Consider the following 255,251-nt stretch of genomic DNA (forward strand, 5'->3'; position numbering starts at 1 on the left):
ACATTGGGGTGCTGATGCCCCTTCATTTCATTACATATGTATCTTGGGGTAAATACCCAGTAGTGCAATTACTGGATCATAGAATAGCACTATTTTTAATTTTGTAAGGAACCTCCACACTGTTTTCGAGAGTGGTTGCACCAACTTGCATTCCCACCAATAGTGGGAGAGGGTTCCCATTTTCCACATCCTTGCCAACATTTGTTATTTCCTGTATGGTTAATTTTAGCCATTCTTGCCAGTATAAACTGGTACATCACTGTGGTTTTGATTTGTATTTCCCTGATGACAAATGATGTGGAGCATTTTTTTCATGTGCCTATTGGCCATGTCTAGGTCTTCTTTGGAGAAATGTCTGTAAGTGTCTTCTGCCCATTTCTTGACTGGATTCTTTGGTTTTTGGGTGTTGAGTTTGATAAGTTCTTTATAGATCTTGAATACTAGCCCTTTATCTGATATGTCATTTGCAAATACCTTCTCCCATTCTGTACATTGCCTTTTAGTTTTGTTGTCTGTTTTCTTTGCTGTGCAGAAGCTTTTTATCCTGATGAGGTCCCAATAGTTCATTTTTGCTTTTGTTTCACTTGCTTTTGGAGATGTGTCTCGCAAGAAGTTGCTGTGGCCTAGGCCAAAGAGGTTGCTGCCTGCGTTCTTCTCTAGGATTTTAATGGTTTTTCCTGTCTCATGTTTAGGTCTTTCATCCATTTTGAGTTTATCTTTCTGTATGGTATAAGAGAATGGTCCAGTTTCATTCTTCTGCATGTGGCTGTCCAATTTTCCCAACACCATTTGTTGAAGAGACTTTTTTCCATTGGATATTCTTTCCTGCTTTGTCAAAGATAAGTTGACCGTAGAGTTGAGGGTCTTTTTCTGGGTTCTCTATTCTGTTTCCTTGATCTGTGTGTGTCAGTTTTTGTGCTGTCTTGATGATCACAGCTTTGTAATACAGCTTGAAGTCAGGCATTGTGATGCCTCCAACTTTGGTTTTCTTTTCAACATTCTTCTGAATATTTGGGGTCTTTTCTGGTTCCATACAAATCTTAGAATTATTTGTTCCAGTTCTGTGGAGGAAGTCCATGGTACTTTGATAGGGATTGCATTGAATGTGTAAATTGCTCTGGGTAGCATAGACAATATTTATTCTTCCAATCCATGAGCATGGAATGTTTTTCCATCTCTTTGTGTCTTCCTCAATTTCTTTCATAAGTGCTCTGTAGTTTTTAAAGTGCAGGTCCTTTACCTCTTTTGTTAGGTTTATTCCTAGGTATCTTATGGTTTTTGATGCAGTTGTAAATGGGATCGATTCCCTAATTTTCTTTCTTCAGTCTCCTTAGTGTGTTGAAATGCAATTGATTTCTGTGCATTGATTTTGTATCCTGTCACGTAGCTGAATTGCTATAGGCAATTTTTTAAGCTTACTTTACTCTGTAATGTTTTTGAAATTTACCTATTTGGTTGCAGGTATGAGCAAATCTGATGATATGATTCTGAATTGATCATTTTAAAAAATATGTATATTTTAGTTTTGTCCCCTGAAAGGGTCTAAGAACAATGATATCCTGGTAGAAACAAGTAAAAATAGTGCCCAGATCTTGATTTGTCTTTTTTTTTTTTTTGTAGGCTCCACACCCAGCATGAAGCCCAACACAGAGCGTGAAATCATGATCCTGAGATTAAGACCTGAGCCAAGTTGGACACAACCAACTGAGCCACCAGGCACCCCGAGATCTTGATCTCTAAGTACCATTCCCACTAAAAGGAATCAAATCTCCATGGACAAATGACTAATTGCAAGATTGGTCCACCGAAAATAGAAAGTGATTCTTCAATACTGTATACCAGAAAGCAAGAAAATGCTTAAATATTGATGAATCACGTTAAAAGGGCATAACAGCTCATTTAAAAGGGTTCTCATTTGCCCAATTAATTCACTGAATAGTAAAAAAACAAACAAATAAATAAAAAGAACCCAGGCAGCCCCAGTGGCCCAGCTGTTTAGTGCCGCTTTCAGCCCAGGGTGTGATCCTGGAGACCCAGGATCGAGTCCCACATCGGGCTCCCTGCATGGACCCTGCTTCTCCCTCTGCCTATGTCTTTGCCCCTCTCTCTCTCTCTCTCTCTCTCTGTGTGTGTGTGTGTGTGTCTCATGAATAAATAAATAAAAATCTTTTAAATAAATAAATAAATATATCCCACACATCAACAAAGAGAATGGGGTGATGTGAAGAGACAGCACTTCTTTACAGACCAACACCTGCCAAAAAAAAAAAAAATGTAAAATGATAAAATTCAAAAGTCACTACCTTGCAATCTCCAATGTAATCATAATTTAGGCAAAAATCACCAATAGGCAAAGATTGCTGAAACCATTTTGCAGAATAAAATATTCACGTGGTCTCCAAGTATTATTTCACAGATGATTACATATAAATTTCTTATTACTATTAATTTCAAAGAGATATCTTCATATTTACTATGAAGATATCTCTCAGGCACCATTTTAATCAAGTAATCAAATGCAGGATTACCAATAACGAGACAAACTGACAGGAAGTGCTTCTTGACATAACAGCATATTCCTACACTGTCACATCACCTATAACACACATCACCTGTACGGTATTCTTGTTTAAAAATATTTAACCTGGGGATCCCTGGGTGGCTTGGCGGTTTGGTGCCTGCCTTTGGCCCAGGGCGCGATCCTGGAGTCCCCAGATCGAATCCCGCATCGAGCTTCTGGCATAGAGCCTGCTTCTCCCTCTGCCTGTGTCTCTGCCTCTCTCTCTCTCTCTCTCTCTCTCTCTCTCTCTATGTCTATCATGAATAAATAAATAAATAATCTTTAAAAAAATTTTTTTAACCTGTGAGGCACCTGGATGGCTCAGTCAATTAAGCATCCGACTCTTGATTTTGGCTCAAGTCATGATCTCAGGGCCAGGATACTGAGCCTCATGTCTGGCTCCACACTCAGCAGAGTCTGCTTGTCCCTTTCCCTCTGCTCCTCCCCTTACTTGGGTTCTCTCTCTCTCTCTCTAAAATAAATAAATAAATAAATAAATAAATAAATAAATACCTACATAAATACATAAATATTTTAAAAACATACATATATTCAACCTGAATTCTAAATGCAAGGAAAAAATACAAAAGCCCAAACTGTGGGACATTCTATAGGAGAATTGACTTAAATTTGCCAAATGTCTGTGTCATGAAAATTTTTAAAAAAAGAAAAAAGATTGAGGAAATGTTCCAGATCAGTAATTCTCAAAATGTGACCTGTGGATTCCTGGGGGTCTACAAGACTAAGGAGTCCACAAAGTCAAAATTATTTTATAATAGTAATCAATTATTTGCCTTTTTCACTGTACTGAGATTTGCAGGGATGGTATAAAAGTAATAATGGTTAAAATTACTGACACCTTAAGCAGGAATCAAAGACATGGCACCAGGTACTTGAAATTAAAAAAAAAAAAGCCATTTTCATTTAAGAATATCCTTGAAGCAATCAATATTCTTTCTTTTTTTTTTTAAAGCGGGCTCCATGCCCAATACAGAACCCAATGCAGGGCTTGAACTCACTACTCTGATATCAAGACCTGAGCTGAGATCAAGAGTCAGATGCTCAATCAACTGAGCCACCCAGGCACCATTCAAAATTCTTAATTTTATGAAATTTCAACCCTGAGTACACATCCTTTTACTATTCTGTGTGCGAAATGGGAACAACACTTCCAAAGTACTTCTGTGAACCCAAGAGCAATGATTGTCTCAAGGAAAGGTCCTTGTGTACCTGTTTGAACCACAAGCTGAACTAGTCACTATTTTTTCATGGACACAATTTCTATGTGACAGAACTACTAACAGAGTTAGTGGTTTTGCAGACTTGGGTATTTAACACATAGTTTCCCAAAAATAGATCATCATCACTTCAAGGAAATCATTAATGGCATTTGTTGCCAATGATAAAATTCCAGCTTAGAAGTAAAAGAATTTTGGAAAAATTATATTCATCTCAGCATTCATTTGTACTCACCATCAGTTTTTCAATGCTCACAGACTTTTTTGGTGAGATTGGTGGTATCAACGTATGTGATTTTTTTTTAAGATTTTATCTTTAAATCATCTCTACACTTAATGTGGGGCTCAAACTCACAATCTGGAGATCAAGAGTCACATGATCTGCATACTGAGCCAACCAGGTGCTTCAGTGTATTTTTTGTTATATATAGAGTGATGAAATGCACTAACATTAGGAAGATCTGTATAACTTAGTGAATTGATATTTTCCAAGTATCCAATGCATGATGTTACAAAACCATGAATGAGAAAATCTTCATTCACAGTGCAAGATACACCAATAGATTCTAATGTAGTAGAGTATGAAAGGTTTATTCATAAGGTTTCAGATTCCACACTGTAGCTAACTTTTCAGTAACACTCTTAGTGCAGTGTTAATCCAAGGAAATGAGGAACTAATATTTACCAAGTACTCATTACGTGCCAGACACTGTGCAAGATAGCTTTACCATGTACTACAACAATTTAGATTGTTAACAAGCCTATGACAGGGTTCCACCTCAAAAGCAGAAAGAAACATTATGATGGGTTTATCAGGGGAAGTTTTCTTTTTTTTTTTAAATTTTTTTTTTTTTTTTTTTTTTTATTTATGATAGTCATACAGAGAGAGAGAGAGGCAGAGACACAGGCAGAGGGAGAAGCAGGCTCCATGCACCGGGAGCCTGATGTGGGATTCGATCCCGGGTCTCCAGGATCGCGCCCTGGGCCAAAGGCAGGCGCCAAACCGCTGCGCCACCCAGGGATCCCTATCAGGGGAAGTTTTGTTGTGACTTGGGAAATGCTGTAGATGGAAAGCAAGGGATAGCAAATGAGTATCATAAGGTGTTAAATTAGAAGTTTCAACAGAGGCATGAAGATACAATGAATACCAAATCCTAAGTGTAAGATAGACCATCATAATGTGACAACTTCAAAATATTGAGAGTGGACTGATTGATAGAGAGAGGACCCACAATATATTTCTTTGAACAAAAGAGTTAATATGCTGTGACTTTCTCACCTTATCCAGGAAAGATAGGTGCTCTTCTCACAGTTCAACCATAGGGCTAAAGGCTTCAGCAGGACCACTTGGAGAAACTTTCCTGTGTTCCTTGCAGTTATGGGGGCCCAGGGGACTGTGCCTGACTCACAAAGGGACAGCAGAAGTGCCTGCAAACAAGAATAGAGGGCTACATCAAAAGGAGCCTGATGTGTCCAAATTTGTCAGGGTGAGGGATGCATGATTGCTTCCTATGGACCAGATGTGGACCAGAGAGGGGCGACTTGAAGTTGTTACAACTACTGCCCACGAGGAGGAATCCAACAGTGGAAATCTGTGCAAAATAGACTGTCAGAAAAATGGGAGCTGAGGGGAAGAATTGTAGACAAGTAATAGAATGCATTCCCATGTCAAAAGGTTTCTAATCAGAGGGTGTACCAAACAAGCACAAAGGTGCTCACACGAACCAGTTCTAGATGTGTTCCAGGGTCAGAGAATGCAAAGCCTATCTCCAGATAGTACCATTCAAGTAAGAGCTTCCTGCTCCCTTTTCCCTGCTTCCTCCCATGTTCTAGGGAATGGAATTAACTGGGGGGGGGGGGGGGGGCAGGGAGGACACAGCCTCACCCTCCCAGAAACACAGGTTACGGGCTGCGAGGGTAGGAGGGGAAGAAGGCATCTTTAATCCAACATTGAAGTTTTACTTAATACACTGAACTCAACATTCTAATTTATGAATCATCAGGATTCATAAATCCTTTTAGCATATGAGCTTTGGGAAGAAATGCACAGTGAACTCTTGGAAGTTTCCAAATAACACCAAACTCTGCCAAGTAGTGAAGAGCTGCACAGAAACCTGAGGAGAAACCATGGAACAAGTCTGTGAAACGCCAGTAAGCTCTGGCCAGGGTGGAGTGAACTTACTCCCTCTGTCGTTTCTCATGCGAACCTGTCAAAATATATCAGCATACTTTTCCTAAGCTTTTTTTTTTTCTTAAAAGAGTTTATTTATTTGAGAGAGAGAGAGAGAGAGCACGAGAGAATACAAGCAGGGGGAGGGGCAGAGGCAGAGGGAGAAGCAGACTCCTCACTGAGCAGGGGACTCGACACAAGGCCCCATCCCAGGACCCTGGGATCACAACCTGAGCCAAAGGTGATGCTTAACCGACTGATCCATCCAGGCGCCCCTCTAATTTGTATGTTAAATTGTGCAAAGGCTCCAAGAGGCCTGGTGACACACATAACTTTTATAAATATAAAAGAGCCAAACAATCTACACACAACTGCCAGCCTGCTGAAGACTCCCATCAGATTTAACCACTCTGATTGTTTGAAAATGAGGTCAATGAAACAGAATAGAGAACTCAGAAACAGACCCTCAACTCTATGGTCAACTCCTCTTCAACGAAGCAGGAAAGAATAGCCAATGGAAAAGAGACAGTCTCTTCAATAAATGGTGTTGGGAAAATTGGACAGCCACATGCAAAAGAATGAAACTGGACCAATCTCTTACACCATACACAACGATAAACTCAAAATGGATGAAAGACCTAAATGTGAGACCGGAAACCATCAAAATCCTAGAGAATAAAACAGACAGCAACCTCTTTGACCTTGGCCACAGCAACATCTTGCAAAACACATATTTAGGGGATCCCTGGGTGGCCCAGTGGTTTAGCACCTGCCTTCGGCTCAGGGCGTGATCCCATGATCCTGAAGTCCTGGGATCAAGTCCCGCATCAGGCTCCTTGCATGGAGCCTGCTTCTCCCTCTGCCTGTGTTTCTGCTTCTCTCTCTCTCTCTCTCTCTCTCTCTCATGAATAAATAAATAAAATCTTTATTTAAAAAAAAGACAAATCTCTAAAGGCAAGGGAAACAAAAGCAAAAGTGAACTATTGGGACTTCATCAAATAAAAAGCTTCTGCATAATGAAAATAATCAACAAAACTAAAAGGCAGCCTATGGAATGGGAGAAGATATTTGTGTTTAGAAATTTTAAACATGCAGCTACATAGTCTCAGGGAAAACAGAGTTTACTCCAATCACATTACGAAGGAGCATTTTCTCCAACCATTGTTTTCAGCATTAGAGTTGGAGACCTGTTCACATCACCAAGATGTGATGGGGAGGAAAACACAAACCAGGTAAGGTGCAGGCAGAGATTATGGCACGGAGTTAAAAAGGAGTTGGGGGGTGGTGCGTGGCACGGGGGTGCTTCAGATGGTTAAGTGTCTGCCTTCAGCTCAAGTCATGATCCCATCAGCAGGGAGTCTGCTTTTCCCTCTCCCTCTCCCTCTCCCTCCCCCCACCACCCATTCTCACTTGCTCTCTCTCTCTCTCTCTCAAATAAATAAATAAGATCTTTAATTTAAAAAGGGAGGGTATGGGGTCTACAGAGAGACTCAGGTTCAGACCTCAGTCTTTCCCTTCTACCTGGCAAGCCCTTAGCCAAATTACTTAACTCCCATCCTGAGAAGAAGCTTGGTGTGGCAGCCAGACCTGCCTAGGCCCCATTCCCCACACCACCCCCACCTCCTTGGTTGTGACTTCTGGTAGTGGGACAATATATAAGGATGAGGAAAAAGAACTATTCAAGAAAGATATCCTTGTGTGTGAATGGTGGCCTGGAAAGATGGTGTCACCAATAAAAGCTAAATACAGAAGGAGAAGCAGGTTCACCAGAGAAAATGCTGACTTCCATTTTGGAAATGGTGAGTTTGAGGAAGTTGTGAGACAAGTGGCAATGCAAAGCCAGCCACTTATGGGACAGTCCCAAAGCCTGGGGAGGAAGTTGAGGTAGGAAGTCATGGCTATGTAAGTGGTACCTGAATAAGGGAGGGAGAGTTGGAATCCTGTGGAAAACAATCATCAAAAGGCCAAGTTCACAAGTGATGATAGAATCAAATGCAGCAGAATCCAGTATAAACAATATCCTTTGGGTTTTGCCATTAAAAGTCACTGATGACCTTAGTGGAAAGAGCTTCCCTGCAGTGGGAAAGGTGGGGCAGAGGCAGCTAGCCACCTTCCAAAGTGAAAATTGATGTAAAATGCTACCACTTTTAATCCTCTCAAAACATGGGTATTATCATCCTCCCTTTGTCCTGAAGCTCAGTGTGGTGATTTGCGGTGCCAGGCAATGGCTGAGAACTCAGACTCTAGAATGCTACTCTCTCAGATGGAGTTTCTTGGAACTAGATTCGGAGATGGATATTTGTGTTCAGGCTTTTGGGGAGCATTTTCAAAACCAGAATCTAAGGAAATCAGGGAACCAGATTGGGCAGAGGTGATGAAGTAGCTGCAAAGATTTAATCACTCACAGAGGGCTCTTGGTTTGGAAAAGGACTTGAAGTTGACCCTAAAGCAACTTTGCCCTGAGGCAAAGGGATTTTTTGTTTTGTTTTGTTTTAAAGATTCTATTTATTTATTTTGAGAGACATAGAGAGCATGCGAGGGTGGGAAGGGACAGAGGGAGAGGGAGAGAGGAGCAGACTTCCTGCTGAGCACAGAGAATGCCACAGGGCTTGATCCCAGGACCCTAAGATCATGACTTGAGCCAAAATTAAGAGCCAGACACGCAATGCACTGAGTCACCCAGGCGCCCCAGCAAAGGGGTTTTGACCAGGCTTCTGGCCACATATTGACCGGACACTGGAACAGAGACTGGCAAGATGGTGGAAGAGTGGGAGTCCTCAACTCGTCTGATCCCACAAACTTACATAAGTAACTTTCAAAACATCCTGAACACCTACAAATTCGGTTTTAGGTGTAAAGAGAGAACAGCTGGAATGCTGCAAAGAGAAAAGTTTTCGTGTCTAACAAGGTAGGAAGGGAAAAGAAATAAAAAATAAATCAAGTGGGGAGAGGAGCCACAAAAGCCTCCAGGGTGCAAAAGCCCAGCCCTGGACAAGGGGGAGACTTTAAAAATCTGCGCCTGAGTTTTTCCTGACAGAAAAGGGAAATCGGGCAGGATCACAGGAGGGGCAGTGAAGCATCAAGATTCCCAAAGACACTGTAAGACTAGGGGACCCCACACAAAGCTCACCGCAAACCACCCTCCGATATCGGTAAAGGGCTGGAGGGCCGCAGCCCTCTGGGGCATTTGGGAGAAGCAGGACAGTGACGCAGGCAGACTCTGGAGCTCCCTCTCTTTTATCGTGTTTATGTTTTTTTGGTTGATGTTGGATCTTTATATATAAGTATTGATGATTTATATAAATTTGGGATTGAGCATCTTCTAACATACAGGACAAAATACACTCAGAACCAAGAGGATTGCCCTCTAGGTCCCCTCAGGGAGACTACATTCTCTCTTCACCACCACTTCCTCACCACCATCACCCCCCACCACCCTGCTTTTTTTTCTTTTCTTTTTTTTTTTTTTTTCTTGTTTTTGGTTTCTGGTTTTTCATTTTTACGATTTTGTTTTAAAATTTGTTTTTCACTTTAGTGGTCCTTTTGTTTTATTTTGTTCTGTTTTTCTTTTTTCTTTCATTTTCTGTTCTCTGATCTCTTCGGAATCATCTAGGGTGTATTTCACTCAGGTCATGGTTAATATTTTTGACTCAGCTCACTCATACAGACACTCTGCACTGGACAAAATGACTACAAGAAAAAGTTCACCACAAAAGAAAGAACCAGAAGCAATACTCTCTGCCATAGAGCTACAGAATTTGGATTAAAATATGATGTCAGAAGTACAATTATAAAGTAACTGGTGGCTCTGGAAAAAATCATAAAGGACTCTAGAGATTCTCCTCCTGCAGAATTGAGATCTAATCAGGCTGAAATTAAAAATACTTTAACTGAAATAAAAAATAAAAAAATAAAAATAAAAATACTTTAACTGGATGCAGTCCAAGCTGGATGCTCTGCTAGGGTTAATGAGGTTGAAGAGAAAGTGAGCGACATGGAAGACAAGTTGATGGAAAGGAAGGAAGCTGAGGAAAAAAAGAGAAAAACAATTAAGAGCCCATGAGGAAAGGCTTAGGGAAATAACGAAAGCTTGAGAAGGAATGATATTCATCTTATTGGGATTTCAGAAGAGGCTGAGAGAGAGAGAGAGAGAGAGAGAGGACCACAAAGTATATTTGAACAAATCATAGCTGAGAACTTCTCTAATCTGGAGAAGGAAACAGGCATTCAGATCCAAAAGATAGAGAGGATCCCTAAAAAAAATCAACAAAAACCACTCAACACCTTGACATTTAATAGTGAAACTTGCAAATTTCAAAGATAAAGAGAAAATTCTTAAAGCAACTCAAGACAAGAGATTCTTAACTTATATGGGGGGAAATATCAGATTAACAGCAGACCTCTCCACAGATACCTGGCAGGCCAGAAATGGCTGGCAGGATATATTCAGGATCCTAAATGAGAAGAACATGCAGCCAAGAATACTTATCCAGCAAGGCTCTCATTCAGAATAGAAGGAGAGATAAAGAGCTTCCAGGGTAGACAGAAACTGAAAGAATGTGACCACCAAACCAGCTCTGCAAGAAATATTAAGGGGGACCCTGTGACCAGACACTGGATGTGCTATCTTCAAGAAAGTATGTAACGTTGGCTGATTTGGTCAAGGGCAATTCACAGAGAGAGAGACTCAACTGAGAGCCCTTAGGAGCCAACATTCCCAGCAGCTGGGTAAATAGGTGTCTCGCCCATGAACAGGCCCTCACTCTGTTTCTTCATCTCTCTATGACAGTTTCTTCATCTCCAAGGTGAGCATAATACTAAATTTACCTTGTAGAGTCATTAACAAGTAAATGAGTTAATAAAACGGCTAGAAAAACACCTGCCACATAGTCAGCACTTCACAAGGGTACGCCATTATTATTACAGGTAGGAAAACCAAGGCAACCCAGGTCTTGTCATTTCCGGTGTCATTTCTTCAAAACAGCCCCTATTTTTATCCTGCTCCCAATCTATATAGATACATAAGCACTATGTGCTACCTGCTACACATAGCTATTTGGCTCCCTACAAAAGTATGTATTGATTTAATTAATCAAAACAATGATACTTAATAAATAACCTGGAAATCTCAGGGGCTTGCAGCAATATGTTGCTCCCTCACACACCTGTGGGCTCACCTGATAGAGCTAGGCTTAGTTGGGCCTGACTCCTACCCAGCTGTAGGCTGGATCCAGGCCTGCTCTGTGTCTCTAATCTTTCTTAGATTAGCGGTATCCATTGGCATGTCCTTCTCCTGGTTAAAGGCAGGAACTCAGGAGAGCAAGTCCAAATGTAAAAACACATTTCAAAACTTTGCTCATATCTGTTAACATCCCACCAGCTAAAGCAATCCAGGTGGCTAAGTCCAAAGCCCGGCAGGGTTAGGAGAGTGTGCACAGCACCCATTGAGGTTGGAGAAACAGAGGGATTGGAAATCTGCTAAACAATAATGTTCTGTACAACCCCAAAGCAAAGATTCTGTAATAAAAAAGATGCTTGTGACCAGAATAACACACACACACACACACACACACACACACACACAACTTTAATTGAAAGCATTGGTTAAATATTGTTAACACCAATAATATTGATAATCTGGTATGTGTGTCCTTCTAGCTTCTAATTCAAACCTCAGTTGTAAAATGTAATTATGATACCCCCTCTTATTTAATTCACAGAAATGAGGTATCACCATTCTTATTCCATATCATGCTTTTGAGTGGGGGGCAATGCTGAAGCACCTCTTTTATGATAAATTGGCATTTTTCTGCCATCTAGCATGCTTCTAATTCATTGAGAGTCCCGATATGGGCAATGATTCCCCCCAGGATTGCCATAAAAAGCCAGGATAACACAGAAGTGATGTCTTTAAGTAGACACAGTGGCTGGAATCTAGTGCACTACAGATTTCATAAGCACTAGGTCTTCATCTTATGACTTCTTCTTATCCTAACAATGTTAAGTATATGGTGAGCCCTCCAAGGTTTCTAGTTGAATTTCCTGAACTCCCTATGTTTTCAAGAAGATCAATTGAATAAAAGATGATAAGCAAATAGTGCTGAGACGAGACACAATTCATCCAGTGGCCTCTGCTAAAAATCTAACACAAGCTTCATTGCCTGTCTTAGCTACTAACTATCCAGCTCAACACTTTACTGCTTAATTCCAAAATTTTCTATTTAAAACTACCTACAAAGAAGCAGTGAATTTCCTCAGAATAGAACAAAAGAGTGATGGTCCAGCAAAGTGCAGCTTCCGAGCCAAAAAATAAAAAAGATATCTTTTTTTAAATTTACTTTTAAGTATCCTACATACTACATGGGGCTCAAGACTCACAACCCCGAGACCAAGAGTTGCATGTTCTACTGACTTCCAGCCAGACACCATCCCCCCCAAATTTTTATTTCTAATTCATTAAATTCTAGTGAGACAGATGCCAAACTTTTACGATTTCTTAGTTCAATGAAATTAGTTTACACAAAGATGAAATCTTCTTCTCTCTGCTTGCCAGACACAAGGCAGGATTTCTTTGTTCCAATAAAAATCTCATTGCTACCAGGATCCTTAAACTCATTTTGAAATCATTTTGATCTCACGAATTCTTTTTCCTATCTGCTGAGTTGATCTTACTAAAGTGATACAACACTTCTGGGGGTTGGAGGGGAAGGAGAAAATCTTAGTGATTAGTGATTTTATTTGTTTGCTTGGTCTCCCATAACAAAGTACCACAAAGTGAACAGAAATGTATTATCTCATAGTTCTAGGGGCTGAACATCTGAGATCAAGGTGTCAGCAATGGTATTGCCTTCTGAGGACAGTGAGGAAGAATCTGTCCAATACCTCTTTCTTCTAGTGCTTTCTTTGCCAGCATTTTTGACATACCTTGTCTTGTGGATGCATCACCCCAAACTCTAGCTTATGGTCACAGGCATTCTCCCTATGTGTTTGTATCTTTCCTCAAATTTCTTCTTTTTATAAGGATACCAGTCACATTGGATTAGAACCACTCTAACAACCTCATTTTACTTTCATGACCTATGTAAAAACCCTGTCTCCACATATAGTTACACTCTTAAGTACTGGAGGTTAGGACTCCAACATATTAATTTGAGAGGACACAATTCAACGTGTAACAGTGGTCTTCCTTGGGTTGGCAAAGATTTATCACAAACTGTAAAAAACCAAATTGATAAATTGGTGTCATCAAAGAGAATACTTCTGCTGTTTAAAAAATACTCTTAAGAAAATGAAAAGATGAGTAAGCCATAGAGTGGGGGAAAATATTTGTAAAAACATGTATCTGATAAAGCAATTATGTCTAGAATATAGAAATCTTAATAATGATTCAGTAGGAGAGAGCAGCGCCATGGCGGTCAACAAGAACAAGCGCCTTACGAAAGGCGGCAAAAAGGAAGCCAAGAAGAAAGTGGTTGATCCATTTTCTAAGAAAGATTGGTATGGTATGAAAGTGCCAGCTATGTTCAATATAAGAAATATTGGAAAAACACTAGTCACAAGAACTCAAGGAACCAAAATTGCATCTGATGGTCTCAAGGGTCGCATTTTTGAAGTTAGCCTTGCTGATCTGCAGAATGATGAAGTTGCATTTAGGAAATTCAAGCTAATCACTGAGGATGTGCAGGGCAAAAACTGACTAATTTCCATGGCATTGATCTTAACCGTGACAAAATGTGCTCCATGGTCAAAAAATGGCAGACCATGATTGGAGCTCATGTTGATGTAAAGACTACCTATGGTTATTTGCTTCGTCTATTTTGTGTTGGTTTTACTAAAAAAAACTCAATAATCAGATTTGGAAGACCTCTTACACTCAGCACCAACAGGTCCGCCAAATCCAGGAAAAGATGATGGAAATCATGACCCGAGAGGTGCAGACCAATGACTTGAAAGAAGTGGTCAATAAATTGATTCCAGACAGCATCGGAAAAGATATAGAACAAGCTTGGCAGTCTATTTATCCACTCCATGATGTTTTTGTTAGAAAAGTAAAAATGCTGAAGAAGCCCAAGTTCGAATTGGGAAAACTCATGGAGCTTCATGATGAAGGTAGTAGCTCTGGAAAAGCTACGGGGGATGAGACCGGTGCTAAAGTTGAACGAGCTGATGGATATGAACCACCAGTCCAAGAATCTGTTTAAAATTCAGACATTAATGCTGACAAATAAAAACATATTTGTGATGTTTAAAAATAATAATGATTCAGTAGGAAGAATACAACTCATCATAAGAAAACAACCCAGTAAAAAATGGGCTAAAAATTTGGACAGAAACATTTCCAAAGAAGACATATAAATGGCCAATAAGCATGTAAAAAGACGTTCAATCATTAGTGATCAGAGAAATGCAAATTAAATCCACAGACACTTCCACATATAATGACTAAAATCAAAATGATTGACAATACCAAGTGTCAACAAGGATGTGAAGAAACCAAAACCTTCATATAGCCACTTAATCTCCAAGGGGGTCTGGAACACAGCCCCAGTAGAGGTTATCGAGCAGCATGAACAAGGAGGGCCTATATTTACTGATCTTCCCATTTCTGAATCTAAGCAGTGACAGCTTTTATGCACTCAAGTCCTTTTTATTTCAAATCTCTCCTCCTATACTTTCCATAACAAAGCACCCCTTTCTCCTAAATCCAACTGTTCCTTTCCCTTCCCCTTCTAGATTATTCTCTACTACTTAATTTTTAAGAGCCTGTTAATTAATCAGCCATTTCACTGTGTAGAAAGTTCTCCATGTTTGATCCAAGGCCCCCTTCTACTCCCTTGGCTTTAGTTACCACCTCTGATCGCTCCTCTGACATTCAGACATATAGAACCAATTGCCTCCTCTGGAGAGTCATGGGAATAAACCCCACATCCAAATGGAAATCATAATTTGCCCATTCTACTCCTAACCTTGCCCACTCCAGTCTTTCTTAAGTGGTACTACCAGTCAAAAATATTTGGAGTCTGTCTACTTCTTTCTGTGTCACCTGAGTGTAGACCACCACCATTGCTTTGCTAGAATATTCTAGTTATCTTCAAATCTGAGGTCTTTTATCTACTTTTGTGCCCAACCTCACTGACCTCACCTATTCACACAACAGGCAGAAAGATTTTTCAAAATGCAAATTTTGATTGTATTACTAACCTGAAAGAGTGAGATCTCCCATTGGCTTTACCTGGCCCTTTACCTGATAAATTTCTCTTCATCTTCACTTTGGAACATAAAATTTCCCCTGGCCCTTTACCTGATAAATTTCTCTTCATCTTCACTTTGGAACATAAAATTTTCTCAGAAAAGCTATTCTGCTTCTAGACCCCTATGGCAACTGTGAATCATATATCCCACTTATAGTCAAATAATTGTGCAATATAAGCTTCTGGAGCTAAATCTGTGTCCTACTGACTACTGAAACCCTAACACCTGGCATAGTGCTTTGCTCTTAATGGGTTTTAATATTGGTAGCTCATGTGTTCTAAGACTACCACCACCACCACCGAAAAGGAAAACTCTCTGGTAACAGCTATATTGGAGAATGAGTGGAACATAAAATATCCCACTTGAAATTGAATTATTTGGGATCCCTGGGTGGCTCGGCGGTTTGGCGCCTGCCTTGGGCCCAGGGTGTGATCCTGGAGTCCTGGGATTGAGCCCCGTGTCGGTCTCCCTGCATGGAGCCTGTTTCTCCCTCTGCCTGTGTCTCTGCCTCTCTTTCTCTCTCTATGTCTATCACGAATAAATAAATAAAATCTTTAAAAAAAAGAAATTGAATTATTTACTTGCTCAGCTGCAACTAAAAATTTATAAAAAGTCAATAATTTGGTCTGCCCTTTCATCTAGTGATATTTAAATACTTGTTCAATGTTTTATTTGATGGGGTTAGAGAGAAACTGATTTTTTATTTTTTATTTCATTATTTCTTGTTTTCAAAATTAAATTCTGTATGGACTTTTACACAGTTTTCCAAACCAGATAACCCAACATTGGTTATCCCCAATACTCAAAACCGCAAGTTCAATTTCATAGTTTTTATCTTCCCATCAGCAACACTCTGAGTGGTGTCAGGATTGGTGGCACTTTCACATAAAACAGAATGCTCAGCATCAGTAGATAACAACAAGAAATGTTTATTTCTTCATGACGATGTTGTCTACTTTGGTAGGAACAGAACAAGTTTTCATTTCAAGTTCAATGAGGAGGATCGCTTCTTGGCCTTTAGGCTAAGGTTAAGTGTCAAGTTCAATGAGGAGTTGTACTGGGAAACCTCCATTAACTGGCACCATATTTCCATTGGAGTCCAGTGAGGTTTTACGGCCTTACCATCAGTGCTCCAGGCCACTCCCCAGCTGATCAACCTTTAATGGGATTGTGGTTGGGCACAATCGCCAGAGATTCTCTGAAGATGGAAACAAGTTAAATAAGCAGATTGTTTACTCTCTCAAGGTGTCTACATCTGACAAGCTTTCACCCTCTTCTTTCAACCAGAGTTTTAAAAATATGGTATAACCTAAACCAGCTGCAACTTCCAAGTGATGCTAGTTCCTTTCCTGCTCCTTCATAGCCTACCTCCTCACGCTAATCCCCCCCCCCCAACTCAGTGGCTGTTGGTTGGTGGGCTGCTATATTACAAGCCACCCTGTAAGCAAAGAATGAACCCCCCCACCCCTGCCACCAAGGTATCTAAATCCTAATCCTCAGAATTTATGAATAGGTAATGTTACATGGCAAGGGGGAATTAGAGTTTCCAATACAATTTATTTTTTAAAAAGATTTTATTTATTTATTTATTCATGAGAGACACAGAGAGAGAGGCAGAGACATAGGCAGAGGGAGAAGCAGGCTCCCTATGGGGAGCCTGATGCGGGACTTGATCCCAGACCCCGGGATCAGGACCTGAACCAAAGGCAGACGCTCAACCGCTGAGCCACCCAGGTGTCCCTCAGATACAATTTAGTTTGATAAATTAAATTCAGTTGACCTTAAAACGGGGAGTATGGCTGGGTTATCCAGGTGTGCCCAATTTAATCACATTTCCTTAAAAGTGGAAGAAAGCAGCAGGAGAGATGATTGGAGTGACATGATATGAGAGAGACGGAGCTTTGAAGGTGGAAGAAAGAGGTCATGAGGCAATGAATACAGGCGGCCTCTTGAAGCTGGAAAAGGCAAGGAAGTGGGTTCTTTCCTAGAACTTCCAGAAAGGATTGCTGCCCTGCCACAACCTTGATGTTAACGTTAGATTCATCTGGGACTTCTGACCTCTGGAACTGTAAGCTAACAAATCTGTGTGCTTTAAGCTATTAAGTTTGTGGTGATTTGTTATAGCAGCAATGGAAAACTGAATGGGCAGGCCTGGTAGAGAGTAGGTACAGGAGAAGTCTCCATTTTAATTAACACTTTGGGCTGGACATCTTAATTTCAAAGTTAAGATCACATTTTGCAGTAAAAAGTGGTTGTGGGGCCTATCGTTACCTATGAGTGATGAGAAAATCATTGAGCCTGCTGGGTGTTTTCATCTAAAAACTTCCTCTGGTGGATAAACCTTAAAGAGCAAGTAGAGGGTAAAAATGTGCATTTATATTATATCCTGTAGGTTGTGATGGTTTAATATAGCTCTTCTAATAGTATAACATCTAAACTAAGTATTGTATTTTTACCAGTCTATGGCATGTTTAAATTACTTTTTAATTCCAGTGTAATTAATGTACAGTGTTATATTATTATATTAATATAATATAATATAATTATATATATTACAGGTGTACAGTATAGTAACTCAACAGTTCTATACATTACTCAGTGCTCATCAAGATAAGTGTACTCTTATTTTTGTTGTTGTTGTTTTTGATAAGTATACCCTTAATCCCATTCACCTATTTTGCCCATCCCTCCATCCATCTCTGGTAACCATCTGTTTGTTGTCCATAGTTAAAGTCTGTTTTTGGTTTGTCTCTCTCTCTCTCTCTCTCTCTTTTTTTTTTTAACTTCGTTCATCTGCTTGTTTCTTCCACTCATGAGTGAAATCCAATATCTGTATTTCTCTGACATATTTCACTTAGCATTATACTCTCTAGATACATCCATATTGTTACAGCAAGATTTCTTTTTGTGTGTGTGGCTAGTATTTGTGTGTGTGTGTGTGTGTAAAACACCTCTTCCTTACCCATCTATTGATGGACACTTGGCTTGCTACCATATTTTAGCTACTATAAGTAATGCTGCAATAAACATAGGGATGTATATATCTTCTTGAATTACTATTTTTGTATTTGGGGGGTAAATACCCAGTATTGCGATTACTGGATCATAGGGTAGTTTTATTTTTAATTTTTTGGGAAGCCTCCATACTTTGTTTTTCACAGTAGCTGCTCCAGTTTGCATGCCTACCAACAGTACAAAAGGGTTCCTTTTTCTCTCCATATCCTTGTCAACACTTGTTTCTTGTGTTTTTGATGTTAGCCATTCTGACAGGTGTGAAGTGCTATCTCCTGGCAGTTTTTATTTGTATTTCCCTGATGATGAGTGATGTTGAACATCTTTTCATGTGTCTGTTGGCCATCTGGATGTCTTCTTTGGACAAATGTCTGTTCATGTCTTCTCACCATTTTTTAATTGGATTATTGGGGGGAGTGTTGTTGAATTGTTTAAGTTCTTTATATATTAAAAAAAAGTTCTTTATATATTTTTGGATACTAACTCCTTGTCAAATATATCATTTACAAATATCTTTGCCCAGTCAGTAGTTCATCTTTTAGTTTTGTCAGTTGTTTCCTTTGCTATGCAGAAGCTTTTTATTCTGATATAGTCCTAATAGTTTATTTTTGCTTTTGTTTCCCTTTTCCCATGAGACCTGTGTAGAAAAAAGTTGCTAGGGCCAATGTCAGAAACATTACTGCCTGTACTCTCTTCAAGGATTTTTGTGGTTTCAGGGCTGACATTTAATTCTTTAATCCATTTTGAGTTTGCTTTTGTGTATGGTAGAGAAAGTGATCCAGTTTCATTCTTTTGCACATAGCTGAACAGCTTTCCCAACACCATTTATTGAAGAGATTCTTTTTCCCATTACATATTCTTTCCTGCTTTGTTGAAGATTAATTGCATATAATTGTGGGTTTATTTCTGGGTTTTCCATTCTGTTCTATTGATATGTGTCCATTTTTGTGCCAGCGCCATACTGGTTTGATTACTACAGCTTTGTAGCATATCTTGAAACCTGGGATTATAATATTTTAGGTTTGCTTTTTTTTTTTTTTTCCAGGTTGCTTTGGCTGTTCAGGGTCTTTTGTGGCTCCATAAAATTTTAGGATTGTAGGATTTAGGATTGTTTTTACAGTTCTGTAAAAACTGCCGGTGGTATTTTGATAGGGATTGCACTGAATTTGTAGATTGCTTTGGATAGTAGGGACGTTTTAATAATATTTGGTTTTCTAATCATGAACATGGACCATCTTTCCATTTCTTTGCGTCATCTTCAATTTCTTTTATCAAAGTCTTATAGTTTTCAGAGTACAAGTCTTTCACTTCTTTGGTTCTTATTATTTTTGGTGCAGTTGTAAATGGGATTGTTTTCTTAATTTCTCTTCCTGCTGCTTCATTGTTAGTGTACAGAAATGCAACATTGATTTTTGTATCCTGCAACTTTACTGAATTTATCAGTTCTAGCAGTTTTTTGGCTGAGTCTTTGGGTTTTCTATGTATGTATCAGATTATTTGCAAATAGTGAAAATTTTACTTCTTCCTTACCAATTTGGATGCTTTTTACTTCTTTTCGTTGTCTGATTGCTATAGCTATGGCTTCCAGTACTATGTTTGAATAAAAGTGGTGAGACTGGGCATCTTTGTCTTCTTCCTGTCAGCTTTATTTTTTAGTATGTAAAACTTGTATGCAAATCAAAACAAATTTATAGACTATATGGGCATAAAACACCATTTGCAACCATGGCTCAATTCATTTTTCACATATTCACATATTCCCTCAAGTTACACTCCCTCCATGGGTCAGCTCTTCTAACTCATGCAATTGAGACAGTTCTTCAATAGATCAGTCTAATGTGCATAACAAATTTGCATTGCTGTGAAGCTATTTCTCAGTCTCTTTCAAAAGTATTCATAAGCCTGAATATGCCCCTCTGCCCTTAGGCTCTATTTTTACCATCTCATGTTTATATTCAACTTGAAAATCTGATTTTCAGAGATGCCTGAGTTTAGAATTGACTATGAGATTTAAACACAAGAACAGTATTGCTTGTGTAATATAATAGCACATGCATTTGCCTCCCTAGCTCTTTTGTTGAGCTGTCACTTGGTGATGGTTATTTGGTGACACTGTTAATTTTATTCTGTAATGCAGAGAACCACTAAATTAGAGTAACGGATTATACTGTCAATCAGGTTTGACAAAAACTCTAGGAGATTTTGTAGTAGAATAAAATCAACACAGTCAAGCTGTACTAACTGTGATTAGCAATATTCTTTAATTATTAAAGAGCTAAATTTTTAAAATGCTGTAAAGTGCATTTCTTCATGCTGGATCTTTATTCCAGAACATGCTTTTATAAGATTACAAATGTCCTCAGGGTAATATTTTTTTTTTGTCTTTTTTTTTTCCCTCGGTAATATTTAACTTAAAATACTTTATAGCAAAGTATAAGAATGGAGTTTGGGGTGCTTGTGTGCTTCAGTCAGTTGAAAGCCAACTCTTGATTTCAGCTTAGGTTGTGGTTTCAGGGTTGTCAGCTTGAGCCCCATATCAGGCTTCATGCTCAGCAGGGAATCTCCTTGAGATTATCTCTCTCAAAAAAAAAAAAAAATTCTCTCTCTCCCTCTCACTCTCCCTCTATCCTATCCCCCCCACTTGATATCTCTCTCTCTAAAATAAATAATATTTAAATTAAAAGATAAGAATGGAGTTTAAAAGCATTTGATGTGTGTGTGTGTGTGTATATATATATATATATATATATATATATATATGTATTTGTATAAACAGTTGCCCTTAAACAACATGGGCTTTGAACTGTACAGATATACTGACATCTGGATTTTTTTCAATAAATGCAACACTCCCAGTGAATTTTCTTTTTTAATTTTTTTTTTTTATTATTTATTTATGAGAGTCATACAGAGAGAGAGAGAGAGAGAGAGGCAGAGACATAGGTAGAGGGAGAAGCAGGCTCCATGCACTGGGAGCCTGACGTGGGATTCGATCCCGGGTCTCCAGGATCGCGCCCTGGGCCAAAGGCAGGCGCCAAACCGCTGCGCCACCCAGGGATCCCCCCAGTGAATTTTCTATTATGATGATCTACATAATAGGTCTACATAATAGATTACACTAGCTTACTTTATTGAAAGAATCATTATGGGACGCCTGGGTGGCTCAGTGGTTGGGCATCTGCCTTCGGCTCAGGGTGTGATCCTGGAGTCCCACATCAGGCTGCCAGCATGGAGCCTGCTTCTCCTGCCTCTGCCTATGTCTCTGCCTCTCTCTCTCTGTCTCTCATGAATGAATGAATGAATAATTAAATAAATACCTTTTTAAAAATCATTATGTAATAATAAAACATACAATATATGTGTTAATCAACTGTTTATGTTATCAGTAAGGCTTCTAGTCAACATTAAGCTATTAGTAGTTAAGTGTTGGGGAGTCAAAATTACATGTACATTACCGAGTGTGTGGGAGCCAACACCCCAACCCCTGTATTGTTCAAGGGTCAACACGTATGTATATAAGCAAACACATTTTACATACAGAGAAAGAGACAGAAAAGACAAGAGACGGAGTGAGGGACCAGCAGTCCCTACTAAGACCAGTCCTGAATGCTTACCCAAAGCTCAGTTTGTCCACCTCCCCAGGAGAGACCACACCCTGACCCTCAGTCTCCAGCCCATACCCAGAAATGGCATAAAATCTCCTGAAAAAGACAATTGTAGGTCCTTGACTCCTTTATTATAAAATGTTCTCTCTCCTCTTAGTCTCTGGAATCTTAGTCCCTCTTCTACTATTTGCTTTTATGGTTTTCTGATGCATTAGAAAATAATATTCTAAGTTTATTTGGATTTTGTAGTTATCCTTAGTGGAAGAATTTTCCTGCCATGAACTCTATCATATCCAGAAGCAGATACCTTATTTTTGCCCATTTGATCTGACTTGGACTGAAAGAAATGAAGTCTCCTACTACTGTTTGTCCATTTCCCATTATGCCTCCTATGATTACTGTTTTAGCAACATTTCTGCTACATTATTTAATACACAGATATCCATAGCCATTAGTTTAGTTTGTGTGCATTAGCAAGATAACATGCCTTTTTACTGTTTTTTGGCTTGACTTCTACTTTCTGTCCTATCCTATTGCAACCACCATTTCCTTTTTGTTTTGCTCTTTTCTATGTCTTTTTTCATCTTTTGATTTTGAACTTTTCTAAATAGGTTTATTTTCAAGGTTACTTTTTAAAATTTTTTAATTTTTTTTATTATTATTTATGATAGTTACACAGAGAGAGAGAGGCAGAGACACAGGCAGAGGGAGAAGCAGGCTCCACGCACCGGGAGCCCGACGTGGGACTCGATCCCGGGTCCCCAGGATCGCGCCCTGGGCCAAAGGCAGGCACCAAACCGCTGCGCCACCCAGGGATCCCCTCAAGGTTACTTTTATATATAGCCTAGGAATTGGGTTTGTCGCCTAGATTTGTGACTCAATCTGCGAATCAATTTTTTTCCTCTACTAGGTAAGCTTATTTACATTTCTTGCTATGGTTAATTTTAGTTCTATAATATCATTTATGTAACATATTAAAAGTCTCTTCTGTGTGATTCTTATTTAGTGGCTATATAATTATGTCTTTAATACCTTTATTATTTTTTTTCTTTAGAATCATACCTATAATTTTCCTAATATAAACAGCACTGGAATTAACTCATATTTTCTGCTTCCCCCTCATTCTTTCCCCTCCTTCAAATAATTTTAGTCAATATTGTCTCTCTTAGTATTGACTTTTTTTATTGTTAAATATGTTATACTTCTAAAAATGAGTTTTCAATTTTAAATGTCTCTTAGTTTCTAGGTATTATAGATGAAACGAGTAAGCATATTCTTTTATTTTCTCTCCCTCTGATTTTTTTTTTCATTTTTAAGGTGTTATCTTCTTTTAAGTTGTCAGATCATATATCATTTATGTTCTTTTCCATCATCCTTATTTTTACATTATTTTTAATGTTCTATCTCGAGGTAGATACATATGCAGTCAGTGAGAAGTCTTTTTACTGAGACTGATCATTCCTTGACTGGTTTCCTCTAGTAGCTTCTGTAAGAAGAGTACACATGAACACCATTCCCTGAATTCTGCAATGTTCTAAGCAATTTTTTTCTACATCAAGAATAGTGCCATTTATTTTTCTCAATCTATTTTTAATTTAGTTTTTAAAAGATTTTATTTATTCATAAGAGACGCAGAGACATAGGTAGAGGAAGACACAGGCATCCCTGCAGGGAGCCTAATGCAGGACTTGATCCTACAACCCCGGAATCATGACCTGACCCAAAGGCATACACGCAACCACTGAGCCACCCAGCTGCCCCTGTTTCTTAAATTCCCCATGAGTGAAATCACATGGTCTTTCTCTGACTGATCTATTTCACATAGCATAATACACTCTGGTTCCATCCATGTTGTTGCAAATGGCAAGATTTCATCCCTTTTTTTTTTTTTTTAACAAAAAACTTTTTTTAATGCTGTGTCTCTCCCATGCAGTATGGTGCTTAGTGCTACTGGAAAATATGGATAGGTTTAAGGTTCATCATTTCAGTTATTTTTGGACAAACCCAAACTGATTAATTACATGGAGTAATTTGTAAATTTGTCATGTGTGACTAAACTGAGATGGGCAAATGGGTTGATAAATGATCCTAGTTGACCACTCAGCATTTGAATCTCAACATTGCTTTGTTGTCTACACAGCACAATGAATGTAATAACTCTCATTAGGTGATAAAACTTTGCTGCCTCGTGAAAAATGGATCTAAAAATAAAGCCAACTAACCATACTAATAATGAAAGACATCTAAGTAAGTGGTCCTTAACTATAAGACAGAAGTTATATATAAATTAAATAGAATGTAGTACCTAAAAACTATGATGTGAATAAACCCATTGTATGCTCTTCCACTGAATAAACCACCCAAGTTGAAGATTTCCTAGGACAATATTGAAAAGTTGACTACTAATATCTAATAGAATAAATAACAGCTACTTTCAGCAGTTGAACTAAGGGTACAAATGTATGTGCACACACACAGGACAAACTTCTCAGGATTCTTTGAACAATATGCTGACTCTACTATCGCCAGAAGAAAAGGGTGACCTATTTTCAAGTATGTTTCTTGGGCACTAGCAGTAGGTTCTCTCAAATTAAGAGTAAAGACACCACGTCATAAAGTGCCAACTCTTAGCACCAGAGAGACCTAAAACTTCATAGTAGGTGAATGACATTACAAATCAGAGAATCTGCCAATCTAGTTCTGTGGAATTGTATTCCTTTTCTCAAATGGGAAAAAAAAAATCTAGGCTATGCCAAAAAATTTAAAAAGCTAATATCTTTTAAAAAAAATTTTAGACTTGTAATTTACAATCCTATATAAATAAAAACTGCTGGCTTATAATAAAGGATCTAAGTTTGAGAGATGTGAAGAAACAAAAAGGATCTGATACCACAGTTTATATAAATTGAGGTCCCAGAACTGAAAATTAAAAATAGTCTCTTAGAGAAAGGAATGGTGAAACTCGGTGTGTATTTTCACAAACACACCCAAAAACTGTTTTGTGGACAGCCAATTTGACTGCAAATTCTAAACTGCCACCTGATACCTTTAATCCACACTAAATCAAGTCGGAGGCAAGACACTAAATGGACAATACTCAAACAGAAAGATAGTAACTTCCTTCCTTGATAAACAATCTCCAGCTGTCATTTGTAAATTGGGTTATTTGATGGCTTGGGAAGCAGTGTCCATTGAGTTTTCCTTCCTGACCTGTAGAGATTCACTGCTGATGGACAATAATTCTCGAAGTTCCTTATTTTCAAGCTCTAATTGGGCTAGTTTTTCCTGAATCTTACAAAATTGGTCATCATCCACCTGAACTGCTTTCCTCATCACTTCTCCCATTTCACAGATTCTGTCAATCTGACTCTCAATTTCTGCAGAGTGAGACCGGTGAGCTTTCAGGACAGGCTCAGCAACCACAGCCTTTTTGGCAACATTAATTGTGACATCTGTATCCGGTACTTGCTCATGATGAGTTCCAAAGCATCCTGGTGTTCCTCCAAGGAAACCCATAGCTCTCTGTTTTCCTGCTGCAAGGCTCTAATCTGTGTATTCTCTTGGGACAGCAGAATGTGAGGTTTGAATTTGGACATGTCCTTTATATTGGATGCATCTTCTTGATACTGGTCCGGAAGCGCCGTCCCCGCCTCCCGCATAGCAGCCACCCGCCGGTGCAGCTCATAGTGGCCCCGGATCACTGCTCCCATCCTGCCCCAATTTCATCCCTTTTGATGGCCGAGTGCTATTCCACTGTATATATACTGCATATTCTTTATCCATTCATCAGTCAATGGATATTTGGACTTTTCCATAATTTGGCTATTGTTGATAGTGTTATAAACATTAGGGTGCATGTGCCCCTTCAAATCAGCATCTTTTAATCCTTTGGATAAATACCAAATAATGTAATTGCAGGATCATAGGATAGTTCCGTTTTTCACATTTTGAGGCACCTCCGTACTGTTCTCCAGAGTGACTGCACTAGTGACTCCATCTAAAATTGCCAAAGCATTTCCCTTTCTCTGATCCTTGCCAGCATCAATTGTTTCATATGTTGTTAATTTGAGCCATTCTGACAGGTGTCAGGTGGTGTCTCATCATGGCTTGGATTTGTATTTCTCTGATTATCAGTGATGGTTAGCATTTTTCATGTGTCTGATAGCCATCTGGATATCTTCTTTGGAAAAGTGTCTAGTCATGTCTTCTGCCCATTTCTTAACTGGATGATTTGGGTATGGGATGTTGAGTTTGATAAGTTCTTTATAGATTTTGGATACTAACCCTTTATCAGATATGTCCCATTCCATCAGTTGCCTTTTAGCTTTGTCGATTGTTTCCTTTGCTGTGCCAAAGCTTTTATCCTGATGAAGTCCCAATAGCTCATTTTGCTTTTGTTTTCCTTGCCTCTGGAGACATGTCTAGTAAGAAGTTGCTGTGGCCAAGGTCCAAGAGGTTGCTGCTTGCTTTGTCCTCTAAGATTTTGATGGTTTCCTGTCTTCTATCCATTTTGAATTTATCTTTGTATATGGTGTAAGAAAGTGGTTCAGTTTTATTCTTCTCCATGTGGCTGTCCTGTTTTCCCAACACCATTTGTTGAAGAGACAGTCCTTTTTCCATTGGTTATTCTTTCCTGCTTTGTCAAAGATTAATTACTCATACATTTGTGTGCCCATTTCTGGTTTCTCTATTCTATTCCCTTGATCTATGTGTCTGTTTTTGTGCCAGTACCATACTGGTTTGATTATTACAGCTTAGTATTACAGCTTAGTAATACAGCTTTAGGTCCAGAATTGTGATGCTCCCACTTTGTTTTTCTCTTTCAACATTACTTTGGCCATTTGGGTTCTTTCTGGTCCATACAAACTTTAGAACTGTTTGTTCTAGCTCTGTGAAAAATGCTGGTGGTATTTTCATAGGGATTTCATTAAGTGTTTAAGTTGCTTTAGAAATCATAGACATTTTAACAATATTTGCTCTTCTAATCCAAGAGCATGGAATGCTTTCTCCATTTATTTGTGTCTTCTTCAATTCCTTTCATAAATGTTCTATAGTTCTCAGCATATAGATCATTTACCTCTTTGGTTAGGTTTATTTCTAGGTATCTTATGATTTTTCGTGTAATTACAAATGGGATCAATTCCTTTATTTCTCTTCTGCTTCATTATTAGTGTATAGAAATACAACAAATTTCTGTATGTTGATTTTTTTTTTTTAATATCCCGCCCCATTGCTGAATTCATGTATGAGTTCTAGCAATTTTTTGGTTGAGTCAAGTTTTCTACATAGAGTATCAGGTTATCTGTGAAGAATGAAAGTTGGACTTCTTCTTTGCCAGTTTGGTGCTTTTATTTATTTTTGTTGTCTGATTGCTGATACTAGGACTTCAGTACTATGTCGAACAATAGTGGTGAGAGCAAACATTCCTGTTGTGTTCCTGACCTTAAGAGAAAAGCTCTGTTTTTCCCCATTGAGGATGATATTAGCTATAGGTCTTTCATATATGGTGGCCTTTATTATGTTGAGCTATATTCTTCTATCCCTACTTTCTTGAGGATTTTTATCAAGAAAAGATGTCGTATTTTGTCAAATGTTTTTTCTGCATCTGAGAGGATCATATTGTTTTTATCCTTTCTTTTATTAGTGTGGTGTATCACATTGATCGATCGATTTGTGGATTTTTTTCATTTACTTATTCATGAGACACAGAGAGAGAGGCAGGGACATAGGCAGAGGGAGAAGCAGGCTCCATGCAGGGATCCCAACGTGAGACTCCATCCCAGGACTCCAGGATCATGCCCTGGGCCAAAGGCAGGCACTAAACCACTGAGCAACCCAGGCATCCCCCAATTTGTGGATATTAAACCACCCATGCAGTCCAGGAATAAATCCCACTTGATCATGCTGAATAATCCTTGTAATGATTTGATTTGCTAGTATCTTGTTGAAAATTTTTGTGTCCATGTTTATCAGGGATATTAGCTGTAATTCTCCTTTTTAGTGGGGTTTTTGTCTGGCTTTGGAACCAAGGTAATGCTGGTTTCATAAGAATGAGTTTGGAAGTTTTCCTTCCATATCTGTCTTTTGGAACAGCTTCAGAAGAACAGATATTAATTCTTCAATTGTTGGTAGACTTCCCCTGGGAAGCCATCTGGCCCTGGACTCTTGTGGGAGATTTTTGATTGCTGATTCAATTTCTCTGCTAATTAGGAGTCTGTTCAAATTTTCTATTTCTTCCTGTTACAGTTCAGGAAGTTTATATGTTTCTAGGAATTTGTCTATTTCTTCCAGATTGCCCAGTTTTTTGGCATATAATTCCTCATAATATTCTTATAATTGTATTTCTGTGGTGTTGGTTCTGATCTCTCCTCTTCATGATTTCTTTTTTCATTTGGGTCCTTTCTCTTTCCTTTTAGGTAAATCTGGCTAGGGATTTATCAATTTTGTTAATTCTTTCAAAGAACCAACTCCTAGTTTCATTGATCTGTTCCGCTGCTTTAATTTCTAAGTCATTTATTTCTGTTGTAATCTTAATTAATTTCCCTTCCCGTTAGAATGTTAAATATGTCCCTCTTTTCTGGCTTACAAGGTCTCTGTGAACAGGTCTGCTGCTAATCTGTGTCCTAGATGCAAGTAGCATCTAGAAGTTGGAAAAGGGAATTTGGGGAATTTTCCCCTAGAGATTACCAAAAGAGAATCCAGACCTGCTGACACCTTGATTTTTAGGCCAGTGAGACCTGTGTTGGACTTCTAAACCTGAAAATCATGAGACAATAAATGTGTATTGTTTTAAGCCACTAAGTTTTAGGGAATTTTTTATAGTAGCCATAGGAAGCTAACCCACTATGTAATTATTTTATTAGTATACTTTATTCCTTCATTAGGATGTAAGGTACTATCTAGTGTCCTTTCTTTTCAAGCAGAAAAACTTCTTTTAGAACTTATTATGGGGGCATACCTGCTAGCAATAAATTCTCTTAGTCTTTTTGAAAACCTGGGTATGTCTTCATTTCACCTTAATTTTTGGATGGTTTTGCTGGATGTATAATTTTTGGTTGACTTTTTTACTTTTAACACTTTGAGGGAGGAGTTAAGATGCAGTAGAATAGGGAGACCTCATCCTTGCCTCATCCCTTGAACACAGCTCGGTAAATATCAAATCATTTTGAACCCCCAAGAAATTGATCTGAGGACTGAGGGAGCAAAAATGCACAACTAGGGGTGAAAACTGCCACATGGTGGAAGGTAGGAGCTGCAGAGAGTGGATTTGGGGGATAGAAGAGCTGTGGATGCTGCAGTGAGAAGGGGGCCTTGATCACAGAAAGAGGAATGAGAGAGAAAGAGTGAGAAACTGCACACAAGGAATTGCACAAGGAACACTTTTCCCCAAAACCATAGCCAAGGGAAAAGAGTAGAGCTGAATACCACAAGTTTTTATAAACAGTGGAGCACAGATTCTGAAGGTTCATCAGTCCAGGCCATTGCCAGTGTTGCACATAGTAGGCTTAGTGGTGCTTCAATGGGAAAGGAGGGTGTAGACCTGGGAGCAAGCAGTGTGATCTGAGGATCCCCTGGGTCACACAAGGAGAAGAAGTTCCCCTGCTTGGACAGAAACATGCAAAAGAACAAAACTGGTCCACTTTCTTCTACCATACACAAAATAAACTCAATGTGGTTGAAAGATGTAAATGAGACAGGAAACCATCAAAGTCCTAAAGAACACAGGCAGTAACCTCTTTGACCTTGGCTGCAGCAACTTCTTACTAGACACAGCTCCAGAGGCAAAAGAAACAAAAGCAAAAATGAACTATTGGGACTTCATCAGGATAAAAGCTTTGGCACAGCAAAGGAAATGGTCAACAAAACTAAAAAGCAACTGATGAAAAGGGAGAAGATATTTGTGTATAACATCTGATGAAGGGCTAGTACCCAAAATCTATAAAGAACTTATCACACTCAACACCCAAAACCCAAATCATCCAATTAAGAAATGGGCAGAAGACATGAATAGACACTTTTCCAAACAAGATATCCAGATGGCTATCAGACACATGAAAAATGCTAAACATCACTCATCATCAGGGAAATACAAATCAAACCACAAAGAGATACCACCTGATACCTGTCAGAATGACTAAAATTAACAGCACAAGAAACTACCAAGCTTGGTGAGGAAGTGGAGAAAGGGGAATCCTCTTGCACTGTTGGTAGGAATACAAACTGATGCAGTCACTCTGGAGAACAGTGTGGAGGTTCCCCAAAAATATTTAAAAATAAAACTACCCTACAACCCAGCAATTGCACTACTGAGTATTTTTTTTTGAGTGCACTACTGAGTATTTACACAAAGTCTACAAAAATACAAATTCAAAGGGTTATATGTACCCTGATGTTTATAACAACATTATCAATAATAGCTTAAATATAGAAAAACTCCAAATATCTATCAACTAATGAATGGGTAAAGATGTAGTGAATATACCATGGAATATTATCCATCAAAAGGAATGAAACCTTGCCATTTGCATTGACATGGATAGAGCTAGAGTATTTTATGCTAAGCATTGCTAAGCAAAATAAGTCAGTCAGAGAAAGACAAGTGCCATATGATTTCATTCAAATGTGGAATTTAAGAAACCAAACAGATGAACATAAGGGAAGGAAAAATAAAAGAAGATGTAAAAATGGAGGCAAGCCGTAAGACATTTTAACTATAGAGAACAAACAGGGTTGTTGGAGGGGTGATGGGTGGAAGGATGAGCTAAATGGGTGATGGGCATTAAGGAGGGCCCTTGTTGGGATAAGCGTTTATATGTAAGTGATAAATCACTAAATTTATACTCCTGAAAACAATATTACACTATATGCTACCTAATATTTAAATAAAAATTTGAAAGAAAACCATTTTGAATATGTCATCCCACTGCTGCCTCACCTTCGTTGTTTCTGATGAAGTCAGCCGTTAATCTTATGGGGATCCTTTGTGGTGAATTGTGATTTCTCTCTTGCTATGTCCAAAAATTTCTTTTTCTCTTTTGGCAGTTTGAATATGATGTGTATATGTGAATATGTCTAAATTTATCCTACCTAGAGTTTGTTGACTTCTTGGTTTTGTAGATAAATGTTTTAATCAAATGTGGGACGTAGGAGATCCCTGGGTGGCTCAGAGGTTTAGCACCTGCCTTCAGCCCAGGGTGTGATCCTGGAGTCCCGGGATTGCATCCCACATCAGGTTCCCTGCGTGGAGCCTGCTTCTCCCTCTTGCTTGTGTCTCTGCCTTCCTCTCTTTCTGTGTCTCTCATGAATAAATACAATCTTTAAAAACCATAATAATAAATAATCTTTTTAAATGTGGATATATTCAGTTATTACTACTTCAAATATTTTTCTGCCCCTTATTCTTTTTTTTTTTTTCCTTTAAATATGGCACCACTGTATATGCCCCCCTGTGCTTCCCCTGGTTCACTATCTAAATTCATTTTGCACTCCTTTCATTGCTTTACACAATGATGTGCTTACCTGAGAAGGTGATCCCTTCATTTCTAAAGAGTGTGCTTTGGTTGCTGCTTTTGATATTTAGTACTCTGGATACCTCTGGGCACCTTCCACCTTTCCTCTGTCTTTGCCAGCACTTGGAACCTATTCAGTCTCAGTCCTGTCCAAAGTAGGTCTCATTCAGAATGAGATCCTGCTGATTTGGAAAGTTCCTATTGCTGATGATTTCCGGGAACTGTTGCTGCTACATCCCTCTGTGTTGTGCCCTTATTCTCATTTCTGCCTCTGCCTAGGCTTCCAAAAAATTCTGCTGACCTCAGCTGCTTTTGAAAACATTTCTATTCAATTTGGAATTAGTGAATTTTTATGAAAATTGAGTTTGTAGCTTTAAAAATCTGTTTTTTCCGGGGCACCTGGGTGGCTCAGTGGTTGAACATTGGCTTTTGGCTCAGGTCTTGAACCTGGGGTCCTGGGATTGAGTCCCACATCAGGCTCCCCAGAAGGAGCCTGCTTCTCCCTCTGCCTATGTCTCTGCCTCATTCTCTCTCTCTCTCTCTCTCTCTCTCTGTCTCTCTGTCTCTCATGAATAAATAAATAAAATCTTTTTAAAAAATCTGTTTTTTCTTATGGCTTTCAAAAGAAAACACAGGAAGATTTATAATTAAACTACCACCATATTTATACCAAATGTCCTTAAAATATGTGTAAAATTTTTTAGCATATTTTCAAAACTTATGTACAGTGTTCAGAAGGACAAAAACAGAACAAAAACAAACCTGGCCCTGAGTTTCAGTCAGATATTGTGACTGTTGTTTTGTTCATTTCACTTTTAAGGAGGTTGAGAATCAGAATAATGTTATAGGAGGTTGTTCACAAGTCTAAGGTGAATTTTGAACAGGATTGGGGAAAATGGCTAAGCAGGACCAACATCAAATATGAGAGTCATAATCTTTCAGTGGTTATCTTCAATTAATCTTGGGGAAAGGAGCCAAAGATGTAAAGAAGAGAGAGGACAATGGATTTTGCACCGGGAATAGAAGATGCAAATGGAAACAGTACTTGTGGCTAATGAGTAGGACCAGAAAATATAGTGATTTCTTTCTCTGATTAGACAAGCAGTCACACAAAAGTGGACAGATGGTTTTGCAAAATTCTTGTACAATTAATGTACAGTGTTCTATTCATTTCAGGTGTACAACACAAGGATTCAACAATTCTGTACATTACTCAATACTCACCATAAAAAGTGTATGCTTAATCTCATTCATCTATTCAGCCACCCCCCCACCCCATCTCCCATCTGGTAACCATCAGTTTGTTTTATGATTTTTAAGAGTCTGTTTTTTGTTTATCTCTTTTTCTCTTTGTTTGTTTTGTTCCTTAAATTCCACATATGAGTGAATCATATGGTACTTAGCCTTATCTGACTAACTTATTTTGCTCAGCATTATACTAGTTGCAAATGGCAAGATTTCATTTTTTTATGGTTGAATAATATTCCATTGTATATATGTAAATATACACCACCTCCTCATTATCTATTTATCTAGTGATGGACACTTGGGTTGCTTCCATATCTTGGCTATTGTATTCTTGTAATAAACATAGGAGTGCATATATCTTTTTAAATTAGTGTTTTTGTATTCTTTGGGTGAATTCCTAGTAGAGGAACAAATGGATCATATGTTGATTCTATTTTTAATTTGAGGAAACTCCATACTGTTTCCCACAGTGACTGCACCAGTTTGCATTTTTCCCAGCAGTACATAAGGGGTCCTTTTTCTCCACATCCTTGCCAACACTTGCTGTTTCTTAGTTTTTTTTTTTTTTATTTTAGCCATTCTGACCAGTAACATCTCACTGTGGTGTTGATTTGCATTTTCCTGATGATGATTGATGTTGAATTTCTTTTCACGTGTCTGTTAGCCAACTGGATGTCTTCTTTGGAGAAATATCAGTTCATGTCTTTTGCCCACTTTTAATTGGATAATCTGTTATTTAGATGTTGAATTGTAGAAGTTCTTAATATATTTTGGATACTACACACTTTGGATATCATTTGCAAGTATTTTCTCACATTCAGAAAGCCATCTTTTGTCTTATTAATGGTTTCCTATGCTGTGACACAAAAAAAAAAAGCTCTTTATTTTGATGTAGTCCCAACAGTTTTTGTTTTTGTTTCCCTTGCCTCAGAAGGCCTATGTAGAAAAATGTTTCTACTGCAGATGTCAAAGACATTACCGCTTGTGCTCTCTTCTAGGTTTCAGGTCTCACATTTAGGTCTTTAATCCATTTTGAGTTTATCTTTGTGTATGGCATAAGAAAGTGGTCCAGTTTCATTCTTTTGAATGTAGCTCTCCAATTACCCCAACACCACTTGTTGAAGACTATACCTCATTCCATTGCCTATTCTTGCCTCCTTTGATGTAGATTAATTGACCATATAATCATAGGTTTATTTCTGGGCTCCCGTCTCTGTTCCATTGATCAATATATTTGTTTTTTGTGCTAGTACCATACTGTTTTGATTACTACAGCTTGTGGTATATTTGAAATCTGGAATTTGAAATCTAGCTTTTTTTTTTTTTTCTCAAGATTACTTTGGCCATTTGGGGTCTTCTGTGGTTTCATACCAATTGTAGAATTATTTATTCTAGCTCTGTGAAAATGTTGTTGCTATTTTGATAAAGATTGCATTAGGGATCCCTGGGTGGCGCAACGGTTTGGCGCCTGCCTTTGGCCCAGGGCGCGATCCTGGAGACCCGGGATGGAGTCCCACATCAGGCTCCCGGTGCATGGAGCCTGCTTCTTCCTCAGCCTGTGTCTCTGCCTCTCTCTCTCTCTCTCTCTGTGACTATCATAAATAAAAAAAAATGATAAAGATTGCATTGAATCTGTAGATGACTTTGGGTAGTTGTGGACATTTTAACAATATTCTCCCAATTTAGGAGTATAGAATATCTTTCCACTTTGTGTCATCTTCAATCTTTTTCATTAATGCTTTATAGTCTTGGCAGTACAGGTCTTTCACCTTCTTGGTTAAGTTTATTCCTAAGTATTTTATTCTTTTGGTGAAATTATAAATGAGACTATTTTCTTAACGAAGGATTAGAAAGAGAAATTATTAGTACATATATAAATGCATGGGTTTCTATAAATTGATTTTTGTATCCTATGACCTTATTGAATTCATTTATCAGTTTTAGTAGACTTCCAGTGGCATTTCAGGGTTTTCTATATGTAGTCTCATGTTATCGGCAAATAATGAAGGTTTTACTTCTTCCTTACCAAATTGGATACCTTTTATTTCTCTTTCTTGTGTGATTGCTGTGACTAGGACTTCCAGTACTATGTTGAATGAAAGTGGTGAGAGTGGACATCCTTGTCTTGTGTTCTGCCATTGAGTATAATGTTAGCCGAGGGTTTTTCATATATGGCTTTTATTATTTTGAGGTATGTTCCCTCTAAACTTACTTTCAAGGTTTTTTTTTTATCATGAATGGATGTTGTACTCTGGCAAATGCTTTTTATGCATCTATTGAAATGATCGTATAGTTCTTATTCTTTCTTTTGTCCATGTGATGTATCATGTTGACTGACTTGCAGATATTGAACAATACCTGTATCTCATGAATAAATCCCAACTTATCATGGTGAATGATTTTTTTAATGTACTGTTGGATTTGGTTTGCTAATATTTTGTTGAGGATTTTTTAAATCTACATTCCTCAGAGATATTGGCCTATTTCTTTCTGATTGTTTAGGAGGTTATGTTTCTAGGAATTTATCTATTTCTTCTAGGTTGTCCACTTCATTGACATATAATTTTTCATGATATTCTACAGTCTTTTGTATTTCTGTGATGTTGGTTGTTGTTACTCCTCTTTTATTTCTGATTTTGAGTCTTTCTCTCTCATGAATTGGGCCAAAGTTTTATCAATTCTGTTGAATTTTTTTAATATTTTATTTATTTGTGAGAGAGAGCAGGGTGGGAGGGACAGAGGGAGAGGCAGAGAGAGAATCTCAAACGACTTCCTCACTGAGCACAGAACCTACCAAAGAGCCTATGTCTCTTTGTATTCTTTTCTTTTTGACTTTTTGGTTTACCTGTTTATTGTTTAATAGCATGTTATTTAACCTTAATGTATTTGTGTTTTTTCTAGACCTTTTCTTCTAGTTGGTTTCTAGTTTCATAGTATTGTGGTTGGAAAAAGATGCATGCTATGACTTCAGTCTTTTTTTCTTTTTTTAAGACTTTATTTATTCATGAGAGACACAGAGACAGAGGCAGAGACACAGGCAGAGGGAGAAGCAGGCTCCATGCAGGGAGCCCAATGTGGGACTCCATCCCGGGACCCCAGGATCACGCCCTGGGCCAAAGGCAGGCGCTAAACCACTGAGCCACCCATGGATCCCCTGACTTCAGTCTTTTTTTAATGTGTTGAAAACTTGTTTTGTGGCCTAACATGATCTATTCTGGAGAATGTTCCATGTATATCTGAAAAGAATGTACGTGCTGCAGTTTTAGGATAGAATGTTCTGAATATACCTATTAGATCCATCTGATCCGATGTATCCTTCAAAAGTACTCTTTTTGTTACTGATTTCTACTTGGATGATCTGGGGTGTTAAAAATCCCTTACTGTGCTGTAGGAAGTGACCTGGAGCCACTTTGGAGAACTCCTACAGATGACAGGTTATAGGGGGCTGCTCTACAGGAGAGTATGGGTGCCCGTACGTTGTTAGCAAGGTAGGTGGGAGTGTGCTCTGGTTCCCACAGATGTCTGTGTATCTGTGCTGGGGGGGCAGAGGAAGGAAATCGTACCTGCCAGCTCTTTTGTTCTTGGAGAAATCTCCTAAATTTCTCTGCCTCTCCAGCACACATTTTGAGATGAATAAATAAATCTCCTTCCTAAGGAGTGTTTTTCAAACTGCTGTTTCTATGCTATATCTCAGTGAGGTTGTTATGCTGTCTTTTCAAGGTCAGGTACTCCGTTTCCTATTGCCCTCTTGTTCTCCTAAAGCCAAGGCACTGGTTTTGTTTTTGGTTTTTTTGTTTATTGTTTTTTTAAGTTTCTTGCGTTGTGCCCATTGATTGTAAGAATTCTCCAAGTTAAGCCCCTCTGGTTTTCAAAGCCAGATGTTATGGAAACTTGTCTTCCCAATGTGGGTTGCTGGTGCCTGGCCTGGTCTGCTCCTCCTTCTCCTCTGTGCTTATGGTGTCCCTCCCTCCTGCAGACAGTGGTTCCTGACCATGCCTCGCCCTTCCTACCATTTTTAAAGTAGCTTCTTCTCTACAATTAGCAGTGGAGAGTCTGTTTTGTCTCAGGGTCATTTTCTGGGCTACTCATACTGATGTGGGTACTAAATAGTTGTATCCGTGAGAGTGGAGCTCAGGATCTTCCTATTCCATCGTCTTTTGTCTGTTTTAAGGTCTATTTTGTCTGATAGAAGTATTGCTACCCCACCTACTACACTGAATTCTTTTAACAGATACTCCTGTGAACACACATACCTGCGAGTTGAAAACATTAAGCTTTAAAATGTTTAACAAAAAAATAATGATAATAAAATGTTTAACCAGGAGATCCCTGGGTGGCTCAGCGGTTCAGCACCTGCCTTTAGTCCAGGGCATGATCCTGGGGTCGTGGGATCGAGTCCCACATGGGGCTCCCTGCATGGAGCCTGCTTCTCCCTCTGCCTGTGTCTCTGCCTCTCTCTCTTTCTGTGTGTCTCTCATGAATAAATAAATATTTTTAAAAAACGCTTAGCAAACTTACATGTTCATAGCAACCGTTACTATGATGTTAGTGACTTGGTTTATTTTCTATAATCTCTTGAAAAGAATCAATTTGATAAATACTCAATGGCTTTGATAAATGCCAAAACCATATCTAGGTAAGCACCTGAATAATGACAGCCAGTCTTTAGGTAGTGGGCCTGAGTTCCTCATTTGTATAAAATAGTAGGTAGATATCCTATAAAAATATATAGTTATTTATTTATTTATTTATTTATTTATTTATTTATTTATTTATTTATGAGAGACACAGAGAGAGAGAGAGGCAGAGAGGCAGAGACACAGGCAGAGGGAGAAGCAGGCTCCATGCAGGGAGCCGGATGTGGGACTCGATCCGGGTATCCCGGGATCACGCCCTGGGCCAAAGGAAGGCGCTAAACCGCTGAGCCACCCAGGGATCCCCAGATACCCTATTTTTAATGACCTCCCTTTTGTTTAACTATTCAATCTTTTTTCATTTTTTGGTTTAAAATAGTCACTAAAAATTGAATAGTGTTCTAGAATCTCCTCATACTATGGAAATTTTCACTCCTGGTTTGAAGATACGATAATGTTCTTGTATCTTTAAAAATATATTGTTTTTTGGGCAGCACAGGTTGCTCAGTCATTTAGCGCCTTCTTCGGCCCAGGACCTGATCCTGGGTACTCAGGGTCGAGTCCCATGTCAGGTTCCCTGCATGGAGCCTGCTTCTCCCTCTGCCTGTGTCTTCTCTCTCCCTCTCTCTCTCTCTTTCTCTCTTTCTCTCTGTGTGTGTCTCTCATGAATAAATAAATGAAATCTTTAAATAAAAAATATATCGTTTTTTAACCTTTAAAAATAAAATGTTTTTGTAAAAACCAAATTCTACATATTAAGATATAAAATAAAGCTTACTAACATTTTTCAGGGGATTGACAGCAATGTTATAAATGATCATCATATGGGAAGTATCAGAGAGCTGTTTCAATATTTCAAATATCTATTTCATAAAAATTTCATGGTGTTAGAGTAGGAACAATATAACAAAGCATTCCATGGCCAAATCAATTTAGGAAGTGCTAGATTAATCTGTTAAATAATGTCTTTCTGGGAAGATTCCTTAGTGAGTTTAATATGCTGTAATCATCATGAAATTGCAGCGATGACTTTCTCAATGTGGCATGTCTGAGCAATTCTGCTTCACCTAATGTGTTTTTGTAAATGTTTTCAAGGACAGGATGACAAATGCATTTCACCTAACATGTTACCTCAGTCAGTTGTGCCTGGTTGCTCGGAGCTCTGGTGACAGGACTCTAAAGCCCAGTTGAGTTCAACAAAAAAAAGATGTGCTATTTCATCAGCCATTAGTCTTCTAGGTATATGGAGAAACTGGTAGCATACTGCTATGCACTTGATATATTTCTTCTAGATATTGAGGATAGTTTTCTCTATCTCATAATTCTTATATAATAGTATAAATTATCTTCTCATATTTACTATGCTGAACTAAGCAATGACTTGTAAATTTTCTTACTTATTTCAAGAAATTCCCTAAGATTTTCAAAAAGTATTTTACTGTAAGTCCTAGCCACAGCAATCAGACAAGAAACAGAAAAGTAATTTTTTTAAAAAGGTAATTAAAATGTTACCAAATACTACATTTAATGTTTACCAAACACTTAAAGAAGAATTAATACCTATTCTTCTGGGCAGCCCAGGTGGCTCAGCGGTTTAGCCCTGCCTTCAGCCCAGGGCCTGATCCTGGAGACCCAGGATCAAGTCCCACATTGGGCTCCCTGCATGGAGCCTGCTTCTCCCTCTGCCTGTGTCTCTGCCTCTCTCTCTCTCTCTCTCTCTCTCTCTCTCTCTCTGTCTCGAATGAATGAATAAATAAAAAATAATAATACCCATTCTTCTCAAACTATTCCAAAAATAGAAAAGGAAGGAAAGCTTCCAAATTCATTCCTGATACCAAAGTCACATAAAGACACTAAAACAACAACAAAAAAAACCTCAGGCCAATATCTCTGAACATAAATATAAAAATCCTCAACAAAATATTAGCACACCACATCCAGTAATACATTTTAAAAAATCATTCACCTAGGTCAAATGGCAATCAAAGTAGTTCGATATTCACAAATCAATCACATGATATACACATCAGTAAGAAAAAGGATAAAAACCATATGACTATCTCAATAGATTCGGTAAGCATTTGACAAAATACAAATCCATTATGATAAAGACTCTTAACAACGTAGGTTTAGAGGGAACATACCTCAACATAATAAAGTCCATAGGTTATGTTGTTTAAGATTTTCCTTGCTTTTTGAGGTAAGCCTGTAGTGCTAGAAACTTCTCTCTTCGAACAGCTTTTGCAGCATCCCAAAGGCTTTGGAACATTGTGTTTTCATTTTCATTTGTTTCCATGTACTTTTTAATTTCTTCTTTTATTTCTTGGTTGGCCCATTCATTGTTTGGTAGCATGTTATTTAACCTCCATGTATTTGTGGTCTTTCCAGATACTTACCTGTGATTTACCTCTAGTTTCATAGTGTTGTGGTCAGAAAAGATGCATGGTATGATTTTTTTTTTTATTTTCTTGAATTTGATAAGGTTTCTTTTGTGCACTATTATGTGAGTAGTCTGAAGAATGTTCCATGTGCACTTGAAAAGAATGTGTATTCTGCTATTTTAGGATGGAATGCTGTGACTATATCTGTTAGATCCATCTGTCCCAGTGTGTCAGTCAAAGCCATTGTCTTCCTTGTTGATTTTTTTTTTTTCTGTTTAGATGATGCTGATGTAAGTGGGGTATTAAAGTCCCATACTATTTTTGTATTGTTATTGATTAGTTCATTGTTATTAACTATTTCATGTATTTGGGTGTTTTCATGTTGCATGCATAAATATTTACAATTGTTATATCTTCTTGTTGGATTGTCCTCTTTATTATTATATAGTGTCCTTCTTTGTCTCTTGTTACAGTCTTTGTTTCAAAATCCACTTTGTCTGATATAAGTATTGCTACTCTAGCTGTCTTTTAACCGTCATTCGCATGATTAATGTTTCTCCATTCTCTCACCTTCAATCTTCATGTACCTTTAGTGCTAAAATGAATCTTTTGTAGACAACATATAAGTGAGTTGACTTAGCAGGCTTTTAAAGTTCCAGACTTCTAGTAACATTGGTTTTATAAACTCGTGGAATTCAGCCCCTCTGATTTTTAAAGCCAAAAATTATAGGGATTAGTCTTCCCTGTGTGAGCTCCTGGTGTGAGGGCCCATTTCTCTGCTCTCTCCACACAAACGCAGCTCCCTCTGACTTTCCAAAACTTTCAGATACAGTTTCTTCTCTATATTTAGTTGTGGAGTTTGTTCTGCCAATACTTAGATCGCTCCTGGTTTGTTGACTGGGATGTGGATGATATCTAGTTGAAAACATGGGATTAAAAAAAAATTTTTTTTTAAGAAAACATGGGGTATGATGAGCTCAGAGTCTTCCTATCCTGCCATCTTTCCAAGCTCCCCTGGAACACTTTCTTACATCATACACAAAGATAAATTCAAAGTAGATTAAAGACCTATATGTGAGACCTGAAAACATAAAAATCCTGAAAGAACACAGGCAATAATTTGTCTGCCATTGGCCTCAGCAACATTTTCTAGATATGTCTCCTAAGGCAAGGGAAACAAAAACAAAATTAAACTATTGGGACCACATCAAAATTAAAAGTTTCTGCACAGCAAAGGAAACCATCAACAAAACTAAAAGACAACCTACTAAGTGGAAGAAGATATTTGCAAATGATATATCCAATAAGGAATTAATATCCAAAAATACATAAAGAACTTGTTCACCTCAACACCAAAAGAAAATCCAATTAAAAAATGGACAGAAGACATGTATAGGTATTTCTCTAACAAAGATATACAGATGGCCAACAGACACATGGAAAGATGCTCATCATCACTAATTAGGAAAACAAGTCAAAACCATTAACAAAATATCAGAATGGCTAAAATCTAAAACACAAGAAACAACAAATGTTGGTGAGGATGTGGAGAAAAAGGAACCATTGTGCACTGTTGGTGGGAATGCAAGCTAGTGCAGTCACCATGGAAAACAGAATAGAGGTTCCTCAAAATATTAAAAATGGCATTACCATATGATCCATTCATTCCTCTACTAAGAGTTTACCCAAAGAATATGAAAACATTAATTCAAAAAGATATATGCATCCCTCCCTATGTTATTACAACATTATTTAGAATAGCTAAGATATTGAAGCAACCCAAGTGTTCATCGATGGATGAATGGATGAAGAAGGTGTGGTGTATATATACACGATGGATATTATTCAGCCATAAAAAAGAATGAAATCTTGCCGCTTATAAAACAACATGGATGGGTCTAGAGGGTGTAACGCTAGGTGAAATAAATCAGAGAAAGACAAATACCATATGATTCACTTGCAAGTGGAACTCAAAAAACAAATGAAGGGGGGGAAAAGTAAAAAAAAAAAAAAAAAAAACTACTCTTAAGAGAACAAACTAGTGGTTACCAGAGGGTAGGTGGGTGAGGGGATGGATAAAATAGGTGGAGAGGATTAAGAGTAAACTTACCTTGATGATAAGATAATGAATAATATACAGAATTGATGAATCACTATATGGTACACCTGAAACTAGTATAACACTGTATGTTAATTATACTGGAATGAATGAATGAAGTGCAAAAGAATTAAATAGACATTTCTCCAAAGAAGGTATACAAATGCCAACAAGTATCTGAAAAGATGGCTATCATCACTGGATAACAACTAGAAAAATGTAAATATCACAATGAGATTCCACCTTACACTTATCAGGATCGCCACTATTTAAAAAACATATAAAACAGTGAGAATGTGGAAAAATCAGAACATTTGTGTATTGGTGGTAGGAACATAAAATGGTGCAGCCACTAGGGAAATAGTATGGTGTTCCTCAAAGAATTAAAAGTAGACTTACCTGGGTACCTGACTGGCTCAGTGGGTTACGCACCTGTCTTTGGCTCAGGTCATGATCACAGGATCCTAGGATGGAGCCTCAAGTCAGGCTCCCTGCTCAGGAGGGAGTCTGCTTCTCCTTCTCTCTCTCAAATAAAATCTTAAAGAAATAGTTACCATATGATCCAACAATCCTACTTCTGTGTATAGATACAAAAGAATTAAAAGCAAGAGCTTGAAAACCTATTTGTATACCCATGCTCATACCAGCATTATTTACAATAGTCAACAGTAGGATGAATAAAGATGTGGTACATATTCACATTGATAGATAAATGAATAGAGAGGATGTGGTATATATATAAAGTGGAACATTATTTAGCCTTAAAAGGAAAGAAATCCTGTCTATGCTACAACATGGATAAAAGTTGAGGAGATTTTACTAAGTGAAAAAAAGCCAGTCATGAAAAGAAAGTGAATGATTCCACTTAGATGAGATCTCTAGAACCATCGGCTTATAAAGATAGAGTAGAGCTGTGGTTGCCAGGGGCTAGGAGGAAAGGAATTTAGGGAGTTATTGTTTAGTGGGTATAGAGTTTCAATTTTGCAAAATGTAAAAGTTCTAGAGATCTGTTGTACAATGAGAATATAGTTAACATTACTGTACTGCATGCTTCACATAAAAATAGTTAAGTGAGTGATTTCTTATAATTAAAGTTAAACAGATTGCTGTGGGGGCACCTGGGTGGCTCAGCCAGTTAAGCATCCAAAAACTCTAGATTTTGACTTAAGTCATGATCTCAGGTTCATGAGATCGAGCCCCACTTCGGGCTCACGGTCAGCATGATCTGATGGCAATTCTCTCCCTCTCCCTTTGCCCTTCCCCCCAACTCATGCTCTCTCTCTTTCTTTCTCTCTAAAATAAGTAAAGTCTTTCCAAAAAGAGAGAGAAAGATTTTTTATTAAATTAAGGATGGTGAGGGAAAGGCAGGCCCTGAAAGTCCCACAACAAATCAAAGGGCTTACCACAATACAAGGCTAAGAGCACCAGTCTTGGCTGCATGGGCCTGGATTTCCACAAGCTGGACAACACTGTCAAGTTACCTAACTCTCTGGGCTTCAAGTTAATCATGTGTAAAATGAGCTTATACCAGCATTTATCTTCACTGTTGTTAGGCAGCTTAAGTTAATACATGTAGAAGGTTTAGGAACTTGCCATAGTAACAATTTAATAAAGGCTAGATGTTGTTCTCCTCGAGCACCAACAACTCAAGAAAATACAGACTGTGGTATCGGATGGGTTGTCCCAAGAATAAATGTATTCTAGGAACGCCTGGATGGCTCAGTGGTTGAGCGTCTGCCTTTGGCTCAGGTCATGATCCCGTGGTTCCAGGGTTGAGTCTCACATCAGGCTCCCTGTATGGAGCCTGCTTCAGCCTCTGCCTATGTCTCTGCCTCTCTCTCTCTGTGTGTGTCTCTCATTAATAAATAAAATCTAAAAAAAGAAAAGAATAAATGTATTCTATATCGATGTATTCTATACATAATGCAACTATAGAAGATTGCTAAACCCATCACAACCATTTCTGAAATGGAATTCATGGGCTTAAGTGATTGATGTGCAGCCTGATAAAACTTAGAGAAAATGTTACAGTCAGAAGATACCACAATTTTCACTATTTGATAAATATATTAAGAAATGTTCTATTTTAAAAACTCAGGGTCTGGGGAAAGGTGTAGGAAAAGTAAAATATCCTTGTATTCTTTGGGACTGTAACTTGGGACTAAGAATTAAACTGATGTAAGAAGATTAACAGGAGAAAGGCATACAAATTTAATATTTTTATGTTTGTGGAAATCTTTGGAAGGAAAACGATGAACTAAAGAAGGTTTTTGGGGCCTAAAGCCTATGTATCATTTTACACAAAGAACAATAAATTGGGGAGGATATGTCAAGATACGATAAAATGGGCTAGAGGTAATAAATGTCAGAACAGTGGCTAGTTAATATATGGGAGAATTAATGGAAATTAATTTAGAAAAAAAATTAATTTAGTAGGTTTGTTTATGGAAGTCCATTTCACCATTGACTCCCAATCTCTGCTGATAAGAACATTCTTCTCTTTCTTGTATAGGGAGGGTAAGTTTCTCTTGGGGAAATATTGTGTCCTGCTTTTAGGTAGAAAGGTAGGAAGGGCAGAGAGCTTTTCCTGCATTTGCCATTTCTCGAGTGCCTTCAGCTCAAAATAATCCATATGCTAAAGTGGCATATTTGGGGGTGACATGTTCTGAAACCCTTCAGAAGAAATGGTGAGACACTATCAAATAATGGAAAGATCCATATCAAACCCTATTATTTAATTAATTTAAGCAGTTTGATACTGGTGAAAGGACAGCCAGGCTAATAGGTCAGAAGCCCCTCCCTATGCATACAGCACCACTACCACCCTCCCCCACCCCACCCCACCCCAACTTCCTTTCCAAACAGTTCCCAGAATATATAAGAACATAACAGTTGGTGAAGGTAACATTGCAGATCAGCGAGAAAAGTCATTGAATGTTCCTCGGGCAAGTGGCTAATGTTTGAGAAAGAAAGATTAAAAAAAAGAAAAAGAAAAAAAAAAGAAAAATTAAACTTCTGTATCTCGTTAAAGCTTAAACTTCAGCTGGATCAAAGACTTGAGTGTAAAACTATGAAAGCACAGGACCCCTAGAAGGAAATGTAGGTGAGTATTTATCAGATCTTGGGGTGAAATTTTTCCTTCCAAGTATAAAAGCAAACAAAATTAAAAACTGATATATTTAATCACACAAAAACAAGTCTGAGAGGACACTGTATACAAACTTTCTGTATGGCAGTTGGGCAATTTGGATCTGCAGTTACACTTCAAGAAATTCATTCTAACAAAATAGCAAACATATTTGTGTCAAAGGATGTTATCTGATGTACTACTTATAATAGTAAAACTTTCCAAATACCCTATATGGCCTAATTAGGGGAATATTTAAGTTGTTGGCTCTCTGGGGTGCCTGGGTGGCTCAGTTGAACCCTGGACCACTCTTGATTTTGGCTCAGGTCATGATCTAGGGTGGTGAGATGGAGCCCCCAGTCCAGGTGAGATGGAACCTGCTTAAGATTCTCTCTCTCTCCCTCTCCCTATGCCCTCCCTCACTTGCTCTCCCACTCTCTCCTTTTTTTTTTTTCTTTTTTTTTTTTTTTAAATAGCAAAAGAAATTGTTGGCTCTCTGTCCTATACCCACTGGGCAAATCAAGAAGGAGGCAATCAAAGAATACTTAGAAATATAACTATAAATAATAGGTTAAAAGAATGTTGTAGATTGTTGCTCTGCGTAAGAATTATAAGAGTTAGCTAACAAGGGACACCTGGGTGGGTCAGTGATTGAGCATCTGCCTTTGGCTCAGGGCCTGATCCTGGATTCCCAGGATCAAGTCCTACATCCGGCTCCTTTCATAGAGCCTGCTTCTCCTCCCTCTGTCTGTGTCTCTGCCTCTCTTTCTGTGTCTCTCATGAATAAATAAATAAAATCTTTAAAACAAAAAGAGTTAGCTAAAAAAAAAAACAAAAAAAACAAAAAAAATAAAAAAAAACAAAAAGAGTTAGCTAACAAGTATTAGTGTGAATTAGACTTTTTTATGCTTTTAAATACTAAATGACTTTCAACCAATATACATACATTGATTTCATACAAAAAAAAATAAGAATAATAGAATCCTACTGCTTACACAATTTTTACTTTAAAAATTTTAAAAAATAAAAATAAAATAAAAACCCTCAGGATTTTAAAGGCCTAAAAGAAATAAATAGATTACAAAGTATTGTGGATTTTTACTAGATGGTGAAATTTTAAGTGCTTTTCATTTTATTCTTAGCACTTTCCTGTATTCTTGAATTTTTAACAGTGAATACGAAGTTCTTTAATAACCAGAAATACTAATTTAAATTAGGTTACTAATGTTAATACAAAGAAATAGAATAGTGTTCTACTGTGAATAATATGAATTTGATTATTTTACATGTAAATCTGATGTGTCTGTTTCTATGCCCCAAGAATGAATATTTCAGGCACTATAACTTTTTCTTGACTTTTAGTAATTCAAATAGAACAGTATAGGCTTCCAAATGATTTAACAATCAGCTAATTATGTGCTATTGGCCTAGATGTCCATTCTGGTAGATGGAAAGCCTTTTGGGTTATTACTCTCTCAACCAAGTATTAAATGAAATTTTTTTATTGAGACAACTGACTTAACATTAGATTAGTTTCAGGTGCACAATATAATGATTTGATATGTTCATGTATTTTGAAATGATCATATCAGTCTAACCTTCATCACCATACATAGTTACATTTTTTCTTATAATAGGAACTTTTAAGATCTCCCTTAGCATCTTCGAAATATACAATCCAGTAATATTAACTATAGTCACCATGCTATACATTGCATCCCCAGGATGTATTATTTATTTTATAGCTGGAAGTGTGAGCTTTTTGACCACCTTTACCATTTCACCCACTCCCCAACCTTGCCTCTGGCAATCATCAATCTGTGCTCTGCATCTATGAGCTTGATTTTGTTGTTTTGTTTGTTTCTACATATCAATGAGATCATACAGTATTTGTCTTCAGTTTATTTCACTTAGCGTGAAATACCCCCAAGGTACATCCATGTTGTCACAAATGGCAAGATTTCCTTCTTTTTAGGGCTGAATAATTGTGTGTGTGTGTGTGCGTGCGTGTGTGTGTGTGTGTGTGTGTATACATATACCACATTTTCTCTAACCATTCATCCATTGATGGACACTTAGGTTATTTCCACGGCTTGGCTATTGTAAATAATGCTGCAGTGAGCATCATGGTGCAGATATCTATTTACTGTTTTCATTTTCTTAGATTATTATTCAAGTGTGGAATTGTTGATTCATATTTTTTAAACTATTTTTATTGAAGTATAGTTGACATACCATGTTTCAGGTGTACAGCATGGTGATTTGACAATTCTATACATTATGCAATGATCACCATGGTGAGCGTAGTGCGATCTGTCACCATACAAAGTTAATTATAATATCATTGATTATATTTCCTATGCCATACTTTTCATCCTTATCACTTATTTATAACTAGAAGTTTGTACCTCTTTTTTCCCCTTCACCTATTTTATCCATTACCTCCCCCTTCCCCTTTAACAACTACCAGTTTGTTCTCTGTATTTGTGAGTCTGTTTTATTTTTTTTATATTCCACATATACTGAAACAATTTGGTATTTATATTTTTCTTTCTGACATATTTCACTTAGCACGTTACCCTCTAGGTCCATCCATATCACAAAGGCAAGATTTCAATTTTTATGACTGCAAGTATTCCAGTGTGTGTGTGTATCACATCTTTATCCATTCATCTATCAATGGACACATAAGTTGCTTCAATACCATAGCTAATGCAATGCTACAATAAGCATAAGAGTGATCTATCTTTTCAAATTAATGTTTTTATTTTCTTCAGGTCAATACCCAGCAGTGGAATTACTAGATCTATTTTTAATTTTCTAAAGAACTTCCGTACTGTTTTCCATAGTGGCTGTATCAATTTGCATTCCCACCAACAGTGCACAAGCATTCCCTTTTCTCCACATCCTTATCAACACTTGTTTCTTGTGTTTATTTTAACCCTTATGACAGGTGTTAGCAGATATCTTCTTGTGGTTTTGACTTGCTTTTCCCTATTGATTAGTGACCTTGAATATATTTTCTTGTCTGTGTTGGCCACCTGTATCTTCTCTGGAAAAATGTCTTCAGATATGCTGCCCATTTTTAAATTGGATTGCTTGTGAGGGTCTTTTTGCTACTAAATTATAGGTGTTCCTCATATATTTTAGATAGAAACCTCTTACCAGATATGATTTGCAAATACTCTCTCCCATTCAGTAGGTTTTCTTATTTTGTTGATGGTTTCTCTTGCTGTGCAGAAGCTTTTCAGAGCGATATATGTTATGTTCAAATCTGTAATCCACTCAAAATACATTTTTGTGAGTAGTGTAAGACAGGATCCAATTTCATTCTTTTGCATATGGCTGTCCAGTTTTTTCAATACCACTTATTTAAGGGACTGTCCTTTCCTCTTCATATATCCTTGGTTCCTTTGTCATTAATTAATTGATTATATGTCCATGGATTTATGTCTGGGCTCTCTATTCTGTTTTATTAATCTCTGTCTGTTTTTATGCCAATACCCCCTACCGCTTTGATGACTATAGCTTTGTGATACAGTTTGAAATTGGGATGCATAATACCTCCAGCTTTATTATCCTTTCTCAAGATTGCTTAGCTATTCAGGGTCCTTTGTGGTTCCATACAAATTTTAGAATTATTTTTTCTATTTTGGGGGGTGGGAAAATGCCACTGGAATTTTTGTAGGGATTGTATTGAATCTATAATTGAATTGCTTTGACAGTATGGACATTTTAACAATATTCTTCTAATTCCTATACATGGTATATTTTTCCATTTATTCGTGTCTTCAATTTCTTTCACACTGTCTTACAGTTTTCAGTGTGTAAGTCTCACTTCCTTGGTTAAGTTTATTTCTAGGTATTTTATTCTTTTTGGTGCAATTACAGATGAAATTATTTTAAACTGTCTTTCTGATAGTTCACTGTTAGTATATAAAAATGCAACTGATTTCTGTGTAATGATTCTGTGTCCCGCAACTCTACTGAATTTATTAGTTCCAACAGTTTTGTGTATATGAGAATGTGGAATCTTTACAGATTTCTCTATATGTCATCTGCAAGCAAAGACAACTTTATTTCTTCCTCTCCAATTTTGATGAGTTTTATTTCTTTTTCTTGCCTATTTGCTCTGGGCTAGGATTTCCAATACTATGTGGAGTATAATTGGTAAGAGTAGGTACCCTTGTCTTCTTCCTGACCCTAAAAGAAAAGCTTTCAGCTTTTGATCATTGAGTATAATGGCAATGTGGGCCCATCATATATAGTCTTTATTATGTTGAGGTATGTTCCTCTATACACACTTTGTTGAACATTTTTATTATGAACAGAAATTTAATTCTGTCAAATGCTTTTTCTGTATCTCTTAAGATGATCGTATGATTTTTATCCATCATTTTGTTTCTGTGGGATGATACGTTGATTTGTGGATGTTGAAATAAATCCCACTTCATCAGAGTGTATGTTCCTTTTAGTATGTTATTGAATTTAGTTTGCTAATATTTTGTTAAGGATTTTTATATCTATGTTCATGAGGGATATTGGCCCATAATTTCCTTTTCTTGTAGAGTCCTTGTCTGGTGTTAGTATCCAGGTAATGCTGATCCCTTAAAAAAAAGTTTGGAAGTGTTCCCTCCTTTTCTATTTTTTGGAAGAGTTTGAAAAGAATTGGTATTAATTCTTCTTTAAATTTTTGGTAGAATTGACCAGTGAAGTCATCTGTTCCTGGACATTTTTTTTGTTTTTGGAAGGTTTTGATTACCAATTCAATCACCTTACTAGTAATGATTCTATCCATATTTTCCCTTTCTTCTTGATTCAGTCTTGATAGGTTGTAAGTTACTAAAAACTTTATTCATTTCTTCCATATTGTTCAATTTGTAGGCATATAATTGTTCATAACAGTCACATAATCCTTTGTATTTCTGTGGTATCAGTTGTAATATTCCCTCTTTCATTTTGGATTTTGAGTCCTTTGTTTTTATTTGGTGAATCTAGCCAAGTATACATCTATTTTGTTCATCTTTCTGAAAAATCAACTCCTATTTTCATTGATCTTTTCTATCATCTATTTTTTTCTTAATGAGTACTTGCATGTACATGTGAACAGTGAGGGGGAGGTGGGCAGTGGAAGAGGGAGAGGGAGAATCTTAGGCTCCACACAGTGCGGAGCCTAACACAGGGCTTGATCTCACAACCCTGAGATCATGACCTGAGCAAAAATCAAGGGTCAGATGTTTAACAGACTAGCCACCCAGGCACCCTTTTTCTATTGTCTTTTCAGACTCTCATTTATTTCTTATCTTTATTACCTTTCTTCTTCTAGCTTTGGTCTTAGTTCATTTTTCTAGTTTGAGGTATAAAGTTATATAGTTTGTTTAAGATCTTTCTTATTTCTTGATGTAGGTATTTGTTGCTATGACTATCCCTTTTAACACTATTTTTGCTGCATCTCATGAATTGTGGTATGTTGTAATTCCATTTTCACTTGTCTCAAGGTATTTTTTTTATTTCTCTTTTGATTTCTTCTTTGACCCTTTTGTTCAGAAACTTATTTAATCTCCACATATCTGTGAATTTTTCTAGTTTTTTTTTCTTGTAATTGATTTCTAGTTTTATACCATTGTGGTTGGAAAAAATGCTTGATATGATTTCCACCTTAAATTCATTAAGACTTGTTTTGTGAAAAAAAATAAATATAAAAAGACTTTTTTTGTGAACTAATATGACATATTCTGGAGAATGTTCTATGTGTACTTCAGAAAAAAAAATGTGGGGGATCCCTGGGTGGCTCAGCGGTTTAGCACCTGCCTTTGGCCTAGGGCACGATCCTGGAGTCCCGGGATTGAGTCCCATGTTGGGCTCCCGGCATGGAGCCTGCCTCTCCCTCCTCCTGTGTCTCTGCCTGCCTGCCTCTCTCTCTCTCTCTCTCTCTCTCTCTGTCTCTCTCTATCATAAATAAATAAATCTTTAAAAAAAAAAGAAAAAAGAAAAAATGTGTATTGTGTTCTTTTCAGTGAAATGTTAAGTCCATCTGGTTTAATATGTTGTTTAAGGCCAATGTTTCCCTATTAATTTTCTGTATGGATGATCTACCCATTGACAAGAAATGATATTAAAGTCCCCTACTATTACTGTGTTGCAATCTGTTTCTCCCATTTGATCATTGATGTTTGCTTTATATATTTAGTTGCACCTATGTTGGATACACAAATATTAACAGATGTTATATTCTCTTGGGTTGACTGCTTCATCAATATGTAATGACCTTCTTTGTCTCTTGTTATGAATTTTGGCCTAATGTCTATTTTGTCTGATATAAGTATAGCAACCTCCGCTTTCTGATTTCTATTTGTATGGAATATCTCACTTCACTTTCAGTCTCTACATCTGAAGTGTGTCTTTGTAGACAGCATGTTAAGTGGGTCTTGTGTTATGGGTTGTTTTTGTTTGCTTGCTTTTTAAGTCCATTCTACTATACTATATCTACTATAGCTACTATATCTTTTGACTGGAAAATTTAATCCATTTATATTTAAAGTGATTATTGACAGGTATAAATATGCTGTATTATAAATATACTGTATTTCCCTTATTTGTTTTCTGGGTGTCTTGTACTTTTTTCCTTCTTGCTTGCTTTGTGATTTATTTTCTCTAATGGCATGCTTAGATTCCTTTCTCATTATGTTTTCTGTATATACTATAGAATTTTGCTCTGTGGTTACCATGAGGCTTACGTAGAACAAATTTATTAAGAAATCAGTTTTATGTTGATGACAACCTTACTTTGAAAACATTATAAAGCCCTACATTTCTACTCCTTCAATTGAATTTTATGTGTTTGTTTTAATTCCAGTATAATTAACATACAAGGTTATATTAGTTTCAGGTGTATAATATAGTGGTTCAATAGTTCTACATATTACTCAGTGCTCATCATGATAAGTGTGCTCTTAATCCCCTTTACCTATTTCACCATCCTCCTACCCACCCCCCTTCTGGCAACCACCAGTTTGTTTTCTATATTTAAGAGCCTATTTTTAAGTTTGTCTCATTTTTTCTTATGAATTTGATTTGTTTCTTAAATTCTATATATGAATGAAATCATATAGTACTTCTCTTTGTCTTATTTCACTTAACATTATTTACCCTCTTGGGATCCCTGGGTGGCGCAGCGGTTTGGCGCCTGCCTTTGGCCCAGGGCGCGATCCTGGAGACCCGGGATCGAATCCCACATCGGGCTCCCGGTGCATGGAGCCTGCTTCTCCCTCTGCCTGTGTCTCTGCCTCTCTCTCTCTCTCTGTGACTATCATAAATAAATAAAAATTAAAAAAAAAAAAACATTATTTACCCTCTAGATTGATCCATGATGTTGCAAATGGCAAAATTTCATTTTCTATGGCTGAGTAATATTCCATTGTATATGTACCACCTCTTGATACATTCATCTCTTGGGTTGAACACTTGGGTTGCTTCAATATCTTGGCTGTACTAAAAAAAAAAAAAAAAATATCTTGGCTGTACTAAATAAGGCTGAAGTAAACATAGGGATGCATGTATCTTTCTGAATTAGCGTTTTTGTGTTGTTTGGGTAAATATCCAGTAGTGAAATGACTGGATCATATGGTGATTCTATTTTTAAATTTTTTTTAAAGATTTTATTTATTTATTTATTCACGAAAGACAGAGGCGGGGAGGGGCAGAAACACTGGCAGAGGGAGAAGCAGGCTCCATGCAGAAAGCCCGACGTAGGCCGTGATCCCAGGTCTCCAGGATCACACCCTGGGCGGCGGTGCTAAACCACTGGGCCACCGGGGCTGCCTTATTTTCAATTCTTTGAGGAACCTCCATAATGTTTTGCACAAGTTTGCACTCCTACCAACAGTGCATGAGGGTTCCTTTTTCTCCCCATCATCACCAATACCTGTTGTTTCTTGTGTTGTAGATTTAGCCATTCTGACAGATGTGAGGTAATATTCTCATTGTGGTTTTGATTTGAGTTTCCCTGATGGTAAGTGATAATGAACATTTTTTCATGCGTCTATTGGCCATTTGGATGTCTTCTTTGGAGAAATATCTGTTCACGTCTTCTTCCCACTTTTTTAAATGGATTATTTGGTTTTCTGCTGTTGTGTAAGCTCTTTATATATTTTTTGGATATTAACCCCATATCAGATATACCATTTGCGAATCTCTTCCTCCATTCTGTAGATTATCTTTTTGTTTTCTTGATTGTTTCCTTTGCTGTGCAAAAGCTTTCAATTTTGATGTAGCCCCTATAGTTTATTTCTGCTTTTGTTTTCCTAGCCTTGGGAGACATATCTACAAAAATATTGCTACTGAGGATGTCAGAGAAATGACTGATGGTGTTCTCTTCTTGGAGTTTTATACTTTCAGGTCCCACATTGTTATCTTTAATTCTTTTTTATTATCTTTGTGTATGGTGTGAGAAAGTCCAATTTCATTCTTTCACATTTAGCTGTCCAGTTTTCCCAACTTCATTTCTTGAAGAGATCTCTCTTTTCCATTGCCTATTTTTGCCTCCTTTGTAGTAGATCAATTGACCATGTAATCATGGATTTATTTCTGGGCTCTCTAGTCTGTTCCATTGATCTATGTGTCTATTATTTTTCTGCTAAGACCATACTATTTTGATTACTACAGCTTTGTAGTATAACCTGAAATTTTAGATTGTGATACCTCCAGTTTTGTTCTTTTCAAGACTGCTTTGGCTGTTTGGGGTCTTTGGTGGTTCCATACAAATTTTAGTATTACTTGTTCTAGTTATGTGGAAAAAATTCTATTGGTATTTTTATATGGCTTTCATTAAATGTATTATAGACTGCTTTGAGTAGTATAGACATTTTAACAATATTTGTTCTCCCAGTCCATGATAATTTCTTTCTGCTACTTCATTATTAGTGTATAGAAATGCAATGAATTTCTGTATATTGATTTTTAAATCCTACAACCTTACTGAATTATTTAAACAGTTCTAGTAGTTTTTTGATGGAATCTTCAGGGTTGTCTATATAGATGTCTCATGTCATCTGCAAATAGTAACAATTTTACTTCTTCCTTACCAATTTCGATGTCCTTTATTTTCTTTCCTGTGTGATTGCTGTGGCTAGGACTTTCAATGCTATGTTGAATAAAAGTAGGGAAAGTGGACATTCTTGTCTTGTTCCTGACCTTAGGGGAAAATTCTCAATTTTTCACCATTGAGTATGATGTTAGCTATAGGTTTTTCATTATGGGCTTTATTACGTTAAGGTGTGTTCCTTCTAAACCTATTTTGTGGAGGATAAATAGATGTTGTACTTTGTCAACTGCTTTTTCTGCATTTACTAAAATGATCATATGGTTTTTATCTTTTCTCTTGCTGATATATCACATTGATTAACTTATGAATATTGAACCACCCTTGTATCCCAGGAATAAATTCCACTTGACAGTGGTGAATGATTTTTTAAATGTATTGTTGAAATCAGTTTGCTAATATTTTGTTGAGGATTTTTGCATCTATGTTCATCAGAGATATTGGCCTGTAGTTCTCTTTTTTGTAGTGTCTTTATCTGGTTTTGGCATCAGGGTATTGCTGGCCTCATTGAAAGAATTTAGAAGCCTTCCTTCCTCTTCTAATTTTTGGAATAGTTTCAGAAGGTAAGTATTAACTCTTCTTTAAATATTAGTAGAATTCACCTGTGAAGCCATCTGGTCCTGGACTTTTGTTGGGAGTTTTTTTTATTATTGATTTCATTTCATTGCCAGTAACCAGTCTATTCAAATATTCTATTTCTTCCTGGTTCAGTTTTGGAAGGTTATAGGCTTCCAGGAATCTATCCATTTCTTCTAAGTTGTCCAATTTGTTGGTGTATAGTTTTTTATAATATTCTCTTACAATCTTTTGTATCTATGTGGTGTTGGTTATTTCTCCTCTTTCATTTCTTATTTTATTTATTTGAATTCTCTCTACCTCTCTCTCTGTCTCTCTCCATCTCTCTCTTTTTTATGAGTCTGACAAAAAGTTTATAAAATTAGTTGATCTTTTCACAGAACCAGCTTCTGGCTTCATTGACCTGTTCTATTGGTTTTTTTGTCTATTTCATTTGTGCTCTAATCTTCATTATTTCCTTCCTTCTGTTAGAGACAATTACTTAGGTTCTAACAGAATGCCTGGAGACCAGCAAGGAGGAAGTCATGGCTTGCTATTGGGAAAGTCAGAGAGGCCTGTCCTGGAAGTACTCCAAACCAAGCAGGCTCAAGATGTTTGACAAAATAGGCTAGAAACCTCTGGCCAAATAAAAAAGAAAAAGCTGGGGATCCCTGGGTGGCTCAGCAGTTTAGCACCTGCCTTTGGCCCAGGGCGTAATCCTGGAGTCCCAGGATCAAGTGCTGCATCAGGCTCCCTGCATGGAGCCTGCTTCTCCCTCTGCCTGTGTCTCTGCCTCTCTCTGTGTGTGTCTCTCTCTGTGTCTCTCATGGATAAATAAATAAAATCTTAAAAAAAAAAAAAAAAAGGAAAAAGCTGAAACCCTACGTCACCTATAACACCCCTCCCCCAAATAATGAATATTCCTCCCCTTTGTTAACGAGTGTCAATAAAAAACAGAAACCAGGTGGTACCTAGGTGGCTAAGTTGGGTAAGTGTCTGACTACCTATCTCAGCTCAGGTCTTAATCTCAGGGACGTTCAGTTAAAAAAAAGGCAGGGGGGGGGGCGGGGGAAGGAAGGAAGGAAGGAAGGATAGAAAAAGGAAAGAAGAATAGCAAAGGAAGGAAGGATAGAAAAGATAGAAACCTAAACCCCAGGGCTCACATCTCTGTCTCACACATCTTGAGTACACTTTTGCTTTAATAAACCTTCCACTTGTCACTCATCCATTATGTTGTGTCTGTCCTTGAATTCTTTCTTGTGACAAGACCAAGAGCCATCAGTGACATCTTTGGAATGAGCTGGGCTGAGGCCTCAGGGCCCTGGGGGTCTTCTCAGTTTACCTGACACTATCTTTTGGCAATCACATAGGTAATTGTGTTAAGTGACTTTCATCAGTGAGTCTCCAACTTTTGCCTCCTTTGGACTGGAGAGTCGCTTAGTCACTTCTTCTATTCTCTCTTTCTGACTTGCCTGAGAACTGGATGGTCTGGTAGCATTTATGAGAGACTGACTTTCAGCTCTGAAGAATAAAGGGACACTTGCTCTTTCTAGTCAAAAGGCACTCTAGGTGACTAAGAGCTTTATGGAAGTGTCAGAGATTATTTCTCAGGAGGTGCAGCATTCCCATAGGGCTTTCCATCTTGCTGGGAATTAAAACCTAGGCTCATCCACAAACACATATATAAGGACTGACCCTCCAGTGCTCTGAGTCACGTGGTTGTCTTAGACTTCCAGTGGGAAAAACTGAAACCTGTAAGAAAGTGATTCATGGTCATTCAGGGAAGTGATCCTCACAAGCAGCACACTGAGATCCATCACACTCCTCCTTGGGTGACTATTATTCCCAGATGATCTCTATCTCTTCAGAAATCTTTCTTTTGGTCCTTCTCTTATATATTAAACATCTTGTGCTTATTTCTCTCATCTTTTCTTTCTTTTTTTTAAGATATTATTTTTTTATTATTTGAGAGAAAGAGAGAGAGAGAGAGATTGCACACACAAGCCGGGGGAGGGACAAAAGGAGAAGGAGAGAATCTCAAGCAGGATCCACACCCAGGGCAGAGCTAGACATAGGGCTCAGCCTCACAATCTTGAGATCATGACCTGAGCTGAAATCAAGAGTCAGACATTTAACCAACTGAGCCACCCAGGTGCCCCTTCTCATCTTTTCTGATCAACTACAGACTCACCCTTCTCAGCCCATTTGAGTTCACTAACTCTGACAATCACCAGACATGGGATGGCACAAAGCTGATACCAAGCAGATCAAGTTCACTTAGAAAAGTGGCAGAGATTTGTCCTTGTGTTGTGAAATAAACCTTGCAGACACTCCACATCTCCTGGGTCATGGGACACTTTGATGCCCCATGGTGAGCCTCAGCTGGCCCTTATAACTACTTCAACACTCTCCTTTGCTGATGGTGAGACACAGATCTGTGGACTGTTCTGCCTCCTAGTACAAAATTCCTGCAACCCCCACTGTTGTGTTCACATGGGTCACTGTAAAATAAGCTATAAGCCATTTTACTCCTTAACAAGGGACCCTGCCCAACAAGATTTTTCCTTGGGTTTGCTTATTCACCATTTAATTGAATGTCATTCAATCCAAGCAGTTCAAGGATTCAGAGGAAAATGGGACATAGAAGTTAGTTCAATCTGGACTGGCCATAAAGTAGACAAGATCATGTCTACTCCTGAGGACTACTTATTGAACATTGTTTTATCATTCCTAGGGTCTTCAGGAATGCCATCATTCCTGTTACTGTGGGTGCCAGGATGAGGCACAGGCCCTGGGACCAGGGCTAGCCAGTTCATTACATGGCATGCTAGCTACTGCCATGATGACAGGGAGCAAATGGACAGCAGGCTGGGGATGCCAATAGTCCACTCAGCATCAGAACTCTCTGGAAGAGTTCCTAATAAAGGTGCTATTGAGATCCTGGGAGAAATCAGCTCTCCTCAAGATAATAGGATTCAAGGCTTCTATAGAGGCTCTAAGGAGAGGGAACAATAGGATCCCATGTTTAGTTGCTCCTTTTCTCATTATGGGAGTCAACTCTCCTTGAAGACAATGGGAAAGTCTACTTCCACCCCTCAAATTCTCTCCAAGATGTTTCTTTGAGACATCGGGACCAGCTCCCATTAGAAAGCTTAAAAAGAAACATGCTTATCTTCTTTTGTAACACTGCTTGGCCCCATTGTAAACTAGAAGACAGGGAAGTCTGACGAGAGAATGGTAGTCTTAACTATAATACCATATTAAAACTTGATTTCTGGGATCCCTGGGTGGCGCAGCGGTTTGGCGCCTGACTTTGGCCCATGGCGCGATCCTGGAGACCCAGGATCGAATCCCACATCAGGCTCCCGGTGCATGGAGCCTGCTTCCCCCTCTGCCTATGTCTCTGCCTCTCTCTCTCTCTCTCTCTGTGACTATCATAAATAAATAAAAATTAATAAAAAAAATTATAAAACTTGATTTCTTAGAAAAAAAAAATCCCGTATTGTCAGGTCTTTATGGCCTTATACCAAAACTCCTAACTGTCCATACTCCTTTAGGAGATCCAAGGACACCACTCTCCTCACCCTCTACCCCTCAATCCACCATCAGCTCCCCAACAGCCTCAGGCAGTTCTACTTCTGTCAATCTACCACTTTACCTGTGTTCTGTTCTGTTCTCCCTTCCTTTGTCTCTCTTGTAAACAGGTTGCTATCAAGATTGTGTGTACATGCTTCCCTCTGTTTTTCCTGAATCTCTTGTCTCTTTGCTTCTTCTTTTGTGTGTCAGATCTGAAATATATCTTGAGAGAACTGGATGAATGCTGCCCAATTCTTGGTGTATGTGGAGGCTTCTCCCCCATTCATTTCCCAGGCTAATGGCTATGGTAACTGGAGCCAATTGTCTGTGATTGGTCTACCAATGGACGGGGACTGCTGTCAATGTATTCCCATATCTGTCAAAACTCCTTTTGTTTCAGGGAAGCTTTCTGTCTTCTCAGACCCAGCAATGACTGCCTATTTTCAATATTTGTCGGTGAAAAGAAAATGTGCATCTGTTCATCTGTTCAACCAGACGAACTTTAGGTAAGTCTACCTATGTGCACATTGGGATTCCTTTTCCTCTGCTGTCTGGGCTTTTATCTGCCTTCAGCCTTACTGGCTGCACCTTAGCACCTCTGCCTCTGCCTCCCCCTACTTCTGTTTCTGCATTACCATGGGCGTGGCTTGCATAACCGGCTCCAATACCATCCTCAGTGCCTCTGGCACCATTGGTTCCTGCTTCCCTTACCCTCGCTGTTAAGGAGCAAAAAGTCCCAAAACTATTGGGCTACCTCCTTATGAAGTTCAAACTGAAGCATCTCCCAAATCAGCATGAAGGAGCCCAAGGACTCCCCTGGACTTAAACCACTAATTCCTCACAGTAGTCCCAAGTAAAATTGACATTGGGAACAAACTGATTGACTTTTTAGTGGATACAAGCATAACATTCAAGGTTGTTGGATTAATTAAGGTTGTTTTTAGACTTATCAATATTAAATATAAAACTTCTATTCTTCCAAGGTTTATTACAGATCAAATAAGCTCATGCTATCATGTTAAGCTCCATTGCAATTTGTCAGCAAAAGGATGACTTAAACTGATGGTTAATTTGTCTGTCTCATAAAAGTTTTCATGGCCAACTTTTTAAAGATTTTATTTATTTATTCATGAGAGACCAAGAGAGAGGCAGAGACATAGGCAGAGGGAGAAGCAGGCTCCTCACAGGGAGCCCGATGTGGGACGTGATCCCAGAACTCTGGGATCACACCCTGAGCCAAAGACAGATGCTCAACTGCTGAGTCACCCAGGTGTCCCTCCTGGGCAATTATTAAGAACAAGTAAATTAAACAGATAAAAAAGTTTGTAGCTAAAACTTTTAAATATCTTTCAAAATATTTGCTAACCTAAAATATTTCAAGTTTTACTAAATTAAATGATAAGTTGGGTTAAATTCATTGGCTCTCTAAGACTTTTCCAAATAAGAATACTAAAGCATTGATTACTGAATGTAGGTTTTTCTGATTTGGGCTTCTTGCAGAGAAACTGAGGATACCTGGGTCTCTTAATAAATATGTATTATGCTTTATTAAAGTTGTATTGTGAAAAGAAACACATGTTTCTAGAAATTGTGAAATATTTTCATAAATTTCTGATCTAAATAATTCTGCTATAACAGTTCACAGTTACTACTTAGTTTTCACTGGAGGTTAAGTTTTTAAAAGTAAAATTCTTCTAAATGTAATTGAGATTGATGGAAATGATAAGGGAGCAACTCTGTATATAGGAAGTAGGAGATGTGTAAGAAAGGGGTAAGGGATGAAAACAGATTTTTGTTGAGGTAAAAGAAAGTAATTTTGTCCTAAAATGAGAGACAGGAGGCTTAGGACAAAATCTGAAGGAAAAAGAGCTGTAGAAGGTTTATAAATGGAAAACTCTGGGGGGAAAAATTTTATATGTGATCAGGACTAAGATTGGAATGGATAAGTTTTTATAAATATACAGGTATAACATTGAAATTCTGTTTTACTTTCTGTTAAAAATACAAAGTTATCTCATTGGTAGTCTGTTTTCGATAAGAAATTATAAACAAGTGTGTTTTTTTTTCTTTGCCCAGAAAACCAAAGTTTGTTTTTTTGTATTTATCAGGTCTTTGATTACTTAAGAGAATTGAAACTTCTTAGTATTAAAGGAGTCAAGTGTTGCTAACAACTATATAGCCGTCTGTAGAGTCCCTTATGGCCACCTTGGTTCAGTTAGATAATTAAATATGAAGTTTTGTAATGATCTGTAATCCTATTTAGGCATTTAAAAAACTTTCTGAGGTTTTTAACAAATTTCCCAAGATTTGAGTTCTAAATGAGGTCATTTTGACAAATTAAACTCATTTATTTGATACGTTATATAGGAAGCATTGTCCAAAAAAGATGGTTAACCTTTTTAGGTTATAAGAGTACATGTTATAACTGTTCCAGAAAATACATTAAATTCCTTAAGTTTTAATATATCCTGGCATAAGATCATCACTTGACATTCTAATTATTAAAATGTTATATGACGGGATGCCTGGGTGGCTCAGTGGTTGAGCACCTGCCTTTGGCTCGGGGTGTGCCCCCAGGGTCCTGGGATCGAGTCCCGCATCAGGCTCCCTGGGAGCCTGCTTCTCCCTCTGCCTCTGTGTCTCTCATGAATAAATAAATAAAATCTTTTAAAAATAAAATTAAAATGTCATATATCACAGAAGTAACTAGATTTTTTTGTCAACTGTATTATAATGAACTCATCAGATTTTTAACTGTGTTCATTTTTGAGTCTTTTGTCATTTATAGTTATTGTTTTGACGCTCTTGCAAAATGTTTCTCATCTTCAAGGAGATCCATGGAAAGGACATTTGACAAATACAGATTCCTCATATCCTTAAGATCATAAAACTAAACTAGGTAAGAACTTCTGGAACTAATGGAAAAGTTGCATTCAAGCAGAACAAGACTAGTAACGTGGGGACGAATGAATTGAGGAAGATGATTATGGTTTTTATGACTCCAGTTTAAAACATTGCTGGTTCTCTAATGTTTGCTCTTCCAGATTTAAGGAAACTTCTTCTCTTAAGAAGAAGATAAATATGATAAAATATAAAATATACCTTTGTGAACAAACTGAAATTTACTCTGTCAAAACCGTCCAGAATTCAGAAACTGTCAGTGAGTATTCTTTCTTTCATGGCAACTGCGGTTGTTTGCATAAGTTCAATAAGAATCTGTTCTCCTTGAAACTGGAGACCAGGGCAACCTGGGTGGCTCAGCGGTTTAGCGCCACCTTCAGCCCAGGGCCTGATCCTGGAGACCCCAGATCAAGTCCCACGTCGGGCTCCCTGCATGGAGCCTGCTTCTCCCTCTGCCTGTGTCTCTGCCTCTCTCTCTGTGTGTCTCATGAATAAATAAATTTTTAAAAAATCTTTGGGGAAAAAAAGAAAGAAACTGGAGACCATTGGAAACATTGGTTACATGACTTTTGGAAACATTGGTTACATTGCTTTGACTGCAATGTCATGTTTGAGAGAGACATGCATGGGCTCAGATGACAACACAGCTTTATGGGATTAAGTTTGACTTGATGGAGTCAATAAAGCCCCTTGGAAATGTTGGCCAGATGCCTTGCTTTCAGAGTTCCCAGCAGCCTTACCAGGTGAGTAAACAATGTCACTTCCTGTCAGGTGCCAAGTTCCTTCCCAGGTATTTGGCGGGACCTTGAGAAGACTTCCCCCAAATCTACAGGTATTGCAGGCTTATCTGATGCCAAGTATTTGGCTTGGCTTCTGGCCTTAAGAGGATGTTACAAGTTCAATCTGAAATTCCTTAGAGAAGTTCCAGCAAAGCAGATTAAAAGAAAACTTAAATGATCCATCACTATTCTTGCTGAGCTTATGTAAATAATTAGACCAGGTTTGTTCAAACTGGACTTGTTTTACAAACAAATGAGTCTTGATTTGGCTGTCTTTAATGAAAATGAGGGTCATTTTAGAGAAAGATTATGTTTTAATAACACGTTTTTGTGGATGTTAGATTCGAATTCTAATGGTCTTAGAGGTTTATTGTTTGCCTATAAAAGTGGGCTGGATCCTGAATTGTTCTGGTTTCCCTGAATATCTGGTGGGGATTCTCCAAATTTTTCTAATTTTCTTTCATTGCCTTGACTTGGAATCATTGAGAACCAAACCTTCCCTTTTTTCCCAAAGCCCTGCAAACTGAAGCTGGACAATTTGAGGTCAGTTTCAGAGAAATTGCCACAAAACTCATGCATAGACCATCTTAGTGCGTGTTGTCTATGGACCACTCAAAAGGATCAGGGCAGCCCAGGTGGCTCAGTGGTTTAGTGCTACCTTCAGCCCAGGGCCTGATCCTGGAGACCCGGGATCAAGTCCTACATCGGGCTCCCTGCATGGAGCCTGCTTCTCCCTCAGCCTGTGTCTCTGCCTCTCTCTGTCTCTGTGTCTCTCATGAATAAATAAAATATTTTTTTTAAAAAAAGGATCATCGGGGGCATTAACTACTAAGTAAAAGGACCCATCAGATTTCCATTGTTCGCTCTCCCTCCCACCTCCCCAGTTTTGAGGATGCTTCAAGCCTGACATCTAGAAATCTCACTGGCAGCACTTAGAACTCAGATATTAGGTTTGCTCTAACCATTAACCTATGTTTTTCTTTTGTTTCCATAGACGTGCCTCTTATTAATCGATTGCATGCTAAACAAAACAGTCTCTGTGATGGCTAACACCACCCGCTGCACCTGTATTAACTCCTCCTGAGAAGAATCCATATAGATAAAACCACTTGGCTACAGGAGGCCCTTGACTCCATTCCTACAGAAATCAGAGAGACTCCACAAGAGCTAACACATCGTGCTGTGTATGGATCTGTTCATCCACAGAAGTTAAAGCCTCCAGTCCGGTAAATCTCCAGATGGTGACCCATAACAACCCCCAAAGAAGCCCCAAAACAAATGACTATCAACACCCACCAGACCAAGCCATGACTTCTCTGCCCCACCATCCATTCAGATTTCCTAAAACTTAGATAGCGAGGACTTCTGGAGCCCTGGGGCAGGGTCAATGTCCCATGCCAGCATGAAGTAGTTACAGAAGATAGATCATCACCCATTTTCCCATAAAAGATTTTAAGGGCCCAGAGTCCTTGAGGGGTGAATGTTAGAGACAGTTAGTTAGGGTCTAACAAAATACTGGAGGCCAGCAAAGAGGAAGTCATGGCCAACTCTCAAGAAAGCCAGAGGCTTCCTAGCAGCACTCAACAAAGCCACAAGCAGCCGGGTTGGCTAAATTCTGAATCAACACACTATGAGCAGCAAAGCTGAGGGAATAGAGTGGAGAAACAGGGTAGCTAGGGGGAATTTAAAATAAGTGCTGTGAAGTCCAGTGATGCTGGCAAGGATTTTTTTTTTTTTTAATGTAGGAACAGGGACGCCTGGGTGGCTCAGTGGTTGAGCATCTGCCTTCAGCTCAGGGTGTGATCCTGGAGTCCAGGGATCAAGTCCCCACATCGGGCTCCCCAAGGAGCCTGCTTCTCCCCCTGCCTATGTCTCTGCTTCTGTCTCTCATGAATAAATAAATAAAATCTTTTAAAAATAATACGTAAAAATTGAAAAATAATTAAATAATAAAAATGTAGGGATACATGAGACATCAGTGATACATTGTGCCCAAAAACAATACCCAAAAAAACAAAAACCATAAGCCCGTACACTCATTATTTCAGGGAACACAGCACAATAGCAAGGTTACTTGTATCATTTGCCTTGAATCAACAGCTACACCGCACTCATCACTGCCTACCACACCCGTATGTTGCCTCTGAAGACCATGAGGGAGTCCAGATGCCCTTTGGGGGTTTTGAGCAAACTACACTCTATAGAGGAATATTCTACAGAGGGTAATGACAAAGGTCTATCTGCGTGTTCACTGAGGTGTGTGCTGGTGCCCCAGGCCTGCTGGGTAGCCGTCCTTGGGACTAAGAGGCCGATGATGACCTGTTAGACCTAACATACTCCTGAATCCCTGTGAGAGACTCATCACTGAAGGTAACCAGGTAGGTCTTTTATAATCCTAAAAAAATCACTTTGCACCCCGAAAACTGGACTTCTGCTTCAGAAATCCCCACCAAGGCCAGGACAGGAGGAGGCTGGTTTTGGCCTCCCATTGAATCTGTTAGAGCTAATATAGTCTTGCCCCTTCCTGATACACAGGTGGTGGCACAAGCTCTAATTAAAGGTTAGTTGTTGGGGCAGCCCGGGTGGCTCAGCGGTTTAGCACCGGCTTCAGCCCAGGGCCTGATCCTGGAGATCCGGGATCGAGTCCCACATCGGGCTCCCTGCATGGAGCCTGCTTCTCCCTCTCTGGGTCTGTGTGTGTGCGTGTGTGTGTGTGTGTGTGTGTGTGTGTCTGACATGAATAAATAAAACCTTTAAAAAAAAAAGGTGTCCGTTAAATGTGAACCCTTTGATCTTCCTAAGTGCCTTTCTATGCATCCCTTTGCTCTAAAAAATCTGCACACTAAGGTCCAGACTTTGCAAGAATAACTGTACAGAGCCTGGATCGTCTTCCACTTGATCCCCGCTGTCAGTAAGTCACCCTGATAAAACTGTGAATTGTATCGAGTCACCTGCTTCATTCCTGGTCTCACAGCACCTTCTCAGTTTGGGGGATTCCTTACTGTCCCCCCACCCCCACCCCACTGAACCTTCTAACGGTAGTGACCAGAGTGATCCACAGTCAACACCTTCCCCCCGCAGTTTATTATCTACGTCACCATCCCACTGCGGAGGTGGCTCCTGCCGTCCGGTGGTTTTCTCCTTGAAGGCCAGGTGCCTGCTACTCGTCTCTAAGCTCTTATTTAGCCTCTGAGAAGCTCTAGGTTCCAAGTTCCTGGGCAAAACCTCAAATACCCATTCACTTGTTCATATTAACCACGCGTGGCCACCAGTTGCAGGGTTATACGAGGAAGACAAATGTGTACAAAACACCACGTAAAACATAGTGTCTGTCCTCAAACTGGCAATCAATGGTGTGAGCAATTCAAGGCAGACCAGAAAAAAAAAAATACAAATGCTGTGAAAAAGAAGAGTTAGGAGCTAACGGCAAGGCCAGAGGTCACCGGCTGCAAAGGAATTCTAATTTACTGACACGCGTGGGGAGAGACCAGGGCAGTCAGCCGGTCTGGCAATCAGCAGCGAGAGCAGAGCTGCAGAAGTTTCCAGAGAGATTGACTGCCAAGCAAGAGAAATGAGGGTAGTCCTCACTCACTAGGCTTTTGGAATGGGGGTCACTATAATCTAAGAGAGCTGAGTGGGGGGGGGGGGTGCCACGGGTCCACAGCTGAAAGGTGCCCATAAGGCCTTGCTGCTTAGCTCCCAACCGCCCCAGTGCTTCCCCTCACGCCCAGGGAGGTCCTCTGGGGAAAAGTCACTCTTGCCCGAGTTGCTCTTAGCTTCCTGCATATCTCAAATCCTTTGGGGAGCCTCCAATTTCTAGCTCTTGAGAGGCACCCACCTACTGGTGCCATCTCTTTTTCAAGTTGGGTGATCTCCAGGGTGAACTTGCTCTCCTGAGACCTGCAGGGAGCACATGCCCTGTCACCCGCTCCATCCACCCCCTCCTCTCCTCAACACAGCTCTCCTGTCCCTCCATGGCCAGGCCACCGCCTCCTGCCCTGACCGTCCCCTGCCCAGCCCTCCCTCTCTGTTGCACACACCGAAGTCTCTTGGCTGTGGGATCAGCCACGGCTGCCCTGGTGTCTGAGGGCTGCCAGCCTTTTGTCCATTGATTTTGGTGGCCTCCCTAGAAGCTTCCAACCCACCTAGCGTCAACACTGGTACATTGATCTTAAAGGAGACAGTGAAATGGGGTCAGGAAGGATTACTTTTAAAGGCTCATCTGGAATTTTTTTTTTTTTTTTTTTTTAGAATTTAGTTTTTAAGAGAGAGCACACGAGCAGGGGGAGGGACAGAGGGAGAGAGAGAAGCAGTCTCCCCACTGAGCAGACAGCTGGACTTGGGACCCCATCCTAGGACCCTGAGATCATGACCTGAGCTGAAGGCAGACTCTTGAGGGACTGAACCATCCAGGCACCCCTAGAATTTTCTTTTTTATTTTTAAAGATTTTATTTATTCATGATAGACACAGAGAGAGAGGGGGGGGCAGAGACACAGGCAGAGGGAAAAGCAGGCTCCACGCAGGGAGCCCGACGTGGGACTCCATCCCAGGTCTCCAGCATCACGCCCCCAGGCCCAAGGCAGCGCTAAACCGCCGAGCCACACAGGGACCCCCAATTTTCTTCTTTTTAACAGACAAAACACATGCGCACATGTAGTGGTCTCTGATCACATGGCCAAGCTTCCCCTTGGTTTTCTCATGGAGTTCTTAGTTTTCATTCTCCCTTACTGAAAAGTGGACTGTAATTCGCTATATTACTTCAATGACATAATGTAGTTGTTTTCTATTTTAGGAATTTTTGCTGATCAACGATTTACCAGTTTTAGTGTGGTCTTAACATAGGGATGGGGCAAGGAGCTTACGGTCATGCTAGGTAAGTACATGAGAATCTAAAGGTCAGCATTTACCATCCCACTCAGCTTTTCTGTATTGTTATTCCATTGTATTTATTACTCTTTTATTTTTATTCCCAGTATAATTAATGTACAGTGCTATATTAGCTTCAAGTGTACAACACAGTGATTCAACAATTCTATGTGTTACTCAGTGCTCATCAAGACAAGTATACTTTTTTTTAAGATTTTTTTTATTTTTATTTATTCATGAGAGACACACAGAGAGAGAGAGAAGCAGAGACACAGGCAGAGGGGAGAAGCAGGCTCCATGCAGGGAGCCCGACGTGGGACTCGATCCCGGGTCTCCAGGATCATATCCCGGGCCGAAGACGGCACCAAACCCCTGGGCCATCGGGGCAGCCCCAAGACAAGTATACTCTTAATCCTTCACCTGTTTCTCTCATCCCCTCATGCACCTTCCCTCCGGTAACCACCAGCTAGTTCACTATACTTAAGAGTCGGGGGGTTTTTTGTCTTCTTTTCTTTGTGCATTTGTTTCTTGAATTCCACGTATGAGCAAAATCATCTGGTATTTGTGTTTCTCTGACTGATTTATTTCACCTAGCAGTATACCCTCTAGCTCCATCCATGTTGTTGCAAATGGCAAGATTTCATTATTTTTATGGCTGAGTAATATTCCAGTGTGTGTGTTTGACCTCTTCTTTATCCCTTCATCTAGTGATGGACGCATGGGTTGCTTCCATATCTTGGCTATTGTAAATATTGGTGCAATAAACATAGGAGTCCATGTATCTTTTCAAATTAGTGTTTTCATATTAATTGGGCAAATACCCACCAGTGGAATTACTGGACCATATGGTAATTTAATTTTCAATTTTTCTGAGGAACCTCCATGCTGCTTTTCACAGTGGCTACACCTATTTGCTTTCTCACCAGGAGTACAGGAAGGTTCCTTTATCTCCATATCCTCACCAACACTAGTTGTTTCTTCTGTTTTTTATTTTAGCCAGTCTTGATAGGTGTGAAGTAACATCTCATTGTGGTTTTGATTTGCATTTCTATAATGATGAGTGACGTTAAGCATCTTTTCATGTGTTGGCCATCTGGATGTCTCCTCTGGAGAAATGTCTGATCATGTCTTTTTGCCATTTTTTAATTGGATTATTTGTTCTTTGAGTATGTGTCTAAGTTATACATACACACACACACACACACACACAAATATATATATGGATACTAACCCTTGTCAGATACGCCATTTATAAATCTCTTCTCCCATTCACTAGACTGTCTTTCGGTTTTGTTGCTTGTTTCCTTCGCTATGCAGAAGTTTTTTATTTTGATATAGTCTCAATAGTTTATTTTTGCTTTTATTTTCCTTGCCATAGGAGACCTATCTAGAAAAATGTTGTTACAGCTAATGTCAGAGAAATTACTGCCTGTGCTCTCTTCTAGGAGCTTTATGATTTTAAGTCTTCCATTTAGGTCTTCAGTCCATTTTGAGTCTATCTTTATGTATGGTATAAGAAAATGGCCCAGCTTCATTCTTTTCCATTTAGCTGTCTAGTTTCCCCAATCCCATTTCCCATTGCATATTCTTGCCTCCTTTGTAGTAGAGCAATTTACCATATAATCATGGGTTTATTTCTGGAATTTCTATTCTGTTCTAGTGATCTATGTGTCTATTTTTGTGCTAGTATCATACTGTTTTAATTAGTATAGCCTTGCAGTATATCTTGAAGTCTAGGATTGTGATAACTCTAGTTTTGTAATCCTTTTTTCAAAACTGCTTTAGCTATTAGGCATTGCTTCTGTTTCCATACAAATTTTATTTTATTATTTTTTAAAGATTTTATTTATTCATGAGAGACACAGAAAGAGAGAGGCAGAGACAAAGGCAGAGGGAGAGGCTCCATGCAGGGAGCCTGATGCAGGACTCGATCCTCGGACTCAAGGACCATGCCCTGTGCAAGGCAGGCGCTAAACTGCTGAGCCACCCAGGGATCCCTCCATACAAATTTTAGAATTGTTTGTTCCACCACTGTGAAAAATGCTATTGGTATTTTGGTAGATATTGCATTCAATCTCTGTAGTTTATTTTGGGCAGTATCGATATTTTAATATTTGTTCTCCAATCCATGAGCACGGATATCTTTTCATTTATGTCATCTTCAATTTCTTTCACTAATGTTTTATACTTTTCAGAGTACAGGTCTTTCACTTCCTTAATTAAGTTTATTCCTAGGTATTTTACTTTTTTGGGTGCAATTGTAAATGGGATTGTTTTCTTACTTTCTTTTTCAGTACTTCATTATTAATACATACAAATGCAACAAATTTCTGTATATTGATTCTGAATTCTGCAACCTTACTGAATCCATTTATCAGTTCTCTAGTAGTTTTTTGGTTGAAGTCTTTAGAGTTTTCTATATATAGTCTCCTGTCACCTGCAAACAGTGAAAGTTTTACTTCCTTCTTACCAATTTGGATGTCTTTTATTCTTTTTTCTTGCATGATTGCTATGGCTAGAACTTCTCGTACTATATTGAGTAAAAGTGATGAGAGTGGACATTCTTGTCTTGTTCCTGACCTTAGGGGAAAAGCTCTGTTTTTCACCATTGAATATGATATTAGCTATGGGTTTTTCATATATAGTCTTTATTATATTGAGCTACAAACTTAGTTGAGGGTTATTATCATGAATGGATGTTGTACTTTGTCAAATACATTTTCAGCATCTAATGAAAAAATCATATGGTTTTTATCCTTTCTCTTGTTGGATACAATGTATCATGTTGATAGATTTGCAAATACTGAATTATACTTGCATCCCAGGAATAAATCTCACTTGATCATGGTAAATAACTTTTTAAATATATTGTTGGGTTTAGTGTGCTAATACTTTGTTGAGGATTTTTGCATCTGTGTTCATCAAAGATATTAGCCTGCAGTTCTCCTTTTTCGTAGAGTCTTTTTCTGGTTTTGGTATCAGAGTAATGCTGGCCTCATAGAACGAATTTAGAAGGGGATCCCTGGGTGGCGCAGTGGTTTGGTGCCTGCCTTTGGCCCAGGGCGTGATCCTGGAGACCCGGAATCGAATCCCACATTGGGCTCCTGGTGCATGGAGCCTGCTTCTCCCTCTGCCTGTGTCTCTGCCTCTGTGTGTGTGTGTGTGTGTGTGTGTGTGTGTGTGTGTGTGTGTGTGTGACTATCATAAATAAAGAAAAAAAAAGAATTTAGAAGCTGTCCTTCCTCTTCTATTTTTTTAAATAGTTTGAGAAGAATAGGTATTAACTCTTTTATAAATGTTTGATAGCATTCACCTGTAAAGCCATCTGGTCCTGGGCTGTTGTTTCTTGGGAATTTTTTATTATTATTCAATTTCATTGCTGGTAACCAGTATGCTGAAATATTCTATTTCTTGCTGGTTCAGTTTTGGGAGGTTATATGTTTCTAGGAATTTATTCATTTCTTCTAGGCCGTCCAATTTGTTGGCCTAGAGTTTTTTATAATATTCTAAGTGTTCATTTTTCTGTGCTGTTGGTTGATATTTCTCTTTTATTTCCGATTTTGAGTCTTCTCTCTTCTCTCTCTCTTTCTCTCTCTCTGGATGAGTCTGGATGAAGGTTTTTCAATTTTGTTGGTCTTTCCAAAGAACTAGTTCCTAGTTCCATTGGTCTGTTCCTTTGTTTTGTTGTTGTTAAGTTTCTATTTCATTTATTTCTACCTTAATCTATTATTTCCTTACTTTTGCTGGTTTGGGGATTTGTTTGTCCTTTTTCTTGCTCCTTCAGGTGTAAGGTTAGGTTGAGATTTTTCTTGTTTCTTGAGGTAGACTGCCATTGTTATAATCTTCTTAGAACAGCTTTTGAAAAAAGAAAAGAAGAACAGCTTTTGCTGCATCCCAATAATTTTGGACCACTGTGTTTTCATTTTCGTGTGTTTATGTGTATTTTTTATTTCTTCTTTGATTTATTGACTGACCCATTCATTGTTTACTAGCATGTTATTTAATCTCCACGTATTTGTGTTTTTTCCAGATTTTTTTCTTGTGGTTGATTTCCAGTTTTATAGCATTGTGTTCAGAAGAGATGCATGGTATGACTTCTTTTTTAATTTGTTGAGACTTGCTTTGTGGCCTAACATGTGATGCATCATGGAAGATGTTCCATGTGCACTTGAAAAGAATGTGTACTCTGCTGTTTTAGGATGGAATGTTCTGAATACTAAATCCTTTTTGTCTAATGTGTCCTTCAAAGCCAGTTTTCTTTTTGATTTTCTGTTTGGATAATCTGTCCATTGATATAAGTGGGGTATTAAAATCCCTACTATTATTGTATTCCTATCAATAACTTCTTTTGTTCATAGCAGCTTTATATATTTGGGAGCTCCCATGTTGGGTGCAAAGTATTTACAACTTTCATGGGATCCCTGGGGGGCTCAGCAGTTTAGCTCCTGCCTTCGGCCCAGGGCGTGATCCTGGAGTCCCGGGATCAAGACCCACATCAGGCTCCCTGCCTGGAGCCTGCTTCTCCCTCTGCCTGTGTCTCTGCCTCTCTCTGTCTGTGTCTCTCATGAATAAATAAATAAATAATCTTTAAAAAAAAAAAAAGGTATTTACAACTCTTATATTTTCTTGTTGGATTGTTCCCTTTATGATTATGTAGAGTCCTTCTTTGTCTCTTGTAACAGTCTTTGTTTTAAAGTCTATTTTGTCCAGTGTAAGTATTGCTACCCCGGCTTTCTTTTCACTTCCATTTGCATGATAGTTTTCCATCCCTTCACTTTCAGTCTCCATGTGTCTTTAGGTCTGAAATGAGTCTCTTCTAAACAGCATAGAGATGGGTCTTGCTTTTCTTTATCCATTCAGTCACCCTGTATGACTTTTGACTGGAGAAATTAATCCATTTACATTCAAAGTAATTATTGATAGGTATGTACTTATTGTATTTTGTTACTTTACAGTTGTTTTTGTTCCATTCCTCTCTTGCTTTCTCTTTGGCTTTTTTAAATGAATATTTGGATTCCTTTCTCTATTTTTTTGCATATCTATTGCTGGTTTTTTATTTGTGGTTTCCATTAGCATTATATATAACATACATCTAGCTATATTAAGTGACCACCAACTTAAGTCCGAACCCATTCTAAAAGCACTAAAGTTTTATTCTCTCCCCCACATTTTAGGTATACCATGTCATAATTTACATCCTTTAATGAATCCTTTTTATGATATACTTAATTTTACTGCTCTTCTGCTTCCTATTTTCCTACTCCTGCATATGGTCTTTCCTTTCCTGAAGAATCCCCTTTAATATTTCTTGTAAGGTTGGTTTAATGATGATGAATTCCCTTAACTTGTGTTTTTGTAGGAAACTCTTTCTCTCTCCTTCTATTCTGAATGATAGCCCTTGTTGTATAGAGTATTCTTGGTTGCAGGGTTTTTCTTTCAGCAGTTTGAATAAATCAGGCCACTCTCATTTGACCTGCAAAGTTTCTGCTGAAAAACCAGCTGATAGTCTTATGAAGTTTCCTTTTCTGTAACTCTTTTCTCCTGCAGCTTTTCAAATTCTCTTTATCACTACTTTCTGCCATTTTAATTACTGTATGTCTTGGTGTGACCCTCCTTGGGTTGATTTTGTTGGGTCTGTGTCTCTGGCATCTGAATTTGTTTCCTTCCCCAGATTAGAGAAGTTTCAGCTCTTATTCAAACAACTTTTCTGCCTCCTTTTCGCTCTTCTGATCCCTATAATGGGAATACTATTATGCTTGATGGTGTCACTGAGTTCCCTTAATCTAGTCTCATTTTTCTCCTTTTTTTCTTTCTCCTGTTCATTATGATTGCTCTCCATCTATTACTCTATCCTTCAGATCACTGATCTGTTCTTCTGCGTTCTCTGGTCTTATTCCCACTCGTGTATTTTTAATTTCAGTTATTGAGATCTTCTCTGATTGGTTCTCTTTCATGTTTTCTATCTCTTTGTTGAAGTCCTCACTGAGGGATCCCTGGGTGGCACAGCGGTTTGGCGCCTGCCTTTGGCCCAGGGCGCGATCCTGGAGACCCCGGATCGAACCCCACGTCGGGCTCCCGGTGCATGGAGCCTGCTTCTCCCTCTGCCTGTGTCTCTGCCTCTCTCTCTCTATCATAAATAAATAAAAATTTAAAAAAAAAATGAAGTCTTCACTGAGATTCTCTACTCTTTTCTGAAATCCATGAGTATTTTTATGATTATTAATTTCTCTGTCAGGCATCTTACTTATTTCCATCTGCTTAGCTCTCTTGCTGTGATTTTGTCCTGTTCTTTCATTTGGGATATATTCCCGTGTCATCTTGTCTAACTCTCTGGATCTGTTTCTGGGTGTTAGTTTGTAAAGTTAATGATATCTCCTACTCTTGAAAGTAATATCCTTATGAAGAAGAGGTCCTGTGGTGCCCTGCAGTATGGTGTCCCCTGTTCACCATGACCTGGTACTTTAGGGCTGCCTCTTATGTGTGTTGTATGCCCCTATTATTATGGCTGATCTGCAATTACTTTCAGTCCAGTCATCTGCAATGGCTTTCTTTCCCTGTTGTGGGGAGAGTTTTGGCCCTGTGTTATTAATGGACCAGTCTGGGACTACCCCGAGTTGGGTCAGACCAGGCATTTGCCAGAGCTGTAGTAGCATCTAACTCAGGGCACTCTCCCTATGTTGTCTCCTGAGAGATGTTCACTAGTGGGCAGGGCCTGAAGTCAGATGTCTGGCCACAGCCACTGCTACCACCACATTTGGACTGGTATGTGTGGTTTTGTTTAACCCCTCTCCTCAGGGCAGAATTCATTTTAGGTTGGTGCTGGCCCCTATTGGGGATGTTTTCATACTACCAAGCTTATGGCACTGCCTTGGATGGACTTCTGAGTGTAAGTTGGCAGGGTGCACTTGTTAGCAAAGCTAGGTGGAGAGTGTTCATGCTGCACTGGTTCCTACAGGTGTGCGTGCATGTTATCTAGACTAGAAATGGTGCCCGGCCACATCTTTTGTTCTTGAGAAATCTAAAGATCCCTGCCCCTCCAGCACAGGTCCTGAAATTAGTACATCTATCTTCCTGTACACCCTGGGCATTTTTTTAAACTGCTGCTTCTAAGCTGTATCTCAGTGGGGCTGTTTGCTATCCTCTTAAAGGGTGGGAACTCAACTGAGTCCCAACCTGAGGTCCTCTCGTCCTCTTGCTCTCTGAGCTGAGCCTGCTGATTTTTAAAGTTCCCAATGTTGAGCCCCATTGACTTTGTAAAAACTTGAAGTCCCTCTGGTTTTCAAAGGCAAATGTTCGGGGATTAGCCTTCCCCTTGCAGGGCCCCCATGCTTAGGGTGCCTGGTGTGGAGGTCTGCCGGTCTTCTCTAGCCATGCCTGAGGTGCCCCTCCCTTCCATGGTCACCTTAGAAGGCAGTGTGGTTTCCAACTGCATCTTACCCTTCCTACCCTCTCTGAAGTAACCTATCTCTACCCGTAGCAGTGGAGAGTCTCTTCTGCCAGTCGTCAGCTTTTCGCAGTTGTTCACACTGGTGTGGGTTTTATCTAGGCATAGCCACAGGAGTAGGTGAGCTAAGGCTCCTTCTATCCTGCCATCTTCCCTGGGAGTCCCCATTCCTCTCAAATTTGACTTCGCCTAATCTCCAACGCCTTTTTAATTTTCCTTCAAGGTCCTGATGTGGCTTACTGACCTTTGCCTTTTCAGAGCTTCTATCCTTCTCACTGGGACACCATGGTTTATGAGATAGATAGGCTTTAGCTCCCAGCCACTCCCCACTCTAGCTGCTCCTGATGAGCCCATTACCCTCCCAAGACAGCAGCTACCTTGCTCTACCTCTCCCCAAATCAGGAAAACACACTGTTGGATTTTTAACACTTGCTTAAAGTACCTCCACATGTTAGAAAACATTCCACGCAGAGGGGTTCAGAATCCTGGGAATCAGTCTGTGTTTTATTTTACAGTACATTCATATAAGTTCCTGCATTTCCAAGGTAACCAGATCACATTCAGGTTAGCACTGCTGGTAACAAAATTATACAACTACCCTGGCTTCAAAAACAAGATAAGATGATACACATTAACATCTCTTTCCCTTTAATACTGCAGAAGACAATACCTCACAAAAATAAAATCACATGCCTTTTACAATCCAGTGTGAAGGCATATTATTTATGCTAAAATAAACCGTTTTGGACATGGGGAGAACAAGAAGAGTTTCAAAGCTTAAGATATCTAAAATGCACCCCCCCCCCCCCCCCGCCGTGCCATCTTTCTCTTCTGCCAGCTGGCACATTCACTATCAATGCCTCAGGGACAGAGGAAAGGGAGGGATCATTTAACTCTGAAACTCATGGCTTCTTAGGCTACTTCTGTAAAAACTACTTAAATAACCTAAACTTCTAAAAAGAGTTAATATTAACAAGGGATAGTGATATAGGAAACACCTGGAGAAAATTTCTCCAGTCACTGAGGGGAACTGTAAGCTGCAGACATTTCACAAAATGGAAAACTGTATCACATCCAGTAATACATTGTTTTGAAAATACACTTTCACCTTACTGTATGAAAACACTATGATCCATATTTCAGTCTTGAATTTGTTCAGAAAAACAGCCATAAGCTCCATCTGCAATATTTCCTGTAGGCATCATTACCATCTAAGAGTGCAGCTGACCAAGAGCCCACCCCGTGAAAAAAGTAACAAGCTGAACTTAGCTAAAATAAAGACTAGAATGAGTTAGGTAGGAGAAAATTCAGACGTGTGAGAAGTAGAAGTTAAATTCATTTGGGTCTTTATCCTAGATAAAAAGATTTTGTTAGAAAATGTTTTGGACCTAGGTCCAACATAGCTTGGAATGGTACGTTAAAAATACAAGCCCCAAGAGCACGTGCTTAGGCAGCACCTTTCTCAGAGAAGTTCAATGTGCTTTAGTATAATTATCAATTAATTACATAATTAAGTAAATGATTCAGACTATACTCGGGCTTACTGTTAATTCCAGTAACTAGAGTTCCTGCCACTTGCTGCCAAGAAACCTTTGAGTCCTGCACTTACCAGGTTATAAATGAAATTTATATTCATATTTGCTGACTCCAAAAGAAATACCACCTCTCTTAGGGCTCAAAAATATGACGGAAGAGGGACTAAGACACTTATTAGGAAAGCCACAAAACATCTGATGAAAACCCAGAGCCAGTGCATATTTTCCAACCCCTGAAACCAGCTCCCTGCAGCAGGAGGAGCGAGGGGAGCAGGGATGTTTTTGAAACCAGAGTGACTTGTAGCTAACTGCCTAACAGTAAATTCACATGGTAAAATGCAGAATAAGTCAACATATAGCCAAAGTTTACATTATATCTAGAAATATGTTTTATGCTTTAAAAAAAATTGCAATGCACTCCAAAAAAATTTTTCAGATAATTCCTGTACAACAGAAGGCACTGTTATCCCATAACCCCATTGATTCTGCATGGCGGAAACCTGAGACGTGCAATTCGATTCAATCCTCTACAACCACCTTGGTCATTCACCCTTTGGAGAATAGGATTTGTCCTTTTCTGTTCACTGATGATGTCGTCTTTTAATTTCATACATTACAGTAGCTGCTTAGAATCTATATTTTGGGGTGAGAAAGGTCAAAGGGGAAGAGGGAGTGGATAAAAGTGCTGCCTGATGCCCGAGTTAATGGGCACAGCAGGTGGGTGCTGAAGAGCAGCCCACTCTTTTCCTCCCCGCGACCTTCACATCCCCCTGGTGAAGTAAGTACAATGTGGGATGACATTTGGTTGGCTGACGTTCCCTCTTTCAGTTGTTGCCAGGCACAGTCCCAAAGTTAAATGCAGAGAGGACTCCTTTGTTTTCAAACGTGAAGCCTCCCTGTTGTTCAATCTTCTTCTTTGCCTCTAGCGAGGGGGGAGAAAGAGTATTTAAGGTGACAAAGTTAGAAATAACCTCAAATGAGCTAGAGTTCTTTATACTTAGCATTGTGAAGGAACATGACTCATGATATTATTCTGCCCAAATGAGCAGTAGACTTGTTTTAATTCTAGTGTAGTTCACAAATAGTGTTATATTCATTTCAGGTGTACAGTACAGTGATTCAACACTTCCATATATTACTCAATGTTCATCAAGATAAGTGTACTTAATCCCCTTCACTTACTTCCCACATCCCCCACCCAGCTCCCCTCTGGAAACCATATCCGTTCTCAATAGTTAAGAGTCTGTTTTTTGTTGGTCTTTTTCCCCCCCCTTTGTTAATTTGTTTCTTAAATTCCACATATAAGTGAAATCATATGGTATTTGTCATACTCTGACTGGCTTATTTTACTTAGCATTTTACTCTCTAGATCCATCCATACTGTGGCACATGACAGGATTTCATTCTTATTTATAGCTGAATAATATTCCATTGTATATATACACACGCCATCTTCTCTATCCATTCATCTAGCAATAGACATCTAGGCTGCTCCAACAATTTCGCTACTATAAATAATGCTGCAGTAAACATAGGGATACATACGTCTCTTCAAATTAGTGCTTTTGTATTGTTTGAGTAAATACCAGTAGTACAATCACTGGATCATATGGTAGCTCTATTTGTAGCTTCCTGAGGAACCCCCACACTGTTTGCCACAGTGGCTGCACCGATTTGCATTCCCATCAACAGTGTACGAATGTTCATTTTTTCTTCACACCCGCACCTACACTTGTTTCTTGTGTTACTGATTTTCATTTGTTCTGCCAGTCTTCAAGTCATTTTCTGGGTCATTTACTCTGACGTGTTACCTAATTGTATCGGTAGGATGAGGTGAGCTTGAGGTCTTCCTACTCAGCCATCTTGCCAGCAAGTCCCTGAGCATTAGCCTTTAATAGGGCTATGTGAGTAAGTAGTTAGGTTTACTATCCCAGGAAAAACTGCCAAAAAACAAAACAAAAAAACCCCACAAAAACTTTACCTCCCCTAACTCAACTTCCAGTAAAAATAAGCAAAATGAAAACAAGTCTCAAAGTTGTATTTTCATAGATCCAGAGACTGCTGGAAGTGCCCAGAATTCTCATATCCAGGGGACTGATACAGACTGTGCAGGGCTGACAACTGAAGTCTATGCAGAACTTAGGCTCTAAATCACAAGTGCCTGCTCCATGATGTTTTCCACTAAAAACAGTTTTGTAATTACAAAATCTTCTCCATTTGTTTTCTAGGAGTGACCACAATAATGTCTGCACAAAATAATTTCTCCAGGTCAAAAACTGAAAATCGACAAGAACTCCCAACATGTAAAGCCCAGCAAAAAGAAATGAAGAGTGTTGCATTTCTGGGAAGACAAGCTCCTTGCAAGAACTCGTGAAAGGCCTTTAGTCTGTGTATGGTTAAGACCTTTAGATGGGTGATCAACTGATTAACTCTCCCTAACCAAGACTCATCCCCACCTTTACGTCTTAACTTTGGCTCTAAAATAGAGGGTAAGTACCTAAATAACAGCACCACTAAAAGACACATATTAATGCACAGGATTTTGCAGAGCTAAGTTATCATGAGTGATTAAAAATAATTTTTAAAAATCCTACAATAATAATTCCTTATTATCTTGCAAAGTTGACCTCTAACAATTTTTAAAACAGTCTTTAGGTGCCACAAGGCTGACTACTGGCCCGCTAATGCATGCCCTCTGATCTAGAAATCTGGCTGGCTGACCTGCTACTGTCCTCCGGTGCTCTGCCAGGGTGTACACCTCCTGCAGCGCCCTCCTCTGGTCCTCACTGAGTGGCGCCATGAGTAGCTGGTACCAGGCAGCATCACGATTCTGCACAGCTGTTGCATTTGGGGGCCACAGGGAGCAGAAGAGAAGAAAAAGAAAATCTAGTGACAATGATCGTTTCAGAGAACAGAAGTGACATGATCAAAGTCTGCAATCACTTCATCGTACAAAGAGTACAAGACCGTAACAAACACAAAGTGACAAAACTTATTCCAGCAAAGGATTATTTCTGAGTAACCAACTCAGAAATATCCAACCAGAGGAAGGTCAAGACATGGCAAAACTCTGCTCTGCCCAGTCCTCTGCCTCTTTCGCCATCTCTTCCCCCCCCTCCCCTTAGTTACATTTTACTAAGTGTGCTCCCTAAATTCCAGATCTTGGCAAATACCTCTACTCAGGTGCTGCCATTTCCCTCCAGATTCTCACAATACCTGCAGCTATAGCATTACTCCCACACCAAGAACTCAAATCGGTACTTTTAGGCAAAACTAACCCCTAAGCTCTCGGGTTTCTCCATTTGGACAGCTAACCACAAACTCAGTACAACTAAAACCAAATTTAACATCTAAACCAATTCTGGGAAGATCCCAAAACAACTTCTAACAGAAGGAAATGAAGATAGAGTTTAGAGAAAACATCTAAAGATTTAAGGAATAAAGACATACTTAGCAGAGCTTGTGTAAAAAATTGATATTCATCCACACTGTTATCAAGGTCAAGTGGAGTGCTGAATCCCTCAAGGGCAGTTTCTTCCAATACTTCTTCATCCCAGTCATCATCCTCCTCCTCCTCATCTTCACCTCTTCCATTATTTGACTGCATTGCTTGGGCGGTTACATTTGTCTCCTCTTCATCACTTGAAATCTCCTCTGTGAATCCATTAATTATTTAAGAGGAATGAAAACACAAAAGGACAAAACATTCTGGAAATGTTAAAACTACCACCTATTTTTACATGAAATTCTAAAAATAAACCTTTATCATAGTTTGCTAAGTTGAAGATGACTTAATCCTCTCACTAAAAACAATTTCCAAGTATCCCTAAAATCTAAAGTCTGCTGGACATTACTGTTTGGCAATGGCTGCCTCATACTCTTTAATATAAAAATGCTATTTAATCAGGGTCCCAAATTTTTTGTCAAAAAAAAGACAACTGTGCAGCCAATGCATGTGGGTTGTTTTTTATTTTAAGATTTTATTTATTTATTCATGAGAAACAGAGAGAGAGAGAGGCAGAGACACAGGCAGAGGGAGAAGCAGGCTCCATGCAGGGAGCCCGATGTGGGACTCCATCCTGGGTCTCCAGGATCATGCCCTGGGCGGAAGGTGGCCCTAAAATGCTGAGCCACCCAGGCTGCCCTGCATGTGTTTTAAATAACAATGACCTCCCACTGATAATTTGGTCTCTTAACAGTTCCCTAAATTGATGATGAACTGCTTAGAAGTGCTCAGATGAGACCATTTCTGCTAAGAGAAACAGAAAACTACAGAAATATAAAGAAAAAATAGTGGATTGAAAAGTTGAAAGCTGAATTATCATCATGGATTTTGTTTCTATTTTCAGTACTGATCTGTTATAAGCAGTTAACCCAATACTGTAAATAACCAGAAGATAGTAAACGCATAACAAAATCAACCTAAGAGGGAAAAACCCAAACTAGGCAATAGTATTCCAAAAATAGTTCTATAAAGCATACCACACTGAAGCACCTGAATTAAACTGCAAAGTAGTTTTAGATTAAGGCAAGAAATCATAGTTTTGATCATACATACATGACAAAGGTACAATTACAAAGACATTAAGAAATACCTTTCCTAATTAATCATTTTATACTTCAGTGGAAATTCAAAAGAAAAATTTGGGAAAGTACTAGAAAATTTTTTCTCAAGTCATATTAGTTACAAACCAACAGTTTAGGGATCCCTGGGTGGCTCAGCAGTTTAGCGCCTGCCTTCAGCCCAGGGCATGATCCTGGACACCCAGGATCGAGTCCCACATCGGGCTCCCTGCATGGAGCCTGCTTCTCCCTCTGCCCGTGTCTCTGCCTCTGTGTGTGTGTGTATGTGTGTGTCTCATGAATAAATAACATCTTTAAATAAAAATAAACCAACAGTTTTCAGGGGTGCATGGGTAGCTCAGGTTGTGATCACAGGGTCCTGGGATCGAGTGCCATATCAGGCTGCCTAAGAGAGCCTGCTTCCCCCTAAGAGAGGTGTGTCTCTCATGAATAAATAAATAAAATCTTTAAAAAGTAAACCAACAGTTTACAACAGTTTATGGTCAACCAACAAAAAATTAGAGAATACTATAACTCTCTGAAAAAAAAGGAATTCTGTAATTGTTGGCCTACACTTAGGAAAAAAAAAACCCTTCTAATAAACATTACTGCAAAAGTCCTACATAATATTCAGAAAAACAAATTAGAGGTGCCTGGGTTGCTCAGTTGGTTAAGCACCTGACTCTTGATTTTGGCTCAGGTCACGATCTCAGGGTCATGAGCCTAACCCTCACATCCAGCTCTGCACTGGGCATGGTTCAGATTCTCCCTATGCCTCTGCTGCACCGCTCTTCCCCCACCTCAGTTCATGTGCGTGCACATGTGTACTCTCCCTCTCTCTCAAAAGAAAATTTAAGAAACAAAAACAAATTAGATCAGAAAATGTGCTCTGGGTTAGTGAAGGGTACCATTCCTTGTACATGAACAAACCTGGATGATGCCAGTTAAATGCAAAATGTTTTAAATCTACATTTGCTAAAACCATAGAATTTAGCATCAAAAATACAGAAGTAAGTTTTCTATAATAAGTTCTGATTTTTCTCATCTAAAGAAATGTCTGTTTCAAACCAAAAGAGGAAAAATTCCATTTGGAGTTGGTTAATGTTACCTCCTGGGCCCAAGTAAGTAGTTTTTGGCAGTATCATCAAATAAAATAAAGAACTTATATCCTTGACTCTAACAATCTTATTCTGACTTTCCATTAAGCAAATAACCTTCATTTGTGTACTTTATTCTAAATTTATCAATGTATGAGCCATAACTATCTCCCAATTACAATTTCTGATTAAGAACCATTAAAGAAAAACATATCGGGCACTCTCTATTAATCTGCTATTGTGACACTTCTGCTCTTAACTAATGGTTCATTTAATTCATGCTGGGGACTCCACTGAGACTGTTGGCACAAACAAGAAAATGAAATACTGGTTGCTAACTTATTGTCAAAATCATTTGATTCTATTACAAATGTATTTGTATTTCCTAGAGTGTAATGAAATTCATTAAGCTCAATAATTTAAATGTCCAAAAATGGTGGAACAAATTATCTTAAGATTTGTGTGGAATCAGAAAAGACCCCAAATAGCCAGGGGAATTTTAAAAAAGAAAACCATAGCGGGGGCATCACAATGCTAGATTTCAGGTTGTACTACCAAGCTGTGGTCATCAAGACAGTGTGGTACTGGCACAAAAACAGACACATAGATCAATGGAACAGAATAGAGCATCCAGAAGTGGACCCTCAACTTTATGGTCAACTAATATTCAACAAAGGAGAAAAGACCTTCCACTGGAAAAAAGACAGTCTCTTCAATAAATGGTGCTGGGAAAACTGGACATCCACAGGCAGAAGAATGAAACTAGATCATTCTCTTACACCATACACAAAAATAAACTCAAAATGGATGAAAGATCTAAACGTGAGACGAGATTCCATCAAAATCCTAGAGGAGAACACAGGCAACACCCTTTTTGAACTTGGCCACAGGAACTTCTTGCAAGATACATCCATGAAGGCAAGAGAAACAAAAGCAAAAATGAACTATTGGGGCTTCATCAAGATAAGAAGCTTCTGCACAGCAAAGGATACAGTCAACAAAACTAAAAGACAACCTACAGAATGGGAGAAGATATTTGCAAATGACGTATCAGATAAAGGGCTAGTATCCAAGATCTATAAAGAACCTATTAAACTCAACACCAAAGAAACAAACAATCCAATCATGAAATGGGCAAAAGACATGAACAGAAATCTCACAGAGGAAGACATAGACATGGCCAACACGCACATGAGAAAATGCTCTGCCTCACTTGCCATCAGGGAAATACAAATCAAAACCACAATGAGATACCACCTCACACCAGTAAGAATGGGGAAAATTAACAAGGTGGGAAGCCACAAATGTTGGAGAGGATGCAGAGAAAAAGGAACCCTCCTGCACTGTTGGTGGGAATGTGAACTGGTGCAGCCACTCTGGAAAACTGTGTGGAGGTTCCTCAAAGAGTTAAAAATAGAACTGCCCTATGACCCAGCAATTGCACTGCTGGGGATTTACCCCAAAGATACAGATGCAGTGAAACGCCGGGACACCTGCACCCCGATGTTTCTAGCAGCAATGTCCACAATAGCCAAACTGTGGAAGGAGCCTCGGTGTCCATCAAAAGAGAAACGGATAAAGAAGATGTGGTCTACGCATACAATGGAATATTACTCAGCCATCAGAAACGACAAATACCCACCATTTGCTTCGACGTGGATGGAACTGGAGGGTATTATGCTGAGTGAAATAAGTCAATCGGAGAAGGACAAACATTATATGGTCTCATTCATTTAGGGAATATAAAAAATAGTGAAAGGGAATAAAGGGGAAAGGAGAAAAAATGAGTGGGAAATAACAGTAAGGGAGACAGAACATGAGAGACTCCTAACTCTGGGAAACAAACAAGGGGTGGTGGAAAGGGAGGTGGGTTGGGGGTGGGGGTGACTGGTTGGCGGGCACTCAGGGGGGCACTTGATGGGATGAGCACTGGGTGTTATGCTATATGTTGGCAAACTGAACTCCAATAAAAAAAAAAAAAAAAAGTCCAAAAATGGGACACGTGGGTGGCTCAGTGGTTGAGCATTTGCCTTTGGCTCAGGGCATGATCCCGGATTCCCAGGATCAAGTCTCACATCCCCAGGATCAAGTCCCACATCGGGCTCCTTGCATGGAGCCTGCTTCTCCTCCCTCTGCCTATGTCTCTGCCTCTCTTTCTGTGTCTCTGATGAATAAATAAATAAAATCTCTTTAAAAAAAAAAAGATTTTATTTATTTATTTATTCAGAGAGAGCGAGAGAGAGGCAGAGACACAGGCAGAAGGAGAAGCAGGCTCTATGTAGGAAGCCCGACATGGGACTCGATCCTGGGTCTCCAGGATCACACCCCGGGCTGCAGGCGGCGCTAAACCACTGCACCACCGGGGCTGCCCCAAATAAATAAAATCTTTAAAAAAGTCAAAAAATGAACAAATCTAAATTTATATCACATGATATGTAAAGCCACCCCAAAATATTTGTTAAATGTGCAACAAGCCAAAGTCTGTAACTGTTTAATGACTCTAAATAGACTAAAATTAAAAAAAAAAAAAATCATGCTCAAATCAAAATCAAATTCTAGCATTCATTACAATTAGAAGACCTTACCATTTTCTTCCATATCAGCCTTCTCTGCTTTTGAGCGATCTTCGCGGTTCACCAGTTGTCTGGTAGCACAGACCTGCTTCAGGCCAAGGAAAAGGAAAAGAATTGAGGGCACAATCTGTCCCACCACAGCATCTACTGCAGGAGGTCGATTTTGCAACTCCAAAAGGATACTCAGTCCTATTATACACATCTTCCGGTCATGATGCCTACAAAGTACAAAGGAAAAAAAAGTGTTCATGAGAAATGATGACAATTGAAGAAACTACAAGAAAAAATGGCCAAGGTATATTTTAGGGTTCAGTGAATAGAACTATACAGAGATATCCCTTATTTTGTATCATATGAAATCCTTACATAAATCAAGTTTTATAGACCAATTATCATCATCAAAGAGCTACAGAAGTCGTGATTAATATGGTAAATCTTGTTATAATATCAATTTATGATTGATATTAGTGCTAGATCTGGGGCTTGGCATAACAAGTTCTATTAAAGCAAGAATACCTATACTTGACAGCATGAAATTCCTACCCCATGAGGAAAAGGAAAAATTTAGACTCTGCCTTCTGCATTAGATTAGTCTATAAGGTTTCTTAGCACATATTCTGTACACTAACCCCAAGTGCCTGTCAAAAGCTCTTCAGAAATTCAGTATGTAATAAGCAGGCTTAACTTGATGGCTCTAGCTAAATCCATCAAATGTTCTCTGCTTTAACACAGGATAAGGGAAATATGATTCTGAAGGAAAAAAGTTTGACCAGTATACATTATATAATTTTTTCTGTTTCTTCTAAGTTGTTTATTAAGAACGAGAAGATGACTATATTTGGTATAACCCTCCCAGTAAGCCATCGTCAGAGCTGAAATTCTAGCATAACACAATCATGAATAGGTGTTGAGTCTCTTAAGGTGGGCATGTACCTGCTACTTGGCATCTCACTTTGCCTAAGTTCGAAAACCAGGAGTGCTTCACATAAAGACAAACTCTCCCACCAGCACAGCACCTGAGCTAACAACGAATAATCCTTCTCCCTGACCTCACATTTAAGAACAAGCTCCCCTTAGGTGGACAGAGTTCAATATCCTGGGACAACACATCTTTACCGAACTGGCAATTTTCCTTAGAAACTTGACCACAATTCCCATAAACACTTAATAGTCATGGAACCCAATGGACACTTAATTTTTTTTGCTTAGTAATGCTATCATATTAGTCAAAAACGAGTAGGGACAGGCTATATCTAATTTTCCAAGCCTGCATTCTTTCCAGGTTATACTCCTGAAATATATTCGTAATTCTCTAAAAATTATGTAAACAATACACTAAATATAATTCTTAAAAATGAAAATCATTTTTTAAAGATTTTATTTGACTGAAAGAGAGCACAAGGAGGAGGGCAGGCAGAGTGAGAAGCAGGCTCCCCATTGAACAAGGGACCAGGACCCTGGGATCATGACCTGAGCCAAAGGCAGACATTCAACCTAAGAAGCTACCCAGGCGTCCCGAAAATCATCGTTCTATAAGCCATTATATACCTTTGAAAGTCAACTTTCCAGAAACAGAAATGTAGAGTAAAATCCAAAAGACACATACCCAAGAAAACAATCTGTATCATTCATCCACTGATTTATAAACTGTACAGTTATAGGTCCCGGGTTGTGAGGCAACTGAATTTGTTCTAAAGTATGTAGCAGCAAATCAGGGTTGTAGTACAAGGCAGCAATTGCAACCTGAAGACACATGGTACGGAGCTCACTAGTTTTGACTCCTCGGGTTAATCTCTCCAAAACAAGTTGAACAAAGAGTGGAATGCACTGAAGGAAAAAATGAAAAAGAGAGTCATCCATACACATAAAAACCAGGTACCTTTTATAGAAAGCAGCATGTTGGTAGAGAGTGTCATCAATAAGATACTGTTAATGATGATTAAACCTTTGCTTGAATTGTTTTTCGAGTTATTCAACAAATTCATAATCTCATAAGACCTAGAGATCATATGGCCAGAAAGAGGTCCGAGGGCAGCATGAGGGAGTCTCCTCTCTGAGTGCAGATTACAGTTGGTTGAAGACTGTCCCACGAGAGTCCACACTCAAATGATGGCAATAAGCCAAATGTAGACTCAGCCACTTCAATGTTTAAGGTAAAATGACAAGGTCGAAATTTCTCTTTGTTAAACTGAACGGGACTGAAAATTATGATGTGATCAAAATTTCTCTTGAGAAAGAAAATTCCTAAGTAAGTCATAGGATGTAATACAAGGCATGGTGACCACACTTTAGAATGCTGTATTGCATATCTGGCATCTGCTAAGTAGATATTAAAACTTATCACAAATAAAAATATTTGTGACTAAAAAAAAAAAAAATATTTGTGACTATGTATGGTACTGGATGTTAACTAGACTTACTGTGGTCAGTTCACAACATATATAAATATCAAATCATTATGTTATATACCTGAAACTAACCTGCTACTCATCAAAATTATCTCAATAAAATTCCTGTTAGCATAATAAAAGATCGAAGAAAAAATGATGGACTTCGCATGTGAAAATGAAGGCATCTGATTCCAATTCTACAGTACTGATGTAGTGCTTTCATTACAAGTATTTCCTAACAGTTATTTTCACTGAAAGGGACGGGCTGACATGACCTGCATAAAATTAACTTCCGAGGTTTTAATATAAGCTCATTTTAAAATTAAATTTTAAAAATTCAGGCTTCAGGGGAGAATTGGAAGACTAGGCAAAGCACAGAGGAGTCTGATGGCAGTGAAGACACCCAGTAAGTTACTGGAATGGTGGGTACATGTCATTTATACCTGTCCAAACCCATAAAACAGACCACACCGAGAGAGACCCCTAGAGTAAACCATGGGCTCTGGGTGAAATGATGCACTGCCAGTGTAGGTACATCATCCACTACAACCACTGTACCACCCTGGTGCAGATGGTGATAACAGAAGACTGTAGAGATTTCTTGTATAGAGGAAATCTCTGTACCTTCTCCTCAATTCTGCTGTGAATCTGTAACTGCTCTAGAAAATGGTCTATGAGAAAAGTTTTATCTGAGGGGCACTTCAGGGAAGGGGGTGGGAGGATGGGGTAACTGGGTGATGGGCATTAAGGAGAGCATGTGATGGAATGAGCACTGGGCATTGTACGCAACTGATCACTAAATTTTACCCCTGAAACTAATCATGCACTATATTATACACTCTATGTGAACTAACTTGAATATAAATAAAATTTTTGAAAGAACTAAGAACTAAGTTTTGTGTAGAAATTTAAGAGTTGAATTTAATACCTTTAGTCCAAACAACAAATATATTAGGAGCAGCAGATTTAGCCTTGTTTACAAGGATACATAAAATCAAAACATAACTATAAACGGTAGTTTTAAGATTGATATTTTATAAAGAGATGACTAATTTGACTAACCCTACTGATTTCTTCTCAATTCTGATAAAGAGCATTCAGACAGCACAATGCACAGAGGATATAGGCGACATTAAAAAATATTACTATGGGAAAAGGTGGAACCCTCTTACAATGTTGGTGGGAATGCAAAATTTGTGCAGTCACTGTGGAAAACATGAAGGTTCCTCAAAAAGTTAAAAACAGAACCTCCCTATGATCCAGTACTTGCACTACTGGGTATTTATCCAAAAAAGTACAAAAACACTGAAATACACTGAAACACATAAAAAAAATTTGAATCTGTAAGTTCATAATTATATTTTAAAAAACAAAAAGAAAAACACCTCCCTGGTCATCTTTGGAGAATGTTAGGAAACAAACTGATTATCTTGAATCATCGTAAATAGTCATACTCTAACTGTTCCTCGGAGTAACCTGATAATAGATGGGAAAAAAATTTTCTCTTTGTATAAATATTTCAGCTAATACATGAAAAGGGAATGACACGATAATCCCCACCAACAGCACTAACATCCCAAGACGACTGGACATTCTGTGCCTCCTGGTAGAAATACAAACCACCATCTATGAGGTATTCTTGCCAAAAGAATAGCAAATGAATCTATAAACAAATTTCTAGACCTAACTCCCAAATTACAGGAAATACAGAGGAATGTAATCGCAAGCAACACAGTCCTTCAATTCTACCAGAGTGCACTCTAACTGTAACCTAACCTCCCTAACGGTAAAGGTTCTGTAGTGACCCTAACTTTCTGACAAAGAGATTCTTGAACACCAACTTTCTAAGCCTTCTGCAACCCAGTTTTAGGAGTAGAAACCCAGAAATTCTCACTTGTTAACTTAAAATGGGTCCATCCAGCTAAGAGCTAGTTTTCTTTCTTTTTTTTAATTTTTTATTTTCAGGTGTAGAATTTCATAATCCAACACTTACATACAATACCCAGTGTTCATCACAAATGCCCTTCTTAATCCTCATCACTTATTTCTCCCATCCCCCACCCACTTCCCTTCTGGTAACCAACCATCAGTTTGTTCTCTACAGTTAAGAGTCTCTTTCTTGGTTTGCCTCTCCTTTATTTTGCACCCTACTTCCATGTTTGTTTGGTTTCTTAAATTCCACATGAGTGAAAACATGGTATGTTTCTTTCTCTGACTTATTTTGCTTAGCATAATACTCTCGAGCTCCACCCGTATCATTGCAAATGGCAAGATTTCATTCTTTTTTATTGCTAAGTAGTAGTCCACCATATATATACCGTATCTTCTTTATCTACTCACCAGTTAATAGACATTTGGGCTCTTTCCATAATTTGGCTGTTGTTGATAATGCTGCTATAAACATTGGGATGCATGTATCCCTTTGAATTAGTATTTTGGTATAAATACCTAGTAACGTAATTGCTGGATCATAGTTCTGTTTTTAATAAAAGCAATTCTTTTATTCAACTCTTTACTATATATTAGACTCCTCCAAACTGAAATTTCAACATTTTCCACACTCTACAACTTTTCTTACTTTGCTGAGAAGATAAAGCTATTGGATTTAAGCTTCTACACCTCTTCTTTCTACCTCAAGACATCTCTATATCATCATTATCCAAAGAGCACTTTCACAACAATCAACAGATGTTCCTTGGGTTTGGAAAACAAAAACATTCCAGAGTTAAATTAATTTGGAATACACATATACTAACATCCTCTTTGACACATTTTCAGATAAAGGCACTAGAAGTCAAGCAATAATGAAATATGTTGAACTTTGTTTTATCCAGTATTTCCCAGACTTACTTGACCACTGAATGCTTTTTGTATTGAACACCTACTAATACCATTAGATGGTTACAGTTTGAGTAATATCACTCTATTCCTATCTACTGGTATCTATACTCTCTGTATTTGTGGGAAAAGTCATCTTTATGACTTTCTACAGTAAATCTATGCTCTTGGGCTTTCCCCTGCCCTCCTCATCTAACAATTTGTTTTTTTCAGGTGTTTTCTGTGCAATGTTTTCAATGGTCCCCACTGTAAATCTTGTTCTAGCCTCCTATTCCCAATGCTATTGGCCTTGAGCAAAACCAGTATCCTCAGACTTCAATTAGCTAATAGCCTCCTTGCTCATCTTCATAGCCCAGTACATGCAGCAGACCTGTTTAGATTAAGGATACTGCTAGCAGGGACGCCTGGGTGGCTTAGTGGTTGGGCGTCTGCCTTTGGCTCAGGGTGTGAACCCAGGTCCGGGGATCAAGTCCCACATCAGGCTCTCTGGGAGGAGCCTGCTTCTCCCTCTGCCTGTAACTCTGCCCCTCTCTCTGCCCCTCTCTCTGTCTCTCATGAATAAATAAAATCTTAAAAAAAAAAAAAAAAAGAATACTGCCAGCAGACTCTTCATTCTAAGTCCCTATCTTTGATCAAGTTATTTCTCTGCTCAATAGATTTGCTGTTCAATTGCTTATGGCAAGGGTTAGTAAATATTTATTAATACTTTCAATTTGGGGTGCCTGGGTAGCTCAGTCAATAAGCAACCAACTCTTGATTTTGATTCAGGTCATGATCTCAGGGTCATGAGATGGAGCTCCACGTCAACTTACATGCTGGGTGTGGAGCCTGCTTGAGATTCTCTCCCTCTCCCTCTGCCCCTCCTCCTCTTCATGTTTTCTTGATCTCTAGATAAATAAAAACTGGGGGGATGCCTGGGTGGCTCAGTGGTTGAGTGTCTGCCTTTGGCTCAGGTTGTGATCCTGTGTTGGGGGGATTGAGTCCTGCATCAGGCTCCCTGTGAGGAGCCTGCTTCTCCCTCTGCCTATGTCTCTGCTTCTCTCTGGATGTCTCTCATGAATAAATAAAATCTTAAAATATAAATAAATAAATATAAAAATTTTTTTACACTTCTTACTAATATTTTCAACTTTGCAGGCTACATGGAGTCTCTGTTACATACTTCTTTTTAACATCCTTCAAAAAACGTCCCTTCAAAAATGTAAAAACTATTCTTCATTCCTAGGCTATACATACAGTTCACGTTGGATTTGGCTCACAGGTCATACCTTACCCGTTTCTGGCTTACAGGAGAGATTCTAAACTCTTTGGCATGGATTTATTCTATACCTTTCTGGCATTATTAGATTTTATTGCTCAGGACTTTCCAAAAGCCAGTCAACAGAACTAAACCTTTCTCTATTCACACTCAAATCCTATGTTCTACTACCTCCTTACTTTATCATCACCTAAAACACTACTCACTGAAGGAGAAAATAAGCTTTCCAAAATACATCTAAAACTTTATTGATACAAAAAGGAGGCTGGAGGGTCACTTTCAAATATAATGGAGAATTTGGTGGTAAGCATATAAGAAGAGGCTGGTGGTTCCTTCTAATTAAAATAAAAAGATAAACCATAAGCTAGCAGTTCCCATGAGAAAAGCAAGGAAAGAGATGGTCATGAAGAGTCCTCCTGGGGTCAGAACAAACTCAAACACAGACTTTGAAAACTTCAAAACAGCCATTATAAATGTTTAAAGAATAATGGAAATCATTTTTAAAGTAGAGAAAGCTATGATGACCATGTCCATCAAATATAAAATATCTATTAGGGCATACAAATTATAAAAAAGAATCAAATGGAAATTCTAGAGTCAAAAAGCACTATAGGGGTGCCTGGCTGGCTTAGCCAGTAGGGCCTTCAACTCTTAATCTCAGGCTTATGAGTTCAAACTCATGTTGGGTATACAGCCTACCTTTAAAAAAAAAAAGTACTATAAACAAAATGAAAAATTCACTGCAGGTGCTCAACAACAGATCTGAATTGGCAGAAGAGAGAATCAACAAACCTGAAGATAGACTGAAAAAGAATATACAATCCAAAGACCAGAGAGAAGAAGAACGATCAGAGCCTCAGAGAAATGGGGAACACCATTAAGCACACCAACAGATGTGTATAGGAGCATCAGAGGAAGAGAAGAAAGAACAAGAAGGAAAGATATTTGAAAAAATAATGGCTGGAAACTTTCCAAATGTGACAATAAACAATCCATACATCCAAGAAAGTCAACAAATTCCAAATAAGAAAAACACAAACACATCTCATAGTAAAAATGGTAAAAGATAAATAGAAAATACAGCAGCACAAAAAAAAAAAAAAACATATATCATTGCCAAGTATAGGGAATGCTAGTAAGATTAATAATGGTTTTCAAATTGCTAAAAGAAAAAAACTGTCAACCAAGATTTTAGTAAAAACTGTCTTTCAAAACTGAAAATAAAAACATTCTCAGAAAACAAAACCAGAGATTTCATTGCTATAGGACCTACCTTATAAGAAATACTAAAGGAATTTCAAACTGAAAGCAAATGACCCAGAAGGCAATTCAAAGACAAAGACACAGACACACGCATGCACACATACATACATACGCTCAAGCAGCAGTAAAGGTAATTATGTAATTTTCAAAAATAGAAAAACACTATTTCTCTGACTTTCTTAACCGTCTTAAAAAGCAACTGCAATAAAAGAAAGAAAGAAAGAAAGAAAGAAAGAAAGAAAGAAAGAAAGAAAGAAAGAAAGAAAGAAAGAAGAAAAGAAAAGAAAAGAAGAGAAAAGAAAAGAAAAGAAAAGAAAAGAAAAGAAAAGAAAAGAAAAGAAAAGAAAAGAAAAGAAAAAAAAAGAAAAAGAAAAAGAAAAAGAAAAAGCAGGGATCCCTGGGTGGTTCAGTGGTTTAGCACCTGCCTTTGGCCCAGGGCGTGATCCTGGAGTCCGAGGATCGAGTCCCACATCAGGCTCCCTGCATGGAGCCTGCTTCTCCCTCTGCCTGTGTGTGTCTCTGCCTCTCTCTGTCTCTGTGTCTTTCATGAATAAATAAATAAAATCTTCAAAAAAGAAAAAGAAAAAGCAACTGCATAAAATAACATCTTAAGAGTGTATTGTTGGGACTATAAAATATAGAAATATAATATATTCAACATTAACAATACAAAGGAGATAGAAGCATAAGTAAATGATATCAGATGGGAATTCTAATCCAAAGGAACAAATGAAAAGAATTGAGAAATGGTAGATTAGAAGGATTTGACAAACTCTATAAATATATACTTGCTTTTACCTTTCTTAGCTTAACACATAAAATTACAAAAAAATTATAAACTGTGTATTATTAGGCTTATAACATATATAAAAGTAATATTTCAATTCCGGGTCTCCAGGATCAGGCCCTGGGCTGAAGGCGGCACTAAACTGCTGAGCCACCTGGGCTGCCTATCTGAAGTAGATTCTGATAAAGATGTATTATAGTAAGCCCTAGAACAACCACTAAGTAAATTTTTTAAATAGTGAAAAAAAATATTAAAGAAATTAAAATGTGACATTAGAAAATATTTACTTATTTCAAAAGAAAGCAGTAAAATAAGGGGACAAAAAAATGAGACAAAATTTTTAAAATGACAGACTAAATCCATGCATAACAACATTAAATATTAATAGATTAATGAAAAAGGAGAGAATGTCAAATTGGATAAAAAAAAAAATCAAGATTCAACTATATGCTATCTACAGGAAACATGCTTTAGATTTAAAAATATAAACAGCTTGGGACACTGGGGTAGCTCAGTCAGTTGGGCATCCAATTCTTGATTTCACTCAGATGGTGGTCTCATGGATGTGGGATCAAGCCCAATGTCAGGCCCCACACTCAGCATGGAATCCACTTGAGATTTTTCCTCTCTCCCTCTCCCTCTGCCCCTCCCTGCTGCACACACTCTGTCAAATAAATCTTTTTTTAAAAAGGGGAAAAAGACAAAAATACAAATACCTCGAAAGTAAAAACATGAAAAAAGATACCATCCAAACAGCAACCATATGAAAGCCAGAGTAGATACACAAGTAGGCAATATAGACATTAAAACAAAAAAAAGTCCACACAAATATTTGCATACAAATATTCATAACATTATTCATAATAGCCAAAAAGAGGAAATAATCAGGGGCACCTGGCTGATTTCATTGGCAGAGTATGCCACTCTTGATTCCAGAGTCATGAGTTCAAGCCCCACGTCAGGCAAGGAGCTTACTTAAAAAAAAAAAAAAAAAAAAAAGGAAAAGAAAAAGAAATAATCCAAACATCTATCAACTTATGAATAGCTAAAATAAATGTGATCTATCCACACAATGGAATATTTAGCAATAAAAAGAAATGAAGTAATAGTATACATACTACCACATGGATGAACCTTTAAAACATCATGCTAGGGACGCCTGGGTGGCTCAGCAGTTGAGAGCATCTGCCTTCAGCTCAGGGCGTGATCTCAGAGTCCAGGGTTTGAGTCCTGCATCAGGCTCCCTGCAAGGAGTCTGCTTCTCCCTCTGCCTATGTCTCTGTCTGTCTCTCTCTCTCTCTGTGTCTCATGAATAAATAAATAATCTTTAAAAAAAAATAAAGCATCATACTAAGAAAACTCATTCACAAAGGACCACATGATTCCATTTATATAAAATGTCCAGAATAGGCAAATCTCTAAAATAAGAAAGTAGATTAATGGTTGCCTAGGCTGGGGGGTGAGTTTTAAGGGGAAATAAGTAATTACTAATGGGTATAGAGTTCTTTGGGCCGTAGGGAGGGAATGTTCTAATACTGACTGTAGTAATAGTTGCATGATTCTGTGAATATATTAAAACCCACTGAAGTATATACACTTAAAGGAGTGAATTATATGGTATGTGAATTATAGCTCAATAAAGCTGTTACCAAAAAATACATGGAGAAAAAGTTACAGAATTGAAAGAAAAAAAGACAACACAATTTTATTTGAACACTTTTCCTCAGTTACTATCATACCGGTATTATATCAAATTAATCTTTGTTGAAAATTTACAGTGCTTTTAAATCAGTAAAACAAACTTTCTCTTTTTGCACAGTACCTTCAATTATGGTTAAAAGACAACATCTGAAAATATTTCAATAGAATCCACAAAAACAAAGGGAAAATGCAAATCTCTGGAAAACCAAGTGACTAGAATTTACATATTTATCTCCTTCATGATTTGCTTGATAGCCTCTTAAATTATTATATATTTTCCTGTTTATTTCTTTCTCATCTTTCTTTGTCATTTCAATAGGATTTGTACCAGCAAGCACAAACAAAAGGCTACCTTTTTAATTTTCCATCATAATATAAATGTCATTCAAGCATGTAAATTTTCAATATAAGCATTAAGTACAGACTTTCTATACATGTATTACCTGATCAATTCCCTTTCCTTTGCATTGAAGAATGATGACTTCAAGAAGTTTGGCTGCATGACATTCTGCATCTTCTCCTGCATCGCCACAGAGTACCTACAATAATTACAACTTAGCTCAGCAGTGAATGGGACTACATAGCATTTCACTGAGTCCACATGAAGCAAATATCTCATGAAAATTTAGGCATTAGAATCATGGGGTTTTGGGGTGCCTGGGTGGCTCAGTCAGTTGAGCATCTGCCTTTGGCTCAGGTCATGATCCCAGGGTCCTGGGATTGAGCCCCAATGGCAGGCTCCCTGCACAGCAGGGAGTCTGCTTCTCTCTCTCTCTCTCTCTCTCTCTCTCTCTCTCTCCTTCTGCCCCTCCTCCTGCTAGTGCTTTCTCTTTCTCTCAAATAAATAAAATCTTTAAAAAAAAATAATAATCAGGGACACCTGGGTGGCTCAGCAGTTGAGTGTCTACCTTCAGCTCAGGGCGTGATCCTAGAGTCCCAAGATGAAGTCCCATATTGGGATCCTTGCCTGGAACCTGCTTCTCCTGTCTCTGCCTCTCTTTCTGCCTCTCCCTGTGTCTCTCATGAATTAGTAATTAAAATCTTTAAAAAAAAAAAATCATAGCTTTGCAAGTTTACCTTGCCTACCCAAAGAAGGAAGGTCAATATAAACTCCATCTATCTTCTTTATCTACTCTAATTTCTTATAAGGAGTAATAATTCACCTATATAAATTTGGATTAATAAAGTAAGCTATAGGAGTTAACTCTCCAGATAAATGAAGCCTCCCTTTAAAGGCAACAAAGCAAGAAAGTGAAATCAAAAATTTTTAAAACCTTCTGTTTAAACAATGAAACAAACCCTGTAGTTTTCTGTTTGAGTTCATTTTTTTCTAATAACCATAATTTAATATCATATACCTTTTAATTTCTCCATATGGACTTTTAACTATATTTTCCATGGATGTTATAACCATTTAGGACTATAAATATTACAGTACATAAATATAACAGTTTACCAGGCCATGCCTCTTTTGACAATTCTGTATTTTCACTATTATAAATAATTCTACAATGCATGTGTTTGTACATAAAATTTGGAATATAATTGCCTCATAAGGTTTGAGAAGAGAGATTCATAGAGACATAATCATATTAGAAATTAGAAAATACGGAAAAATTAATGAGTTCAAATAAGCTGTAAGAAAAAGAACAGACTTAATCTAAAAAAAAAAAAAGACAATCTAAAGAATAAAGAAGAGACAGAAATTAAAAATACAGCCAAAAAGAGGTAACAAAGAGAGACAAAAGACAGCCTCATTGAATAAAGACAATAAAGCAGACTTTTGTCAAAATTATTCTTAAAAAGAGATCAAAATTTTAAAAATATTAGAAATGAAGACAAATACAGATAAAGAAGAGATTAAAATAAGTGAATACTATGGAGAATATTATATTCCTTATATATTTGAAAACTCAGATGAATTGGATAATTTCCTAGACAAATACAAATACAATTTAAGAAAACTGAATTAAAAAGAAATTCTGGATAAAGAAGATAGACTGAACATTCTCATTTAATTTTATTACTTCCCAAAAGACCATTAAAATGACAGTAAAGAGATTTTAGAGACATAAATCCACTAAGAGAAAAGGAAAAAAGTAGACAGTTATAAAATTTTGGAAACGGAAAAAAAATGGATCAGTGAGCTGAACTGCAAGCTATAGCTGGTAAAGCCAGCAATCAACCCTATTTACAGAAATTTTTAAATTCTACCTCTTAGGGCAATGTATACACATCTATTTTTTTTTTTAATTTATTTATGATAGTCACAGAGAGAGAGAGAGGCAGAGACATAGGTAGAGGGGGAAGCAGGCTCCATGCACCGGGAGCCTGATGTGGGATTTGATCCTGGGTCTCCAGGATCGCGCCCTGGGCCAAAGGCAGGCGCCAAACCGCTGCGCCACCCAGGGATCCCCCTACACATCTAGATTCTAAACGTGAATGGACTCTGGAAACAGAATGCCTTAGTTCAAATTCCAGCTCTGTCACTTATTATCAGTGTTTTTAAAAAAGCTAATTAACCTCTGTGTCTTACTATATATATACAGTACTACATAAAGAGTATAATAATATATGTAACATGGTAGGGCTGCAGAATACAGAAAAACAAAACAAAACAATCACTCCCTTTGCCCCAGATTGCATTTACACCCAGGGTTTTTTTTTGTTGTTGTTGGTGGTGGTGGTTGGTTTTGGTCCCCACCTCCAGAAGAAGAAACAAAATATATTTCAGTAATTTAAAAAATGGGCTCTGGAGCCAGACTACCTAGCTTCAAATATGGCTCCAACACAGACTAGCTCTGTGACTTAAAACTATGTGACTCAAGCATGACACAAAAAAGTGTGCCTCAGTCTCCTCTTTACTAAAAGGTGATACTTTCCTCATAATATTGTAGAGATAAAATAAGTTAATATGTAAAAAGTACTTAGGAAATACCTCATATACAGTATGACTTCAGTATTAGCTATTACTAAAAAAACAAGAATACAACATATATTTTAACCACTTGGTAAGTCTAAGGACATCACTGTGAACATCACTTTTATCCCAGCTGCTATAACACAGAGCAGCTATACAAATGGGTGTAGGACTGTTATGTCTTCTGCTTGCTGTTTTCTCTTCCCCTTATCCTCACTAGCGACTATCTCTACAACTTAGAATACTGAAGACTGCCAAGTGATTATGATTTAATAAGCTAGGTTATTACAGAGCTAAATGGATCTTTAAAAATCATGATTCTACTCCTTCAGTTTATATGTGATGGAACTTCACGACCTCCCAAAATCTCCCAGGCTCTTTACAAGTGAACTGAGACCCCAATCAGATGTGCTGATTATCAGTTCAGAGCTCTTAACATCTTGGTACATATTTCTTCTAGTGAGGAAAATACGTTGTACACTAGGTATTTTATTCCCAAGGCCAAACTTAAGTATCTGGGAGCTCTATGCAATACAATTTTATATTTATGTATATATAAATATTCACCTAAAGGAGAAGGAAAACATTATTCTATACTCATCAATGATTCCAGATATAACCAATAGAGGGCAAAATCTATCCTGTGACAAAGACAACACAGACAATCATATTTGTATGTAAATATAACAGTAGCCAGTAAATGGCTAACAAATCATCCTGTACTGAGCTAAATGATGCCATTTTTCCAACTATTCCAATTCTTTTGTCTTATGTTACTTATATTCAAAACATATATATCTAGTAGGTTCCAATATACACATTCAACTTTAAAAAATCAGTGATTAACAAACTGTGGCTAATTTTCTTAGCACTTTGCTTTTTTGTTTTTAGGGTTACTTTTAGAACTTTAATCAAGTAGTAAGTTTGCATTTTTTAAAGAAAAAGAAACACAAAATTATTTACCCTAAACATCATAAAGTACACAGCTATGTAAGTGGCAAACATCAGGAGTGCATTGGATGGTTCAGTCAGTTGAGTGTCTGACTCTTGGTTTTGGCTCAGATCATGATCTTGTGGTCAAGTTAGGGTACAAGCTCAGCGTGGAGTCTGCTTGGGATTCTCTCTCTCCCTCTGTCCCTCCCCCTCTTCTCTCTCTCTCTCTCTCAAATAAAATAAAATAAAAAATAAAATAAAATAAATCTTTAAAAAAATATAAATAAGGGCCACCTGGGTGGCTCAGTCAGTTAAGCCTCCAACTCTTGATTTTGGCTCAAGTCATGATCTCAGGGTCATGGAATCAAGCCCAATGTCTGGCTCCTCTCTCAGCAGGGGGTCTGCTAGAGATGCTCTCTCTTCCTCTCCCTCTGCCCCTCCCCATCCCGGCACACAACTCTCTCAAATAGATGAATAAATCTTTAAAAAAATAAAAAATAAAGAGGGACACCGGGTGCTCAGTGGTTGAGCCTCTGTCTTCGGCTCAGGGCATGACCCCAAGGCTCTGGGATGGAAGCCCAGATCAGGATCCCCACAGGGAGCCTGCTTCTCCCTCTACCTGTGTCTCTGCCTCTCTCTGTGTGTCTCTCATGAATAAATAAATAAAATCTTTAAAAAAAAAAAAAAAAGAAAGAAAGAAAAATTTTAAATAAATAAAAGTGGCAAACATTCTTAAGCACAATGCAATATAAAATTGTCAAATTACAATTCCAAGGTCTATTAGAAAAAAAAAAGGGCAAATACATGTTGAAGGTGATACAGAAGTCAAGTATAAGAGACAAACTGAAAGAGTGTCCTGAAGTAAAATGCTCAAACATTAGTAAGAACCACTACAACACCTGATTAGGACACACTTACCTTTCTACACATTGTAAAAAGTATTTCTAAATGCTTTGGATTAGATAACAAAGTATCTGTATCTATTGTCACATAATTATGCAGGAGAGGCATCATATCTGGAAAAAAAAATTCAAAAGCCCAATGACACTTGAGTAGCAAGAGTAGAAAGGAAGTATTCCCATTGAAACCCTATTTCTGTAGCACCCACACATTACTATCTTTCCTCACAACCACAAAATGCTAGTAACAAAAATGACAGATCAGCTCTATCTATAGACGAAGAAAATGTGGATCAGAAAGATTAAAGTACTAATCATTTATTAAAGCAATTGTTTCAAATTTTTGTCTTTTTCTCCATAGGAGTCATCACCATTTGCATACTGTATATTTTCTTGCTTGTCTGTATGCTCCTCGCCTTCCCTGTTCCCAACTAGAATGGTAGCACCCAAAGACCTAGCGCTGTCTAGTTAGTTCACTGCTATACTGCTGTGCTTAGAACAGTGCTTGGAATATAGACTGCATTCAGGAAACATTAAGTGAATTAATCTATGGATATATGCTCTGACTGCAAACTAATTTAAGATATAATAGGAAACAGTCTCCCTTGTGATGCCTGTATTTCTAGGGCTGTAAAACACTGCTCCGATAGCAGCATCCTTTATTCAGAAAGGAAAGAACAACAATTATTTTCTGATTAGTAGTGGAATCATATATGTCTTTATATCAGGTGTCAAAGGAAATAATGTCTAGACACAGAAAATCAAAAATGTTACATGGTAAAAGCCATACCTGTAAAGTATTCAAAACAGTCCTGCTGAAAAACTTCATATAATATACCTAGCAGCTGCCACATTTGAGGGGAAATACCATGGCAGGTTAAACTATATGCCAGTGAAAGAATTTCTTCATAGAATTCTAGAATGAAGAAAATCTCTAGTTAGAATGCTAGAAAACAGCAAAAATTAAACACAAAGACCACAGAGAGGAAGACTTAGGCTATCCACTCACATACATTCCTCTTATACCTAACATATTTTGAGCGCCACTTTCTCGGCATTCCCATCTTCAGCTACCAATATTTGCCACCTTCTATTTCTTACCAAGATCTTTCCTCTACCCAATAGAACAGAGCAAAGATTTATTTCTACTAACCTTACCCACAATACTGGAAATATGTATATTGTTGATAATGTGTAACAAATAAAATATAGTTTATATTTCTAAAGCTATGTTAGAAATGGATACAAGAAGGAATAGATAGTTGTATATCTCTCATGCACAGGATTTGTAATTTACAGATAATTAATATTCTTTGGGAATCTTAATTAAGCTAGGCTAAAATATCTTCCTGCCTCACATATGTTTACAAACTATATTCTGGACCATATTTTGTCAATTTACAAACCTTGTAAAATTTGTACAGTATTTGCTACAAGACAATTATATCCAGTATAAAGAGTCAAAGGGAATGCTCTTGTATTTGCATATATATTATTACCCTCTGTCAAAAGGAAATCATATCTAAATACACAATCAGAAAACACAATTCTCAATACAAAATTTTCAAGTAATTCCGACCATGTCACTGAGCAAAAGTCTTTTGACTTCTAAGGGTTTTTTTTCTCTTATTTAAAAGGAACTAGGTGTACCTGGGTAGCTCAGTGAGTTAAGCATCTAACTCTTGATTTCAGCTCAGGTCATAATCTCAAGGTCATGAGATCAAGCGCCCCATTGGACTCTGTGATGAACACAGTACCTGCTTAAGATTCTCTCTCTCTTCCTCCCTCTACCCCTCTCTCCACTGTGCACTCTCTCTCTCAAAAAATCAAAAAAAAAATTAAATAAAAAGAACTAATATACACCCTGGATGTGCTTGAACTCTTTTTCTGTAACATTATTTTTTTTTAAGATTTTATTTATTTATTCATGAGAGACAGAGAGAGAGAGAGGCAGAGACACAACACAGGCAGAGAGAGAAGCAGGCTCCATGCAGGGAGCCCAACATGGGACTCAATCCTGGGATCCCAGGATCACAACCTGAGCTAAAGGAGGCGCTAAACCACTGAGCCACCCAGGCTGCTCTGTAACATTATTTAAAACAATATAGTCAAAAGCTAGTAGATAGGTACTTGTCTTACCAAGAGCAAAATAAGATGGAAATCACAGATACTGGAAAATAATCTGTTACATAAGACAATCACATGAAAAGCAACACTCTCTGAATATGAAATATCTGAAAGTTCTGTTTCTCACCACCCCACACTGGATAGGAGGAAAGGAGAGCAAATGTCTCTTCCTAACACAAAGCCTACAGACAGAAAAGGGGCCCAATATTTCCTGGCACATCCCCTGGCAGCTTCAGCATATGTGCACGGCCCAGCCACTCAGATGGTGAAGATCAGGACTTTGAAACCTGACAGAAAAACTAGAAGGTGCAGGGCAGCACGGGTGGCTCAGAGGTTTAGCGCCTGCCTTCAGCCCAGGGCGTGGTCCTGGTGACCCGGGATCGAGTCCCACGTCGGGCTGCCTGCATGGAGCTTGCTTCTCCCTCTGCCTGTGTCTCTGCCCTGGCCCCCCGCCCCGCTCTCTGTGTCTCTCATGAATAAATAAAATCTTAAAAAAAAAACAAAAAAAACCTAGAAGGTACAAAGCTGTTGCGGATTATTTTTTGTGGCTGTACTAGAGTCTGAACTGTGGTGGGCAGCAGTGCAGGAGCCGGTGTTGATAAAGGCAGCCCTGGCCTTCTCAGCAGACCACTTCTAAGGCACAATCCTGCTGGTTCCAGCCAGCTTCAACCTTACCACACATTCAGTGAGCTACCATACATCTTCCTAAGTTCCATTTATGCTTGAATTTACCAAAAATTATTTCAATCATTCTCAACCAAGAAGACTGACTGTTAGGGTGGGATGGCTGTGCTTACTTTGACTTCCTGCACAATAAAGCAGTTAAAGCAGTCATAGCTAATCCTGGATTCTAATAATAAATTAAATTTTTTGAGTAAATTAGCAATGAAAACAGGCAAGGGAAAAAAGGAAAGTGAAACAATGGAAAGACACTAGACCATGGACACAAATTAAGTCAGGCTGCTGGGGTGGAGGTCTTGGAATAAGAGAGTTAGCCCATGACATCTTGAAGAACAAGTATCTCTCTCTCTCTCTTTTTTTTTTTTTTTTTTAAGATTTTATTTATTTATTCATGAGAGACACAGAGAGAGAAAGGCAGAGACACAGGCAGAGGGAGAAGCAGGCTCCACGCAGAGAGCCCGATGTGGGACTCAATCCTGGATCGAGCTCCAGGATCACACCCTGGGCCAAAGACAAATGCTCAACCACTGAGCCACCTGGGCATCCCTCAAGTATCTTTTTTTTAATCTAAGATCCTGTATGTCCAAATATTGGTTCAAAATCAGCCGTTAACGTTACATTACAGCTACAAACATAAGAAAGATCATCCATCACCTTAGGGCTAAGGATGGAATATCAGATAGGCAACTGGAACCACGGCTTTCTCCTCTACCCACTGCACCCAAAAATAGACCCATTCCCTTAACATCCTGACATTGCAGGTGTGCAAATCAAACAGTTATCATAGGTAAATTAGAAGATTGGTATAAACTATTTCTCTTCGCCTTACTTCACGACTTACTCCTCAAGATTTTTTTTTTTTTAATTTTTTTTTTAATTTTTATTTATTTATGATAGTCACAGAGAGAGAGAGAGAGAGGCAGAGACACAGGCGGAGGGAGAAGCAGGCTCCATGCACTGGGAGCCTGATGTGGGATTCGATCCCGGGTCTCCAAGATCGCGCCCTGGGCCAAAGGCAGGCGCCAAACCGCTGCGCCACCCAGGGATCCCTCAAGATTATTTTTTTAAAAAAAGATTTTATTTGAGAGAGAGAAAAAACAAGTAGTAGGGAGGATGGAGGGACAGAGAGGCAGACTCCCCAGTGAGCAGGGAGCCTGATGCAGGGCTCCATCCCAGCACCCCGAGATCATGACCTGAGCTGAAGGCAGAACTTTACCGACTGAGTCACCCAGGCACCCCAAGATTATTTTAAATTTAAATGGAGAATTTTCAGTTACAATTTCTTCCATGAATAAGGATATAAGTGAATAAACTCTTTTTTTGCTTATCAGAATCTCTAGGATTATGGTCCAGAAATGTCATTTTAACTAGCTCCAGGTGATTCTTATGCACAGCAAAGTTTGAGAACTACTGCTTTATAGCAATAATTTCAAAAGGAAAGAGTATGTACCCCAGGCAGTGTACAAGATAATCCACTGAGAAAGGAAAATAATGTATGAGAACACATTTATAGAGAGGAGTTTAATCCCATACTTTTACATTTCTATTTTTATGGATGTAAATGTAATTTAGTAACATGTATATTGCCTATAATATGTATTCAAATATTATTCACCTATATTAAAAATGCATGCTCCATTTTTACTAATGGGATGAATGATAAAACGCTTAGAGACAACTGCTCATAAGCAGTCACATGCTTTTCTTCCACCTTTCCATCTGCACGCTATACAGGTTACATCTCCCTCGTGGCCACATGACTTAGGGCTGCCATCTTCAAAATGCTTGGTTACTATGGAAAAATAGCCTCCTCTACAAATTCCCATCAGTTTGTAACATCCTGATTCTATTAGTTACTCATTCTGTTCAGAAGTCAGGCACTATAACAGAACAATTATCTCACACTTCTGATAGGACATAGGTCTATTATTTCTCATTTTTCAATTCCAGACTAAAGTAACCTGGCCTGAACTTCATCCCAGTTCTTCCTTTTAAAAAATGTAAAATCTAGGGATCCCTGGGTGGCGCAGCGGTTTGGTGCCTGCCTTTGGCCCAGGGCGCGATCCTGGAGACCCGGGATCGAATCCCACGTCGGGCTCCCGGTGCATGGAGCCTGCTTCTCCCTCTGCCTGTGTCTCTGCCTCTCTCTCTATCTCTCTGTGACTATCATAAATAAATAAAAAAAAAATTAAAAAAAAAATTTATAAAAAATGTAAAATCTAAAGTTCTCTGTGCTTTAAATTCTAAGACTAAAAATTTTTTATGGGCGATGCCTGGGTGGTTCAGCAGTTAAGGTCTGCCTTCAGCTCAGGGCATGATCCTGGACTCCCAGGATCGAGTCCCACATCAGGCTCCCTCAATGAAGCCTGCTTCTCCCTCTGCCTATGTCTCTGCCTCTCTCTTTCTGTGTCTCTCATGAATAAATAAAATCTTTAAAAAAAAATTTTTTAGGGCAGCCCTGGTGGTACAGCGGTTTAGTGCCGCCTTCAGCTCAGGGCATGATCCTGGATACCCAGGATTGAGTCCTACATCGGGCTTCCTGCATGGAGCCTGCTTCTCCCTCTGCCTGCATCTCTGCCTCTCCCTCTCTCTGTGTCTCTCATGAATAAATAAATAAAATCTTTAAAAACAAAATTTTATTGGATGTATTAAATTTTCCCCCAAATAAAAATATAGATATCTAATACTAGAAAGTATATCCCCAAACAGAAGAGAATGCAAGCTTCTCTTCCTCAAAATTGTCCATATTGTTGAATTTGAAAGGCTAAAAATGCACTTTAAGTTCACCAAATTTAAAATATCAGTTTACCTTTTTACTCTACCTTTGAACTTACCAATTACATGCTTCTGTAAAACAAGATCAATGATCCGTAGACAGATATTCTCTAACTGCTGAGTAACCTAAAGACAAATTTAGGTCTTCAGTTTAAAATTCATCATGATAACCCTTAGTCTATAAATATTAGCCCAATAAAAAATAACGACAGGACTTTTCTGACAGGGAAAGTTGACAATTCTAAATTTCAAGTGAAAAATATAACCAAACTAGAGATAAAAGTGGGAGTTAAATTTGTAATAAAATCACAAATTAAGTTAGCTCCTTACCTCATATTTTATACCAAAACAAGTTCTTAATGAATGAAAGATTTCAATGTGAAAACTTGGGCCATAAAAATACTAGAAGAAATGAAAAGAAGTTGTGTATAACCCTAAAGATGGAAAATGGCTCAAAAGCACAGAAAACAGAAATATACTGAGCCATTTGATTTCAAAAATTAGTATCTGCATAGGGTAGGGGGCAAAGATAAGTGAAAAACTGAGGGAATCATTTTCAAATGGTATCACAGACAAAGATAATGTTCTCTCCCATGAAATCAAATCAACAGAAAAAAAAGCAAAGGTTATGAAAAAGAAATATAAACAGACCTTAAGCCTTTAACAAGATGTTCACTCTAATACATGATAAGAGTACAAATTATAAGCCCCAGATTATCACTTTTCACCTATCAGACTGGTGGTAATGATCAAAAAGTACGTGGCTGGGAAGAGACACACTGCTGTCCATTGATTTGGGAAATGTAAATTGGCCAAGTTAGCAATACCTTTCAAGCTTATTCATACATACATCCTGTGATCCAGCAATTCCACTTCAAGGAATTTGCTCTCTAGACATATTATTACCTATGGGAATGACATGTAAAAAGCCACTCACTTAGTTACAACCAAAGTTCCATTTAACGAGGGACAGTTAAATTATGTTCACTAATGAGGGACTGGTTGAATAAACTTGACATATGATATAAAGGAATATTATGTAACTACTAAAAATATTTAACTTTAGTGACTAATATGGAAGGATCACTATTCAAATTCAAATTCAAAATTGGCAGATAAAAACTGTACACTATACTTTTTTTTTATACTATACTTTTCATAAAATAAAAATACACACACTCATTTTTTTGCTTAGGTATTATAATAGGAAAAAAAATCTCTGGAAGGATACAAAACCTTGTAGAGGAGTTACCTCCAGAGAATTAGATCTGGGGAGCTAAGTGAGAAGGTGAAATTTACTATATTTTCACACCTTTTGAATTTTTCAACATATGTTGTACTAAATATTTTTTAAATAAGCAAAAAATTGAATTCCAACATGGGTTACATTTTTCATCTAAGTAGCTCATTTTAGCTTTTGAGCATATTCTTTGAATATTCAACCCTAAAGTACTATCTTAAATAGTCAACATATTTTGCCACCGGTAGGATGGATACCAAACCACCAGAGCAGCTGCCAGTTGTAAATAACTGATATGCTTATTTATCACTGTATATCCCTGAAAACCAGCCCTAGAAATAGACATATGTGCATGTATTATTTGGAAGAATATACAATAAATGCTAACAATGACCATTAAAAAAATAAAGTACTGTCTTAAAGTTCAAATGATCCAAAAATCTCCCAGTTTAAAAATTAGTCAATATATTTAAAGCCATTAAAGCAAAACTGCATATGCATAAGCATCTGGTTTAGATTTCTAGTTTTATTCTGCATACAATAAGTGTTTGTACATGCATTCATACACATGTGATTTTTTCCTTTTAAGGAAACATTCTCCTCAAAGTTTGCTTTTAATAGTCAAAGTTCAAAATCACAGGACAAGCAGTCAGGAGACAAAGATTCCAGTCTTTGTTTTGCCTCTAATTATCTATGACCTTAGTAAAGCCACTTACTGAAGGCTTTAAGTTTTCTTCATCTGTAGGTAAGGACGCTGGATTTGATTAGTGTTTCTCAATTTTAAACCATGCCTCCTTTGATAATCACAGTAAGTTTACATGCTCCTTTATATGAAATGCAAAATAAGTTTAATGTCGAGTAAAAAAATTAGGGGATCCCTGGGTGGCTCAGTGGTTTAGCGCCTGCCTTTGGCCCGGGGCTTGATCCTGGAGTCCCGGGATCGAGTCCCACGTAGGGCTCCCGGCATGGGGACTGCTTCTCCCTCTGCCTGTGTCTCTGCCCCGCTCTCTTCTCTCTCTCTATCATGAATAAATAAATTTAAAAAAAAAAAAAAGAGTAAAAAAATTAAAACAAAAAGGTAAAAAAAAAAGTAAAAAAAAAAAAAAGGTAAAATACCGTTTTGTTTTTATTTTTTTTTAAATATTTATAGCAGCTTTATTTGGTTTTTTTCTTTTTAATTTTTTCTTTTATTTATTTATGATAGTCACACAGAGAGAGAGGCAGAGACACAGGCAGAGGGAGAAGCAGGCTCCATGCACCGGGAGCCTGACGTGGGATTCGATCCTGGGTCTCCAGGATCACGCCCTGGGCCAAAGGCAGGCGCCAAACCGCTGCGCCACCCAGGGATCCCACCGTTTTGTTTTTAAACTAATCCTGCTGCTCATTTTACTACTGCCTGTCCTACACACACACACACACACACACACACACACACTCATTTTGGAAAACTGGACTAGGGAATTTCTAAGGTCTCTCCAAATTGAAAATACAAGTTCACATATAAGATGAAAGAACGGGATCCCTGGGTGGCGCAGTGGTTTGGCGCTTGCCTTTGGCCCAGGGCGTGATCCTGGAGACCCGGGATCGAATCCCACATCAGGCTCCCGGTGCATGGAGCCTGCTTCTCCCTCTGCCTATGTCTCTGCCTCTCTCTCTCTCTCTCTGTGACTATCATAAATAAAAAAAAAAAATTTAAAAAAAAAAAAAAAAAGATGAAAGAACTATTCTTAAGCATACTTGTTGTATTTTAATTTGGAACATCTCACTGTTCTGAGTGACCCATACAAGTTTAACAAGGATACAAAAATAAAACAATAATGAATATGGCAGTAAAATTTCACATTCAGCCTTTTAGGTGAAGGAGGCCTGCCCGGAAGAAGAATAGTGAATTGTTTTTAAGAATCTGGTAATCTTTCATTAGTATGTGATAAACACAGAATAAGTCAACAGCCACAGGGTTTAACAAAATGCTATTTAAAGGCTGGACACCTGCTTCCTAAATCGCACAATGTGAAACAGGAGCTGCCGCCATTGCCGCTCAAGTCAGCTTGAGTTCACGAAGTAACGAACTCAAATCTGATTTAAGGAGAGGATATGTAATGCTTGTGTAGGAGAGTGGAAGGTTGCAGGTGGAGAAAATGGATGTATTATCAAAATAATCTGAAATAATCTGGCTACAAACCCAAAACTGTGGCCATGAGCAATTTTCTCAATACTACCTAAACCTGTTTTACAATTCATCAAAAAGACACTACTATTTACCTGCTCCCATGATCTCTTAATAACATTAGGAAAATTCTAACAGCTTATAGAGAAGAAAGCATTTAATAACTGTCTTCATAAATTCTTATCCCAATATTCTCCTGGAATTCAGTTTAGGAAAATGATATTTTAAGTTCTTCTTCCCTTCCATTTTCATAATGTTTGTTACATTTGAATTTTGTTCCATTATTTAATATCTGCCACTGTGATTGAATGGCTGTTTCTCTCTACCAAGAAGACTTGATTGTAGGTTCCAGAAATCAGAGTTTATGTCTTATTCAATTTGATATTCCCCAACAACCTAACCTAGAACATAGCAGATGTGATAAACTAAACTCAGTTTTAGTACAAAGGAATATAGTATATATCTTAAAACAACATGTAATATTCCCCCCTTCAATTATTTTAGTGTTCCTTTAATATTTGAAGGTAATTTTTTAAATCTAGCAACATAACCAAAATGCAATTTTAAAGTCATGCCCACTGATCCTGTAAATTTCAATTAATGTTATTATAATGACATAATAAAACACAAAGAAATCCCACCTCTTTATGATCTTCTACAACTGTCAAGATAGTATCAATAGTATGTAAAATTCCCATAGCCATCACTGTTTTGTCTTCGATTTCTTCATATTCATCACTTTGAAGAACTTTGCCAAATATCTCAGCCTATGAACATAACATATACACATTCAACAATTAGTACTGTTATATCTACCTCTCACTGTTGTTATAATAAAAGGGCAGTGGCACTCTTCTGGATGTCAGCCTTGCTCAAACTCAATTTGTGCACTTTGCCAAGTAAATCAATGATAAAAACCATCATGTTTTAAATACAGCCATTTTTTCCTAGTCTAATCACTAGGGTGGAACATATACATTAGCTATAACAATAAGATAGCTATTTTTTAACCTCTGGTTTTATGAAGCAAATAAATCCTAAGTCTGGGAAAAGCGAAATCTAGCAATCAATACTCAAATGAAAAATTCAATAGAAGGTAGGAGACAAAGTCAAGAAATCATCTAGAAAATGAAACAAAAAAAGATAGATGTGGAAGGCAGGAGAAAAAAGTTGGGAAAATTAAAGACTCAGTCCTGATCCAATATTCTATATCGAAACTATAGAACAGGAAAAAAAAATGGTAGGGAGAAATTAATCAAATAATTCAAGAAATTACCCCAAACTGAAGGAAATGAGTTTCCAGATTCAAAGTCTGGAAAGCGAAAGTTTAGAAGGCTTATATTAAAGCACACCATTGTGAAATCTCAGAATACTACAGATGAAAACAAATGATCCCAGAATCATTTAAGCCTAATTAACTATAGAAATTAACTGACAGAATTATTAGAGTAAACATTTCTATATTAACATTTCAATTACATATAAAACTGAACTCAAATTTTGGAATTTAATGTATTTAGATTAGATAGGTCTTTTATTTTTATTATTCAAGGGTGAATTTGCTTTCAAGCTAACATAAAATTTTGCCCATTCTTACCAAATGTTGGGTCATATCAACAGCAATTGAAGCTACTTCTTGACTATATTCACATATCATCTTCTGGATAACATTAGTAACATCATCATTTTCTGTCTCTCTAACAATGTGCAACAGCTCCTGCATGATAGGCCTTACATGTGGCTTCATATATTCCTTAGCTAATGCAATAAAACAAAATCAGTAAAAAATTAGGCATTCACAACTGGTGAAAGGAATTACCTTGGTCACAAGGTAGAGTGACACAGAGTAATAGATTCTTGACAGATACTTGCTCTCTGGCAAGTAAGACACAGCTGTACCAAAATAATCTTCACCAATATATCCACTTCCCATTAAGTAATTAGGGGTAGTCAATCCCATAACATGGGAAAGAACTGTCCTACCCAAAATGCCAAGAGCCTTCATTGAGAAATTCTAATTATACAAATGCTTATAGGCTTATAGGACATATATATGACATCAAGATACAAATATAAAAAAATCATGTACACAAAAACTATGTCCAATATTGATGGTGCCCATTCCCTGCCACATATTCCTTGTATAATATTCACTGAAACACTGTAGAATAGAAGTAAACTAAATTCATGTTCTTCATAAAACTGAATTTACTTTCAAAGGTTTACTTGAACTTTAAACAATATTCTTCTAAACAAATATCTGTGTCATCACTCACTAGAAATACCACCTGCTACTTTCAAAACTAGTAGAATCATAGAATCCTAGAGTTAAAAAGACTCCTAAGGCCATCTAGTCCAACCCCTTGAATTTAAATATATGGAAATCAAACTCCTGACATATGGTGTGCCTTGCCCAGGTTTACACAGCAACCCAGGAGCACAATCATAATTAGACACCAGGTCTCTTGATTCCCAGTCAACCCCAGTGCCCAGCGATTATCAACTTATTTCCTAATCTAAAATTTTTCTGGAGGGACGCCTGGGTGGCTCAGTAATTGAGTGTCTGCCTTTGGCTCAGGGCATGATCCCAGTGTCCTGGGATGAGTAGAGCATTGGGCTCCCTGTGGGGAGCCTGCTTCTCCCTCTGCCTGTGTCTCTGCCTCTCTCTATGTGTCTCTCATGAATAAATAAAAATGTTTTTAAAAATAAAATAAAATAATAAAATTTTTCTGGAAACCAGTCAGTAATAACTCCTAATAAGGGGAAGAACAAACTCCTATAAAGTTCTGAGGGAACAAAAGTTCAGAAATCTAAACCCTCCACCTTTAGACTCAGAGAATCATCCTCATCAGGAAAGGAAGTAAAGAAATTATTTGAGAAGACGACATCAAACATAAAAATAGAATCCACCCTTTAAAAGGTATTTTTCGCTTTACCTTGTGTCTGGTTAGAAATTAAGGACTGGAGAGCCAAGGCAGCTTCAACTTTGACAGGCATCTCCTTATCTTCAATCAGGCTCTTCTTTGCCAGTTCAACAGCATTTCTTAGATTGAGTTCATTATGAAACTTCAAAGAACTGAATGCATGAAGTACCCAACAGGACTATGTTGGAAGAAGAAATTAAGTAGGGAACTATTAGGATTGTGGCATTGTATAATAAAGTTACACACATAGGAACTTTTTTTTAAGTAAAATATCATTAACTCTATCAAGTACTATTTGTTTTGAGGGTTAGCATATTAGCTTTAGTTGCTAACTTCTGGATTTCCTTTTTTTTTTTTTAATTAAAAAAGCTGGTTTTTTTTACTTCTAAATCATCTATATGCATTTTTCACAGGAAAAAGAAAATGGAACCAAACTGAAGTATCTCTGAAAACAGAAATCCTGCTCATGCTTAATAAATATTATGATTCATAACTAACTTGTTATTTATTTATATGTAAGAGCTACTACAAACCAATGTTTGACTTCATTTGTTGGCCTCCACAGCAAACAAATGAAACATTATTTTCCCTTACCAGCATCAAGACTTAGCAAACTTCCTCTTTTTTTTTTATGCTCATATAAGGTATGAAGAATTTTAAACCATATAGAGATTACCAAATTTTAAACTATTAGACCACAGAATCATATTATTACTTTCTCTATGTACATAAAACACAATTAATGGTAATTTGAATTGTCAAAGACTTTTAACAAGGGAGTTACAATTCAGTCTGTCAAAGACAAGAGCCTACCTATAAAAATACGTGTATGCCTTCTGCACCTCTTAATCTATGTGTGCCCAAATACTTCTGTGAACATTACCTTCTGTTTATAAAATGCTTTAGTATGCAAGACATTGTTAACATATGTTCCTTATAGCAAGACATTTTTTGTGTTAATGTAGTTATAAAGACAAATACTAGGCTCTTGAATTACAGTTCTATTTTTATTTCTCCATAAAAGATTGATTCTAGAAGTAATATACACTTAGAACACAAATTAAGTTTACATGGATTATTATTTTCTCCATTTTTCTAAAACATATATATTGACCTAAAATACGATTTATACTAGTCAAGTTTTTAGCCAAACTAGAATTTCATGCTGTTCTGGATGCTGAAAATTAATCAGTTTATGAATTTTTTTGTACAATTGCTATAACATCATCCCTCTCTCTGCATGTGTTAGAAATGCAGCAAGTGAGACTAGGGTGAAAATGTAAAGCAGTTAGAATTAAAATCCATAAATCTCTTATTTATTAGTTCGTTTTTTATTCAGCTTAGGTGACAATAAGGGACATTCTAATTGACTTCATTTTATACCAATATGTGGTAAAAGTTCAATTTATCCAAAAATATTTAGTTCAATAATTATCTTACAAATGAACATTTATTTATTTATTTTTTTTTATTTTAATAATAATCCCTACACTCAGCATGGAGCTCAAACTCACGACCCCAAGATCAAGACTGAGCCAGTTGGGCACCCCTCAAATGAACACTTTAAGATACATAATGGAAATATGAAAAACTTACTCTAGCTCGAAGATATCCCAGGTTAGACAACAGTAATGGAAATACATGATTCTGTAGCAATAACTCCATTTGGTCCTTGAATAAACTCTTCTGTGAGGAAACAGAAATGAAGTTTCAACTTACCGATGCCTTTATCATATATAAAAATCACAAACTAATACAGTATGTTTATTATGACTTAATATACTTCTATGTACAATTTCTTTTTTTGTTGTTTTTTGGGGGGTTTTCTTTTTGTTTTTCTATGTACAATTTCATAAAATTATTTGACCTACATATTTTATGTTTTAAAACAAGACAGAAACAGTACCTTACATATAATTTGATATTGATTGACTTTTGTAGCAACAAGTAACACTAGTCATTTTGTATCCTTTTTTCATATGGCAATACTTTCATACTGAAAAAGGGACAAACGGGAAATTTTCTTTTGAATTAAAGAAAAATGGATGTTTACAGTCAACTCAATAATGCAGAAGCAGTCATAAGTTTTAAATTATTCACAACTCTCATACTCTCTCATTCGCCTGTGCTTAAGTAAATTATATTGTGAGTAGCTTAACCTTCAGTAAAATATCAGCCAAGGAACCAATCACATGCAAAGCTCCATCTTTCTTCCTTGGGTCAAAGTTTGGGTCTGTTAGGATTTGATAACAAAATGCCATCATTTTTGGCAACACCTAGAGAAACAGAAGAATCCATTTTAGTCTTTGTCAGCTTTCACTGACTAACTGCTACTATAGTATTAAGTATGATACACAAATTTTCAAAACTAAAGCCATTTTGTTGTGTTTTATCAAGCAATTATAATTAAGAAAATAACCCTCTTCCCTTAGTAGGACAGAAAAATATTTAATAGATTATAATGAATAATATAATTTTTCAAATAGCAGGGGTATAACAGAGTGTCAAATCAACACAGTCCATCTTTCAACTTTGGATTTAAAAAGAGTAACTCAAGGGAATCCCTGGGTGGCTCAGCGGTTTAGCGCCTGCCTTTGGCCCAGGACTTGATCCTGGAGACCCAGGATCAAGTCCCACATCGGGCTCCCTGCATGGAGCCTGCTTCTCCCTCTGCCTGTATCTCTGTCTCTCATGAATAAGTAAATAAAATCTTAAAAAAATAAAATAAAATACTTAAAAAAAAAGAGTAACTCAAAATAAATAAATAAATAAATAAATAAATAAATAAATAAATAAGAAAGAATAAATGAAAAGAGTGACTCTTTTCTTACCTCTTTTCTTTTCTTTGCAGCAGTATATAAGAGAGTCTGGGCTGCTGTGGTGGGAGAAGCATAATCTTCAAAAATATCTAAGATTTTAAAAGGTTAAACCACATTAGTAAAGATACAATTACTTATTATAGATTTTAAACCCAACTGACCATTATTCCGAAACAATAAAAATAAAACTGCCCACATATGACACTGGTTTATAGCATTAAAAAGCTAAGGATATATCATCAGTGCTCCCAGGCACAACAATTATTTATCAAACTCTATATGTTATCCTTTTAAACAATCACATTAAAGAGAACAATATATATTGGGTATATGTTTCACTGAGGACAAAAATTTATTTGGTGCTGTAGGCTCTGGGAATATAAAGATCAAACAAAAAGCGTTCTTACAGAACTCACAGGGTAAGGGAAAGAAACATTATACACATACACACATACCAGGTACAAAAGGTTAAGGAGAAAGAGTGACATTATATGGAGTGCTAGTTTAAATATGGTGTCAGGGAAAGCCTCTTCAATTCTGTTAGGGTAACACTTAAGCAGAAATTGAATGAAGGAGGGAGAAAACTCCACGTGGAAATCTAATGATAAAGCTCTCCAAAGAAAACCACAAGTATAAAAGCCTTGGAGGATTACTTGGCCAGTGCTGGGATCTGTCAACCAGTAGATCCAAGGGGTATTGACTGAATATATGCCTATGTAAAACACACCACTTAACATCATGAAAATTTTCACGAATTTCAGAATAGGCAGATACTTGAAAAGTATCTCCTATATCCACATTTAAATATAAAAATAAAACCAAATCTAAGTCTTTGCCAAAATATAAAATACAAATATAATACTAATAACTAACATGTATTGAATGCTGGACACTAGTCATAAGAACTACTGTGCCAGGTACTTATTCTTTGGCAGGCACTATGCTGAGATTTTACAAGCATCTAATACTCTAAGCAGCTAAAGACATTAGCATACGTGTATTATCCCACCTAATACTCCCAATACTATTAGTGTTGCTGATAAAAGCTGAATATGATGCATTTCAGAAAGGCTAAGTAATTTGCCCACAGTCACACAATGAGTAAATGACTCGGGATCACACCCACACCATCTCAACATTAAGAGCCTGTGCTCTTGGGGCACCTGGGTGGCTCAGTGGGTCAAGTTTGCCTTCAGCTCAGGTCATGATCCTGGGGTCCTGCAATTGGGCCCTGCATCAGAATCCCTGCTCAGCAAGGAGTCTGCTAATCCCTCTGCCTCTTACCCTGCTTGTGTTCTCACTCTCTTTCAAATAAAAACATAAAATCTTAAAAAAAAAAAAAAAAGAGTCTGAGCTCTCATAGTTTTACCAAATCTAAAAACATTATTAATGTCAACACAGTTAGATAAGAATATTTTGTTCATATAAATAACTGTGAATGACAAAAATATTTAAAAAAAAGAGAACTACATAATTGTGTAATTGTTCTTCCCTATAGTTATCCAAAAGGAAAATAAACGTAACAAATAGTAGGCACTATATCTTAGCCCACAAAAGAAAATGATTTTTTCAAAAAAGGACTTCAGTTAATCTTGAATTATCCATATTCTCTTTTAATCAATAAAATGTAAATTCTGTCAGGGACACCTGGGTGGCTCATCAGTTGAGTCTCTGCCTTCGGTTCAGGACATGACCCCTGGGGTCCAGGATCAAGTCCCACATGGGGCTCTCTACATGGAGCCTGCTTCTTCCTCTGCCTCTGTCTCTGCCTCTCTCTGTCTCTCTCATGAATAAATAAATAAAATCTTTTTTAAAAATGTAAATTCTGTCAATCAACATGCACAACTCTTTATTTTATTATTACAGCTCTTTATTATTACATTTCTAAAAACTGAGATACTATCTTATTTGACAGGAAGAGTAAGTGAAATAATGGTAACTCTCTGAACGCTAAACAAATACTCTGGCCATTAAAAAAACACACAGAATTACAGAAAAACACACACACAGTATTACAGAAAAACTTAACACTAAAAGAATACTTTGAAAATAGAATTAAGAAAAAAAAAAAAAAAAAGAAAAAAAAAAAAAAAAAAATAGAATTAAGGACTGGCTAATCATTCTGCTCCCAGGAAAATGAAAGTATTAAGAAGGGGAAATAATAAATCACACATCTGTAGGGATCCCTGGGTGGCGCAGCGGTTTGGCGCCTGCCTTTGGCCCAGGGCGCGATCCTGGAGACCCGGGATCGAATCCCACGTCAGGCTCCCGGTGCATGGAGCCTGCTTCTCCCTCTGCCTGTGTCTCTGCCTCTCTCTCTCTCTCTCTGTCTGACTATCATGAATAAATAAATAAAATCTTTAAAAAAAAAAAAATAAATAAATAAATCACACATCTGTAAAACCATTTTCAAAAGGAAACAGTAGAGCAAAGGGATAAGGCAGATGGTAAATATTGTTTCTCCTTTATTTTCTTCTCCTCTACTTTGTCTCCAAGAGAAGAGGTACCCCCTCCCCTCACTTACTGAATCAAATGATACTAAATAGAAAGCACTGTAAAAACAACATAACCCTCTACCAGCAGGCTTATCTCGAGTAGCCAGAGACACCTGGCTTTTCCCCAACAAGGGAAAAACACCACCAAGTCACTATCATCAACATCCCCTGGGCAGTGCTAGTTTTATCAATTGTTTATTTCAACATTTATTGAAGATAGACTAGAGCCAAACATTAGTAGAAGAATGGAGAGGTGTAGAAGGGATGGAGAATGCAAAATCAAACAAATAAACAAGATAAAGTCCCCGCCCTCAAATAGCTCTAAGTTGCAGGAGAAACAGAAGTACACAAATAACATTTTGCTATGCTAAGTACTGAGTATTCCATGAAGCAATTAGTTTAAACTGGAGATAAAAGAGAATGAACTCAAGCAACCTACACAGTTTTTCAGTAACTTCCAAAAGATCCAAGTGAAAAGTTTCCTCCTGAGACAGGGCCACACAGTGATATTCTCTCTCATGTGGAATACTTAGCCACCAAGATAAAGAGGCATACTAAATTGGGGTGCTCCTGGGACACGTGGGTGGCTCAGCAGTTGAGCATCTGCTTTCAGCTCAGGGAGTCCCACATCAGGCTCCCTGCATGGAGCCTGCTTCTCCTTCCACTTATGTCTCTGTTTCTCTCCCTCTCTCTCTCTCTCTCTCTCTCTCTCATGAAAAAATAAATAAAATCTTTTTTTAAAATTAAAAAATTAAATTGGTGTGCTCCCAAAATATGCAGAAATCCAAACAATATCCCAGACTCTGGACAACCCATTCTACAAATAGGTATCCCAAAAGGTACAGAAAGGGATGGTCCCTCCAGATCACCATCACAACAGAAAAAGTTGTAGATCGCTTCATGACCATGCTTCAGCACCCATAAGACGGACGAACAAAACGGCTTTCCATCTTCTACACACTAAGGCCTCAAGTCCGTTGGCTCAACAGAACATCAAACTTTCACGAGTTTCAGAGTTTATCAGGCAACACAGAACTCTGGGAATTTAACAAAGTAATAAAGTCTGCTTAAAAATACAAATTTAGTCATATTACTTTACATATGCAGGTATTGATGAGGAATAAAATCCTCTTGATTACCAAATTTCATTCTTATGTACTCATATGGATCTTCTTGCCACAGCTCTTCATCTTCATCTTTATAACACATCACAGAAAATATCACATCCTCAGAGATATTCTAAGAAGAGGAAAAAAACAAAACAAAACAACAAATGGCTATGGGTTATTCAAATTTGGGGACTATTAATCATGTATTTACTGACAGCCTTTAGGGTATTAGTTTTCCAAACTGTTACATTAACCTTTGTGTTAAGCTTGCATTGGCTGAGGGGAGCCTCGTGGTACAGGGGAAAAAGAGTTAAACTTAAGATTGCTTTTTAAAATAACTGATTTAAAGTACAGAGAAGAGATAAATGGAAATGCTATTTTTTGAAGCAACAGCAAGGATAATAGCTTTACTAATGAATCAATATTAAACACACCTTAATTATTTAAGGAAAAAAAATAAATATCAAGCCAAGGTTATATTTACTATTGTGTTTCATATTGTGAACATTTTTATATTTCCATTTTGGTCCTAAATGTCAATGTACCAGCAATATTAAAATGTCTTTTCTACTTCTATTTTGAAAAAATTTTCCTACTCTAGAAATGCAGATTTCAGTTAAAAAAAAAAAAATCATACCTAAGAGCCTCTAGGGCAGCCCGGGTGGCTCAGCAGTTTAGTGCCACCTTCAGCCCAGGGTGTGATCCTGGGGACCGGGATTAAGTCCCATTTCGGGCTCCCTGCATAGAGCCTACTTCTCCTTCTGCCTGTGTCTCTGCCTCTCTCTCTCTCTCTGTGTCTCTCATGAATAAATAAATAAAATCTTCTTAAAAATAATAATAATAATAGCCTCTATGTACACTGCTGCTGAAGCTCTAGTAAGCTCATTTGTGCTTTAACAACTACATATGTAAAAATAGGATCATCTCACTTATTCCAAATTAAATTCTAGGAGAAAAAAATCCAACCAATGAATTGAATTTTTCTTATTCCTACATTACAGCAATGTAAAAATAAGACCAAAAGCATCAAGAAAAAAAATTCACTCTTAATTTGTAAAACTATAGTACATAAAATGAAATCAGTATCATTATTAATTGCAAAGAAACTACCACTATTTGATCAAGGGGACTAGATTAATATTATTAGGATGTCCACAGAAAATACAAAAGGTATTATATTTATCAGACCAATAATAAGGTGACACTAAACAAATTCTAGGCGGACCCGGGAGTTCTCATCAGCCTTGTCACCGCCATGAGTCGCAGCTATAATGATGAGATACAGTTCTTGGAAAAGATCAATAAAAACTGCTGGAGAATCAAGAAGGGCTTCGTGCCCAACATGCAGGTGGAAGACGTTTTCTATGTGAATGATGCTCTGGAAAAATTAATGTTTGAGGAATTAAGAAATGCCTGTCAAGGTGGTGGTGTTGGTGGCTTCCTACCAGCCATGAAACAAACTGGCAACGTGGCAGCCCTGCCTGGGATTGTTCATAGATCTATTGGGCTTCCTGATGTCCATTCAGGTTATGGGTTTGCTATTGGGAATATGGCAGCCTTTGATATGAATGACCCCGAAGCAGTGGTATCCCCAGGTGGTGTCAGATTTGACATCAACTGTGGTGTCCGCTTGCTAAGAACCAATTTAGATGAAAGTGATGTCCAGCCTGTGAAGGAGCAGCTTACCCAAGCTATGTTTGACCATATTCCTGTTGGAGTGGGATCAAAAGGTGTCATCCCCATGAGTGCCAAAGACTTGGAGGAGGCCTTAGAGATGGGTGTGGATTGGTCCCTGAGGGAAGGCTATGCCTGGGCTGAGGACAAGGAGCACTGTGAGGAGAATGGCAGGATGTTGCAGGCCAACCCCAATAAAGTCTCTGCAAGGACTAAGAAAAGAGGCCTTCCTCAGTTGGGGACTGGGAGCAGGCAACCACTATGCAGAAATCCAGGTTGTGGATGAGATTTTCAATGAGTATGCTGCTAAGATACTCATGGTCAATACATGGTCAATGCCCAAAGGGACAAGTGTGTGTGATGATCCACAGTGAAAGCAGAGGCTTAGGCCACCAAGTAGCCACAGATGCACTGGTAGCTATGGAAAAAGCCATGAAAAGAGACAAGATTATAGTCAACGACCGGCAGTTGGCTTGTGCTCAGATTGCTTCCCCAGAGGGTCAGGACTACCTGAAGGGGATGGCTGCTGCTGGGAACTACGCCTGGGTCAACCGCTCTTCCATGACCTTCTTAACCCGTCAGGCTTTAGCCAAGGTCTTCAACACAACCCCTGATGACTTGGACCTACATGTGATCTATGATGTTTCTCACAATACTGCCAAAGTAGAACTGCATGTGGTGGATGGAAAGGAATGGACACTGTTGGTACACAGGAAGGGATCCACTCGGGCTTTCCCTCCTCACCATCCCCTCATTGCTGTGGATTACCAACTCACTGGACAGCCGGTGCTCATTGGTGGCACCATGGGCACCTGCAGTTACATTCTTACGGGGACCGAGCAGGGCATGACGGAGACCTTTGGGACCACTTGCCATGGAGCAGGCCGTGCATTGTCCCGTCATAATTTAGATATCCAGGATGTCTTGGACAAACTGGCAGATATGGGAATCGCAATCCGAGTTGCCTCATCCAAACTGGTTATGGAAGAGGCTCCTGAGTCCTATAAGAATGTGACGGATGTGGTGAACACCTGCCATGATGCTGGAATCAGCAAGAAGGCCATTAAACTGAGACCGATTGCTGTGATCAAAGGATAGAATGCTGACTGCAGCCACCAAACTCCACTGCCCCTCATGGGATGGAGGTGGACTGAAACTCCTCAGACATCAGACTCGAGACCTGACAGGTTCCAAAGTGCACAGCTATAACTGTCCATTCCAAAGTGGCTGGCGGGCGGCTGCTGCCTTCAGGAGCCAGTGTTGTAACATTACCTTCTGGGAAGAGTAACATTGCCCTCATTTGGAGAGGAATGTATGTGCTTCCTCCCTGATTATCCCACATGTTTTAGGAAAATCTGTTAGGGGGTGGGGATAGATCAAGATACTGCCTAACTCCTCATAGAAGTCTTAGTCATGACAGTGAGCTTCTTTACACCAAGCTCTGTTTATATTCTGAGAGGTATCATGAAGAGCATTCTATTAAATAAGAAGGTTTTGAAAAAAAATAATAAATAAATAAATAATAAACAGATTCTACTCTGGACACCAAAGGCAATGTAAAGATACATTGCCTTTTTTAGGTACTATCACAGAGATTGCAGAATTTAACAATTCTTAGTTTGAGAGGGGGAAAAAAAGTCAGTTCCTAACATCTCTGAATTACTCAAAATTATCTATACGCAAGAAGGAATTTTTTTATTAATGGCCAATGATTTCTCATTCTCATTTGTTCTTTAATCAAATAATGATGTTACATTCTATCTTTAAGTACATAATTGATATAAAAACAGAAAGCTCTAACATCTGCTTTCATAAAACTTAATGCCAAAAGAGACATCAAAACCTTGTGAGCTACCACCTTAGAGCCTTGGTGACTCTTTTCAAAATGTTATCACAAAAAATACCACATTTGAGCCTAGCAACCTGCAGATAAGCAGGATAGAAAAACACTACCTGACTGACCAGAAGAGAAATTGAGGCTACATGAGACTCCAGGCAAGACCAGCTGAATCCAGGTCTTATAACTCATTAAACTAGAAGGTCTTCCTCTTCTCCCAAATACTTAAATTTCTAAGCCCATCATATCAGATATAAGGCTGCGTGCATTTGAAATTTTTCATGGAAATAAAAATACATTAAATACATAATACAGGATTAGTGACTTACTTTGTCTGGAAAATCTAACTTAACCAGAGAAGGATTCTGGAGAGCTAGTCCCTGACACTGACCTGTATATGTGGCTTCATCTGCTTCCAGGTGACAGAATGAACAATCCCTTGATTGAGATAGTTGAATGCCTGCTGAAGAACACGGGGGGCTACATACTCTTTCTGTCTGTATTGGTCTAAAATTTTTAGTAGTACCTACAGGAAAAGAGAACAAGAAAGTAGAGGAGAACATAAATAATTTTCAGATTAAGAGGAGGGGCATTTTAGGCAGGACACAAAATCCAGAATCGAGAGAGATAAACAGATTTTAGGGACAATCGGTATTTTGTGAGAAAACCCACAGGAAGTTCTAATTATTAGATGGGTCCATGTTCTTTTGAACTGTGATTTTCAGCCACGTGTCCCACTTCTAACCTGGGGAACAACTCAGGGTAAGTCTACACTCTATGCTATGTAACTAAGCTCTTCAAATAAGTTAAGACTCCTGTTTAAAGAAATATGAATAACAGACTGTACTAAGTGAACACTGAAAGCATCCACACAGCAAGAGACACCATAAACAGATTTCAATATTTCATAAAGGTGCATTTCAAATTGGAAGGGAAATGATTAGCTATCCAAAAAAAACAGTATCAAGACAACTGATGAGCTCTATGAAAAAAAAAAAAAAATAGTAAGCCAGCTCCCTAACTAAACTCCATACCAAAATGAATTCCAGATGGGGAGCTATTTCAACACCACCAACAAAAAAAAAAAAAAAAAAAAGAAAAGAAAAAGAAAAAGAAAAAGAAAGCATCAGATGCCTAAGAGTAAGTATCAAAGAATTTAATTTTATAATCTTAGACCACAGAAAGTCTTTGCAAACATAACACAAAACTAAAAAGTTATTTTTTATTAAAGTCTTATTTTTTTAAAGTAATCATTTGTGAGGAAGGAACCATGCCCAAAGCAGCTGTGACTGTCCCAAGGACCCTCCATCAGAGGTAGCACTACAACAAAGTCCAAATCTTCCAATTCCTGATCCCAAAGCACATCACTATAGCAAGCTTAAAACTGAACTGCTAAATAAACAAAAAGAGCTCTTTCAAAACATGTACAGAATTTATAAACTCAGAACACGAATTCAGTTCAAGTTATGTAAAATTCACGTTTATAAAAGTTGTCAGAAGTCCTACCATCAATTAGATGCCCTTTCTGCGATGCAAGCTAAAAGTGGATGCTACTGAACACAGTTCTTTCTAAGACAGTTGTTGCTCATACAAAGTGGGTGTAGTAAGAGAGGAGAAACAAGAGCAAAGAAGAAAACAGTTTTTCATAAGAAAACAATTTTTAAATACTAGGAACATATACCTTAAATAACCAAGGTATAAATAGTTTATGACATAGATACAAAGCCATGAAATCTGAAAGCATATGTTACATACAACAACGTACACATGTATATGTGACACTGAAACTGGGCTGAACACACTTCAAGAAGCCATCAACTTTAGGATGCCTAATGAGTTGAACTGCAGTGGAGATAGCAGAAGACAAAGCTGACCAGCTTCCTGATTATCCTAGTTTCCACAGAGAATGGCTGAATGGATCATTTTATTCATTATTCACTAATTTTCCCTACAGACTGCCTCATGGGCTAACAAAATAATTTGTGAGAAAATCACAGCCATAGTTCTCCTGAATTATCATGAGACACTTTTTAGAAATGATAATCCATAGAATGATACTAGACAAAATGATTGTCCATAAAAGGAAGTATTTGATCTATAATGACAGGTTTGAAGTATTTAACTTGATACCACTGATAATAAAGCAGACTAATATGCACAGATTTATAAAAACCTAGAAACACCCTCTACGTTGTTAATGGTTTTTATACTGTTTGATTAATCCTTACTTCCTTACTGTGGTCTTGATACAGCCAGTGCTTGAATAGTTATTAAAATTCTTTTTTTGAAATATAAACAAAATGTGATTCAAATGGCAATACAGGCCAACCAATCTTCACGCCCAAATGTCCTTTGAAGGTTTTAAATATTAATACCAACTTGGGATTTCTTTCTCAAGAACTCCTAACTTTCACTGTATAGAATGGTTCCCAAACTTCCACAAAAATGTGTAAGTTCTCCGCTGAAGTTCTTAACTTTTGAGCTCCACCCATCTTGAAATAGATCGATTCATTACATAAAATTTCTGATAGAAAAGCTTAGAAGAAAGAGGTGAGGATCAAAGAAATAGAGAATAAGACATGCATAAGAGATCAGAGAGTTAAAAAAAAAAAGAGAGAGAGAGAGAGAGATCAGAGAGTTAACAGAAGAACCCAATCTAAGCATTGGTCCTGCAACATCGGTATCAACAAACTTAGAAGGTTTGAGTCTAGCATCTAGGAGTTTGGAAGGACACTTCTTGTGGAAGCTGCCATGGCACATCTGGTTCTAAAACAGATTGCACCATATTAGATTCCCAGAGCTACCATTTCAACACCTATAAATATACAATGTATTAATTTAAGAATTCTTAGTTTGGGAGGGGAAAAAAATGTTATATGTTTATATACCTTACTTTTAAATGAATAGAAATGACTTAACTACTTTAAAAAGTAACTGTCTTTCTATTTAAAAAGCATATGTTTATTACCTGCTGAATTCCAACTGCATAGGTTTTCAAAAAGAATTCAGAAAATTCAAAGTATTCTTTTGTGACATTTCCTGGGCTTCCATATCTTAAAATACAAAGAGAAAATGTTTAAATACTATAAATTTTTAAAACAAAGCATGCTCACTAGTTTAAATATTGTCCCTTGTTGAAAGATCTATTCTCTTTGGCCAGAAAACTGACCCTTTCCCCTTTTCCACAAGCCCCAAGATGAAATCATGATGTGCTTGTTGTACTTAGATTCTGGGCCATACTTAAAATTTCAGAAGACACGTCCACCTACCTAACCAAGAATTTAACCAAGGGCAAATATTACAAATAAAAATGTTATATCTGATTTTTTAAAAATAAATGTTTCTATAATTAACTTTGACTAACTTGTCTATGGACCTGAGTAGCCATGCACCTTCTTGTACAATTCCTAGATATTTTCAATGAGCTAACCAATGTCATGTATCCATTCTTTTTTCACAGAGGAACAGAAAGGTCCAGAGAAGATGGTTCACATCATTATGATCCCAAAGCCAACAATCAGTTAAGCCTACCCTAAAACAAAGGGTGACTTTTTTTGCCCACTCTGGCTTTTAAAGACAAATAATGATACACTGTGGAGCATCAAGAGACCTATCTAGCTTTACTGTGTCCAATACTGAAGTACTGATCATAAGATCGTGAATCTAATAAAGAGAATTACCGTTCAAAGAGACGAGCTACAATATGCAGTGCCCATTTCTTACACTTCCACCAGACTAGTTCTGGTCTATCATCCTCATCAATCTGCAGAGTCTCCTAAGAGGACAAAAACATCCACATTAAATTTCTGCATAATAAAAGGATTTATGCAAATAATAAAAGCAGAATAAATCTTGTTATAGAGTACGTACTATTAAATGTGAGTTTAGATTGCCATAGAAATACAAATTCTTACTTATAGGTTGCTAGGTAGAAATTAAATAAGCAAAGCAAATTTCAACTAATGCTGTTGTTCACATTTATCTCCTATTTTCAAAAGGCCCAAATAAGTGGAAAACAAAATACAAAACACCATGTCCCTTGAGGAAACTCTGGGATGACAGAAAGGTTTTATATCTTGTCCTGGGTAACAGTAACACAGGTGTGTGTTTGTCAAAATTCACTAATCTGTTCCCTAAGTTCTGTGCATTTTGTATATAAATTAAACCTCAATATAATGTGTCCCAAGATATGGATAAAAGAAAGAGTACTGCACATTTGAAGACAAGCTGAAATTTTAAAATGTTACTTAGTTATTTTGACTAGTTTTGAGTTAATTTAATAAGTGACATATAGCATCATTGTTATTACAGATAAAAACAAGACACTATCACCTATCAACTGGCAAACTTAGAATTTAATGTAACAGACATTCTCAATCCCTACTTATTAAAATATAAGCCAGGGCAATGTTTCTAGAGAGCACTTTACAAGATCTGTCAAAGCCTTAACCACTTCTAGGAGTTTTTCCAAAGAAAATAATCATGTATGTGCATAAAAATTTAACTACATCCTTATAGTTAAAACACTAACACCCTAAAGCCACCTAAATGTCCAGCAAATGAAACACTCCACAAAAATGATAGTATAAAAACATTCATAATCATAAAAAATATTTATAAGAGATTTTAAATGAAAAATGAATTTCAAAACAGGACCTACATATATCATTTTTATTAATAAAATGTGGCTGTATACAGACCCAGAGGGGGAAAAAAAAGACCAAAGTAATAAATATCAACTTTTAAAAATGGTTTTTATCATCTTTAGTAATATTAAATACAGTTATTTTTTTTTAATTTTGCCTATCTGAACTTTATAAAAATGAGTATGTATTACTCTTTTTATTACAATAGTAATTTTTTTCCAAATAGCAAGCTAAGATAATAAATCAGTCTACCACAAACATCCCAAACCCTACTTTTCCCAGTTTTTCTCAATAAGAAGCCCTTTCTTACGGGAGGAACTGTCCTGTCAATAATAGTTCGAAAGATCTCCATCCATGCAGTCATGGTTTGGTTATTCACCAGCTGAAGAGGCAATGCATACTGAAAACAGAAGAACATCATCATCAAACAACAATTCCTCCCTTCTAAAAAAGGCAGCAATTTCATCTATATTTGAATATTGAAATATATGAAATGGCTAACATTTGACCACAAAAATAGTAATCTCATATGGTTTAACCTAAAATTTAACTTAAAATAGATCTAAAAGCATATGCAAATTAAAATTTTGAAAATCTAGAAATATGCATGCCATGAATTGTTTCTCTGGACTACTTTTTTAAAAGATTTTATTTATTTATTTGACAGACACACACACACACACACACACACACACACACACACACACACAAGCGGGGGGGGGGGGCGGGGGGCTTGGAGGCTCGATCCCAGGACCCTAGCTAGGCTCATAACCTAAGCCGAAGGCAGACACACAATGGACTGAGCCACCCAGGCACTCTGAACTACTTTTTTTTTTTTTTGAACTACTTTTAAATTTAAAAAAAAAAATCCTTTAATACAGTAAGGTCTCATTTATTCAGCATGAGATTCTAGAAAAGTGATTTTTACCATTTAACTCTTTGTGTGTCGAGTTTTTTATTTTAACCACTTTTTTCCCAGCTTTATTGAAATACCACTGACATATATTGTGTAAGATATACAATGCGATAATCTGATCATATATATATATGATATATATCATATATATACCTACACACACAGTATCATTAAAGGCACACACCAGAGGACTGCCTCAACCAGGCTAGTAATCTATTAGGGACATCTTTCTAGAAGTGACACATAAGCTGAGACTTAGAGAAAGAGCACAAACTGGCCAGGGCATAAAGGACTAGAGTGTTCCAGACGGAAAGACAGTATTTCAGAGGCTCAGAATGAGACAGAGCATGACCTAATGAAGTAGAAACCTGGTCAGGATGGCTAGAGTACAAAGTACAAAGGTAAGAACAGTAAAAGATAAGGTAGACCGATGAAGGGTTTTATAGACTATGTTAAGAAGTTCCCAGTTTAAGTGCAATGGGGAGTTGTTAGATCCTGCAATAGGGAGCTGAAGAGGTACAGATTCCGGGTTAGTGGGTTAAGTGACCAAGAGTTCATGTCTGAACAAACTGAATTCTGGAGTATGATTGGAATATCCATGTGCCCTGTACACAATAAACATTTACTTAATGCTACTTAGACAAAAATCAATTTAATTGTATCATACTTTTTAAAACAAACTTTTCTGCCTCTTTCCAAACTAGCAAACATTAACTTTGTACTTACCTTATCATTATATCATGCCTCTTAAAGCTGCCTAAATTTTTGTTTCCAGGATTCCCAGAGGGAGCATATTACTTTGGTAGTATATAATACATTACCAAAATGATGAAAAATCTTGAGGTTTTGCACTGGTTTTTTTAGGTTTGTAGCAGCATATGTTGAGAGAAAACTTTTAGACTTTGCCCTCTTAGCAAATCAGAGGTAGAGGCTTTAGGAAAATTATTTCATGAGCCTGGTCTTACTTCCTGATTCCTACGATGCTTCTCCAATGGGAAGGGCAGTCTAGCCTCAGTATAAATGGGATATTACTATATCCAGTAGCAAAACCTTTCTCTGAATAAAAAACATTTGCCTCAGAGTAAAGTGATTCTCCCAAGGAAACTTCCTGAATGGTGCTTATTAATAAAAAGCCAGGGCAGCCCAGGTGGCTCAGCGGTTTAGCGCTGCCTTCGGCCCAGGGTGTGATCCTGGAGACCCAGGATTGAGTCCCGCGTCAGGCTCCCTGCATGGAGCCTGCTTCTCCCTCTGCCTCTCTCTCTCTCTCTCTCTCTCTCTCTGTGAGAAAAAAAAAAAAAAGCCAAAGGCACCATATATCTTCCTTTCCTATTACTTTAAAAGAATAGTAGGGGGGCAGGGAGGATAGTTTCCTAGTTTCTTCCCACCTCAGATTTACTTCCTCTCCATCTTCCCTTTCCCTGTTAAGCTGGAAGAAAAAAAATTACTTCAGACCACCCTTTATAAAAAGTTTAAAAGATGAGGGGTGCCTGGGTGACACAGTTGGTTGAGCATCCTACTACTCTTGGTTTCGACTCAGGTCTTGACCTCAAGATTGTGAGACTGAGCCTCATGTTGGACTCTGTGCTGGGTGCAGAGATTCGCCCTCTCCCTCTGCCTTTCCCCTCTCCCCCTCTCTCTATCTCTCTCTAAAATAAATAAATCTTTCTTAAAAAGTTTAAAAGAGGAGTCTAGGGCAGCCCAGGTGGCTCAGTGGTTTAGCACTGCCTTCAGCCCAAGGCGTGATCCTGGAAACCCAGGATTAAGTCCCACATCAGGTTTCCTGCATGGAGCCTGCTTCTCCCTCTACCTGTGTCTCCGCCTCTCTCTCTCTCTCTCTGTGTCTCTCATGAATCAATAAATAAAATCTTGAAAAAAAAATAAAAATAAAATAAATAAAAGAGGAGTCTAAAAATATAAATCTTTATTGGAGTGGAATATTCTGAAACATTACAAAAGTACTTAAGTGACATAACAGCCAAAAAAAAAAACCAACTATCTTGGCTCTCTAGCTTGACAACACTACCCTCTTACATGACTGATCTAACTAAAAAAAAGCATGTAACAGAATTTGACTCATTCATCATCAAACACTTTAAACAAACTAAAAACAATTATTCTTCCTCCACCCAGATCTAAATACTTTATCCAAATCTCCCAAGGATTAAATTTTAAATATTTTTATATCTAACACATACCATCTCTGTCCTCTCCTAATTATTTTTTAGACTCTCATATTAATATTCTTTATACCTTTCAGATAAGACAAAGGAAGTATTTTAAATGAGAGAAAATGAAGCACTAAATCTTTGTTAGCTTTAAATTGAGTCACACTGCAAAGAAACTATCACAGTATGATTTTCCAGTAAAAGAGGGACCCTCTTCTTTTCCTTCTTCTTTTCCTATAAGCCTAACTTATCAACAGGCAGAATGTTACTGATGGATGAGTCAAATAATCTCTGGCAGTTAATTACTCTGGTTCTTCCTCACCGACACTTCAGACACTGGATCAAAAGGCATAGTCAGTGAATCTCAGCTCTGCCCCTAAGATAAACGTGGACAATTAAGTTAATTTCTGTGAGCTTGTTCCTTCATAGGATTTTTTAAAAAAGGAATACATGTGGGAATATATAATAACCTTTAACAAATTGACACTCATTAGGCACCTTCCATATGTCAGGCAGAAATACAAGGTCCTATATTTACCTTCTGCAACAGAAACTTACCTGAACAAGTGCATAAAAGATTTTCAGAATCTGCTTCTGTAGTAAAACAGAATAATGTGAGGAATCAGGAAGGAGTTGCATGATTTGTTGTTGAATACGAGGCAGAAATATCTGCATTGCTGCTATAAGAGGCTCTCTTTCCTCTGCTTTCTTATATCTATATGTGCAAAGACAAAAAGAGAAAAAAATAATTCCCCCCCTACAAAAAGGAGCTATAAATAATGAATGAAAAAAAAGTTTTAATATATGTTTTTTAACTAGATAAAGCTAATGAAACAAAAACATTCCAAACACTGGCTTACATTTTGTTTGGATTCTTGGAATAAACTTGAAAGAGAGTGGGAAAGAACATATCCCTCTGTTAGGCAGAGAAACCTAAAATCTTTCCAAAAACAGTTAAATTGATTTTAAAAAATTCTACACTATTTTGTAAATTTCCAAAATGAATTTTTCTATGACTTACATTAATTTTCATCATACCACAATTCTTCCTATAAAATACAAGTTGATACTCCTGTTTAAATAGACATTCCTATGATATAACAAATAATGTGGGGAAAAAAACATTTCTTCTTATAATATACTAAGTTGAGATGTTAAAATAGTTTGCAAACTCAGGTGCTCATAGATCACTTTGATGCTCAAAATCTCAAATATCTTCTAAAAACTCTAAAAAGTCTGAACTAATTAGCTTTTTTAAAGGTACACTACAGGACCCTGCATACATAAAGAGCAACCCTCTTAGAAACCAGAAAGCAACTGCTATTAAATGTGATGCTCACTAGTCTCCTATGTCCCGGTCAACTTTTATGGCAAAGGATGTCACTAGCAACGAAACTTTAACATTTTCTATTTTGTATCCAGAAAGTTAAATATTTGGTTTACTTGATAATGTGCTCACTTGAAGAACTTAAATATTAAGGTACCCCCCCCCCTCTCTCTCTCTCTCTCTGAGTTTCCAAGGAAAGCTGTTAATAAATGGGCCTCTGAAACTAGCAAATGAATTCAAGAAACACTGCATATCTTATCACTGCCTTAGAGATTAGCTATGTACATTAGTAAATTAAAGGTTCTTTGAATAACTATAGTAAATAAACATGTTTGTGCTTAACCCAACAATTCCCAAACTACCCTGATTCTGCAGAACACCCACACAGCAGACCTCTCTGCAGAGAGGTGTAATTTAATTCTAAGTAACACAAGACTGGTATCTTTAGCCAATAGAAATCAACTTACTCATACGTCTTCACCAGTTGATACAGACATAATAAACTGCCAAGCCAGCTTCCACTGCTCTGTGATTGCAAGTAATAGTCTATCTTGTCGACTACCGCTGGCCAGTGACCAGGGAAATCATATTTAATGATGGCACGGAGACACATTGTTAACTGGACTCTATAAGGTGGGGGGGGAAAAGTCCAAAATCTAAGTAGTTATAAATATCAGGTTTCAAACACCTTTAATATTTTACCCAAAAGCACTCTAACCCCTATTTACCTATATTATATAGTTACATATCTCGGGGAAGGGGAAAAAAGAAAAGTTCTATAAAGAAAAACCACCTCAGTAGCTCCATTCCCTGAAAATAAACAGAATAGGTAATTTCCTACAATGAATGAAAACTTTCAAATGGGATTATCCTAAATACTGCTTTGGGGAGAGAAAAATCCAAAACTAAAAATTCATTTAAAAATTTTCAAAAAAAAAGAATGAATCTACCACAGCTCTGCAAAATTTCCCCAGCTTGTTATCACGCTTTTGTATTTTGGTTATCACATCCTAAGGGGGAAACAAAATAAAATAAATAAAATATTGTGTCATTTCAACTGGAAAAACTTAGCCTAAAAATAGTCAAAGTAGGTAAAACAGAGGCTGACATAACAGTAGGAAGCATCTCTGTTGAGTCAAAACCTTGAACCATCCATTATCAGTTCATAGCCAACACAGTATGCTGCTCCTATCAAAGCTTCCTGAGACAGCAATTGTCCTTTAGACTAAATAAGAAACAAGTATTAGCTGGCAGTTCTTAAAGAGGAAAGCTAAGTTTTTTGCAAAGAAATGAAGAAAAAAGCAGTAAGAAAGACATAAAACAGAGAATTCTCTTTAATAAAACTACAAATTTTAATAAAAGATGTGATCTCATAATATTTATATCAGTAACCATTTCCTCAATGGGATCCCTACTGTAACTAAGATTGGAAAAAAAAATGAGGAAAAAAAATTTCTCTCCCACAAACTATCAATATGTCCTTATATGGTCATTTGCAAATGGTTGGAAAGTGAACCTTGCTAAATTAGGATTGCATAATGCAAAAAAAAAAAAGCGCATGTGTTCAGTTGGCTAATAACTTCCATTCACGGAAATAAAACACACAAGAAATAATGCCATTTCTCTGTTATCAAATCCCTTTGAAAAATGTCCTTTGCCACGCTCTTAAACTTTAAGAATAGTTCTTCATGAATTATTACCAATAAGCCTTCAGGACATAAAAGAAGCAACTGTCTCATAATAAAGATAAAAGTCCCCTTTTGTGTCACCAGCAGTTGTTTCTAAACAATAAGTAGGTTATTTTTGTGGGCAGTAAAACTGAAACTTGTCATTTCTTCAGATTTCACCTTCTGGAGACCTCCCAGTCCCTTCTTACTCCAACCAACCAAAGAATGGCTATGAGCAGCCATCCCTTCGTACGTTACCATGTAGAAGCATTACAAGATTCAGACGGAACTGAAAGTGTAAAGATTCTGACATGACATGGACACACGATGGTGCCAGAAGGGGAACCACTGCTGGGCACCCACTGAGAATAATAGTGATTTTCTTTAATCTGTACACATCCTTTCTCCTCTTAACTAACAAAAGAGCCACACAGAGAGGAGTTCAATGTTTGTTCTCCTTCCTTGCTGTTTCCCTCACAGGTTCTTCCCTCTTCCTCCTGCTTATTAGGACATAATGTACATTAGACACTCAGGGATAAAGCAATAGCTCATCTGTGGATGTTAAACAATTTCATCCCCCTGCGTCAGTTTCACCTCTTTCCCTCTTCCATTTTCAATAGAAATCTAATTACTAGCTCACAAGGAAAAGGATTTCTTTTTCCTATTTTATTTATTTTTTAAGATTTATTTATTTATTCATGAGAGACAGACTGAGAGAGAGAGAGAGAGAGAGAGAGAGAGAGAGAGGCAGAGACACAGGCAGAGGGAGAAGCAGGCTCCTCACAGGGAGTCTGATGTGGGACTCAATCCTGGATCCCAGGATCATGACCTGAGCTGAAGGCAGGAGCCCAACAGCTGAGCCACCCAAGCATCCCTGTTTTTCCTATTTTAAAACTGCAAAACGTTTGTGACTCTGCAGCTCTGCTGTGAAATAGCAGAAGCCACCAGCATTATGTGCGCACCTTAATCAAAATTAGATTAAAGATCCAGTTCCCCAGTTATAGTAGCCACATTTCAAATACTCATTAGCCATAGACTCCACATGGATACAGAAGATTTCCAACATCACAAAAAGGTCTACTGGACAGTGCTGCCCAACAGCATCTAACCTAAATTTTAAAAACCAGAGCCAATTTTCTATCCTGTCTTCTCCAAAGAAAAAGATACTCAGTTCAAAAAAAAAAGGAATGAAAAGATAGGTAAAGTTTAAAGAAAAGTGGTAGGTTAAAACTCCCAGGAATCAATTTCCCTGCCAGGGGGGAAAGCAGATAGTAAAAAGTAAAGAGATCATAACTAAAAACACAGGTTATTTAAGTAGCAGGGATTTATATAATCTTCGTTAACTTTGATTTTTGCCTTAACTGGCAACGTACAGCAACTAAATCTTTTCCAAAATATTGAGACAAAGATTACAAATGCAAAGACAAATAGGTAAAAGAGTATTTTTGGAGTGCCCACCTTCATTATTTTATCTCTCTAGAAATACAAACTTGAGACTGATGATTAAATCCAACCTCTCCCATTCAAACATTCTATGCTTCCTACTAATCATATGTAGTATAATGTACCTCACTAAATCTGGAGACCGAATTATTCCTTCCACGATGTTATCACGTATTTGCTGGCGATCATTTTCATGAATGTTGAATGGAAATACTGCTTCTCCCGGGGGAGGTTCTCGGTCAGGCCAGTACTGTGTCACCATGTTCTTTAAGTAAATGGCAGCTAAGGTAGAGAAAAATATGCTAATGTAGCAGTATTAAGAAGATGGCTTCAATTCAACTTTAGAGAGCACGAAAGGCTGAGCCCTTCACTACTAAACATGATACTCAGCAAAAATGGAAAAAAAATCTTACAATTATAAAAAGCCAAGTGAGGAAAGGAAATGTGTAAGAATTTAAAGTTTCTCGTTAGCTGGTAAAGCAAATCTAAGCAGAAAACTTTTCATGATATCAGGTTTCAGAGTTTATAGGACAGAAAAATGATCTAGGAATCAAGTATATATATGCTGAGAATAAATATAAGGTAGTCTAAATGAAACTCCACTAACTGTATTTTGATAGCATAAAGATCATACTGTTCCTAATGACTAATGCTGAGTCCACAAAAGGTGAAATTCTACCGTCCTTCATGTACACTGCTTTTCTTGTTTTTGTTTTTGTTTTTCCTTCAACTGGCCACTATTCTACACTACCATATTTGAAATATTGCTAATTTCTATCAAACCCTTCTGAAATATTTACCACTTGTAAATAAAAGAATAGGGAAAAAAGACATCAATCTTCAAATATCTTTGTAAAATCTCAGGAAATTTCTTATCTATTTCCATCAAAATACATAATAATTTTGTTCCTATTCTGTGTAACCATCTTCAATAGTTAGCAAATGGCTTCTGAAAGAAATAAGCTGATGTATGACGACAGGGTTTTGATAGGGAATGTGAAGCTTTCTAACTATTCCAGCTGAACACAGAGTGTAAATAAATACTTGTAACATGATATACAGAGATAATACATAAGAATAAAGAGATGTAAAAAAAAAAAAAAAAAAAAAAGATTAAAGAGATGTGATCTGCAAAGCATTATAACTGTCTTCCCCTGAGTTTCTCCTCCCCCTTCTTCCCCCACCCCACCGTCCCTTCATCCCAATTTTACATAAAACTAAACTGGCTCACAGAAGTATTATGACACCGAGAATAAACCAACATGTTCTACACTGAATATATATATAACTGAAATTTAATGAAATGATGAACTTGACATACTATATGTTCCTCTTTCATTAGTTTTGATTCAGTCAAGGTCTGAAAAAGAGAATTCCATTTGAGATTTCCATTTTTTTTTTTGATAAAAAAAATTATTTGAGAAAGAGAGAGGAGGTAGGGCTTGTTTCTAATCAGACTACACAAGCTCTAGACTAAGTACCTACCATCTTTTATCCCAGTACATTTATTATATTATCGGCAATAAGAATTTAGACTATTGAAAAAATGAATAAATGATCTAAGAATATGGCCCACCCTGTCAGTAGTTCAAACTGATTTCATTAATCTCTGCAAAAAGAAAATCAGCTACATTATACACAAAACTAAATTTTAATCCTATAGAAGAAGCTTGAAAATAAACTGCAAAGTTCAGACAGCAGAGATAGAGACATGGTAAAATCGTGGACTTATTTATAATTCAGTCGTTAAATATCATTAATTTTACTACTAAAAAATATTTTTATTATTGGGCACTATACAGGATGGCCTATGTAAAAGGCACACTAATTTGTAAATGTTAAAATAAATCCTCAATTAGAGTCACCTGGGTGGCTCAATCAGTTAAGCATCTGACTCTTGATTTCAGTTCAGATCATGATTTCAGGGTCCTGAGATTGAGCTCCTCATTGGACTCCACACTCAGTGCAGAGTCAGTTTGTCCCTCCTTCTTTCCATTTTGCGTCCATACACATATGCACTCTCTCTCAAATAAATAAAATATTTTTTAAAAATTAAATAAATCCTCAATTACTTAAAATAAAATTGAGCATAATGTAATAATTTAATAAGAGAATGTTAGTTTCTCTTACAGATAATCATGGATTGCTAAGAATAATGAAAAAAAGTACCAAAGATAATTCAAACTATCAATAATCTAAAAATCTCCCTTTCATTATTTTTTTTAAGATTTTATTTATTTATTTATTTATGAGAGACACAGAAAGAGAGGCAAAACACAGGCTGAGGGAGGAAAAGCAGCCTCCATGTGAGGAGCCGTATGTGGGACTCGATCCTGGGAATCTGGAATCAGGCCCTGAGCCAAAGGCAGACGCTCAACCACTGAACCATCCAGGTGTCCCTCCCTTTAATTATTTAAAGACATCTAACCATTTACCAGAGCTAACAAAACACAAATATCATCTTCATCCAGTCATAAAGGAATTAAATCTGGTTTTTCTACAAAATCCACTTACCATGCTAAGCCTCTGAAGTTTGAAATTAACTTTGTAAAGCATACACACAGTTCTCTCCTTCTCAGGTACAACAAATCATCACGTAAGCCCTATGCCCTGGACTCAGACTCACAATTACAAGAATACTGCCCCCAAGCCAAAAAATTAAGAATTGAATATTCTGCAGAACTATGTCTTCCTATTTAATATTAGCATAATTTTTCACATTTTTATGCAGGCTGATTTTTTTTTTAAGCAAAGATCACATCATTCTTTTAAATGTCATGATAAAATGATAAATTACCTGCCTGGGTGTTGCCATAAGATTCTTGGAACATCCTTGTATTTTAATAATAAATAGGGTAGAAAATTTATAAGTGGCATTTAAATTCAGGATAGTTATAGAATTTAATACTATGTATTTCAGATTCAACGATAAAATGGATAATCTAGGAGAGATAACTGTCCTAATAAACTAAAAAATTAACAACTAAGATAAACTCTGTCCTGTGACTAACAGATTTGAAATCTACATAATTTATGAAGAAAAACTGCCTATAAATGCTATTTACATTTCATATCAAAACTTTTTTATCTAAGTTATTAAGATTCAAAGTTGTATAGATGGGATCCCTGGGTGGCGCAGCGGTTTGGCACCTGCCTTTGGCCCAGAGCCCGATCCTGGAGACCCGGGATCAAATCCCACATCAGGCTCCCGGTGCATGGAGCCTGCTTCTCCCTCTGCCTGTGTCTCTGCCTCATTCTCTCTCTCTCTCTCTCTCTCTCTCGATCTCTCTCTCTGTGAATATCATAAATAAATAAAAATTTTAAAAAAAAAAATCAAAGTTGTATAGATGATATGAGGAACCTAACATTTAATTCAGTGTTAATACAAAAGTAAACAAAAGCAACTTAGTGAGAAGATTCAAAAAAAAAATTTTTTTTTTTTTAAGATTTTATCGATTCATGAGAGACACAGAGAGAAAGAGAAAAGGGCAGAGACACAGGCAGAGGGAGAAGCAGGCTCCATGCAGGGAGCCCGACACGGGACTCGATCCCAGGTCTCCAGGATCACGCCCTGGGCCGAAGGCAGCGCCAAACCACTGAGCCACCCGGTTGCCCAAGATTCAAAATTCTAAATGTTAATATCATTACTATCCATTGACCCAGCATTTCCATTTCTTCATTTATTCTTTGAAAATATTCCCACAAGTATCCAGAAATAAATCTAGAGAGCCTCATTATAGCTTTGCCTCTATCAATAATAACAGAGACAATCAAGGAAATATCCATCAACTTGTTTAAATAAACTATAGTAGTTCTGTACAAAGAAATAATGAACAATTGTGATGAAGCATAAAGTACACATATCTGCATATACACTGACATGCAACACCCCCCCCAAGGGTATATAGTTCAATGGAAAAAGTTACAAAACACCATGTGTAATAAAAAAAATGTTTGTTACATTTTAAAACCATTGTATCGGGCAGCCCCGGTGGCCCAGCGGTTTAGCGCCGCCTTCAGCCTGAGGTGTGATCCTGGAGACCAGGGATCAAGTAGCACATCCGGCTCCCTGAATGGAGCCTGCTTCTCCCTCTGTCTGTGTCTCTGCCTCTCTGCCTGCCTCTCTCTCTCTCTCTGCCTCTGAATAAATAAAAAAGTAAATAAATAAATAAATAAATAAATAAATAAATAAATAAATAAATAAATAAAACCATTGTATCTATAGGAGAGAAAAAAGAATAGGAGAACCTGCACCAAAGTTGAGGACAGCTACCTTTAGGGGTGGAATTAAGGGCAATCCGATGAGTTTTTGTAATGTTTATATGTAAAGAAGACATCTTAAATCAAACTGCTTTAGGATCTTTAAAAATACTATTTTTACAAAGACTCACAGGAACTTCACAATGGCCCTATAAAATTAAAATAGGTTCCACTTAGGAAAATGTAATTTTAGAACAGCCCTATTTTATAAAACAAAGATTAAACAACTCAGAGTTATGGTTTCAGAAAATCTACATACAAGTCTTATAAACCTTACTAAAGTACCAAATAATTGCAATGTTGTGTTTTTCCATAGGTTTTTCTTAACAACAAAGAGATCTTTTAGGAAATCATACATATTACTACAAGTATTTTCCCAAAACTAATGATTCCTTACCTTTTTTTGCTGTTGTGTTCAAGGAAAATTACTTTTATCAGCATGCAGAGTATAAGCCTACCTGTATAAAATTGTTGATCTTTCCTTCTACCGACCTGCAAAGACTAATGTTCACCTAATGTTAATGATGGCCATTTCTGAGCAATGAGTATTGAATAATTGTTTTACTTTCATCTTTGTATTTTTCTGTATTGACCAAATTATTTATAATGAGTATATATACTGAGTGACATGATTTTTTAAAATGTCTTAAATATCAATTGTTTTTAATTAGCATTTGTTGTTTTACTCCCTTTATCTTGAAATTACTACCTTTTCAGGACTCATGACCCTCCAAGACTGTCTCCCATTTTTTTACCTTCTGGGCTCTAAGGACCAGCTCATTAAAAAGGCAAAAAGAGGAACACACAACATCATGGAACTACCGTAAAATCCCAGAGATTTGAAAGTAAGTCTCATATTTAAAACAAAAGTCCAGGGACGCCTGGGTGGCTTAGCGGTTGAGCATCTGCCTTTGGCTCAGGGTGTAATCCTCGGGTCCTGGGATCAAGTCCCACATCGGGCTCCGGGCATGGAGCCTGCTTCTCCCTCTGCCTGTGTCTCTGCCTCTCTCTCTCTGTGTCTCTCATGAATAAATAAATAAAATCTTTTTAAAAATAAAAATAAAATTAAAATAAAATAAAACAAAAGTCATGTTCCCCAAAGATGTGTTTAGGAACATATGTGCACATATTACCTCCATGATCTGACTTATGAATGGAGCTCAAATCCACATACATAAATTCACAGTTTTCATCTTTGGACCCAAAGGGTCAGCCACCAGGAATAACAAAATTAGGGATATTAATCCATTAAAAGTGTGAAAGCTAAGGGTGAAAATGGCAAAGTTTCAGAGGCAAGGAATTGGCAGGAGAAAAGGAGTGGAAAGGCTAGGAGAGATATAAGAGCCTTGTATCTATTGTTAAGTTTCCAGGGAAAACAAAAGTGAGTTTTTAAGCCGTTAGAAATACTTTGTGTGCTTCCTATTTTTTGAAGAAACCACAGATACAAATAATTTTATAAAGGATGAGAAACCTACTCACCTGCCTGGCGTACTGGGAATTCCACATGGTCAGAGACTATAATCCGAAGTAAACTGGGGGCAAAGTTGATAATCTTGTAGGACTGAAATTACAAAGAAATATTTATAAAATAGGGGATTTAAATGAGTAACAGCGCTGTTACTGAATACATTGCTGTCCAAATAAAAGGAAAACTTTTAAAACGAGAGAAATTCTCTAAGGCAAATTAAGATCACCAAAATATTTCAAATCAAAATTAGAATAAATTGGAATAAACTGATGAATAAAGGGTTATGAACATTTTTATGTTTTTTTTAACATATATTGTCAAAATGCTCTCCAGAATGTAGCAATTTACACTCCCAAGAGTAGTACGTGCCCATCTATCCAATACAAGGTTAAGCATTATCATTTCTTCAAAGCTGACTCATATTTTAAATTACATTTCTACTAAGTTAGAATTTATCCGGGATGCCTGGGTGGCTCAACGGTTGAGCGTCTGCCTTTGGCTCAGGGTGTGATCCCGGGGTCCAGGATCGAGTCCCACATCAGGTTCTTGTATGGAGCCTGTTTCTCCCTCTACCTGTGTCTCTGCCTCTCTCTCTTTCTCTCACTCTCTCTCTCATGAATAAATAAAATCTTAAAAAAAAAAAAAAAGAATCTATCCTTGTTGCTATTTGTTTTCTTCTACAAATCCTTATTCTCTTTATCTTTTTTTATTCTTAATAAATCCTAAGAGCTATTTATGAATTTAAAATCTTAACCTATTATTAGACCTATACATTGCAAGTGTTTCTTCCTAGCTTATTTGTGCTTCAGTTTTGCTTAACGGTATTTTTGAGAAACAGAAACATGGAAAACATGGGCTACAGAAAACAGCAGATCCAACACAGGAAAACAGACAAGATAATATCAATTATCTGTGCATGAGCTATGGAGAGGAACCAGGCCAGATTCGAACAATGTGCCTCACCAGACAATGTTAAGAGTAGTTATCACCAGCTGCCCTCGGTTGGTGGAGCACCTTTTGAACCTGACACCCAATGAGCCTATGCTGAAGTGCCCGCTGTCACTCTGTGCCCCACCCCACCCCACCCCCAAAGTTCTACTTTGTCCTACTCCTGAGTTTGGACAAGGGGACTTTAGTAGTTAAAAAAAAAAAAAAAAATGCAAAGCAGCTCATTCCTTCTCATAATACTCCCTCCAGATATCTAGTACCTGGACCAGGTTACCATCCTGCCATATTCCCAGAGCTTACACTTGACCTAGCCTGCTGACATTCCCAGAAAGGACTCGTAAATTCTCAGTAAGGCTAAAGCCAACAGTGATGAAGAGAATCTATTCAGCGTACCTTCTCCCAGGAGCCTGGATCTACGGAGGCATCCTATTCAATATAACACTAGGTTTATGTATACCACTCAACTTTTTAATTTATCACCTTTCCTATTCATTTAATTCATAAGAACATTTATTAAGATAAATGTCTGACTAAAAAATTTGGAGAAAATTGGCATCTTTAAAATATTGATCTTTCCTACCCAAGAACATTATGCTTTCCAAAAATCTTAATAATTGTTCTTCCATTCATCCTGTATAAACCTCAGAATCTTAAGCCTGTCATATATAAAGTTCTCTTTTATTCAAAATTGAAACCACCATTTTATTTTTTTTTTTAAGATTTTATTTATTTATTCATGATAGTCGCACAGAGAGAGACAGAGAGGCAGAGACACAAGGCAGAGGGAGAAGCAGGCTCCATGCAGGGAGCCCGACGTGGGATTCGATCCCGGGTCTCCAGGATCGTGCCCCGGGCCAAAGGCAGGCGCCAAACTGCTGCGCCACCCAGGGATCCCGAAACCACCATTTTAAAGTAGTTTTTAGGAAAACAGATTTCTTTCAACAGCAGTTTACAGGAGTCAAAATTAATACACATTTAGCCCAAACTTCTAACCTTCTACGTTTACATTATTATAAAATAACTCATGTCTGTAACATTTGAGATACTGAAAAATCCTGTAGTGAATCACAGATTAAAACATCCATAGCTTAGTTCCAATCTCTAGAATTTAGATACATATCTTATTACACATTAAGTACAAAATAACCTGTACACTTAGATTAATGGTACCTATTTAAAAGTAGTTATTGTGGAGACTGCTTTCATTTCAACACTGTTGCCTTTGTACCCATTTTGGAACTCCTCTTTTTGCAACTGCCTGCCATTTGAATGAACTTGTGCAACTTTTTGTCTTCTCCTGTCAGCCTTGATTCAAACTATGTTAATTTGACCAGCTAAAACATCCAGGGGTAAATTCAGATAAAGGCTCATACTACTTTCCTCACAAATATTTATCCACTTTCTTTTTCCACCTTGGGAGGAAAAAAAAGACATTTCTTGATATTTACTTTGTATCCGTGAAGTTTTCTGAAAATAGTTTACTTACTTAACGTAATTCTGCATCTGTTGAGAACTCACTTAAAGACCTGCTGTTTAAAAAAAAAAAAGACCTGCTGTTTCCCATTCTCTGCCCCACCACTCCCACCACATTAACTTTGCTAGTCCTTCCAACATACCACACTGAAAGCTTCTATTGGACTAGCTCATCCCTCTGTTCCTTTCCCAGTTCTTCACCTGGTTCACTCCTTCACAACATCTAGGTCTCTGCTCAATGTCACCCTTCAGAGAATGACTACACTATTTCTACACCCCCAACACTGTCTCTCCAATACTTTACCATCTATAGCACTCATGACCTGGTATTATATCGTTTACTTGTCTGGATCCCCAACAAGAATGCAAGCTCTGTGAAAGCTGAGCCTTGTGTTAGTGTCTGCATTATAACTCAATAAATATGTTATTCACATAAGCAAACTCTCTTAAAGGGCGATAAAAATAATATAGACAGGGATGGTTGGGTGGCTCAGCAGTTGAGCACTTGCCTTCACACCCAGGGCATGATCCTGGAGTCACAGGATCGAGTCCCACATCGGGCTCCCTGCATGGAGCCTGCTTCTCCCTCTGCCTGTGTCTCTGCCCGCCCCCCTCAATCTCTCTCTCTTATGAATAAATAAATAAATAAATCTTTAAAAAATAATAATAATATAGACAGATGTATGGAAGCAGGGGTTCCAAAGCTCGGCAAGAAAGTAATTATTTTTATTTCCCTATTGAGGCCATGTGGAGAATGCTTTATTAAAAGAACATACCTTTGTGGATGAGTTACTAGAGCAAGATATCTACCCATTCCTACTTCCCTTTGCTGCTCTGGGCCCAGAGACAAGGAAGATTGTGCACAGGATGCATTCTTAACATCCTAAGATAAAACTGAAAATATGTTGTCCCAGAACCCCTGAGTGGCTCAGTCAATTAAGCTTCCAACTCAGGTCGTGATTTTAGGGTCATGAGATTGATCCCCATGTCTGCTGAAGTTTCTCTCTCTCTCTGCCCCTCCACATGCTCACAAGCTCTCTTTCTCTCTAAAATAAATAATCTTTAAAAAAAAAAAAAGAAGAAGAAGAAAAATGAAAATATGTTTTCCCACAGAAACAATATCACACAGAGCAATCAAGGAACCAGTCACTGGTAACAAAAATATGTTGGCTACAGAAAAATATAGCTCCAAACAAGAATTTATCCTTCAGAACAGAGGCTGTTATGTTTTGAAACTGCCTACTCTCCTACATGGCAATTGACAAATCATCAGTACACTGCAGAAGCTGCTCCTACTTCTTACACAGAGCATATGTGCTGTGGGGGGGCCTAGACTAAAATACATGAGCTGGACCCTAATCACTTATGGTAGATTACCCACCCATTTATCCAACAAAGCAGGATATTACAGCAATGATAAAAAATAAGCACACAAAACCCAACATCATATTTTACTATAAGGTCATGTTGCGGTATACTTGTCTTCTACTTACAGATAATTCAAAAAAAAAAATACTTAGAGCATATTACAATTAAAAGCATTATACAAAATATGAATGCTAAAAGAGTGGCATAGCAATAAGCTCCTTTTACAAGTTACAGAGGAAATTACAGTCCGGGATGAAACGGGTGGATATGGGACAGGGCAAGAGTTTGGATGAAATAGACTTGAACTGAAATACCACAAAGAAAGAAAATGTAGAATTGGGTCCCGAATGTCTCTTCTAGTTCTGCAGGCTTTCCCATCAACCCTTCCCCTTCTATACAGTCAACTGCACTTATACGCTGATGAATCAGAAACAAAGCAAGGACAGGCTAACAGAGGCAGGAAAGTATAACATGATATCAAAGATATGATCCCTCCTGACACTAGCAAAATAACATCTGGCCTCATTGTGAAGAGAAGGGGGTCACCAGCAGGCCAACTCCCCTGTTCATACTAATAGACTGCAACTTCAGCTCTTGCTTTGTTCCTTCTAACCAATCCCTGGGTTACTGTTCTTCTAGCCAATCGACATATAGTACCTCTGCTCTGCAAAGCCTGGAACAGGTACTCACTTTAACTTTCCCCTATTCTGAGCGAGAGTCCTTTTCTTTTTGAGGTAACAGCACATTCTCTTTATGCTTCAGTTTAACTCAACCTCTCCAGTGTTTTCACTTTCCCTTTTATCTCTTGGGAATCCTGAATCCACACTTACTCCAAACACCATCCAGATCTCCCACTGGATTTCAAAGATTTAAAATACACAACTGCACTTTAAAGTCAACTCCAACCAGGGAAAACCTTAGTGAACTCCGGCAGAAACTTTTACTTGAGACAGCTGCTCTCACACTTGAGGAAGCACCCAATCACCTACCTAGCTAATTAAAACATAATCGGGGCCCACCCCCCAGAGTTTCTGATTCTCTAACCCGGAAGCCCAGCAATTTCCATTTCCAGCAAGTTCCCAGGTGATGTTGATGCTGCTCATCCTAGGCAATACTTTGAAACCCACTCATTTAGGGTATATTCCTTTACATTTTAAGGAAAACCTCAACCAGCTGTCACTCTACCCTGGGGAGTAGACCTTAATTCATAACTTTTTTTTTTATTTTATTTTTTTTTAAGATCTTTTTTATGTATTCATGAGAGACACACAGAGAGAAGCAGAGACACAGGCAGAGGGGGAGAAGCAGGCTCTTCGAAAGGAGCCTGATGTGGGGCTGGATCCTGGGACTGTGGGATCATGCCCTAGGCCCAAGGCAGATGCTCAACTGCTGAGCCACCCAGGCGTCCCCATACTTTTTTTAATGAGAGGTCTATCATTCATTTTCTAGGTGAGGAGGAAAATCATAAGCTAATTTGGGGGATCATTACACTCTCAAACTGTTGGTGGTAAGGCTGGAACAGGGTCAGGGCTAGTAAGAACAGAGGACAGAAGATAAAAGAAAGTCTTGGGCAGCCCGGGTGGCCCAGTGGTTTAGCGCCACCTTCAGCCCAGGGTGTGATCCTGGAGACCTGGGTTCGAGTCCCACATCAGGCTCCCTGCATGGAGCCTGCTTCTCCCTCTGTGTCTCTGCCTCTCTCCCTGTGTGTGTGTGTTTCTCATAAATAAATAAAATCTTTAAAATTTAAAAAAAAAAAGTCTTACACATTTCAGCGCTTATAAAGAATCTCTTCCAGGGGATGCCTGGGTGGCTCAGTGGTTGGGCCTCTGCCTTTGGCTCAGGTGGTGATCCTGGGGTGCTGGGATCGAGTCCCTCATCTGGCTCTTTCTCACTGACACACACACAGCCTGTGTCTCTGCCTCTCTCTGTGTGTCTCTCATGAATAAATAAAATCTTTAAAAAAGAGAGAGAGAGAGAGAGAGAAAGAAATCCCTCCAGATGCCTATTCCTAGATGTGCCTATTGTAAAATCGTAGCACCATGAAAACTGCCTCCTCTTCCCCCTGCACCGTCCCGGGGCGCTTCCCCGCGCTCCAGCAAAACTCTGCCAATCAGTGCCCACAAACAGTCCTGCCAGCCCCACGGGAGCAGGCGATGGGCAGGGTTTCCCACCGCAACACCTTAAAAAAAAAAAAAAAAAAGGCTGGGTCCGGAGGAAAGCAGAACTCCGAAGCGTGAGCGAGCGTTCCCGCCGTGCCCACTCGGCGTCCTTGGGGAATCCCGCGCTGCCCTGACAGCGCCCCCAGCAGGGCCGCCCGGAGCCCCTCGCTGCCGGCCGGGCGAGCCGCGCCAACCGCGCTGAGGCAGGAACACGGTACGCAAAGGTGCAAAGGTGGCCAACAGGTGCGCGAGGTGCTGGCCCAAGAGATGGCAGGAGCGGCGCCAAGCCGGGCCGGGCCGGGCGGGGGCGGGGGTGGGGGCGGGGCGGGGCGCGGGGTGGGGGCGGGGTGCGGGCCGGGGGCGGGGCGGGCCGCGGCGGCCGCGGGGTCCGGGGCACCGGCCGGGTGGAGCCCGGGGCGCCGAGCCCGGAGCGCGCGCGCGGGGGCGGGGGGGGGGGCGGCCCGCGCCTCACCTGGTTGAGCTCATTCTCGGCGGCAATCCGCAGCTTCGGGTCGATGGTGCCCTTCAGCGCCTGGATGATCCGGTTGAGGTCCATCTCCCCGGCGGGGGCTCCGCGGCCCCCGGACCAGTAGGCCAGGCTGCAGCTTCAGTTTTCCTTTTGACCCTCGCAGCCTCCTCCTTCGCGCCCCCTGCACTACCTCACTCCCCGCCCCCCGCCACCGTCGCCACCTGCAGCCACTTGCTGCGCCACTCTGACTCCGCGCCCCCTGTCCTCCCTTTCTACCCCCCACAACTCGCTCTCCATTCACCCTTTTACGACCGCCGGTGGGAGGCGGGAGAAGCGAGAAGAGGAAGCGGCGCTTCCTTTACGGCGGTCCCTTCCCCGGGGCGGGGCGCCATGGCCGCTCCCGCTGGCGGCCCCCATGATGCTGTACGGAAAACAGCCCCGGCCTCTTCCCGGGAGGGAAACGGCGCTCCCTGGCTTGGGCAGGAGGCCACCATGCCGCCTTACGGAAAACAGCCTCCGCCGCTTCCCAGATGAGGAAACCAGCAGGCTCGAGGTCTCTTTACAGCTACTTCCTAATTAAGCATGTACAGATGGAGCGGCACTTTGTGAGTACGAACCTGTGCAAGGGCGCACTTGTGGGGACCTAAAGATCACCTAGCCCACGCGAGGGAGGGCAGGATTCCCTTGGTCCCTGGGAGCCATCATTCATTCATTCATTCATTCGTTCCCTGGACATTTGTCAAACATGTTTTAGAGCAGAGTATTGAGATATATGTAGGTACCACATCTCAACAAGATGTTCGAGATGCAGGTTTTTATGAAGGAACTTACAAGCTGATAGAGTAAGTGTGAAAATAAAGAGATCAGAGAAACCATGTGCCTGAAGTTTTCTGAAACAGGTCTGTAACCTTCTAAGAAAAAAAGAGTGAAAGGCCAGGAGTATACAATTTCCACCCACTGTGGCAATAAATTCAATGGCACAGGGGTTGGCAACGGCTCGGTGTTCCCCCTGTAGTCCATTCTCCACACTGACATCAGTGTTTAAGGGCTGACACTGTCATGTCCCTTCCTTGATGATTTCCCATCAATTTCAAGATAAAATACAAACTCCTTAGCACTCCAGGGTCTTAGGAAACGTAGTACTTTCATCCCCACACTACTTCATTAACCTCCTTTCTTGGGCCTCGTGATAATCTAAAGCTCCTTGACTTCTGAAATCTTAACTCCGATATCCTCTTTTCAAATTAAGACCTATTCCTCCATTCGCTCTCCCTCAATAATTCTACACCTGTTTTCCAACTCAATTACCTTTTTAGTTCTTAGCCTCCCCATTCCCGAAACACATCCTTCTCTGCTACTGAACCCCCAATTCAACTTCTTGTCTACCCCTTGACCCACTGTACAAATTGACACCAGTACAAATGCGTGTTTTCTCAGGATCAACAATCCCGTTCCTTCTTTAATCAGCACCATCTTCCGTTCTCCCAGCAACTGTCCCAACCCTCGAGACTCTTCTCAAACTCCTTACCTGTCATATAGAACCGTGCAAAGATGAACAAAGTCATCAGGCTCAACTCACTCAAACAAATCTCTGCTTACCCATCTTCACTTCCTTACATCCAATCTGAAACCAGTCCTCTCCTATCTCTTCTGGGACCTTGCTTAATCTCTATGTATTTTTCATTAAAATAAATTTTGGGTTAAATTATACGCTCACAGTTGACAATTTCGTGATACTTTTTCTTGTATTTTCAGCCCCTTTCTCTACACTGACTCAACCTCAGTCTAAAAACGTTTCCCCCAGTTAAAAAACAATCTTTCTCCAATAATGCTAATTATTCTTCCTTCTTTTTCACTTTTCATTCCAAAGAATGGCCTTCATTCCTTCTCTCCTTACTTCCTACTCGTACTTCAATCAGCTATCCATAGTCTTCTGCCCTTGTTTCCCTCACTGAAACTGCCAAGCAAAAATCAACTCTGATCCTTTAGATACTAAATGCTAAAAATGTCTTTTTCTCTTGTATCTGGCACTGTCTTACATGTTCTTTTTACAAAACGTTTCCGTGTAAGGAATATATTCATAATATTTTGATGGCTCGCTTGATCGCCCAACTCTTAAAACACTGGTGCTTCTCAGAACTGTCTTCAGCCCTCCTCTTTCTCTTCTCTTAAACCCATTCTGCTTCTGTCATTTCATCCACTTATATAAGTTCAAACCATCAACTCAACAGGGACAACTCACAAAACTGCTTCTAACCAAGAGCTCTTTCCTTAAACTAAATGTATCCAAATGCCTACCATGTTTCTACCTGGATATACCCAAATCCTTTAAGGCACATGTCTAAAACTGAAGTGTGGTAGTACTGAAGATGATTTAGAATAGGGAGAGGCTTGATGCTGTTATTTCAATAACATAAAAAGAGAGAAAAGACTAAAAAAAAGTGACATTATCAATGCTGGCAAGGATGCGGAGAAACTGGATCACTCAAGTATTATTGGTAGGAGTTTCAAATGATACCACCTATCTGGAAAACAGTGGGTAAGCAAACTGGCACACCTATACAATGCAATACTACTGAGCAATAAAAAGGAAAACTATTCAACAACCAGGCTGAATCTTCAGAGAATTAAGCTAAGTGAAAAAAGCCAATCCCAAAAGCTCACATACTACCTAATCCCATTTATATAACTTTTTAAAATTGAACATTCCTAAATGGGGTGTCTCAGCGGGTTAAGTATCCAGCTCTTATCTCAGCTCGGGTATTGGTATCAGGATGGTGAGTTTGAGCCCAGCAGTGGGCATGGAGCCTACTTTTAAAAAATAACATTCCCAAAATAACATTTTACAAACGGAACAGATCAATGATTGTGAGGGCTTAAATGGGGATGGGGACAAGAGGAAAGTGGGCATTACTATAAAAGGCAACATGAGGGAGGGCTTCTTGTGATGGATATGCTCTCTAATCTTGACTGTAGAAATCTCAAAATCTTGGTCGTAATATATGATCAGTTTTGTAAAATGTTACCATTGAAGTAAATTAGAGGGTACAAAGGATCCATCTGTATCATTTCTTAGAACTACATGAGAATCTACAATTATCTCAAAAATTTTAACAAAATGCATAATTAAAGAGAATTGACACTTCCATTAAAACTCTGTAGGCCTTGGAAAGATTCAGTGATGATAAATTACTAAAAAAAAAAAAAACAATGTCAAATTAGCAGTGTCTAAGGCAACAGGAAAAACCCCATAAGCATCTATGATTCTTTCATCTTTCTTTGCAAGTGTTCTAAAATAGCTTTCCCTAAACCATAACTTACATTTAACTTATATATGGCTCATTGTTTTTGAGTTTTTTTTTTTTTTTGAGAGAATGTCTATTTCTTGATACACTTACATTATTTACGGTAGGATGTAAGTCAGCTATACTGTCTGGTTGTACTATCATGGTTTGCATGTCTCACCTCTTTGTAAAGTCTGTCTCCTCATCTGCTTCCAGGAGCTGTTTTGAGGACAAAACGAGATAATCACATGGCCTAGGGAACATGTTCAGTATTAACTATCTTTGTATTCTATATAAAAGACAAGACAGGTTGTTCAACCTTTAATGAACGAGACATAGTGAGACCTAGTCTCACACTATGCCTGGTATGTAAAAAGCAATCAATAGTGGTTGAATGAATAAATGCATGTGAAACTGATTAAGGGATCTGAAATAGGATATCCATGATAGAAATTAAGAAGGTAAGACAGGAGACATTTCACAAGTTGACACAACAGGAATTTGTGGCTTCTACAATATATAAAGTAACAAAGAGAAGCCAAGAATGATTCTGAAGTTTCAAGTTTTGATGACCTGTGGAAGTCATTAACCAGGGCAACCTGAAGGAGTATTAAATTTTGGAGTAGTTTGCCTTTCAACATGTTGAACTAAAAGTGCTTATGAGTTAGCTAGAGGTTTCCACTGACAACTGAAAATTCACATCTGGCAACCCCAAAAGAGCTATGGCAGGGGTTAGAGTTAGAGGAAGAACACAGGGATGATGTTAGAGTACTATGAGTCATCTGTTTATATAGGTTAGTTGGCACCTAGACATGAATGTTACCCAAGAATTATAGCAGAGTGCCAGCACAGTGTAACTGGCATTGCAACTCGAATTACAGAAAGTAGTTTTTACTGCAAGCACTGCCACTGTGGCCTTTGAGATTTAACATTTTAGTCCTCTAAATGGAATATCACACAGCTGTCTTCCCCATCTGTCGGCAGCAGCTCATCTGCTGGTCTATGTTAGTAGGCTTGAATCTAGTCCACATGGTAAAGAGAGAATAGGAGTTAAAACCCAATGCACAAAAAAACTCTTAAGTTTAATAATACAATTTTTAAACCATGATAAATAATCTGCACGTGAATATCTCTATGCCAAAAGCCTCAGTATCGCCAGGGCCCAACATCATGACATCTGAAATATATGAGCGTATACATACATCTTATAAACGTAAGATCTTTAGTACTTTGTTAATGTTATAGAAGTCAATGATAGTCTCCTTTAAAATGGAACACGTAAACAAAAACTGAGTGCACTTTTCTGAAAGAGTTGACAGACCTCTCGGTTTTAAAAATCAAAAAAAATTAGTGATAAATAAGCTAAAGAAATAGGGGATAGTCTCCAAGAGACTACAATGGTAGGTGGAAAGGGATAAAAACTAATGATAGTAGTATTAACTATGACTAACTTAAGAAATACTTAGTTTCAAATCAGGGTTTTTCTCAAAATGCTGTTTATTTCCTCCAGCTTTCACTTTCACAATGGAAAAGGAGTCATCTGGTCTCAACTTCAGGAGCTATTGGAATGACGCCTTATGAGGACACCTCAACTGAATCAAGTTTGTGCAGTTCACAAGGTTTGGTTAAACAGCAAAACTGAGCAGTGCACCAAAAACATTTGTCCGTGCAAAACCATGGGAAGTATTAAAAGCAAAAGCCCCTGAAAACTAAAGAGGAAAAAGAAGTACTGTAGAAAATGCTAGGTCTGGCCCAGGAACTTCTGCTAGTGACCTTAGAATATCAATTTCCAATAGTCTCAATCTTCTTATGCCCCCAAACAGCATCTGCCTCAGCAGAGCCACTGTGAGGATCCAGGAAGATCACATAGATAAGGGTACTCTGTAAATGATCAAGTGAAATGCAAATAGTGAAAGATGGAAGGTAGTTAGGTTTTTACCTTCTACCTCTTCTATGTGTTATCCCAGGCTTAATGATGAAACACCTCAAGCACCATCCAAGGAAAGACGGTATAAGAGGTGGTATAAGAACCATAAAACCTACCATTTTATCTTTTAACATCTTTAACAAAAAATGTGATACGTATATTTTACGTTCTACAATAAGTCACAATGGAAAGTGAAAGTTTTCCTCTCTTCCTACAACCCCCTTTCCTTAGAGCCAACATTATCAAATTTCCTAAACATACTGGCAGAAAATATTGGTCATTATTTACGATAGGCAAGATACAGAAGAATTAGTATACTACTATATCGTAGTATAAAACAGGGTGATGTCAAAGCACCGTAAAAATACAGCTATTAATAGGACTTGAGAAAGTTAAAACAATGAGGCAGTTAACATAATTGGTATGAGAGTGAGCAAATCTTTCAAAAAACATTTCCTGCTTTAAATACCTGCACTTATTCACTAAATCATTATACAGGTGGTAACAGAAGCTCAGTCATTGGGGGAGAGTTCATTTAAAAAGACGAAAAAATTTAAAGTGTAAAGTGAAATAACTCCAAGGGGAATTTAGTACACATAAAAGCTTCACCTCCCCCATCTCTCAACCTCCAGTAAGATAAGTATCTACATGTTCAGGGACTACATAGTAACTATAGGGAATGCCTTCCTTCTTCAATTGTATCTACAAGCTCTTCTAAGTAAATACAGATTTGGTGCGCCAGGTCCATAAATGGGCTAAACCTATCTAGAGACCCTCACTCCATCTCTTGCAAATACATTTAAAATATATGCATATGTACACTTTTCTGTAAAGATATCTGGACTTTTGGGATAAAACTTTCCTGGAGAACTGTCTTCAAAATGTTATTGTTTCAGAATTAAAGATCTTGCCCATTCATTCTCCCAAGTCTAGGGATTGTTCATTTCCAATTCAGTCTTTACACTGGGGAAAACAATATTCCATTTAGAAGACTCTCCCAAAACATGACTGTCTTCACAAGGGAATAACCTAATCAATCTCTTTGCTGTTAGACGCTTTGACAGTTTTTAAACAGTTCTTCACAATATTAAGTAAATTTATAAAAATGGTCTTATGTGTGCGAGAAAAGACTAAGTTGGAGACCCTAGTGTTATAGAAAATAAAATGGCTAAAAAAACTGAGAGGACTTGTTAAATTTGACCCATAATTCTTAAAAATAAAGTTTTCCCCTTGGTCATTTAATATCTCTGCTTTTCCATAATTTTTTAGTTTGTATTCCGGACAAAAAAGCCATTAACTGGTATCCCTGGGTGGCTCAGCGGTTTAGCACCTGCCCTCGGCCCAGGGCATGATCCTGGAGCCCCGGGATCGAGTCCCACATTGGGCTTCCTGCATGGAGCCTGCTTCTCCCTCTGCCTGTGTCTGTCTCTCTCTCTCTGTGTCTCTCATGGATAAATAAATAAAATCCTTTAAAAAAAATTTTTTTAAAGCCATTAACTTATTAACTAGAATACTGATGTCTCTACCCCACATCTACCATGAGTTGAAAAAATTCTATTAATCACATTACATCCTCTATCTTGAGAATACTAACATTTAACACCATGAAGAGTTAAATGTGGCTTAAGGGCTTAATGGAGTAAGCCATGCCCAGGACTAAAATATAAAAATAATTTTATGCTCTTATACCAACTCCCTGAGATTTAACATCTGAGAGGTGTCAAACAAGAACTTTCAGGGGGTACCTGGGTGGCTCAGTGGTTGAGCATCTGTCTTTGGCGCAAATGGTGACCCCAGGCTCCTGGGATAGATTCCCCACATAGGACTCCCTTCAAGGAGCAGGTTCTTCCTTCTACCTCTCAGGAATACATAAATAAAATCTTTGAAAAAAGAACTTTTTGCCTCAGTAAGTTAGTTGTAGGATTAACAAAGCCCTTCTCCAATCCTACCCTATATTCCAGAATACTGCAATCAAAATGCTTACCCATAAAAACTATTCTTTAATCAATAAAATACTTATTCATGAAAAACATGAATTTGAGCTTAAATTGTCAAGTGTGAGAATATGTGACTAAAATGAATACTAAGCTCTGGCAGTGCCTGCTACACTAATACTACATAAGACATTATATATGAGGGGGGAAATTACATCACCTAACATTTATTAAATGCTTATGTGCCAGGCACTGTGTTAAGTCTTTATATTCTCAACTGAACTTCACATTTGACCTATGAGATTACAGAAATGGTCTATCACCAAAAAAAGAAGTTAAGATCTTAAAGGTAAAATAACTTGCCCAAGATTAGTAACTAAGTGGCAAAATTAGGACTCAAACATAACATTACCTGACCAGAGATCTATGCTTTCTCATGACTAAACATTCGGTCTATTGAGATTGAGATTCCACTAGAAAATGTAATGCCTGTTTATCTTGTATTATATTATAGATGTAGTAGTTACTTAAAAGACAGCTAACAGATAACATGTCCTACTACAAAATAGCTTCAAGGAGAAATGTTATTGAATAGCTAATGGAAAGCAGATGAAATCTTTTGATGAATTACATGTATAATCAGAAGACTCTTAAAAAGAACTGTTCTATAGTCTTGCTTTAAAATAGCATCAACACATGAATAAACACTCATTCAAAAGATATCAATGATGAATAGTAAAAATTAAATATTTTACCTCAACTAAATTTTAATCAAATAAGAACACTGAAGGTGCATGTAACTTTTTTATTGAGGCACAACAAGGCATTATAACTTGCCTGAACTTGAGGCAGTCAGTTTAGTAAGCTGAACGTTAATACAGTTAAGGATTAAGTGCAAACAATATACATTCACAGCTTGACTAGCGAGGCTACATCACAATTTATAAAGTGCCAGATTAGTGCTAATTGTCATTCAGCTTGAAATTTTTCACCTTGGGGAGGAAAACAAAAAAAGTAAGGACCTCCTCCTTCCTCTAGGAATGAAACCATTTTCCTAATCCAATCAGTCACAAAGGCAAAGACTACTTTACTTCTCCTTTAACCCCACTAATTAGAACACCATCCTTTTACTGTCAATTCTGCACTGACTTTCAATCTTGATAAAGAAGATAGCCTGAAAATGTAGAATATTTCCAACTACTTCCATAAATTGCTCCCCTGTGCAAACGTAACCATATCTGGTCTCCCTGGAAGAGCTGAAGAATTGCATGATTGCTAGCAGTTTCGTGGTCTGGAGCACCGTCATTGGCATAGGCAGATACCAAGACTTCTTCATTCTTCATGAGGTTGACATATAGTGGCACATTCACTGCCAGCTTTAGCATGTGAAAAATGAAAACATAAGTGCCATTCACCGGGCAATTAAATCTACCAAGCTGAAGATCAAAAGTTTCTCCCAAGTTGTTTAGAAGAAGATCAAACACAATAGGTTGGTCTAAAGTTCCAGGGGCGAGATTAGAGGTTCTGGCTGCTGAGAAGGCAACTCGCATCTGCTGAGGCAGGGGATAGACGTGTACTGGCAGTATGGTGGCTGCTGGATTTGTCACGGGCACATCCACAGGGGTCATGCTACGGGAGTCTCCTTGTCCAGAGTCACCACTGTTAAAGGTTTCGTTGTCTCTTTCTGGGCTGCTCACCTGAGAAGAATCACTCCACCCTGCTGTTTTATTAGCAACAGTGAGTTTCTCATAATGAAGCAGTTAGCTTTGAACACAATATTTAACATTAGTCGGCTACTGAAACACAGATAAAGATACATTTTATAGTAAATTCTAAAACAAAAGCAACAAAATATAGCTACAGTATACTTTGCTAGATTTTTCTAGCCAATAGGCTTTTATCCTAAAGTCAAAAAGGACCTAAGATGATCTTGTCTAGTAGCCTCATTTTCTTAAAGGTTTTCTTAAGAAAATGAGGCTCCCGAAAATGTTGGCTATCTCACTCGTTTAGATTAGTAAAGTCTAAAAACCCAGGTTCAAACGCTCTTCATACTAATTAATCTTTCTTTCTTCCATAATTCTAACTCAGTTCTTCATTCCTCAGTGATAAATATACTCAAAGAATCTAATGTATGAGGACTCAAAAAAAACTTAAGACTACTTTAAAGAACTACTTGCCACTCAAAGATTATTTTGTTATGGTAATAAGCCCCGTGATAAATTTTTGTTCTACATTTTCCAGTTAATGTGATATCATAGGATTTTAAACACTTTAAGTACTGTACAGATAAAAGCTCAGATAAAAGGCCAGGACATTGTGAATATATCAACTGCTTTCTTAAAAAGATTGTTTTCCTGTGATAAAGTTAGTTAATCCTCAGGAATTCTTGATTTTCTCAGTTACACTGTTTATTTTTTAATAGTACCTTCACATTTTAAAAAAGTATTATAACATCCTGCCTTTGAAATTTCAAGTCATCGTGTCTTAATTGCTGTTTATGCCTATATTTTTAATGTAGTGACACTAGAAAATCTAGAAGTGCCCATTATCACAAGAACCATAATCCTGCATCACATGAAACTATTTCAAGTATGCATAGTGAGTATGTACCCAAGGTTGAATTAGGCTGTGGTGCCAAGCAAACTGAAAGAAGCATACATTTACTTTTAATTAAATGGACAACTGATTTCCATAGCAGGTCCAGTTGTCTCTCTCCCTCAGGTCTGCAGTACTACCCTTACACAAAATGAAAACTTTAAAAGATAAGCAATAAAAACATATTCTGGGGGAAAATTCAAAGAAGATAAAGATTTAGAGGTATGTTTCAGGTAACCCACTTAATTATCCTTACCTCTTGAATTTGTTCGAGGACCACCAGACGTCCCTCCTCTCTTGTAACACTGCTGGAAATTATCCTGAAACGAACACATAAAATGTAACCTTAACATCAAAAATGCAAGATGATTACTTATTTCCCAGTGTTACTGCTGATAAATCTGTAAGATTAAAGTCCTTAGCCTTTTATCTGGCCTTCTCCAACAACCACAGAGGATCATATATTTCCAAATACCAAGAAAAATAAAAGCAAGAGCCACAATAGCAGTACTTGCTTCATCTCTTAATTAACCTGACCAACTAGGTATACTAATATTTGCAAAAATGATAGGGCATCTAGGAAACACTATGTAAAAGATACAGTTCAATGCTAGGTAATGAGGGAAAATTTAGAAATAGGGCTTGATCCTCTATCCCTTCTCTCAAGATAAAATGAAACAAGGTAAGAACGCAGACTATTTCAATCTTGCTCTGTTTATAGATTCAAACTGTGAAGACAATTATGTTAGAGTTTTATTTTGTTCTGTTTTGATACAGGAGTCGATAAGAATTCTATGAATGTATCATTGTCTGAAAACAAAAAATGTTCAGGACGGAACATTTCAAACAGACTACCAACTATGGTGAAGTCAGCCTCCATACAATTCGTGAAAAGAATGGTTAGTGGTATGACTAGATTAATACATGCAATAAAAAATCTCAACAGTGCAAGAAGGCACACAATAATTAAGCCTCCTACCCCAAATTCCTAATCCTCTTCCTAATAGCAACCAATGCTACTAATTTCAGGTTTCCTCAGGAAGGAATTAATAATGTGATGGCTCTACACCTAACATGGGACTTGAACTCATGACTCAAAAAATTAATTAATTAATAATAAAAATTTAAGGAGAATTATGCACGCTCTGATTAAGCCAGCCAGGTGCCTCAGGAAGAAATTATAGAGGGGGGCACTTGACAGGATGAGCACTGGATGTTATACTAGGTTGACAAATCAAACTCCAATAAAAAAAAAAGGAAGAAATTCTAGAATACTGGTGTTAAGAACAGCTCCAATACTGAAGACTGTATTAATCAATGCAGTCCTATCTCAATAATGTCATCAGAGCTAAAATTCATATGCCTGATATACATCCAGCATTATGGCACTAAGCATTTACATGTATTAATTCAGTTAATCCTAAGGATAGCTCATAGAGTAATCCTTACAACACTTCAGAGTAAGATGGGGAACTAACAGCTGAGTATCATCTGAGGAACCAGGGCACAGAAAGTTTACACAACATACCTAATGTCACATAACAAAGGAAGTCTTGAAATCAGAGATGAAACCTAAGTCATTTGGGTGATCTGGTGTGTTCTTCAAAGCATGTTTTTAACCCCTTTTAAATACTGCCTCTGCACAGACCTTACTTTGTGTAACTAAGTATAAGCTCTTCAAATACAGATACTTTATCTATTACAACAGAACTCGGTTTGGTACCCTATACATTATTTCAGAGGCTTATTTAACATCAAAACTGAAAATTCTGATGTATACGTTCATATCCATATATGACCAATGACAGGGAGATCCCAAGATTTGTTATCCATCTTTTATCATAATTATAAAGAAAATCTGTTCATTTATTCAAAAAAATAAACCAAAATATTAAACTAATGAAAAAGACCTTTGCTACACCTGATAGAAGTTAAATTGAAAGCAACATAACAAAGTGAAGTTTACAGGGTCTGGAGTTAAAAGAACTTAAATTCTTGCATTTGTTCTACCACTTGCTGAGTGACTTTAGAAAACTTACTTAACTTATTTCTGAGCCCGTCTCTCTTATAAGGTGGAGGAATAAATGAGTTAATTCTAAAAACATGATAAAGTCCCTAAGACCTTCTATGTTCTGTGTAACAGGCAGGTGTCATTTACCCTCTTTGGTTACTGGAAAATCTTCCAACTCAACTACTCTCCACGGTACTAACAAGTAGTTCTATGACAAAGAGTGACTCTGCTATCATTTAATTGCCGGCGTAACATCAACAGCTGTACAACTATTCAACTACGACAACTCTTCTTACCCTTTGGGAATAAGGTGTTCCAGGATACTCTCTAGCTTGGAACTGTAGCTGGCTATAATTTCCATTGGTAATTGAAGGTGGTCCTCTATAAGTATCAAAACCTAATAAATAAACAACTTAAATAAAATTATGGGCAAAATTATACTAAACTTTTCAATAGTTAATTCTATACCACTTTAAAAGTTAAACTTATCCTATTAATACCATCATTAGATTTATGCCTTCTTTATAAGCAAACTCTACTGATATTGCTTCCACCATTAAACATGTATTTATAAAATATCGCCGACCTCAAATAAGCCAACTGTAGAAATTTACCATTGCTAGAATGCATGTGGGGGCTAAGAAAGCAGAGTAGCTACGGCCTGTCTAGATAGATAGAACACTTTTGCTAATACCAAGCAATGACAGAACACTTGGAATCAGATCTAAGACTTCAGAGACTATCACTATTATAGTCTCAAAGTTTGTTTTTATCTACAGTATCCTCTAACAGACAAATAATTAGAAAGTGGGTATTGTCTAATTATGACATATTTTAAACAATCAAGTCAATTAAGAAAGGGAAGTACTTAAACATGAAAACCAAAATTCATCCCTGGAAAAAGATGCTCAACCTTTCACTTCATCAAATCACAGGATCAACCTGCTTTTCATACAAAAAGTTCCTGTTTACATACACAACAGGTATAATAGAAATACTGTATTTTGCAGAAATAGGGAATTTTCTACTCTAAAAAAAGGACAAGGTAAAGCAAAAATAGTTTGAGTTAAGTAAATATATAAACAAAATAATTCAGTATAATTAAACTTTATTCAGAGCATACCTTTATAACCACCAGGGGACCGATACGTATTGGTTAGTAATCTCCCACCACGAGTACATCCTCTAACAGATCCCCGGCTATTGACAAATGGTTGAGAGGGTCTGGGAAATACATTCGTCTGTGCTGGGTAAAAGGCAAGGCTACCATTGCTTACTTGAATAGTTCCATCAGGATAACTTGCTGCTTAAGGAAACAGTTTTAGAGTCCAAGAGTTAAATGGTAACAAAAGTTTAATACTCTTTAACTTAAAAGTCATTGTATATCAAAATGTCTAATGCAATTTTCTTGTATTAAAAAAAAAACCAGGTACTATATAAATGGATGTATATAGAGATCCTGGTATCTACACATATACATATTTAGGTAATAGAAAATTATTCACCTTAAAAAGGGAAGATATTCTGACACATTCTACAACATGGATGAACTTGAAGACATTATGCTGAGTGAAATAGGTCAGTCACAAAAGGACAAATACTGTATGACTGTACTTACTCTAGGTTAAGCACCTAGAGTAGTCACATTCATAGAGAAGGGTGGTTGCATGGGGGCTGTTAAGGAGAGGGAATGGAGAGTCAGCATTACATGGGTAGAGTTTCAGTTGGGGAAGATAAGTCCTAGAGATGAATGGTGGTAATTACTGCACAACAATCTGGCTGTCCTTAATGCCACAGAACTGTATACTTAAAAATGGTTAAAAGGACAAATTTTATGTTATGTATATTCTACCATAATTAAATGGGAAAAAAAGCTAAATATTCCAGATTAAGAGTAAAAGACGATGAATTTTAATACATACTGTAATTGAGAAAGCATGTGACAAGTAACGGTTACGTAAATCATCTGCTCTGCTTTCACACTGAGGTGGATAGGTCCAAGAATTTACAATTAGTACCTCCTGTGATTAACCAAGTACCCAGGATGCTCAATTCATTCGCTCTGGCTTAAGTTTTAGAAAAATTAAAAGGGATCTGAAATAACTACAGAATAGCCTACTCTTTCATGTATTAGAATAGCATGAAAGAGCAAACTAGTTTTTTATCTCCAAGCAAACAGTGGAATAAGCACACTAAGTTATATCTTCACTTTAATCAATGCTTTATCAGAAGAGGGAAGAACAGAGACAAGGCCAGATAGCTATCTGCGCTAAGAATTAACAGAATGCTTTCAAAAACCCTCATAAAAGCAGCTATATAGTGTCCTATATACCTCTCTTATCATGGTCCATGGTAATCAAGGCAATCAGATTTAAAAATATCTGCATACTTCAAGGTTAAAAAACCACCTAGGTGCTACCTCTACCAAAGTTAAAATTAAACAGGTGAACTTAACCAAAGAGAAAAGGCATTTAAGTGTTTCTCAACACTTCAACATGTAAAGAAATAATGCTTAGCTAGTAAGAAAGAACCCCTAACCTATCACTACTGAGTAGTTTTCCATTCAATGAGCTGTCATTTGTCTTCAAAATTATCATACTCAAAGATCTTACCAGTCTCTTGAGAAAGGACAGTTTGTTCTACATGTATAGCTGGCAGTTGGCACTGGGGTGGTGTTTGTGTACTTGCTGTAGTAAAACTCTGATTGTAGCCAGATGAATAAGGGGATTCTTTTATTTCTTGTTCTTTCCGTGGAGGCAGAGGTGCATTAACATTAAATACCTTAAAAGGGAAGAAGACACAGAGTCATTTGTGAAGTTTCATAGAAATTTATTAAGGATGACATCCAACAAAACTCTGCAAGGACTTAACATTTCTCCAAAGAGAAGTGGCCAATAAGCACATGAAAAGATGTTACACATCATTAGTCATTAAGGAAATACAAACCCAAACCACAATGAGATCCACCTCATACCCATTAGAATGACTGTTACAAAAAAACACACACACAAAACCAGAAAATCTAAGTGTTGGTGAAGATGTGGTGTAAATGAAACCTTGTGCATTTCTGGTGGGAATGTAAAATGGTGCAACCAATTGTGGAAAACAGTATGGTGAGAGCACCTGGGTGGCTTGGTCGGTTGAGCATCTGCCTTCAACTCCGGTCATGATCCCAGGGTCCTGAGATCAAGCTCCACACTCCAGGGTCCCTGCTCAATGAAGAGTCTGCTTCTCCCTCCCCCCAACCCCCCGTCACTACCTCCACCATTCCCCCAACTCACGCTATCTCAAACAAATAAAATCTTTAAAAAATAAGAAAATAGTATAGTGGTTCCTCAAAAAGTTAAGCATAGAATTACTGTGTGATCCAGCAATTCTACTTCTCACATATACCCAAAAGAAATGCAAGTAGAGACTTGGGTTTTGTAAGCTAAGATTAAAACATCTGTAGCTTGGTTCTAATCTATATAAGTTTAAATACTTAATACACAAGTACTAATTATTATTCATATTAGGCAAAAGGTGAAAACAACCCAAGTATCCATCAACAGCTGAATGGATAAACAAAATGCAAGTACAGGGGCACCTGGGTGACTTAGTCAGTTAAGCATCGAATTCCTGATCTCAGTTCAGGTCGTGATCTCAGGATTGTGACCTCAAAGCCCCATATTAGGCACTATGCATAGAGTCCCACCCCAAAGGTGGAATATGCATACAATGAAATAATATTTAGCAATAAAAAGAATGAAATTGTGATCCATGATACAACACAGAAAACCATGGGAATATTATGCTAAGTAAAATAAGTCAGACAAAAAGACATTTTGTCTTTATATGAATTACATGAATTTATATATGAATTTCCATGAACTTATATCAATACTTAGGATAGGTAAAAGTTATAGAGCCAAAGAATAGAAGAGAAGTTACCAGAAACTGGAGAGACGGAAGAATAGAGTTATTGTTTTAGGAGTACAGTTTCTGTTTTGGATGATGAAATGCTTTGGAAATAGTGGATATGGCTGTAGAACAATGTAGATGTACTGAATGCCACTGCATTATATACTTAAAAATGGTTAAAATGGTGAATTTTGTTATGCATATTTTACCGTGGCAAAAAAAACCCACTTCTATTTGTTTTCTAACAGATATAAATTCAAGTACAAAAATTAATCTTCCTGCTACTATGATATAAGACTGAGAATGAAAGCTACATAGGAAGAAAGGGTACTTTTTTCAAAAATTAAAGATGAAAAAAAAATCTACCAATCTCCTAAATTTCTACCAGGTGCCTGGCAGTGATCTGTCCAGACTCGAAACACTGTCTATAAAATAGCATCTCTAGCCCCCTTATCCTGCTTCATTTTTTCCCACAACATATAGCATTTGATTATATCATATACATGAACATTTTTCTATTAGTGAATAGAGGCCTATAATAGGCCTCTATTATGAAATATAAGCTTCTTGAGCACAAAGTCTTGTCTCTTTTTCATTGCCAAAAACCAATCCCAGTCATTAAGAACCATGTCTGATTTCATCACTGTTTATTGAATGAGTAAACAAATAAAGGAACAAATGAGAATCAATTCATACTGGATAGGATTCAAACAGGTAGAGAAGACAGACTGGCATGGGCAAAAAAGGTACTGTGATGAGAACATACAAGCCAGGGACACCTGGGTGGCTCAGTAGTTGAGCATCTGCCCACGGCTCACAGCCGGAGTCCCAGGATCAAGCCCCACATCAGGCCACCTGCATGGAGCCTGCTTCTCGCTCTGCCTGTTGTCTCTGCCTGTCTCTCTGTATGTCTCTTATGAATAAAAAAATCTTTAAAAAAACATAGAAGCCAAGTACTTGGGACTAGCCTAGAAAGATTATATCAGACTTCAAAAGTTATTAAGTGTCAAGCAAAGGACTTTCAATTTCATTCTGTAATGAATCACTGCTTTTAATTAGGAATGAGAAAGTCAGTAAAACCAATTTGGCAATACTGAGTAGGAGGGACTAACTAACAGGGAAAACAAAAACTAAACAGTTCCAAGTGGCAAGCAGGAAGTGTTAAGAATAGTGAATTCGGGTGTCTGAATTTATCGACCTATCTCCCTGCATTGTACCTGCTTCCCATGGCCATTCCACTGACTCCACCATCACTCAAAAGTACCTATTGTAGGGCATTAAAGCACCATTAGATACTTATTGACTAAGACTTCTTAAAATATCTTGTTTTAGAGAATAAACAGAAACCTAGTTGTCGAGCCTTACACTTAATTTATAGAGGAATATGTAATTAAGAATACCAAACTGAAATAATGCTCCAAAAACCAGCATGGGATCAAGAGGAAATCAAGTTTCAGGGACACCTAGGTGGCTCAGTGGTTGAGCGTCTGCCTTTGGCTCAAGTTGCGATCCAAGGGTCCTAGGATCAAGTCCTGCATTGGGCTCCCTGCTCAGTAGGGAGCCTGCTTCTCCCTCTGCCTATGTCCCTGCCTCTGTGTCTCTCATGGATAAATAAAATCTTTAAAAAACAAAAGTTTAAGGAATAATAGAACACCCAAGTATGTGTCCATATTTCAGGTTATTGATGCCATGGACCACCACTAGTGTAGTTATTAGTAGTGGTTAGTACTATTAACCTATTCACAGAAAATTATGTTTCTCAGGGCATGTGGATGGTGCAGTCAGTTAAAGTATCTGACTTGGTTTCCACTCAGGCCTGATCTCAGGGTCATATGTTCGAGCCCCTTGTCAAGTTCCACTCATTCGGCTTACCATTCTTTCTCCCTCTCCCCTCCCCTCACTCTCTCAAATAAATAAATCTTCTTAAAATAGAAAATTATGTTTCTCACCCACACATTTCATTTAATTAATATGGATCCTCAGCTTTCCTTACTAATTTTATAAGAGGGGAAAATGTTCCAATAATATCATACCCATTCAAAAGTCTCAAGGCTTTGGATTTAATACTCTTCAACTACAAACAATATTTGCATCGGATCCAAATAAGAATAATAAAGCAAAGTTTTTCACATACATCCATTATTGGGTACTTAGTAAGAAAAACAATGTTTTTTTTTTAACAGGAATAACGAACTGCAATTATTATTTACGTTTCATACTCACTGTCTGCATGGCTTGAAAGGGCGCTGTGTTAATGGTTACTGAGCTACTACTTGCTGGAGGTGACTGGAAGCCCTGTTCAGAGCCCTTTGACATGGGAGGATTTGGAGAAGCTAGTGAAGACGGCTGCTTGCTTGGGGGAACTGCTGCCTGAGGAGGAGAAATGCAGCATCAGCCAATCACCTGCCATGTAACAAGCAGTTAACTTACACTAAACCCCAGACTAGCATAAGTCAGCAAGTTCTATAGGATGACATTTGGACACAGGAATGCAAAAGAATAGCTTTTGCTTACAATTTCAAATCACAACTGCTGAGGATGCACACTAGCATTTGCTTTGCACAGCTTGCTGACTATGTGAAAGAGTCTTACTATTAATCAGTCTAACAGATGAGGTGCTGAACTTTTTATGAATACTTGGTACTTTTCAAACCCTGAAATGGCTTTTTCCAGCTAAGAATCTAGTATTATTCCAAATCTATACAGAACAATTAAGAAAAATCTTGTGTTAGTTGCTTAGCGAGTGTTAATTTTTCCTTATTTTAAAGTCTTATTCTGGGATTGCAAAGTCGGCTGCCTAAAAAAGCCAATCTTGATCTAATTTATATAATCTTTATCTGCACTAATAATCAAGTCCTTGATAAAACCGATTACAAATTCAAAGACTTATTTAAAAACATACCAAAAAACAAATCCCAAGTAGAGAGCTATGACTCACTTGGTCACATTTTCCTCTTAAAATGAGGAACCAAATAATTTTAATTTATTCCAAGTCTGCACAAAAAAAACAATGTGTATCTCTATTTTCTTATATTCTATAATGAATACATTCTCTTGTATAATAGTTATATTGTAATAAAACCTAAGAGTTGCTAACTTGACCCAAAAAATTAAGGTATCTCACTATACTTACTTCAAGGATTTGCTCAAACTTAGCAAAAGCTACCACTTTAGAATTGAAAACACAAACAATATAGTTGACCCTTGAAAAACAGAGGTTAGGGATGCTGGCCCCCAAGTCAAAAATCTCCATATTAACTTTTAGCTCTGCCAAAACTTAACTACTAATAGCCTATAGTGACAGAAAGCAAGCTTTACCAGTAACAGTAGTCTATTAACATATTTTATAAGTTATGTGTATTATATACTGTGTTCTTACAATAAAGTAACCTAGAGAAAAATGTTAAGAAAATCCTAAGGCCCCAGTGTCCATCAATTGATGAATGAGTTAACAAAATGTGGTATGTATGTGCACACACACGATGAAACATTGTTCACCCACAAGAAGAATGAAATCTGGCCATTTGTAATGACACAGATGAAGCCAGAGAAAGACAAATACCATGTGATTTCATTCATATGTGGAATTTAAGAAACAAAGCAAATAAGCAAGGGAGAAAAGAAAAAAACAAACCAAGAAACAGACTCTTAATCATAGAGAACAAACTGATGGTTACCAGAGGGGAGGTGAGTGAGGGATGGGTTAAATGGTGATGAGGAATAAGGAGTGCACTTATTGTGATGAGTACCAGGTGATTTGTGAAAGGCTGAATCACTAAATTGTATGCCCAAAACTAACATAACACTGTATGTTAACTACTGAAATTAAAAACTTAATTTGAAAAAAGAAAATCTGGGCAGCCCTGGTGGCCCAGTGGGTTAGCACCGCCTTCAGCCCAGGGTGTGATCCTGGAGACCCAGGATCGAGTCCCATTTCAGGCTCCCTAAATGGAGGCTGCTTCCCCTTTTCCTTTATCTCTGCCTCTATCTGTGTCTGTCATGAATAAAATCTTTAATTTTTTTATTTTTTTAATTTTTATTTATTTATGATAGTCACACAGAGAGAGAGAGAGAGAGAGAGAGAGGCAGAGATACAGGCAGAGGGAGAAGCAGGTTCCATGCACCGGGAGCCTGACGTGGGATTCGATCCCGGGTCTCCAGGATCGCGCCCTGGGCCAAAGGCAGGCGCCAAACCGCTGCGCCACCCAGGGATCCCTGTCATGAATAAAATCTTTAAAAAAAATCATAAGGAAAATACATTTACAGTATTATATCATGCTCATCAAAAGACTCCATGTATGTAAGTGGACCTGCACAGTTCAAACCCATGTTGTTCAAGGATCAACTGTACTGTCAAAATACTGACAAAATTAGCAAAAGAGAATAACTCATTCCAATGGAGACAGTGCTAATACTAACACTATAAACTTACTGAGTCTTCAGTTACATAAGTACATTTTTCTAAGAATTCCTTTGATATAAAAATATGAGAAACTTGACCTAATCCTATCTAGAACTTTTCATCTTTTTCAACATCAGCAATTTAGACATATTTATTGTATCTGATAAGGCAATACACTATTAAGTCCATTTATATAGCAAAGTTACCTGTGTAAGTTCCAGGACCATAACATCTACAGAAAGCAATACATTAGTAAAGTATAAATATTAAATCATTCAACTGATTGTGCCCATAATGCATAAGGTAAGTTGGTTCTGCTATTCTTGAAAACAGAAAAGAAATTAAGACAATTGGTCTCTTATTACCTCAGGAGTCTCTGAGGTCATAAATTCGGTTTCAGATCCCGAAGAAGCCTGATCGGTAGTGACCAAGCAAGCATTTGAGCTACAAGTAACTGAAGAAGAAGCAGCCTAGACACAGGGAAATATAAAACATTTAACAAAAGCATATTTTGTTCACTTTTTATTTCCGGGGCCATAGGCTTCCTAACATGTTACTCTTACCAAGCACTCACTACTGCCAAGTACTATGCTAAACACTTTATATTTATTAATACATTTAATCCTGACAATAACCCTGTAAGGCAGATACAACCATTCCCCTTATATTGACAATAAGGCAGAGGCAAAGAAAGGCTACGAAATTTATCCAAGATCACACAAAAGTTAAGTGTTAGAGCTGAGAGTCAAACCCAAGCAGTTAGCTATTCCAGGGCTGGTCACCAAAACTACACATCTAATCCTGTCCTCACTTGACAAGATTCTTGGCCCTGGAAACCTGGGGCCAGATTTTCTATCTGGCACTCAATAGCAGTTCACCAGAAGCAGCTCAAGGTACATTTAACACTCTAGACACAGCTCTGCCAGGGATCATAATAACCATGTTTTCACTCTCAGTGCTCCCAATGTCTTAAAGAGGTAAATAGAAAGGATCCGCTCTACATAAATCAGTTGCACCAAAATTCTAATAAGAAATTACCGCTAATAATATTTATAAAACAAAAATTGAGAAAGCAGAGTAGGAACTAAGGGTGGAGACAATAACTGATAAGCTTTGAGAGTGGCTAAAAAAGAATTGTAGTACAATATTAGAATATAACCAAGATCTATAAAAATCTAGCAATCTCAAGCTTTGAAGTGTCAGTGAATCAACTCCTTTTATCTAATTGCTTTGATGTGGAAATAAACAAATAAATAAATACTTTGATGTGATTCTTAGAAGCCCAAGTAATATAATGGGTAAACTGGAAACTAATGAATGGCAACCAAATATCCAGAGTAGTGTTTCAGTGACCTTCTAGATGGGGTCATTGTAATAGGCCACTTCTTGGGAGGGAGACAAAGACCAAGTTTTAAAAAGCTCTTATGAAAAGTCTGAAATCCTATAGAACATTTTATATACCTAAATAAACAGTTATAATTTAGACCTTACCAAAATAATAGAACTATTTCAAAGCTGTAGTCTTTCTAAAACTAGGCCTTTCTTCTAGCCCTCTCATTAAAATAATGAGAGGGCTGTCCAAAATAATTCAGACTGGCTATTGTAGGGACAGAACTCTCTTGCCAGACAAAGACTTCTAAATGCTATGTTACGACAACTCAGGGTACTTGATACTTAAGCTTTTGTTTGAGTTAAAAGATTCACTTAACAAAACACATTCTTCACATTACTATTATTTACAAGTTATTGCCGATCTTGCGTCCAAATTATTGTTCTTCAAGTAGACCAGCTGAATGTAGTTTTTAAGTATTGAGTAAACATGATGGTAGAGACCAGTGATTCCCAAAAAATGGATGTGCAGATTCATCCAGGAAGCTCATTTCAAATATAGATGGCTAGGTAACACCTCTGGGAATTATGATCCAATAGGGTCTATGATTTCTGGGAATATATAACTTTATTATTAAAGTGAGCTTCTGATGTGGGACACCTAAGTGGCTTAGCTGTTGAACATCTGCCTTTGGCTCAGGGCTTGATCCTGGAGTCCCTGGATGGGTCCCACATCAGGCTCCCTGCATGGAACCTACTTTTCCCTCTGCCTGTGTCTCTGCCCCTATCTCTCATGAATAAGTAAAATCTTTAAAGTATTTAAAGACCAGTATTTTCCCAAAAAATTTAACTTGTCAAATGAAAGCCTCATGTAGAACCTTAACAGCTAGAAGGGATAAAATGGACCCTTTATAGCAATGAGTGGAGTGAGGACTCAAGTTTAATGTATTTTGAAAACTGAGCCACACATCTAACTAAATATAAACTACTGTAAACAAATGGTATTTACTCAGAAGTTTTTGGACAGAAAGGCAACAACTGTTGAGCCATCTGGTCAAAATATTTAACCTGTCAGAGCTGTTACTATTAAGAAAATTGCAATAAGGTTTTCAGGAAGATCATGAGTTTTTTTTTTTTAAGGTTATGAACAGAAAACCAGCAAACCTTGAACTTACTACTGATGGAATCGTAACGTGGCATCAGGGATCTCAATGATCTGGTCCCTAAGGGATCTCTAAGTATGTTCTGTGAAAATCAGTTCCTCGTAATGATAACTATTACGTGTGGAGGGAGGTGGGAGATTAGCTAACCATGGGTTTAACAAAATTAGTATCTTTTTTTTAGACCCTTTACTGTGCTACCATACCAAGTGACTTAGGTAGCTCATTTGCAAAGTTAAGATTTCCAGACAAGGTACCTCTGAATTTTTTAGTCTTGCTTTTTCCTTATTAAAATCAGCTAGCCTTCTCTATTTTAACAGAGTTCTTCCCCAAAGTCATTAGGTAACCTTTTGAGGACCAGTTGTACTTAATCTAAAAAGCTAGATAGCCTTAGAACACTGCAAATTTATTTAGGTATATTAGAAATAAGCAAGTCTGATCATTCTTACCAAATCAAGAGTTTCTTCCCAGAAGAGCAAAACAGGAAAAAAAATAGCAAAGATAGATTACTTTGGAAAAGTTACCTGTAATGGCTCTTGAAGAAAATCACTTTGACTGGATAGATTTTGCTCTGTAGATGCTGCAGATAGTGAAATAAACAGTAAACTACTGAGGGAGGAGAAAAGTTTATGCATCTCAACTGAGTAGAAACTAAAGTTATTACTTTACAAAAAAAGCAGTAGCCAAAAGAACTAGATCAAGTTCATCATGAATTTTTCTATCAGAGCTCTAAAAACTCAAAGGATTGAAGAACAGGATATTAATCCCTTCTGTGATACACAATGTTTTGAGGTTAAACAGGTAAAGCAGCATTTTGAGGCTTCCAAAAGAACTATTACTTTAAAAAAAATAACTAGTAATAGTCATCTGGAAGATCTGAGCTATCGTGAATAGTAATCAACTGCTACAAGTTCCAAATTTCAAAAATAAGTCTTATCTGGGTTATAGGTCCCTTCCAGGTTCTTTTCCTCTTTGATCATGTATGCTAATATACTTTTTCAATTATACAGTTTTCATTTGGTATCTTCTTATTAATGTCTACTTTTATTAATTACACCCTTCTCCTTACTTCACACAGAATTACTACACCAATCTTCTACTTGGTGTCTGCTGCTCACTACAACCGGACTATGGCTTCAATTACCTCATTCCTCCCTGAAATAAATTATTGTAGAGCAAGAAGCCTAAAGTTTGTATGTCAGACCAGATTTAATTCTAGGCTCCATCATTAGTTAATGTGTTAATCAGCATACTAAATATCACTGAGGTAATTTCACTCATATTTAGGATTGAAAAGTTTCAACACTAGATTTATAGAGTCAAACGGACTCCAGTCACTTCAAAAATAACATTAAAAATTGCACAAAAATGGTCATTGCACATCTCAACCATCTGGATACATTTTCTAAAATGCAAACAGGCCAAAGGAGTACTTATGTCTTAATGTAATTTACCCTTATGTAACCGATGACATATAGATACATTTAGAATAAATTAATGAACATAGTTTAACCCCTAAAATACAGAGTAAAATTTGCACAAGACTCAACTATTTATCCTATACATGTTTATTCTAAGTATCAAGGATGATTACATACCTACTGGGCTACCTGGAGTAGTTGAAGGCGGTTGTGACGATGGAATTGCACTTGAAGGTTTGTCAAAATCCAGAATAGATTCCTAAAGACAAAACTAAATCATGACTAGAAACAATTATTCATTTTAAAGCTATTAACATTATTCATGATGCTATCCATAGCTATTAGCTATAAGAATCTAGCTAATAACTATCACAATATATTACAATTTAGTCTTAAGAGAAAAAAAAATTAAAAATAAAATCTAAAGTAACTGTCAAATCTTAGAATTATTTCAAGTATTTGTAAGGCGTACCTTGGGGAAAAAAAACACCTGACTTGAGGTCTTAAGCATACACATTAATCCTGTAACCTTGGGATGCCTGGGTAGCTCAGCAGTTGAGCACCTCCCTTTGGCTAAAGGTGTGATCCTGGAGTCCTGGGATCCAGTCCCACATCAGGCTCCCTGCATGGAGCTTGCCTCTCTCTGCCTATGTCACTGCCTCTCTGTGTCTTTCATGAATGTTTTTTAAAATCCTGTATTTTCACTTTTATTATGCCCAACCAATGAGGTTTTTAATTATATCAACCACTAAACTGAAGTAACGTCCCTAAACTATAAAAGCTAGGAAGTGGCAGAGCCAGATTCACTTGCATTCTGAACACCAGAAATCTATGCTCTTAACAATGTCATCATAATGCTTCAGATCAGAAGCTAATAGCCCCAGGAATATCATTCAAGATTCATTTAAGAATGACTCATACTTGCATAAAGTTACAAGTTCCTTGAATCTGGGTCATCAGATCCTGCAATTTTTCTTTCCTCAATACTGGATCCTTTGGAAGAGTCGAGGAAGAACCTACAGGCTGATGCATAGGCTTAGGCACCTACAAAATAAACCCATAATGTGTAAGAGTGAAACTCACATTGAACAGCCTAATTCAAGAAACTCATCCTAGCTACATCTTAATAAAATCAAAACACTTAGCAAAGCCCATTTATCAGATTCATCTCAGGTAAAGAATTTCCACATTAATGCATTTTCTAAATAAAGTTTAAACACTTCTCTCCCCTTCAGAACATCTTAAAATATTTCTAAAATATCTTTTTTAAAGGGAATACCCAGAATAACAGAACTTCTTTGAGTAAAGTTTTTTCATTGTACACAATCAGCTTATGTCCCTTATAATAAGATGCCACTAGCTGTAAGACACATAAATGATTTCTGAGAATAAATTACTACCGCCATTCTCATTTTTAAATGTCTTATCTCATTTAACATTAAGATGTAAAAATGTATACATATATATCCTAAAATTGAGGAAATACACTACATTTTGTTATCAAGTTTACTTTGGGGGGCTACTAATGTTTATGCAGTGGTTAGCCTTCATGTTAAATCACTTATGAATACCATATACCCTGAATTAAACCTACTGCTCATATAGTTAACTCCTTAAAGCTGTTGGTGTGCCTCGCCTACCAGCAACTCTTCTCCACTTTCCAATTCACTGGCAAAGTCACAAAGCTAATCTGGTCAAGAGTGTCATAAAATCAATTAGTAGACCCTAAGTGAATATATGAAAGGAGAAAAGCAGGAACTTCAGTGATTAATTTCATGTTATCTAGTCTTAGCTCTGAACTTGATTTTTGCCCTTGACTGTACTTAGGCAGCTGAGATTGCAAGACAGATAGTGTATTGTACAGGAAAGTATCCTCTCAGTCACTGAAAGCTCCTGCAGTCTCAGTATAATACTATCTATACAATAAAAGCAAATTAAATGAGTTTTGGCCTTTCCAATCAGCACTCTTGATTTTAAATACTATTCAACAAAGAGCACACTCCTCTGGTATAGTAAAGGCTCACCACTGCTAAACCTAATGGAATTTTAAATTGGGTTTTTAAAAACAGCCTTACTGAAATATCAAATTGGGTTTTTAAAATAAGTTTCTCAAAATAGTTGTCATATTACAATTACTGCCATGTGATATCTGGTTAATGAAATAAAGCTATCAATCTTCTACAGGGTGAGATAAGTTTTAAAATCGATATTAGCACTTGAAGAAAAGAGGAAGAAAGGCTAGCAAAAGCAGACAACTCTAAAATTCTCTTCCCAAAAAAAAATAAAATAAAATAAAATAAAATTCTCTTCCCATGAGGTAGGTCTGAGGTAGAGATAATTTATTTATAAAATGCAATGCTTTGATTTCTCTAAGCAAATGTTTTTCATTCTGTTTGAGGGCCAAAGATTTATCAGAAAGATTCTGGCTAAAATGGCATTGAAGTATGGGGAAGACTACCAGACAGAGATAGAGAACACTGGGAAGATAAGAAGTTTCTAGGATGCCTGGGAGGCTCAGCGGTTGAGCTTCTGCCTTCGGCTCAGGGTGTGATCCCAGGATCAAGTACATCAGGCTCCCTGCATGGAGCCTGCTTCTCCCTCTGCCTATGTCTCTCTCTCTCTCTAGATCCTGCCCAACTTTCTAGAATATCTGCAACCAACATGTACCTTCTTCAACAATAGTACAGGCTAATCTGAATGATTATAAATGAGTGAAGGAGAGGCAAGAAAATATAGAAAAATGTAACTTCTGTCAGAAAAAGTCATCTTGGGATGCCTGGGTGGCTCAGCAGTTGAGCGTCTGCCTTTGGCTCAGGTCCTGATCCCGGGATCTGGGATCGAGTCCCACATCGGGCTCCTTGCGGGGGGCCTGCTTCTCCCTCTGCCTATGTCTCTGCCTCTCTCGGTGTCTCTTATGAATAAATAAAATATTTAAAAAAAAAAAAAGAAAAAGTCACCTGTGTGCCAGGTCGAAGACAATGAGTGACTTACAGTAAAAACAAGCCCCTCAAAAAAAGCCCCTCATTCTATGAAATATTTAGACTTCTCACTTGTTCATATTATGGTCTTGTCTGAACTATCCATTATTTTCGCATCGTGCCGTGTCATTAAAATTTTGGCATTCAAACAATATTTTCTAACTGGAAATTTCATCTCAGGTTAGGCTCAAAACACAGTCTAGATCTACTCCCAATTTTCTTACGCATTAGAGTTAAGTGAAACATTTTACGCATTAATTTAACATGGTTTTGTAGAATTTTTAAGAGGACTAAAGAATTAAAAAAAAAGAGGACTAAAGAATTATTACCCCAAGTCTTTATTAATGCCTACATTGACCAAAGTAGACTGGTACAAACTCACATCTTTGGGTTCTGTATTAAACTTCCTGGGCAGGAGCTGGTCATTTGGTATGAGGCTTGCTGGAGCTACCCCCCAGGACTTTGGAGAAATCTGTGACTGCGGTGTTAAAGGGTGTTTTTGACTCTCAACATTGTTTTCCCAGGATTTTGGAGTCTCTGGCTGTCTTGAATCCTGGTCTTCACACATGGGAGTGGTCCATGACTTGGTGATGTCCTGTTCATTCTGCACAGAAGGTGTCCAAGACTTTGGAGATTGCTTCTTTGGATCCTGTTCTTTCTGCAGCTGAACTGGCCAAGGCTTTGGTGTCTCCTGCTTCTTCTGTTCTTCTTGAATATATCCTGTTTTGGATTTAGGAGTTTCTTGCTTCCACTGGCTAGAAGCTGGCTTGGATTTAGATACATCCTGCTTCTTCTGCTCTTCCTGGAGAGTGGACCTGAGTTTTGGATCCTGTTTCCTCTGTTCTAAGGAAACCGCAGGCTTTGATACCTCCTGGTGCTTAACAGAAGGCTCCCAGGACTTGAAGGATTCCTGCTTCTTCTCCTGACCATCTGGTTCAGTAAGCATATCCCAACATTTGGGGAGATTTGGTTTTCTAGCATAATCTGCTTCCCAAGATTGCTCTTCATCTTGTTTGCTTGAATAATCTACTTCTGTCATGTAGCGTCTGTTAAGAAACTAGACCAGAGGAAAAAAACATGCTGGAGTCACAAAATCTGTAAAAGACCTCAAAGGGGAACACTAAACTCTTAGTATTCCTACGTCCCCTAGTCTGAGTCACTGTGCTAACAGGAAACTTCTGTCCTTATCCTATTTGAAAAGAGCATCCTACTTATTTATCCATTCCTTTTCTCTCAACAGAAATACAACCTTTGATACTTCAAAAGTAGCAATCTATACTTGACTTATCCAAAACTAGTCAGAACTGCACATCACACAGTGCTACTTTTGCTTGTTTCAGGATTTTACCAAGGTTATTGGCCTCTGCCAGCCTTAGATTACTCACTCTATCCACGTGACATCCTAAAATATTAAGGCAGAGGATAGTTCAACTGCACACAACTATACTAGTTAACCTTAAGCCTTAGGTTTCCTGAATTACCAGCCTTTTCTTTATTTCTATTACACAAACCATGTACTTTGACTCTTCCATTCTTTTCAGCTTCCAGGAATTTTAATGTCGCTTCAGAAAAAGAACAAATACTCTATTACCAATATAAGTTCTGACCAAATCCTACCCCGTCTTCAAATTCTAACACCAGGGCCAAGAACAGCAGCTATTGTGTACCAGGCCAAATTCTAAGTAATTTAGAATTGAACCCCTTTAATCCTCATAGCAACATGAGGCAGACATTACTATTATCCCCACTTTACATGAGGAAAACAGACACAGCTGGACCCAAAGTCCCTAAGGTAGTAAGCTGCAAAGCCAGGTTTCAAGCTTTAAAAATCTAGTTCCAGAGTCTCAGCTCCTAAACGTTGCAAAACGCAAAAGTCTTAAAAACCAATCAGCAAATTACCTTTCAGAAACTTACCTCTTGGGGTTGTATCTCTGGCTGTGCAAGTTCCATAAGAGACTCTGGAAAGATAATACCCCCTTGAGTATTAAATAAATACTAAATAAGCCACATATTTTTAGGCTGATTACAACTTTAATTCATTCTAGTAACAGATTTCCCAAGAGTTACAGAAAAAGGATAATACAATGAAATATATTCATGGCAGGAGTAATCCCCACTATTACTTATTGGTCAAAAGCATATAATCTAAAGCTAGCTGAAGCTAGCAGCTCCTCGCATGTGCCACTTTTCTAAAGTCAAGTTCCAATTAAAAACTGATTTTTGGTTGAAAATAAGACTATTGTCTTACACACAAATACAGCTTCTTTCAAGTTGAAACTATAGCTCCAGGCCTGAGGTAAAAATTAGTCATCTCAGCTTGAAACGGAGGCCTTAAAGGCCTCTTTTTTTTTTTTTTTTTTTTTTTCCTTAAAGGCCTCTTATAGGCCCTTAAAGGACTCCTAAAAGCCAGTGTAAGGATGGAAGGTGGTAAGGGAATAGACACACTAAAGTATTAGACTTATTGTTAGTTCTTTTTCTTTTCTTTTTTTAGACTTAGTTCTTAACATGAGAAAGTAACCATAAGAAATAACTTGAATCATGCTAGTAAAGGCCACTAGAACCCCGCCCTGGACTACCTGCATAGAAATGCTACTTTATAAACAAACAGAGTCCCAAAAAACAAGAGCAAAAGCCATTTCTCCCCCTGGAAAAAGTAGAATTTTGAAGTTTACTTCCTTTACTGACTTTGGCACATTTTTTCTGAATATGTTAACCCTTGATTACTTATATTCTCATTCTACCACCATTTTTAAATTCTACTATGAATATTTTTTAAAAATTTTAAATGGAATTATCTTACCAACAACTTAACCAAGAGATCCAAATTCCATAAAGGTCTCATTTGAACAGTGTATTCCCTTATAACAAAGGATAACCTTATTTTTCTGTTAAGATTCACTCTGTAAATCATGGTAATAAAGCCTTTAGACATATGCTAAACCTACGCTTACCCTGCTGTAAGATTTCCATGCATGTAGAAATTAACAAAATTAATAAGGCAATCCTTTAACAAAGATTTGACTCATTTTGTGTATTAAAAATGCAACCACTACAAAGAATTTCTGAGATCACAACAAACCTGACTCTTTGACAGATTCAGTTTTCAATAATTGTTTTTTCTTCTCTGATTTTATTAGCATTTCTTCCTCCAATGATACTTCTTTCTCCTTAGCATTTTTTGGGACTGGGATACTCTCAAAATAGCCTGAGTTCAGCAATTTAGACAGCAGATCTTTCATGTGTTTGTCTAAGAAAGAGTGATTAAGACTTAGTTATCACATAACCTAACAGTTCATGGAAATTATTTGGAACAGATATTCTAATATAATTTTATCCTAGTTACAGTATGTCATTATAATATCCTACATTGGGGCCATTCAAAGAACTGGTCAGTACCATAAAGGGTAATTAGCAGTCCATCTTTGTTGCATGCTGAATCAATATAAATTTTAAAGGTCAGAATCCCAAAATTTAGCAAGTCACTTAAGTTTCTCTGGGTCTCCATTTCTACCATTTGAAAAATGACTAAAACCAGAGATCAAAGACTAATGTTACAAAAGCACACATCTGTTTCCAGAGCTGAGAGAGAAGCCATTTCTCCTATCTGTCCCCAAAACATCACAACTAGCAACTACTCTACCTTCCAAGTTAATTATCGTTTTATAGACATGTGAAAGTTCCTCAAGCATAACCAGTAGAAAACTCCCTTGGACAATCTCTAAAGGATTTTAAATGACAAAATCCCATGATATAGATTTTACTCTTGAATTATACTGACTCCTCACGTATCACCATTCAATTAACGAGAAAAAACTTAAATGATGAAGTCACTACATCATAAATAGATCTAAAATCTATTTCATTTTTACCATCCACTAAAAATATAATTCCCAAATTTGAATGCCCATACCCATACTTGTTTTGGGTCTATTATTACTTCCATAGCAGTACTATGACATAGATTCTTTTTAATCAATTTTGATGTATTATACAAAGTTCAGTCATTTTAAGTATACAGTTTTAACAAATACATAATCATATTACTTCCATCAGAACCACGATATAAAACATTTTCATCAACTCAAAAGTTCTCTTATGCCCCTTTTATATCAGTCCCCTTCACCCCACTCCCTGGGAACCACTGACATATTCCTCTAGTTTTTTCTAGAATTCTATATAAATGGAATCAGTATGTACTCATTTTGTGGTGTGACTTCTTTCATTCAGCATAATTATTTTGAGATTCACATCCATGTTGTTACATGTATCAATAGTTCATTCCTTTTTTATTACTGAGTAGATTCTACTAACTGGATATACCACATTTTCTTTATTATCAATTGATGTCCATCTAGGCTCTGTTCAGTCTGGAGCTATCATTAATAAAGGTGGTATGAACATTCATGTATAAGTACTTATGTGAACGTGTATTTACAATTCTCTTGGGTATCAGAAGTGTAATTACTTGGTCAAATAGTTAAGTGTACACTTAATTTTATAAGAAATACTAAACTAAAAAAAGCTAAACTATGCTCCACAATTATTTGCATTATTTTGCTTTCTAAACAAGAACAATTTCTATGATTTAAACTTGAAAGGACTTAGAAATTTTGAGATAGTTCTACTACATACTTAGGTATTTTTAAAAAGGAAGCAGTGACTAACAAAAAAGTTTACTAGCTTCTAGTGTTTTCATTATTCTAACCTAGCACACCAAACTATGTACTTCATGTCCATGTGTACTTGGTCATTTGGTCAAAGTCTATTTAGGAAGCCAAAAGGACTCTCTCCAGATCATTTCCAGAAGGACAGACTACAATGCTACAATAAACTATGTAGCCATACCCTTCATATTTTCATAGGCATATCTCGTAGATAAGCCTTACTATTAACAATGTGTGGACTTAAGATTCTGAAATAGAATAGGTACTGCCATACAGAGAACTGAACCCCAAAATGGCCAAGCCAGTACCAGTCTTTAGTTCTTGTTCCCAAATTATAGTGACTTTGCTGCTTCGAAACTCTTCTTGGTTCCATTTTAGTGAGTACAATTACACATTAGCTGCTTTTAAGAGACCTAAACAGAGATCATTCTCCCAATATATAGTATCACTAGACATGTAAGTTCTTATGGACTGACAGTTTCAGTCATTAATATCCTATTAAACTTCTAAACATAAAGTGTAGTATTTACTGCATTAAGTCCAGAATAGAGGAAACTCACATGTCGTTCCTACCACTGCTTTCTCACTACCTTCCAAAAGGTCCCAAAAGTACAAGGATGACTGCTCCATCTGGTCTTCAACACTGACAAGGAAAAGCAGAACAAAGGAGCTTTAGAGGCACATACATTCGTATGTAGGCATACACACACATACACACACACACACACGGAACAACACAATTTATACAATCATCAACAGTCAAGACAATGTTAAATTTTATCTTTTTACTCTCTTGAAAAGTTGAAATTTTATAAAAGATGACTAATTGTCCATTTAGGGATTTCAAATAAGCATTTTCCATTAAAACTAAAATATTTTACCAGACAAAACTATTAAGGCATAGACCAAAATGAAGCATCTTTCATTATCAAGTATACAGTCCTAGATGAAAGAATAGTGGAATGATAGTATTAAGAACTGCATGTGACTTTGAAGACCGTTTATTTTTTCATATTTCACTTATACATTTTAAAGTAAGCTAAACTAGGGCCTGGGTGGCTTAGTGGTTGAGCGTCTGCCTTTGGCTCAGGTCATGGTCCCGGGGACCCATATCATGATCCCCACAGGGAGCCTGCTTCTCTCTCTGCCTAGGTCTCTACCTCTGTGTGTCTCTCACGATTCAATAAATAAATCTTTAAAAAATAAGAAATAAAATTCCTAAATCCATTAAAGTGAAATTAGAGAAGGAAGCAACCAAACAGATGATGATGATCAACTAGGCTGTCAGAATGGAAATTTTTTAAATATATATAGCTATGATATATATATATGCATATAATTAAGGTTATTATGTTTTTTCCTGATACAGGACTGATTTCCAGCAACAACTAAAATCTGACTCTGCTTTAGCATGGCCAACAGATACAACACTGGACTATGTTTAACAAAGTACAGAGATCTGTTCATTAGCTGATTTCCTCCATTAAATCAAAAACAGCAAATGGTTAACTACAGAGGTTAAAATTGGGTAGCCTCCATTTGCTGGTTTTGTCTCTTAAATTATCTGATGTGTTTCTCAATATTTATTCATAGCATAAGACCAAATAATTCTCACTTTGAATGTTTAATGATACTGGCCAAGTTATATTTTATTACCTCCACTTAAGAATAGCAGTAGTAAGAAGGTAAAGACTCTCAGGTAATACAACAGCCTGAGATAATTACAAATAAAGAAACTAAGTATAGTACATAATTAGTTTTATGGTTAGTACTCATAGAGAAGCAAAACTTGATAAGACATCATTTTAAAAATCAATGTTACAATTTAAAAAAAGCATGTTAATGAGATCATTCAAATTGATTTTCCTTCTAGACAACCGATCTTGTCAGTCTGGTCTGGCCATTTCTCATGGTGAATCAAATGAATGTTTTTTCAATTCCTCTGTGTGTGTCTATATATAATACACACTATAATACATACATGTGTATGTAACTAAAAAGCTAGGCTAAAATGTTATATGTTCTCTTTTAGGGAAGTATTTTCATTAGCTTACCTTAGACTTTCATTTCTTTCAGGGCAGGTCAGTTTTGAAAATTTAATGAGGTAGTCAAGTTCTTTTAAAGGCAAATACACTGCACCATTCAGGCCCCCTTTGAAATCCTTCTGTACATGTTCCTGTGTCAAATTCTGTAATACATACTGAACTTGAAGTATAGTACGAAGTTTTTTCTTCTCGGCCTCAAGTTTTAGCATATGTTCCCTTCTCTGGGCCTTCTTCTGCGCTTTAAGTAGCTGTTAAAACAAATACTAATTAAAGTTGACAAATCTCTACCACCATATTAGCAATTCATAGTCCACAAAAGTGTCAAAAAATCTCAAAGAGTTGAGATTAGGTGATAAATCTCATACATACATCTCACTGGGAAATGGAGAGGCTCATTTAACCCTTTTCTTTTCCGGTTGTAGAAAGGGGTTATAGAAAGGACGGAGTAATAAATATGAATAAACTGCTTCAGGATCCCTGGGTGGCACAGCGGTTTGGCGCCTGCCTTTGGCCCAGGGCGCAATCCTGGAGACCCGGGATCGAATCCCACATCAGGCTCCCTGCATGAAGCCTGCTTCTCCCTCTGCCTGTGTCTCTGCCTCTCTCTCTCTCTCTGTGACTATCATAAATAAATAAAAATTTTAAAAAAAAATCCTCTGCATTTTAAAAAAAATTAAAAATAAAAAAAAAATAAACTGCTTCATCTCAGATAACCAGAGCTGAGAAAGTCCAAGTATCTGACTCTCAACTCCAAACTATACTCAGTACCTCTTGTTATCACCATAAGAAATGAAGTACCTCATTGATGCACATATTAACCCCAAAATTTAACTTTTTATGTGTATGTATGCATGTAACCCCAAAATTTCCCTATTTATGTATATCAACCCTTTTTTAGGCCAAGGATTTCAAGAAAATGCTTCAGTTTAGTTTTGCAGTTTTGGGTTTTTGTGGGGTTTTAATTTCTTGTTCTAGCAGAAGAATATTTCATCTAAAACAGTCACTTTTGGGGATCCCTGGGTGGCTCAGCGGTGTACTGCCTGCCTTTGGTCCAGGGCATGAACCTGGAGTCCCGGGATCAAGTCCCACGTCAGGCTCCCTGCATGGAGCCTGCTTCTCCCTCTGCTTGTGTCTCTGCCTCTCTCTCTGTGTCTCTCATGAATACATAAATAAAAATCTTTAAAAAAAAATAAAAATAGGGATCCCTGGGTGGCGCAGCGGTTTGGCGCCTGCCTTTGGCCCAGGGCGCGATCCTGGAGACCCAGGATCGAATCCCACATCGGGCTCCCGGTGCATGGAGCCTGCTTCTCCCTCTGCCTGTGTCTCTGCCTCTCTCTCTCTCTGTGACTATCATAAATAAATAAAGATTAAAAAAAATAATAATAAAAAAAATAAAAATAAATAAAAATCAAAAATAAAACAGTCAATTTTCAGGCAGCCCGAGTGGCTGAGCAGTTTGGCACCGCCTTCACCCCATGGGGCAGCCTGGGTGGCTCAGCTGTTTTCTCAGGGCCTGATCCTGGAGAAGCCGGATTGAGTCCCACATCGGGCTCCCTGCATGGAGTAGAGCCTGCTTCTCCCTCTGCCTGTGTCTCAGCCTCTCTGTGTGTCTCTCAGGAATAAAATATTTTTTTAAAAAATAAAATAAATGAAACAATTTTCAACCAACCCAAGAAGAGGGGCTAAAGCATAAAGAAATAAAAACCAAAGAACAATAAAATGTCTTACAAACAGTGCTAAAAAACATCCAACAAATAGTTTTAAGTAAGAGATATTTTCATAACAGTTCAACCAATCTGGTTGAAAAACAGCCATATTTTTCAATATTTAGCTAACCAAACATATAAGGATGTTAACAGAACAAATTTTCCCTCAAACGTGTATGTAGATTGAGCAGCCGGGAGTCTACTCTAAAGCTCAGAACCATAATCCCTTCAAGTCTGACCATAACACATGGGTCCCAGATGTTGCTTCCCATTTATAAAATACCAATCAATAAAAAGTACCACCTATTTCCATTAAGAAACTTAAAAGGTCTTTTCTCCCCAGAGTTGTTTTTCTAACTGTAATATATCCATCACACTGGATATTTTCCAAGGCATGATGAGTAAGAGAACAAAAAAAATCTAAAGTCTTTCCTATATGCAGGTTAAAGTACTTTATACTATCTTATTTAAGACTCCTCAAAAATCATGTTCATAAATCCTAATAGAGTAAGATAGGAGGGAACCTCAAGAAAAGACTCATGACATTAATTCCTTTCTAGGGGATATGGAAGTCACTTGATAAATTTAACTTGTTCTATCAGGGGCAAGAGACAATAGGTGAAGGTAAAATTGAGAATGAGAAATGAACTGGTTGAGTTATGGGGGGGTAGGATATATTTTAGGATGGCAAAGGATCAGAAAAGCTTTTCCAAGACCTAAATATGGACTTACACCAATAACATTTACCAAAACTCAGTTTCTACTTGAGAGGAAGAAAGAGAATAGGTGAGAATTCTAGCTCTCCATGAGACTTTCTTGGATAGTTTCATGATGGCACAGGAAAAGGCAACTGACACTGAGCACATCTAGTTTATCTCATGATCACTTCAGATCTCTCTTTAGCCATTCCCAAGGCTGGAGTGGATATTCTTTTGGGCTCAGGATACCCTGAACTTCCTCTACCAAGGTACCTGTTGCATTAAATGGCTACCTTTTTATTATTTGCATCCTCTCGGTTTCAGCTCTGTGAGGACAGCGACTATGTCTGTTTACCAATATATATCACTAGTGCCCAGCACAGAGCCTGCCAGATGACAGGACCTCAAATATTAGTTGACTTAATCACGTATTAAGTAAGAAAGTACATTGTCTCCTACACAATAATCAGAAAATTACTGATAGCCTTCTCTTTATGTATGTAAAAATGAAGCTATATGCATCTATTTCCTAGACTGCTGTAAAAAATCAAGTAAATTTACATATGTACCTGGCACATAGAACGTGTTCACAAAATTTAAATCTAAAAAGAATTAAAAAGTACTTTGAAAAAATAAATACCTGAATGAAAAACTAAGATTATCAAATTAACTGAGTAAAAAGGTTAATAGAAAATTTTAAGTATTATAGAAGTAGACTTCCAAACATCTAACCAGGGATCCCTGGGTGGCGCAGCGGTTTGGCGCCTGCCTTTGGCCCAGGGCGCGATCCTGGAGACCCGGGATCGAATCCCACATCAGGCTCCCGGTGCATGGAGCCTGCTTCTCCCTCTGCCTGTGTCTCTGCCTCTCTCTCTCTCTCTCTCTGTGACTATCATAAATAAATTTAAAAAAAAAAAAAAAAACATCTAACCAGAGGGAAGAAATGAAATATTTTTATAGTAAAGTAGGTCAAAACTAAATAAATCTCAGAGGTATTACAAGAATTAAGATGGCAGATGTCTTCAGCCTAGAAATGATTTGTTGGTTTTGATGCCAGGAGCAGAAGAGAATTTTAGTTCACTATACACAAAGAAAATACCCCAAAAATGGAAGACACCATCTTATGAAGCATTCTGACCACCCCACTCGAAATGAAATTTACAAAAAAATTTCCTTGTTACAACATGATCGATACAGGGCCTTCTAATAATTCTAAGGCAGCAAAGAATACTTCATTTGAAGCCTTAAAGTTTCATATTACTGACTAAATCTGTGAGATATAAAAGTATGCACTGCCAACAGAAAACCTAACAAACTGTGAAACTAGACTTAACTACATTTAATATGAATCAAAAATCTTCCTGGTAATAACTATCATAGTCTCAAGAAACAGTTTATCACTTCTGTTTATTTATATATTAAATAATGCTAAGCTCACAAGCCTCTATTATATAAAAGAAACCTATATTCTAAGACTTCTTTCATAGTGGTGCCTGGGTGGCTCAGTTGGTTACGCATCCAACTATTGATTTCAGCTCAGGTCATGATCTCAAGGTTGTGACATAGAGCCCCATGCCAGGCTCCATGCTGTGCCTGCTTAAGATTCTCCCTCTCCCTCAACCCCTCTCGTACTCTCTCCCTCTCTAAAAAAATAAACAGAACTCCTGTAAAAATATAAAATCTGGTGAGCCTACATGGTTCAGTTGGTTAAGTGTCTGCCATCAGCTCAAGTCATGATCCCAGTCCCAGGATCGAACCCCATGTCAGGCTCCCTGCTCAGGCGATGTGTGCTTCTCCCTCCCCCTCTGCTCCTCCCCACTTGTATACTCTCTCTCTGGTTCACTCTCTCTCCAATAAATAAGATCTCTGGGATGCCTGGATGGCTTAGTGCTTGAGCATCTGCCTTCGGCTCGGGGCCTAATCCCAGGATCCGGGATCGAGTCCCACATCAGGCTCCTTGTGAGGAGCCTGCTTCTCCCTCTCTTTGCCTCTGTGTCTCTCATGAATAAATAAAATCTTAAAAATAAATAAATAAAATATTTTTAAAAAATAAAAACTTGTTTATAAATGTAACCATCAAAAGTTTTGGTTCCCTTCTCAATGACTGCTCTAACTTCACATTGAATACACATTAGAGAACTAATAATTTACTCAAGGGGACTCATTCATATACCATTTGTCTGGAGACTAGAAATCTGAAAACACTAGTTGTTCAATAGCCACTGTCAACCCCGATAAATTATCAACAGGAATTAGATGGTTAGTAACTGAATGTCACTAATGGACATTAATATTTTCTTCAAGATCAGTAGTTAAAGTGGTTTCAGAAAAAGCAAAGAAAATATACTTACATCTTGGCTCAGTCCAGAAAAGGTTTTCTGAAGCTCCTTGGCAAATTCTAAGTTATGTAGTACTTCTTCATATTTCTCTACCGCTTCCTACCAAATAGGATAACAAAACATCAATTCTCTTAACTTCTAAGTACAAATGTCAAAATAAGTGTTCCTATAAAAACAGTAGAAATTTCCTAAAACCTTATGAACTAGCCATTTATTATACATACTCAAAAAGTTGTATGAAATTACATTTAAAATTTCAATTTGTAGGGGATCTCTGGGTGGCTCAGAGATTTATCACCTGCCTTCCGCCCAAGGTGTCATCCTGCAGTCCGGGGTTCGAGTCCCATATCGGGCTCCCTGTGTGGAGCCTGCTTCTCCCTCTGTGTCTCTGCCTTCTGTGTCTCTCATAATTTTTTTTTAATTTTTTAATTAAAATTCAATTTTTAGGGGCACCTGGGTGGCTTAGTCAATCAGACTCTTGATTTCAGCTCAGGTCATGATCTCGGGGTTGTGAAACTGAGCCCCTGCATCAGGCTCCATGCTTGGGTTGTGAAACTGAGCCCCTGCATCAGGCTCCATGCTCAGCAGGGAGCCTGCTTGAGATTCTCCCTTTTACCCCCCTGCAAAAAAATTTAAAAACTTAAAAAAATTTTAATTAAATTTTTCTACTAGAAATCTGAGCCACAATGATAGATGTGAGTCCCTATCTATAAAGTGTAAGGTCAGAGAGACCTGGTTTTAAGTGCAAAAAACCAATAGGATTCCTCTGTCAATATTCATTCACTACTCAAATACAGTACACAAGCACAACGAGGATCACACAGATGAATAAGCAACTTCAAGAAATCCAGGGCACCTAGGTGGCTCAGTCAAGTGTCCAACTCTTGGTTTTGGCCTAAGTCATGATCTCATGGGTCTGGGGTGGAGCCTCACACTGGGCTCAGCTTTCAGCAGGGAGTCTGCTTATAAAGATGCTCTCCCTCTGCCCCTCCCCACACTCGCATGTGCACTCTCTCAAATCAAGTAAGTAAATCTTTAAGAAAAATTTATTATGGTAGGAAAGATTTGTGAACAATTGCCTTTAACAGTCAAAATTAAATATTGTAATAGAAATAGTAAATTTAAAGGAGTTAGGATTTTGTAGATGAACAACAAAAAAAAGATTCCACTGGTGAATAAAGTTGGTAATTAGAAAAAGCATAGACTTTTTAATGGTATTTTAACAAATCTATATGGGAGAACAAGAATATGAAACAAAATAAGGTAGGAAACTTGTCTAACACATAAAGAGGGACACCTGGGGGCAGCCGAGGTAGCTCAGTGGTTTAGCACCGCCTTCAGCCCAGGGTGTGATCCTGGAGACATGGGAGCCTGCTCCTCCCTCTGCCTGGATGTCTGCCTCACTGTGTCCCTCATGAATAAAATCTTAAAGAAAAAATCCCTGTCTGAAAAATAGTCTGATAATACTTAGTCTTTACAAAGCAATAGAATAATAAGAACCCCTATGATACTATCATTATTAGCATAAATTAGTAAAATGATTATGGAAGAGTATGGTTTTTTTGCCTATGAAGTTAACTATGGACATACCCTGCTGCCCATGATAGGTATGTCATGGTACTGTCATGATCGAGTCACACATCAGGCTCCCTGCATGGAGCCTGCTTCTCCCTCTGCCTGTGTCTCTGCCTCTGTCATGAATAAAATCTTAAAAGTAAACTGAGAAAATAGAACCACACAAAATTAGAAAACAGAAAGTAACACAGAAACAGACTTTTACCAAGTCTGTTTCTACAAGTTTCATGAAACCTACAATACTGAAAAAAAATCTTGGACTGCTGTCTCAACCATATTAAGATTGCTCAAAGTAGAAAATCTACCTACAAACTACTGAGTAAAGAAAAACAAAATATAACTACTTTCATTAATATAAGAATCCTTAGTATAATGAATGAAAAAAAGCAAACTGCAGAACACAGTACAATAACATTTAGTGTAAGGTACAAAAAAGCAACCATAACAGATTTAAGAGCAACAAAGTACTAAAATAAAGCAAAGAAATGGCAGTGGGGAGTTCAGAGTCTGGTCACAGGAAAGAGAAAATACTCGGAAAGAGCTTCTGTGGTGCTGATAACGTGCTATTGGAGTTGAGTGGAATCTGATGTTCACTTTATTTTTTTTTTATTATTTATTAAAAAAAAAAAAAAAGATTTATTTATTCATGAGAGATACAGAGAGGCAGAGACAAGCAGAGGGAGAAGCAGGCTTTTCGAAGGAGCCCCACGTGGGACTCGATCCTGAATCCCGGGATCAGGACCTGAGCCGAAGGCAGACGCTCAACCGCTGAGCCACCCAGGTATCCCTGATACTCACTTTATTATGTAGTATAACCCACAAGTAACATTTTGGGGGGAAACCATATGTTTCATTTTAAATATATAAAGAGGCTTTCCAACTACAGAACCAAGAATGCACAGACAACACAATCGTTAAGTTTCTAGACGTCAGAGGCATATAAAACCAGAAAGGAATACCCCCCATATTTACTCCCAGATTGTATTAACATGGATTCAAGAAAACCAGCATCAGATGGGAACTACCTCAACTTCCCATCATCCCATCATCCAGTGTGGATCCATCCTTTCTTCCTCCCCTTCTTTGTTTACTGGGACAGATATCCTACTGTGCTCTGGACCCTTTTCAATTATGCCTTAAGAAATCTTGCCCTATGATTCTCATTTTAAAAACTTGAGTTTGGGTAGCCCGGGTGGCTCAGAGGTTTAGCGCCACCTTTGGCCCAGGGCCTGGTCCAGGAGACCCGGGATGGAGTCCCACATTGGGCTCCCTGCATGGAGCCTGCTTCTTCCTCTCCCTGTGTCTCTGCCTTTCTCGCTCTCCTTGTGTGTATCTCTCATGAATAAATAAAATCTTTTAAAAAAATAAAATAAAATCTTGAGTTGCTTCCTCTCTTGATGCTTAAACCAGCATTTAACAAGTAGGGCACCTGGGTGGCTCAGTTGATTAAGCATCTGCCCTTTCAGTTCTAGTCATGATCCCAGAATCCTGGGAGTCAGCCCTGCAATGGACTCACTACTCAGCAGGAAGTCTGCTCTCTCCCTCTGCCCCTCAGGCTCCTCTTGCTCATGCTACACTCTCAAATAAATTAAAATCTTTAAATTAAAAAGTTCAAGTCTCTCCCAGCCTAAATAAGAAAAAAGTGCCTTTTTGGCAACCACCTCCTTCAAGTCTGAGAAAAATTTAAAATGCCTACAGTCTCCATTTCCTCATTAGCCCTTATCAACCTTGATTCCATTTCCACCATTCCACCATAACTGATGTCAGCAATGTCAACACCACCCTTTAAACCCATGGATCTTCTATTAACTCTCATTTGGGTTTACTTCTCAGAATACTTCAAATTAAAGGCATCCTGATTCCACAAAAAAATCTTTGTTTAAAATAACACTAAACTGGGATCCCTGGGTGGCTCAGCGGTTTAGCGCCTGCCTTCGGCCCAGGATGTGATCCTGGAGTCCTGGGATTGAGTCCCACATCGGGCTCCCTGCAGAGAGCCTGCTTCTCCCTCTGCCTGTGTCTGCCTGTGTGTGTGTCTCTCATGAATAAATACAATCTTTAAAATAAATACATAACACTAAACTTCCATTTTTCTCATTTCTCCCAGCTGCTTATTTACCAGTAATTTTTCCATTAACTTCTCTCACCTCAATTTTTAGTGTTTATGAAATAGGGCCTACATCACAGATGTTTAGCAATTCAAATGAATTCATATTTATACATCACTCAAAATGATGCCTGGTAAGATCACTAAATATTTTTAGCCTTTTTTTAAGATTTATTTATTTATTCACGAAAGTCACAGAAAGAGAGGCAGAGACATAGGAAGAGGGAGGAGCAGGCTCTATACAGAGAGCCAGATGCAGGACTCGATCCCAGTCCCGGGATCACGCCCTAAGCCAAATGCAGACTCTCATACGCTGAGCCACCCAGGCATCCCTATTCTTAGCCTTTATTATTCAAACATTAAATGCCAAAGTTCCTCAGAACTCTGTCCTAAGTTTTCTATATTCTCACCCAAGATATTCTAATCTTTTCTCAGGGTTTCAATAAGCAGCCATACAGATAAGATCTCCATACACCAGACCTGTATCTTAAATACTTACTATATACCACTCAATGTTTCACAGGAAGATTAAAATCAATGGTCCAAAATTGAGCTCTTTATCCTACCCTGCCATAACCTTTTTCTCCCTAAGTGTTTCCAAGCCAATAAGTGGTTTTGCCATCCACCCATCCAACTGTTCCAGCCAGAAACCTGGAAACTATTCTTGGCTCTTCCTTATACTCCTACATCCTGTCACCAAGCTATGTTAATTCGACCTCTCGAATCCAGCTACTTTACTCAAACCCCTCTGCTACTAAACTACTAGTCTGACCCAGACTATATAGCCAACCCTTAGTCTCCTTACATCCACACTTACCATCTCCAAACCATTACTCACCCTGCAAAACGATTTTATTAGAAACCTACAGCTATGCTCTGCTTAAAACCTATCTGTATTTCTGATAACCTTAAGAAGCACAAAGTCTTCAAAGGCAAAAATGTGTATGTGGCTTTCCCCCTCCAACTACATTATTCCATTCACACTGGCTTTCTTTCCAGTTTCCTAGAAAGGCTCTTTGTAAAAACATTTACCTACTCAGGCTCACATGCTAGCATTTGCTTAGCCTGCTTCTTCCTCCTTAATTTGCTAAGTCCTATTCATTTTTTAGGTCTTGACTAAAGCACTTCTTTCTCAAGAAAGCTGTCCTCAATTCTCCAAACTAGGTTAGAATCCTCATTACAATCCATTTTCATTCTGTACTTCACCCTAACATCCATTACATTTATATTTAGTTATTTCCTACCTCTCTTTTCCATCACACTATATCCATGAAGGCGGCAAGGATTACCTTTGCTCCTTAGGTTTTAACCCTCTCATTAAGCACAGAGCCTCCCGGTGTAAATACTTAATGTATAATTGCTGAATTAACAAAAGGCAGTTTAGAACATGATTTTAGCCTCAAATATGCTACAGATTATAAATATTAACTTTAAAACATTTGATTATTATTATATACTGGGATTTGTTTCAAAAACAGAACACTAGCAGGAGTAGGCCTAGTGAACTGAAAAGGAAAGTCTCAAGTCAAGAATATTAATTAGGAAGCCTATGTAACATTTGAGTGGTATGCCTTGACTAGGCCAATTGCTGTGGGACTACAAAGTGGAAAAGATTCCATATTATTTAATGAGTTTTGCATTATGTATTAAATATAACATAGGGTCGAGACGCCTGGGTGGCTCAGTGGTTGAGCGCCAGCCTTAGGCCCAGGGCGTGATCCTGGAGTCCCAGGATCGAGTCCCACATTGGGCATGGAGCCTGCTTCTTCTCTCCCTCTCCCTCTGCCTGTGTCTCTGCCTCTGTCTCTGTCATGAATAAATAAAATCTTTTATATATAAGATTATAATAGCCATGCGGATCATAGAAAGCTTTATATGGTTATAGCCTACAATACTGAAAAGACAGTATCCAATTTATAGCTAAAGCAGTGCTTAAGATAATTCTGTCTTGTGGCACCTGGGTGGCTCAGTTGGTTAAGTCTACCTTCAGCTCAGGTCATGATCCCAGGGCCCTGGGATAGAGCCCCAAATCAGGCTCCTGCTCAGCAGGAAGCACGCTTCTCCCTCTCCCTGCTGTTCCCTCTACTTGTGCTCTTTCTCTCAAATAAATAAAATCTTAAAAAACCAAAATTCACAGACTTAAATGCATACCAATGGGGGAAAAGGAAACAAATTAAGCATTCAATTCAAAGTTAGAAAATGAAGCAAATAGACCAACAGAAAGCAGAAACATATAGGAGTATATAAGAAAAACTGGGCAGCCCAGGTGGCTCAAGTGGTTTAGCACCGCCTTTGGCCCAGGGCCTGATCCTGGAGACCCGGGATCGAGTCCCACGTCAGGCTCCTTGCATGGAGCCTGCTTCTCCCTCTGCCTGTGTCTCTGCTTCTCTCTCTCCACTCTGGGTATTCTCAGAAATAAATAAAATCTTTAAAAAAAAAAAAAAAGAAAAACTAAAACCCAGAAGCTAACATTGAAAAAATAAGGACTAGCTAACTTAATTAAAAGTAAACTGTGGGGATGCCTGGATGGTTCAGGGGTCGAATGTCTGCCTTTGGCTCTGGGTGTAATCCTGGAGTCCCAGGATCGAGTCACACATCGGGCTCCCTGCATGGAGCCTGCTTCTCCCTCTGCCTGTGTCTCTGCCTCTGTCATGAATAAAATCTTAAAAGTAAACTGAGAAAATAGAACCACACAAAATTAGAAAACAGAAAGTAACACAGAAACAGACTTTTACCAAAAATTACTTTGTCCCAATCTCTGCAAATAAATTTTTTTGAAGATTTTTATTTATTCATGAAACCTATGTTCAATTATAACAAATGGGCAGGGAGGCTACTTCTCCCTCTGCCTCTCCCCCTGCTTTCTGCTCTTACTCTCTCAAATAAATAAAATCTTTTAAAAAAAAACCCTGGATAGATACCTAATAATCTACTAGTAATCATTACCATAATTCCCCCTTGTCTACAGAGGATGTGTTCCAAGACCCCACAGTAGATGCCTGGAAACCACAGATAGTACTTAACCATATATATATATATACTGTTCTTCCCTTCCCTACCCACACCACATGCCTTTGATGAATTTTAATTTATAAATCAGGCACAGTAAAGACTGACAATAACAAAAGAACAATTTTAACACTATACAGTAATCAAAGTTTTATGAATGTGGTCTCTCAAAATATCTCACTGTACTGTAGTACCCCTTCTTGTCATGATGAGTGATGATAGAATGCCTACATGAGATGAAGTGAGGTGAAGGACATAGGCACTGTGATGTAATGTTAGGCTACTATTGATCGTCTGAACATACAACAGAAGGAGGATCTTCTGCTTCCAGACCATGGCTGACCACAGGTAACTAAAACCAGGGAAAGCAAAACCACAGATAAAAGACTACTGTACTTCATAAGAACTGAACAGAGGAAGGATAGGATGAAAAGAAAAACTGTCTTTTAAAATACTTCCTGGGAAAAAATAAATAAAATATTTCCTGGGGGGTCCCTGGGTGGCTCAGCGGTTTGGCGCCTGCCTTTGGCCCGGGGCGCGATCCTGGAGTCCCGGGATCGAGTCCCGAGTCGGGCTCCCGGCATGGAGCCTGTGTCTCTCTGCCTGTGTCTCTGCCTCTATCATGAATAAATAAATAAAATATTTTTAAAAAAAATAAAATAAAAATATTTCCTAATTTCTGAGGCACCAGGCAGCTCAGTCAAGCATCTGCCTTCAGCTCAGGTCATGACCTCAAGGTCCTCGGATTGAGCTCGGCATAGGGCTCATGCTCAGTGGTGTCTGCTTCTCCCTCTGCTTCTGCCCTCCCCCAGGCTCATGCTCTCTCAAATTAACAATTTTTTTAAAAAAAATAAAATATGGGATCCCTGGTTGGCTCAGTGGTTTGGCGCCCTTGGCCCGGGGCGTGATCCTGGAGTACCAGGATCAAGTCCCCCATCAGGATCCCTGCATGGAGCCTGCTTCTCCCTCTGCCTGTGTCTCTGCCTCTCTCTTATGAATAGATAAAAATCTAAAAAAAAGAGAATTAAAGCAAGGCAACAAGCTAAGGAATGTGATTGAAGGAATGGAGGTATCATGTGGCCAGGACAAGTCTTACTAAGATAACCTTCCAATAAAAAGCTGAAGGAGGTTGAAAATTGAGCCATTTAGACACCTGGGGAAAAAGTATTCCAGGCAGAAGAACAGCACATGCAAAAGCCCTGAAGCACAAGTGTGCTTCGGATATTTAAGGAACAGCAAGAAAGCCAGTGTAGCCAGAATGAAGCTAGCAAGGGATGGAAGTGCAGAAAATAAAGATGCAAAAGGAAATAGGGAGCATCTTTTGTAGGACTTTGTAGGCCATAGTAAGGACATTTTGCCACCATGATAGGAACCAACAGAGCTGAACAGAGGAATGTCCAACTGAACAGGATTACTGAGGCTATCATATTGAGAACAGGCTTGAAGAGCAGAAATATAAAAACCTGTGAGGAAGCTATTACAGGAATGTAGATGAAAGATGAGGCGGCAGAAGCGGAATTTGAGAAATGGCCAATTTCCGGATTTACCTTGAAGGTAGAAGTGACCTTGCTAATGGGCTAGATGTGTGGTATCAGAAGAAGAAAGATGAGAAATTCTTCACGGGTTTTGGCCAACTCCATCCTAGTTCCTTAAGCCATTAACTGACATCGCTAAGATTAGAGGAACAGGTTTTGGGGGGCAGGGTGAAGTCAGGAGATGCCAGCCAAATAGGCAAATGAACATAGGAATCTACAATTTCAAAGACATATCTATTGGCAATACAAATTTGGCAGCTGTCAGCATTTAACTTGAGAATTCAAAGTTAATACTATAAAAGCAACATGTAGTATGAAAACAGTAATGAAATACTGAGATTACAGTTTGCAAGGCTGTAACTCTAAAATACAGCACGTCCTTGACATTTCTTAGAGCTACCATGAAAACCACCAACTTCCCTACTCCTATACTCCCTATTTCCCAAAAATCAAATACTATAACACAAAACTTCCTTCAAGGATATTTACACAAAGAGAATTATCACTTTAGAAGTTATAGAACATACCATGACTACTTGAAAACAAAGCTATATTGAAATGCTGGATGTCCAGTTAAGTCCTCTCACCAGCTATGTGAGCACATCATTCTCAGAGCTCACACAATTCAAATCTGTGCCTCAGCAAAATTATAATTTACTACATCACAAAAATTCTAGGTCAGTGAAGAGCAGTCAGTATGGCAAGGGAAAAGACCTTGAATGCCACTATCTCAGATACACAACCAAAAACCTTAGCTGAAAAGATGAAAACAGATCCAGACTCTGTAAAGCAACTTAATTTTGTCCCTTCTTACCCAGAGATGTGATCAACATTAAGCGTTTTCTTCATTTCCATATTGCAAACTCTTTCACCACATTAGATAAAACTTGCAGTTACCAGGTATACTATAGACAAGCTAAATATTTTTACAACTTGCAAATACTAAAAAAGTTATATGTAAAAGTTATATACTCTGTTACAGGAAGGTTAAAAAAAAAAAAAAAAGGCAAAGGCCAGATTATCAGATAAACATGCCTCCGGAGAGGTGACATGGCAATCCAGGGTAGAAAAGTAGGCAGAACACAAAAGGAATTAAGGGTAAGCAAAAAAAAAAAAAGGGGGGGGGGGCAAAAGGAGAAAACCTAAGCAAGCTAGCTAGAATGAATATCCTTTTACATTTCGAAGGAGAAAGATGACCGGTTTAGAATAAATCAGTGAACAGTGCAGGGGGGGGGGGGGGGGAGCTAGCCTTCCCTCTACTTCTTCAGCCCACCCTAGCAAGTTTCATTTAAATCCTTATGTTGGATCCCTGGGTGGCTCAGGGGTTTAGCGCTGCCCTCAGCCCAGGGTGTGATCCTGAAAGACCTGGGACGAATCCCACATGTCCCACATGTCCCACATGTCCCACATGTCCCACATGTCCCACATGTCCCACATGTCCCACATGTCCCACACGAGTCCCACAGTCCCTGCATGGAGCCTGCTTTGCCCTCTGCCTGTGTCTCTGCACCTCTCTCTCTGTGTGTCTCTCGTGAATAAAATCTTTTAAAAATAAATAAATAAATTCATATGTTGACTCTTAGTGATGTCTACACTTTCACTCTTACCAACCACACCTCCAACCTATTCCATCTGCTAGTGCAAAAGATCTCATAGGTAAAGAAGACAAAGCCTTTTGAAAAATCCAGTGGATTTTCACTGCTCTTCATTGGCCTTATCATATCTTTGGTCTCACCAAACCCATCTAGTTTTATTAAGGAAAAAAAAAAAGCCACCAAGTGTGATCAAAGGATCATAAGCCACTTACCAACTGGTCTGGATTAAGTTGCTCTCCATTTTTCAGGCGATCCTTGTAGTCTTCCAGTTTGAGCTACAAAAGAGAAACTTGTATCTACTACAGTCTGATATAAAATTCTGAAGAAATAACATACCAGACTGCTTCTTATGAAAACAAAGTTTGTTTTTTTTTTAAAACAAAGTTCTTGAAGTAAACTATCAATCTGTAAGAATACCAGTTTACTGCAAGGCAAGCAGCAACTATAGGTATAGTCCAGTCAGAGGAAAAAATATTACACACAATCAACATTAGTCTGGAATTAGAAAAGTTAAATAATAACTCTTCTCTTCCTGGCCTCTATAATCAGACTATTTAACACATAGGGACTTAGCTAATCATGTCCCTAATCCAGTGGTGCTCAATCAAGGACAATTCTTGACCCCCAGGGATCTATGGGAATGTGGAGATATTTTTGGTTGTCACTAATTGGAGGGTGGTAGGGAGGTAGAGAATGCTACAGGAATCTTGTGGCTAGAAGCCAGGGATGCTGCTTATCATCGCACAATCCACAGGATCGCCCCTCCCCCAAAGAAATATCTGGCACAAAATGTAAAACAGTGTTTAGGCTGACAAATCCTGCTCCAACTTCATGCCTAAACTATTAGTTACCTGTTGAATTAGGTGGCATTTTTCCAATAGCAAACTTCATAATGGAAGTACAGAAATGTAAAAGATATCTTTCTCTATCATTATGAAAGCTTTAACTCAAAGCTTTTCATATTAAATTTGGTATTTCAGTAAATACAGAACAAATTGCATTTATTGCCCCTATAAGAATGACATGCCCCACTATGGTATTCTATAAGCAACATTTAGGCTCCTCCCATATTGGCTTTATAGCTTTAAAGTGCTTTCTCAAAAGCTTGAAACAAAAGCATTGGTACTGACCAGATAAGTATTCAAAATTAAAGAGGTACTACAGTTAAGCTGGAGAGCACAAATATACGAATATATGTAGTTCCTCCGCCTGGGGAGGAAGACATTGAGTCTCCATCAACAGATCCTGCTCTGAATAGATCTTTTGACTAGTTTCCCATGTGGCAGGGAATTTGTGCTGACCCAGGCACACTCACCTTATCACACTTGTGATCAAGTACATGCATTCAAAAGACAACTGGTGAGAGCTAGAGCTACAGAGAAGCTACTAGTAACTGGTCTTTCTTCACTATCTTCCTGGTGGGGAGAAAAGGGAGGAAAAGAAACAGAGTCAACTAGACTCTGAAAAATCTTACACTCCTCCGTTAAAAGCTAACTTTCCTAAGGTTTAACTAGGTCGTAGAATAAAAATATGTTAAAGAGTTCCCGGGCCCAGATAGTCAATCACTCACTTTACTATCACAAGCAAAAAAGAATCATGACACAACAAAGCAACGTGCAGTCCTGTTTCACAGGCTACATGACTCAGGAAATGAGGAATGAGTTGGATCTTTACATCAGCATTAACTGTAAGGTTAGGCTGATAAGGAGTCTCTTTATAAGGTTTTCTACAATGCTTTCACCCACCAATCGCAAACGATCACCTAGCAACACAAAAATTAGTGCTAAAATATTTTCTGGCTCTACCATCGTTGAGGCTTCCAATGACTGCAGCAGTTATACTGCAATATCAACTGCTGCAGAAAGTCACAAGGAAAACAAGCTAAAGAAAAAAAAAATCAGGCTATTACTCATCTATGAAAAGAAACATCAATTCTACACTCAAAGAATCTGATCTAAAGTTGCAGCTCTTCAAGTATTTCAACAGCAGCAGGCATAATAATTTTACTATGAAGAATATTTTTATTTAGACTTAAAAACCAAACAGAAAACGTTTAATATACCCAATATTTAACCTGCTTGTAGGTTTTCAGCCAGCCAAATCCCAAGATTAATTACATCTTTCAGGAAAGAATACCTATGAGCCTTGACAGCAAGTAAAAATGCCTGTTCCCTGACCCTTATTAAAGATGGCACATATAGGGGGTGGGGGGGGGGGAGGTTACCTTCTTTTTCTCGATGTTTCTAATTTTGTGTTTAAGGCATATGAGTCCATTGTCAATATATGTCTCATATGCTTGGGAAGGAGAGGCAGCAGAACTGAGAGTAGACTGCAAGGGGCTCATGGCCCGCTGGCTTTCCCCATGCTGACTGTGGTTCACTTGGGGCTTGGCTGACTTCATATTCCCCTCTCTTCCCTCCTCTGAATGGCCTGAAGGTGACTGGGAACCAAAAGGAGATGAAGAGAGTTGCACCATTGAAACAGATGAAGCTGAAGCAAAAAGAGAAAAAAAAAAAAGTTAGGTGCACAAGAAAATTAAGACTACAAGCAGAGCTTTAACTTCCCTGAAAAGTCTAGACCCACTCTCCCCGAATTCTCTTCCACAGGCGCGAGCTCAACACCCAGTGATGCTTTAGGTGCTAGGCTTCCATCTCACTACTTTTAAGGCGATTAAGTGCCAAGCCCTAGCGCCTTTACGCAGGCCAAAATCTACAAGACGGGGGATGTTTCCAGAAATTCAACTTTCCACGGAGGGAGAACTGCTAAATCAAGCAAGGGCATCAGGGCTCCTCTCTTCTCGTCAGGGCAATCCACGTTCTGAATAATTTCCATGGTCAAACGATGACACACACACACACAAAAATAAATAAATAAACAAGCTCTCCCCATTAGGACCGTTAGCAGCCTTTCCAACCTCTCTACATGACCCCTCACCGCCAGCCCCAAACCCAGTTACAAACAACCCCATTTACACGCAAACCCCCCACCCCGAACACACAGTTCACACAATTCCCGCGGGGCCTCACTCTCTAACCAAAGAGCCAGCTTCTAGGACGAGACCCCTAAACTTCCCTTTTAAACAGCTCCGGGGCCTGCAAGGCAAGCCCGTCGCTACCTGGACATTTGCAGCGAGGCACCTGCGAGGGCCCCGCGTGGCTTTTCTGCTCCGGTTTAGACTAACCCGCAAGCCCTTAGGCCGCCCCCGTGGAAAGGTTCATCCTCGCGCCCCCGCCGCCCGCGCATCCTCTTACGGGGCACCCCCGAGGCCAAGGGCGTTAGGGCCCCGCGCACGCCGGCGCGCATCCTCGTCCCCGCAGGGTCCCCTCTCCCCGGGGCGGGGGCGGGGGGGGGGCGCAGCGACCCCGCCCTCCCCACGGCTGTCCCCGGAGCCCCTTCTGCACCTTCTGCAGGTGCGCCCGGGGAGGCCGACCTGGAGGGAGGAGAGCGCCCGGGCCACCTGCCCCCCGGCCCCGCCCCGGGGATGCCGGGCCGCCCCTGCACCTCCGGCCCGCGGCGCCGCCTCGCCCTGCCCACCCGCGCCGCGCCGCGCCCCGCGCCCCACGCCCCAGGCCGCCGCAGCTCGGCTTCACCTCCGCAGGCCGCTGCCGCTGCCGCAGCCCGGGCCCGCCTTCGAAAGCCGGCGGGAGCCAGGAGAGCTGCGGAGGTGGACCGGCGCCACCCCGCACTCGCGTCTCCTCCCCCGCCTCCTCCCGCTCCCCTCCCTGTCCTCGCGGGCGGCGTCTGCGGCGCCGGGCGCTCCGCCGACTCAGCCGCTCTCGCCCAGGCCCGCCCTTTCCGCCGCGCGCGGGGCTTATATAGGCGCGCCCCGCCCCCGCCCGCCCGCACGCGCAGCCTCGGGCCGCCCGGCCCCGCCCCCTTCCGGTGCCCCAGGGCCCGCCGCCGCCGCCGCCGCGGGTCCCGGCCCCCGAGGTCGTTCGGCCCTGGCCGGGCTGCGGCGCGGAGTCGGTCGCCAGGGGGCGCGTCCTCCCCGCGGTTGCGCAGACGGCGGGGCACCAGGTGGGCCCTGCGCGTGGCCGAGGGCCCCGGCGGCCCTGCCCGGCCTTGCTGATTGCGCGCGGGGACTGGTGCAGGCGCGACCTTGAACAGGTGATCTCCATCGTCGGGAAAGGGCAGCGCGCCCTTGATGGGATTGCCAGCGAGCCGAGCGGGAGCCTCCGGTGCTTTAGGCGCCCGCTCCTTCTTGGATTCCATCCTTCCCTGCAGGATGGGGGGGAAATCACTGTTTCTTCAGAAAGGACTCCGCCTGTGGGAGCAGGATGCCCCCAGTCACCATTGCCATAAAAATTAAAATAAAAATAAAAAAAATTAAAAAACAGAGTGAGTGACTCCGCGCAACCCTCAGTGTAAGATTTATGTTTATTTAGGCTGTGTCATTTGCTGCTTTGAAGCAGGTGGATCTGTTTGCGGTCAGAGAAAAGACAACAATCTTGATAAGGTTGCATAAAATGAAAAGACTGGAAACCTCAGTATTTCTGAAGGAAGGCATGGTGTTTCTCATACCAAACGAGTAAGGGGGGATGGGGGGTTGAAAAACCACCCAGCCACATCTGGGCCCCAACATGTGTCCAGCTATTTATTAGGCCCCATTTAGGTCCCGTCCCTGAGGCTCTGATTAAATGTATTTAGACTAGCGAGAAAAGAATAGAGGAGATTCCAAAATACAAAGAAACAAAGGTCTAGTTTTAAAAGTGTTAGCCAAGCCCACACAAAAATTAGCACGATTTTTAACATTCCTTGATACAGTGTTTGCAGCTTATTATCCCTCCTGAAGAAATTGTACCTTTAATGTTGCATTTTAGCTTTGAATCTCTGAATCCCGTATGTGACCTTGAGGGTCAGACAAATATTCGACTGTACGTTTGTTCCATTGTTTGTAACTAGAGAGAACAGGAACTTCTGAACATGAAGGGAAACCAAAAAACTGGATATAGTTGTTTTTTTTTTTTTAATGTGAAGGACACGCTTTTGGATTAATAGGAAGCCACAGGGCAGCCCGGGTGGCTCAGCGGTTTAGCGCCGCCTTTAGCCCAGGGCGTGATCCTGGAGACCAGGGATCAAGTCCCACGTCAGGCTCCCTGCATGGAGCCGGCTTCTCCCTCTGCCTGTGTCTCTGCTTCTCTCTCTCTCTGTGTGTCTCTCATGAAGGAATAATAAAATCTTTAAAATAAAATAATAGGAAGCCACAAAGGTACAGCACAGGTTATGACTGCTGTAGCCTGAACCAATACCTGAGAATGGTATTTCAAGCATATTAATCATGAAATAATTGCCTTCTAATTGACCAGAAAAAAAAAAAACTATCCCTTGAGTCATATAGATCTGGACGTAGGTCCTAAATATTCCATTAAATGGCATAATTTGGAGTAAATCTGTATGGATTTATTTCCCAAAATGGATTCAGAAAATTAATCAAGAAAGAATACAAAAACAAAAATAATTAAATTTCAAGTCCAGTAAGGTACAGTCTGTATAAAGCATAACATAACATTTGCAGGAGATTGTACCTCGGTAGATAATGTTGAAGTAATGTCTTCCGAAAAAGAGAAAAAAAGTGATTCAGAAAGCTTTCCTGCTAGAGAAGATCTCTTAAGCCAGTGAATCTGGCTTATTTTGGAACAACATGCCCAAAGCACAAATTTATTGTCGGTTTTTCCCTCCCCGACTCCCTATTTTCTACAGTACCTTGATTTGTCTTACCACCTAGGAGACAGTATTTGTGGGAAGTCACCTCCAAGCTTAGCAAAGAAATACTATATTTAAAATGTGATTTTTTTAATGTCCTTTCCAATCCATAGGGAAAGAATACATACATTCATTCATTCAACAAATATTTATCATTACATGTCAGTTATATCTCAATAAACCTGAAGGGAGACAAATATTAGGCATCTGCTATGTGTTGGGTGATAGGTATATAATGGTGAGTGAGCAAAATGTACCCCTGCTCTCTTGGAGCTGAGTGGGAATTCAGTGAAAGCTGCCAGTAATAAGTAGCAAAAACAACCAACTCAGTAAAATAGAAAAACAAAAATACTAAAGACTTATAATGGATGGTTTGTTTGATATCTATAAAAACAGCCAAACTTTACAACCTTTGAAAATGAACGTTTTAAATATGCATTGTCTGGCAAATGTATGGTTCCTGCAGGGAAGGTTATACTGGGCAGTCACTTAAAATTAATGTAGCTTCATATTGTTGAAACTGGAGAGATTAATTCACCAAAGGATGCTGAAGCTGGTAGCATATGAGTGGAGATTCAAGAAATGATCTTAGAGGTTTAGTTACAGATGATAGAATTCTGCTTCTCAACAAGAAATATGCTTCAAGGGAAGCCTGGGTGGTTCAGGTTCAGCGGTTGAGCCTCTGCCTTCAGCTCAGGGCGTGATCCTAACTCCAGGATCAGATCGAGTCCCAGGATAGAGTCCCACATTGGGCTCCCTGCATGGAGCCCTGCTTCTCCCTCTGCCTAGGTCTCTGCCCCTCTGTCTCTCTCTAATGAACAAATTTTAAAGAAAGAAAAGAAAAAAAGAAAAGAAAAGAAAAGAAAAGAAAAGAAAAGAAAAAAGAAAAGAAAAAGAAATCTGTTTCAAAACAAACCCCCACAAGGTTTTGCAAAGTATTAACATGGAAAAAGAAAAAGGACCAAGAAAAATAAGAAGACTGAGAAAAATTCTTTTTTTTATTTTTTTTTAACATTTTATTTATTTATTCATGAGAGACAGAGAGAGAGGCAGAGACACAGGCAGAGGGAGAAGCAGGCTCCACGCAGGGAACCTGACATGGGACTCGATCCCAGGACTCCAGGATCATGCCCTGGGCTGAAGGCGACACTAAACCACTGAGCCACCCGGGCTGTCTGAAAGAAAGAAATTCTTAGGAAACATTTAACAAAGTAAAATTGTTTAAAATACTGAACTTTCACATGATTTCAAGATTCATAAGGGGTCTTTTCAAATATCTGAGGAGAGAAACTTATGAAAATAAAGGACTAGCCAATATAGACTTCAGGCAGAAAAATAGTTGCCACAATAGTTTCAGGCATTTTTGAGAGAATTCCTCTAGCTTCTAAAGTTAATATCCGTGTGGGCATATTTTTTCATAAAATTATAGTACCACACAAAAAAATCATAGTACCACATTCCCAGTGGTTTAGTTTATACTGCTTTTCTACTATTGAAATTAAATGCACTAATAGTGCTTCACATTTGAATCCCTTTGAAATAAAAATGCTTAGGGCACCTAGCTGGCTCAGTTGGGGTCATGAGTTTGAACCCCATACTGGGTATAGAGATATGGAAAATATATATATATATGAAATAAAAATCCTCGGTAGAGAAATAATCAGTATAGGACTTATAAATGTGTGTGTGGTCAATAATATCAACCCCATAAATATACAGTTTCTGTCCAACTTCCAAATATTGTAAAGTGTCAACAACACAGACTTTGGAGCCACACAAAACTAGATCTCATTCTGACTTCTGCCCCTTACTTAATTGGGTGATCTTTTGAATAAATTACCCAAATTCCCTGGGCCTCAGGTCCTCGAGTTCTAAGGCAGAGATAATACCTGCTTAACAGTGTTTTTAAGAACTTCATTTATGAAAAAGCATATTTTGAGGGAGCTGGCTGGCTCAGTGCAGTATGCAACTCTCGATCTTGGGGCTATGGGTTTGACCCTCACTTTGGGTATAGAGATTACTTAAAAATAAAATCTTTTTAGAAAAAAGTTAAAAGCATATCTCTTGGTAAGGGGCCATGTAAACATATCCTTCACTGAGGTGTCTTCATTTGATGCTTTTCTGGCTGAACAGAGACCAGCATTTCTACTGGTAGCCCGAGGAAAACCAGATATAAAATAATCTTTTTAAAGAATATTAATTAACATGATATTATGTGAAGTTTTAAAAAATGGCTGGATAATAATGAATTAGGGACAACCAGGGTTAGGCAGGGCTAGGTAGGGGGCCGGGGAAGCCGGCTCACAAAAATCCCAAAAATGCCGAGGTGTAAGGAAACCAGAGGTGATAAAGGAACAAACTAGGCCACTCTACCCTGAAGCGTGGGTGGGGAGGGTGTCTAGTTATCAACAGCTATTTGTGACCAACAAAGAATAACCAGATCCCAAAGAAGAAGTAAATCCTTAAAGATGTTATCAATAACCCTTACTCAATGGTGATGTCAATAGATAATGTTAAGAGGATTTAGGTTCCAGGATGCCTGGGTGGCTCAGTGGTTAAGGCTGAGTGTCTGCCTTTGGCTCAGGGCGTGATCCCTGAATCCCGGGATCCAGTCCCACATTGGGCTTCCTGCATGGAGCCTACTTTTCCTTATGTCTCTCTCTATGTCTTTCATGAATAAATAAAATCTTTTTAAAAAGTTGAAAAACAAGCAAGCTCTATCACTTATTATTGAGACAACCTTAGCTTTTTCCTTTGTATTTCCGTTATATTACATAAATGTGAATATAAAATTGTATTAAAAAAAGAAAATTAAGACAATCCACAGAATTGGAAAAATATTTGCAAATCGCATACCTGATAAGGTACTTGTATCTCCGGGACATCTGGGTGGCTCAGCAGTTGAGTGCCTGCCTTTGGCCCAGGGCGTGATCCCTGAGTCCCAGGATTCAGTCCCACATCAGGCTCCCTGCATGGAGCCTGCTTCTCCCTCTGCCTGTGTCTCTGCCTCTCTCTCTGTGTCTCTCATGAATAGATAAATAAATTTTTTTAAAAAAAAGCACTTGTGGGATCCCTGGGTGGCGCAGTGGTTTGGCGCCTGCCTTTGGCCCAGGGCGCGATCCTGGAGACCCGGGATCGAATCCCACGTCGGGCTCCCGGTGCATGGGGCCTGCTTCTCCCTCTGCCTGTGTCTCTGCCTCTCTCGCTCTCTCTCTGTGTGACTATCATAAATAAATAAAAATTGAAAAAAAAAAAAAAAAAGCACTTGTATCACCAGTAACATATATTGCATTATATATTGTTATGTTATATACAATATATATTTTTTCATTTTTTTTTTACTATTTTTTGTTAAGTAGGCTCCACATCCAGTGTGGAGCCCAATATAGGACTTGAACTCATGATCCTGAGATCAAGACCTGGAAGCTTAACTGAGCCACCCTTGTACCCCTTATATATTTTTATCTAAGAATACATAAATAATTCTTAGGCTAAATAATAAAAAGACAGGGATCCCTAGATGGCTCGGTGGTTGAGTGCCTGCCTTGGGTTCAGGGTGTGATCCCATGGTCCCAGGATTGCGTCCCAAATCGGGGTCCCTACATGGAGCCTGCTTCTCCCTCTGCCTACATCTCTGCCTCTCTCTCTGTGTGTCTCTCATGAATAAATAAGTAAAATCTTTTTTAAATAAATAAACAATAAAAAGACAAACCAATTTAAAAATGGGTAAAAAATCTGATTTAGGAATTTCTCCAAAGATGTACAAATAGCCAATAAGTACATGAATAGATGCTTAACATCACTGTTCTTCAAAGAAATTCAAATCAAAACACAGTGAGATGCCACTTCACAACTGCAAGGATGGCTCCATTAAAATGATAGATAATAACAAATGTTGACAAGGATGTGGATAAATTGGTTGGAACTCTCATATACTACTGGTGAGAATGTAAAATGGTGTAGCCACTTTGGACAACAGTGTGGGAGTTCCTCAGTTAAACATAGTTTCCATATGACCCAGCAATGCCAAGTATATACTCCTAGCTATCTATACGACCAGAAATGAAAACCTATCTCCACACAAAACTCTAAACACACATTTCCATAGCAGCATTATTCAAATAACCAAAAGGGAGAAACAACTCAAATGCCCATCAGCTGATGGGTGGAGAAATAAAATGTGGTATATTCATACCAAGGAATATTATTCAACAGTAAAAAAGGATTAGTGATTGTCTAGGGCTTGTAGGTAGTTTTTTTCTTTTTTAAAGATTTTATTTAGGGATCCCTAGGTGGCGCAGTGGTTTAGCGCCTGCCTGTGGCCCAGGGCGTGATCCTGGAGACCCGGGATCGAATCCCGCGTCAGGCTCCCTGCATGGAGCCTGCTTCTCCCTCTGCCTGTGTCTCTGCCTCTCTCTCTCTCTCTCTCTCTGTGACTATCATGAATAAATAAAATCTTTAAAAATAATAATAATAAATAAAATCTTTAAAAATAATAATAATAAAAATAAAGATTTTATTTATTTATGATAGTCACAGAGAGAGAGAAAGAGAGAGGCAGAGACACAGGCAGAGTGAGAAGCAGGCTCCATGCAGGGAGCCCGATGTGGGACTCGATCCCACGTCTCCAAGATCAAGATCGCGCCCTGGGCCAAAGGCAGTCGCCAAACCGCTGTGCCACCCAGGGATCCCTTGTAGGTAGTTTTAGAGGGGAAATGAAGAGGGACCGCTAATTGTACAGGGTGTCCTGGTGGGGTGATGAAAATGTTCTAAGGCTGAGAGTGGTCATGGTTGCATACTTTTGTGAATATATTAAAAACCACTCAATTGTAAACTTTCAATAAGTGAATTGTACAGTGTTGCAGGTTAATTTGTGTCCACCAAAAAGATATGTTGGAAAAAAAAAAAAAAAAGATATGTTGAAGTGCTAACCTCCAGTACCTGAGAACGTTACTTTACTTGGAGATAAGGTCTTTGCAGATATAATCAAGTTAAGGTAAGATCATACTGGATGAGGGTGAGCCCTAAATCGAATGGTGTCCTCATTAGAAGAGAGAAACTTGAAGACAGTGAGGAGAAATGGAAAAGAAAGTCATTCAAAGACAGAGATAGTGGGATGCCTGGGTGGCTCAGCAGCTGAGCATCTGCCTTTGGCTTGGGGAGTGATCCTGGAATCCTGGGATTGAGTTGCCAAGTCGGGCTCCCTGCATGGAGCCTGCTTCTCCCTCTGCCTGTGTCTCTGCCTCTGTGTGTGTGTCTCTTGTGAATAAATAAATAAAATCTTTAAAAAAAAAATAAAACCTTAGAGCTACAAGGCAACGAACACCAGATTGCTGACAGCCACCAGAAACTAGAGGAACAGGCAAGAGGGATTCTTTTTTTTTTTTTTTTTTCCTGTGGCAAGGAGGGATTCTTAACCTGAATCTTTGGAGGGCTCATGGCCAGGCTGACACCTTGACTTTTGGACTTCTAGTCTCTAGAACTGTGAGAGAATAAATTTCTGTTGTTTTAAGCCACTTAGTTGGTAGTAATTTGTTATATAGCAGTCTTAGGAAACTAACACATATGGTGTGTGGGTTTTATCCTGATAAAGTTTGGGGTTTTTTGGTTAGTTTGGTTTTTTGTTTTTTTGTTTTGTTTTGTTTTGTTTTGGACTCTGGTTTTAGTTTTGTCATAAGTGGAAATTTATATACTCTTATGTCAGAGAGCATTGAAGCATAGAAAGCAAAGGAAAGCCCTAACCATGAAGATTTCCCCTGGGGGGACCTGAATTCATGTTTCATGCATTGGAACTGTTGCAGCTGCCAGGTGGTTTAATTCATTGGTTCCTGGATCTTTTATTCTTTCTTATCTCAGAAATCCTTGTCTCACCTGGGTTTAATTCTGTAACTGGGCCACAAACAAAACAATCTTGCTCTCTCATTTTCTTACATCACTTACTTTCTCAGTTTAGTTCAGAGTCTCAGATTTCCTAGGAGGAGCCTGGATAGAAACAGTGTGAGGTTCTTTGCACTCTTCTAGACCCCCAAATTTGCACCAAGTGATGTTTGTTATGCAAAATGAGATATTGTCTCATTTGTACCTTTGGGGTTTTAACTTGTGGAGGTGACTGAATGACAGCACAGAAAGGTCAATGCCTTTGAAAGAAGATCCATGGTACTTACATTTCCCATGAGCAGGGCGCCTGCCACACCACACAGGGCCACGTGGGAAGCATCAGGTTTTGGTGAAGAGGCAGAAACAGGAGTGAAGGGAAGGCACAGGCCAGGGCTGTAACTGGGGTTTCTGCAGAAAAGACAAAGCAGAGCAAAGTAATCAGGTTAGGTTTGGTTAGTCTGAATAATTTGAGCGGCTTCACACTACAGAGAGTGATTTCTAGTTGGCGGGGGATGATTTTTTTTTTTTTTTTTAAGATTTCATTTATTTATTCATGAGAGACACAGGCAGAGGGAGAAGCAGGCTCCATGCAGGGATCCTGACGTGGGATGGGACTCAATCCCATGTCTCCAGGATCACGTCCTGGGCCGAAGGTGGCGCCAAACCGCTGGGCCATCGGGGCTGCCCATGGCAGGGGATGATTTAGGGCAAGAGAAATACTGGCCTGGTGTGTGAGAGTTAGTATAAGAAGATGTGTGAGTTCCAGACAAGTTGACTTGCAGAAGGGTAAAGGCTGCTGTGATGCATGGATGCCATATGGACATCCAGAATCTAAAAACACTATACATATCCCATCGCTTATTACCTTCAGACCGAGTCTCCCATGGACCCAGGTACATTGTCTGAGAGGTGAACAGCTACATCATCTTCCCTGTTGTTTGGAATTGTTTGGGAATGAAACTTTTCTTCCTACTTTTACTTTCTTCAGTCATTGGCTCCCTGAAGCCCTGCATCCCTCCTGCCAGTCTGTCCTAACAGGTCTGATCACATCACTTCTCTATCATCAGTGAAAGATCAAAACAAAATTTGGGTAGCTCCCTACTGTCCTCAAGATAAAATGTTCATTGTAAATTATTTAAATTTTACTTTTGAATAGCTAATGTAGCACAGCCACTCTGCAGAAGGAAATGTCTCCCTTCTGGCTTATCCTCACTTCCCTTCCTCCACAGCCACCAGCATTTTCTATGTATCTTTCTATAGATTTTTGTGCATATATGGTGAATGCACACATATATTCTCCCATGACCATCTCTTTTAGCCAAATGTTTGCATACAAAGACCACTTCAGCTTGGCTTTTTTTTTTTTCCACCTAATGCAGTATCTTTGCAATCATCCCATATCACTGTCGAAGGAGCTTCCTCACTCTTTCAAACCAGTTTCTCGTTGTTTAAATGTATCATTGCATCAGTTCATCTAACCCATTCTTTTTTTTTTTTTAAGATTTTATTTATTTATTCATGAGAGACACACACACACACACACACACAGAGGCAGAGAAACAGGCAGAGGGAAAAGCAGGCTCCATGCAAGGGAGCCTGATGTGGGACTTGATCCCGCATCTCCAGGATCACACCCTGGGCTGCAGGTGGCACTAAACCGCTGCACCACCAGGGCTGCCCCATCTAACCCATTCTTTAGTGAAGAATTCTAAGGGTATTTCTAACCTTTTGCTCTTACAAACAATGCCGCAATGAATAGTCTTATTCATATGCTATTTTGCACATTTGTGAGAGTGTCTGGAGAAGAAAAATCCTTAAAAGCAGAATTACTAAAAACAAAACAAAACAAAACAAAAACAGAATTACTGAATCTGTTGTACTTTGATAAATGTTTCCAAATCCCTCCACCCCCAGTAAAAGCAGTACCATTTAAAAAAAAAAGCAGTACCATTTAGATTCCCATCAGCAACATACAATGAGGTCTGTTTTCCTAAGCCTCTTTAACTTGTGTACCATTTGCCATGTGCCCTGCTCACATTCCTAAGACCTGTCAGTGTGCTCCTGTGATTTACAACTGTGAGAATCTGCATCCGTGTGCCTCAGGACCTACCCTTCCCATCCCCAACTGCAGAAGGTGCTCTGTGGGGATTGTGGGTGAGGTCAGGTGCACAGATAATTACCGCTCCCCACCCCCATACACAGCAGCCCTCACCCCTGACTTTTCAGGTCCTTCATCCCTCAGGTGGGGTAGTTCTGAAGTTTATATGTTGCATTATCTCCCAGAATTCTCCCACAAAGTCGCTAGCTTAATAATGGACCTTTCATTAGCTGTTTTACTTTTTCTGTATCCCTCCCCTACTTCCCTTTCCAGATGTCCAATTTGAAATGTCTTCCTTGGTTTCTCTTTGTTTGAAATTAAAATCAGGCAAAAGTAGGGTGGGCAAGCTCTACCTCCCCAAAAGTAATTGAGCTACTTCTTGCTATTTGATCTAAATGTTCCCCAATCTGTCTCACGCTCACCACAATGTTGATATTTTTCAGCCTATTGGAAACTAATCTCTTTAAAACCATGCTGCTTTAATTAAAGCTTTAAAGCAAATGTCTGTGCCAGAACAAATTCAGTGAATTACCTCTTTAAAAATAAGAATATTTTGTTGGGATGAGTACTAGGAGTTATATGTAAGTGATGAATCACTAAATTTCTATTCCTGAAACCAATACTGTACTATATGTTAACTAACTTGAATTTAAATAAAAAATAAATTAAATTTAAAAATAAGAATATTTCCTGGGGCACCTGGGTGGCTCAGCCAGTTGAGCATCACACTCTTGATTTCTACTCAGGTCATGCATGATCTCACTGTTGTAGGATCAAGCCCCAGCAGGGAGTCTGTTTCTCCCTCTCCCCTTGCTCCTCCCCCCTGCTCATGCTCTTTCTCTCTCTCTCAAATAAATAAATATAATATTTTTTTTTAAAAAGTGAGGCATTAAACCTAACAAGAAAATCTGGTGATGGGGGAGGTCAGAGCAGTAGACTTTATTTGCAAAAGTATTCCCTGGGGACATTCATGGGGGGGTACAGTACACTTCCTCTCAAAAGCGTCTGCACATCCAGGTACTTTTTCCTGGAGTGCTCCTTTTCCCCAGGGTTAAGTTCTCCCTCCAGTTCCTGACCTTGTCAAGAGTCAGCCTGGCTGCCAACATTCTGGGAATCAAGTTAGGGGAACAAGCTTGGGAATCTTACTTTGCAAGATACTGATTTCTACTTAGTCCCCCTGCTTTCTGCAGAGCTCCCTGCCATTCCCCCCTGCCTGAACTCGGAGTTCAGTACCCTTCCCTTTTCTTCCCCGGGGCAGAGGGAGATTGATCAGTTTGCCTGTGGTGTGAGAAGGGATTTGGGACCTAACTGCTCGGAGTCCTTCCATTCAGTACCCTTCCCTTTTCTGCCTGGGGCAGAGGGAGATTGATTAGTTGCCTGTGGTGTGAGAAGGGATTTGGGACCTAACTGTTCCATTTAGAATTTCAACCTATCTTTCTTTTTTCAGCCCTGCCTCTCAACCTACCTCCAGAGATAACTGGCTGCATGATTCCTGAGATTTTCTAGGTTCCTAAAGCAAGGTTTTGCTTCTTGGTTTCCCCCTCTGCAGGCAGCATGGTTTCAGCTTTCTCTGGTCAGCTAGATTAGTTAGTAATTGCCCAGCTGCTTTTTGGCTTTCAAACTTTGATTGACATCTCTCAACTGTTCTTCTGCTGTCCCCCCTCCAGCTCTCTTCTTCCTCAGAGGTCTAACTCTATTTTAATCCCTTAAATATCATCTCGGTGGAGATTCAGGAAGGAGCAGAGGTGAATGCGAGTATACAATCTTTCAGGTTTAACAAGAAACCTGTGCTTTTAACCTCTCTGGTAGGCCGAATCTGTGTGACTTGCATGTCTATCCTCCACAGAGATGACAATTTTCTTCAAGGCCGAGACCTGAAAATAAAGAAGTTCCCACACTCCTAGGAAAAGATGAAATGTCCTGTAGTTGAGAGACAAGGAACCACCAGAACCAGTTCTGAACAGCTTGCCTCAGTTTAATGAATCAATGGCAACTTCCCTAAGTGAGCACACTCGGAAAGCCAGCCAGAAATGGCCCCGTGTTTTTGAAAGCCAGCCAACTCACACTGTTCTCATCTACACAACAAGCAGGTTTCCACAGCGGGCATCAACCCCCTCCTGCCTCTGAAACTCCGCTAATCCCTGACTCCACACTTCCCAAACACTAGCTAGATCAGCTCCTTGCTTCCCTGGAGAAGGCTGTTCTTCAGTAAGTATTCAATCTGGCCTTTCATTGAGGCCCTGAGTGGTAGCCTTTTCCTCTGACAGACCTTAGCAACTACCACCTGTCAGGTGCATGGGAAGTATGGGCAGATAAGGAGAGCCAGGGGCAACTCTGTCTGAAATAAAAGGGCTTGGGCTGTCTACCCTAGTGAGCCCAGTGGCAATGCTAAAGTGGTAATAGCTATATATAGGCATGCCTTGCAGATATTGTGGGTTCGGTTGCAGATTACCGCAATAAAGCAAATATCACAATAAAATGAGTCCAATGAATCTTTTGGTTTCCCAGGGCAGGATAAAAGCTATGCTTACACTAAACTGTAGTCTGCTAAGTGTATAATAGCATTACGTCTAAAAAACAACGTACATACCTTAATTTTAGAATGTTTTGTTAAGGGGCACTTGGGCAGCCTGGGTGGCTCAGCAGTTTAGTGCCACCTTAGGCCCAGGGTGTGATCCTGGAGACCCAGGATGAGTCCCACGTCGGGCTCCCTACGTGGAGCCTGCTTCTCCCTCTGCCTGTGTCTCTGCCTCTCTCTGTCTCTCTGTGTCTCTCATGAATAAATAAATAAAATATTTTTTTAAAGGGGGGGCATCTGGGTGGCTCACTTGGTTAAGCATCTGCCTTCGGCTCAGGCTCAGGTCTCCTCCTGGGATGGAGGCCCACTGCAGGCCCCTGCTCAGTGGGGAAACTGTTTCTCCCTCTCCCTCTGCCTGCTGCTCTGCCTACTTGTGTTCTCTCTCTCTCTCTTTCTGTCAAATAAATAAGTAAAATATTTTAATAAAATAGTTTATTAAGATTAAAAGTATCTTTTAAAAGGCTAATCATCACCTGAGCTTTCAGTGCATTGTAATCACTGATCTCAGGTCGCCCAAATAAACATAGTAACAACGAAAAAGTTTGAAGTATTGTGAGAATTACCACAATGTGACACAGAAACACAAAGGGAATAGATGCTGTTCAGAAAAAATGGTACGGATAGGCTTGCTCAATGCAGGATTGCCACAAACTTTCAGTCTGTTAAAAGAAAACAACAACTATGAAGTGCAATAGAAGCACAATAAAATGAGGTATGCCTGTATATAAATACATATTTATAAATGTAGGTTTAAATAAAATTCATTCAACATTGATTCATCAATCCAAAGTTATAAGTACAAGAAACAAGTATGTTTCCCTACCGCCTTTGATTCAATATAATTAACAATATGTAACCTGAAGAATGAGTCATGGTAGTTATTCTCCTCAAAACCAAACTTAAACACAACATCCTTCCTAACCCATATAGAAATGGACCTGTTCTTGCCATATCTTTCATCTGAAATCTTTCGATGGCTCCCCATTGCTTATAGCATAATGCCCAGATTCATGAGAAAACTCACAGGGCCTCTTCAGAGGGGGCCCCCTCTGCAACCCACCTGCTACTTATCCTCCCACTAGAATGAAGCCCTCCAACCATGCGAACTGACTCCCTGGACTGGCCAAGCTCTCCCTCACCTGGGGCCTTTGCACACCTCAGACCCCTGGCCTGAAGGCTTTCCCCTCCCCCCCTGTTTGTCTACCTCATTCACAGGTAAGCTTAAGTCTCCACTGAGGCATCACTTACTCTGCAAGAAGGGTTCTAAAGAACCCCGACTTCACATTTTTCTTTGGAAAAGTACACTGCATGAGAAAAACCTTTTCACCAGCAAGCTGAGCTCCTTGAAGGTAAAGACTGTGTCTGGGTTAACATTTTATTCCCCCGGTTGGCTTAGTGTCTGAGTCAACTTAGACACTCAGTATATATACTTGCCTGATTAACTGAATCCAGTAAAACTATGAATTTTACTGATGAGAAATTTGAGGTCAAGGGCTTGAGTGATCCAAGCCATTGAGTAAGCTGATAGAGATAGAATAAAGCACAACGCCCTGGCACCATCAGCCAGCATTCCTTCTGCAACACTAGCCAAGCATCTTGGCTTCAGCTCCATGCATGTGCCAAACAACTGCTTAGAAACTACTGGTTAGGAAGCAGTGTATTTGGCTCAGATTTGCATATATACCTGCTAGATGAAGCCTGTTAATTGTGTCAGTTGAATTCTCAAAAAACTGATTTTTCACAAATATCCTCTGTCAGTCTCCAAAAAAAGTATATTTAAAATCTCATTCTAGGGATCCCTGGGTGGCGCAGTGGTTCAGTGCCTGCCTTTGGCCCAGGGCGCGATCCTGGAGACCTGGGATGGAATCCCACGTCGGGCTCCCGGTGCATGGAGCCTGCTTCTCCATCTGCCTATGTCTCTGCCTCTCTCTCTCTCTCTCTCTCTCTGTCTAACTAACATAAATAAATAAAATAAAAAAATAAAAATAAAATCTCATTCTAGGGATGCCTGGGTGGCTCAGTCAGTTAAGGGTCTGCCTTTAGCTCAGGTCATGACCTCAGGGTCCTGGGACAGAGCCCCTCATGGGCCTCCTTGCTCAGTGGGGAGTCTGCTTCTCCCTCTCCCCCTGCTTGTGCTGTCTCCATCTGTCAAATAAATAAAAAAATTTTAATTAAAAATAATAAAATCTCAAATTATAAATTTGTCTGTTTTTCCTTACAGTTCTATCTACCTTTTTTAAAAGATTTTTTAAATTTTATTTATTCATGACAGAGAGAGAGAGAGGCAGAGACACAGGCAGAGGGAGGGGGAGAGAAGCAGGCTCCATGCAGGGAGCCCGACGTGGGACTCAATCCCGGGCCTCCAGGATCACACCCCGGCTGAAGGTGGTGCCAAACCGCTGGGCCACCAGGGCTGCCTTCTATCTACCTTTGATTTGTGTGTATCATAGACCTGTGGCTGGTTGCACATAATGTCATAACTATTATATCCTCTTGGATTGAGGTTCCTTTTATCACTATGAAATGTTTTGGTTGTTCTCTTTTAATATTGTTCACCTCTAATACTATTTTATTATTTGCCTAACAAAAATTTTTAGATGTCTTTTTCTTTTTTTTTTATTTAATTTTTTTAAATTTATTTATGATAGTCACAGAGAAAGAGAGAGAGAGGCAGAGACATAGGCAGAGAGAGAAGCAGGCTCCATGCACCGGGAGCCCGACGTGGGATTCGATCCCGGGTCTTCAGGATCGCGCCCTGGGCCAAAGGCAGGCGCTAAACCGCTGCACCACCCAGGGATCCCTAGATGTCTTTTTCTAATCTTTGAACATCATTTGTAGATAACAGCAATCGTTTTCTTCTTAGGCCTTTTTTTTTTTTTTTTTAAGATTTTATTTATTTAATCATGAGAGACACAGAAAGAGTCAGAGAGACATAGGCAGGGGGAGGAGAAGCAGGCTCCTCACAGGGAGCCTGAGGTGGGACTTGATCCCAGGACTCCAGGACCACGCCCTGGGCCAGAGGCAGACGCCCAACCGCTGAGCCACCCTGGCGTCCCCTTAGGCCTATTTTTAATTCTTCGTAATAAATAATGAGAAAAAGTTTCAGGGCACCAACATTTCAGAACACTGAGACACAGAAGACTGTTAAAGAGAATTTGTTTTTCCCTTTACTCTCTATCTTAAACAATGCTGAAAATTCCTTTAAAAATTATATATAGGGGCACCTGGGTGGTGCAGTCAGATGTGTACCTGATTCTTGGGTTCAGCTTGGGTCTCATCTCAGGGTCTTGGGATAGAGGCCTGCATTGGGCTCTGCATTTTCAGGGAGTCCTCTTGCATTTCTCTCTCCCTCACCTGTCCACTCTCTTTCTCTCGCTCTCGCTCTTGCTCTCTCAAATAAATAAATCTTTTTTTTTAAGTTTTATTTAGAATTACCACATGACCCAGCAATTCCACTCCTAGGTATATTCCCAAGATAAATGAAATATATCCACACAGAAACTTGTACACAAATGTTTATGGCAGCATTATTCATAATAGCCAAAAAGTAAAACCAACTCAAATGCCCATCAATGAATATATGCAGAAATTGTCATATGTACATACAATGGAATATAACTTAATCATAAAAGTAGGGAAGTACTGGTATATGCTACAACTTGGGTGAACCTGGAAAACATTATGTTAAGAACGAAGCCAGACACAAAAGGTCACATAACTGAATGATTCCTTTATATGATATATCCAGAATAGGCAAATCCACAGAAGACAGAAAGCATATTAATGGTTACCAGGAGGTTAGGGAAGTGGGCAGTGATCACTTAAATGTATGGATGTTTATGATGATAAAGTATTTTTTAAATTTTCTTTTTTTTTTTTAAGATTTCATTTATTTATTTGAAAGAGAGAGAGAGAACTCAGGAGCAGGGGGAGGGGGGAGAGGGCGAGAGAGAGAGAGAGAGAGAGAGAGAGAGAGAGAGAAAGAAGCAGACTCCCCGCTGAGCAGGGAGCCCAACGCAATGTGGGCTCCATCCCAGGACCCCAGGGTCATGCCCTGAGTCAAAGGCAGGCACTCAACAGACTGAGCCACCCAGCACCTCTGTGATGAAAAAATATTAAAACTAGAGAGAGGGAGCAGCCCAGGTGGCTCAGCGGTTTAGCGCCGCCTTCAGCCCAGGGCCTGATCCTGAGTCCCGGGATGGAGTCCCAAGATCGAGTCCCATGTCAGGCTCCCTACATGGAGCCTGCTTCTCCCTCTGCCTCTCTCTCTCTCTGTGTGTGTGTCTGTCTCTCATGAATAAATAAAATCTTTTTTAAAAATTTAAAAAAATAAATGAAAAAAATAAAATGAACTTAAAAAAAAAAAAAAAAAACTAGAGAGAGGGATGCCTGAGAGTGGCTCAGCCATTGAGCATCTGCCTTCAGTCCAGGGCCTTATCCTGGAGACCCAGGATTGAGTCCCATGTCGGGCTCTCTGCATGGAGCCTGCTTCTCCCTCTGCCTGTGTCTCTGCCTCTCTCTTTGCGTCTCTCATGAATAAATAAATAAAATCTTAAAAAAAAAAATTAGAGAGAAGTGGTAGTGACACAACATTATGCATGCACTAAATGCCAGGGAATTGTACAGTTTCTAATGGTTAATTCTGTAATCTGTGAATTTCACCTCCACAAAAAAGTGAATACATAGACCAGCAGCAGATGTTGCCTTGTGCTGATGAGATGAATTACTTTTTGGGAACATGTAAGCAGTTCTGATCTCATTTACTTACCTTGGCAATGAAACAGGGGGTTTGTCTGCGATTTACAGCCAAATCTGTGGCATGTCCAAGTGTCTGCTTCAAAGGGGGGAAATGTTCTCTTTTTATAACCTCTCCCGGGGCAACAATTATAGGCTGTGGTAACAATTCACTTGTAACTCTAGTACTTGAGTTTCATAGAAGAACAGGCCTAATGGGCAGGCTCTTCTTCAACAGCAACATTAAATAACAAAAACGAATAGCTTCTGAATAAAGATATTAGATTTTTTTGGCAGAATTTACTCTATTCTTATCTCATTTTGCGATATACACGATTTATCTTCTGGGAGAAGGGACAACACACATCTTCTTGGGTAAGATATTTCATGGCTGATTTTTCTGGGTTCAGTGATCTTCAATTTTTCACAGGTAGGGATTTTAGATACATGGTCACTGCCCTTCTGTCCCAAGCATTGCTCCTGCCTGGCACAGATAGCCCCCCCAAAGACATGCTGCCTAGACCTTCGAACGGTGGAAGTTGGAGATATTTGCCAGGGGTCTCTGGTATACTAGTTAGCTTTGTTGCGTCCCAAATCATCCCAAAGCCCAGCGGCTTAAAATAACACCCGGTTATTCAGTTCACAAATCTGTGGGTCAGCAATTTGGACTGGGCTCAGTGGAGAGTTCTATGGTCCTGTTCATGCATTTGTAGTCAGCTGCTACACATGCAGTCAGTTGGCTGGTCTGCTGGAGTTTGGCTGGTCCTAAGTAGCCTCGCTTACATGTCTGACAGGTGGCTGGCTAACAGCTGGGGCACCTTGGTCCTTCTCTGTGTGATCTCTTATCTTCCCTCAGGCTAGCTAAGGCTTATTCACTTAGTAGCAGTGTTCTAAACACGTAGTGTCACTCTCATCACATGTTTTTGCTCAAAGAAAGTCAAAAGACCAGCCCGGGATTCAAGGGGTGGAGAAAGATACCACGTCTTGGTGGGAGGTGTATTGTGACCATTTTTGCAATCTTCCACCTGAAGTCACTATTTTTGCTCCAGCAAAAATATTCCATTATTCCCCATACCAGTTTCCCCTAGACCTCTTCTAGGCCTGACAGCCACCAGGCATGAGGCCCACTTGGTCACTGATCCTTTGTGATCATACTCTTTCTCACCTCATCATGGATCATTGGTTTCTCTTTTATCTGATTCCATGTATATTCAGGCCCAGAACACCCTCTCAGTTTCTGAACCTCAGAGAATTTCTTTCTTATTTTTAAGCATGGCCTTGGTCCCCTAGACTTAGTGTAACAGATGAAGCAGCAGGGCTAGCTGAGGACAAAGCACAGCAGACATCCCACAGAGGACCCCACCCAGGGTGGGATATGTGTGACATTCTTCAGGAAGTTTCCAATTGTCTTAATGTTAATACCTCCTGGAGGGAAAAGCAATCTTTAATATGACAATGGCAAGGCCTCCAGTATCTTGTAGGTCCTCCTTAGCATATGAAGATCCTTTTGAAATCTCCCCATTTGCTTACTTCCCCCAACCCCTGGGTATATAATCAGCCACCCCTCACAGGCCCTGGGCAGCTACTCTTCCTGCCCATCAGTCCTGTTCCTGTGTTTAATAAAACCACATTTTGCACCAAAGACGTACCAAGAATTCTTTCTTGGTCATGGGCTCCAGGCCTCACCTATATTCCAAAACTTCAAAAATTAAAAAAACAAAAATAAAAACAAAACAAAACTTCATCATAACATAGGATTTATCATCTCAATGGGGCCTTGCAAGGATGAAATGGAGCATAATGAATAATTAAGCTAGGACAGCAAGCATAAACTGGGTGTGGCTGTGGGGCAGCCCGGGTGGCTCAGCGGTTTAGCTCCGCCTTCAGCCCAGGGCGTGATCCTGGAGACCCGGGATCGAGTCTCATGTGTAGCACGGAGCCTGAGCTGTCTCTGTGTCTCTCATGTAAAAACAAGCAAACAAAACTGGGTGTTGCTATTTAAAGCCTCAGTGGTGGGGCACCTAGGTGGCTCAGTCATTTAAGCGCCTACCTTCACCTCAGGTTGTGATCCCAGGGTCCTGAGATTGAGACCTGAATGTGGAGGGGCGGGGGAAGGGTCCTTGCCCTGCAGGGAGTCTGCTTCTGCCACTCCCCCAGCTTGTGCTCTCACTTACTCACTCAAATAAACAAAACTTTGAAAAAAAAAATCATAGTTCTGACAAGCTTGTTTTCCGGTTTTCCAGCCCTCAAACTGAAAGAAAAAAATTAGAGGGTGAAGAATATTGAAAAAGATACTTGGGCATGTTTGCTGATGGCTTGAGGGTGAGAGGAAAGACAAAAATAGAGAAACACAGAAAAAAATCCGCAATATCTAGAATTATTTAACAAACGTCTTCAATCTTCAATAGTCCATGATATTATTGTTGTACGATAGGACAGTTCATTTTGATTATAATAACTTTAGATGATTAGGAAAAATCCAGAATGTACTAAATAAAATGTTTTAGAATGATTCCCATTAAAAAGTAAAAAAGAAAGCTTATGCTGAAAGGGGACGTCAATTTCACAGATTTATTTTATTTTTAGGCCTTGAGTTGTTGTAAAGAGTCCTATGGCTTTGCTGAAGGTAGAGTGTGGAAACTAGGAGGATGTGAGCTCCCCACCCCCTCCACCCCAGGAATTAAAAAAAAAAAACAGAGAATGAAAGACCAGAGACCAGGACAGAAAGGCTTTTTTTCTAAATCCCAGAATTTTTGCCAATTCTCCAGAGTGGTTATTATTTCTATTCTCTTCCTGTTTTCTTTGAAGTCAAAAGTGACTCTATTTCATCTTCCCAAGCAGCAAGGAAGTAGGAAGTTGAGGAGCATATTTCCCATCCCCACTTCCTCAGGTATGCTAAGCATGAAGAGGAGGGTAGAGCAGCTAGCTTCACACCCTAGAAGAAAAAGAAAGTCCTATTTCTTCAGTTCTGCAGTGAAGAGAGAACCTGGGGCATCCATCTCAATCCAGAGAAAAGGCCATGATTCTCTTACTTTATCAAGCACTAAATTGCCTGGTGAGCTTGTTAAAAACACAGATTGTTCTCTCCAGAGTCCATGATTTAGTAGGATGGGACTTGAGAATTTGCATTTCTAACAAGTTCCCAGGTGATGCTGATGATGCCGGTTCAGGGACCAGACTTTGACAACTAGAGCAGACATGGGTCCTGGTCCTGACTAAGCATCAGAATCACCCAGGAGGTTTTAAAAAACAAAAATAAAAACAGAGCCTTAGGCCAGAATCTACCAATTAGAATCTTCCAAATTGGGACTATGGGCATGTGTTTGCTTATTTCATAAAACTCTCCATTAGATCTTGGTGTTCAGTCGGTGTGGTGTTTCATAGCCCCTGAGTACCCAGAAGCAGGCTAAGCACTTAGTCAGTGTTTAATAAAGCCTTACTGATGGACTGATTTAGACCCAAGAAGGCTTTCAAGCAGTTAAATATGAATCCTTTAGTATGCTAATTTTATTTGATTCGTGATGATGATATTCTTTGAAAAATATCAGTACTGGCCTATTGGCCACATAAAAATGAACACTCTTGTAAAGGAAGTCTATTCGAATAGACAAATCTGTCTATTTGAATAGATAACCTCTGGCCCAGCCATGCAAATCATCAGAATATTTCCATGGCAACATGACTTTTTTTAATGCCCAAATGAAGCTATTGTGAGACTCTCAGATTTATCAATTAAAAATAGTTGTCTTTTGGGGGTGCTTGAGTGGCTCAGTTGTTTAAGCATCCAACTGTTGATTTTGGCTCAGGTTGTGATCTCAGGGTCATGGGATCAAGCCCCACATAGGGCTCAGGGGGAGTCTGCTTGGGATTCTCTTTCTCCTTCTGCCTCCCTTACCTACCACCACCCCCCTCATCTGGCACGCATGCACTCTCTCTTAAATAAACACATATTTAATTAAAAGAGAGAGAGAGAGAGAGAGAGAACTAGTTTATCTTTTATCAGAATATCCTAACAGTGTAACCAAATTGGTAGCTCATACACCGATCAAAATTCAGTAGATTAGACATTCCCATGCAGCACCAGTTTCCTGATATCCTTCATAGATTGGTTTTAACCATGTATTTTTCTTGGTAATAGTTTAAATATTTATCAGAACTTGAAAACAGAATAAATATTGTTCCCATTTTTTTAAGTCTTTCATTAAATAAGAAGTAGTGTTGTCATTTCAATGATCTTCTCCAACCATAAATCAGAGATCATCGAAGGTCCAAATTGTGTAATTGTCTATTTTCTTCATTTCTGTGATGACCTATCTTGGTTCTGGGTCAGACTTCTTGCTAATGAACATTTAAATTCTGTCCAACCTATTTAGCTGAAGTAGATCATTAAGGTTTGGCTTCTTACAGACTGGCACAAATGTAGGAAAAGTGGCTTGTGAGCTTAACTCTGAATTGTGGCTAATTCGAAGAAGTTGGTCACTGTGTAATTTATAGATTGAGTATTGAACTCATTTCTGAAATGAGATAATAATGAGCTATTATTGACCCAAATGGAAAGACACACCCCATATTCATTAATAATATGCAAAAACATAATTTTATCATTCTACTTGTGATGACAAAGAGCACAAAAGCAATGTGAAAATTAACTTAATTGGAAATATTGTAAAATTATTTTCAACATCATATGTTAAAGTAAGGAGCTGCTTTGATTGCTAAGTAGATAATAAAGAAAACCAAAGTAGTAAGCCTGGTTAATTTGTGCAAGTGCTTTACAAATTACTTATTTTCTAGAACCATCATAACACTTAATAATAGTGGTCCATTTAATAGGAAGACTGAGTTGAAATAGCAGAAGACAGTTAAGTAGATGATTTTAGGAAAGACTACAAGCTGTTCAAAAAGTTCTCTAAATGATACATCTTTTGTATCCAGAGAGCTAAAAAATACATTCCCCAGGATCTAGTCCTTTCCCTGGCATGTAGTTGGCAGTCTGTAAGTATTTGTGGAAGGAAGAAAGGAAGAAGTATTTGTGGAAGGAAGAAAGGAAGGGAGGAAGGGAGGGGAGAAAGTGAGGAGAGAAGAAATAAATACCAGGGGAAAAGCTTTAAGTCTCTTTTATCTCCTGGGCACCAGAGAAGTCCGGGTGCTAGAGAGAAACAATCTGGGAATCAACTGTGACTCTTATCCTAGAATTAATTAATTCCATCTTTCATATCCTTTTTCCTACCCCAATCCTCTCCCAAGACTCCAGACTTCAGCTCTTACTTGATACCTCCAGGTCAGGTATCAAAGCTGATATTATCTACAGAGGCTCAAATTATCTACAGAGAGTGTTGTTGAGCTCAGAGCCATCCTCAAGCCCTGGGCTACCCCAAAACATAGGGATCTAGCAGAAGGGGAGGGCAGGCAAAGGAGGCTGAGAAGTGGGACCAGAGAAACCAGAGGAGCGATGGTCAACCAGGGAACTCTGCGAAACTATCTTAATTTGAATAAACCCAGGGGATCCCTGGGTGGCGCAGTGGTTTAGCGCCTGCCTTTGGCCCAGGGCGCGATCCTGGAGACCTGGGATCGAATCCCACGTTGGGCTCCCGGCGCATGGAGCCTGTTTCTCCCTCTGCCTGTGTCTCTGCCCCTCTCTCTCTCTCTCTCTGTGTGACTATCATAAATAAATAAAAATTTAAAAAAATTTTTGAATAAACCCTAGGGGTTGGGGCCAGTAGAGAACCCTAGAAAGGACAGATTAGGCTTCATACCTGGGCTGAAGGAGAGCTTCAAGTCAGAAATTTTCCTGTTATAGAGAAATTTTTAAGCTATACTTTTTGCGTATCTGAGTTTAGGGAGTGAGATTCCCACTCACTACTAATAAACTGATTACATGCAATTTTATATTTACATAATTAATTAATTATTTATATGTGTCTATATAAATGTTACAAAATACTTAGTGTCCCGAAGGCAAAGGAAGGTCTAGGAAAGAGAGGGAGAGGAACTCCCTTGAGATAGCGCCTTCACTAAGAGAAAGCAATTCAAAGGCCTGAGTTCTAATGATCCCAAAGGGATGAGGAATTTGGGGCTGAAGGGTGAGAGAACAGACGTGAAAGCTATTGAAAGTTTGGCAGCCCAATTCAATTAGCAATAATTGCACCTTGGATAAGCCTCATTGGCTACCATACTGCCACTGCGCAAAGCTTAACAGCCCAATTCAAAGCTTGAGAAACACAGGTATGTTGAGAATGCCCCAAAAAGAATTTCTGCAAAGGCCGGGCGGGGGGTTTGTGTGTGCAGATGAGTCTTTTAGAGTAAAAAAGTCAATAACTCGCTGTTGGAAAAGGTTAAGAGAAAGTTCAGGATATAGGTAGACTGCAGATTTTCTCAGTGGAAGTTCCTCATCTGAACCCCTAACACAATTGGAGCGACTTTTCCTGATTCTCACAAGAGTGGTAAGTCTAGAATCTGAGACAGGTGGCCCTCTTCTGACACAACAGGAAGAAGCTGCAGTTGAAGAACCTGATCCAGCAGATCCATAGGGCACTGGGGCTTAATTGTTGAAAAAGGCTCAAAAGCTAGTAAGAGTAATAGAAAACAAACGTTAGAGCCTAACACTTACAAATGGAAATCTCACCTAGTGGAGGTTCAAGCCTCACCGAGCCAAAGTGGTATGATTCTGGACGTGGGAGGAAGCCGTTCTCGACTCTGATATCCTGTGATTCTGTGTTCAGGGCCAGTGTGCTCTCAGCGGTTCATTACAGTGACTACACTCACTCACCTGAGCTGGGGCACCTGGCTGCCATTACTTCAGGATCCCACCACCCCGTTACTATCAGTGAGCCCAGTTCTGGAACAGCATCTCCTACCATCAACCCTGGCCCTCAGAGTTCTGGAGAGGAGCTACAAGAGATATTTGGTGAGGGAAAGGATGAGATTGCTGGTATTTAAGGGTACAAATGTGTAAGGAGTAGTGAAGAGGCCATCGGGATCTAAAGCACAGTATATGAATATAGGTAATAGGACCTAACTAGAATTACAAAATGATATGTCAATATGACAAATACTGCTACAACAGCAATCATATAACAACATATAAGTGCATCAGAGTAACATGCTGTACACCTTAAACTTACACAAGTTACATGTCAAATTTACTCAATAAAAAATAAAAATTTCAAAAATAAGTAAATAATTTTTTAAAACAATTTTATTTACTCATGAGAGAGCCAGAGGGAGAAGCAGGCTCCATGCAGGGAGCCCAACGGAGGATTTGATTCTGGGACTCCAGGATCACACCCTGGGTTGAAGGCAGGCACTAAACTTCTGAGCCACCCAGGGATACTCCTTTTTTTGTTTTGTTGTAAAGGAGTTTCTCAAGCAGCCCTGGTGGCTCAGCGGTTTAGCGCCTGCCTTTGGCTTAGGGCGTGATCCTGGAGACCCAGGATGGAATCCCACGTCGGGCTCCTGCTTCTCCCTCTGCCTGTGTCTCTGCCTCTCTCTCTCTCTCTCATATGAATAAATAAATAAAATTTAAAAACTTTAAAAAGGAGTTTCTCAGTGATGCTGTTACCTTCTTACCAGGCCATGCTTTATCCCAGGGTAAATGGAGCATCCTCTGGACCCCACAGAACACAGTGACTGGATGGTTTTCTAGTCTATATAGTATATGCAATCTAGCAACCCCACTTCTCTGGGGGTGCTAGAACATTATGGTTCCATCTGCCATGGCAGTTCTAGTTCTACCTCACTGAATGTGGGCTAATACTCCACCCACCCCCCGCCCGTTTCTGAGGCAAACTTACAGTATATTAGCGCCATCTCCTGGAGTCCTTGTCAAAGTGTAAATCCTGTACCAGGAGAGCATGCTCTCCTATAAACCAACTCTCCCTCTTCCAAAGTTATATTCTCTGCACCCTCAGGATCCAGTCCCATACATATACTCCCATTTCTTTTTTTTTTTTTAAGATTTTATTTATTTATTTATTCATGAGAGACACAGGGAGAGAGAGAGAGGCACAGACACAGGCAGAGGGAGAGGCAGGTTCCATGCAGGGAGACCGATGTGGGACTCCAGGATCACGGCCTGAGCAGGAGGCGGCGCTAAACCGCTGAGCCACCCCAGGATCAAGAGTCAGACCCTTAATTTACTGAGCTACCCAGACATCCCGATACTAGTCTTTTTTTTTTTTTTTTAAGATTTTATTTATTTATTTGAGAGAGTGCACAAGCAGGCGGAGAGGAGAGGGAGAAGCAGCCTCCCAGGGAGCCTGATGTGGGGCTCAATCCCAGGATTCTGGGATCATCATGTAAGCTGAAGGCAGATGCCCAACCAACTGAGCCACCAGGAGCCACTAGTACCACTAGTACTAGCCCCTGGTACTAGTCTTTAAAGAAGAAGGAGTGCAGGGCATCTGGGTGGCTCAGTTGGTTAAGTGTGGGACTCTTGGTTTCAGCTCAGATCATGATCTAGGGTCATGGGATCCAGCAACATTGTTGGGCTCTGTGCTCAGCAGGGAGTCTGCTTGAGATTCTCTCTTTGCCCCTCCCCCCGGCACCCCACCCCCACTCACAAGTTCTCTTTCTCTCAAATAAATAAATGTTTAAAAAATAGAAGGAGAAAAAAGGAGGAAGGAATGGGTCCTGTCTGCAGGCCCAGAGGGTCCCAGGGAATCTTAGGATCCAAGATTTTGTAGTGCATCGACCCAGATGTCGCCATCCAATTTCTCACTTCTTCCAAACCAGGGCCTTGGCCTGGAAACAGCATTCTGTAGAATGCTGAGAATTCAACATTCTGTAGAACTTTGCTACTTTTATTTCTAAGTCTCCAGCTTTACTGCTCCCAGGCTGCAGGAGCTGGAATCTATTTGTATACAATCAAAGCAGCACTCTGGCTTCACATTTCTCATTATATTGGCGAGTAACCATCCTAGCCTTTCATTGTCCCTCTCCAACACATCGATGGCTCCAAGTAACCATCATCTAACTCCAAAATTCTTAATTTTCCTCTGAACCCCTCAAATCCCTGGGACATTGCACCTTTTGTCTCCCATCAAAAGCCTATCCCAGTTCTCACCCGTACAAGTTTTAACACCTGCCCTGGAACTGCATGTCTGTGTCGTCCCTACTACCAGTAAGGGAAACTATTACATTCAGCTGGGTCCTGAAACAAAATCCCATTTTAGAGACAGGTCCTTAGGATCAGCTGTCACAGGCTGGATTTTTTTCCGGGAAACAGACTCTAAGACACTGAGGTTTCCATGCAGAGGTTATCAGAGAGATCTTGCAGAAATAGCACCTATGAGCAGTAAAGGAAGAAAAACCCAGCAGACAAAAGAGTTAAACTGTAGCAAGGCTCAGGGGAAGTCTCAGCGGATCCCATGCGGAGCTGTGAAGCTGGCATAGCTCTAACAAGATACCCACACTGAGGCAGGGTGGACAAGTCGTTGTCGGCCCTGCCACACAAAGACTTGTCCGCCCATGAACCAATCATCAGATCTGCATGGTCCCAGGGTGGGGTTGGGGGGCAGTGGGCAGGTATCGCATAACCTTGGGTGAAGTGTCTTTCTTTGGCTGAGGACAATTCCAGAAAGCAATCCAGCTGATCAATCATCAGCCAATGACCAATGACCGCACCCCGCCAAACCCTGGAACTGGAGGAGTGAGTACCTCAGTCCTAAAGGGAATCAGCATCCACAACGCTCTGCAACACTGGACATGTCACTTACTTTGCTGAGACTGCTCCCTGGCCTGCACAATAAGAGAATAATACCAACCTCACAAGATAACCAAAAGAGGGCAGCCCGGGGGGCTCAGTGGTTTAGCGACGCCTTCAGCCTAGGGTGTGATCCTGCAGACCCGGGATGGAATCCCATGTCAGGCTCCCTGCATGGTGCCTGCTTCTCCCTCTGCCTGTGTATCCGCCTCTCTCTCTCTCTCTGTGTCTCTCATGAATAATAAAAAAAAAAAAAGATATCCAAAAGAGCAAATGAAAAAAACAAGTGCAAGCAATTTGTAAACTGTTAATAAGGTTATGCTCCTAAACCTGGATTGTGTGGCAATCTCATCAGCATCTTGCTGTTACACCCCACACTCAATTCTCATCACAAGACCAGTTGGAATTTTACTTTTGTGCCAAGATTTATCTTTCAAGTCAATTTTATTCTCTAAAAAGTTGCAGTTATGGTGTTGACATATAGCTAATTTATTACATGTGTCTTTAGATTGTTTTTCACTGTAAATTACTTCCAAAATAGGTCCTATAATAAGAAAAAAATTTATTAGTCTACTATCTGGGTCTCTATAAAGAATAAAATTCAAGAATTTGTAGTTGTTAAAAATTGAAAGCTACTCTTTAAAAACTTACCAGTTTTTAACTTACCCTCTGCCTTTGGCTCAGGGAGTGATCCTGGAGTCCCGGGATTGAATCCCACATCGAGCTCCCTGTGTAGAGCCTGCTTCTCCCTCTGCCTGTGTCTCTGCCTCTCTCTCTCTCTGTCTCTCATGAATAAATAGATAAAAGTAAATAAATAAATAAATAAATAAATAAATAAATAAATAAATAAATAAATAAATAAATAAAATTTCAAAGAAGATTCAGAAACGAACCATTCAATTTTAAATAATTCTCACTAGAGGGAGCTAGTTACAAATAAATACTTTCACACATTGCCTCAATTTCTGAGCTTAAACATATTTCGGACATGTGTATCCTAATTTTAGACATGCATACACTAAATTTGCTCAATGTGAGCATATTTTTAAAATTCAAAGATTATTTCAATTGAAGATAGATTAGACCTTACACAAAATTCTAACTGAACTTAACAGATCTCCTTTTACCTTTTACTTCTTTCCTAACATTTTATTTTATTATTATTTTTTAAAACTTTTATTTATTTGTGAAAGACAGAAGCAGAGACACAGGCAGAGGGAGAAGCAGGCTCCATGCAGGGAGCCCGACGTGGGACTCAATCCCAGTACTCCAGGATCACACCCTGGGCCAAAGGCAGGTGCTAAACTGCTGAGCCACCTGGGGATTCCCTAATCTTTGAATTTTAAAAACATGCTCGCATTGAGCACATTGGGATCCCCTGGATCCTGTTTTGAGATGGTTAACAACAAGGACTTCAGGTCCATGTTAAATGTTTGCTTTGTAGAAAAAGCCAATTGACCCTAGCCTCTAACTCATTATGAAAAGTGGAAAGTACTTGCTAGGGTACAAGTAGACTCTGAAAATGACCAGACATGGCAAAGTGAAACAGGTCCTCCTCACCAACAACTGCCCGTGTTGGCCAAGACTGGTGTCCACACTACAGTGGCAATAATACTGAATTGGGCACAGCATGTGGGAAGCACTACAGAGGATGCACACTGACTATTAAGGATCCAGGTGATTCTGATCTCATTAGAAGCATGCCAGAACAGACCAGTGAAAAGTAAATCTCACAAAACTTTTTAATAAATTGACCAGAGCTTGTTTAAAAAAAAAAAAAAAAAGTTCTCACAATCATCTGTCCACAAGACAGCCAGTGATAGATCCAAGGTCCTCACTCCTGGTTTCATTGCTCTGTCGGGGGCTCCAAGTCCATGACCCAAACCTCTACTAAGAGGGGGTAGGCTGGGGCTCAGAAATACACGGACCACCAGAAGAGGTGGGACTTTTCCCTGGAGACTGCAAAGAAGTTAGACACACTCTCCCGCTTGTGAATGAGGCTAGCCCATCACTCTTTTTTCCATGGTGATTTCTTTGGGACTCATCTCCCTTTGGATTTATATCAAGGACTCAGTGGGGTCAGGACTCAGGGGACATGATACAGGAACTAAGCATGTAAGGGTTGAGCTATTTTGTCGATTTTGCTAGCTTTTCCCTCAGTAGAACAGTAATCTTTCCCAGTCCTAAAACCATGATTCAGCCTTACAGAAAAAGAAGCAAAGCACAGATTAATGCCCTAGGCTGTGGCCTTAATCTCAAGGAGCCCAGTTCCTGTGATTCCCCCCTCGCTCCCCCCCCCTCACTCCCAACCCCACCCCCGCGACTTCACAGGTTGCTACAGTAACTGGCTGCAGTGGATCAAGAAGAAAAGCCCAGAGCAGCAATAAGCCCTGGATGTTCATCATCCAGGATGGCCACTGTGAAGGCCTGAGGGCTCAGCAACTGGGGTCATAGCTGCTTTTCTCCCAGATGATGATAATTATCTGGCTCCTCCTTCCCACCTGTATCTTTCTATCATTTGTGTGCCCTGGACAAATGAAACTGCTGTTTCAGTTACATTTCTGCCTTTGAGTCACAGATCCAAGATATTAGCTGTGGCACAAATTGGCTGATGTCAAAGATTCCTTTTCCTGAATCTTTTACTTTACACAATGTTTGTTTTTTTTTAAATTTTATTTATTTATTCATGAGAGACATACACACAGAGAGAGGCAGAGACACAGGCAGACGTAGAAGCAGGCTGGCTCCGTGCCAGGGAGCCCGACGCGGGACTCGATCCCAGATTCCCAGGACCATACCCCAGACCAAAGGCGGCGCTAAACGGCTTAGCCACCTGGGCTGCCCTGCCCAATATTAAATAGCATAAAACAGATATCCTCAAAATCATTTGGTTTAGTCTGGGACATACAGAAGTAGCATCAAATATGTGAACTAAATGACTAAAAAACAATGGCTTCTATTGGTTTTCCCAAAATTCTTCTCTGGCATAATTTTGAAACTATCTTTGAGAGAAGAATAGAACAAAAAGAGTTGTGCCACTTTTTAAAAGTGAAAAGAAAGAGAAGTGATTTGCTTAGTTGGGACTTCATTTTTTTTTATTTTTATGATAGTCACAGAGAGAGAGAGAGGCAGAGACATAGGCGGAGGGAGAAGCAGGCTCCATGCACCGGAAGCCCGATGTGGGATTCGATCCCGGGTCTCCAGGATCGCGCCCTGGGCCAAAGGCAGGCGCCAAACCGCTGCGCCACCCAGGGATCCCGACTTCATTTTTTTTTTTAAGTAAAATAATATTGAGTCAAAGAAAAGGATAAATATAATATTAAGAATATAATATTAAGCTATTTGCAAAATAATAAAAGTGAGAATAATACATAGAAAACTTAGTTTAGGAGTTGTAACTGAGCTATCCTCAGTGGTAAATGACCTTAAACTTGAAATGCTTTCTTTCTTAAAAAAAAAAAAAATGTATTCAACTCCTAAAATTAGTTAATGTAAAGAAAATAGAATTAGGGGATCCCTGGGTGGCTCAGCAGTTTAGTGCCTGCCTTTGGCCCAGGGGGCGATCCTGGAGTCCCGGGATCAAGTCCCACGTCGGGCTCCTGGCGTGGAGCCTACTTCTCCCTCCTCCTATGTCTCTGCCTCTCTCTCTCTCTCTCTATGTCTATCATAAATGAATAAATAAATCTTAAAAAAAAATAAAGAAAATAGAAAAGAAAATAAAACCAGTAAAATGGACATATCCAATAGGTTTTGGGGGGGAAAGAAAACAAACAAAATAAACATTTCCTGCCAAATTCAATATGCACACACAAAGGAGAGAAAAACATAAATAAATTAATAAATGAGCAATATACTAGAAATATTTAATTACGAAATAATGAACATCAGTATATGCAGATAATCATCAATCTCAGTATTGATCGAATACTGATGGAATGATTAATAGAAAAATTGCAACAGCCAGAATCGACTCAAAAGTTGACAACCTGAAACATAACTGAGATATTATTTAAGTTATCCGAGGAATGGCAACAGGAGCTTTCCAGCTCAGTTAGTTTTGCAGTGGTATTTTACTTTCCAGAGTTTGACAAACTGGCACAAAAATATGAAAGCTAATTTACTGGCCAAACTTTGTTTATGCAGCAGAAGTCATTTACATCCCTAGGTTTGAATCATATCATGACCCCTTTCTTCCATTTACTCATGGAAGTCTGGGACGCTTAACCAGGCTGCTAAAACACTTCATTGCACTTTTCATTTCTGTTACTCTTAGAATGTTAAAATGTTTTTTCTGGCCAGCTCCACAGACTTCTGATCTTTATGAAATTTTGCCTTCTTTCATTCTCTCAGGTGAGGGGCCACCCAACTCTTCAACATTTTTTTTTTTTTAAAGATTTTATTTATTTATTCATGAGAAAGAGAGGCAGAGACACAGGCAGAGAGAAGCAGGCTCCATACAGGGACTCCAGTTTCACGCCCTGGGCCGAAGGGAGGTGCTCAACCGGTGAGCCACCCAGATATCCTCAAGACAAGAAGAGTTTTTCACTTAAACAAAATAGTACAGAAACAGGCACTAGACTTTGATACAAAATTATAAACTTCAACGAATTGAAGATCCAAGTATAAAAAAAAACAAAAACTCGGGATGCCTGGATGGCTCAGCGGTTGATCATCTGCCCTTGGCTCAGGTCTTGATCCCGGAATCCGGGATTGAGTCCCCCATCAGGCCTGCTTCTCCATCTGCCTGTGTCTCTGCTTCTCTCTCTCTCTCTCTCTCTCTCTCTCTTTCTGTGTGTCTCTCATGAATAAATAAATTAAATCTTAAAAAAAAAACCAAAACTATAACATGAACTCTTTTACTCTTTACTTTAAATAGGAAAGGACTTTCTAAACTTAAACACAAAAGAAAATATTACATTCCGTTTGACTGCATAATAATTTTAAACATCTGTGGATCATTTAATATAAAACCAAAGAGCAGGGCAGCCCGGGTGGCTCAGCGGTTTAGTGCCAACTTTAGCCGAGGGTGTGATCCTGGAGACCGGGGATCGAGTCCCATGTCAGGCTCCCTGCATGGAGCCTGCTTCTCACTCTGCCTGTGTCTCTGCCTTTCTCTCTGTGTCTCTCATGAATAAATAAATAAAATATTTTTAAATAAAAATAAAACCAAAGAGCAACAGTTGAAAAATGTAACAATTTAAATGATTAATGTCCTGGGACACTTGAGTGGCTCAGCGGTTAAGTATCTGCTTTCGACTCAGGATGTGATCCCGGAGTCCTGGGATCAAGTCCTGTATCAGGTTCCTTGCATGGAGCCTGCTTCTCCCTCTGCCTGTGTCTCTCTGCCTCTCTCTCTCTCTCTGTGTCTCTTGTGAATAAATAAATAAAATATTTTTTTTAAATGATTAATACCCTTTATATATAAAGAGTTCATACAAATTACTAAGAAAAACATTAAGATCCCAACAAGAGATTAAACAAATTATATATTAAAGAGAATTCCCAGAAAATACAAGTGGAAAAGAAATATGAAAAATTAACATAGCACACCACCAAGAGTGAATTCTAATGTAAACTATAGACTTTGAGTGATCATGATTTATCAATGTAGATTCACCAGGTGTAAAAAATGTACCACTTTGTTGAGAGATGCTGATAGTGGGGGAAGCTGTGTATTTGTGGGGATCTCTGTATCTCCCTCTGTTTTGCTGTGAACCTAAAACTGCTCCAAAAAAAAAAGGCCAAAGAAAGACTATAAGAAAAAAATATTAACCTCACTAGAGATCAAATAAAAGCAAAAACTTTAAGTGGCAAAATGCCCACTTTTTCCTCTGAAATTACAAAGATTACAAAATTGAACAGTCAATGGTGATGAAGGTATAATAATACAAGCACCCTTACATAGTTCTTTTTTTTTTTTCCCTCATAGTTCTGATGAGAATTAATCAATATAACATTTCTGGAAAGCCATTTAACACTATTAAGCATGTTTAAATGTTCTACCTTTTAATCCAGTTTGTCTATATATTACTGCTGAATATATATATGTCTATATATCACTGCTGAATTATATATGTCATTATATCACTGCTGAATAACAAAGTACCCCCAAATTTAGCATCTTATAGCACATTTTTATTGAGATATATTTGACATATAATATTGCATAAATTTAAGATGTACAACGTAAATTTGATACATTTATACATTGTAATGTGATTACCATTGTAGTAATAATTAGCACCTGTATCACGTTCCATAATTATTTCTTTTTAGTGGTTGAAATAACTAAATTCTAGTCTCTTAGCAGGTTTGAGGATTCTAACATAGTATTGCTATCTATATTCACTATAGACAAAAACATTTATCTTACATAGTTTCTGCAGGTCAGGAATCTGGGAGTAACTTGGGCTAGATGGTTCTGGCTGAGGGTTTTCCAAGCTGTTGGTCAAGGCTTCAGTTACCTGAAGGCTTGACTGAGGCCGAAAGATCTGCCCCCAGGACACTTCATTCACATAGCAGTTGGCAAGTGCCTCAATTCCTTACCACATGGACCTCTCCATGGAGATACTAAAGCATTTTCACATGTCAGCTTTCTGCTTCCAGTGTGAGTGATCCCATAGAGAAAGAAAAAAGAATCCACAGTGATTTTTGTGACCGAGCCTCAGAAGTCACCTTTCACTCACTGTGTTTGCAGTATCCTATTGCTTAAACAAAAAAACCCCTCTATTTAGTATGGGGTTGGAGGTGGGGAAGATTTAGACAAGGGCAAGAATACCAGAAGGGGATTGTTGGGGGCCATATTGGAGGCTAGTCTACTTATAGAAATCTACTTAATCAACTTTAGTCAAATAATCTAAAATGCAGAAAAGACTTTAGACATCAAGATATTCATCAAAATAATATTGATAATAGTAACAATTTGAAGTCACAGGGCAGCCTGGGTAGCTCAGCGGTTTAGGACTGCCTTCAGCCCAAGGCCTGATCCTAGAGACCAAGGATGGAGTCCCATGTCAGGCTCCCTGCATGGAGCCTGCTTCTCCCTCTGCCTGTGTCTCTGCCTCTCTCTTTGTGTCTCTCATGATTAAATAAATAAAATATTTTTTTAAAAATTTGAAATCACAATATTCAAAGACAGAGCTGGTCAAGTAACTTATGGCATAGCTATCCAGTGGAATATGATATTCGGTCATATGTTCATTTAAATAAATGTTTTAAATTATTTTGGAAAATGCTTATGTCCTGGTGTTATGTGATAAAAATTATTTAACCTTAAATATAATACCAAGTATTGATAATGTGCTAGGAACTATTCTAAGTGTTAACATGAATTAATTAACTTAATCTTCACTATATAGCCTTACAAAATAGATCACTATTATTATTCCATATTGTAGCTAAGGAAACTTAGTTATAACTGATAATAAGCAAATTGTTTAGATTACCATAATCAGAAAGTGGACAAGCCAGAATTCAAACCTAAATTATCTCATAATGTTAACCACTATACTATACTGCCTTATATAAAGTATCATAGTATCATGTAATATATATAATTTTCATATTTCTATATATACTAACATGCATAGAGAAAGGACAAGAAAAACACACCAAAATATTAATGACTACGACCTCTGGATGATGGGATTGTGAGTGACTATTTGCTTTTTTTTTTTTTTTAAGATTTTTTTTATTTATTCATGAGAGGCAGAGACACAGGCAGAGGGAGAAGCAGGCTCCATGCAGGGAGCCCAACTTAGGACTCCATCCTGGGACTCCAGGATCATGCCCTGGGCCGAAGGCAGGTGCTCAACCACTGTCAGGTGTCCCTATTTGCTTTATTTTTTGTACTTTCCTTCATTTTTAAAATTTTGTAATGTGTGTATACAATGCAAGTAATCAAAATAATACTCCAAAACTGCTGGAACAGTTTGCCTAGATTTTAGAAGCAAGAAAGTACAATTTTTAAAAACTCATTGATCTTGGAAGGGCATTACCAAATGATTTCATTTTCAATCCAAACACTGCAAAATCATTTTGTGGAAGGTGGACTGTATTAGTCTATGTGCATGTATTTGTACACAAATACAAAAAGAAGGGATCCCTGGGTGGCGCAGCGGTTTGGCGCCTGCCTTTGGCCCAGGGCGCGATCCTGGAGACTCGGGATCGAATCCCACGTCGGGCTCCCGGTGCATGGAGCCTGCTTCTCCCTCTGCCTGTGTCTCTGCGCCTCTATCTCTCTCACTGTGTGCCTATCATAAATAAAATAAAATTAAAAAAAAAAAAAAAGATACCAACTGGTATCTATTAAAAAAAAAAAACAAATACAAAAAGAATGACAACAAATATTTTTAGAGTGTTTTGTGGAGTTTACAAGCTCATTCTCATATTCACTTGATAAACCAGCTTACTTCTGCAGTTAACACCCTTCTCAACTGTTTATACCACTGTTGAGGTGTTTGAAAAATGCTCCTTGTTAATTGGAACTGAACACAGCCAAATCCTTCTAGGGCATGTGGTTGTACATCATTGAGGAAAGCAACCAACTCTATGTTGCACACCCCAGGTAGAATTTAAGAGAACTGAAATATATTTGAGTTGAATCTTTTCCTTGTCTGGCTTAGTGGTTATTTTAACTGTGTTCTTTTCAAAGCTTTATTACACAACCATGAAAATACTGAGCTTTTTAAGCCTGTTGATGGGAAGCAGGTAATCTCATTCTTTAAAGATGCATTCATTCGGGCAGCCCAGGTGGCTCAGTGGTTTAGCGCCGCCTTCAGTCCAGGTCATGATCCTGGAGACCTGGGATCGAGTCCCATGTCGGGCTTCCTGCGTGAAGCCTGCTTCTCCCTCTCTCTGTCTGTGTCTCTGCCTCTCTCTCTCTCTCTGTGTGTGTCTCTCATAAATAAATAAATAAAATCTTGAAAAAAAAAAAAAGATGCATTCATTCTTTCAGGTCAATAGGGTCATATTGCAAGATCCTGATCATTAGTGCACAGTTGAATCAGAAAGTTTATGGCTGAATTTGCCTAGCTAAGAATCTTAACTACTACTACTCAGGTGTCCCCAACTACTACTACTCAGGTGTCCCCAGCGGAACTTTGTTGAAAGGTATATTTTCATTATTTCATGCCAAATTTTAAAGCATGGCATGTTTTATTGCAGAAACTAAGTAACTCTCCATGGGGCAGTGTGTGTGTGTGTGTGGGGGGGGACTACTGTAGCACATATTATATATCTTTCAGCTTACTTATATAAGAAAACATAAAAAGGTAGTGCCAGGTGAGTAGAATGTTTTACTCTGAATCTAAATGATAAAGCAATTTTTTTGAGGGTGTATAATCAAAGAAAAGAAGGAAATTTGGGTATTTTTCCAACAGTTAATGGAATAGTTACATGCATAGGGATAAAGGAAGAGGCAGTATTTAAATTGTAGATCTAAGATCTCAAAACAAGGGCACAGTTGACAAGGTGTCTGGTTAACGTAATGGGAAAACCAATAATTCTGGTTTCAAAGATTTTTTTTTTACTTGAGTTAGTCGGTTTGTCTGATTTAACTACATAATCACCAGCTTTTCCCTTTATGTTTTTTTTTAAATATTATATTTATTTATTCATAGAGACGCAGAGAGAGACAGAGAGGCAGAGACAGAAGCAGGCACCATGCAGAGAGCCTGACGTGGGACTCGATCCAGGGTCTCCAGGATCATGCCCTGGGCTGCAGGCGGCGCTAAACCGCTGCGCCACCGGGGCTGCCCCTCCCTTTATGTTAAAAAATGACCAGGTATCATAGAATGTCAAGGAAAGCCCATATAACTGGAATATGTCCAGTTGGTTTCCACTGGTGTGATCTGCTGACTGGCTGCAAACTGTTATATGCTGCACATTATGTTCAAAACTTTGTAGTATATGAGAAAAGAAACAAAAATAACTACAAATTCTCTGCAGCAACTTCTAAAAAGATGTTGATTCCATTTCCCCACCTCTTGAAATTGGACTGGCCTTAGAGTTGGGCAATGATGAGACATTAGCAACTCTGATGCAAGAAGTAGCTTGAAAACTATTTATGCAATGAGGCTGGTCCTTTCTGGTTTTGGAAGTAAGCTGCTAAATTGGGCCAAAATTTCTCTTTCTGTCTCTCTCCCTCTCTCTCTCTCTTTTAAGATTTATTCACTTGAGAGAGACAGAAAGTATGAGCATGTGCACACACATAGGGGAGAGGCAGAGGGAGGAGAGAGAATCTTAAGCAGACTCTGCACTGAGCATTGAAGCCCTAGGCAGGGCTTGATCCCAGGACCTTGAGGTCACAGTCTGAGCTGACCAAGAGTCCAACACTCAACCCCTCAATTGTGCCATCCAGGTGCTCCTGTTCTTTTTCAATAACCATTGAGTTCAATCATTTTGGTGAAACCATTGATTTAACCTAAATATTGGTTTTATAAAAAATAAGGCAATAGCCCTAAAAATATACAATAGGGTCCTAACTAACAAATAGGTTGTATTCTAAGAGTCATTTATAAATCAGTTATCTGAACCTTAGAATATATATCCATGCATCATCACAGTGTCTGGTAAATGGCTGGTGCTCAAGATATAGTTCTTGACAAACTGAGAGTTGATGGAGGGAGGTGGGTAGGGGATGAGCTATATGGGTGATGGGTATTAAGGAGGCACTTGTGGGATCCCTGGGTGGCGCAGCGGTTTGGCGCCTGCCTTTGGCCCAGGGCGCGATCCTGGAGACCCGGGATCGAATCCCACGTCAGGCTCCCGGTGCATGGAGCCTGCTTCTCCCTCAGCCTATGTCTCTGCCTCTCTCTCTCTCTCTCTCTCTCTCTCTCTGTATGACTCTCATAAATAAATAATAAAAAAATTAAAAAAAAAAAAAAAGGAGGCACTTGTAATAATGAGCAATGGGTATTGTGAGTGCTGAATCACTGAACTATACTCCTGAAGCCAATGTTGCACTGTATGTTAACTAACTAGAATTTATTTTTATTTTTTTAAGATTTTATTTATCTATTCATGAGAGGCACACAGAGATAGGCAGAGACATAGGCAAAGGGAGAAGCAGGCTCCAAGCAGGGAGCCTGCGTAGGACTTGATCCCAGGACTCCAGAATCACACCCTGAGCTGAAGGCAGTGCTAAACCTCTGAGCCACCAGGGCTGCCCACTAACTAGAATTTAAATAAAACTTTGGGCTCCATGCAGGAAGCCCAATGTGGGACTCCATCCCGGCACCCCAGGATCATGCCCTGAGCCAAAGGCAGATGCCCAACTGCTGAGTCACCCAGGTGTCTCCAGTTAGTTGATTTTAAGTTAAAGAGATTATCCTGAGAATCTGGGTGGGCTTCATACAATTAGGTGAAAGGACTTAAGAGCAAAGAGAAAGACGGATAAGAGAGAGGGAGAGAAATGGCAACATTTGGTGAATCTATGTGAAGTTAATTGCACTGTTACTGGAACTTTTTGAAGGTGTAAAATTTTTTCAGCATCAAAAATTTTTGTAAAGGAAGGAGGAAGGTGAGTAAAGTAAAAGTATTCAAAATCCTCACACTGCACTGGAAGTGGTAAAAGCACATATTTACCTTAAAGTTTTAGGGGCACCTGGGTGGCTCAGTCAGTTAAGTGTCCAACTCTTGGTTTCAGCTCAGGCCATAATCTCAGGATCATGAGATCAAGCTCTGCATTGGGCTCTGTGCTCAGTACAGAGTCTGCTAGAGATTATTTCTCCCTCCCTCTCTGCTCTTCCCCTTACTCACATGCACACGTATGCTCTTTCTCTGTCCCTCTCAAATAAATAAATAAATTCTTTTAAAAAAATAAATAATTAGGGGTGCCCGTGTGGCTCAGTTGGTTAAGTGCCTGCCTATGACTCAGGTCATGATCTCAGGGTTCTGAGATTGAGCCCTATGTCGGTCTCTCTGCTCAGTGGGGAGTCTGCTTCTCCCTCTCCCTCTGTGTTCTCCCTCTCTTTCTCTCTCAAATAACTAAATAAATTTTAAAAAATAATTAGTTAAGATTTAATCAATCAAGGATTTCATGTTATAATGTCTTAGGTAACCACTAAAACAAAGTAAAAAAAAATAACAAATTAATGGGAAAGGAGTGAGAGAATGGAAGAATAAAAGATAATGACTGCAAAAGAAAGCAAGATGTGAGGGAAAGGGGAACACAGAACACATTGAATAAAATAGAAAACAGGGATCCCTGGGTGGCGCAGCGGTTTGGTGCCTGTCTTTGGCCCAGGGCGCGATCCTGGAGACCCAGGATCGAATCCCATATCAGGCTCCCGGTGCATGGAGCCTGCTTCTCCCTCTGCCTGTGTCTCTGCCTCTCTCTCTCTCTCTCTCTCTCTCTCTCTCTGTGACTATCATAAATAAAAAAAAAAAAAAGAAAACAAACTGTAAGATATTTTTAAGTCTAACTATATTAGTAATTACAAAAATTGTAAACAGACTAAGAATGGTTGTCAGACTGGATTAAAAAATGATTCTGTTTTTATAATAAAAGTAAGACATTAATTGCCTTTTTCACTCTGTTGACACTTGCACTGTTGGTGGAAACGCAGTGGTGGAAAAACGGCTGGCACCTTAGCCCAAGTCAAGGCAGTAACACCAAACTGTATTTACTAATAGCCGTTGTGCTCTTCACTGCCAGGCACTCGCCAAAACAAAAAGTCCATCTCACTTAAGAATGCCCTTGATGGGCAGCCCCCGTGGTGCAGCAGTTTAGCGCCGCCTGCAGCCTGGGGTGTGATCTTGGAGATGGGATAGAGTCCCACGTCGGGCTCCCTGCATGGAGCCTGCGTCTCCCTCTGCCTCGCTCTCTCTCTCTCTATGAATAAATAAAATCTTTTTAAAAAATTTAAAAAAAGAATGCTTTTGATGAAGCATTATTAATTTTATGAATCCAATTCTCAAGTACAGTTCTTTGGAATACAGAAGGGATCTTAGCAGTCCTTTCCTCTGGTCCTATTCTGATATACAAATTACCTCTTCAGGATTCTGCTAAATGGTCGATTGGTTTTGGCTTAAATGCTGGAAGGATAGCAAATGTGTTCCCTATAATACAGTTTACTGAGCAATCATCTATTCCTACTGTCATACCCCTGACCAGCCTCTTAGTATCCCCAGGGACCAGGTGCTCACTTCTCTGCAAAATAAATGGTGCCATCTTTAATGATGCTAGTTGCCAAAGGCAACGTTCTAATAGCTTGGAAAACACTTGGTTAACAAGGCTGGAGATTTCATGAAAATTATGAACCACATAATACCAAAAGAGCCAAGAGTTTACCATGTCTAAGATCATGGAGGGGTGCCTGGGTTGCTCAAGTCAGCTGAGCGCCCAACTCTTGATTTTGGCTCAGGTGGTAATCTCAGGGTCATGGGATCGAGCCTTGCACCAAGCTCCGTGCTCCGTGGGGAGTCTCCTTGAGATTCTTTCTTTCTCCCTCATGCTCACATGTACACACTCTCAAATAAATAAATCTTCAACAAATTCACATTTTGTGGGTGTATACATTTTGTTTAACCTTATAATAAACACATACAAGTTAATAAGCTACTATGGCTCACTCCACAATTTACAAACACACATATATCTTAACACACTCCCTAAATTTGTTTTCAGAAATCTATTGTGCAGGGCACCTGTGTGGCTCAGTGGTTGACCGTCTGCCTTCAGCTCAGGTCATGATCTTGTGATCCTGGGATCGAGTCCCACATTAGGCTCCTCGCATGGAGCCTGCTTCTTTCTCCCTCTATGTCTCTGCCTTTCTCTGGGTCTGATGAATAAACAAATAAAATAAAATAGGAATCTAATGTGTATGTCACTAATGCTAAGAATCACAGGAAATACAATTAGACATACAACAACTACCTTACATTTATTTTTTTTAAAGATTTTATTTATTCATGAGAGACACAGAGAGAGAGAGATAGGCAGAGACACAGGCAGAGGGAGATATAGACTCCCCACTGGGAGTCCGATGTGGGACTTGATCCCCGGACTCCAGTATCACGCTCTGGGTGGAAGGCAGAGGCTCAACTGCCAAGCCACCCAGGTACGCCAACTAGCTTACATTTAAACTCAGAGTGCTGAGCCTTTCCTATAGACTCATAGTAACTTTCACTCTGCCCTGTTTGACTAAGAAGTAACCTGTTCGACTAAGAAGAAAACTGACATTGCCTTTCTGACCAGTAAACACAGTGAGGAAGAAACAGCATCTTATAGAAAAAAACAAAAAAGAGCCAAGAATAAAACAGTCAACACTCTGTTTAGATTGACAAATAATGTGAGAATGCCAGCCATGTTTAGTATTGGTCACAAAGATTCAAGGAGCCAAAATTGTATCTGATGGTCTTTACAGTTATAGTTTTGGAGGGAGTATTTCTAACAAAGGTACATTTCTTTCTTTCTTTTTTTTTTCTTCAAAGGTACATTTCTGACATTCTAACTAATCACCAAGGATGTTCAGGGCAAAAACCTGCCTAACCAACTTCTACCAACTTCTGTGGTAGATCTTATTCATAAAGTATGTACTACTCTGATGCACACATTCATGGCAAACAAGCAGTGGGTATTTGCCTTGTTTAGATGTTAGATTTACATGTTGGATTTACCAAAAAGTACACAATATTTCTAAAATTTCTGATGACTAGCTCCATTCATCAGTATCTAGTAGGGGCTTCCAATATGGAAAGTGATGGAAATTATGTCACAGAAGATATCCTCAAATTGACTTCAGGGACGCCTGTGTGGCTCAGCGGTTGGGCACCTGCCTTCAGCTCAGATGGTGATCCTGGAGTCCCAGGATCGAGTCCTACATTGGGCTCCCTGCATGGAGCCTGCTTCTTGCTCTGCCTGTGTTCCTGCCTCTCTCTGTCTGTCTCATGAATAAATAAATAAAATATTTTTAAAAAATAAAATAAAAAATAAAAACGATTTCAAATAAATGGTCAATAAGCTTGGGAATGACATAGAAAAATCTAACCAATATAATCTACTAGAAAAGAATAAAAGCTGAGGAAGCCTGAATTTGAATTGGACAAACTAATGAAGGCAATAGTTCTGGAAAATCTCTTGGGAAATAAAAATGCCTAGCTTATCAAAAGCCTAGCTCAAACCCAAGAATCTTTTTAAAAGCAAAACTTTTAAATGATGACAAAGAATAATTCTTATGGAGAGCAGAGGAAGCCAGGTGAGTGGTTAAGAGAATATAACATATAACATTTTAAAAATATTAAATAAAATGTTCTACCCTCACAGAATCTAATATGTTCACTTCATGCACAATTTATTCTCCTCTTTTTGTTCTATTGTCTATAACTTCTTTGTCAAATGCTGGCCAGTATTTAAATTTTTTCCTTCATAGAAGGGAACCACAGTAAAATTGATATTTAAAAAAAAATCTAGGACACCTAGGTGGCTCAGTGGTTGAGCATCTGCCTTCGGCTCAGGTCATGATCCAGGGGTCCTGGGATCGAGTCCCACATTGGGCTCCCCGTGGGGAGCCTGGTTCTCCTTCTGCCCGTGTCTCTGCCTCTTTCTCTCTGTGTCTCTCATGAATAAATAAGTAAATAAAATCTTAGAAAAATATCAGTGTATAATGCAATCATATTTATGCGCCAGTAGAAAAGGATGGTGAAAACCAAATTGGGAATGAGAAAACAGTGGTGACCAAAATAAAAACTTTTTAAAAATCAGTAACATAGTGCCAGTAATATCAAACATTTACTGAGATGGCTTACTGTGTGCCAGGCATCATCTACTATTTGTCATGCACAATCCCACTTGAGGCTTACAACCATTCGAATTGTGTCAGCCGGAACCTCTGGGAAGCAGATGGAGCTTTACTGGGGGAATGCCTGTGAAAGAGAAAAGGTGGAAAAAGTAGAACTGGGCAGGCAGTCTTCAGACCACACTGCAGAGTTGACACTTATTAAACATCAGGCTGCATGGGGAGAGCCTCACTGAGATCTCGCTGCAGTCTGAGAAATCCTTGGCCATCAGGAACTCTGGAGCAACATTTGCCCACTGGAAGAGTCTCATCTTGGGCTGAAGTGACTATGCTCCTTCCCCACAGAGCTCAGTCACTGGTGCGGGGTGTTAGGGGGGTGGCTACCCAGGAAGATCATGATCTCACCTCAAAATCCGAGTTAGCTCCAAAAGGTTCTAAGAGCTAAAGCACTCCTCAGAGCTGAACAGCAAGTTCCTTCCTGCAGGCAGATCTAAGCCGTGTACCTCAGGGCTGCCACAGTGAGGTAGGTTTTATTATGATCCGATTTTCGGAAAGTAAAATGAAGCATAGAGGTTATGTAAATTTCCTGAAGTTACACAACGAGCAAAGAGCTAATAAATCTCTCCTCTGTTCCTTGTGTGGTTGATAGTAAAAACTATCGTATGATTTATTGGAGTTTTTAGAAATGTTCAATGTTTATCAATGTCATTTAAATATGCCTTTTAAAAATATTAAGTGTTTTATTGCTAAGTATACAAAAAGACTATCATACAAAAAAAAAAAAAAGACTACGGTGTTAAAGTTTTCATTTTAAAAAAGCAAAAAGGATGTGAGATAATATATTCCAAGCTCTAGAGATGTTTAGTCCTATTTTTCTTTGCTCCCCAGCCAAAAGGTGGTGTTGTTTTTAACAATTAAATCTCTGGGCCTCAGTCAAAGGTGCTAAGTTTCAGTGTGGATGAAGAGTTTACAACATAGTTCTAAACATCTGAAAACTGGAATTGCAGGAAAGTGCTCAGAGACCCGTAATTACAGTAGCACTCCCAGGTACTGCTATAACATTTTTATTGCCAACACACTGGTCTCTTTTACCTCCTACACTAGGGAGGTATGAAGGGCCAGAGGAAATAGTCAAGCAGCAGGCAGTCTAGTGGTTATAGGCATCATTTGCCTAATGACATTTTCTAAATCGATTTCTTTATTACCTAGAGACCCTACTCCTTCCCCTTTAATTGTCATGTTTTCCTGACTCTGAGGAAAACACTGCTTTGGGCAAGCTGGAGAGCCCAGGTGGCTGGGGCCTTCAGAATTCTAGACTCCTCCATCCTTGCCAATTCTTTCACCATAATCTGTCATGGGAAAGAAGTAGGGTAGAAGAAACCAAGGGGAGCTGGAGTTGGGATCACCTTTGTATGAAAAATAATCCTCTGGCTCTTTGGCTTTGCTTTTAACATAACTTTTAAAGAACACAGTCTAAGTTTATTGTGGAAAAATCAGAAAACAGGAGGGAAGGAAGGGAAGGAAGGGAAAGAAGGGAAGGAAGGAAGGAGGAAGGAAGGAAGTAAATCACCAGCTAGGGAGGAAGGAAGGAAGGAAGGAAGAAGGGAGGGACAGAGAGGAAAGGAAACCACCACCCAGAGCTATCTGATATGTCAGTTAGTGCATACCTTTCCAGTCTCTCACTCCTGCGTATTTGTTGTTATTCCTTAACTATTATTTTGTAACTAGTTCTTCTTTATTCAGTATCAGGAATGTCTTTTTACGTCAATAAATCAATTTCTACAAATTTGTACATATATCTGTAATACAAAGAATATCCCATTAGGGAACACTTAAATTTTTTTTTGTTCCTTTTTTATTTTTTATTTTTATTTTTTAAAGATTTTATTTATTTATTCCTGAGAGAGACAGAGAGAAGCAGAGACATAGACAGAGGGAGAAGCAGGCTCCATGCAGGGAGCCCAATGTGAGACTCAATCCCGGGACCCCAGGATCACGCCCTGAGCTGAAGGCAGACGCTCAATCGCTGAGCCACCCAGGCAACCTCATTCCTTTTTTCTATTAAAAATGACAACTTAAGGGCACCTGGGTGGCTCAGTGGATTAAGTGTCTGACTTTTGGTTTTGGCTCCAGTCATGATCTCAGGATTGTGAAATCAGCTCCCTGTTGGGCTCCTCATTCAGCAGGGAGTCTATGTGAAAGGTCCTCTCTCCCTGCCCCTCCCTTCACTCATGCATGCTTGCACATGCATGTGGACGCACTCTCTCTCTCTCTAAAAATAAGTAAATAAATCTTTTTTAAAAATTTTAAAAAACCAAATTAGTGAACATTCCTGTAGCCAAATTTCTTGGTAAAGTTTTTGAGATAAGATTCTCAAAACAAAATTTAACATTTAACAATGTTAAAATGTACAATTAAGAGGTTGTTAGTATGTTCACAAGATTGGGCAATCATCACCAACCAATCTGGTTCCAGAGCATTTCCATCACCCCCAAAAGAATCCCTATACTCTTAGCAATGACACTCTCAATACCCCTCTTCCCCCATCCCCTGGCAACCACTAATCTATTTTCTGTCCTATGGGTTTACCTATCCTGGACATGTCATATAAATAGGATTATACTACATGTAGCCTTTTGTGTCTGGCTTCTTAGCAACATGTTTCAAGATTCATCCATGTTGTGGCCTTTTAGTGCCATAGGAATCAGCGTTTCATTGCTTTTTATGGCTGAATATTTGGCTGACATTTGGGTTGTGCCAATAAAACTAGGGAAACGGAGATGCCTGGGTGGCCCAGTTGGTTAAGCATCTGCCTTTGCCTCAGGTCATGATCCCAGGGGTCCTGGGATTAAGCCCCTCATTGGGCTCCCTGTTCAGTGGGGAGTCTGCTTTTCCTACTTCCCCTGCTTGTGCTCTCTCTTGATCACTCTCTGTCTCAAATAAATAGATAAAATCTTTTTTTTTTTAAGATTTTATTTATTTATTCATGAGAGACACAGAGAGGCAGAGACACAGGCAGAGGGAGAAGCAGGCTCCATGCAGGGAACCCGACGTGGGACTTGATCCCTGGTCTCCAGGATCACATCCTGGGCTGAAGGTGGCGCTAAACTGCTGAGCCATCGGGCTGCCCCAATAAATAAAATCTTAAACAAAAACAAAAACCCACTAGGGAACAGTCTCCATGACTCTTCTGCCATATGCTAATGTGGAAACGTGCTTATGTGGCAGTGGCACATGGACAGTCACTGGGAAAGAGTAGGACAAGACACTGAGGTCCGCAGCCAAGGACAAAGACAAGGCTATTATTAGTACACTAGGGTTGGGAATGGAAAGTTGGATTTACAAGTGATTTTTTTTAGTTTGTTCTTAAAAATATTCCATTATCTTAACAATGAGAATACATTTTTTTAAAGCCAGACAGCTTGGCTTCATGGCTATGGTTATTTGTTCTGGTCCAAGGCAGGTCATGTTTAATGCACCCATGGTACCCTACGTAACATGAGGATAACATCTGCAGCCAAGGAAAACTATGTGAACTTATTCACCTAATATAAACATACATATATATATATATAGTTTTTAATATTTTATTTATTTATTCATGAGAGATACAGAGAGAGGCAGAGACACAGGCAGAGGGAGAAGCAGGCTCCCTACAAGGAGCCCGGTGCAGGACTCGATCCCAAACCCTAGGATCACGCTCTGAGCCGAAGGCAGACGCTGAACCACTGAGCTACTCAGGCGTCCCTACATATGTATTTTTATTTTTAAGATTTTATTTATTTATGCATGAGAGACATATATAGGGAGAGGCAAACACAGGCAGAAGCAGGCTCCATGCAGGGAGCCTGATGTGGGACTCGATCCCTGGTCTCCAGGATCCCACCCTGGGCTGAAGGCGGCGCTAAACCACTGAGCCACTGGGGGCTGCCCCCTACATATGTATTTTTAAATCAATAAGAGAAAAAGCCTATATCCAACCAAGTAGTGAGTTCTCTCACAGTGTGGAAAAATAAATAATATGTAGGCTTTAAACAAACTTTAAGGTCTAAAAGCTCTATCCCTCATATGAGTAAAAAATCAGGCAGCTTGGTTCTCTAAGCTGTCTGGCACAGCTGATACAGGGAATATATACCACAATAGGGATCAAGTTTGCAGTATTTTCTGTAGAGAGCACACTTTGCAGCTTCACTTCAGACCCTATAAATCCCAAGTAATGCTGCTTTTTGAGCTCCTTTGATTGGAGAGACCATTTCATATGATAATATTTTTCCTGTACTTCCTATCAATGGCAAGCCTTTTTTCCATTACATATAAATCCATTTCATAGGATACCTTGTAGCTAAGATTTTTAAAGAAGACATAAAAACATAACCAGGGGGGCACCTGGGTGGCTCAGTCAGTTAAGCTTCCAACTCTTGATTTGGTCTCATGTTCTGAGTCATGGGATTGAACCCTATGTTGGGCTCTGCGCTCTGCTGCTTGTCCCTTTCTCTCTGCTCTCCCCCCGCCCATAAATAAATAAATAAATAAATAAATAAATAAATAAATAAATAAATAAATAAAATCTTAAAAAAAAAAAAAAAACAATGAAAGAAAAAGGTGATCAGTTTGTCTGCCGTAAAATGAAGACCATCAGGGATGCCTGGGTCGCTCGTTGGTTGAGTGTCTGCCTTTGGCTCAGGGTGTGATCCCAGGTCCGGGGATCAAGTCCCACATCAGGCTGAGAGGAGCCCACTTCTCTTTTTTGCTTATGTCTCTGCCTCTCTCTCTCTCTCTCATGAATAAATAAATCTTTAAAAACAAAAAATGAAAAGCATCAGGGGCATCCGGTTGGCTCAGTGGGTTGAGCATCTGCCTTCAGCTCAGGTCACAATCCCAGAGTCCTGGGATGGAGCCCTGCATCAGGCTCCCTACTCAACAGGAATCTGCTTCTCCCTCTCCCTCTGCCCCTCTCCTGCTCTTACTCTCACACATGCGCTCTCTCTCTCAAATAAATACATTAAAATTAAAAATAATTTTAAAAATAATAAAATGAAAAGCATCCATGTTAATCAATTAGGGAATACTTTCACTATATATATGTGTGTATATACATATATAAAATAACATTGTTTACTTTAAAGATCTTACAATGTTACTTGTCAATTATACCTCAATAAAGCTGGAGGAAAAAACCCAATAATTCCCATTCTAGTTATCTATTTGAAAGTATTTGAATTGCTATAAAAAACAGTTCTCCGAAAAAAAACAAAAAACAAAACAAAACAAAACAAAACAGTTCTCCGGCCTTAGTTCTTCCAAACCTGGAATTGACCAAACCAGACACACCTCCCTACACAAATTAAATTAAATTAAGAACATTAGAAAGAAACCATTAAGAGATCTAAAAGGCAACCTACAGTGTGGGAGAAGGTATTTGCAATACATATATGTACACACACACACAAAAAATATATCCTTCAAAGGATTCATATCCAGAATGTTTAAAACTCTTACAAAAAAAAAAAAAAAACTCTTACAAATCAGTAAGAAAAAGTCAAATAGAAAAAGACAAAAGGCAGTGCAGATATTTCATAAAAGGATATATGAATGACAAACATCAGAAAATGTGCTCAACATCAGTCATCAAGGATATGTGGATTAAAGCAAAAATGTAACCAGAATGACTAAATTGAAAAGATGCTAAATACCAATTGTTGGCAAGGAGATGGAACAAATGGAACTCTCAAACACTGCTGGTAGAGTACAAAATGGTACGAACACTTAGGAAAATCATTTGCCAATATCTCTGAAGAGTGAACATATGCATATCCTAGGGTACAATAATTCCACTCCGACTATACACCCAACAAAAATGCATCCATATGTTCACCAGAAGACATGTACCACAGTGTTCATCAAAGTTACCAAAATATCTATGAAAAAATTATGGTTCATTCAAATGATGAAATATTACACTGTAAGGAAAATGAGTGATCTAAAACTATACACAATACAGATGAACCTTAAAGTTTAAGATAGAAAAGAATACGTGCTATCCAATTCCATTTCTATAAAGTAAAAACACAAGCAAAATTAATCTAATTGTCAGAAGTCAAGGGAAGGTAGTGACTGGAAAGGAGCATGGGCAGGGTGCGGGAGGGTTTCTGAAGAAACTGGTCATGTTTCATTTCTTAAACTGGATGCAAGTTACATGGGTATGCTTGGTTAGCAAAAGTCCTTGAGCTATATACATTTATGATAGTGCCCTTTTCTTTATTTTTTTTTAAAGATTTTATTTATTCACAACAGACAGAGAGAGAGAGGCAGAGACACAGGCAGAGGGAGAAGCAGACCTCATGCAGGGAGCCTGACGTGGGACTTGATCCTGGGTCTCCAGGATCATACCCTGGGCCAAAGGCAGCGCCAAACCACTGGGCCATCGGGGCTGCCCGTGCCCTTTTCTTTAAAGTAGGCTCCATGCCCATCTCATGACTCTGAGATCAAGAGTCACATCCTCTACAGACTGAGCCAGCCAAGTGCCCCAGTAGTGCCCTTCCTTATATATATTTCACTGATGAAGTTTGAAAATAAATGTACCCAGGGAAACCTAAATTTTTAGTGGCTAAAATGTTTATGTGCAAATACTTTTCAAATTATTTTTTAGTTTTTCGGATTTCTACTTACAGAATTTTTGGTATTGGCATCAAAATTGTTTCTTACCAGTTGGCCTTTCTGAACCTCTGTTTTCTTACCTGTAAAATGAGGATAGTAGAATTTAAAAGCCAGGGTGATTTTTAGGGGTGCCTAGCTGGCTCAGTCAGAAGAGGATACAATTCTTGATCTCAGGATTGTAAATACAAGCTGCACATTGGATGTAGAGATTATTAAAGAAAATAAACTCAAAAAAGTAAATAAAAGCCGCTGTGATTTTTAAAGTGCTTAGCACAGTGCTTGGCACAAAATGTTCAATGGTTAATACTTTTCTCTAAACCAGTGGGACTTCCCGGGTGGCTAATATAGTATCCTATACTAACCTCTGTCTTAGCATTTCTTAGTGTCTATTTTCCAAGACTGTGAGGCCCTTGAGAGCCAGGTATAGTGTGTAGCATACAATATTCCCAAAGCCTAGTTTAGCTTCTGGCACAGAATTCAGCATTTATTAAATAAATGATTAAATACATTTCAGATACTTTGCAACATCTATTTTATTGCTAAATCATGAAATCACATTCATATTCTCTGAAACAAGTTTTCTTGGTTTCTATCCTCCACTAATAATTTATCCCAAAATATTCTGGTTTGATTCTGTTCCAAGAGAACCTCTTCCTGCTATTCCCTCATATTTTTCATTACCTGTCATATTAGGGCAGCAGAATTTTGATCTGCTAAATCTAAATAACTTCATTGCTACCCTCCAAAATTTCTTTAAAAAGCCTTGCGAGTAATAATTTCTTCTGCTCTGGCCCAAATATACAGAGAGAGGCAGAGACACAGGCAGAGGGAGAAGCAGGCTCACGAGACTGTGGGGAGCCTGATGTGGGACTCGATCCCGGAACTGCAGGATCATGCCCTGAGCCAAAGGCAGATGCTCAACCACTGAGCCACTCAGGCTTCCGTAGAGACTATCTTTGATGAATAAAACAGTGTGGTCATTCGCACTAATTTCTACATCTTAACGTGATTAAGAAAAAATAATTTGGGACTAATTGTGGGTATCCAATCAAATGAGAGGCAAAGAAAGAAACTAGAAGTCCCCAGGTAAAGCCAGATTTTTGTTTCCTTTCCACTGATGACATGGTATGCTTAATAACTTTATTCCTGAGGGAGGATATCCCATTCTGAAAAACACACTACTCTAGGTGCTTCCATCAAAATAATCTCTTGGACTTGAAAATAAAGTCTTTACCCCCAACCTTCCATGGCTCTATAGTTTCCTTCAAATGCTTTTCATCTTATTGGCATGTAATACACAGACAGAAGTACACAACTCTCCAAACCTTTCTCATCTCTACTTTTCATTAGTAAAAAAAAAAAAACGAGTACATACTTAATGCACATATAGCACTGTGCTGATATTATACTATAAAACATTAAACAATACAAAAATAGATCTTAAAATTTATCATAAGAAAAAATAGGGGGGAGGACAATTGGGTGGCTCGGTGGTTGAGTGTCTGCCTTCAGCTCAGATCGTGATCCCAGGGTCCCGGGATAGAGTCCTGCATCGAGCTCGCTGAAGGAAACCTGCTTCTCTCTCTGCGTATGACTCTACCTCTCTCTGTCTCTCATGACTAAATAAATGAAATCTTAAACAAAATTTTTTTTAAACTATGTATGGTGACAGATGTTACCTAGATGTTACTGTGGTGATCATTTTGCAATATATACAAATATCGAATCACTTTGTTGTACACCTGGAACTAATACATCACATGTCAATTATACCTCAATAAAAAAAAAAAAAGGAGAAAAAAGAATGAAAAAAATAGAAATAGCAGTCTTGTGGGACAAGGACATTTAGATAAGAACATTTTCTTTCTCCTTTGTAATAATAATTTCAAATTAATTGCAAAAAAATACTAAGGGCTAGCTTTTAGCGGTTTTTTTCTTTCTTTCTTTTCTTTCTTTTAAATATTTTATTTATTTATTCATGAGAAACAGAGAGAGAGAGACAGAGGCAGAGACAGAAGCAGGCTCCATGCAGGGAGCCCGACGCGGGACTCGATCTGGGGTCTCCAGGATCACACCCTGGGCTGAAGGCGGCGCTAAACCGCTGAGCCACCCAGGCTGCCCAGTTGTTTTTCTTTTTTAAGATTTTGTTTATATCAAAGAAAGAGGGAGAGAGCACATGCATAAGCAGGGAGAGGGGCAGAGGGAGCAGCAGACTCCATGCTGAGTGGGGAGCCTGATGTGGCTTGATCCCCAAACCCTGGGATCATGACCTGAGCTGAAGGCAGACACTTAACTGAGCCACTCAGGTGCACCTGCTTTTAGTTCTTATTAAGGAGTATATATATATATATTTTTAATTTTTTTTTTAAATTTTATTTATTTATGATAGGCACACAGTGAGAGAGAGAGAAGCAGAGACACAGGCAGAGGGAGAAGCAGGCTCCATGCACCGGGAGCCCGACGTGGGATTCGATCCCGGGTCTCCAGGATTGCGCCCTGGGCCAAAGGCAGGCGCCAAACCGCTGCGCCACCCAGGGATCCCTATATATATATATATATTAAAGATTTTATTTAAGGGCAGCCCTGGTGGCTCTGCGGTTTAGTGGCACCTTCGGTCTGGGGTGTGATCCTGGGGTCTCAGGATCGAGTCCCATGTCAGGCTCCCTGCATGGAGCCTGCTTCTCCCTCTGTGTGTCTCTCTCTCTTTTTTTTTTTTTTTAAATTTTATTTATTTATTTATTTATGATAGCTACAGAGAGAGTGAGAGAGGCAGAGACACAGGCAGAGGGAGAAGCAGGCTCCATGCACCGGGAGCCCGACGTGGGATTCGATCCCGGGTCTCCAGAATCGCGCCCTGGGCCAAAGGCAGGCGCCAAGCCGCTGCGCCACCCAGGGATCCCTGTGTGTCTCTCTCTTGAATAAATAAATAAATCTTTGAAAAATTTTTATTTAATTGTTCACGAGACACAGAGAAAGGCAGAGGGAGAATCAGGCTCCCTGTGAGGAGCCTGATGCAGGACTCGATCCCAGGGCTCTGGGATCATGACCTGAGCTAAAGGCAGATGCTCAACCACTGAGCTATTCAGGTGCACTGTAAAATTGTCTTTTTCAAAAGGAACTGGAAATAGATTCACCCAAACATTTTAAATATTTCTAAGGCTTACATTTAAGCTAAATGACTACTTAGCTATGGATGAAGCAATGGATTAGCTCCAATTTTAGTTCTACAACTACCTACCTAGGTGACCACTAGGTAAACTTCATTTGTAAAAGGAGCAGAGCTAAATTGGATGATCCTAAAATCTTCTGAGTATCATGTGGGACTAGCACCACCTCGTGGACATTCATATAGAAATACATGATAAGGTAAGTTACATGGCCAAGGTAGAAAAGCTGATGGTTAAAATAGCAGTAAAGGCCTTATTCTTCCTGGCAGCTTCCTCAATAATTTAGTTTACTGAGAATATATGAAACGGCTTTAATTCTTCAGAAAAAAAATTAAAATTGTAACTTTTAACTGACAGATTTCTTCTTCTTAACAATTAATAGACTGACATCCCCAGGATGCTCAAAAACAAACATATGCCTACTGCACTCCTCCCTCATCACTGGCTTATGTGGAAAAGAAAAAAAAAGTACAAAGAAATATGAAATCTAATGGAGAGTTTAATAAGTGGAGTCTTAAGCCACATGAGCCAAAAGCACCCCTGAAATTCTGCACTCGAGTGCCGTGGTCTTTGGCACCAGCATAACTGGGAAAAGGGGGCAGCATTTCGGTTCCAATGTGAATGGTGCTTCCTTGGAGGTTTTCCAGGAGGCTAGGCTGGTGGAAACAGGCAACTGGCCTGGCTTAAACTGTTTAGATTTGGGCCTTGAGGCTAAAAGGTAATCTGTACTATTTCAGCATGTTTTATGAATTGGTTCCACTGTAACACAGCCAAAATTTGCCCTTCAAAAATCATCCCAAGAGCCTATCTTGGCCACTCCCTGCATTTCAGCACACTTTTGTACAGCTTAATTACTGTATATCTGGCACCACTTCATGCCCTTTATACACTTTCCCAATCCTGGGATTCATGTGCTGCCAAAGCATAATAATCTTGTAGTGAATACATTTTCTCCTTTAAGCACTGAAACTTAAAGCCTTTTTACAGCTTTTTTCTGAGGTGTCTTGATGTGCAATATTTAAGACCTTACCTGTGTTCACCATAACTGTAGATAATAAAAGTTTTCATCTCTTTTATCCACTTAGACCTCATAAAGACGAAAAGAACAAATGATGCCACACACCTTTCACTGTGCTTCTATTTTAGGCCAGGACCTTTATGATGCAGTCTCTCAATTTATTCTTACTATAGCTCTGCTAGATTTCCTCCCATTTACAGAGGAGGAAATGAGATCATAAAGCCAGAAAGTACCAAAACCAAGATTTGAATTCATGTCTTCTGATTCTAAATCCATTGTTTATTCATCTATGCCCTGGTGATACTAACAAGCTTGTGTGCTAAATATAATACCTACACCCTACCACATCTTTACTTGGGAATGAAAACCATAGAGATAGAGAAATCAAGAAAGTAGGAGTCAAGTGCAATATAAGGACAAGAATAAGCACAACACCCTAAGTGAGCCAAGATCCTCAAAGGACTTAGGGATGACATGATTTCTCAAGTTTAAAGGACTACTCGGGACATTTAATAGGGTCTTGGATAATGAATACTTGAAAGTTTAAGAAGTCTCACAGTACTTATCATCCCACAGGTTGTTCATTTACAAAAGAAAAGTGCATTAAAATGGAAAAAAAAAAAAAAAAAGGAAAGGTCTGGCAGTCACCATCTTAACCAAATGATCAATCTTAGCATCCCCAGTGGAACAACTTGACACTGTGTGCAGCTTGATGTGATACAGTAAGAGATGAACCACAGAGCCTGTTACATTCTTACCAAAAAGTATAAAATCTACTAAGAAAAACAGAAAAAATCCAGAATATTGGACATTGTACAATGGACTTAAGACACCAAAAAGTTCAATGTCATGGGGGAAAGGCAGGGAGGGCTATTCCAGACTAAATGTATGCAAAAACCCTAATGAGGAAGTTTTAAAGATTTTTATTTATTTATTTGAGTACATGGGCGGTGGCAGGCAGAGGGAGGAGAGAAAATCTCAAGCAGACTCTGCAGTGAGCAGAGCCCAACCCTGAGATTGTGACCTGAGCTGAAATCAAGAGCGCTTAACCAACTGAGCCACAAGGAAAAGGTTTTAAAAGGCCCTTTGGGATAATAGGGGCAATTTATTTCATACAGATTATATTAGCTGTTAACTATCTCAGGTATGGCAATGGCATTGTGATTTTATGTAGGAAATCCTTATTCCAAGATGAATGCTTTTCAGGGACGAAGTGCCATTTTGTCACAACTTACTTTCAAATGATTCAGCAAAAACAATTAGATACAGTACATAACAATTAGATACAGTACATGTGGCAAATGTTAACAGCTGGTGGATCTAAGAGGAAGTTATACTGTTGTACTGCCCTTTAAACTTTTATATTCCTTTCAACTTTTTTTTTCAACTTTTAAATTCTTGATATTCATCAAGACCATTAGCATAAGTTCAACTCTTCTATGAACTTCTGAAAATACAAAATTATAATCAATATATACTATGCTTCTATTCACATATCAGTAATCACTGTACCAGACTCTCGGCATCATAGTGGTGAGAAAAGACATTTCCAGCTTTTATGGAACCTACTCAGCATGTAATTGTGTAATGGAGGGTACAGTGGCTGCTCTGGAAGGCTTCCCCAAGTGGTACCTGAGAGGAAACCTGAAGGGTGAGTAGGGGATGTCTAGCTAGAAGATGGTGGGGAAATGGGTCAAAGGGGACCAAGAGTACATGTGAAGGTACTAATGATAGAGGTGGTCAATCTGGAAAGTGACAGGTATGTATTTCCTGCTGCTTCCCACAGTCTTCCACCCTTTCTACAGAGCTGGTCTCCTGGTTCCATTAACCACTCCCTATCAACCCTCACATCTAAAGGTGGGAACAGCATCCTGTTACTAGTCCCAGTGTTACCAGGCCTGAGAAGTGCATTCTTTGGGGTTTCCCTACATCCTGTGCACAGCTTTGTAAAATACCATTAATCAACTTTCCTTGGGGATCCCTGGGTGGCTCAGCGGTTAAGCGCCTGCCTTTGGCCCAGGGCGTGATCCTGGAGTCCCAGTATTGAGTCCCACATCGGGCTCCCTGCATGGAGCCTGCTTCTTCCTCTGCCTGTGTCTCTGCCAATCTCTCTCTCATGAATAAATAATCTTCAGTTATCTATTCCCTGCTAGCACCTTGTAGAAAACAGTTGAGCACCTTGATAAAAAGCTCTGTAGACTTGAAAGATGCCAGCATAATCTAGGTGGTATCTGGGCTGGTGGGAATCAGAGATGGTTGAGAAAGAGGACTGAAGAGGACTCTGGCCAGGGAGCATCTGAGGAAGGAAGCTTAGAAGCTGCAGTGTTATCAGACAAAAATTCTTGAAGAAAGATACTATCCATTTATATCAAATGCTGTTGAAAGGCTGGATGAAAAAACTGAGGGCTTTGGAATTCCCCATGAGAAAGCCACCAGTGATCCCTGGAGTGGTGGGGACAGAATCAACAACACTGGAGTGGACTGTAAAGGTGGCTGGAGGCAAAGAATACACTTGCTACCTTAAAAACATGTGTGTGTATGGGGGGGGGGGGACATAATTATTCAAGTTCCTATTTTAATCCTGATAACTTACTGAATAATCTTGAGATTTTGGAGTCTTAATTGTTGAGATTTGAAACAATGACTCTTTACTATAATTACAAAAAAACCCAAACCCAAAAACCCCAGACCATGTTAAAGCTAATATAAGCTGAATATAGAGAACTGAAGTCCTAAAATGGAGCTAATTATTTTTCCCCCTTTCTAGCAAAGAAAGGACAGGCTTTGACAAAATCTTTTCAGTTCTCTAAACTGAAAGATTGAGCTCTTTTAACTGAAGCCTGAAACTAAGTATGTCCAAGACCCCCTAACTCAACATATAATAACGAACAGTTTCTAATCAGGGTGTTAAGATATCTGAAACCCAAAGCATTCTCATGATCACAATGAGTAACCAAACTCCACAGCTCGAGAGAAACTGTTAGAACCTTCAGATCCCTTTCTTTGAGAACATAAGCCTGTGAAACTATCTTTGATCCAATTTGGCTTTTTCCCTGCTTCCCAGTTCACTGAACATCACACAAGAATGGTTGCCAGAGTACCACAATGCTAAATCTGGAGCATTAGGAAACTGTTACAGGGACACTGAATTAGGAGACTCCCTGGGCATCTTCCATCCTTCACTGCAGAGCAGTGAGTCTGGCTACCTTTGTCTATTTTTAGAATATCCAGTTATTTCACTAACCCTCCTGAAGACTGTTTTCTACAAAAAAGTATATTAGTAGGCATATCTAAATTAAGAAACAAAACTTGATAACTAATTTAGACAAAGTAACAGTCAACCTCTCAGCAAGGTTTTAACACTTGCCTCTCATTTTCAGCCTTCAAACCAGAGCAAGGTAACCATCTCCAAATGCAGGTGAAGACAACACCACTGCTATGGCAGGGACAGGGGCCAATTCAAAGAGCAAAGGCTTTTGAAAAATTGATTTCAAAGTTACAAATGACCTCCTTGCACATCTACTTACCTGAGAACAGTTTTTTTTTTTTCTTTTTTTGCAAAGTTGTTTAAACAATGTTTAAAAGCACCTGACCCACAGTAGGGTAATTTTTTTTTTTTAATTTGCTACAGAAAGCAAAAGCACTTGTAATGTAGGGCAAAGAGACCCAATTTCAAGCGATTCAGTCAGAAAAAATGAGATGCTATGGCAGACAACACTCTAAGATGTCCTTCATGAGCCCCACACCCCACCTCATGGTTTTTTCACTGTATAATCCTCTCCATTTGAATGTGGGCAGGACCTGAGAAGCTCCATTTGAATGTGGGCAGGACTTCTTCAGAGTCCTACCTCGCAAACTGGCTCTGGAGACCTGTTGGCTTGATGCAGGAGGCAGCCACATCAGGAGTACCCACGTGGCAAGGAACCCAGGGGCTCTACAGCCAGTTAAGGAATCTGGGGTGTCCATGCTAAAGCCACAGGAAATGAGTTCTGCCAACAACCTGAGTTTAACTTCAGATTAACTTGATAACTTCACAGTAACTAGATTAGGTGTTGGCAAATCATCTGGACTATACCAAAACCAAATTTAAACCCAACATTAAGAAAGTCTGGCTTAGGGCAGCCCAGTGACTGAGCAGTTTAGCACCGCTTTCAGTCCAGGGCCTGATCCTGGAGACCCGGGATCAAGTCCCACGTCGACTCCCTGCATGGAGCCTCCATGGAAAAAAAAAGAAAAAAAAGAAAGTTTGGCCTACAGGATCCACCTTTCCCACCTAATCATCTGTTTTTAAAACTTTGATATGAGGGGGCACCTGGGTGGTTTATTCTGTTAAGTCCGCCTTGGGCTCAGGTCATGATCCCAGGGTTTTGGGACAGAGTCCCACATTGGGCTCCCTCCTCAGTTTGCTTCTTCTTCTCTCTCTCTCCTCCCTGCTTGCGCCTGCTCGCTCTCTCTCTCAACTAAATAAAATCCTAAAAACAAACAAAAAACTTTGATATGGGAGCACCTGGGTGGCTCAGTCAGTTAAATGTCTGCCTTCAGCTCAGGTCATGACTTTAGGATCCTGGGATCCAGTCCCATGGTGGGATCCCTGTTCACAGGGAATCTCTGCTTCTCCCTCTGCCCCTACTTGCTTTTTTTCTCTATTAAAATCTTTTTTTTTTTTTTTTTAAGATTTATTTATTCATGGGAGACACAGAGAGAGACACAAGCAGGCTCCATCCAGGGAGCCTGATGTGGGCCTTGATCCGGGTTCTCCAGGATCATGCCCTGGGCTGAAGGCGGCGCTAA

At 38.8% G+C, this 255,251-nt stretch overlaps 2 protein-coding genes and 3 pseudogenes across 16 annotated transcripts; 1 reads left to right on the forward strand and 4 right to left on the reverse strand.

Moving 5' to 3' along the window:
* The first annotated feature begins 13,376 nt into the window (after nt 1–13,376).
* Nucleotides 13,377–14,175, forward strand: LOC121480182 (annotated as a pseudogene).
* A 10,824-nt stretch (nt 14,176–24,999) lies between these two features.
* LOC121479767 lies at nt 25,000–25,547 on the reverse strand (annotated as a pseudogene).
* A 48,993-nt stretch (nt 25,548–74,540) lies between these two features.
* On the reverse strand, nt 74,541–145,233 carry IPO8 (importin 8). 3 transcript variants are annotated; one of them, XM_041735885.1, is made up of 25 exons: nt 144,975–145,233; nt 138,566–138,647; nt 132,952–133,108; nt 130,184–130,342; nt 128,948–129,104; nt 125,619–125,708; nt 124,343–124,437; nt 123,631–123,715; nt 121,054–121,188; nt 117,182–117,281; nt 113,560–113,636; nt 112,888–113,004; nt 112,325–112,414; nt 110,741–110,906; nt 109,402–109,562; nt 108,446–108,571; nt 104,457–104,523; nt 99,605–99,730; nt 98,834–98,931; nt 94,506–94,601; nt 85,432–85,652; nt 83,838–84,043; nt 79,043–79,255; nt 78,314–78,430; nt 74,541–76,514 (listed from the first exon to the last, which is right to left on the reverse strand). In XM_041735885.1, exons 1-25 carry the CDS (start codon nt 145,056–145,058, stop codon nt 76,417–76,419), a joined length of 3,123 nt encoding a protein of 1,040 aa, XP_041591819.1. In that variant the 5' UTR covers nt 145,059–145,233; the 3' UTR covers nt 74,541–76,416. The 3 variants fall into 3 exon arrangements, with proteins under 3 accessions (XP_041591819.1, XP_041591820.1, XP_041591821.1); XM_041735886.1 differs by having other exon boundaries at nt 79,043–79,246; nt 144,975–145,231; XM_041735887.1 differs by lacking the exon at nt 132,952–133,108 and having other exon boundaries at nt 144,975–145,029.
* Nucleotides 145,234–152,907: 7,674 nt separating this feature from the next.
* Nucleotides 152,908–196,955, reverse strand: CAPRIN2 (caprin family member 2). Of its 13 annotated transcripts, none has more exons than XM_041735876.1 (19): nt 196,776–196,955; nt 195,410–195,675; nt 193,398–193,460; nt 183,377–183,463; nt 178,631–178,869; nt 177,137–177,219; nt 174,992–175,159; nt 173,827–173,870; nt 172,295–172,969; nt 169,856–169,978; nt 169,112–169,193; nt 168,038–168,093; nt 165,390–165,494; nt 162,846–162,992; nt 159,335–159,503; nt 157,846–157,968; nt 157,019–157,119; nt 154,968–155,031; nt 152,908–153,836 (listed from the first exon to the last, which is right to left on the reverse strand). In XM_041735876.1, the coding sequence occupies exons 2-19, from the start codon at nt 195,659–195,661 to the stop codon at nt 153,268–153,270; spliced, it is 3,150 nt and encodes a 1,049-aa protein (XP_041591810.1). In that variant the 5' UTR covers nt 195,662–195,675; nt 196,776–196,955; the 3' UTR covers nt 152,908–153,267. The 13 variants fall into 13 exon arrangements, with proteins under 13 accessions (XP_041591810.1, XP_041591809.1, XP_041591805.1 ...); XM_041735875.1 differs by having other exon boundaries at nt 157,846–158,028; XM_041735871.1 differs by having other exon boundaries at nt 157,846–158,025; nt 196,776–196,907.
* Nucleotides 196,956–220,204: 23,249 nt separating this feature from the next.
* LOC121480430 lies at nt 220,205–220,368 on the reverse strand (annotated as a pseudogene).
* Nucleotides 220,369–255,251: the final 34,883 nt, after the last annotated feature.

Source organism: Vulpes lagopus, chromosome 21, assembly GCF_018345385.1.
Source record: "Vulpes lagopus strain Blue_001 chromosome 21, ASM1834538v1, whole genome shotgun sequence".
In the NCBI taxonomy this organism is placed as follows: Eukaryota; Metazoa; Chordata; class Mammalia; order Carnivora; family Canidae; genus Vulpes; species Vulpes lagopus.

Coding starts and splice junctions, on each gene's coding strand:
- IPO8 (XM_041735885.1), bottom strand. CDS start 145,058: ATGGACCTCAACCGGATCATCCAGGCGCTGAAGGGCACCATCGACCCG. Junction 110,907..112,324: donor TGGGATATCTTCGAGCTAGA/GTAAGTTTTTCA, acceptor CTTCCAACATAG/TCCTGTTGGGTACTTCATGC. Junction 84,044..85,431: donor GATACAGATTGTTTTCTTGG/GTATGTGTCTTT, acceptor TGTACTTTGTAG/GCATCATGACCGGAAGATGT.
- CAPRIN2 (XM_041735875.1), bottom strand. CDS start 195,661: ATGGTGCAACTCTCTTCATCTCCTTTTGGTTCCCAGTCACCTTCAGGC. Junction 178,870..183,376: donor TTTCTGGACTGAGCCAAGAT/GTAAGTATATTT, acceptor TTGTTTTAACAG/CTACTTAAAGCGCAGAAGAA. Junction 169,979..172,294: donor TTAATACAGAACCCAAAGAT/GTGAGTTTGTAC, acceptor TTTATTTTGTAG/GTGCCTAAGCCTATGCATCA.